Source organism: Mytilus galloprovincialis, chromosome 4 (genome assembly GCF_965363235.1).
Source record: "Mytilus galloprovincialis chromosome 4, xbMytGall1.hap1.1, whole genome shotgun sequence".
Classification (NCBI taxonomy): Eukaryota; Metazoa; Mollusca; class Bivalvia; order Mytilida; family Mytilidae; genus Mytilus; species Mytilus galloprovincialis.
In genome coordinates this window covers 91,904,405-92,183,961 of record NC_134841.1, presented here as the reverse complement: position 1 = coordinate 92,183,961, position 279,557 = coordinate 91,904,405, and the positions used below count along the sequence as shown (strand labels likewise).

General features: G+C 31.9%; 8 protein-coding genes across 15 annotated transcripts; 4 read left to right on the top strand and 4 right to left on the bottom strand.

Annotated features, from left to right (window-relative positions):
* Positions 1–59,231: 59,231 nt before the first annotated feature.
* Positions 59,232–74,857, bottom strand: LOC143073389 (uncharacterized). 2 transcript variants are annotated; one of them, XM_076248891.1, is made up of 15 exons: positions 74,734–74,857; positions 73,432–73,521; positions 71,660–71,741; positions 70,859–71,083; positions 68,151–69,918; positions 67,854–68,105; positions 67,497–67,531; positions 67,079–67,184; positions 65,377–66,473; positions 64,450–64,605; positions 63,818–64,096; positions 63,441–63,541; positions 62,435–62,665; positions 61,624–61,706; positions 59,232–60,991 (listed from the first exon to the last, which is right to left on the bottom strand). In XM_076248891.1, the coding sequence occupies exons 2-15, from the start codon at positions 73,518–73,520 to the stop codon at positions 59,499–59,501; spliced, it is 5,997 nt and encodes a 1,998-aa protein (XP_076105006.1). In that variant the 5' UTR covers position 73,521; positions 74,734–74,857; the 3' UTR covers positions 59,232–59,498. The 2 variants fall into 2 exon arrangements, with proteins under 2 accessions (XP_076105006.1, XP_076105005.1); XM_076248890.1 differs by having other exon boundaries at positions 67,854–69,918.
* A 232-nt stretch (positions 74,858–75,089) lies between these two features.
* On the top strand, positions 75,090–82,554 carry LOC143073390 (uncharacterized). The gene is made up of 4 exons (XM_076248892.1): positions 75,090–75,187; positions 78,049–78,097; positions 79,243–79,341; positions 81,054–82,554. Exons 1-4 carry the CDS (start codon positions 75,169–75,171, stop codon positions 82,387–82,389), a joined length of 1,503 nt encoding a protein of 500 aa, XP_076105007.1. The 5' UTR covers positions 75,090–75,168; the 3' UTR covers positions 82,390–82,554.
* Positions 82,555–92,297: 9,743 nt separating this feature from the next.
* On the top strand, positions 92,298–103,188 carry LOC143073388 (solute carrier family 49 member A3-like). The gene is made up of 11 exons (XM_076248889.1): positions 92,298–92,480; positions 94,672–94,830; positions 95,762–95,978; positions 96,386–96,468; positions 97,181–97,315; positions 98,294–98,410; positions 98,829–98,981; positions 99,919–100,076; positions 101,358–101,452; positions 102,125–102,172; positions 102,901–103,188. Exons 1-11 carry the CDS (start codon positions 92,331–92,333, stop codon positions 103,044–103,046), a joined length of 1,461 nt encoding a protein of 486 aa, XP_076105004.1. The 5' UTR covers positions 92,298–92,330; the 3' UTR covers positions 103,047–103,188.
* Positions 103,189–108,017: 4,829 nt separating this feature from the next.
* LOC143073386 (putative tRNA(His) guanylyltransferase) lies at positions 108,018–141,445 on the bottom strand. Its single transcript, XM_076248886.1, has 7 exons — positions 141,388–141,445; positions 124,825–125,161; positions 121,778–121,954; positions 112,402–112,571; positions 111,942–112,030; positions 111,333–111,440; positions 108,018–110,249 (listed from the first exon to the last, which is right to left on the bottom strand). The coding sequence occupies exons 2-7, from the start codon at positions 124,926–124,928 to the stop codon at positions 110,058–110,060; spliced, it is 840 nt and encodes a 279-aa protein (XP_076105001.1). The 5' UTR covers positions 124,929–125,161; positions 141,388–141,445; the 3' UTR covers positions 108,018–110,057.
* A 43-nt stretch (positions 141,446–141,488) lies between these two features.
* On the top strand, positions 141,489–157,633 carry LOC143073387 (ras-related protein Rab-24-like). Of its 2 annotated transcripts, XR_012977490.1 has the most exons (8): positions 141,489–141,764; positions 142,919–142,987; positions 146,868–147,014; positions 147,985–148,084; positions 149,756–149,806; positions 151,979–152,047; positions 152,437–154,760; positions 154,814–157,633. XR_012977490.1 is itself a non-coding variant. In XM_076248888.1 (7 exons), exons 1-7 carry the CDS (start codon positions 141,639–141,641, stop codon positions 152,502–152,504), a joined length of 630 nt encoding a protein of 209 aa, XP_076105003.1. In that variant the 5' UTR covers positions 141,489–141,638; the 3' UTR covers positions 152,505–157,633. The 2 variants fall into 2 exon arrangements, 1 of the variants encoding a protein (XP_076105003.1); XM_076248888.1 differs by having other exon boundaries at positions 152,437–157,633.
* On the bottom strand, positions 156,825–184,545 carry LOC143073385 (uncharacterized). Of its 2 annotated transcripts, none has more exons than XM_076248884.1 (9): positions 184,385–184,545; positions 183,444–183,513; positions 176,188–176,316; positions 170,053–170,187; positions 163,503–163,712; positions 159,762–159,840; positions 159,208–159,503; positions 158,579–158,819; positions 156,825–157,895 (listed from the first exon to the last, which is right to left on the bottom strand). In XM_076248884.1, the coding sequence occupies exons 1-9, from the start codon at positions 184,432–184,434 to the stop codon at positions 157,642–157,644; spliced, it is 1,464 nt and encodes a 487-aa protein (XP_076104999.1). In that variant the 5' UTR covers positions 184,435–184,545; the 3' UTR covers positions 156,825–157,641. The 2 variants fall into 2 exon arrangements, with proteins under 2 accessions (XP_076104999.1, XP_076105000.1); XM_076248885.1 differs by having other exon boundaries at positions 176,194–176,316.
* A 2,030-nt stretch (positions 184,546–186,575) lies between these two features.
* Positions 186,576–208,229, top strand: LOC143073383 (GPI-anchor transamidase component PIGS-like). Its single transcript, XM_076248883.1, has 16 exons — positions 186,576–186,682; positions 187,968–188,107; positions 196,164–196,260; positions 197,727–197,819; positions 199,734–199,862; positions 200,443–200,576; positions 201,003–201,120; positions 202,012–202,073; positions 202,602–202,716; positions 202,903–202,992; positions 203,250–203,425; positions 204,251–204,304; positions 205,099–205,227; positions 205,400–205,502; positions 207,298–207,355; positions 207,868–208,229. The coding sequence occupies exons 1-16, from the start codon at positions 186,646–186,648 to the stop codon at positions 207,977–207,979; spliced, it is 1,647 nt and encodes a 548-aa protein (XP_076104998.1). The 5' UTR covers positions 186,576–186,645; the 3' UTR covers positions 207,980–208,229.
* A 3,434-nt stretch (positions 208,230–211,663) lies between these two features.
* Positions 211,664–278,767, bottom strand: LOC143073382 (RRP12-like protein). Of its 5 annotated transcripts, XM_076248878.1 has the most exons (34): positions 278,546–278,767; positions 272,655–272,881; positions 271,591–271,674; positions 265,170–265,246; positions 252,949–253,054; positions 242,826–242,942; positions 242,164–242,302; positions 241,256–241,383; positions 240,636–240,734; positions 239,023–239,114; positions 238,214–238,325; positions 236,940–237,119; positions 236,014–236,049; positions 235,382–235,524; positions 234,703–234,824; positions 233,705–233,820; positions 233,133–233,244; positions 228,678–228,829; positions 228,369–228,436; positions 227,967–228,060; positions 226,218–226,376; positions 224,799–224,879; positions 223,760–223,868; positions 223,218–223,325; positions 222,647–222,804; positions 222,173–222,264; positions 220,206–220,361; positions 219,167–219,345; positions 218,280–218,393; positions 217,926–218,014; positions 214,103–214,169; positions 212,863–212,927; positions 212,563–212,645; positions 211,664–211,837 (listed from the first exon to the last, which is right to left on the bottom strand). In XM_076248878.1, exons 1-34 carry the CDS (start codon positions 278,715–278,717, stop codon positions 211,744–211,746), a joined length of 3,930 nt encoding a protein of 1,309 aa, XP_076104993.1. In that variant the 5' UTR covers positions 278,718–278,767; the 3' UTR covers positions 211,664–211,743. The 5 variants fall into 5 exon arrangements, with proteins under 5 accessions (XP_076104993.1, XP_076104995.1, XP_076104997.1 ...); XM_076248880.1 differs by lacking the exons at positions 265,170–265,246; positions 271,591–271,674; positions 272,655–272,881; positions 278,546–278,767 and adding an exon at positions 264,870–264,900; XM_076248882.1 differs by lacking the exons at positions 265,170–265,246; positions 271,591–271,674; positions 272,655–272,881; positions 278,546–278,767 and adding an exon at positions 263,070–263,120.
* Between the last annotated feature and the right edge of the window lie 790 nt (positions 278,768–279,557).

Here is a 279,557-nt window from a genome sequence, read left to right as displayed (position 1 = left end):
ACCAGATATACGACTAGTAACTCTCATCTCATAAGATACCAATCTCATCAAGCCAGATATACGAGTGGAAACTATTTATCTCATAAGATACCAACCAGCAAACCAGAAATACGACTGGTAACTCTCATCTCATAAGATACCAATCTCATCAAGCCAGATATACGACTGGTTACTCTTATCTCATAAGATATCAATTTCATCAAGCCAGATATACGACTGGTAACTCCTAGCTCATAAGATATCAATTTCATCAAGCCAGATATACGACTGGTAACTCCTAGCTCATAAGATATCAATCTCATCAAGCCAGATATACGACTGGTAACTCTCATCTCATTAGATACCAATCTTATAAAACCAGATATACGACTGGTAACAAACCAGTTAATATCAATCAGAAATATATACTGGTAATTCATCTCACAAGATATCAACCTCATGTCAGATATACGACTGATAACTCATCTCTTAAGATATTAATCCACAAGTCAGATGTACTATTGGTAACAAACCAATTAATATCAATCCACAAGCCAGATATACTGCAGGGGTGGTGTTCTCGAAGCTATCTTAGGATTAGGACGTGTCCTAAGACCATCTTATGACAAGTCTTTGTCCTAAGTCGTGTTCTCTAAGCTCTCTTAACTTAGTATATGTCACATTTTTCGTCCTAACTTTAGAACACCTAATTAGGTGCCTTAAGATCATCATATCTTCATCCTAACTTTGTGCATGCTTTTTTCTCATATTTTTACGTGAAGATGAACGGAGAAAGAGACGCATCATCGGTTATTAACTCGTTTAAAGAAATTGTGCATGATTTTAAACTTTGAACTTCGTGTTTTTACGATACGATGACGCTACGAATTCAATATTCTCATTTCAAAACAATTTCAAAACAAATTGTTTTACAGTTTATATCAAGATCTTATTTTGATATTTTTTAAAATTACATTTGAAAGCATGCATTTCATTAAATACCTGTTAATACAAAATTTTTTAAACAATTTTATTAATTGGTTTCGTCTTTAATAAATGTTTTATCAAGCAATTACTTTAAACTATTTAGGATTTCGCACATAGGATATGTTTAGGACGTCCTAACATAAGATGCGTTTGAGATAGCTTTGAGACGCAACTTAAGAGTGTCCTAAGTCGATCCTAAGTCCATCCTAAAATCGGTCTTATCTATGACTTACGACGAATCTTAGGATACTTTCGAGAACACAACCCCTGTAGTATATACCGCTGTTCACGTATGTGACAGTGCAAAAAGCAGCTTCGTTTATTATTTTGGACTTTAATTTAAAATTCTCAATTTTGATATTTAAGACTTTAATTCTCTGTGTTTTATAATTCATTTTATTTTATAATTTTGTTTCTATTTACATTTCATATCCAGGACTTAAAATCAACATGCTTTGATATGCAATTTAATTCTAAGTTTGGACATTGAGTGACATGTTTCAATCTGTTAGCTAAATTAATTGTTATTTGTTATGTCTGTACTTGTCATTTCGGCTATTGGTACTTTACGGAACGGAACGGAACGGAACGGAACGGAATTTCATTTAAGGTATCCTAAGGGGGCATTTATCAAAATTTCGAAAAATCTTTAAAACAAAACAAACTTTAAAATTTCTGTGTTTTACGGTTTCCCATATACAAATAACACAAATGTATACTTAATCTCATCTTCACAGGTGAAATGTGTAATAATGTATAACATCGGGAAATATTCTGTAGATGAATATGTCGGATTGTCCTGATAAATTATCATGAAATTAACGCATTTGCAAGTCATGCATTATGATATCTAGACTGACCTCACGTCGTCCTTGATTAGAGACAGTGATCAAGTTGAATCTAATTTAAACTTTTTAATTTATTTTTCCGTTCCGTTCCGTTCCGCAAAGTACCAATTGCTCTGAGGAATTGGTATTTAACGGAAAAAACGGAAACAGACATCTTTAATGTAATTAAAGCAGTATGATAACAAAAATTGTCTGACACCTCTTTTTGCATGAGTGGTATGTGTTTTAGATAGCATTTTCGACTTGATCAATAATACAAAATTTAACACAAAGGCAGGTTACACAAAAAGTCTTTCTCCTTCCATCGGTAATTATATTTTAAAAAAAGAGGCCTTCAACAGCCCGTTCCGACGATGATTAGAGACAGTGATCAAGTTGAATCTGATTTAAACTTTTTAATTTATTTTTCCGTTCCGTTCCGTTCCGCAAAGTACCAATTGCTCTGAGGAATTGGTATTTAACGGAATCAACGGAAACAGACATCTATAATGTAATAAAAGCAGTATGATAAAAACAAGTCAGACCCTTCTTTTTTGAATGAGTGGTAAGTGTTTTAGATAGCATTTCGACTGGATCAATATTTAAATAAACAGCTGCGCCATGAGCGCATGATACGCCCGTCGTCTTGTGAAAAAACATTTTAATGTAAGTGCGGTTCTACCCACACATCAACCTATCTTAGAATGAAAATGACCTTTATTTTACACATGAGGAATGTCAGGGAATGAAACTGTACGTGTATTGCTTGGCCGCTCAAGTCCTCTTGATTTATAACGGATTAAGAAACAAATTGAAAACATGTAAGATTATTTGCAAAAGTAATTGCATACATTTAATTCACTGTCCGTGTCACTGCTAGTCGATGATAGCCCTACGATACAAACATTTCACTAGATTTTTTCGGGACGAACTAACATGTAAATCAAAGAATTTCAAAGAAAACGTTGTCGGATAAGTCCGAAAATTAATAAGTGCGCTTAGACTAAGAATGTTTTAAGGGTTTTATCAAACGAAGTTATGGGAAAGAAAAGAACGAAAATAGAATGCTTTTTGATACACTCTTAAAAGGACCCTTAATGCATTCTTTGTGTAATCGTAAACTATGACTTACGAAGACTTTAAGAAAAGTTTCTTGTTACCGCGGGCCCCTGTATCATGAAAACCTATCTTAAGTTTCATTTAAGAGAAAACGCTGGCCCAAGACCACAATTAATGACCCCGCTTTTCGTTGTCCACGAATATAGTTCCTCTTAATTAGAGTGTATTTTTCCTTAATTTTTTTTCTTTCCTTTCCTCACTCATTCCTTAAATCTTTTTGGGTGGAAATGAAAGAAGAGAGGTCAAATAAATTTTTGGAGGTTGTATTTTAACTGATTTTGATATGGAATGAGTGATTAGGTCAAGTGCAAAAAGGTGATATTTACAGTTTTCGGAACATCTCTTGACTTGTCAATAGGGGTATGGATGTGTATTGGCTAAATTTGTAAAAGTGATATTGCTTCAATCTTTCTGAATTTTGGATATATATTTGGACTAGGACAATACATTACACACACAAAAAATTGGACAAAAGTGCATGGTGCAATTTTTTTAATGATGCAAAAGGTTATAAAGAACTGATAGAGGAATTAATTGTGGTCTGTGGCCTAAGAGGTGCATTTCAGCAAATTTAGAATTTTTACTTTGGCATCTTTTCTGAATGATCTATTGGTATTGATTTGTCAAACTATATGAGAAGAAATGATTTTCACTTTCATTTGATAGAAATTTCGTGAAAAAGTCACTTTTCAGGTTAAATGCCTAAAATGTAGCTTTTTCACTTTTTTCACTATTTTTTCAAAAACAGCATGCTTAATTTCTCTCTGACAGTTTTTTTCTGATATCTATTTGTGTTTGTGGTATTTATTTCAGTTGTTTAACTTATTTGTGAACTCTGAACACAAAAAAAAGTAGATAAAAACATAAAAAGAGTGCAAAATGTGCTGTTTTAATAGTCTAAGTCTAACGGTCAGTATACGCAGCAGGTGAAATGTGAAGTTCTATGCACTTAAAAGTTGTATTCCAAAACAGATTGCACTGAACCTACATCAAAAACACTTATTACTGGTTACTTAACCATTTCTGTTTCACAGACTACCTTTACTTTCTTCTGTTGGATAGCTAGTGGTTTAAATATTGGCCTTTTGAGGCTGACATTTCATTCAGTTTTTAAACAGTAAAGTTAATAAACTTTGCATCAGACCATACTGTCTGCATATATAGTTGAAAGTGACAGTCTTGTTACATCCAGGCTCCATGTTTTATCATATCTGAGCACAGATTTTAGCAAAAAGAAGTATATCTCCATCTCCCATATCATTTATATGCTTTTAAATATGCAAATGTGGGGAACGGCCTAAACTGGCAATCTGTTTTGTTAAGCATAACATTGCTAAAGACCATTTTATCCACATGCGTTATGCTATTTGAAACTTATATTTCCATCAAAAGTACATTTATAACCTGTTAAAGTTTGTTTGATAACTTAACAACTTCAGAAAATTGTGGTAAGTGAAAAATATTACATTTGATATAAGGCCTCACCCTAATTGAAAACCTCTATTTTTTGGCACAGGCTCATATAAAATTGACTTCTGGCCATTTTGCATAAGTCTGATACATGAAATATGCTTTCTGTTGCTTTAAATAGATGTTAACTTATACATAGAGACATTAAAAAGTGTTAGTTTTAGTATCTTTTGGTTTTTAGAAGCTCAAATTTGATAGTTTTAATTGTTCTAATTCAACGCCACAATTCAGCACCCAAAATTCAGATATAAAAAATGCCACATTTTTTTTATTTGGTATCATATGGCTTTGAAACTTTGTAACCTGTTTTATAATATACTAAGCTTGAATCATGCCAAGTTTTATTAGAATTGGTCAAGTTTTAGGCCCCTAAGAGGTGCATTTCAGCAAATTTAGAATTTTTACTTTGGCATCTTTTCTGAATGATCTATTGGTATTGATTTGTCAAACTATATGAGAAGAAATGATTTTCACTTTCATTTGATAGAAATTTCGTGAAAAAGTCACTTTTCAGGTTAAATGCCTAAAATGTAGCTTTTTCACTTTTTTCACTATTTTTTCAAAAACAGCATGCTTAATTTCTCTCTGACAGTTTTTTTCTGATATCTATTTGTGTTTGTGGTATTTATTTCAGTTGTTTAACTTATTTGTGAACTCTGAACACAAAAAAAAGTAGATAAAAACATAAAAAGAGTGCAAAATGTGCTGTTTTAATAGTCTAAGTCTAACGGTCAGTATACGCAGCAGGTGAAATGTGAAGTTCTATGCACTTAAAAGTTGTATTCCAAAACAGATTGCACTGAACCTACATCAAAAACACTTATTACTGGTTACTTAACCATTTCTGTTTCACAGACTACCTTTACTTTCTTCTGTTGGATAGCTAGTGGTTTAAATATTGGCCTTTTGAGGCTGACATTTCATTCAGTTTTTAAACAGTAAAGTTAATAAACTTTGCATCAGACCATACTGTCTGCATATATAGTTGAAAGTGACAGTCTTGTTACATCCAGGCTCCATGTTTTATCATATCTGAGCACAGATTTTAGCAAAAAGAAGTATATCTCCATCTCCCATATCATTTATATGCTTTTAAATATGCAAATGTGGGGAACGGCCTAAACTGGCAATCTGTTTTGTTAAGCATAACATTGCTAAAGACCATTTTATCCACATGCGTTATGCTATTTGAAACTTATATTTCCATCAAAAGTACATTTATAACCTGTTAAAGTTTGTTTGATAACTTAACAACTTCAGAAAATTGTGGTAAGTGAAAAATATTACATTTGATATAAGGCCTCACCCTAATTGAAAACCTCTATTTTTTGGCACAGGCTCATATAAAATTGACTTCTGGCCATTTTGCATAAGTCTGATACATGAAATATGCTTTCTGTTGCTTTAAATAGATGTTAACTTATACATAGAGACATTAAAAAGTGTTAGTTTTAGTATCTTTTGGTTTTTAGAAGCTCAAATTTGATAGTTTTAATTGTTCTAATTCAACGCCACAATTCAGCACCCAAAATTCAGATATAAAAAATGCCACATTTTTTTTATTTGGTATCATATGGCTTTGAAACTTTGTAACCTGTTTTATAATATACTAAGCTTGAATCATGCCAAGTTTTATTAGAATTGGTCAAGTTTTAGGCCCCTAAGAGGTGCATTTCAGCAAATTTAGAATTTTTACTTTGGCATCTTTTCTGAATGATCTATTGGTATTGATTTGTCAAACTATATGAGAAGAAATGATTTTCACTTTCATTTGATAGAAATTTCGTGAAAAAGTCACTTTTCAGGTTAAATGCCTAAAATGTAGCTTTTTCACTTTTTTCACTATTTTTTCAAAAACAGCATGCTTAATTTCTCTCTGACAGTTTTTTTCTGATATCTATTTGTGTTTGTGGTATTTATTTCAGTTGTTTAACTTATTTGTGAACTCTGAACACAAAAAAAAGTAGATAAAAACATAAAAAGAGTGCAAAATGTGCTGTTTTAATAGTCTAAGTCTAACGGTCAGTATACGCAGCAGGTGAAATGTGAAGTTCTATGCACTTAAAAGTTGTATTCCAAAACAGATTGCACTGAACCTACATCAAAAACACTTATTACTGGTTACTTAACCATTTCTGTTTCACAGACTACCTTTACTTTCTTCTGTTGGATAGCTAGTGGTTTAAATATTGGCCTTTTGAGGCTGACATTTCATTCAGTTTTTAAACAGTAAAGTTAATAAACTTTGCATCAGACCATACTGTCTGCATATATAGTTGAAAGTGACAGTCTTGTTACATCCAGGCTCCATGTTTTATCATATCTGAGCACAGATTTTAGCAAAAAGAAGTATATCTCCATCTCCCATATCATTTATATGCTTTTAAATATGCAAATGTGGGGAACGGCCTAAACTGGCAATCTGTTTTGTTAAGCATAACATTGCTAAAGACCATTTTATCCACATGCGTTATGCTATTTGAAACTTATATTTCCATCAAAAGTACATTTATAACCTGTTAAAGTTTGTTTGATAACTTAACAACTTCAGAAAATTGTGGTAAGTGAAAAATATTACATTTGATATAAGGCCTCACCCTAATTGAAAACCTCTATTTTTTGGCACAGGCTCATATAAAATTGACTTCTGGCCATTTTGCATAAGTCTGATACATGAAATATGCTTTCTGTTGCTTTAAATAGATGTTAACTTATACATAGAGACATTAAAAAGTGTTAGTTTTAGTATCTTTTGGTTTTTAGAAGCTCAAATTTGATAGTTTTAATTGTTCTAATTCAACGCCACAATTCAGCACCCAAAATTCAGATATAAAAAATGCCACATTTTTTTTATTTGGTATCATATGGCTTTGAAACTTTGTAACCTGTTTTATAATATACTAAGCTTGAATCATGCCAAGTTTTATTAGAATTGGTCAAGTTTTAGGCCCCTAAGAGGTGCATTTCAGCAAATTTAGAATTTTTACTTTGGCATCTTTTCTGAATGATCTATTGGTATTGATTTGTCAAACTATATGAGAAGAAATGATTTTCACTTTCATTTGATAGAAATTTCGTGAAAAAGTCACTTTTCAGGTTAAATGCCTAAAATGTAGCTTTTTCACTTTTTTCACTATTTTTTCAAAAACAGCATGCTTAATTTCTCTCTGACAGTTTTTTTCTGATATCTATTTGTGTTTGTGGTATTTATTTCAGTTGTTTAACTTATTTGTGAACTCTGAACACAAAAAAAAGTAGATAAAAACATAAAAAGAGTGCAAAATGTGCTGTTTTAATAGTCTAAGTCTAACGGTCAGTATACGCAGCAGGTGAAATGTGAAGTTCTATGCACTTAAAAGTTGTATTCCAAAACAGATTGCACTGAACCTACATCAAAAACACTTATTACTGGTTACTTAACCATTTCTGTTTCACAGACTACCTTTACTTTCTTCTGTTGGATAGCTAGTGGTTTAAATATTGGCCTTTTGAGGCTGACATTTCATTCAGTTTTTAAACAGTAAAGTTAATAAACTTTGCATCAGACCATACTGTCTGCATATATAGTTGAAAGTGACAGTCTTGTTACATCCAGGCTCCATGTTTTATCATATCTGAGCACAGATTTTAGCAAAAAGAAGTATATCTCCATCTCCCATATCATTTATATGCTTTTAAATATGCAAATGTGGGGAACGGCCTAAACTGGCAATCTGTTTTGTTAAGCATAACATTGCTAAAGACCATTTTATCCACATGCGTTATGCTATTTGAAACTTATATTTCCATCAAAAGTACATTTATAACCTGTTAAAGTTTGTTTGATAACTTAACAACTTCAGAAAATTGTGGTAAGTGAAAAATATTACATTTGATATAAGGCCTCACCCTAATTGAAAACCTCTATTTTTTGGCACAGGCTCATATAAAATTGACTTCTGGCCATTTTGCATAAGTCTGATACATGAAATATGCTTTCTGTTGCTTTAAATAGATGTTAACTTATACATAGAGACATTAAAAAGTGTTAGTTTTAGTATCTTTTGGTTTTTAGAAGCTCAAATTTGATAGTTTTAATTGTTCTAATTCAACGCCACAATTCAGCACCCAAAATTCAGATATAAAAAATGCCACATTTTTTTTATTTGGTATCATATGGCTTTGAAACTTTGTAACCTGTTTTATAATATACTAAGCTTGAATCATGCCAAGTTTTATTAGAATTGGTCAAGTTTTAGGCCCCTAAGAGGTGCATTTCAGCAAATTTAGAATTTTTACTTTGGCATCTTTTCTGAATGATCTATTGGTATTGATTTGTCAAACTATATGAGAAGAAATGATTTTCACTTTCATTTGATAGAAATTTCGTGAAAAAGTCACTTTTCAGGTTAAATGCCTAAAATGTAGCTTTTTCACTTTTTTCACTATTTTTTCAAAAACAGCATGCTTAATTTCTCTCTGACAGTTTTTTTCTGATATCTATTTGTGTTTGTGGTATTTATTTCAGTTGTTTAACTTATTTGTGAACTCTGAACACAAAAAAAAGTAGATAAAAACATAAAAAGAGTGCAAAATGTGCTGTTTTAATAGTCTAAGTCTAACGGTCAGTATACGCAGCAGGTGAAATGTGAAGTTCTATGCACTTAAAAGTTGTATTCCAAAACAGATTGCACTGAACCTACATCAAAAACACTTATTACTGGTTACTTAACCATTTCTGTTTCACAGACTACCTTTACTTTCTTCTGTTGGATAGCTAGTGGTTTAAATATTGGCCTTTTGAGGCTGACATTTCATTCAGTTTTTAAACAGTAAAGTTAATAAACTTTGCATCAGACCATACTGTCTGCATATATAGTTGAAAGTGACAGTCTTGTTACATCCAGGCTCCATGTTTTATCATATCTGAGCACAGATTTTAGCAAAAAGAAGTATATCTCCATCTCCCATATCATTTATATGCTTTTAAATATGCAAATGTGGGGAACGGCCTAAACTGGCAATCTGTTTTGTTAAGCATAACATTGCTAAAGACCATTTTATCCACATGCGTTATGCTATTTGAAACTTATATTTCCATCAAAAGTACATTTATAACCTGTTAAAGTTTGTTTGATAACTTAACAACTTCAGAAAATTGTGGTAAGTGAAAAATATTACATTTGATATAAGGCCTCACCCTAATTGAAAACCTCTATTTTTTGGCACAGGCTCATATAAAATTGACTTCTGGCCATTTTGCATAAGTCTGATACATGAAATATGCTTTCTGTTGCTTTAAATAGATGTTAACTTATACATAGAGACATTAAAAAGTGTTAGTTTTAGTATCTTTTGGTTTTTAGAAGCTCAAATTTGATAGTTTTAATTGTTCTAATTCAACGCCACAATTCAGCACCCAAAATTCAGATATAAAAAATGCCACATTTTTTTTATTTGGTATCATATGGCTTTGAAACTTTGTAACCTGTTTTATAATATACTAAGCTTGAATCATGCCAAGTTTTATTAGAATTGGTCAAGTTTTAGGCCCCTAAGAGGTGCATTTCAGCAAATTTAGAATTTTTACTTTGGCATCTTTTCTGAATGATCTATTGGTATTGATTTGTCAAACTATATGAGAAGAAATGATTTTCACTTTCATTTGATAGAAATTTCGTGAAAAAGTCACTTTTCAGGTTAAATGCCTAAAATGTAGCTTTTTCACTTTTTTCACTATTTTTTCAAAAACAGCATGCTTAATTTCTCTCTGACAGTTTTTTTCTGATATCTATTTGTGTTTGTGGTATTTATTTCAGTTGTTTAACTTATTTGTGAACTCTGAACACAAAAAAAAGTAGATAAAAACATAAAAAGAGTGCAAAATGTGCTGTTTTAATAGTCTAAGTCTAACGGTCAGTATACGCAGCAGGTGAAATGTGAAGTTCTATGCACTTAAAAGTTGTATTCCAAAACAGATTGCACTGAACCTACATCAAAAACACTTATTACTGGTTACTTAACCATTTCTGTTTCACAGACTACCTTTACTTTCTTCTGTTGGATAGCTAGTGGTTTAAATATTGGCCTTTTGAGGCTGACATTTCATTCAGTTTTTAAACAGTAAAGTTAATAAACTTTGCATCAGACCATACTGTCTGCATATATAGTTGAAAGTGACAGTCTTGTTACATCCAGGCTCCATGTTTTATCATATCTGAGCACAGATTTTAGCAAAAAGAAGTATATCTCCATCTCCCATATCATTTATATGCTTTTAAATATGCAAATGTGGGGAACGGCCTAAACTGGCAATCTGTTTTGTTAAGCATAACATTGCTAAAGACCATTTTATCCACATGCGTTATGCTATTTGAAACTTATATTTCCATCAAAAGTACATTTATAACCTGTTAAAGTTTGTTTGATAACTTAACAACTTCAGAAAATTGTGGTAAGTGAAAAATATTACATTTGATATAAGGCCTCACCCTAATTGAAAACCTCTATTTTTTGGCACAGGCTCATATAAAATTGACTTCTGGCCATTTTGCATAAGTCTGATACATGAAATATGCTTTCTGTTGCTTTAAATAGATGTTAACTTATACATAGAGACATTAAAAAGTGTTAGTTTTAGTATCTTTTGGTTTTTAGAAGCTCAAATTTGATAGTTTTAATTGTTCTAATTCAACGCCACAATTCAGCACCCAAAATTCAGATATAAAAAATGCCACATTTTTTTTATTTGGTATCATATGGCTTTGAAACTTTGTAACCTGTTTTATAATATACTAAGCTTGAATCATGCCAAGTTTTATTAGAATTGGTCAAGTTTTAGGCCCCTAAGAGGTGCATTTCAGCAAATTTAGAATTTTTACTTTGGCATCTTTTCTGAATGATCTATTGGTATTGATTTGTCAAACTATATGAGAAGAAATGATTTTCACTTTCATTTGATAGAAATTTCGTGAAAAAGTCACTTTTCAGGTTAAATGCCTAAAATGTAGCTTTTTCACTTTTTTCACTATTTTTTCAAAAACAGCATGCTTAATTTCTCTCTGACAGTTTTTTTCTGATATCTATTTGTGTTTGTGGTATTTATTTCAGTTGTTTAACTTATTTGTGAACTCTGAACACAAAAAAAAGTAGATAAAAACATAAAAAGAGTGCAAAATGTGCTGTTTTAATAGTCTAAGTCTAACGGTCAGTATACGCAGCAGGTGAAATGTGAAGTTCTATGCACTTAAAAGTTGTATTCCAAAACAGATTGCACTGAACCTACATCAAAAACACTTATTACTGGTTACTTAACCATTTCTGTTTCACAGACTACCTTTACTTTCTTCTGTTGGATAGCTAGTGGTTTAAATATTGGCCTTTTGAGGCTGACATTTCATTCAGTTTTTAAACAGTAAAGTTAATAAACTTTGCATCAGACCATACTGTCTGCATATATAGTTGAAAGTGACAGTCTTGTTACATCCAGGCTCCATGTTTTATCATATCTGAGCACAGATTTTAGCAAAAAGAAGTATATCTCCATCTCCCATATCATTTATATGCTTTTAAATATGCAAATGTGGGGAACGGCCTAAACTGGCAATCTGTTTTGTTAAGCATAACATTGCTAAAGACCATTTTATCCACATGCGTTATGCTATTTGAAACTTATATTTCCATCAAAAGTACATTTATAACCTGTTAAAGTTTGTTTGATAACTTAACAACTTCAGAAAATTGTGGTAAGTGAAAAATATTACATTTGATATAAGGCCTCACCCTAATTGAAAACCTCTATTTTTTGGCACAGGCTCATATAAAATTGACTTCTGGCCATTTTGCATAAGTCTGATACATGAAATATGCTTTCTGTTGCTTTAAATAGATGTTAACTTATACATAGAGACATTAAAAAGTGTTAGTTTTAGTATCTTTTGGTTTTTAGAAGCTCAAATTTGATAGTTTTAATTGTTCTAATTCAACGCCACAATTCAGCACCCAAAATTCAGATATAAAAAATGCCACATTTTTTTTATTTGGTATCATATGGCTTTGAAACTTTGTAACCTGTTTTATAATATACTAAGCTTGAATCATGCCAAGTTTTATTAGAATTGGTCAAGTTTTAGGCCCCTAAGAGGTGCATTTCAGCAAATTTAGAATTTTTACTTTGGCATCTTTTCTGAATGATCTATTGGTATTGATTTGTCAAACTATATGAGAAGAAATGATTTTCACTTTCATTTGATAGAAATTTCGTGAAAAAGTCACTTTTCAGGTTAAATGCCTAAAATGTAGCTTTTTCACTTTTTTCACTATTTTTTCAAAAACAGCATGCTTAATTTCTCTCTGACAGTTTTTTTCTGATATCTATTTGTGTTTGTGGTATTTATTTCAGTTGTTTAACTTATTTGTGAACTCTGAACACAAAAAAAAGTAGATAAAAACATAAAAAGAGTGCAAAATGTGCTGTTTTAATAGTCTAAGTCTAACGGTCAGTATACGCAGCAGGTGAAATGTGAAGTTCTATGCACTTAAAAGTTGTATTCCAAAACAGATTGCACTGAACCTACATCAAAAACACTTATTACTGGTTACTTAACCATTTCTGTTTCACAGACTACCTTTACTTTCTTCTGTTGGATAGCTAGTGGTTTAAATATTGGCCTTTTGAGGCTGACATTTCATTCAGTTTTTAAACAGTAAAGTTAATAAACTTTGCATCAGACCATACTGTCTGCATATATAGTTGAAAGTGACAGTCTTGTTACATCCAGGCTCCATGTTTTATCATATCTGAGCACAGATTTTAGCAAAAAGAAGTATATCTCCATCTCCCATATCATTTATATGCTTTTAAATATGCAAATGTGGGGAACGGCCTAAACTGGCAATCTGTTTTGTTAAGCATAACATTGCTAAAGACCATTTTATCCACATGCGTTATGCTATTTGAAACTTATATTTCCATCAAAAGTACATTTATAACCTGTTAAAGTTTGTTTGATAACTTAACAACTTCAGAAAATTGTGGTAAGTGAAAAATATTACATTTGATATAAGGCCTCACCCTAATTGAAAACCTCTATTTTTTGGCACAGGCTCATATAAAATTGACTTCTGGCCATTTTGCATAAGTCTGATACATGAAATATGCTTTCTGTTGCTTTAAATAGATGTTAACTTATACATAGAGACATTAAAAAGTGTTAGTTTTAGTATCTTTTGGTTTTTAGAAGCTCAAATTTGATAGTTTTAATTGTTCTAATTCAACGCCACAATTCAGCACCCAAAATTCAGATATAAAAAATGCCACATTTTTTTTATTTGGTATCATATGGCTTTGAAACTTTGTAACCTGTTTTATAATATACTAAGCTTGAATCATGCCAAGTTTTATTAGAATTGGTCAAGTTTTAGGCCCCTAAGAGGTGCATTTCAGCAAATTTAGAATTTTTACTTTGGCATCTTTTCTGAATGATCTATTGGTATTGATTTGTCAAACTATATGAGAAGAAATGATTTTCACTTTCATTTGATAGAAATTTCGTGAAAAAGTCACTTTTCAGGTTAAATGCCTAAAATGTAGCTTTTTCACTTTTTTCACTATTTTTTCAAAAACAGCATGCTTAATTTCTCTCTGACAGTTTTTTTCTGATATCTATTTGTGTTTGTGGTATTTATTTCAGTTGTTTAACTTATTTGTGAACTCTGAACACAAAAAAAAGTAGATAAAAACATAAAAAGAGTGCAAAATGTGCTGTTTTAATAGTCTAAGTCTAACGGTCAGTATACGCAGCAGGTGAAATGTGAAGTTCTATGCACTTAAAAGTTGTATTCCAAAACAGATTGCACTGAACCTACATCAAAAACACTTATTACTGGTTACTTAACCATTTCTGTTTCACAGACTACCTTTACTTTCTTCTGTTGGATAGCTAGTGGTTTAAATATTGGCCTTTTGAGGCTGACATTTCATTCAGTTTTTAAACAGTAAAGTTAATAAACTTTGCATCAGACCATACTGTCTGCATATATAGTTGAAAGTGACAGTCTTGTTACATCCAGGCTCCATGTTTTATCATATCTGAGCACAGATTTTAGCAAAAAGAAGTATATCTCCATCTCCCATATCATTTATATGCTTTTAAATATGCAAATGTGGGGAACGGCCTAAACTGGCAATCTGTTTTGTTAAGCATAACATTGCTAAAGACCATTTTATCCACATGCGTTATGCTATTTGAAACTTATATTTCCATCAAAAGTACATTTATAACCTGTTAAAGTTTGTTTGATAACTTAACAACTTCAGAAAATTGTGGTAAGTGAAAAATATTACATTTGATATAAGGCCTCACCCTAATTGAAAACCTCTATTTTTTGGCACAGGCTCATATAAAATTGACTTCTGGCCATTTTGCATAAGTCTGATACATGAAATATGCTTTCTGTTGCTTTAAATAGATGTTAACTTATACATAGAGACATTAAAAAGTGTTAGTTTTAGTATCTTTTGGTTTTTAGAAGCTCAAATTTGATAGTTTTAATTGTTCTAATTCAACGCCACAATTCAGCACCCAAAATTCAGATATAAAAAATGCCACATTTTTTTTATTTGGTATCATATGGCTTTGAAACTTTGTAACCTGTTTTATAATATACTAAGCTTGAATCATGCCAAGTTTTATTAGAATTGGTCAAGTTTTAGGCCCCTAAGAGGTGCATTTCAGCAAATTTAGAATTTTTACTTTGGCATCTTTTCTGAATGATCTATTGGTATTGATTTGTCAAACTATATGAGAAGAAATGATTTTCACTTTCATTTGATAGAAATTTCGTGAAAAAGTCACTTTTCAGGTTAAATGCCTAAAATGTAGCTTTTTCACTTTTTTCACTATTTTTTCAAAAACAGCATGCTTAATTTCTCTCTGACAGTTTTTTTCTGATATCTATTTGTGTTTGTGGTATTTATTTCAGTTGTTTAACTTATTTGTGAACTCTGAACACAAAAAAAAGTAGATAAAAACATAAAAAGAGTGCAAAATGTGCTGTTTTAATAGTCTAAGTCTAACGGTCAGTATACGCAGCAGGTGAAATGTGAAGTTCTATGCACTTAAAAGTTGTATTCCAAAACAGATTGCACTGAACCTACATCAAAAACACTTATTACTGGTTACTTAACCATTTCTGTTTCACAGACTACCTTTACTTTCTTCTGTTGGATAGCTAGTGGTTTAAATATTGGCCTTTTGAGGCTGACATTTCATTCAGTTTTTAAACAGTAAAGTTAATAAACTTTGCATCAGACCATACTGTCTGCATATATAGTTGAAAGTGACAGTCTTGTTACATCCAGGCTCCATGTTTTATCATATCTGAGCACAGATTTTAGCAAAAAGAAGTATATCTCCATCTCCCATATCATTTATATGCTTTTAAATATGCAAATGTGGGGAACGGCCTAAACTGGCAATCTGTTTTGTTAAGCATAACATTGCTAAAGACCATTTTATCCACATGCGTTATGCTATTTGAAACTTATATTTCCATCAAAAGTACATTTATAACCTGTTAAAGTTTGTTTGATAACTTAACAACTTCAGAAAATTGTGGTAAGTGAAAAATATTACATTTGATATAAGGCCTCACCCTAATTGAAAACCTCTATTTTTTGGCACAGGCTCATATAAAATTGACTTCTGGCCATTTTGCATAAGTCTGATACATGAAATATGCTTTCTGTTGCTTTAAATAGATGTTAACTTATACATAGAGACATTAAAAAGTGTTAGTTTTAGTATCTTTTGGTTTTTAGAAGCTCAAATTTGATAGTTTTAATTGTTCTAATTCAACGCCACAATTCAGCACCCAAAATTCAGATATAAAAAATGCCACATTTTTTTTATTTGGTATCATATGGCTTTGAAACTTTGTAACCTGTTTTATAATATACTAAGCTTGAATCATGCCAAGTTTTATTAGAATTGGTCAAGTTTTAGGCCCCTAAGAGGTGCATTTCAGCAAATTTAGAATTTTTACTTTGGCATCTTTTCTGAATGATCTATTGGTATTGATTTGTCAAACTATATGAGAAGAAATGATTTTCACTTTCATTTGATAGAAATTTCGTGAAAAAGTCACTTTTCAGGTTAAATGCCTAAAATGTAGCTTTTTCACTTTTTTCACTATTTTTTCAAAAACAGCATGCTTAATTTCTCTCTGACAGTTTTTTTCTGATATCTATTTGTGTTTGTGGTATTTATTTCAGTTGTTTAACTTATTTGTGAACTCTGAACACAAAAAAAAGTAGATAAAAACATAAAAAGAGTGCAAAATGTGCTGTTTTAATAGTCTAAGTCTAACGGTCAGTATACGCAGCAGGTGAAATGTGAAGTTCTATGCACTTAAAAGTTGTATTCCAAAACAGATTGCACTGAACCTACATCAAAAACACTTATTACTGGTTACTTAACCATTTCTGTTTCACAGACTACCTTTACTTTCTTCTGTTGGATAGCTAGTGGTTTAAATATTGGCCTTTTGAGGCTGACATTTCATTCAGTTTTTAAACAGTAAAGTTAATAAACTTTGCATCAGACCATACTGTCTGCATATATAGTTGAAAGTGACAGTCTTGTTACATCCAGGCTCCATGTTTTATCATATCTGAGCACAGATTTTAGCAAAAAGAAGTATATCTCCATCTCCCATATCATTTATATGCTTTTAAATATGCAAATGTGGGGAACGGCCTAAACTGGCAATCTGTTTTGTTAAGCATAACATTGCTAAAGACCATTTTATCCACATGCGTTATGCTATTTGAAACTTATATTTCCATCAAAAGTACATTTATAACCTGTTAAAGTTTGTTTGATAACTTAACAACTTCAGAAAATTGTGGTAAGTGAAAAATATTACATTTGATATAAGGCCTCACCCTAATTGAAAACCTCTATTTTTTGGCACAGGCTCATATAAAATTGACTTCTGGCCATTTTGCATAAGTCTGATACATGAAATATGCTTTCTGTTGCTTTAAATAGATGTTAACTTATACATAGAGACATTAAAAAGTGTTAGTTTTAGTATCTTTTGGTTTTTAGAAGCTCAAATTTGATAGTTTTAATTGTTCTAATTCAACGCCACAATTCAGCACCCAAAATTCAGATATAAAAAATGCCACATTTTTTTTATTTGGTATCATATGGCTTTGAAACTTTGTAACCTGTTTTATAATATACTAAGCTTGAATCATGCCAAGTTTTATTAGAATTGGTCAAGTTTTAGGCCCCTAAGAGGTGCATTTCAGCAAATTTAGAATTTTTACTTTGGCATCTTTTCTGAATGATCTATTGGTATTGATTTGTCAAACTATATGAGAAGAAATGATTTTCACTTTCATTTGATAGAAATTTCGTGAAAAAGTCACTTTTCAGGTTAAATGCCTAAAATGTAGCTTTTTCACTTTTTTCACTATTTTTTCAAAAACAGCATGCTTAATTTCTCTCTGACAGTTTTTTTCTGATATCTATTTGTGTTTGTGGTATTTATTTCAGTTGTTTAACTTATTTGTGAACTCTGAACACAAAAAAAAGTAGATAAAAACATAAAAAGAGTGCAAAATGTGCTGTTTTAATAGTCTAAGTCTAACGGTCAGTATACGCAGCAGGTGAAATGTGAAGTTCTATGCACTTAAAAGTTGTATTCCAAAACAGATTGCACTGAACCTACATCAAAAACACTTATTACTGGTTACTTAACCATTTCTGTTTCACAGACTACCTTTACTTTCTTCTGTTGGATAGCTAGTGGTTTAAATATTGGCCTTTTGAGGCTGACATTTCATTCAGTTTTTAAACAGTAAAGTTAATAAACTTTGCATCAGACCATACTGTCTGCATATATAGTTGAAAGTGACAGTCTTGTTACATCCAGGCTCCATGTTTTATCATATCTGAGCACAGATTTTAGCAAAAAGAAGTATATCTCCATCTCCCATATCATTTATATGCTTTTAAATATGCAAATGTGGGGAACGGCCTAAACTGGCAATCTGTTTTGTTAAGCATAACATTGCTAAAGACCATTTTATCCACATGCGTTATGCTATTTGAAACTTATATTTCCATCAAAAGTACATTTATAACCTGTTAAAGTTTGTTTGATAACTTAACAACTTCAGAAAATTGTGGTAAGTGAAAAATATTACATTTGATATAAGGCCTCACCCTAATTGAAAACCTCTATTTTTTGGCACAGGCTCATATACCAAATATAGTTATCCTGTTACTTATAATTAGTTTCATTTCATTCAGTTTTTAAACAGTAAAGTTAATAAACTTTGCATCAGACCATACTGTCTGCATATATAGTTGAAAGTGACAGTCTTGTTACATCCAGGCTCCATGTTTTATCATATCTGAGCACAGATTTTAGCAAAAAGAAGTATATCTCCATCTCCCATATCATTTATATGCTTTTAAATATGCAAATGTGGGGAACGGCCTAAACTGGCAATCTGTTTTGTTAAGCATAACATTGCTAAAGACCATTTTATCCACATGCGTTATGCTATTTGAAACTTATATTTCCATCAAAAGTACATTTATAACCTGTTAAAGTTTGTTTGATAACTTAACAACTTCAGAAAATTGTGGTAAGTGAAAAATATTACATTTGATATAAGGCCTCACCCTAATTGAAAACCTCTATTTTTTGGCACAGGCTCATATAAAATTGACTTCTGGCCATTTTGCATAAGTCTGATACATGAAATATGCTTTCTGTTGCTTTAAATAGATGTTAACTTATACATAGAGACATTAAAAAGTGTTAGTTTTAGTATCTTTTGGTTTTTAGAAGCTCAAATTTGATAGTTTTAATTGTTCTAATTCAACGCCACAATTCAGCACCCAAAATTCAGATATAAAAAATGCCACATTTTTTTTATTTGGTATCATATGGCTTTGAAACTTTGTAACCTGTTTTATAATATACTAAGCTTGAATCATGCCAAGTTTTATTAGAATTGGTCAAGTTTTAGGCCCTTAATAGGCCCAAGACCACAATTAATGACCCCGCTTTTCGTTGTCCACGAATATAGTTCCTCTTAATTAGAGTGTATTTTTCCTTAATTTTTTTTCTTTCCTTTCCTCACTCATTCCTTAAATCTTTTTGGGTGGAAATGAAAGAAGAGAGGTCAAATAAATTTTTGGAGGTTGTATTTTAACTGATTTTGATATGGAATGAGTGATTAGGTCAAGTGCAAAAAGGTGATATTTACAGTTTTCGGAACATCTCTTGACTTGTCAATAGGGGTATGGATGTGTATTGGCTAAATTTGTAAAAGTGATATTGCTTCAATCTTTCTGAATTTTGGATATATATTTGGACTAGGACAATACATTACACACACAAAAAATTGGACAAAAGTGCATGGTGCAATTTTTTTAATGATGCAAAAGGTTATAAAGAACTGATAGAGGAATTAATTGTGGTCTGTGGCCTAAGAGGTGCATTTCAGCAAATTTAGAATTTTTACTTTGGCATCTTTTCTGAATGATCTATTGGTATTGATTTGTCAAACTATATGAGAAGAAATGATTTTCACTTTCATTTGATAGAAATTTCGTGAAAAAGTCACTTTTCAGGTTAAATGCCTAAAATGTAGCTTTTTCACTTTTTTCACTATTTTTTCAAAAACAGCATGCTTAATTTCTCTCTGACAGTTTTTTTCTGATATCTATTTGTGTTTGTGGTATTTATTTCAGTTGTTTAACTTATTTGTGAACTCTGAACACAAAAAAAAGTAGATAAAAACATAAAAAGAGTGCAAAATGTGCTGTTTTAATAGTCTAAGTCTAACGGTCAGTATACGCAGCAGGTGAAATGTGAAGTTCTATGCACTTAAAAGTTGTATTCCAAAACAGATTGCACTGAACCTACATCAAAAACACTTATTACTGGTTACTTAACCATTTCTGTTTCACAGACTACCTTTACTTTCTTCTGTTGGATAGCTAGTGGTTTAAATATTGGCCTTTTGAGGCTGACATTTCATTCAGTTTTTAAACAGTAAAGTTAATAAACTTTGCATCAGACCATACTGTCTGCATATATAGTTGAAAGTGACAGTCTTGTTACATCCAGGCTCCATGTTTTATCATATCTGAGCACAGATTTTAGCAAAAAGAAGTATATCTCCATCTCCCATATCATTTATATGCTTTTAAATATGCAAATGTGGGGAACGGCCTAAACTGGCAATCTGTTTTGTTAAGCATAACATTGCTAAAGACCATTTTATCCACATGCGTTATGCTATTTGAAACTTATATTTCCATCAAAAGTACATTTATAACCTGTTAAAGTTTGTTTGATAACTTAACAACTTCAGAAAATTGTGGTAAGTGAAAAATATTACATTTGATATAAGGCCTCACCCTAATTGAAAACCTCTATTTTTTGGCACAGGCTCATATAAAATTGACTTCTGGCCATTTTGCATAAGTCTGATACATGAAATATGCTTTCTGTTGCTTTAAATAGATGTTAACTTATACATAGAGACATTAAAAAGTGTTAGTTTTAGTATCTTTTGGTTTTTAGAAGCTCAAATTTGATAGTTTTAATTGTTCTAATTCAACGCCACAATTCAGCACCCAAAATTCAGATATAAAAAATGCCACATTTTTTTTATTTGGTATCATATGGCTTTGAAACTTTGTAACCTGTTTTATAATATACTAAGCTTGAATCATGCCAAGTTTTATTAGAATTGGTCAAGTTTTAGGCCCCTAAGAGGTGCATTTCAGCAAATTTAGAATTTTTACTTTGGCATCTTTTCTGAATGATCTATTGGTATTGATTTGTCAAACTATATGAGAAGAAATGATTTTCACTTTCATTTGATAGAAATTTCGTGAAAAAGTCACTTTTCAGGTTAAATGCCTAAAATGTAGCTTTTTCACTTTTTTCACTATTTTTTCAAAAACAGCATGCTTAATTTCTCTCTGACAGTTTTTTTCTGATATCTATTTGTGTTTGTGGTATTTATTTCAGTTGTTTAACTTATTTGTGAACTCTGAACACAAAAAAAAGTAGATAAAAACATAAAAAGAGTGCAAAATGTGCTGTTTTAATAGTCTAAGTCTAACGGTCAGTATACGCAGCAGGTGAAATGTGAAGTTCTATGCACTTAAAAGTTGTATTCCAAAACAGATTGCACTGAACCTACATCAAAAACACTTATTACTGGTTACTTAACCATTTCTGTTTCACAGACTACCTTTACTTTCTTCTGTTGGATAGCTAGTGGTTTAAATATTGGCCTTTTGAGGCTGACATTTCATTCAGTTTTTAAACAGTAAAGTTAATAAACTTTGCATCAGACCATACTGTCTGCATATATAGTTGAAAGTGACAGTCTTGTTACATCCAGGCTCCATGTTTTATCATATCTGAGCACAGATTTTAGCAAAAAGAAGTATATCTCCATCTCCCATATCATTTATATGCTTTTAAATATGCAAATGTGGGGAACGGCCTAAACTGGCAATCTGTTTTGTTAAGCATAACATTGCTAAAGACCATTTTATCCACATGCGTTATGCTATTTGAAACTTATATTTCCATCAAAAGTACATTTATAACCTGTTAAAGTTTGTTTGATAACTTAACAACTTCAGAAAATTGTGGTAAGTGAAAAATATTACATTTGATATAAGGCCTCACCCTAATTGAAAACCTCTATTTTTTGGCACAGGCTCATATAAAATTGACTTCTGGCCATTTTGCATAAGTCTGATACATGAAATATGCTTTCTGTTGCTTTAAATAGATGTTAACTTATACATAGAGACATTAAAAAGTGTTAGTTTTAGTATCTTTTGGTTTTTAGAAGCTCAAATTTGATAGTTTTAATTGTTCTAATTCAACGCCACAATTCAGCACCCAAAATTCAGATATAAAAAATGCCACATTTTTTTTATTTGGTATCATATGGCTTTGAAACTTTGTAACCTGTTTTATAATATACTAAGCTTGAATCATGCCAAGTTTTATTAGAATTGGTCAAGTTTTAGGCCCCTAAGAGGTGCATTTCAGCAAATTTAGAATTTTTACTTTGGCATCTTTTCTGAATGATCTATTGGTATTGATTTGTCAAACTATATGAGAAGAAATGATTTTCACTTTCATTTGATAGAAATTTCGTGAAAAAGTCACTTTTCAGGTTAAATGCCTAAAATGTAGCTTTTTCACTTTTTTCACTATTTTTTCAAAAACAGCATGCTTAATTTCTCTCTGACAGTTTTTTTCTGATATCTATTTGTGTTTGTGGTATTTATTTCAGTTGTTTAACTTATTTGTGAACTCTGAACACAAAAAAAAGTAGATAAAAACATAAAAAGAGTGCAAAATGTGCTGTTTTAATAGTCTAAGTCTAACGGTCAGTATACGCAGCAGGTGAAATGTGAAGTTCTATGCACTTAAAAGTTGTATTCCAAAACAGATTGCACTGAACCTACATCAAAAACACTTATTACTGGTTACTTAACCATTTCTGTTTCACAGACTACCTTTACTTTCTTCTGTTGGATAGCTAGTGGTTTAAATATTGGCCTTTTGAGGCTGACATTTCATTCAGTTTTTAAACAGTAAAGTTAATAAACTTTGCATCAGACCATACTGTCTGCATATATAGTTGAAAGTGACAGTCTTGTTACATCCAGGCTCCATGTTTTATCATATCTGAGCACAGATTTTAGCAAAAAGAAGTATATCTCCATCTCCCATATCATTTATATGCTTTTAAATATGCAAATGTGGGGAACGGCCTAAACTGGCAATCTGTTTTGTTAAGCATAACATTGCTAAAGACCATTTTATCCACATGCGTTATGCTATTTGAAACTTATATTTCCATCAAAAGTACATTTATAACCTGTTAAAGTTTGTTTGATAACTTAACAACTTCAGAAAATTGTGGTAAGTGAAAAATATTACATTTGATATAAGGCCTCACCCTAATTGAAAACCTCTATTTTTTGGCACAGGCTCATATAAAATTGACTTCTGGCCATTTTGCATAAGTCTGATACATGAAATATGCTTTCTGTTGCTTTAAATAGATGTTAACTTATACATAGAGACATTAAAAAGTGTTAGTTTTAGTATCTTTTGGTTTTTAGAAGCTCAAATTTGATAGTTTTAATTGTTCTAATTCAACGCCACAATTCAGCACCCAAAATTCAGATATAAAAAATGCCACATTTTTTTTATTTGGTATCATATGGCTTTGAAACTTTGTAACCTGTTTTATAATATACTAAGCTTGAATCATGCCAAGTTTTATTAGAATTGGTCAAGTTTTAGGCCCCTAAGAGGTGCATTTCAGCAAATTTAGAATTTTTACTTTGGCATCTTTTCTGAATGATCTATTGGTATTGATTTGTCAAACTATATGAGAAGAAATGATTTTCACTTTCATTTGATAGAAATTTCGTGAAAAAGTCACTTTTCAGGTTAAATGCCTAAAATGTAGCTTTTTCACTTTTTTCACTATTTTTTCAAAAACAGCATGCTTAATTTCTCTCTGACAGTTTTTTTCTGATATCTATTTGTGTTTGTGGTATTTATTTCAGTTGTTTAACTTATTTGTGAACTCTGAACACAAAAAAAAGTAGATAAAAACATAAAAAGAGTGCAAAATGTGCTGTTTTAATAGTCTAAGTCTAACGGTCAGTATACGCAGCAGGTGAAATGTGAAGTTCTATGCACTTAAAAGTTGTATTCCAAAACAGATTGCACTGAACCTACATCAAAAACACTTATTACTGGTTACTTAACCATTTCTGTTTCACAGACTACCTTTACTTTCTTCTGTTGGATAGCTAGTGGTTTAAATATTGGCCTTTTGAGGCTGACATTTCATTCAGTTTTTAAACAGTAAAGTTAATAAACTTTGCATCAGACCATACTGTCTGCATATATAGTTGAAAGTGACAGTCTTGTTACATCCAGGCTCCATGTTTTATCATATCTGAGCACAGATTTTAGCAAAAAGAAGTATATCTCCATCTCCCATATCATTTATATGCTTTTAAATATGCAAATGTGGGGAACGGCCTAAACTGGCAATCTGTTTTGTTAAGCATAACATTGCTAAAGACCATTTTATCCACATGCGTTATGCTATTTGAAACTTATATTTCCATCAAAAGTACATTTATAACCTGTTAAAGTTTGTTTGATAACTTAACAACTTCAGAAAATTGTGGTAAGTGAAAAATATTACATTTGATATAAGGCCTCACCCTAATTGAAAACCTCTATTTTTTGGCACAGGCTCATATAAAATTGACTTCTGGCCATTTTGCATAAGTCTGATACATGAAATATGCTTTCTGTTGCTTTAAATAGATGTTAACTTATACATAGAGACATTAAAAAGTGTTAGTTTTAGTATCTTTTGGTTTTTAGAAGCTCAAATTTGATAGTTTTAATTGTTCTAATTCAACGCCACAATTCAGCACCCAAAATTCAGATATAAAAAATGCCACATTTTTTTTATTTGGTATCATATGGCTTTGAAACTTTGTAACCTGTTTTATAATATACTAAGCTTGAATCATGCCAAGTTTTATTAGAATTGGTCAAGTTTTAGGCCCCTAAGAGGTGCATTTCAGCAAATTTAGAATTTTTACTTTGGCATCTTTTCTGAATGATCTATTGGTATTGATTTGTCAAACTATATGAGAAGAAATGATTTTCACTTTCATTTGATAGAAATTTCGTGAAAAAGTCACTTTTCAGGTTAAATGCCTAAAATGTAGCTTTTTCACTTTTTTCACTATTTTTTCAAAAACAGCATGCTTAATTTCTCTCTGACAGTTTTTTTCTGATATCTATTTGTGTTTGTGGTATTTATTTCAGTTGTTTAACTTATTTGTGAACTCTGAACACAAAAAAAAGTAGATAAAAACATAAAAAGAGTGCAAAATGTGCTGTTTTAATAGTCTAAGTCTAACGGTCAGTATACGCAGCAGGTGAAATGTGAAGTTCTATGCACTTAAAAGTTGTATTCCAAAACAGATTGCACTGAACCTACATCAAAAACACTTATTACTGGTTACTTAACCATTTCTGTTTCACAGACTACCTTTACTTTCTTCTGTTGGATAGCTAGTGGTTTAAATATTGGCCTTTTGAGGCTGACATTTCATTCAGTTTTTAAACAGTAAAGTTAATAAACTTTGCATCAGACCATACTGTCTGCATATATAGTTGAAAGTGACAGTCTTGTTACATCCAGGCTCCATGTTTTATCATATCTGAGCACAGATTTTAGCAAAAAGAAGTATATCTCCATCTCCCATATCATTTATATGCTTTTAAATATGCAAATGTGGGGAACGGCCTAAACTGGCAATCTGTTTTGTTAAGCATAACATTGCTAAAGACCATTTTATCCACATGCGTTATGCTATTTGAAACTTATATTTCCATCAAAAGTACATTTATAACCTGTTAAAGTTTGTTTGATAACTTAACAACTTCAGAAAATTGTGGTAAGTGAAAAATATTACATTTGATATAAGGCCTCACCCTAATTGAAAACCTCTATTTTTTGGCACAGGCTCATATAAAATTGACTTCTGGCCATTTTGCATAAGTCTGATACATGAAATATGCTTTCTGTTGCTTTAAATAGATGTTAACTTATACATAGAGACATTAAAAAGTGTTAGTTTTAGTATCTTTTGGTTTTTAGAAGCTCAAATTTGATAGTTTTAATTGTTCTAATTCAACGCCACAATTCAGCACCCAAAATTCAGATATAAAAAATGCCACATTTTTTTTATTTGGTATCATATGGCTTTGAAACTTTGTAACCTGTTTTATAATATACTAAGCTTGAATCATGCCAAGTTTTATTAGAATTGGTCAAGTTTTAGGCCCCTAAGAGGTGCATTTCAGCAAATTTAGAATTTTTACTTTGGCATCTTTTCTGAATGATCTATTGGTATTGATTTGTCAAACTATATGAGAAGAAATGATTTTCACTTTCATTTGATAGAAATTTCGTGAAAAAGTCACTTTTCAGGTTAAATGCCTAAAATGTAGCTTTTTCACTTTTTTCACTATTTTTTCAAAAACAGCATGCTTAATTTCTCTCTGACAGTTTTTTTCTGATATCTATTTGTGTTTGTGGTATTTATTTCAGTTGTTTAACTTATTTGTGAACTCTGAACACAAAAAAAAGTAGATAAAAACATAAAAAGAGTGCAAAATGTGCTGTTTTAATAGTCTAAGTCTAACGGTCAGTATACGCAGCAGGTGAAATGTGAAGTTCTATGCACTTAAAAGTTGTATTCCAAAACAGATTGCACTGAACCTACATCAAAAACACTTATTACTGGTTACTTAACCATTTCTGTTTCACAGACTACCTTTACTTTCTTCTGTTGGATAGCTAGTGGTTTAAATATTGGCCTTTTGAGGCTGACATTTCATTCAGTTTTTAAACAGTAAAGTTAATAAACTTTGCATCAGACCATACTGTCTGCATATATAGTTGAAAGTGACAGTCTTGTTACATCCAGGCTCCATGTTTTATCATATCTGAGCACAGATTTTAGCAAAAAGAAGTATATCTCCATCTCCCATATCATTTATATGCTTTTAAATATGCAAATGTGGGGAACGGCCTAAACTGGCAATCTGTTTTGTTAAGCATAACATTGCTAAAGACCATTTTATCCACATGCGTTATGCTATTTGAAACTTATATTTCCATCAAAAGTACATTTATAACCTGTTAAAGTTTGTTTGATAACTTAACAACTTCAGAAAATTGTGGTAAGTGAAAAATATTACATTTGATATAAGGCCTCACCCTAATTGAAAACCTCTATTTTTTGGCACAGGCTCATATAAAATTGACTTCTGGCCATTTTGCATAAGTCTGATACATGAAATATGCTTTCTGTTGCTTTAAATAGATGTTAACTTATACATAGAGACATTAAAAAGTGTTAGTTTTAGTATCTTTTGGTTTTTAGAAGCTCAAATTTGATAGTTTTAATTGTTCTAATTCAACGCCACAATTCAGCACCCAAAATTCAGATATAAAAAATGCCACATTTTTTTTATTTGGTATCATATGGCTTTGAAACTTTGTAACCTGTTTTATAATATACTAAGCTTGAATCATGCCAAGTTTTATTAGAATTGGTCAAGTTTTAGGCCCCTAAGAGGTGCATTTCAGCAAATTTAGAATTTTTACTTTGGCATCTTTTCTGAATGATCTATTGGTATTGATTTGTCAAACTATATGAGAAGAAATGATTTTCACTTTCATTTGATAGAAATTTCGTGAAAAAGTCACTTTTCAGGTTAAATGCCTAAAATGTAGCTTTTTCACTTTTTTCACTATTTTTTCAAAAACAGCATGCTTAATTTCTCTCTGACAGTTTTTTTCTGATATCTATTTGTGTTTGTGGTATTTATTTCAGTTGTTTAACTTATTTGTGAACTCTGAACACAAAAAAAAGTAGATAAAAACATAAAAAGAGTGCAAAATGTGCTGTTTTAATAGTCTAAGTCTAACGGTCAGTATACGCAGCAGGTGAAATGTGAAGTTCTATGCACTTAAAAGTTGTATTCCAAAACAGATTGCACTGAACCTACATCAAAAACACTTATTACTGGTTACTTAACCATTTCTGTTTCACAGACTACCTTTACTTTCTTCTGTTGGATAGCTAGTGGTTTAAATATTGGCCTTTTGAGGCTGACATTTCATTCAGTTTTTAAACAGTAAAGTTAATAAACTTTGCATCAGACCATACTGTCTGCATATATAGTTGAAAGTGACAGTCTTGTTACATCCAGGCTCCATGTTTTATCATATCTGAGCACAGATTTTAGCAAAAAGAAGTATATCTCCATCTCCCATATCATTTATATGCTTTTAAATATGCAAATGTGGGGAACGGCCTAAACTGGCAATCTGTTTTGTTAAGCATAACATTGCTAAAGACCATTTTATCCACATGCGTTATGCTATTTGAAACTTATATTTCCATCAAAAGTACATTTATAACCTGTTAAAGTTTGTTTGATAACTTAACAACTTCAGAAAATTGTGGTAAGTGAAAAATATTACATTTGATATAAGGCCTCACCCTAATTGAAAACCTCTATTTTTTGGCACAGGCTCATATAAAATTGACTTCTGGCCATTTTGCATAAGTCTGATACATGAAATATGCTTTCTGTTGCTTTAAATAGATGTTAACTTATACATAGAGACATTAAAAAGTGTTAGTTTTAGTATCTTTTGGTTTTTAGAAGCTCAAATTTGATAGTTTTAATTGTTCTAATTCAACGCCACAATTCAGCACCCAAAATTCAGATATAAAAAATGCCACATTTTTTTTATTTGGTATCATATGGCTTTGAAACTTTGTAACCTGTTTTATAATATACTAAGCTTGAATCATGCCAAGTTTTATTAGAATTGGTCAAGTTTTAGGCCCCTAAGAGGTGCATTTCAGCAAATTTAGAATTTTTACTTTGGCATCTTTTCTGAATGATCTATTGGTATTGATTTGTCAAACTATATGAGAAGAAATGATTTTCACTTTCATTTGATAGAAATTTCGTGAAAAAGTCACTTTTCAGGTTAAATGCCTAAAATGTAGCTTTTTCACTTTTTTCACTATTTTTTCAAAAACAGCATGCTTAATTTCTCTCTGACAGTTTTTTTCTGATATCTATTTGTGTTTGTGGTATTTATTTCAGTTGTTTAACTTATTTGTGAACTCTGAACACAAAAAAAAGTAGATAAAAACATAAAAAGAGTGCAAAATGTGCTGTTTTAATAGTCTAAGTCTAACGGTCAGTATACGCAGCAGGTGAAATGTGAAGTTCTATGCACTTAAAAGTTGTATTCCAAAACAGATTGCACTGAACCTACATCAAAAACACTTATTACTGGTTACTTAACCATTTCTGTTTCACAGACTACCTTTACTTTCTTCTGTTGGATAGCTAGTGGTTTAAATATTGGCCTTTTGAGGCTGACATTTCATTCAGTTTTTAAACAGTAAAGTTAATAAACTTTGCATCAGACCATACTGTCTGCATATATAGTTGAAAGTGACAGTCTTGTTACATCCAGGCTCCATGTTTTATCATATCTGAGCACAGATTTTAGCAAAAAGAAGTATATCTCCATCTCCCATATCATTTATATGCTTTTAAATATGCAAATGTGGGGAACGGCCTAAACTGGCAATCTGTTTTGTTAAGCATAACATTGCTAAAGACCATTTTATCCACATGCGTTATGCTATTTGAAACTTATATTTCCATCAAAAGTACATTTATAACCTGTTAAAGTTTGTTTGATAACTTAACAACTTCAGAAAATTGTGGTAAGTGAAAAATATTACATTTGATATAAGGCCTCACCCTAATTGAAAACCTCTATTTTTTGGCACAGGCTCATATAAAATTGACTTCTGGCCATTTTGCATAAGTCTGATACATGAAATATGCTTTCTGTTGCTTTAAATAGATGTTAACTTATACATAGAGACATTAAAAAGTGTTAGTTTTAGTATCTTTTGGTTTTTAGAAGCTCAAATTTGATAGTTTTAATTGTTCTAATTCAACGCCACAATTCAGCACCCAAAATTCAGATATAAAAAATGCCACATTTTTTTTATTTGGTATCATATGGCTTTGAAACTTTGTAACCTGTTTTATAATATACTAAGCTTGAATCATGCCAAGTTTTATTAGAATTGGTCAAGTTTTAGGCCCCTAAGAGGTGCATTTCAGCAAATTTAGAATTTTTACTTTGGCATCTTTTCTGAATGATCTATTGGTATTGATTTGTCAAACTATATGAGAAGAAATGATTTTCACTTTCATTTGATAGAAATTTCGTGAAAAAGTCACTTTTCAGGTTAAATGCCTAAAATGTAGCTTTTTCACTTTTTTCACTATTTTTTCAAAAACAGCATGCTTAATTTCTCTCTGACAGTTTTTTTCTGATATCTATTTGTGTTTGTGGTATTTATTTCAGTTGTTTAACTTATTTGTGAACTCTGAACACAAAAAAAAGTAGATAAAAACATAAAAAGAGTGCAAAATGTGCTGTTTTAATAGTCTAAGTCTAACGGTCAGTATACGCAGCAGGTGAAATGTGAAGTTCTATGCACTTAAAAGTTGTATTCCAAAACAGATTGCACTGAACCTACATCAAAAACACTTATTACTGGTTACTTAACCATTTCTGTTTCACAGACTACCTTTACTTTCTTCTGTTGGATAGCTAGTGGTTTAAATATTGGCCTTTTGAGGCTGACATTTCATTCAGTTTTTAAACAGTAAAGTTAATAAACTTTGCATCAGACCATACTGTCTGCATATATAGTTGAAAGTGACAGTCTTGTTACATCCAGGCTCCATGTTTTATCATATCTGAGCACAGATTTTAGCAAAAAGAAGTATATCTCCATCTCCCATATCATTTATATGCTTTTAAATATGCAAATGTGGGGAACGGCCTAAACTGGCAATCTGTTTTGTTAAGCATAACATTGCTAAAGACCATTTTATCCACATGCGTTATGCTATTTGAAACTTATATTTCCATCAAAAGTACATTTATAACCTGTTAAAGTTTGTTTGATAACTTAACAACTTCAGAAAATTGTGGTAAGTGAAAAATATTACATTTGATATAAGGCCTCACCCTAATTGAAAACCTCTATTTTTTGGCACAGGCTCATATAAAATTGACTTCTGGCCATTTTGCATAAGTCTGATACATGAAATATGCTTTCTGTTGCTTTAAATAGATGTTAACTTATACATAGAGACATTAAAAAGTGTTAGTTTTAGTATCTTTTGGTTTTTAGAAGCTCAAATTTGATAGTTTTAATTGTTCTAATTCAACGCCACAATTCAGCACCCAAAATTCAGATATAAAAAATGCCACATTTTTTTTATTTGGTATCATATGGCTTTGAAACTTTGTAACCTGTTTTATAATATACTAAGCTTGAATCATGCCAAGTTTTATTAGAATTGGTCAAGTTTTAGGCCCCTAAGAGGTGCATTTCAGCAAATTTAGAATTTTTACTTTGGCATCTTTTCTGAATGATCTATTGGTATTGATTTGTCAAACTATATGAGAAGAAATGATTTTCACTTTCATTTGATAGAAATTTCGTGAAAAAGTCACTTTTCAGGTTAAATGCCTAAAATGTAGCTTTTTCACTTTTTTCACTATTTTTTCAAAAACAGCATGCTTAATTTCTCTCTGACAGTTTTTTTCTGATATCTATTTGTGTTTGTGGTATTTATTTCAGTTGTTTAACTTATTTGTGAACTCTGAACACAAAAAAAAGTAGATAAAAACATAAAAAGAGTGCAAAATGTGCTGTTTTAATAGTCTAAGTCTAACGGTCAGTATACGCAGCAGGTGAAATGTGAAGTTCTATGCACTTAAAAGTTGTATTCCAAAACAGATTGCACTGAACCTACATCAAAAACACTTATTACTGGTTACTTAACCATTTCTGTTTCACAGACTACCTTTACTTTCTTCTGTTGGATAGCTAGTGGTTTAAATATTGGCCTTTTGAGGCTGACATTTCATTCAGTTTTTAAACAGTAAAGTTAATAAACTTTGCATCAGACCATACTGTCTGCATATATAGTTGAAAGTGACAGTCTTGTTACATCCAGGCTCCATGTTTTATCATATCTGAGCACAGATTTTAGCAAAAAGAAGTATATCTCCATCTCCCATATCATTTATATGCTTTTAAATATGCAAATGTGGGGAACGGCCTAAACTGGCAATCTGTTTTGTTAAGCATAACATTGCTAAAGACCATTTTATCCACATGCGTTATGCTATTTGAAACTTATATTTCCATCAAAAGTACATTTATAACCTGTTAAAGTTTGTTTGATAACTTAACAACTTCAGAAAATTGTGGTAAGTGAAAAATATTACATTTGATATAAGGCCTCACCCTAATTGAAAACCTCTATTTTTTGGCACAGGCTCATATAAAATTGACTTCTGGCCATTTTGCATAAGTCTGATACATGAAATATGCTTTCTGTTGCTTTAAATAGATGTTAACTTATACATAGAGACATTAAAAAGTGTTAGTTTTAGTATCTTTTGGTTTTTAGAAGCTCAAATTTGATAGTTTTAATTGTTCTAATTCAACGCCACAATTCAGCACCCAAAATTCAGATATAAAAAATGCCACATTTTTTTTATTTGGTATCATATGGCTTTGAAACTTTGTAACCTGTTTTATAATATACTAAGCTTGAATCATGCCAAGTTTTATTAGAATTGGTCAAGTTTTAGGCCCCTAAGAGGTGCATTTCAGCAAATTTAGAATTTTTACTTTGGCATCTTTTCTGAATGATCTATTGGTATTGATTTGTCAAACTATATGAGAAGAAATGATTTTCACTTTCATTTGATAGAAATTTCGTGAAAAAGTCACTTTTCAGGTTAAATGCCTAAAATGTAGCTTTTTCACTTTTTTCACTATTTTTTCAAAAACAGCATGCTTAATTTCTCTCTGACAGTTTTTTTCTGATATCTATTTGTGTTTGTGGTATTTATTTCAGTTGTTTAACTTATTTGTGAACTCTGAACACAAAAAAAAGTAGATAAAAACATAAAAAGAGTGCAAAATGTGCTGTTTTAATAGTCTAAGTCTAACGGTCAGTATACGCAGCAGGTGAAATGTGAAGTTCTATGCACTTAAAAGTTGTATTCCAAAACAGATTGCACTGAACCTACATCAAAAACACTTATTACTGGTTACTTAACCATTTCTGTTTCACAGACTACCTTTACTTTCTTCTGTTGGATAGCTAGTGGTTTAAATATTGGCCTTTTGAGGCTGACATTTCATTCAGTTTTTAAACAGTAAAGTTAATAAACTTTGCATCAGACCATACTGTCTGCATATATAGTTGAAAGTGACAGTCTTGTTACATCCAGGCTCCATGTTTTATCATATCTGAGCACAGATTTTAGCAAAAAGAAGTATATCTCCATCTCCCATATCATTTATATGCTTTTAAATATGCAAATGTGGGGAACGGCCTAAACTGGCAATCTGTTTTGTTAAGCATAACATTGCTAAAGACCATTTTATCCACATGCGTTATGCTATTTGAAACTTATATTTCCATCAAAAGTACATTTATAACCTGTTAAAGTTTGTTTGATAACTTAACAACTTCAGAAAATTGTGGTAAGTGAAAAATATTACATTTGATATAAGGCCTCACCCTAATTGAAAACCTCTATTTTTTGGCACAGGCTCATATACCAAATATAGTTATCCTGTTACTTATAATTAGTTTCATTTCATTCAGTTTTTAAACAGTAAAGTTAATAAACTTTGCATCAGACCATACTGTCTGCATATATAGTTGAAAGTGACAGTCTTGTTACATCCAGGCTCCATGTTTTATCATATCTGAGCACAGATTTTAGCAAAAAGAAGTATATCTCCATCTCCCATATCATTTATATGCTTTTAAATATGCAAATGTGGGGAACGGCCTAAACTGGCAATCTGTTTTGTTAAGCATAACATTGCTAAAGACCATTTTATCCACATGCGTTATGCTATTTGAAACTTATATTTCCATCAAAAGTACATTTATAACCTGTTAAAGTTTGTTTGATAACTTAACAACTTCAGAAAATTGTGGTAAGTGAAAAATATTACATTTGATATAAGGCCTCACCCTAATTGAAAACCTCTATTTTTTGGCACAGGCTCATATAAAATTGACTTCTGGCCATTTTGCATAAGTCTGATACATGAAATATGCTTTCTGTTGCTTTAAATAGATGTTAACTTATACATAGAGACATTAAAAAGTGTTAGTTTTAGTATCTTTTGGTTTTTAGAAGCTCAAATTTGATAGTTTTAATTGTTCTAATTCAACGCCACAATTCAGCACCCAAAATTCAGATATAAAAAATGCCACATTTTTTTTATTTGGTATCATATGGCTTTGAAACTTTGTAACCTGTTTTATAATATACTAAGCTTGAATCATGCCAAGTTTTATTAGAATTGGTCAAGTTTTAGGCCCTTAATAGGCCCAAGACCACAATTAATGACCCCGCTTTTCGTTGTCCACGAATATAGTTCCTCTTAATTAGAGTGTATTTTTCCTTAATTTTTTTTCTTTCCTTTCCTCACTCATTCCTTAAATCTTTTTGGGTGGAAATGAAAGAAGAGAGGTCAAATAAATTTTTGGAGGTTGTATTTTAACTGATTTTGATATGGAATGAGTGATTAGGTCAAGTGCAAAAAGGTGATATTTACAGTTTTCGGAACATCTCTTGACTTGTCAATAGGGGTATGGATGTGTATTGGCTAAATTTGTAAAAGTGATATTGCTTCAATCTTTCTGAATTTTGGATATATATTTGGACTAGGACAATACATTACACACACAAAAAATTGGACAAAAGTGCATGGTGCAATTTTTTTAATGATGCAAAAGGTTATAAAGAACTGATAGAGGAATTAATTGTGGTCTGTGGCCTAAGAGGTGCATTTCAGCAAATTTAGAATTTTTACTTTGGCATCTTTTCTGAATGATCTATTGGTATTGATTTGTCAAACTATATGAGAAGAAATGATTTTCACTTTCATTTGATAGAAATTTCGTGAAAAAGTCACTTTTCAGGTTAAATGCCTAAAATGTAGCTTTTTCACTTTTTTCACTATTTTTTCAAAAACAGCATGCTTAATTTCTCTCTGACAGTTTTTTTCTGATATCTATTTGTGTTTGTGGTATTTATTTCAGTTGTTTAACTTATTTGTGAACTCTGAACACAAAAAAAAGTAGATAAAAACATAAAAAGAGTGCAAAATGTGCTGTTTTAATAGTCTAAGTCTAACGGTCAGTATACGCAGCAGGTGAAATGTGAAGTTCTATGCACTTAAAAGTTGTATTCCAAAACAGATTGCACTGAACCTACATCAAAAACACTTATTACTGGTTACTTAACCATTTCTGTTTCACAGACTACCTTTACTTTCTTCTGTTGGATAGCTAGTGGTTTAAATATTGGCCTTTTGAGGCTGACATTTCATTCAGTTTTTAAACAGTAAAGTTAATAAACTTTGCATCAGACCATACTGTCTGCATATATAGTTGAAAGTGACAGTCTTGTTACATCCAGGCTCCATGTTTTATCATATCTGAGCACAGATTTTAGCAAAAAGAAGTATATCTCCATCTCCCATATCATTTATATGCTTTTAAATATGCAAATGTGGGGAACGGCCTAAACTGGCAATCTGTTTTGTTAAGCATAACATTGCTAAAGACCATTTTATCCACATGCGTTATGCTATTTGAAACTTATATTTCCATCAAAAGTACATTTATAACCTGTTAAAGTTTGTTTGATAACTTAACAACTTCAGAAAATTGTGGTAAGTGAAAAATATTACATTTGATATAAGGCCTCACCCTAATTGAAAACCTCTATTTTTTGGCACAGGCTCATATAAAATTGACTTCTGGCCATTTTGCATAAGTCTGATACATGAAATATGCTTTCTGTTGCTTTAAATAGATGTTAACTTATACATAGAGACATTAAAAAGTGTTAGTTTTAGTATCTTTTGGTTTTTAGAAGCTCAAATTTGATAGTTTTAATTGTTCTAATTCAACGCCACAATTCAGCACCCAAAATTCAGATATAAAAAATGCCACATTTTTTTTATTTGGTATCATATGGCTTTGAAACTTTGTAACCTGTTTTATAATATACTAAGCTTGAATCATGCCAAGTTTTATTAGAATTGGTCAAGTTTTAGGCCCCTAAGAGGTGCATTTCAGCAAATTTAGAATTTTTACTTTGGCATCTTTTCTGAATGATCTATTGGTATTGATTTGTCAAACTATATGAGAAGAAATGATTTTCACTTTCATTTGATAGAAATTTCGTGAAAAAGTCACTTTTCAGGTTAAATGCCTAAAATGTAGCTTTTTCACTTTTTTCACTATTTTTTCAAAAACAGCATGCTTAATTTCTCTCTGACAGTTTTTTTCTGATATCTATTTGTGTTTGTGGTATTTATTTCAGTTGTTTAACTTATTTGTGAACTCTGAACACAAAAAAAAGTAGATAAAAACATAAAAAGAGTGCAAAATGTGCTGTTTTAATAGTCTAAGTCTAACGGTCAGTATACGCAGCAGGTGAAATGTGAAGTTCTATGCACTTAAAAGTTGTATTCCAAAACAGATTGCACTGAACCTACATCAAAAACACTTATTACTGGTTACTTAACCATTTCTGTTTCACAGACTACCTTTACTTTCTTCTGTTGGATAGCTAGTGGTTTAAATATTGGCCTTTTGAGGCTGACATTTCATTCAGTTTTTAAACAGTAAAGTTAATAAACTTTGCATCAGACCATACTGTCTGCATATATAGTTGAAAGTGACAGTCTTGTTACATCCAGGCTCCATGTTTTATCATATCTGAGCACAGATTTTAGCAAAAAGAAGTATATCTCCATCTCCCATATCATTTATATGCTTTTAAATATGCAAATGTGGGGAACGGCCTAAACTGGCAATCTGTTTTGTTAAGCATAACATTGCTAAAGACCATTTTATCCACATGCGTTATGCTATTTGAAACTTATATTTCCATCAAAAGTACATTTATAACCTGTTAAAGTTTGTTTGATAACTTAACAACTTCAGAAAATTGTGGTAAGTGAAAAATATTACATTTGATATAAGGCCTCACCCTAATTGAAAACCTCTATTTTTTGGCACAGGCTCATATAAAATTGACTTCTGGCCATTTTGCATAAGTCTGATACATGAAATATGCTTTCTGTTGCTTTAAATAGATGTTAACTTATACATAGAGACATTAAAAAGTGTTAGTTTTAGTATCTTTTGGTTTTTAGAAGCTCAAATTTGATAGTTTTAATTGTTCTAATTCAACGCCACAATTCAGCACCCAAAATTCAGATATAAAAAATGCCACATTTTTTTTATTTGGTATCATATGGCTTTGAAACTTTGTAACCTGTTTTATAATATACTAAGCTTGAATCATGCCAAGTTTTATTAGAATTGGTCAAGTTTTAGGCCCCTAAGAGGTGCATTTCAGCAAATTTAGAATTTTTACTTTGGCATCTTTTCTGAATGATCTATTGGTATTGATTTGTCAAACTATATGAGAAGAAATGATTTTCACTTTCATTTGATAGAAATTTCGTGAAAAAGTCACTTTTCAGGTTAAATGCCTAAAATGTAGCTTTTTCACTTTTTTCACTATTTTTTCAAAAACAGCATGCTTAATTTCTCTCTGACAGTTTTTTTCTGATATCTATTTGTGTTTGTGGTATTTATTTCAGTTGTTTAACTTATTTGTGAACTCTGAACACAAAAAAAAGTAGATAAAAACATAAAAAGAGTGCAAAATGTGCTGTTTTAATAGTCTAAGTCTAACGGTCAGTATACGCAGCAGGTGAAATGTGAAGTTCTATGCACTTAAAAGTTGTATTCCAAAACAGATTGCACTGAACCTACATCAAAAACACTTATTACTGGTTACTTAACCATTTCTGTTTCACAGACTACCTTTACTTTCTTCTGTTGGATAGCTAGTGGTTTAAATATTGGCCTTTTGAGGCTGACATTTCATTCAGTTTTTAAACAGTAAAGTTAATAAACTTTGCATCAGACCATACTGTCTGCATATATAGTTGAAAGTGACAGTCTTGTTACATCCAGGCTCCATGTTTTATCATATCTGAGCACAGATTTTAGCAAAAAGAAGTATATCTCCATCTCCCATATCATTTATATGCTTTTAAATATGCAAATGTGGGGAACGGCCTAAACTGGCAATCTGTTTTGTTAAGCATAACATTGCTAAAGACCATTTTATCCACATGCGTTATGCTATTTGAAACTTATATTTCCATCAAAAGTACATTTATAACCTGTTAAAGTTTGTTTGATAACTTAACAACTTCAGAAAATTGTGGTAAGTGAAAAATATTACATTTGATATAAGGCCTCACCCTAATTGAAAACCTCTATTTTTTGGCACAGGCTCATATAAAATTGACTTCTGGCCATTTTGCATAAGTCTGATACATGAAATATGCTTTCTGTTGCTTTAAATAGATGTTAACTTATACATAGAGACATTAAAAAGTGTTAGTTTTAGTATCTTTTGGTTTTTAGAAGCTCAAATTTGATAGTTTTAATTGTTCTAATTCAACGCCACAATTCAGCACCCAAAATTCAGATATAAAAAATGCCACATTTTTTTTATTTGGTATCATATGGCTTTGAAACTTTGTAACCTGTTTTATAATATACTAAGCTTGAATCATGCCAAGTTTTATTAGAATTGGTCAAGTTTTAGGCCCCTAAGAGGTGCATTTCAGCAAATTTAGAATTTTTACTTTGGCATCTTTTCTGAATGATCTATTGGTATTGATTTGTCAAACTATATGAGAAGAAATGATTTTCACTTTCATTTGATAGAAATTTCGTGAAAAAGTCACTTTTCAGGTTAAATGCCTAAAATGTAGCTTTTTCACTTTTTTCACTATTTTTTCAAAAACAGCATGCTTAATTTCTCTCTGACAGTTTTTTTCTGATATCTATTTGTGTTTGTGGTATTTATTTCAGTTGTTTAACTTATTTGTGAACTCTGAACACAAAAAAAAGTAGATAAAAACATAAAAAGAGTGCAAAATGTGCTGTTTTAATAGTCTAAGTCTAACGGTCAGTATACGCAGCAGGTGAAATGTGAAGTTCTATGCACTTAAAAGTTGTATTCCAAAACAGATTGCACTGAACCTACATCAAAAACACTTATTACTGGTTACTTAACCATTTCTGTTTCACAGACTACCTTTACTTTCTTCTGTTGGATAGCTAGTGGTTTAAATATTGGCCTTTTGAGGCTGACATTTCATTCAGTTTTTAAACAGTAAAGTTAATAAACTTTGCATCAGACCATACTGTCTGCATATATAGTTGAAAGTGACAGTCTTGTTACATCCAGGCTCCATGTTTTATCATATCTGAGCACAGATTTTAGCAAAAAGAAGTATATCTCCATCTCCCATATCATTTATATGCTTTTAAATATGCAAATGTGGGGAACGGCCTAAACTGGCAATCTGTTTTGTTAAGCATAACATTGCTAAAGACCATTTTATCCACATGCGTTATGCTATTTGAAACTTATATTTCCATCAAAAGTACATTTATAACCTGTTAAAGTTTGTTTGATAACTTAACAACTTCAGAAAATTGTGGTAAGTGAAAAATATTACATTTGATATAAGGCCTCACCCTAATTGAAAACCTCTATTTTTTGGCACAGGCTCATATAAAATTGACTTCTGGCCATTTTGCATAAGTCTGATACATGAAATATGCTTTCTGTTGCTTTAAATAGATGTTAACTTATACATAGAGACATTAAAAAGTGTTAGTTTTAGTATCTTTTGGTTTTTAGAAGCTCAAATTTGATAGTTTTAATTGTTCTAATTCAACGCCACAATTCAGCACCCAAAATTCAGATATAAAAAATGCCACATTTTTTTTATTTGGTATCATATGGCTTTGAAACTTTGTAACCTGTTTTATAATATACTAAGCTTGAATCATGCCAAGTTTTATTAGAATTGGTCAAGTTTTAGGCCCCTAAGAGGTGCATTTCAGCAAATTTAGAATTTTTACTTTGGCATCTTTTCTGAATGATCTATTGGTATTGATTTGTCAAACTATATGAGAAGAAATGATTTTCACTTTCATTTGATAGAAATTTCGTGAAAAAGTCACTTTTCAGGTTAAATGCCTAAAATGTAGCTTTTTCACTTTTTTCACTATTTTTTCAAAAACAGCATGCTTAATTTCTCTCTGACAGTTTTTTTCTGATATCTATTTGTGTTTGTGGTATTTATTTCAGTTGTTTAACTTATTTGTGAACTCTGAACACAAAAAAAAGTAGATAAAAACATAAAAAGAGTGCAAAATGTGCTGTTTTAATAGTCTAAGTCTAACGGTCAGTATACGCAGCAGGTGAAATGTGAAGTTCTATGCACTTAAAAGTTGTATTCCAAAACAGATTGCACTGAACCTACATCAAAAACACTTATTACTGGTTACTTAACCATTTCTGTTTCACAGACTACCTTTACTTTCTTCTGTTGGATAGCTAGTGGTTTAAATATTGGCCTTTTGAGGCTGACATTTCATTCAGTTTTTAAACAGTAAAGTTAATAAACTTTGCATCAGACCATACTGTCTGCATATATAGTTGAAAGTGACAGTCTTGTTACATCCAGGCTCCATGTTTTATCATATCTGAGCACAGATTTTAGCAAAAAGAAGTATATCTCCATCTCCCATATCATTTATATGCTTTTAAATATGCAAATGTGGGGAACGGCCTAAACTGGCAATCTGTTTTGTTAAGCATAACATTGCTAAAGACCATTTTATCCACATGCGTTATGCTATTTGAAACTTATATTTCCATCAAAAGTACATTTATAACCTGTTAAAGTTTGTTTGATAACTTAACAACTTCAGAAAATTGTGGTAAGTGAAAAATATTACATTTGATATAAGGCCTCACCCTAATTGAAAACCTCTATTTTTTGGCACAGGCTCATATAAAATTGACTTCTGGCCATTTTGCATAAGTCTGATACATGAAATATGCTTTCTGTTGCTTTAAATAGATGTTAACTTATACATAGAGACATTAAAAAGTGTTAGTTTTAGTATCTTTTGGTTTTTAGAAGCTCAAATTTGATAGTTTTAATTGTTCTAATTCAACGCCACAATTCAGCACCCAAAATTCAGATATAAAAAATGCCACATTTTTTTTATTTGGTATCATATGGCTTTGAAACTTTGTAACCTGTTTTATAATATACTAAGCTTGAATCATGCCAAGTTTTATTAGAATTGGTCAAGTTTTAGGCCCCTAAGAGGTGCATTTCAGCAAATTTAGAATTTTTACTTTGGCATCTTTTCTGAATGATCTATTGGTATTGATTTGTCAAACTATATGAGAAGAAATGATTTTCACTTTCATTTGATAGAAATTTCGTGAAAAAGTCACTTTTCAGGTTAAATGCCTAAAATGTAGCTTTTTCACTTTTTTCACTATTTTTTCAAAAACAGCATGCTTAATTTCTCTCTGACAGTTTTTTTCTGATATCTATTTGTGTTTGTGGTATTTATTTCAGTTGTTTAACTTATTTGTGAACTCTGAACACAAAAAAAAGTAGATAAAAACATAAAAAGAGTGCAAAATGTGCTGTTTTAATAGTCTAAGTCTAACGGTCAGTATACGCAGCAGGTGAAATGTGAAGTTCTATGCACTTAAAAGTTGTATTCCAAAACAGATTGCACTGAACCTACATCAAAAACACTTATTACTGGTTACTTAACCATTTCTGTTTCACAGACTACCTTTACTTTCTTCTGTTGGATAGCTAGTGGTTTAAATATTGGCCTTTTGAGGCTGACATTTCATTCAGTTTTTAAACAGTAAAGTTAATAAACTTTGCATCAGACCATACTGTCTGCATATATAGTTGAAAGTGACAGTCTTGTTACATCCAGGCTCCATGTTTTATCATATCTGAGCACAGATTTTAGCAAAAAGAAGTATATCTCCATCTCCCATATCATTTATATGCTTTTAAATATGCAAATGTGGGGAACGGCCTAAACTGGCAATCTGTTTTGTTAAGCATAACATTGCTAAAGACCATTTTATCCACATGCGTTATGCTATTTGAAACTTATATTTCCATCAAAAGTACATTTATAACCTGTTAAAGTTTGTTTGATAACTTAACAACTTCAGAAAATTGTGGTAAGTGAAAAATATTACATTTGATATAAGGCCTCACCCTAATTGAAAACCTCTATTTTTTGGCACAGGCTCATATAAAATTGACTTCTGGCCATTTTGCATAAGTCTGATACATGAAATATGCTTTCTGTTGCTTTAAATAGATGTTAACTTATACATAGAGACATTAAAAAGTGTTAGTTTTAGTATCTTTTGGTTTTTAGAAGCTCAAATTTGATAGTTTTAATTGTTCTAATTCAACGCCACAATTCAGCACCCAAAATTCAGATATAAAAAATGCCACATTTTTTTTATTTGGTATCATATGGCTTTGAAACTTTGTAACCTGTTTTATAATATACTAAGCTTGAATCATGCCAAGTTTTATTAGAATTGGTCAAGTTTTAGGCCCCTAAGAGGTGCATTTCAGCAAATTTAGAATTTTTACTTTGGCATCTTTTCTGAATGATCTATTGGTATTGATTTGTCAAACTATATGAGAAGAAATGATTTTCACTTTCATTTGATAGAAATTTCGTGAAAAAGTCACTTTTCAGGTTAAATGCCTAAAATGTAGCTTTTTCACTTTTTTCACTATTTTTTCAAAAACAGCATGCTTAATTTCTCTCTGACAGTTTTTTTCTGATATCTATTTGTGTTTGTGGTATTTATTTCAGTTGTTTAACTTATTTGTGAACTCTGAACACAAAAAAAAGTAGATAAAAACATAAAAAGAGTGCAAAATGTGCTGTTTTAATAGTCTAAGTCTAACGGTCAGTATACGCAGCAGGTGAAATGTGAAGTTCTATGCACTTAAAAGTTGTATTCCAAAACAGATTGCACTGAACCTACATCAAAAACACTTATTACTGGTTACTTAACCATTTCTGTTTCACAGACTACCTTTACTTTCTTCTGTTGGATAGCTAGTGGTTTAAATATTGGCCTTTTGAGGCTGACATTTCATTCAGTTTTTAAACAGTAAAGTTAATAAACTTTGCATCAGACCATACTGTCTGCATATATAGTTGAAAGTGACAGTCTTGTTACATCCAGGCTCCATGTTTTATCATATCTGAGCACAGATTTTAGCAAAAAGAAGTATATCTCCATCTCCCATATCATTTATATGCTTTTAAATATGCAAATGTGGGGAACGGCCTAAACTGGCAATCTGTTTTGTTAAGCATAACATTGCTAAAGACCATTTTATCCACATGCGTTATGCTATTTGAAACTTATATTTCCATCAAAAGTACATTTATAACCTGTTAAAGTTTGTTTGATAACTTAACAACTTCAGAAAATTGTGGTAAGTGAAAAATATTACATTTGATATAAGGCCTCACCCTAATTGAAAACCTCTATTTTTTGGCACAGGCTCATATAAAATTGACTTCTGGCCATTTTGCATAAGTCTGATACATGAAATATGCTTTCTGTTGCTTTAAATAGATGTTAACTTATACATAGAGACATTAAAAAGTGTTAGTTTTAGTATCTTTTGGTTTTTAGAAGCTCAAATTTGATAGTTTTAATTGTTCTAATTCAACGCCACAATTCAGCACCCAAAATTCAGATATAAAAAATGCCACATTTTTTTTATTTGGTATCATATGGCTTTGAAACTTTGTAACCTGTTTTATAATATACTAAGCTTGAATCATGCCAAGTTTTATTAGAATTGGTCAAGTTTTAGGCCCCTAAGAGGTGCATTTCAGCAAATTTAGAATTTTTACTTTGGCATCTTTTCTGAATGATCTATTGGTATTGATTTGTCAAACTATATGAGAAGAAATGATTTTCACTTTCATTTGATAGAAATTTCGTGAAAAAGTCACTTTTCAGGTTAAATGCCTAAAATGTAGCTTTTTCACTTTTTTCACTATTTTTTCAAAAACAGCATGCTTAATTTCTCTCTGACAGTTTTTTTCTGATATCTATTTGTGTTTGTGGTATTTATTTCAGTTGTTTAACTTATTTGTGAACTCTGAACACAAAAAAAAGTAGATAAAAACATAAAAAGAGTGCAAAATGTGCTGTTTTAATAGTCTAAGTCTAACGGTCAGTATACGCAGCAGGTGAAATGTGAAGTTCTATGCACTTAAAAGTTGTATTCCAAAACAGATTGCACTGAACCTACATCAAAAACACTTATTACTGGTTACTTAACCATTTCTGTTTCACAGACTACCTTTACTTTCTTCTGTTGGATAGCTAGTGGTTTAAATATTGGCCTTTTGAGGCTGACATTTCATTCAGTTTTTAAACAGTAAAGTTAATAAACTTTGCATCAGACCATACTGTCTGCATATATAGTTGAAAGTGACAGTCTTGTTACATCCAGGCTCCATGTTTTATCATATCTGAGCACAGATTTTAGCAAAAAGAAGTATATCTCCATCTCCCATATCATTTATATGCTTTTAAATATGCAAATGTGGGGAACGGCCTAAACTGGCAATCTGTTTTGTTAAGCATAACATTGCTAAAGACCATTTTATCCACATGCGTTATGCTATTTGAAACTTATATTTCCATCAAAAGTACATTTATAACCTGTTAAAGTTTGTTTGATAACTTAACAACTTCAGAAAATTGTGGTAAGTGAAAAATATTACATTTGATATAAGGCCTCACCCTAATTGAAAACCTCTATTTTTTGGCACAGGCTCATATAAAATTGACTTCTGGCCATTTTGCATAAGTCTGATACATGAAATATGCTTTCTGTTGCTTTAAATAGATGTTAACTTATACATAGAGACATTAAAAAGTGTTAGTTTTAGTATCTTTTGGTTTTTAGAAGCTCAAATTTGATAGTTTTAATTGTTCTAATTCAACGCCACAATTCAGCACCCAAAATTCAGATATAAAAAATGCCACATTTTTTTTATTTGGTATCATATGGCTTTGAAACTTTGTAACCTGTTTTATAATATACTAAGCTTGAATCATGCCAAGTTTTATTAGAATTGGTCAAGTTTTAGGCCCTTAATAGGCCCAAGACCACAATTAATGACCCCGCTTTTCGTTGTCCACGAATATAGTTCCTCTTAATTAGAGTGTATTTTTCCTTAATTTTTTTTCTTTCCTTTCCTCACTCATTCCTTAAATCTTTTTGGGTGGAAATGAAAGAAGAGAGGTCAAATAAATTTTTGGAGGTTGTATTTTAACTGATTTTGATATGGAATGAGTGATTAGGTCAAGTGCAAAAAGGTGATATTTACAGTTTTCGGAACATCTCTTGACTTGTCAATAGGGGTATGGATGTGTATTGGCTAAATTTGTAAAAGTGATTGCTTCAATCTTTCTGAATTTTGGATATATATTTGGACTAGGACAATACATTACACACACAAAAAATTGGACAAAAGTGCATGGTGCAATTTTTTTAATGATGCAAAAGGTTATAAAGAACTGATAGAGGAATTAATTGTGGTCTGTGGCCCGCTTTACAAGAAGGTCAGGAAGATGTGATAAAGAAACTTAATAAATTAAAGACAGATAAATCTGCAGGACCTGATGGTCTCCATCCGAAAGTTTTATATGAAGTTAGACATGCAATTTGTTATCCATTGTTTCTAATTTTTAATAAGTCTATCAAAGAGGGGAAAGTTCCAGACGATTGGAAAAATGCCATAGTATCACCGATATTTAAGAAAGGGAAAAAACTAAAACCTGGTAATTATAGACCTGTAAGCTTAACGTCAGTGGTATGTAAGATATGTGAATCCATTATTAGAGACAATATTATGAAGTTTATTCTTACAAACAATCTTTTTACTAGTAGTCAATATGGCTTCCGTCCTGGTAGATCATGTGTTACTCAACTCCTAGAGGTTCTGGATGAGTGGTCAGAATTAATTGATAGTGGTTTTCCACTGGACTCGATTTTCCTTGACTTTTCCAAGGCGTTTGATACTGTACCGCATCAGCGTTTATTTTTGAAACTTGAAAAACTTGGAATAAAGGGATGCATTTTAAATTGGATAAAAAGTTTTCTATCTGGGCGTAAGCAATGTGTTCGTATAAATAACACAACATCAACATGGTCAGACGTTGTGAGTGGTGTACCTCAGGGAAGTGTTTTAGGACCAGTTCTTTTCTTAACATTTATAAATGATCTTCCTGATGTAGTAGAGGGCATAGTGAAAATTTTTGCTGATGATTGTAAAGTTTATTCTAAAGTCTCGTCAGATTATGAGCAAAGTAAGTTACAGGAAAATTTGGACAGATTATGTGAATGGTCAGATATGTGGAAATTAAAATTTAATGCTGCTAAATGTAAAGTATTGCATATTAATCCTGACAATGACCTGAAATATCGTTATACCATGTTGGATGAATCTGGAAATTTTATTGCATTATCTACAGTGAATGAAGAAAAGGATCTTGGAGTAACTTTCGAGTCTAATTTGAAATTTGAAAAACATATAAGTGATATTTACAACAAAGCGCAGAGAGTGTTGTCTCTTATTCATCATTCTTTTGATTACATGGATCAAGATATGTTTCTTACTATTTATAAATCAATAGTGCGTCCGCTGCTTGAATATGCGACATGCGTCTGGTCACCGTATCTTAAAAAAGACATTCGTAAACTGGAATCTGTACAAAGGAGGGCCACAAAACTGGTGAAAAATATTTGTCATCTTAATTATGAAGACAGGCTACGTTCATTGGGTTTGCCAACTTTGGAATATCGTAGGGATAGGAATGACATGATACAAGTCTACAAATCGTTGCATGGTATAGATGACATCGACTGGATGAAGCTATTTACTTTAGCACCATCTAATAATACAAGAGGTCACTCATTAAAACTGTTTAAAAAACAGTGTAAGACCACACATAGACTAAATACTTTTTCAATTAGAGTAGTGGATCAGTGGAATAACCTGTCTGATTTAACAGTGACGGCAAAGACTCTAAATAATTTTAAGTCTGCACTAAATGGCGAAAACTGGAACCCTTATAAATTCATATGTTCGTGTTAATTAAGTGTTCAGCTGCGCACACCCAAATAAGTGTTTTTTATTATAAGTTTAATATATATTATATATATATATATATTAATTATGAGAAGAGAAATGCATATACGACAATCCAAGATGAGGGGTCAGTAGAAGCCTTTGGCTTATTTAACGACCCGAAGATAAAGGTATAAAGGTATAAAGGTATAAAGATTACGATGGTGATAAGAGAGTATCTGCAATCCCCTCGTGGGTTATCTTAACAATTTAACGGCTATCTTAGTATACACTTACGATAACTAGTTAAGATAGCCCTATTATCGACTTCGAAGTAACCGTCTTTGATTTCTAAGAGAATATTAGTATTTGCGGCAAAATCGGTATTAAAACTAAAGTCGTCTACTGTATGTGTTTAAAAGAATGCTAAAAATATACTATGATTCGTTTTTTGTTGCAGACTCTACATCGACTGTCAAGTAAAGCCCTGTTTAATGCTCCTTTCTGGCATAGATAATAAACGAATATTCAAGTTAATAAATTCTACTCTACAAAAACACATCTACATGGAATGGTAACAATAAATCAAGAGAACAAATCAACTAACATATCATACAAATACGGAATGCAATCCGCAATACGAAAAACCCCATAACTGGTTAAGGCGAGATAACTCTCTTAAAAGGATGTTATCTTTACCAAACGTCTTGACCATACCAAACTGACATATAACACCTGTTCATTGATAATTTGTATTATTCTATGTATTTTTTGTGATTTTGTCCCATGTACATTTTACTTCATAACTCTTTATTAACATACTGTTTGTAGATTTTTTTTTACTGATATGTAATAAAACGTATCAGTATTACCACCGTAGGTATAGTGTCCGGTTGAGATCGTGTTTTTTCGAGTGATTTGATCGGGTTTTTTCGAGAGCGTCCAGTTTTTTTCGAGAGATTATGACTAAAAATGTAAACAAACAGACATGTTTTCCTTTAACACGTAAAATAAATGCTTAAACTAAATTTACAAGATCAAACAAGTTAAGTAAGTATTTGTGATGAAAGGATGTTGCCAACCATACATACTTTGCAGTTAAAAAAGTTTGATTTGGCCTAATAATGCTTTTATGCCAAAATATAGAAAAAAGCAATTTCTATACACATACCAATGCAAATTTCAAAGAGCATGCACACATGATGTCTTTATATCCTTACATTTACATATGCTATAACAAAAGTTTTAGTTATTGTAATTAAAAGGCAATTTTAAGGGTATATTCATTTCCATCTGTCCAAGTTTTTTCGAGAGCAGTTCGGGTTTTTTCGAGAACAGTTCAGGTTTTTTCGAGAGATAAACCAATTTCTTACGGTTTAAAATGTGCTATTTAAGTACATTTGAGTTTAAAAACGAATGAAAAGTCATCGGTTCTTTCAAAGTTTATAACTAATGCATTACAGCAGTTTGATAATGTTGCATAAGCACATACATTTCATAAAAAAAAACATAATTTATTTCTATATATTGTTGTTTTGCATTATGAATTGCATGGACACCGGTATGCTTTATACCTATATTATTTGGATTAATCAAATCTATATGTCTATAGAAAAAAATGTTCACATCATGCATGATCACTGTATTCAAAGGACACTGGTTAACGTATGGTTAGATCAATCAAACATATTGCCATCCATGTTATTGAAATGACGGAACTAAGCTAGCATGCTGATGTCCAGATAAACATATTGCATAGATCCAAATATACGTATATCGATATGGAATTTATGTGATTTAAAAAATCTACATTTTAGAGTGCCATGGATTTTAAGCTGAAACTATTCGTAATTTGAACAATCGTTTTGTGGGCACGGTCAAACTTGATTGATATTTAAGTACGCATTGCTTTTGCGCCAATTCTTAAAAGTTGTAGTTTTTCATTTGCGCCAAAAAATAAATATTGCTTCTGCGCCATTGTGCAGGTAAACTAATTAAAAAGTGAAAATATAGAAAATTTAAACAATATCTACGGACACACCAGCTGTCGTCAGGAGATAGGAGAAAAAAAAAACAGATTAAATACGGAATGCACCTCTAGAACCGAAATTTCCCGCTGATATTATAGTAACACCTTCAGTTTGCCTATAGGTTTTGTAACAGAACAGACTTTTAGTTTTTATAAATGCTTTGACTAACAGCAGTTATTATTGTGGTTTTATGACTTTTAAGGAGTTACCATTTTTTATAGTGCTTTGATAAATTCGAAAATGTTTTAACAATTTGCAAACATTTTTTTATTATAGTAAACCAGTGTTTAGTGCTCATATTTTTATGAAGATATATTTTAAACATATGTTTTAATATTTATGAGACCTTGTTTCTAATATAAAATTGAGAATGGAAATGGGGATCACTGTTTCTTATCATCTTCGGAAGGCCCCTTTTTTAATTTATAATTACCAATGGAAGTAGAAAGACCTTTTGTCTAACCTGTCTTTGTGTTATTTTTTATACGTCCGTCAATTTTGACGGGACGTATTATGATATACAAATGTCCAGTGTCCGTCCGTCCGTCCGTCTGTCCGTCTGTCCGGTGTAAACATGTCGCACCGTAACTTGAGAACGACTTATCCAAATTTCATGAAACTTAACATAGTTGTTTCTTATGATGGTCAAATGATCTGTATACTTTTTTGTGAAAATAAGATTACAACTTTTTGAGTTATGGCACTTTGTAACTAAAACAGGGGTGTGTTTTTTTCACATGTCGCACCGTATCTCAAAAACGATTCTTGATTATGGCTTAAAACTTTAAATGCTTCTTAGTTATATTAATCTTAATATCTGTATACTTTTTGGTGATGATTCAAAATTTCATTTTTGAGTTATTGAGTATTTTGTAAAAAAAAAAAAAGAAGGGGGGGGGGGGGTTACATGTCGCACCATATCTCAAAACGATTTATGATTATTGCTTAAAACTTTACACACTTCTTTGTTATATTAATCTTAAGATCTGTATACTTTTTGGTGATGATTCATTTTTATATTTTCGAGTTATTGAGTTTTTTGTAAAAAAAGAGTTTTTTTTTTCACATGTTGCGCTGTATCTCTATTGCTTAAAACTTAACAGGCTAATGTTGCGTCGGGTTTCCAAATACATCTTGTACAATCTTCCTATTGAGCGGGAATAAGGAATGAGTCAGGATATACTAAGCATGACATCCTGTACAACCCTGTGTTATTCAAAAAAGATTTATGTTTTTTCACAAGACGACGGGCGTATCATGCGCTCATGGCGCAGCTGTTTATTTAAATATTGATCAAGTCGAAATGCTATCTAAAACACTTACCACTCATTCAAAAAAGAAGGGTCTGACTTGTTTTTATCATACTGCTTTTATTACATTATAGATGTCTGTTTCCGTTGATTCCGTTAAATACCAATTCCTCAGAGCAATTGGTACTTTGCGGAACGGAACGGAACGGAAAAATAAATTAAAAAGTTTAAATCAGATTCAACTTGATCACTGTCTCTAATCATCGTCGGAACGGGATGTTGAAGGCCTCTTTTTTAAAATATAATTACCGATGGAAGGAGAAAGACTTTTTGTGTAACCTGCCTTTGTGTTAAATTTTTTATTATTGATCAAGTCGAAAATGCTATCTAAAACACATACCACTCATGCAAAAAGAGGTGTCAGACAATTTTTGTTATCATACTGCTTTTATTACATTAAAGATGTCTGTTTCCGTTTTTTCCGTTAAATACCAATTCCTCAGAGCAATTGGTACTTTGCGGAACGGAACGGAACGGAAAAATAAATTAAAAAGAGGGGGGGCAAGGGGTTTAACTGTTATGCTGTTATGGGGCAATTTAATTCTTTGTTATCTGTTATTTTGAAAATATATTTGCTGTTAGCTGTTATTGTCTGATTCTTTGTTAGCTGTTATTGGGCTTTTAGTTTTTTTGTTATCTGTTATTGTGATAATGTATTTGCTGTTAACTGTTATTGAAAATTGGAATGTTAGCATTTTTTTTTGACAGTCAATATTCGGTATAAATTGAAGATCATTGGCCATTGGGGTCTACCACTACTAATATGTTTGTCCCGTATTCATAGAAGGATTCCATTAACATATACCCATCACAGAAGTGAGGTCCAGGACAATTCAAGTATATCTTATGATTATCCTTTGTAATATTAATTCCATTTTTTTTTATGAATGTGTATTTAGAATTATCTTAATTTTAATTTTTGTATGAGAATAATGTTCCTTGTTTTCCGTACGAACATATTAAATTAAAACAATTCTTAATATGACAAAAAGGAAAACATATGGCCAGGAATATCTGACAAGGATCTCAATTAAGGACTAGGTCCTAACAACCACTTAACCTTTTATATAATATGGTACATAGACTCAGCTCTGTGATTCTTTTCAAAGGAGAACCAAATGCATTGTACAATGAAAGTTCCAACCATGAACTTGGGTCCGAAGCTGCACATAACCCATTACAAACAAAGATTCATTTCGTTTCAAGCCATTGTTTCCCTACTAAACTATGTATTCTAATTACTAGTACACTTGGTACAATCAAAAACCTCAGCTGATAAAAAAAATGTTCAAATAAGGCCTTTGAAAATAGTGGAATAAATTGCTTTTAGAGTGTCAAAATTCGTTCGAAGTACTTGATAAATTACATGCTTATAATTGGTGCTTTTGATTTTTCTACAGTACCCTATATACCACTTTGCCTCATATAGTTTTATTAAGAAAAATTCACACACCTCATTAAATGGTCATTTAGAAAAAGTCAGAATATTCAAACTCTTTTAAAATTAGGTCACTTTTTTTTATTAGCAACAAAGGGAGCTTCAGTCATTATATATATAAACAATACACCAACGTTTCATGAGAACTGCTGAAAACATTTTTGTGTTAATGTCTGAAAACTGGAAAATCACCCCTTTTTAATTAATAAAAAATAACTCGGAAACGTAAAATCTAAAATTTATAAAAATTGATTGATTGATTGATTGATTATTGAGTGCTTAACGTCCAGTGGCAAATATTTCATGCATATTCAGGACGAGAACAAGTTCACAATAAATACAATCGGTAGGCTGACTCCTTGCTTTGTGAAAGCGCATTTTTGAGATATTATCAGAAAACTGAAAAAAAACACCAATTTTATTGTGAATAAAAACCCATTACCAAGAAACTTAAAATCTAAAATTTATAAAAATAAAAATAAAAACCAAAAAGGGAGCTCACGTCAATAGATATAAACAATTTCCCAAAGTTTAATGCAAATGGTTAAAGAGTTTTTGAGTTAATGTCCGACATGTTGACAACAGACGGACAACAGTATACCATAATACTTTCCGTAAACGAGCGTATAAAAAATATTATAATATATTGAGTAGTAATTTAAACACATTCTAGATACAAAAATTAATACTAAAAACATAGTCATAAAAAAATGGAATGCATTAAAAAGGATTATATCCGTAATAAGAAATACTGATTTGTCAAAGACCGAATTATTTTAATATTTCATTTACTGTTATCTGTTTTTGTCCATTTTAATTCCTTGTTATCTGTTATGAGCCAAATCAATTTGCTGTTTTGCTGTTATTGGGACCCCCCTTGCCCCCCCTCTAAAAAGTTTAAATCAGATTCAACTTGATCACTGTCTCTAATCATCGTCGGAACGGGCTGTTGAAGGCCTCTTTTTTAAAATATAATTACCGATGGAAGGAGAAAGACTTTTTGTGTAACCTGCCTTTGTGTTAAATTTTTTATTATTGATCAAGTCGAAAATGCTATCTAAAACACATACCACTCATGCAAAAAGAGGTGTCAGACAATTTTTGTTATCATACTGCTTTAATTACATTAAAGATGTCTGTTTCCGTTTTTTCCGTTAAATACCAATTCCTCAGAGCAATTGGTACTTTGCGGAACGGAACGGAACGGAAAAATAAATTTAAAAGTTTAAATCAGATTCAACTTGATCACTGTCTCTAATCATCGTCGGAACGGGCTGTTGAAGGCCTCTTTTTAAAAATATAAATACCGATGGAAGGAGAAAGACTTTTTGTGTAACCTGCCTTTGTGTTAAATTTTGTATTATTGATCAAGTCGAAAATGCTATCTAAAACACTTGTAACCACTCATGCAAAAAGAGGTGTCAGACAATTTTTGTTATCATACTGCTTTAATTACATTAAAGATGTCTGTTTCCGTTTTTTCCGTTAAATACCAATTCCTCAGAGCAATTGGTACTTTGCGGAACGGAACGGAACGGAAAAATAAATTAAAAAGTTTAAATCAGATTCAACTTGATCACTGTCTCTAATCATCGTCGGAACGGGCTGTTGAAGGCCTCTTTTTTAAAATATAATTACCGATGGAAGGAGAAAGACTTTTTGTGTAACCTGCCTTTGTGTTAAATTTTGTATTATTGATCAAGTCGAAAATGCTATCTAAAACACATACCACTCATTCAAAGAGAGGTGTCAGACAATTTTTGTTATCATACTGCTTTAATTACATTAAAGATGTCTGTTTCCGTTTTTTCCGTTAAATACCAATTCCTCAGAGCAATTGGTACTTTGCGGAACGGAACGGAACGGAAAAATAAATTAAAAAGTTTAAATCAGATTCAACTTGATCACTGTCTCTAATCAAGGACGACGTGAGGTCAGTCTAGATATCATAATGCATGACTTGCAAATGCGTTAATTTTATGATAATTTATCAAGACAATCCGACATATTCATCTACAGAATATTTCCCGATGTTATACATTATTACACATTTCACCTGTGAAGATGAGATTAAGTATACATTTGTGTTATTTGTATATGGAGAACCGTAAAACACAGAAATTTTAAAGTTTGTTTTGTTTTAAAGATTTTTCGAAATTTTGATAAATGCCCCCTTTGGATACCTTAAATGAAATTCCGTTCCGTTCCGTTCCGTTCCGTTCCGTTCCGTTCCGTTCCGTAAAGTACCAATAGCCGTCATTTCAATTGTGTATAAATACTTGTTTATAATTTTTATAAGCAAGATTTGGACTCAGGACTTTACACTGAACACAGTCCATCTATAATAAAAGTATTCGTATTCCATGCTGAATTATTGGTTTATTCATTCGCTAGTTCCAAAGTCTCAAAAGTTAGGTGACTTATTAGGGTTGTGTAACAAGAGCCTGACTGAATGGCCTCTTGTTACTGAAACTGTGTGATGCACCTGATCACACAACGAATGATTGCTCTGAATAGCAATGAGAACTCTGACACTGAAACTCTGATGAAAACTAACTCTTGAGACTTTGGAACTAGCGAATGAATAAACCAATAATTCAGCATGGAATGCAAATACTTTTATAGGTTCTGTGTAAGGCACACACTTCTGTATGTGAAGTCTGTATAGTGTGAACATACACGAGCATAACGTATCAGTTGAGATGTGTAAACATCATACAACGGAGCAGAGGGTATGTTAATGCTGAGAACTAAGAAATTGATATTTGGGAAGGTTAAATCATCCCGTTTATCATAGATTTTGGTGTGAAGTCGTTCATCTGTGTTTATATTGAGGAAGGATCAAGGTTTGAATTAAGCAAGTCTTCTAATACTAGTGCTATCCTTAAATTTAATTTCACTGGGATATGTCAGATGCAAGTACTGATTGAAATATGGGTTACTCAGTGATAGGACATCATCAATATATCCGAGAGTAAATTTAAAGAATTTCACAAAGTGCTTTTTTTTGTCTATTATAATGTTTTGAAAGAATTTTGCTTTATAACAAGTACAATAAACACAAATCAATCAGAAAGGGTGCACAATTAGTACCCATTGGAAAAACGCCTGTTGATATAATAAACTATATTCAAAGGTCTACTTACAGAGTTGAATTGGTCAACTTTTAGAATATTATAAAAATATAAGGAGATTATTCACCAAAATTTAAATGACGTAGATGTGTTTTACGGAAGTAACCTCTTCTCACACATTATGACGTTGCTGATAACCTCTTCTTGCACATTACGTCGTTGCTGATAACCTCATATATCTGGCTTGATGAGATTGATATCTTATGAGATAAGAGTTACCAGTCGTATATCTGGCTTGAGATTGATATCTGATGAGGTGATAGTTACCAGTCATATATATCTGGCTTGATGAGATTGATTACTTACTTACTTACCTCACACATTATGACGTTGCTGATAACCTCTTCGTACACATTAGGACTTCTTAGGTTTCTTGGTACGAAAAATGAACCACATCCATCTAGTCATGATCAACAAAAAATAACACACTGACCATATTTATGCATATTAATGAAATGTGATATTCTTAAAAATAGTGATATTTGTACCAAACCCATTTGAATAGTCATCATAGCACAACTTACATGACATATTGAAGTACACTGCATACAAATGAACAGCTGTGTCCACCTTCCTGTTTTTGAAAGCACAGTTGGCCCTGCTCTCAAAAAAGTTTTACAAGTTAGTGGTAAGCACAATGCAGGTTTTTGTCGCAGAAAGCTCATTATATGAGTGATCCAGCTACAGCGGTGTTAATGAAAATAACTTCTTATAAGCTTTATATTTTAGAAAGTGGAAGACCTGGATGCTTTATAATTTGTATATAGATGCCTTTTATTACGAAATTTTAGTCTGTAGCATGTCCATTGTCCTCATTTTCATGGTTCAACGACAACTTGAAAAAAAAAATCAGATTTTTTGTAATGATAATTTCACTCTTATTATGAGTAAGAGGATAACTATATTTGGTATGTGCATACCTTGCAAGGCCCTCAAGACCGTTCTCACTTGGCCTTGACCTCATTTCATGGGTCAATGAACAAGTTTAATTAGTTATCAAAGGTACCAGGATTATAATTAAGTACGCCAGACGCGCGTTTTGTCTACATAAGACTCACCAGTGACACTCAGTTCAAAATAGTTATAAAGCCAAACAAGTACAAAGTTGAAGAGCATTGAGGACCCAAAATTCCAAAAAGTTGTGCCAAATACGGCTACGGTAATCTATTAGTTTTGGTGGTATAGTCCATATTAGATATTTTAAGCAATATGTCAAGTATATTTGGTGTATGGGAGGATTGTAAGGTGTACATGTCCAACTGGCAGGTGTCATCCGACTTTGACCTCATTTTCATGGTTCATTGGTCAAAGTTAAGTTTTTGAGTTTTGGTCCATCTTTTTTTTAATACTATGTCAACAATATTTGGCGTTAGAAAATATTTTATGATCATGTACACGTCAGTCTCAAGTTTTTATTTGACATTGACCCCATTTCCACGGTCCATTGCTCAGCGTTTGTGCTTTGGTCTATTTTTCTTAAATTATAAGCAATAGGTCAACTATATGTTGTATGGTAAGATTGTAAACTGTCTGCTGGCAGGAATCATCCGACCTTGACCCCATGTTGGTGGTACATTGATACTACATTGTATAATCAATAGGTCGACATTATTTATTGCACTGATTGTAAGGTGACATGTCTGCCTGGCATGGTTCATTTAGTTTTCTTGGAAGCTATTAGCAATAGGTCAACTATATTTAGTGTATTTGTTTCATGTTGAGTTTATGCGACAGATGTAGTAAAGCTTTATATTTAGGACTAGCAACATAATAGCAATGGTTAGTCAAGTAGGCGACATTTCAGCCTGTGCACTCTTGTTTTAGTTTACGACTTGTGGTCTAGATAGGCAAAGGCAACTTTGTTCAAGCGTTTAACACAACATTTTGTGTCTAACAAATCAGGCTCCACATCATGTGCTGTTCAATATAACAAGTTCATCTTCGTACTTTTTGTAAAATAATGTTGATAATTCCTGTTCTTTAATCTCTTTTCCAATGTAGTTAAAATTGAAATGGATACCATGTTTAGATGTTAACAAAATTACATTGAAGTCCTTAAAAATACCATATAATTAAGGTAAGGTAGATCACTTTGCCTGCAGACCAAATGAAGTTGACAAGACTTGCAGTAAATGACTTGTGGCACAAAATCCAATACTTTTTAGAATTCAAAATACTCCTCTAGAGACCACATATGCTAACTTGTTGTACGGGACTGAAAAATACAGTCAAAGCCATCCAATGTCATATCATACAATATATCTCGTCATTTTCATGCATAGATAAAAACCTGACATGGAATATTTAATGTCGACAAATGGAGCATGAAAATGGGACAATGTCTGTTTCAGAGACAGAGCATAAGTAAACTTCATATTGTGATTAACCTAGGAGAAAGCCAATTCAAATAATTATGAAAGGTTTGCATCGCTGTTGCCAGAATATTACACTAGGACCTCATCTTCAAGTAGCAAATTATGCTTAGTAAGATCAAATGGATCTCACTGAATCTAAGAAACAAATTTAATTCACAAGTTGGCTGATAATAAACTATCATTTAAATAAATAAAGCAGTATATCTTTCCCATTCATTTATTGTATATGGGTAAATTGACATCAACATACAGGACTCATAAAATTTCATCATACATACCATAAATGTTTACCGATTAAGAAAAAAGTACCTGACAATGAGAAGTGATAAGATAAGAAATAAAATGATATATGATTGATAATGTGATAATTGATGAATATATATACAACAGTTTCAGAAAAACAATGAAAATATTATGATATGGACACCTTCTATATTACTTTTAGGTTGCTATTGTGAGTACAAATACAGTTCTAAGTAATTATTCTGATCTTAAGGCACTATGATAATTTTTTAATTTGTCAATCAATTGGTAATTGAATTTAATTTGTATATTCCATTTCATGATTATTACAAGTTTCATGCAAAACAAAAAAACTTCCAGATTTAATGAATAATAGAATTTGATGTAAAAAAAGTTCAATGACAACATAAGAAAATCAAACTCAATTCATTTATATAAATAATGATGAAGATTTAAACTGACAACCCAGACATATATAAGGTGTCATATAAATTGTGTTGTTTTAAGTGATGTATACTTCAATTACAATCAAAAATCTCAACTATATTAATTCAATGTTAAGTGAAGATTTTTTTCCCCCACAAAAAATCATGACTAAATTCAATGCAATTTATAGTTGTTTGACTTCCTATGTCTTCCTGAAAATAGCTACTATATTAGATAAAAACCAACAATTATAGACTTGTATGCCATTTACATCAATCTTAATAACACATGTTTAAAATCACAAGATTATTGTTGTCTATAATTTCATTTTTGAGCAAAATGAAAACCAACCCTGAAATAAAATGGATTCATTTTATAATCATACCTTTTAATGCATTATGTGAGAAAAAAATGTTCCTTTTTTCCAATTGCATAAACAAAATAGAAGTTCAAAGAGAATCTGTTTCTATCTCAGTCACATTTTTTTTATGAAACAGAAAGAATAACTGCAAGCTCACATTACAATTATAAAAAACATTAGTTAACAAATACGATGAAAAATGGTAAAAAAAGTTTTGAAGCTAAAACATGACAAAAAAATAAAATTTTAATATAGAAAAAAATCTGAGATAATAAAAACCATGTTTTTGTCAAATAAAATAAGTTAAAATTCTACATTATAATTATAAGTGTCGAAAAAATCTTCACATTAAACACTAGAGGTAATAAATACTTTAAAACAATGATTACAAAATAATATAGAACAAATTTACAACATTATACCTGGTTATTTTTTCTGTCCATGTGTTTGATATAGTACAGTACCTTTACAACACAGTGTATTTTAACCCTTCTTTATGTGCATATTCATAATATTTTACAGAAAAAGCTGCCTTTAACAAGATAAAAATAAAATTACACAATTCTGTCATCTTTCTTTTTAGTGAGCTTGGCTCAACCTTATGACTTTAAAAAAGCTACAATTTATTGTTAACAAAATATCAATATATAAAGTACTTATTTGAATTCTTTAAGCAGTTAATATGACAGCAAGACATGATGATCATAAATATTACTTTTCCAAAAAACAGTTTTCTTGATTGTTCTATATGATGGCACATTTTTTATTCAAATAAGTTTTTGTAAACACATTGTGGTTTTATTTGCACTTTCCTAAAGCCATTTACTATAAATACAGTATCTACAATTTGTACATATATATATTTACAATTAATATCATTTTCTAGCTCTTGTCACTCGTTTCACAGGTGTTTTCTGTTTTGGTGAGACAGTTTTTACCTTTTTCACTGCTTTCTTGGGCGGAGATGATTTAGATACTTTCTCAGGAGTTTTTGCTTTAGGATTCCCTCTTGTTCCTCTCTTTGTAGATTTCACTGGTGATGGACTAGCTGTTCTCACCACTTTTGATTTCTTGCCTTTAATTGGTTGCTGAACTGTTTCAACATCTACTTTGCTGACTTTTGTAGGACTAGGCATTTTTGCTGGTGAAGCTGCCTTCCGTTTTCCACTAGTCTTGGTAACTTTTTTTACTGGAGTTTTAGGTTTAACTGGAGAAGCAGCTCTCCCACGTCTTTTGTTTGGCTTAGATTCTACTGCTGCTTCTTGTACAACTTCCTCTACAATAGGTACAGCTTTGACAGGACTCACTTTCCTTCCTCTTCTTGCTTTTTTTACTGGACTAGCTTTCTTAGGTGATTTACCTTTAGCAACTGGTGTCAAAACAACTGCTGGTGACTGCTCTGTCAAAACTGCCCTTCCCCGCCTTGATACAACTCCTTTTACAGGTGTTTTAGTCTTAGGTGAGGCTACCTTTACCACTTTTCCTCTTGATCTCTTTGCTGGAGATTTTTTTGGTGTATCAACCTTTGTTGTCTCAATAACTACAGTCTCCTCTTTCTCTGCCTTTTTAGTTGTTTCTTTCTTTGCTCCTTTGCCTCTTGTTGCACTTTTGACTGGTGTTTTTTTAGGGGTTGCTATTTTCTTGGGTGTTGATTTTGAAGCTTTTCCCTTTGCTGCTGGTTTGGCTGGTGACTTTTTAGGAGTTGGTTTTGCAGCTTTCTGTTCTTCAGCAGGAACAACAGTATTTGCAGCTTTTTTGGGAGATTTTACAGGCTTACCACGTGTTGCTCGTTTTGCTGTTGAAACAGTTGGAGTTTCCACTTTATTGACTTTTCCTCTGGTATTTTTCTTTACAGCAGATTTTGCAGGTGTTGCTGGCTTTTTTGGAGATGATTTCCCTGCTCCTCTCCCTCTAGTACGTTTTGCTGCTGGTGATTTTGTTGGTGTTTTTACTTTCTCAGGTGAAGTTGTTTGATCTTGTACAGGCTTTTTACTTTGAGGTTCAGCATCACCAGATGAGATAGATCGTTTCCGTTTTCCACCTCGGACAGGTTTTTTAGCTGGACTTGCAACAGTTTCCTGTATTGTTGCAGCTTTACCTCCAGTTGCCTTCTTTTTAGGTGTAGCTGCCTTCACTGGTGATTTCAAGGATTTTTTCTCCTCAACTTCAGTAGATATTTTAGGAGTTTTAGCAGGTGTTACTACTTTGCCTCTTCTTGTGGTTCTCTTTGCTACAGGAGATTTCTTAACTACTTCCACTCTTGGACTGCTGCTTTTAGCTACAACTTTCTTCTTCAGAGCTTTTGGTGATGTCTTCAATTTACGCTCCGCTCTTCTACCTCTAGCTCTTGGAACATCAGGTGTTGAAACTTAAATAAACAAAAAATAACATATAATGAAAATATTATCAGAATTGTTTCCATAACAAAACAACAACAACAAAAAACAATACATTTTCAACTTGGAATTAAACATGTTAAAATCAGTAAAAGCCCACCCAATGAATTAGTTGATGGTTGTAACACTAATATCCAAAGATTACTATCATAGCAGTGTCAATACTAATGTACGTCATCATATTTTGGTGAATAATATTCATCTTCAATAGCTCACTTTTATAATATATTTTTTTCTGTTTGGGGAAAAATGAATTTCCAAGAAAAGGGGGTGTACAATGCTAGTACAACCATACTACTACTAGTGCTCCACTTTGACCTTATCACTAACTTTCGCATTTTAGGATCTGGTAAATGTGCTATAGGGTATTTTGTGCACCACTTGTCATTTATATATATTATACAATAGGATAGTAATATAAACTTGTCATTTATATATATTATACAATAGCTTGGATAGTAATATAAACTTGTCATTTATATATATTATACAATACCTTGGATAGTAATATAAACTTGTCATTTATATATATTATACAATAGCTTGGATAGTAATATAAACTTGTTTTGTGTTGGTTGCAATCAATCCACATCTAAACACTTACCAGCTATTTCTACTTCTTCTGTAACCTTTACTACTTCCTCTGTAACAATTAATGTAACAGCCGATACTGTTTTCGATTTAACTCTGAAATGAAACAAAAAACCAGTATAATTTCATCATTGAAGTCGTTTTTTTTTATTTTTATAAATAACACTGTTCAACATTTCTAGCTATATACTAATTTTTGTGGATATTTCTTATTAAGGCACAACCTACTAGGGCTTGCTGTTTTATATTTTCAACCAAGTTTTAATAAATTTTAAAAACATGTCGAAACAAATGCACTTCCAAATCTGGGAAATGTATACATTATTTCACTTTCTCCAATTCTTGTAAAATGTATCCTGTTGTTATTCTTATTTAAAACTTGTGGTTTGTTTGATGTCAGGTCTACATAGGTAAAATTTGATTATGAATCATTGATGTCAAATTTTCTTCCTTTTCACTGAATTTCCTATTGTGTCGTCATAAAATAGGAAACCATGTCTGATGATTTCACATGGAAAGAACATAATCTTTTGCAGATCATTCGAAAGTAGGCATTATGCTGATCTGCATAACATCTTAAAATCTTTACAGTAACAGATTCCACCACCAAATCTGGTCGATACAATGTTTATCCACTCTCAACAGTTAAATTCTAAATATCTATATAAACACTCAGCAAGCTGCCTGTTTGAAAATTTAGTCTCCAGTGTATAAATGTTGTATCACACTCAATGTAGTGGTAGAATCTGACAATGACAAGTAATTGTTTATCAGTCAAATAACAGACATCTATATAATGCTGTCTTGTTAAGTCAAAAGCATACCTTGAGGCCTTGGCAGCAGTTTTAACAGGTGATTTTTTAACTGCACCTCTTCTTGTTTTCTTTGATGAAACCTCTGTTGCCTTTTCTGTAACCTTTGGAGATGCTGCAGCCTTCTTGGGAGATTTGACTGGAGTATTTTTAACTGCACCTCTTTTTGTTCTTTTTGTTGGTCTCTCCAACACTGTTTCTGCCACATCTGGGGATGCAGGGGCAAGTCTTTTTCTGCCACGTCTGAAAAAGACATCCATCACAACTAAACCATTAACTTGCATAATTCAGAAGTAATACCAAGTTACATGAACCTTCAACTTTTGGGTACTGTACTACTTACACCTTTCTTAAAATTATTCATAAATTATATAACTGAAAAGTTTAGTTAAGACTGACAATGTATTTTGAATAAAAAAGATGCAGATATGATTTTCCAAAGTATTACGTGGAAGCTATATGGCATCATTACTGCCATTAATGTGATACAATAATTAATTCTCTTTGTTATATTCCAGAAATTGTGGAAGAAGCCATTTCCTCAGGTGACTTTGGCATTTGAGGCTAAAACCAAACAGAAATCGTCACTGGAACAACTCATTGATTCAGCTCAACATTGACAAAAAGTACATATACAACAGATTAAATATTTCATATATCTCAGAAAGTTTTGCTGGCGACTCGTTTCGGTGTATATTAAACTGCATCTGTAAAGACATGTTTTGACCTAATCATTCTTTATAAAATAAGTTAACTTTTTTTTATAATGTCTATACCATGGTTGGATTTAATATCATTTAAAAATTATTTTCAAACTACTGTGGATTCATTTATTTACGAGGATTCAGGAACACTGCATATTCGTGTATATTCAATTTCGTGGTTTTGGCAAAGTGTGGATACATTCGTTTGGACATTTTGCAATTCGTGGTTCCCCTGTACCCATGACATCCACAAAAGTAAGTATCCAATGAATATTAATGAATCCACAGTACCATGAGTCTTTAATACTACTAACCTGGCAATAGGAGACTTGGTAGCTGCTGGCGACTTCTTAGCTGCAGACTTTTTAAGTGTGCTTTTTGACACTTTGAGTTTTGGAGTGGCTGATTTAGGCGTCTAAAAAAAAAACCAATCGCATCTTAAATAAAATTATACAACTCACTAAATTATTTTTTCTAAATAATTTTCCATCAGTCAAGTTAAAAAAATGCCAATCTGCAAAAACTAAATTACCGTACAAATATAATAATTTAAACTTGCTTCATGGAATATTATGATAAAACTATTTCAAACTTGTAGAAGATACTTCCACATGCACCAAAGTATCTTTGTAACTGATTGGCTGCTAAGAACTTATCTTTCCATTTAAAGAGTGTTTAGTGTACTACATACCTTAAACATTTCCTTTACACCTGAAGGGCTAGCTGGTGATTTTATCTGTTTTGGTGTAGCATACAACTGTTTTATTCCAACTAACTTAGGTGTAGGGACAGACTTTCTCTTTGTTGAAGACATTGGTGATACCAACATTTCTCCAGGACCAATGGGTGTTTCTGGCAGATCAGAATAGAGTGAGTATGGTGTTCCTGTTCTCTCAGGAGAACTTGCTGGACTTGGTGTCCTAAAAATGTCAGCTATACCTGATAGTCGTGATGTTGCTTTTGGTTTTGCCTGCAATACAATGTTAATTTGTCAACATTTAATAATTTACTTGTACTTAACACAATTTGAATTTGTCAACATCATTTGATTATTTTACTTGTATTGAATAAGGAAGATTAAACTGGAAGGCCTGAGCATCTTTAAATAAAATATATTCTATTAAAATAGTTGCATTAAATTCTAATTGAACAGTTTAAGAAGGTGCATATGTAAACCATTTGAGAAAGATTGTGAAATTTTCATATTTCTGTCAAAATAGGATGAAATGATGAACCGATTGTTTACCCCTTTACCATTCATAAATATCACCTGCTAAACCAGTAGGGGTATAAACATGAAATGAGTACCTTTGAAACACATACCTTTCTTACTCCAATGCTTTTCCTTCCCTTCCTTGGTAACAGAGCAGGAGTGGATGTTAACTTCTTATGTATAACTATAGTAACTGGTGAGTCAGCATGTCCAGTGGTTGGTGCTTTAGATGCAGCTTTTGTTCTTGGAGTCTTTGGGGGCATCTTCTACAAAATATGGTTGATATCAATTTTTAACTACTAAAATAAATATCCAGTCAAAAATGACAAACATTTAATGTCTGCAACTTGCAGCTGACCCTAAGAACGATTACATGAACCCATATTATTTTAAGCAAGTCAGGTATATAATATCAAAATGATTGTACTTTCAATGGTAAAAGAAGAGACCCCACTCAGCATCATGTTTTTTTTATAATTCTTACGAAAACTATCATTATAAAAAATACAGGATTTTGCCAATGAGACAACTATTAACCAGAGTTCAAATGAAGTGGATGTAAGCAATTAATGGCCACTGTAATGACCCTCAACAAAGAGGGAAATTTTTTTAGTCTAAATTGGCTATAAAATGTTGCGACATAAAAAAACTGAAACAATGAAATGAGGAGATTAACTGCACAATTAATACATAAAAGTTTACAAAAGGCAAATATGACAGAAATCAACCGAAGACAACCACTGAACTACAGGTTCTGGACTTGGTTAGCCTTCAAGGTAAAATTGCGAGTCCACAAGCCGAAGCTCAATTTTTTGAAAATTTTAGTTGGTTTCTGTTGGTTTGTAGAGAAGAGTTTTAAAAGCATAAAAGCAATTTAACAAGCCAATGTAGTAGAACTTGTGTGTTTAAGCATGAAGACTGCTTGGTACACACATTAAGAATATGCCCAATAAAACACATCTGTGAGTGCCCCTATCTGAGACAGTATTGTTTACAACATTACCAATAAATAATAAGCCCTCTTAGTTTAAAAATACCTTCTTTATACTCTTTGGTGTTTTGTTTCTCTTCTGCACAACTGGAAGAGGTTTCTTTGCTGATCGTCTTCTAGCTACCCCTGTGTCAGCAATGCCTTTCTTGACAATATCAGACCAAAGATTAGTTGGAAGTTTAGGTGTTTTCTGCTTTCCATGTATTGCCCTCATAGCCACAGCATTTCTAATTGTTGATGGTGGGGACTTCTTGAGAGATTTAGGAGTTTTCTTTAATGATTTTGGACTAATTTTGCGTGGAGTTGAAACTCTTTTAGCTGGTGTAGCTTTTTTTGCTGATTTTGGTGAGGGATTTCTCTTTCCTTGAATTGATTTTCTTGTTGATGACTTTGGTGTGACCTTCTTCACTGCTTGAACTTCTGCTTCAGGTGTTTTCATAATTACTGATAACCCTGTAAAGCTAACCTCATCCAATTTGTTTTTGGGAGTTTTCATAAGTCTTTTCACTCCAGTCAGATTCAGAGCACCAGTGCTTGCACGTCTACGCTGCCCACTTGATTCCTTTCCTGCTTTAGGAGTACTCGTTGCCACCGTTGGGGTTTTCATTAACTCTTCAATACCAGTATAACTTATATCTGCATTTAATTTTTCTTCAGATAAAGATGTTGACAGGCGTTTATTTGTTTTTCGGCCTGTGGCAGGTGAATTTTTTCGTGATTTTGGAGATTGAGGACTCTTTCCTTTTGCAGGTGATGTTCTTGGAGATTTGGTTGTCACAGGTGTAGATTTTGGAGACTTTGCAGGCGACTTTCTGTTTGGTGTTTTAGGAGATTTTCTTGCAGGAGTTGATTTTGCACTCTTTACTGGTGATTCCTTACTAGGACTTTCTTCAGTGATTGTAGATTCTTTTCTAAAATTAGCCAGAGACTTTCTTTTTAATAATGACTTCGGTGATAAAACACTAAACGGTTCAGACAATCTCCTTGGTGTTGTACCTTTTCTTACTGGAGTTATTGGTGGCAGTTTTTTATCGAACATTTCTGGACTTAATGATGGACCAAATGAAATTCTCTTTTTTTTCGCATCCGAGCCAATACTTTGAGTAGATTTCCTTTTACTCCCACTTTTTAATTTTGGAGAAGCTGCAACAAAAAACATTTATAAATTACAAATAGTGTCAATGTCAAACATTATCATATTTCAATGTCCCGTGTTTGGAGATAATATATAAGCATTCAGTGATATTGTAAGCCTCACATTACATCCATAATTCAGCTTTTTCCTTTAAGAGAAAATTCCCAATTACTAAAATAGAAACTCTTTCCTCTCTCCAAAAGTTCCTGTCAGGTTAAAAATGACTATCATAAAAATATATGGTGAAATACTGCAAATAATCAAAGAAAATGAACTTTCGATTTTTAATAAAAATTATGCACCCGCTTCCTCCCAAAAAAAAAACAACAACAGTAGTGGTTGTTTTTAATTAAAAAAGACATTATCACTGGCTTTTTTTTACAAGTCTGAAGATTTTGTTTGAGAGCAAATGTAGGTTGAGTGTTGAAATGGCAAAGTCAGCAATTATGTAAATCTTAACAACCCCACATTTTCCAAAATCTACATCACATTCCTTACCAACAGAAAAGGCTTTTCTTGCATGTGAAACAAAGTTCATATTTCTTATCATTTCTAATATTGTGTACTCAGAAGGTTAATACTTCCTGTTTGTAGATTACATAAATGTTAATACCTGAAGGGCTTTCTGTAATCAATGGCTGTGATCTTCTCCTCAATTCAGACAACTCTGTCCTAAGGTCTTCTGTTGCTGGATGATAAGGACTGCCTGCTGGCATAGTCTATTATAAACAAAATGATTATTATAATCCCAGCCTTGTATGAATAATAAACACATTTACATACAAATCAATAAAACATTTCTTTTTCTAGGGGGATCATAATTTCCTTGTTTTTCTTCTATTATGAAAATGTAATTTTTTAAGTCAATATCATATGATAGAAGGTGTCATAAAACTTTTAACAAAGTTTTCTAATTAGTACCTTTGTGAATGAATGGAAGTATAGCCCTGAATAGTGTGTTTTGATCTGACAAAAAAAGCTTCTCTCAGGCTCAACAAAAAATTAAACATTATTTTAATAATAAGTTTTACCTTTCTTCTGTTGTTGGATTGTGGGGTCTTCTTGGCTGAAACATAGAATGTTAAAATTACATAATTTGTTATGAACAATGGTCAGTACACAAATTATTTATATTACAAATTTATTCTACATCAAGACTTGCTTTTTAGTAAACCTTACAGAGTAATTAAAGTTATTTTTCTATTTATAGCTATAGCTGTTTATTTGACTTTTCCATTGCATAATTATTATATTGATGAATGAAATTTAAACAGGGTTATTAATTGGCTGATTTACATAAAAATTAACAACATTATCATTAAAACTTGCACAGCATAACCCCTTTGAGAGATACAATATCATATGATTCCAAGTGCCTTATTCAATACCTGTTGACTTTTCTGCCGTTGACAATGACCTTGACCTAGGTGTTGTTTTCATCATTGGACTCTTAGCAGCTGGTGAAACTGAACTTGCAGGTGACCCGACTGGTGATTTTGTAACAGGAGTCTTTGCAGTAGGTGATACTGATCTTGTAGGCGACTTTGCTGGTGTTTTTGAATCTGGTGTCTTGGCAGCTGGTGATACTGCTCTTGCAGGTGACTTTGCTGGTGTTTTTGACCTAGGAGTTTTAGCAGCTGGTGAAACTGGTCTTGTAGGAGACTTGGCTGGTGATTTTGCAGCAGCAGTCTTAGCAGATTGTGAAACTGATCTTACAGGTGACTTGGCTGGAGATTTAGAAACAGGTGTCTTGGCAGCTGGTGATACAGATCTTACAGGTGTCTTGGCAGATGGTGTAACTGATCTGCCAGGAGACTTGGCTGGTGTTTTTGCAGCAGGAGTCTTAGCAGCTGGTGATACTGATCTTACAGGAGACTTGGCTGGTGTTTTTGCAGCAGGAGTCTTAGCAGCTGGTGATACTGATCTTACAGGAGACTTGGCTGGTGTTTTTGCAGCAGGAGTCTTAGCAGCTGGTGATACTGATCTACGAGGTGACTTAGCTGGTGTTTTAACAGTAGGAGTCTTGGCAGCTGGTGATACTGCTCTTGCAGGTGACTTTGCTGAGGTTTTTGACCTAGGAGTTTTAGCAGCTGGTGATACTGATCTTACAGGAGACTTGGCTGGTGTTTTTGCAGCAGGAGTCTTAGCAGCTGGTGATACTGATCTTACAGGAGACTTGGCTGGTGTTTTTGCAGCAGGAGTCTTAGCAGCTGGTGATACTGATCTTACAGGAGACTTGGCTGGTGTTTTTGCAGCAGGAGTCTTAACAGCTGGTGATACTGATCTACGAGGTGACTTAGCTGGTGTTTTAACAGTAGGAGTCTTGGCAGCTGGTGATACTGCTCTTGCAGGTGACTTTGCTGTTTTTGACCTAGGAGTTTTAGCAGCTGGGGATACTGATCTTACAGGAGACTTGGCTGGTGTTTTTGCAGGAGGAGTCTTAGCAGCTGGTGATACTGATCTTGCAGGAGACTTGGATGGTGTTTTTGAAACAGGTGTCTTGGCAGCTGGTGAAATTGATCTGCTAGAAGACTTGGCAGTTGTTTTTGAAACAGGTGTCTTGGCAGCTGTTGAAACTGATCTTCCAGGAGACTTGGCTGGTGTTTTTGAAGCAGGTGTCTTAGCAGATGGTGTAACTGATCTGCCAGGCGACTTGGCTGATGTTTTTGAAGCTGGTGATACTGATCTTACAGGAGACTTGGCTGGTGTTTTTGAAACAGGTGTCTTAGCAGCTGGTGAAACTGATCGGCTTGGAGACTTGGCTGGTGTTTTTGAAACAGGAGTCTTGGCAGCTGGTAAGACTGACCTTGTAGGTGACTTTGCCAGTGTTTTTGGCCTTGGAGTTTTAGCTGTTGGTGTCACTGATCTTGCAGGTGACTTTGCTGGTGTTTTTGATCTTGGAGTTTTAGCTTGAGTTACCACATCTGGTGAAGGAGGTTTAGCAGATGACTTAGCAGGGGTTTGTTTATTTGGAGTTTTTGTCTCAGATTTTGCAGGAGTCTTAGTAGCAGCATTTTCTAGGACAGGTTTTGCTGGTGATTTAGCAGGAGTTTTGGTCTTTGGACTTCTTCCTGGTGTTTTATTTGACTTTGTATCAGATGAAGATTTCCTAGCAGGAGTATTAACTCTACCTTCAGCTCTTGATACATGAACTTTCTTGGCACTTCCTCTAACTGGAGATGGTGACTGTACTCTTGGTTTCTTGCTTTTGGTACTACTGTCTACACCTTCAGACGGTGGTGGAGGTTTGGATTTAGGTGTTAGTATTTTCATGGTATTCTTTATGCTTGCCGGAGTAGAATTATGTCTTGGAGAATTTGATTTTGACATTTTAGCTGGCTGGGGAGTAAGCGCACGACCAGCTGGGGTTTTCTTAATTGATGATCCTCCTATACTTTTTCTGTTACTGGGTGATAATGGCTTCAAAGCTAACGTCTCATTCATATCAACAGTCTGAAAATAAAAGAACACTTTTTGTACTCAGTACTTCAGTTTACTTGAAATATTAAATAGATGTAGGTTACATGTATGTATCTACATAAATAAAAAAACCACCTTTCAGGTTGTAAAAAATTTAAATCCTTTTGTACCAGGGGAAAAGTGTATTTTCCAATATATGACAAATACTTCCAAAACTACATAAATTATTGCATATTAGATAATTGAAAATTGAATGTTGTAAGGTGTATGATTCCTAGTTTTAAACATTGTCATGGTGCAGGAACAAAATGTTGCCAGCATAAAGTGGAAAATGTAGCATATCATTTCTTGAAAAACAGTTCAGGAGAATTATGAATTCTGTCCAGAAAAAAGACAATCATTTTTGACAATGTATGCAATGTCTATGATGTTTGCATAAGTATTCAATGTTAATAATGTTTGACAATGTATTCAATGTCCATGATGTTTGACTATGTATGCTATGTCTATGTTTAGCTATATATTCAATGTTGATGATGTTTGACTATGTATGCAATGTCCATGACGTTTGACTATGTATGCAATGTCCATGACGTTTGACTATGTATGCAATGTCCATGACGTTTGACTATGTATGCAATGTCCATGATGTTTGACTATGTATGCAATGCCTTTGATGTTTGACTAAGTATATATGTGACATTTCATTGGCACTCATTCCACATCTTCTTATATTGTCTAATAGAAAAAAATCCCAAATCATTTCTATAGTTGATGCAGTTATGTTCATCAAATATTTTGCCCTTTACATTAGTTTTCTCCAACTTATTTACATTGGCAACCCAACTGAAGAGCTTGTCAATAAATATAATTGCCTTCCAATCATAAAAGCAACAGTGTTAAAAGGAGACAATCCCTTGTTCAGTGATTCTAACAATGACATGGTTTCAAGAAGATTAATATCAAAACTTACCTTAGGTGTACCCATTCCTTTATTTGGTGATCCTTTCACTGGAGTAATAACTGAATTCTTCAAAGGGCTTCTGATGGGGGACTTCCCTGTCATATTAGGAATTTCAAAGCGAAAAGACCTGTCTATAATTGTAAACACATCTCCATGATGAAGTTTTAATGTAGTGTCAATATATTTTGAGTTAACTGTAATAGGATTGACTGTGCTCAGGTTTGTTAAATAAACCTACAAATAAACAGAAAAGCATGATTGGGATAAATTATAATTTAAATTGGAGAATAAAATTGATTATAATTTATTAAAAGACACTAGAAAAGGCATGGCAGAGGATATTTAGGGGAATAAATATTTCATCAAATATGATTTATAAGTCTCATAACTCTGTAATGAAACACCAGATAAATTTCAAAATCAAAAGTGAATCAACATGCACATTCACACGTCCTAACATCAATTCAAAGTTTAGTAGTAATTTGACCAATTGTATTAGGCAAAATAATAATGTGTGGTTCCAGTTACATTCTGAAAAAAAATTGGAGTCAGTAGGTCGTAATTTAAAACAATAATTATTCTTTATTGCAAAAAATCCAGAGGAAAAAATGTATGCAATTCCTGTATTATACACACCCAGAAGTAGGTCATTTCTATGTTTGTTCGTAAACAAAAGTCCAAAATTATTGCAAGATCTTCAGAACAACATTAATTCCTGAGTTGAACCTTCACTAAAATTTGCTGTCAGCAATCAATTTTGTGATTTTAAATTAATTATTTTTCTCCCTGCACTAGTGTTTGTATATTTACCTCTCCATTATCTGCTACACTAACTCTACAGTGTTCTCTAGACACATTTGGAAGCTGAATTCTTATGTCACAGTCATTGCTCCTACAAAAAATATATAACTATCTTAGTGAAATTAAAACTTACTAAATTTTATTTTTTCAGCTATCAACAATTGTATCAATACTACATACAAAAAGTACACATTTAAATAATTGAGCATCCATTTAATCAGAATAGATGAACAACTATCCCCATTTTCAAACTTTAGAAGCAGAACTAATTTATATTTATTTTTTATTTTAATATTAAACATCTTCAAATGTTGAATGGTATTTGATGTATAAAATTGTTATTGCTATGTGGTTAAAAGGAGCAGTATGAAGCATTGAAATGTCATGAAAATGATATAATTGACCAAATTAATTGCTATTTTTTATTTATAGTTATCCCTTTTCTCCATAATGACGCCTTTTGAAGCCTGTCAGAAATTTAGCGCAAATATATACATGTTAACGTTGCTACTGGACTTATGTAATTATGGCGTTACTTATATAGCAATGGCTAGACGTTAGAATAAACACAATCTATACACAACGCATTTTATCTACTTTACACAACATTTATGGTGCCGTGACGTAGAGGACACAGAGAGCAAGTTACAAAGTTATTCAGGTACATCTTATGGTGTTTATATATCTCAACTTGTAGGATTCGCTCGTGTATGTAACAACGTATTAGATTTTAGCGAGAGAAATTTATGTATTACTGAAAAATTATTACACCAGGGTTTTCGATATCACAAACTGGTCAAAACATTTACTAAATTTTATCACCAGTATAAGGAAATAATTCTTAAATATAACTCAACATGCAGACATCATATACATTCAGGTATGTCACATCCAATCTTTTATGGTAATATTCTTTACAAAGCAAAAAAATGTCAGTATTCACCTCAAAGGCTTACAAAACCTTTAAACAGACTTATTTAGAAGGGATATAGTTACGATACTGTTGTCAGGTCATTCAAGATTGCATATTTGGGCTTTAATATTGATTCACTTATAGGGTCTTTGCATCTGAACTAAACACATTTATTTAAAAAAAAAAACAGTTATTGGCATGACACAGGTTATGTTCTTCTCATATATTGTATGATAGTATGATACTAAACCCCTAACGGGAGGAACTGTGCCTGATATTCATATGATGAAGACATAATCTTTCAATCAGTTTAATTGAGGTCTGGAGCTGGCATGTCAGTTAACTGCTAGTAGTCTATTGTTATTTATGTATTATTGTCATTTTATTATTTTCTTTTGTTACATCTTTTGACATCGGACTTCTCTTGAACTGAATTTTAAAATTTGTATTGTTATGCGTTTACTTTTTCTACGTTGGCTAGAGGTAAAGGGAAGGGTTGAGATCTCATAAACATGTTTAACCCCGCCGCAATTTTGCGTCTGTCCCAAGTCAGGAACCTTTGGCCTTAGTTAGTCTTGTATGATTTTTAATTTTAGTTTCTTGTGTATAATTCGGAGTTTAGTATGACGTCCATTATCACTGTACTAGTATACATATTTTTAGGGGCCAGCTGAAGGACACCTACGGTTGCGGGAATTCTCGCTACATTGAAGACCCATTGGTGGGCTTCGGCTGTTGTCTGCTCTATGGTCGGGTTATTGTCGCTTTGACACATTCCCCATTTCCTTTCTCAATTTTATGTATGACTTGGAATATCCCTTGACATAAAACTTGTTAGTTTTGAAGTATTAGAAATGATGAATATTACCTTCCAAACAAGCAGTTACTGGTGGTTAAAGGGAACTGGGCTCCATCAGCACCACTTCTTTTAATTACTACAATCTTACCATATAACATTCTGAAACAAACCAGACTATATTATTATATATAAGATTGTTTCTGGGCCATGTCTCTACAGATGTTACCCAAATTTGTACTTGATAGAGTAATAGAGTTGAGAAGTGAAAAGCTTTTTGGGGAAAAACGCATATGAAACCTCTGATTATAGAAAACTCTTGTACCCTATCCTGTTGTTCAATAACATTTTGAACACTCAATGAAGGGAACCAGTTAAAAGTTGTCCTCCAAACAATACGTCTGTCAATTAAGAATCAAAATATGACGACACAACCAAATTGATCTGTTGTTGATAGACCTTAAATTAAACTAAAATTGATGGTACTTTAAAGAGAGTTAAACTAATGTTTGGAGAAACTAAGTAATGCTCAGACTTGAAAGGAAATTAATGAATTTGGCTTGGGATTCCCCTGAGAATTCACATTTAAAAACAGAAAATCTGTACAAATCTCTTTATTGTTAGTCATATCAGCTACTGCTGTGAATAGTAAACTTGGAATTGATAGTTAAAAGCAAATACAAGTTATCATAGTAATAGTTACATGTATGTTCTAATATTACAGAAAAACATGAAATTAATTGAAATCAATATAAAAAGAAAAAAAATACCAGATTTATCATTTTATTTAAACGGTGTGGGGAAGGGGTAAAAAAAAATTGTCCTGTCCCTAAGTACCTGCGAATAACTAGCTTTTATGGTCCTGTTGATGATTAGATATTTGCAGACCATAGATGTACAAAAGAGCTACATTGTACGTTTTCACAGCTTGTCCCTATGATTTTGTTGTTATTTGCTTTATATTAAATAAATATTTCAACCACATTAAATAACTGTACAAAACATTGAGGACCAAGCTTTGATCCAATATTGTGTAGACAATTCTTCATCTTTTTAACTCCTCGTTTGTAAAAATCCAACCACTGATGCCTACATTGCTTAAAATATCATTTTTTAAATTATGTGTTTTTATAAGAGGCCATGTACTGTACATTATTTGCATGTGCAACTATAAATAATTCAATTATTTCTATAGTTAGTTGGTTTTTTTTTTTGTAATACGTGTAAGCCAATTTGCATTAGCGTTTTTTTTTAATTACCTTTTTTACTGAAAACTCTTTTAAAATAAATAAACAAAGCCGTTACGTTTGTGGAATAAAACCGTATCTGCATTTATAAGTATTTGCAATTTCTACAAAAAACATCTTAGCTTACCTCACATAAATTTGTTCTAAAGCAACCACATAAAATTCAGGGAAATTGTTTTAAAATGACAATATCCATTAAAATAGGGTTACAGGACCTCTTCTTCTTTTCGGGTCTACCGCGCGAAATGAAATTCTGAAGTAGTGGTCACATATCCATCCACTGACAATATAGTTCTCAAACTATAATCTAACATCGATAAATTTATTGCATAACGAACTTCAAAAATTCATGCAGTGATTAAAAATTAATAATTCTTTTAAAAATATAAGCCAATGAAGGTTTTTTAATGAGAAAAAGTTACCTTCCGTCAGATTTTAGCGTATTAATTTGGAAACGCCAGATTCAAATTTTCTGAAAGCTACATTTTGATTGGCTTAATCATTTAGGTCAAGGGCTAGTGTAAAGGCCACGGTTTGTTTTGAAACAGAAAAGCAAAATTTGATGTGTATTGCTGAAAAAAGTAAGTAAGAATAGTAAAGACGAATGCAGTTAAAATTTCCTTAGTATCATGAATGAGTTACTTTAAAATCATGTATGATTGAGAAGAAAATAATGTATAAAGAGTATAAATGTCGTCTATTCGAATTCATATGTTTGTGGTCTGGGTGCCTGACGCGATGCAACTCACTGGCAGTCCCTTTAGATTTATAAAGAAAAGTTTAATTGGCCAACAAACACAACAAGGATTCATAGAAATAGTATATTTTCTGATTAAAGTAGTTTTATAGTAGGTCCTTATCTATTTACTATAAAATCGAGAAAGGTTTTTGTGTTTATTTTTTTGTAATTGTAAAACCGCCATTTTTATATGGTGAATTAACCAATCCGATTGGTCAAAGCTTTACTACTGATATGCTCGAGTAAACATTTAAACGTAACCGATTATTGGCCTTCTTTTACTTTAGGGTCCCTAACGTGACGGTACCCAAATTGCACCTATTTTGACAGTTTTTTTCAACTAACGTAACGGTACTCAAATTGCACCGAGTACCCAAATTGCACCTATTAAGCCAAAATAGTAAAAATAATCTAACAAGATTTCCTAGAGACGTAAACTATTTGTATATTTATTATTTGATACTATGCACGTCTTTCAACATAGGTAAAACTATTTAGATATGCACTAAACGTTCACAGTATTTATTAACAGGTGAAGTGTTTACTAAAAAAGCAAAATGTACTGAAACGTCGCATGGCGACGTCATCAAAACATCATCTTTTTAAAATGATCAAATACAATATGTTACAAGTATCCTTCAGTGAGGGGGGATAGGAGGGGTCTTGATCCGGAAATCCCGGACTTAAAAAAACGAAATCCCGAGGTCCCGAATTTAAATAAAGCAAATCCTGACATCCCGAAATCCGTAAAAAAGGATTCATGGATCCCGAAAGGGTCAATCCCGAAATCCCGAGCTTAAAAACACCCGATCCCGGAGTCCTGATAAAGGTCCTATCCCCCCTCTTCAGTATCAATTTAAAAAAAAATAAAGAGTAAAGATGGACTAATATCCAATTGTTCAAAATATTTGAAGAAATTTAACAAAAGCTCTGTTATTAGAATTTTGACAGTGCGAATTTAAGCATGGATGCAATTTGGGTACTCCTCATTTCAGAATCATTGATGGTTTGGAGGTCAGTTTAGACCAATTTTTCTATGATTCTATATGGATTAAAAAAAGGTATACTTATATAATAAAGAAGGATACAGCTACAAAATAAGAGTGGACATTATTGTCTTTATCATAAAAAACGTAGGTGAAAAAACTGTCAAAATAGGTGCAATTTGGGTACGGTCACGTTAGACTTCTCCTTAAATTGTTACATCATTTGGAGAATTGCGATATAATGGTAGATTTAGTTTATCCATTCTGTTTAATTGATTTACAATTATTACTATATGAGGCAGGCGTGAATACCTGGGAAAGGGAATGAAGTCCATATCTCTTTTTTTTCCCTAACAAATATGTATTTAAATGTTAAAAAAGAAAACATTTCCTATGATGGTCCTGTTGTTAGGGATACACAAAGTCTCATGACAATTGAGACTGGAAGAAAGAAAGAGATTTTTGCAAAAATGCGTGGAAAATAAAAAAAGTTAATGTCTTTGAGTTCATTGGTAGATCGGAAATTATATTTTTTTTAAATTGATTTTTCTTCTGTAATAGCATAGTGGCAATTTTAAAAATGGACATGATGTATAGACACCTATTTATCTAATGTTGAAAACTATACCTTATCAGTTAACACAGTATATAATGGCCTCTATATATAGCTAGATGTCCTTAGACAGTTTGTTGCTGTCTTATTGAAGTACAACCTACATCTCCTACAGTTTTAATTCCATTTGATGGGGTTCGTGTTGCTAAGTCTTTATTTTGCTATGTTGTGTCTTTTGTACTACAGTATTATTTGTCTGTTTGTGTTTTTATTTTTGAGCCATGGCTTTGTCAGTTTATTTTCGATCTATGAGTTTGACTGTCTCTCTGGACAGGTATCTTTCGCCCCTCTTTTAATTTATAAATGCCTTTGTTTGCCTCAATAATATGTTTTGAGGAGAGATGTACATGTACCTTTAAATTTAAGATATTTAAAGTAAACTAAAAAAAATGTTGCTATTTTCAATCTTTAACTCCCCTTCTTCCCTCCAATTTTTGTTTTCTACTGTTTCAATTTTTGAAGGCATGTCACATCTAAAAAAAAAAAGTCGGATTGATATCAAGCTCAACCCCCACCCTATGTTTTGGTACAAACTTAAATATGATTCCCATTAAATATGATCTCTAATACTCACTAGAAAAACATACATGTACATATCTAAAAAGTAAATCCTGCACAAAACTATTGCTAATTAGATTTTAATTATTTGGATATATATATTTAAAAATACATTTTTTTCCCTGTTTGACTGTGAAACACAGGTTCATGATTTACATTGGACACACAATATTATAAAATATTTTATGTTCCACCCTTTGATTGGAAATGATCATTATCATGTTTGAGCATAAAATCATCAAAAGTTGATTTTAGTCTTTCTACACTCAGTGATAATTTTATTTAATTACACCCTTTTCAAAATGCAGGGTCAGCTCTTAAAGGTAAAAGTATTTTTGAACTGTGCAACTCAGTATAGCTGAGGTAGCTATAGTTAATGCAGTAGAGATGCACCATTTTGGTAAATATACATTTTTTTGTACCATGGGGAAACTTGTGCAAAGCATTATTAATTATTGTTTCATTGTATAAATGTAAATCAAAATGTTTTTGTAGAGTACTAGACTTAGCTTATAACTTGTATAAACAATAACAATTTTTTTTCAGAAATGCCAAGTAAAACACCTAAGAAAGGCTATACAGCTTCACAGAAAAGGTATGCATCAGTTTTAGCTATGGTTTGATTACAAAATTAACTTCAGTTTCTCAAAAACATAAAATGGGTTTTGAATCAAGTAAGCATGATTTTCTGAAATTCAACCAGTTATTTTTATCAGAATAAATCAGTTTTTATATTCCGCTATTCTACAATTACTATATTAATGTCTAAATGTATTGACAATAAAAAAAATCTATCAATCATTTAAGAAATAATTCATGGAAGCCATAGATTGTTGGAAATTTAAACATGGCCTGGGCTGTGATATTCAAACTTTATCCTGAGCGTTAGCAAGGAATAAAAAGAACGAATATCACGGCCCAGGCCATGTGTAAATTTCCAACAATCTATGGCTTCCATGAATTATTTCGATTCTAATAGGACAAATATGGTCATTAAAAAACTGAAGCGAGAGTTGGATTGCTGTGTGTGTCTGTTCTTTTTTACTCCCCGTTAGATAAAGCTCAAGCACTAATAAACCTACAACTTGCATGGATTATTTTGTGAATAACCGCTAGATAAAATCTGTTTCTTTTAAATCTCCAACCTAATTATATAACATTTGCCATTTTTAATTTACATGTTTTTCTCGTAAGCTACCGTCAAATCCAAAGATGACATTTCGTAACTAAGGAGCCGCCATGTTGACTTGTTGAATATGCGACTAATGCAATACAATTGACAATTAATTAATTGCTTATCCTTCACCTCTTTTACAGGGCAAACGTCAAATTCCAGAATTCGTGAAGAGTTCTTATAAATTACAAATTCAGGTCCTTTAAAGTACATGTAGGAGAGAGAGATTACATTATTGATCGAGGGACTGAACTATTCGGGCTATAGTCCTTTGGTTCTTTTTTCATCTGAAACTGTCAACATTTTTTGTAAACACATTGTGGCTAAGGCCTTTTATAAAATCTCATTTGTTTCAACAAAAGACAAAGGATGGTAAAAACTCCAAATGGATTCTTTTTCCCTATTTTAAAAATGACAATTGTCACATAGTCCTATTTACAACAGACTGATGATAATAGTGCAGGCTTTTACTAGGAGATATCCAATTTTCATAAACTACGTTAGTTTGCTTTTTCATCTGTATCTTTTCATTTATCCACTGAAAATACAATATACATCTGTTTTAGGTTACCAGGAACGCCCAAATCTCCAGGATGGGTATCAGGAAGAGATGCTGTGTTTATATCACCAAAGTCTTTGTCTCCCAAAATAGTAAATAAAAGAAGGTTTGTAGTGAACAATTTAACAATTTCTTACTATCCTCTCTTTATCGTAAAGGTCTGTCATGATATGATATCTGTATTTCTTCAAACTGCTAGGATGAAGAGACAGAATTTCTGAAAATTTTGGGGAAAATATTCAAATATATATAGTGCTGTTCACTGCTAGTTTCTTGAGTAAATTTACAAGTTTGTTATAGATAAAAAGACTGTTTATATAATACTTACAAATAAGCAATTCATAGTGAATAATAAAAAATCTATTAATAAATTTAAATTGGCGATTTTATAGTGCAAATCTGTGTTACTTCAAGGGAGGGGAATTTGATTTCATTTTTTAAAAATCCAAAACTTAGGCGATGTGACATGCATTAAAGTTTTTAGAACTAAAGCTGTGTTAAATTGATTTTATTGTTTTTAGATTTAAATATTGTTAAGTTGAAAAATAGTAACCTTGAAGTACAATTTCGTTGAACCTTTAGTTTAATACTGATATGGGTTAGAAAAAAATTGAATCTGTTTACATGTCAATGATTAGAATATAGGTATAATTTAATTAGACTAAAATGACACCTTAATGAGATTATAGTAAATGGTTAATTGACATGTTCTAGTTTGGAGTTAATTGATGTAAGAAATGTTCACTCTTATTGAGATGTTAATTGACACATCAATTAATTCATTGATATAAAACAATATTTTATGCTACATACCCATAAACAATAAGTAAGAATGGTGAATGCAAAGGAAAGGTAAGTGTTCAAACCAAACAATAATTTCTTATTTTCAAACTTTTAATAAGAAATACATGGCATATTTATGTACGAAGAGTTGAGAGATACTATTCACATTTCCCCCTAAAGATTTTCAACAAGAGATAAATCTACAAGATTCAAAATATCAGTACCATAGATAATCTTAATTTGCAATTTAATACTTGATTTGTGAATTGAGTGTCTTCATTTATGTCATGATCAGAAAATGTTTCTAACATCCTATTGCCCTGAGACTTTAATATGACATGCTTATGACATTTTTCATCTGATGTCAAAAGTGCATATGTTTACTAAAGTCAGTAAATTTCAAGAACAATTTGACTTGGTTGAAATAGTGGTCCAGCATCATTCTTAGCCAGAAAATAGATATACTGTGGATTCATTTATTTTCGTGGGTATCAATTTTAATGGATTTGGTAAACATTGCATTTTCGTGGTTTTGCCAAAGACTGGATGCACACCTTTAGACCTTTTCTAAACTGTTGAACATTTGAATTTGTTGTTCACCTTTACCCACAAAATCCACGAAAATTTATATCCAACGAATAATAATGAATTGCAGTCCATGAAAAAAGTACCCTTCATGTATAAATCCTGTACTTTCCAGTATGCACATTTCTTCAACATTGAATGTGCTTTGTATTTATTCTGACTTTTATAGTGTTTGTTAGAAAATAGTTAAACTATTGTTTTGCAATGCTCTATAATTTCAGGTGGTTTGTGCTAGTGAAAATATTTTTATATGTCTTTTAAAAGATGGACCGTTTACAAATGTCATTTTTGTCTGTAAATCATAAGTTACTTTAGAATTATAATTTTTCATATATATATTTATTGAGTATAATTAGGAAACTAATACAATCATTATTATAAGCTGAAATTTAAAACATCTCCGTGTATCCCACACACTTTTGTTAAAATCTTTTCACTTTTCTGTTTTAGAACATCAGTTTATCAGAAGACGAAAATAATGTCCCCAGGACTGAAGATCACACAAATGATTTCTCCTAAAGGTGTCCAGACAAGATCAAGAAGATCTTCAATGTTTGGTGTCTATAGAAAGGGAGGAATAAGATTAATAGATATTCCTATCACACCTGACGCCAAAAAGATTTCACCAACCAAAACTCGAACACGAAGGACATCTGTATATCAGAAAGACATAAAAAAAGACACTCAAAACAGAACAAACAGAAGAACCTCCGTATACCAGAACAACGACCTAACAAAAGATGCTCAACAGAGAACAAATAGGAGAACATCAATGTATCAAAAGCCCAAAGACGTCCAACCAAAACAAGTGACTAAAAAAGCATCAGAACCAATCAAACTTCCAACCAGGAGGGTCAGAAAAAGAAGTCCAGTAGAAACGGAAGTGTTCATAAATGTTAAGAAACCAGTTGTTCATTCACCAGTAGTCAGTCTAGTAGATATCATCTCACCAAGTAAGATACCATCACAGCAGAATTCACCTGTACTAAACAAGTCCAAGTCAGAAGGAACTGTACAAACTCCGTCCACTGCAAAGAAGTCTCAGGGAATAACTCAGCTTCAAAAGAGTGTGTCAGAAACACTAAGTTTTAAAACTCCAAAACAGCTTGTACGTTCCTCTAAAAAATCAAGTGTAAGGAAGTCCAGCAGAAAGACATCAAGTAAAAAACTGAGTCCTAATGAATCAAAACAAATACGGGTAATTAGAAATACTCCAGCAACAGCTGAAAAAGGATCTGTAACAGTTACAGATGAAGAAAGCTTGTTAATTACATTCAAAACACCTGCTCCACTTGGATCTATCAGTAGATCTGCAAGAAAGCGCAAGGCAGTGGAAAAGATTAGTCCACCTGCAAAGAAATGTATCCTTGACCTTTCACCTGTGGAAAAAGTTCCATTTAAAACACCCTACAAGTTAGATAAATCTCCTGTTCTGTTGTTGACAAGAACACCACTAACTGATGTGTTCACTAGTACACCCAGAGAGATGCAATCTAACACTCCATTGAAGGTATCATCTTTAGGAAGGAAAAGTCTCAAGAGATCTATGCATACGTTAAAGAAGACCAAAAAAGTTTCAATAGTTTCTGATTTAAAAACTCCAGACAGTAACAGACAAAGTTTAACAGCGAAGAGGAAAGGTACACCTGCCAAAGTCAGCATTGAGAACTATGAATCATCACCTAATGTTACATTGTCAGGAGATAACAAAGTGAATCAAACAGTTACCTCAATAGGTGGTAACACAACTTCTCATTCTAGTGCTGGTAGATGTACTATTCTTTAAAGGTTGTACCTTTGTAGTCAATTGTATTTTAATTTTGTATTGTGATCAGAAATTAGAACTTTTCCAATTTTTGTAGAAACTTTCTGTATATGCAAGAAGTACATATCAGTTGTGAAATGTCTTTCAAACTTCAACTTGTATCAAAATACAAATGTCAACATCATATTTCAAAGACTTGATCTCTAATTTAGTATCAGTTTGTAGTACATTTCTTTTATACAAACTGCTGAATTATCAATCTGAGATACACAATGAAATGTTACCATAAAATACATCTTGCATATCCTATTTTTACATAATACTTTTGAGTGGATACTTAGGCCAGGGTTTTTTAATTTGTTGGTTTACGGATTTTACCCATGAAAAAGTCGGGTCGGTCGGTCGGGAAAAAAAAGAAAAAAAATATCTTTCAAGACAGAACATGCAGAAAAATATGCAAAATAAATATATATTTTACCTTACTAACAATATGTTTGTTATGCTATTTTATCATCATTTCTTAGATTTTATTTCATTGAAATCAGCTGTCATAAACATTGCATGACATTCTAATAATTTCCCGTAAACAAAAAAGGGGGGGGGTGCAAAATTAACGAAAAGACGAAATTAAATCCTCATTTCACAAACATGAAAAATAGATTCACGTAGCTCTTAATCAATTATAGAAAACTTGGTGAATTATGATCTTCAAGCACGAAAACTGATAAAGAAAAAAAAATGTAAAAACGTCGTACGAAAATAAGTTTCAACACACGTGTCAACAAACGTAATAGACTCGTCCACTGGAAAAATGAGAATATCAGGTTAATCTGTTGTCATGCATTCCCGTTTTTATCCAAATGGACGATATTTTTTTATCATTAATGAAACAAGAAAATTGCAAATGATTATTTAATATATTCAGTACTTTAACTTGACGTCTTCCACCTGTCCACATTTGGACAAGTCTATTTCTATCAGATGATGCATCTTACGGAATGATGACAAATACAGGAAATGAACTTATTGTGTAATTGGTTTTAAAGACAGGTTTCGTTTCACAAAATTATTTGCGCAAACGACATTTCAAGGTCAGTTATAATTGATTTGTCTATTTTTAGAATGTAAACTGGAAGTTTTATTTTTTCACTACAGAAAGACATTAGTGTTGTCAATTTTGATAGCGATAAATGCATTTCATTTCATAAAAAAAGAATATTTAATTATTTTTCAGAGATAATGCATTTGTAAGGGTCGGCGGGAATAAAAAAGCATGAAAAGTGAATTTTATTTTTATTCTGGAAATCGGCAAAATCGGGTCGGCGGATCCGTAAACCAACAAATTAAAAAATTCTGGCCTTAGTACATTGATATAGGTCTGTTTATATTTATAATGATGTTAATTTTCTATTCTGGGTTTTTGTTGCGCAATTTTACATATATAAATATATATCATCCCTTGTCACAATACCTCATTTCAGGTAGTTTTTCAAATCATTGTTGTCAATCTTATAGGGATAGTTGTATCATTGGTACTCACACATCATATCTATATTTTTGATATCCATGTTTAATTTGCTGGTTGTGAATAGCTGCTGTAGAATTATAAGAAAATGAAATTATACTCTGCAAGCAAAGCCAGAAACTTTTCTAAAATTTATTGAGAAAATATTTACGGGTAGCCAAGTTTAATAAGTCATAAATCAACTTAATGCATAGTACCAAATTTAATTATTTTAATAACATACATGTAGCAATATACATGTAGCAATAAGAATAAGAAAAGTTCTAATTATTAACCTTAGTTTTATCAAGATCTCGAGAGATGAAAGGAAATGGCATTTAGGAATTTTATTGGTGATTTTTGTATATAAGTTTGTTATTTATTTTTTGTTAAGAATTAAATGGTGATAGACTGGAAACCAATAGAAAGTGTGTTAAACCACAGCTTTTGGCCTGACTTTCATTCAGACATCAAACACATGCAAGAAGTTACTGGAGTAAGACTGATTATTATAATTGGATTTAAACTGGTCCTTTTTTCTTTTTTAAATATTGGTTTATATCTGATTATTTATAGAATAACTAAGTTTGAATGTTAAAAAATATCCATTGGTGGTCAAACAAGACTTGTTATCACTAGTCCTCTGGGTTGTTAAAACACCACATATTTTTATGTTAATTTGTTTGAAAGGGATGTGAAAATACATGAATAATCTCAAAATTGAAAAATTGGCTTTTATATGATTGAAGTATAAACAAAATGACTTTTGTTTCAGTATGCTTTCTACTTTAAATTTAACTTGAGGTACATATGATGTCTGTCATGAAGTTGAGCATTTTATCTGCTTTGATTTATTTTGGGCGAGAGTTGTTTAGAGATTAAGCGAGGTTTATACAGTATGATTGAGAAACAATTATAATGTGTTCAGAATTATATAGGTTGTGTTTGCAATAGGCAAAGATCATTGGACAGAATTTAGTTTGTGGCAATGACTTAACTCTCAAACATATTTGTATATTTTATTTGGATACTATTTTTACTTGAGAGATTTTATTTTTACAACAGTAAGTGAACAAGTCTTATAAAAATATTGATCATGTTATTTATGTCTCAGTCTGACTCTAGATTTTATTTGGAGTATAAATATATTTCTTTTTCCTAATTTCTTCTTTGTCTATCTTTCCTTTGTCCATTTATTTGTATGATTCGATTTTATGATGGTATTGTTTTGTTAAACTTTGTAAACAATTAGCCATTTTGATTTAACTGAGTCTGTATAAAAAATACTTATACTGTACTGTTTAAATAATATGAAAGTTTATATTTAGTGGTGTCAAATCAAAAAGACCGATAATTGTGACACTACAGAAGCTATACATGCAAATAAAACAGAAAAACTATTATTTATACTGATAGATGGACAGTTTTCCTTTGTTTCTTTTTACTTTGTAAGATGCCTCAGATGTACATTGTATATACAAATAGTTTGTTAATAGAGTTTATATGTCATGGTGAATATAATACATTTACTGTGCTGTTTAAATTCACAGCTTGTATTTAACATGAAGGTTGTGAGGGGAATGTATTCTTTATACAGATAACAGTTTTGCTACATGTTTAAAAATATTTTTTTCCCCAATATATTTTCCTTGGTGCCAAATATGCATTATCTTTTATGCTGATGAGACTATAAATTAGTAATAGTTATGTATTTCACTATGGTATTTCTATATTCCAGTAGTTTCTTTTATTTCTTTTTTTATTTCTTCATAGATATACACCTTAATTTTAAGCTGAAGTTTTTATCAAACATTTATTAAAGTTTTTAGAAATATTCATCAATTTACACTTCAAAATTATTGTTTATGATTTATGATTGTAAATGAACAATCACTATAAGCAAGTGAGTGTTTTGGATTTTCAAATCATTCACACTATTATTTTTATTTAAAAGATTTAATTTTTGATGTAAGATGCTGTTATCTGGTAAAATACGTCAGTATGATAGAGTCAACGGGAGGGAGTGATATCTAATGCTTTTGTCATAAACTATAATTTATGTCTACTTCAATTAGTTGTCATCATGTTTTAAAGATTGTTGAAAACATTAGGGCATTCAGGGTTTGATGTAAAGACAGGAAAAAAAATATGAGAAGATTTTCATAACTTATACATGAAATTTAGACTAAATCTGGTTAAAGAGTAGTTTAAATAACTTTTGTTCTGCATTAAATGTTAAAAATTCATAGTCTATTCTAAGAGGTGTAGAGTAGTAGACTGATATTATTAAAAAGGTGAATCTTTAGATTTTGATAGATTATTAAATTATCAATTATACTCTGATAAAGGAGTTGACGGTGTTTGGAAATTGGGGAGGGGGGTGGAGATAGAAGGTTAATGACAAAAGTATTATTTTGTATTGTTGTGAGCGGAAAGTGCAGTGAGATGTAAAATAAATGTAAATACTGACTATGTTGGCTCTTCCAATGGCAGCTGGAGAAAACAAGTTTTGTGTTGTAGCTTTCTTAGTAACTTGCTGAAATATTATTTTATGTATTAAATCATTTTATCATCTTAAGTTAAACTTTTCCTTTTTTTTTAAACCATTGAGCATCTCACCAACATCATGACATCAAAAATCATTACCATATATTTGAATTTGCTGAAGAGACAGAAATGCCTTCAACTCATATAGAGCATATTATGAGTAAGTCTTCAGTAAGCAAAACCACCACTAAGAAATTGACAATGGACTAATTTTTCATTGTTGATTGTTAAATACCAAGACAACTTTAAAATTATCAGATTTAACGTGTTTATATCAAAAGAAAAGTTGGCAAGTAATGAACAACAATAGACAACAAATTAATTTGAAATTCCAATAACATTAACAGTGACAGTGAAACAGGTACAGAACTTTTCTGAGTTTTCAAGTAAGCTTGAAGGAGGAGTGGTATGAAAAAAAGTTGATATTGTATGATTGTCATTGGGACAACTATCAACAAAAGACCAGAAAACATATAGTTATAGGAAGATGTGGTGTGAGTGCCAATGTGACAACTCTCCATCCAAATAACAATTTATAAAAGTAAACCATTATAGGTCTAAGTACGGCCTTCAAAACCGAGCCTTGGCTCACACCGAACAAGCTATAAAGGGCCCCAAAATTACTAGTGTAAAACCATTCAAATGGGAAAACAAACAGTTTAATATATATACCGGTATATGTGTACAGATGTGTCACCAAAAGGCATTAAACAATGAGCAAAATTCTTATATGTAGACTGCTATAACAGGTCATAAATTCCAATTTCCCTGGATACAAATATTTCCTAAAACTTTAGTTTGTTAAAAAAATATTTCCTATTTTTTTGTTCCTCAGGTCACAGAAAGGGAGATAGAAGGAAGCTAATTAGCCTGCAGTAAGGTTATAAACTTTGTATAAAGCTTTACATTTCAGAAAGACAGAAGTGATGCATTTATCTAAAGATCCTGTACGTTAGATTGAAATCTTCTTATGGTTACTGTCCTTGGCCTTATTTCACTGGTACAGTGACTGCTTAAAAATATAGTTTTTGATCATGTGGATTTCTCGGTTGTTGTGATTAAAAGGTTATATAATGTGATATTTGTTTATAGGTCCTAGCAATGTCAATGCACATGTCTGTCATACAGGGTTCACCTTACCTTGAGGTTATTACATATAAAGATGAGGTCATGTTTCAAGGTTTATAAGTTTGATATTACAAGCAGCAGATAAACATTTGGTGTAAATTATTGTAAAATGTAAATGTTTGTCTCTATTTGATGAATGGAACGTTTGTAAAGTGGACATCTACAAATAAGATGTTGTATGATTGCCAAGGAGACATCTCCACAAGAGACCATATGACACAGAAATTAACTATCATAGGTCACTGTACGGCTTTCAACAATGAGTTAAACCCTATAATACTGCATAGTCGGATATAAAAGGCAAGAAAACTGATGGCCTGATTAATGAACAAAAAAAATCTTGATATACAGCAACAACCACTAGATAACAGGCTCCTGACTTGGGACAGTAAATAATGTGGCAGAGTTTGAAGGTATGTCAACCCTCCCCTTACCTAGGGCAGTGGTGGAACAGTGCAACACTAGAACAAACAATAAAATCAGTTAAAAAAGCAACTCATCAGATTGATACTCTATCTTGCAGGATCGTCTGATGTTGACATGGTTTCCATTGATCAATGTTAGTCTTTGTGACAAGATCTTCCTCAGGTACTGTAACACAGGAGTAAACTATATATCATGTTTAGTGCATAATTACACCTTATGTAAGAATCCGGGGTTTTGATTGGTTAATAGCCAGTGTATTTTTCACCAATTTGCTGTTATCAAATGAATATCGTTCATTTTTAACGCCGCCGGGGTATTTGCTAAAAGGATATGCCTTTTTAACCCTCTCTGCCGTGGTATTTGCCAAATAATTACACCTTATATAAGAATGCCAGCTTTTGATTGGCTGATAGCCAGTGTATTTTTCGCATATTCTAACATTTCTTCCTCATTTCAAACGAATCTGACTGTTTTTCACCACTGCCGGTGAATATGCCTCAAATACCATGGTATTTGCCATTTTGGATATTCCTTTTTTACCCTCGCGAGCATTTTCCCGCCATTTTTTTCGGATATGACGTTACATAAAGACAGCGCGAACGCGTATAAGTACATGTATAGTTCCCGCGGTATATTTTATGATAGTACTTGTCCTCAAATAAATATTTCCTTTTCCTAGTACAGAGAGTTTAAATTAAAATTCATTCGGTGTAATTAAACAGATATATCATGTTATGGAGGGGTATTTGAAAAAAATACAAGTCTTGGGACAAAATTTCCCTTGCCTAGCGGCTCGGGAAATTTAAGTCCCTCGACTTGTATTTTTCGCAAATACCCCTCCATAACATGATATATCTGTTCAAAATACTCTATCCGACTGGACGCTTGTAACGTCACGATCATCAATGCGTTTTAGTACATTAACATTCGGTGTAATTAAACAGATATATCATGTTATTGAGGGGTATTTGCGAAAAATACCAGTCTTGAGAATGAATTTCCCTCGCCTTACGGCTCGTGAAATTTAACATTCTCTCGACTGGTATTTTTCGCAAATACCCCTCCTTAACATGATATATCTGTTCACAACTCTTGCAGATTTACCTGCTATAGCTATATATCATGTTTAGTGCACAACTCTTAGACCTGACCTTTACCTTCTTTTCATGGCACTGTAATTAGATTTACATTCTTATGATAAGATCTGTTTTTCATTTGATATACTATAAGCAAAAAGTTCACTATATGAAAACGATATTTAGTTAATTTCTCTGGTAGATTTCTATTGCCATGACCTTATTTTCATTGTTATTTGGCAAGGTCTTTTTCTAGGATTACCGCTTCTCAGTATTAACTAATAAATGTTAAAGGTCATGAGTTTGGTAGTACCACACATTTCAAAACAAAACACCAATCAATTAAAAAACAACGCCAAATGAAGGATAGGCAAAATCTTAACCAATGAGGGGGGATAGGACCTTTATCGGGACTCCGGGATCGGGTGTTTTTAAGTTCGGGATTTCGGGATTGACCCTTTCGGGATCCGGGAATTCTTTTTTTCGGATTTCGGGATGTCGGGATTTGCTTTATTTAAATTCGGGACCTCGGGATTTCGTTTTTTCAAGTCCGGGATTTCGGGATCAAGACCCCTCCTATCCCCCCTCACCAATTGAGAATGAAAATAGCATATCAGATATGCAAAAAACTTCTCACTCATGTGGACATAAAATAAAACTGTTTTCTTTTGTCACTTTTGGAATAAGTTCACTGGGATCAAGGGTTAGTACTCGATATCGCTTCGCGACTGTCGGTCAACAGCCGTTCACATTTCATTGATTGCAAATATTGTCAGTCACTTTTGGAAAAGTCCACCTGGGTCAAAGGGTCAGCTAGTGTTATCGGCTTCGCAACCGTCTGTTCACTGTTTAAACATCTCTGAAACAGTTTTCCTACAAAATTATTTAGCAGTAAATGTATACAAAAAATCGTAAGGGTTCCGCGGAATATAGTGTCTCGCCTACTTTTGCTGTAAGTCGCAGGCTAAAAAGAATATGATTTTTTTCCCCCTGTAGATACTTTCTTTTGATTGTTAGAAGCTACTTTCCAAGTTTGATAAAAATCCAGGATGGTTTATGAATCTAATTAAATAAATGTTTTAAACTTAAATTACAAACTGTGTGTAATGTTAACCGGAAGAAAAACGGTCTCCGAATTTGGATATTTTCTCAAAAATTAATATTGTTTCAAAGACAACTTGTAGGAAGTACAAACACTACATTTGTACGATATATTACAAATATTTCCGACTTTGTCCGGTTTCAGAGGGGCTGCAGCTAAATGAAATCGGTCTCTTCCATAGTAGTACGTGTTGATTATAATTATGATACGTGTTATTGGATACGTATGTTATAAATCAGATATGAGAACTTTAGTCAAACACGTGAACATGATTTTAACAGCTATAGAGCCCCTTTAACATTGATTTTTGTTTATTACTGTAATGAAAAATTTATCATGGTTTATAACAGACTTGTAATCAAATATATAATGTCAAGTGTTAGAGACCCTTTTTTTAGCCTGCGTCTTTTGTCACTAGAGCGAGACATGGAGATTTTACGTTCCGTCGTCGGCGTCGTCGTCGGTTATGTCCACAAATATTCACTGTGGTCAAAGTTTAAGTTTAAAGTGTCCCGAATTTCTACCAAACTTGGACAGCAGCTTGTTTATGATGGTAAGATGGTATCCAAAGAAGTAAATTTTGCTTAGGAATATTTGTCTGCCAGTTAACATTACATTCACTCTGTGGTTAAAGTTTTAATACTTGAAATAACTTTCTTAAATTATTCTGGATTTGTACCAAATGTGGATAGAACCTTTATTATGGTTAAAAACTTGTATCTAGATTGAAATTTTGTGAAAAATTGTATTATGATGTCCTGTTTTTCCATATATTACTTGCAAATTGACTTAGTTTTTATTCCAGTTAACAGAAAATACAGTCTGCAGTTTTTAAATCGTTTACAAGATTCATAAAATAGACGAGACACTGGGTTCCCCGGAACCCTAACAAATTTCGTATACGTATCATACTCAACCTATAGTCTTTGTAATTAAAGACTTATAACACCTTATATGACTAGTATAATGATTTAAAGACTCACTATATATTAGTCTTTGATGCCATATCTTATAAATGTTAATTATTATTGAGTTGACCTCCGAAGACCTTCGATGATCATATGAGCTACAAAAACATAAATATTTATAGATATAAATAGAATTTTCTAGGTCTGTTTAATTCAGTCATATTTTTTTAATATATAAAAAATATATATATATTTATCATCGTTTTTACCTGATTAAGAGGGGGCAATAGGGGATCCACATGTTATCAACATCTCGATTTTGGCAGTTATTATAACGAGTTAGCGGTTTAAATTTATCTCAGATAACAGTTATAACAACACCTTGAAAAAAACCAAAACAGGTTAACATAAAAGGTATTGACCCCCCCCCCCCCCCACCACCACCACCACCCTCGATCGTTTAAGACTGAATGATTTTTAAAGGATCGAATCTGTCAATCAAATGATTTACCGGTTACCTCTGTTGCGGCCTTGACTTCCAATGTTGACATTGTCATTCTTTTCATGTCCTTTTAAAAATAACAGAACACGCATAATGCATAAATTGACTTATTAATGTTTGTTAGTCCATCCCTGACCTCATTGACTTATTTACATTTTTTTGTCCGTTACAAAAAAGGTGTACATATAAAGGCAGCAACCATTTGATTTTCGGGGGGGGGGGGGGGGCTATGTTTTTTTTTGGAAAAAAAAGTGTTTCCAGTTTTTGGAGAAAAAAATAATTTGTTGTTGACCCTGAGAAAAAAAATTGTATGTTTCGCCCTCAGCTGCCACTACAGTATATGTAATGCTAAAATTGAAAGAAAAAATTGTTGTCGTCTTGTGATCTCTTGTCGCCAAAAAAATAGATTGTTTTTCGCCAGAGGCGAACAAAAAAAAAGGTTTGTCCAGAAAAAAAACCCAAAGCCCCCCCCCCCCGAAAATCAAATGGTTGCTGCTGCTGCCTAACTATATAATACAAGTCCTTGCCCCCCCCTCCCCCCCTCCATCCGAACCCCTCCATCCCTGGTAACAAAAAAAAAAAGAAAATGTTAAAATGGGCCACTGAGGCCAGGGCTGGACTACAATGATTGTTAGCTTAATTTGACAAATTGAACCATAGGCGAATCATTATTTCACTTTCATGATTGAACGAACACAAAAAAAATATTTCAGAGTTGGCGCTACTTAATCAGTTGTCATGTGACAAATTTTGATCACGTGAGAACAAAATGGCAGACCGAAGTGTTTCTGGTGACAGCGTTTCACTGGCAGCAAATTCCACCAGCACATCTAATCTTGTTGACCAAACTTACCAAGTTTACAAAAGAAGATGGTTTATATTATTTGTAATTTGTTTGCTCAATATTTCAAATGCAATGGTGAGTGAGAAGAAAACAAAATTTGAATGATTACTTTTACTTTTAGTTTTAGTTTTACTTTTTAGGCTGTCACTGATTAGGTTCATCTAATGAAACTGAAAAAAATGTTTGTGTTTTCATCACAAAATCTGCTATGAATACATACACTGTCACTGATGCATTTAATCAACCCAATCAGTTACACAAATTATAAAATCACCTATTTCTACTTCTATTTCTACCTCTAAGCAGCTTAAAGTGACTACCGTCATTAGTTTGGGCCATAAAAAAAAATGTGTTTGTTTGCCCTAACCCTTCCTACCAAGAAAAAAAGGTGCCTACTTAAAATCTTTTATTGTCCTGATGTGAAAAAGTTTTTTTAATAAGATAGAAATAAAGACTAAAGAACATCTGACACTACATTTTTATCTTTGCTGAATAAACAAAAAGAAAATGCCTACCTACCTTCCCACAGTCTCTACCTTGGGTAGGGTTTGGGCAAACCAAACTATATGTGGCCTTGACTATCCTGTCACTGTTGGATGTGCACTTTCAAACTTAACAAGTCCAAAAATAATTTTAACAAAATGAAACTTTTATGCTGTACATACATTTGTAACATTTATACATGGTGCAAATGAAAACATGGGACTTGAAATTAAATGTGCATGCAGATTTTGAAGGAGTCAACTTTCTGCAGCAGTCACCAATGTCAGGTAAGATGTTCCAACATCTTATTGTATGTGGATAGAATGACTGTTTCCTGATGCTGGTCTTGCAAAAAAAAAGAAGAATAGCAAAATCAGGAAAAGTTTATAATTTTCTTAACCATAAAATGCATTTAAAATTTAATTATCTAGTTCTTGCCATGCCTTGAAACTTCTCCAGGTGCACAGATTTGTCTGTACTCTGAGAAATATTTGTGGTGTAAATACTGCCATATAAGCCAAAAGGTTACAGTGGCGGATCCAGAACTTTTCCTAAAGGGGGATGGGTCCCGCTGACTGACCTAAGGGGGGGCGCTCCAGTCATGCTTCAATGATTCCCTATATCATCAACCAAATTTTTCCCACGAAAGGGGGGGCCCGGGCCCCTCAGGGCCCCCCTGGATCCGCCTATTGGTTATGATGATCTTCAAGTTGATGTTTCACTTTTCAGTAGCACAGGCCATAATCTTACTGGTGAAATGACAATTTAAGTCGCCAAAGAATTTAAAAAATCACTATATATAGCCACCTGACTGACTTCATGGCAAAGTCAAATAGGTATAAGGAAGACAACTTGTAATTTAAAAGTTGCACAGAGAATAAACAAAAATGGTGATTAACAAAGAATATATAGTCGAGATTCAAGTTGATTGTAAACATGCATATTAATTAGATTAAAAATATGGTATATTAGTATATATATATATATATGGCAGTAATATATGGTACAAATAAGTGATATATATTGAAAAATCTAAGATTTATGATTATAAGGGGGAAGGACTATGGGGGGCTCATAACAGGATTCTGTCCTCATGCACCTATTAAAGCACTAGTCAAACAAAAAGTTGGGGATTCCAACATGTGCAAAGCATAGGTAAGATCAGATGGATCTGTCCAAACATGGAAGACATTAATTTTAAAGTAGCAGACATCTACAGACAATTTGGAATTTTCTTTTTCACAGATTGAAAAGAAAATGTTCATTGATTTTGTTCTCAAAGCGAGATTACCTTTCAAAGGATGAAACCTATATCGTAGTTTTTCCATTGGACAGGTCCACTTCCTTTATGAATCAGATGGTTAAGTGATATATTTGTGCGACATGTTTGCAACATTTATTTCACATGTTTTTGTACTTGCAGCTTATTCTGACATTATGTTTCCCAAAAGTTAATAAAAGCAACAAGTAGCTGCTTTTATTTCGTTTGTGAAATGACCATACATTTTCTGTTTGTCCTTATGTTACAGTATACATTGTATGCTTAAATCAGTTAGCCAATTATGTTTGGAACTGAAAATTAAGAAAAAACATACCAAAACTATTGTTATAAGTAAGATGACATATTTATAAAATTTATACATATATCTGTAATAATTTAAGATTTGTTTTACACAGCCAGACACCATCTTTTCACATAAAAAGTCTGTCATGGCCATACATAATATATAAACTTGAACATGGCTTTACTACTGTATCCCTCAATTATTTATTCCTATTGTAGGTATGGATTACCTTCTCACCAATAGCTGATGTAACAGCAGAAAAGTTTAAAGTCGATGCCTTTAAAGTGAATGTGTTGTCATTGGTCTTTCTAATTTGTTCAGTTCCATTTGGATTTTGTGCCTCATGGGTTTTAGACACCTTTGGCTTAAGAGCAAGTGTAAGTATGTAAAATTGAGAAGGGAAATGGTGAATAATTCAAAGAGACAACAACCCAACCAAAGAGCAGATAACAGATATATCCATACAGATAAATAATAGTTGATTAAAGTGTCATCATAAAAAAAGGATCAATACCCTTTAAAGACTTACAAGACACATACATATATTGAAGTTTAAAAAGCAAGGATTTGATTTGATAAATAGCAGTGAATTGTTAATTCTGCTTTTTGAACTTAAACATATAATTGCAACACAGAGACAGACAAAAAGGGAGTTCACCCAGTTGATTGGAGACAAATTTTTATGCTTACCTATTTGTTAAACATATTTGCACAATAATATCTCAACTCAATCACCATCACAACTACATGCAAGAACAGAGAATAATTATGGGCTGAACTTAGAGAATAATCTACAGGAATGCATGTTTATGTTTACTAGCTATTTCCGGGAAAAATCTCTTCAAATAATTGTTGTGGGAACATTTTGAGGTTGACTTTCATTGTCCTTACTTGGTGCAAGTACTTTTGAATGAAAGTTATTATAATGTAATGCAAAATGTAGTACCTTAGTGGGAATCAGGTTTTGACAATAACTGGTAGGACAACCATCATGACCATGTATTGCAGAGACAATATCCACACATAGAAGTATGAATAGCTGGAAGGACTCTTTATGTTTCAAGAGTGCAACAAAAAATAAAAAGTAAAATCACAAAAATACTGAACTGCGATGAAAATTCAAATCAGTAAGTCCTTAATTAAATGGAAAAATCAAAAGCTCAAACACATCAAACGAATGGATAACAACTGTCATATTCCTGACTTTATACAAAGCCAATATAAAAAAAAACAATATATAAATAACATACAACATGTAACTCTTTTTATGGATAGCTATTGAGAAATATATTTTCTTTGTTCTTATAGATCTTATTATCAGCTTGGCTGAATGGTGTTGGTGCATTGCTACGTAATGTTAGTGTGTTTGATGGTATTGATGACTCAGCTAGATATCCAATATTGTTACTTGGACAGACGTTAGCAGCATGTGCACAACCTTTTGTAATGTTTGCTCCTACCAAACTTGCAGCTTTATGGTTCGCTGGTAATCAGAGAGCTACAGCTAATATGCTAGCTTCTATGGGTATGTATGGAGAAGAAGAAGGGATATAAAGTTTGATAGGCTTTCTGAGGTTCAGAGAAATATAAAGGAGTTGATATAGTTTCAGTGTTGTTTTTTTTTGTTTTTTTTATTAAATTATAAGACATTTCATAAAAATAATCAAAAGATTGGACAGTACAACAAACAACACCAATTACAAGACCTGATTCCCTGTAGAAAATAGACATGTTTACATGCACAAGCATATTGCATTCCAGAAATTACATAATGCATATACTATAAATTTAAAGTAAAAACTGAAAAAAGTTTTATCCTACGTCTTAATAATTTCACTGAAGATGAAAATTTTTCCAATATTTGATATTGTCATTTATTAAAGTAGTAAGCATAACATTCAATTGTAACTAGTAACCTTAATTATCTTCCAGCTAACCCACTTGGAATCTTAACAGCAAATGTTATAGTTCCAGCCATGGTTACAAGTTGTGATGGACACGACATTCCTTCAGCTGTATGTATTGTGTATTGTTTTATGTCTTTTGAAACTTTCATTTTTTACTACAGTGGAAATATTCAGAGATCACCTGTTTTATTCTTTGAACATCAGGTTACACCCCTTTACTTACTTATTCTATAAAACTCACATTTTGCATCCTCCAGAAAAACTCTTGGTGTCAATCATAAATACTGGTTAAGGTAAAAATGCAGTCTGTTTCCAACCTATCAACCTGATACTGTGTCTATTCTTTTCCAACCATTGGCATAAAATAACTGAATCACTGGTAAGAGTGGACGACACATTTCTTTTCAAAAAACCGTGCAGGATGAAAATGCTACCAAGAGTAATTTGAAATATTAACTTTAAACTAGTTTCTTAAATTTTAATTGATTTTTTTTTATATTGACTGACTTACCTAACCTTTCTTCTGGTTTGTAACTAATGATGGCCACATTTGATTTTGCTTTAGTTATGGGTTATGACAGGGATCAGTTTAACTGGTACCATGATGGCCACATTTGTTTTTTCTTTAGTTATGGGTTATGACAGGGATCAGTTTAACTGGTACCATGTTGGCCACATTTGTTTTTTCTTTAGTTATGGGTTATGACAGGGATCAGTTTAACTGGTACCATGATGGCCACATTTGTTTTACTTTAGTTATGGGTTATGACAGGGATCAGTTTAACTGGTACCATGATGGCCACATTTGTTTTTTCTTTAGTTATGGGTTATGACAGGGATCAGTTTAACTGGTACCATGATGGCCACATTTGGTGTTTGTAGTTCTACTCCTCCTACACCACCTACAGCAAGTGCTGAAGAAGACTCAGAAAAATTTATTGATGGTCTGAAAAAAGTAAGTAGCAGTTGACATATTTATTACAACTTTACATGATAAGTATTACCAATGTTAATTTACATACCATAATTCATGATAAGAATTGACACTTAATGTGCATCATAAGCAATAAAAAATGGGTTGAAAAGAACAGAAAACAAAATCTGATTTCAACTACAGATGATTTATTTCCTTTTGAAGTTGAATGATTTCAGTGAGCATTAACATGGATTTAGTACTACAAAAAGATGATGTTTCTTGTGCATTTGATTTAAGTATACCGGTCTATTAGGATATGAAATTTCAAGATTAGATCATAGATGAGAAATTAATGTTTTGACCGTGATTTTATGCTCTGATCTAAATCTAAATTTGATCTTGTGTAAACAGTACATTCCCAGGAAATTTTGGATGCATCGGTTTAAAATGATGATGTAGACGCATTAATTTGGACATAGTACAATTGTTCATTATGTAGTGAACTTTAAAAGATTATTACTGTTTTAACCAAAATATCACGCTTTACTGAACATGTAAATGTGATAGTGTGAGCAGAGAAGTGGTGTCCTTATGGACACACATGTGCTTGAGGCCTCATTCTTTGTTAATAACAGATGCAATATGTTCATAAATTTGAGCAAGGAATTGACATTTAAGCACCACAAGGTCAACTTGTTTCTTTGAAGAACACACAACATCTATCTGTTTTGAATATAGATCCTGTGTCCATCATCCCTGGGTTAACAAGTATCTGACAATGTCCAATTCTACATTTTAAAGCTAACCAATATGCAATATATGCCTCTAATTTGTTAAAGTGTTTATCTTCGAACTTGAAAATATCAAAAACGTCTTCAAAACAGAAAGTTCATCAGAGCAGGAACATGATTTGTATGTTGCACATTAAGCACATAAATATTACAGCACTCAAGCATTCAATGTTTCCATCTTTTAAATGCGCTAATTGATTCAAATAAAAAAATCTTTTATTTGCAGTTATTAAAGAACAAGAATTACTGGGTGTTGAATATAACATTTGGTGCAGGATTAGCTATTTTCACTTCCTTTACAACATTTTTAGACCAGATATTATGTCCAAAAGGCTATTCAAATGTAAGTAATAGTCCAGATAGTGATTGAAAAGTATACAAGCAAAAAAAAATTATTATTTTAAATATGTGCGTGTTGTGTAAAGAAACATTTATATGACCAAAGAAAAACAGTTTAATTTGTTATTTTTATGTTATGTAAGAAAAGTTTATTTTAGCAGAGAAAAATATGTGTGTGTGGTGTGTAAAGTAAAGATTTTTATGAGCAAAGAAAGTTTTTATAAATAATGTGTACGGAAAAGTTTGTTTTGAGCCAAGAAAAAGTGTATTATATAAGCAAAGAAAAACATAGTTTGTAACTTATGCGTCATGTAAGGAAACATTTCTATAAAAAGATAAAAATATGTGTGTGTGGTGTAAAGAGAAATTTGAAGAGATTGTTATTTGAGATTATTTATTAATTACTATACTTTGTGTTTTAGTCCTTTGCAGGATTATGTGGTGCCTTAATGATAGCAGGAGGTGTGTTAGGAGCTGTAGTATCAGGGATATATGTAGATAGATCTAAGAAATTTGCTGAAGTCATCAAATTTTCATATGCAGGTGCAGTAATGGCAGGATTAGCATTTACTCAGGTAAAAACTGTTCTAGATAATATTTAGAATTTGTTTTCTAGATAGATGATACATTACCCATGTACGAATTCCCATATAGTTTTATACCACAAGATAAAAGTTATCATTACTATATAAGGCTTGTGTCTTTACAGGAGAAACTTTAATGAGGTCATTTACAACTCTTGACAGTGCGATTAGTTTAAACCACTTAAATTCATTTTAGTCAAAATGTACTTTTCCTCTCAGTTATGTGTTGATATGAATAATGGTTTAGGAAAAGTTTTATACCAGTTACTGTTACTGTCGTTTTCTTTGCCATAGTGTGAATCATTCTTCTAAACTATAGACCATATAACATAAAAATTAGAAGATATATTGGTTTGATTGCCTATGAGACAACTTTCCATCAAAGTAGGCAACCATATATCCTTCAACAATGAGGAAAAAAAAATACTGTATAGTCAGCTATAAAATGTCAGCTCCAACATGAAAAATATGAATCAATTCAATTGAGAAAACTAACGGCCTAATTTATAACAAAACAATTTACGAAAAAAATATAACAGACATGAACCAACAACAACAACTGAACTACCTGCTCCTGGCTTTGGACAGGCACATAAAATTTATTTGTAAAATACTAGGTTTGTTTAATGTCAAGTAGAAGATAAATATCAAGTTTTTTAGTCAAGAAGTTAAAGTTTTGAATAGCAGTTTTATTGTATTAATGTTATAATTTCAGGTAGCCAGACTAAGGGATCAAAGTGCATTGGCAGCTACTTGTATAACATTGTATTGATGTTATAATTTCAGGTAGCCAGACTAAGGGATCAAAGTGTATTGGCAGCTACTTGTATAACATTGTATTGATGTTATAATTTCAGGTAGCCAGACTAAGGGATCAAAGTGTATTGGCAGCTACTTGTATAACATTGTATTGATGTTATAATTTCAGGTAGCCAGACTAAGGGATCAAAGTGTATTGGCAGCTACTTGTATAACATTGTTTGGTGTATTTGGTTTTGCTATGTATCCTATATCTATGGAAATGTCTGTAGAAGTTACCTACCCTGTTGCTGAGGCAACAAGTTCAGGATTACTTATAGTGTCAGGGTAAGACCTTATTTGATACTGAACATAAAAGATAAATGACCAGCACTTTTAAAAAGTTATAGTAAAGAACTAAAGACAAAATTATTTGCTGACATCATTAATTAAATACTTTAAACCAACTTATTTTCGTGGATACTTTATTTCGTGTGGAGCTCTTTCTTGCCCTCTTTGCAGCAATTTAATTTTGTCATTTTCAAATTTTCATTATGTAGTAAGGTAAGGAAAGTTTTGAATTTTTGCTACAATTTGTATTCACATGATTTTTCCACTCGTGAAAGTCATGAAAATATATTGCTTGCTAAAACTAGTTGGTTTTCAGTATTTGAACCTACAATTAACAAATTCATTTTATAAAGGTCATTGATTAAGATCATCAATCGAGTGATTTAGTATTTTTAAGCTGAGTTAAATGTGGTCATTTTTACAACCTTTCCAACAAATACACCATCTTTGTTTATCAATTGATATTGCATTTGAAATATTTTTTAAATTGACATTTTATGTTGTATTTTTTTGTAAAATTTTTGTTCTTCATGTTTAAATCCATCTTCGCTAGCCAAGGGTTACGATCCACTCCCGCTCCCTTCACCCTTGGCGGATTGAGATAAAATTTCGGAGACACAAGGTAAGGATTTTTATTGATTGCAGTCAAAACTCGCTGCATCCAATCAAAAAGCGCCTATATCATGATCACATGTAAATGCATAAAGTGTTTGTAAACAATTACCACATGTTTATTGTGCAACAAGTCTTTACATCCCTACACATACGACTATATTTAGTGACAACTTGAATGTTTTTAATCAACCAATAGAAGTTCCTGTGTATGTTTCATGCACAAATGCATGAATGTTGACGTATATATTTTCATTTCCGGCTTTACTAAGTATGTAGAATCTAGATGCTACTATGTTTTTACCTCCAAATTGTCAAGTGCTACCATTGGTCAAGAATAATGTATTCGGAATGGGCGTGATTTTTATCTTCCGATAGATGGCGCAACATTGTTATCACAAATGTTGGCTCAATCCGCCAAGGGTGAAGAGAGCGGGAGTGGATCGTAACCCTTGGCTAGCGAAGATGCTTTAAATCCAAGTTGAGACCTGTAGAATATTTACCATATAACTTGTTTTCCAAAAAGTCTTAACAATACATTGTAATACCAAACTTCAATGTAAATATAAAAACTGACAAAATCAAACAAAAGAACAAATGTATAACAACTGTCATATTCCTGACTTATTAACTTGTATTGAATAACATTATATTTTTTTTTTTCAGTCAAATACAAGGTATCATTATAATATTAGTGTTACAGTTTTTAGCCCAGCCTTTATCACCAGAAGATTTAGCTATAGGAACTGGTTGTTCAGGAGGTAGGAATTCAGTTTAAAAACATTGTGCATTTTTGAGTAGTCTGAATTGTTTTAATGTATTCTGAATTCTGAATGGTTCTTGTAAGGAAATATGAACAGATCAGCATACTCTTTAAACATGCATATAAATATAAGTCTTAAGTTTAGGGTTTATTTTCCTGTCAGTTTGCTCTTAACATTGTATACATTAATCACTATTTGTTAATTTTTTATATTTTACCCAAAATTTTGCAAAATTTGATCCTATATTGAAATCAAACATCTTATTTTCTTTCTTAGTGTCAGACACTTTTTCTTGTAAAGTAAAAATGTTATGAAAAAATCTGTGATGTTCATTACTTGCAGTCATATATTGATAACGTGTATAAGAATGATGGCAAACTATATTTTGTTATTAACACCAACCTTGCACTATCATTGTTATGATCAAACTTAAGACACCAATAATTAACTAATTGATGAATTTGTAGCTCTGCATGATCTGGATTCTTTATATCTCCCTCTTAACTATAAGATATGTATCCCTCTTAACTATAAGATATGTATCCCTCTTAACTATAAGATATGTATCCCTCTTAACTATAAGATATGTATCCCTCTTAACTATAAGATATGTATCCCTTTTAACTATAAGATATGTATCCCTCTTAACTATAAGATATGTATTTACAGGTTGTTCAGGTAACAGTACTTCACAGTTCACGCCTCAGGAATGGACAGGTATGTATTGTACTGACACCATAAAATAACAAATTAAAAGGGTACCCTCATTTAGATTGTTTACATGTCACATCAGACCTTTTATAGCTTGCTATGCTTTTGTTATTTTTTGCTCATTGTTGAAAGCTGTATGGTGATATATAGTTGCTAACTTTTAAGTCATTTAGTCTCTAGTGGAGAGTTGTCTCATTGGCAATATACCAAATTTTTATATCTCAGTATCAAAGAAATATTTATAAATATTTTGAAATCAATTCAAGTTACAATATAATGGACTGTAAAGTCAGAATTGATTTAAAATTTTGTGGAAATTATTAAAATTGGGAAATAAAGTCAATTTCTAAATGTTAGATAAGTGGTTTGTTCCTTTGGGTATTTGATACCATGTTATAGTGTTCAATAACATATTTTTTCTCACAATATGCAAAAAGCCTACATTTAATGTACCGGTAGATATTGTCAATTTTACATTCAATATAAAAATAAGTCTGCATATTTCTGAAGGAAAGACATTGATACTTTAATTCTGGTTTCTTATATTAAGTTCCCTGACTAGGTTCATTGAATAAGTATGCAAGACCATACTAATGTCTTGTATTGTATTTTTGAACTGGTTCCTTTGTAAATGCATCACTGACTCTATATATTATAGTTATATAAATATTATTAAAGTCAAGGCTTTAGTGAATGTGTATTTATGAATAAATATTTTACAATTTATTTTTCAGTGCCAAATCTGGTTGCAAATGGTTATGCTGTAATTGCTGTGTGCATAGTATTATTGTTACTGAGACCAGATTATAAAAGACTGAAAGCAGAAAAGAAAATTTTAGCAGAAAGAATATTAAACATTTCTCACGATCTTCGATCATAGTAATATAGGTATTAGTTTTAATGAAATCCATGTCACAAAACCATGAACTGCTTAGAATACCGGTAATTCCTTTTGTTTTATCATTCAAACCTGCTTAGAAGCCCTCTTTAGTGTTCAAAAATAAAAAAAAATGTCCATTTGTTTTTGGAAAGTTCTATACCAGGACACTAATGACAAAATCTGAGCGTTCTTACAAATTACTATGAAAGGATCCATTGGAAAAAAATTTTGGGCATCTAGTAGATCTAGAAAAAATATTTGGTTATTGTTTCATTATTGCTTTTAGCTAGAATGCTTCAAAATATATATTCTAGATCTAAATGGTTTATTAAATCTGTGATGAAAATAATTTTTTAACAAGTTATTGGATTTGTTTTATATATTTTTTTTATATATTTTCTAAATATAATGTTGATGTTAGATTGCCCTATGTTTGACAAGGCAATGTATAATTGAAACTGAAGTCGAGCAATACGAACAAAATATTTGTTAGAAAATTAATTTCTAGTCCTACATGGGAAGTGTTGTTAACACAATTTTTTGTATTGTTGATGTATATATCATTATTTATATTTATTTATGAACAAATTATACAAGTTTGTGTTACATACATTTGTGAAATTGTTTTCATATTAAAAGCTTGTTAATTGTTATTCAGAATTTATGAAAGGTTGACATGTATGTAGTATGACATTTTATGAGCAATCTATAAACAAATGTTGAAATGTTTAAATAATTATTTGCTTCAGTATATGTAATTCATTGCTTTCTTTATTTTCTTCCAATCAAACAACATACATATCATCCTTTGTTTAATACTTTTACATGTATGAATTTTTAGAGAATAAAAGATTTTTTTAAGAAATTGCTGAAACTGATTTATTTAACTAACCGATCTCTTGAAGGCAGTTCCCATATATAAGTCAGAAATTGTTTTTGGATAGCTCTTCTCAAAAATATTTTTTATTTTTCTGTATTTTTTTAAGAATAGATGTTTGGTTTATGTCAGTGAGACAGCTAAGTACTCAAGGTCATGAAAAAAAACTTTAAAAAACCAAGTAGAGGTCAACATAGTCTTCAACAATAACCACCTGTCTTTTACAAAATCTCTAAGTATGGCCCAGTTACAAGTTGTGAACATTGAACATTGTTTATTAAAGATCTCCTATCATCATTTGAATGATGATTTCTGCGGATTCATTTATTTTTATAGGTACGAATTTTCAGGGATTGAGGAAAACTTCCATTTTAGTATATATTCGATTTCATGGTTTTGCTTTAGTCAGCATACCGGTATATTTCTATGGATAATTTGTAATTGGTTTAACAGTTAAATTCAGGTTTCCCTGTATCAACAAAGTAAACAAAAAGTTGGTATCCAATGAATAATAATGAATCCACAGTCTACCTGAGTTATATTTTTTTCACACTTATTTATTGTTAATGAATAGGGTGTTGATTTGTTGAGGCCCTTCCACTTGTATATCAGACTTTTACATTCTTTGTATCAAGGAACATTTGATGTCAGTTTTCTTTCTCATCTATTATTGTTATAACATAAACATAATAGAGGTCATGTGACTTACATTTGCATAATTATTTTTGTCTTATGAATGTTTAATTTATTCTTGTTGTAACTTACTTAGACAGTCATGGACTTGAATGATTTTCGCTTGCAATCAGGGATTAATTTTTAAATATAATCAAAATTTGCTCACCATTTTATACAATTGTATTGATTTTAATATTTTATAGAAATTTTCTCACCCAGTCATTAATCATTGCAGACACATGCTTGACAATAAGTATAGGCAGAAGTAGTCATTAGTTATCAAATCTGAAAACCAACTTATTTTTGTAGGTAGAAAAAAAATCATAAATATTGATTGTACCACTAGGGTCTTCCCTTATATAAATCACAAGAAAATTCTAAAACCATGAAAATTAAATCGCTGCCAAGTCAGGCGAATAGAGCTACAATTGAAATTAAGGAATAACAATACTCTAGTTGACTGGCGAGGCATACATATAGGCAATTTTACTGGCGAGGCATACATAGGCAATTTTATTGGCGAGACATACATAGGCAATTTTACTGGCGAGGCACACATAGGCAATTTTACTCGTGTGAAATTCACATGAATCTTTACCAGAGATTCACCTAAAACCAGCTTATACATGAAACACAAGTGAAATATCATGTGAATTGCACGTGGTTTGAGATTCATGTGAATCTCGTTTGAAATTTTTCACATGAATTCAAGTGAACTTTGCCAAATAAATTATTGGTATTTTATATGATTTTAATTGAATTTGAAAATTTAGTTGTTATTTAAATAAAAAACTTTCTTTCAAAAATCATGTGAATTTCACTTCTTGTATGAGATTCGTATGAACTGATTTCACATGTGTATTGTGTTAAGCTAATTTGAGGCGATTTTTAGTCAATGAATAAAAATTGTGACATAAAAATTGCAAGAGTATCTGTGAAAACAAGTTGGTTTACAATAATTATTTCAATATTTATTCCGATTAAAAAGGTAATGTTTCCTCACAATATACGGGATTCTTACAACATATGTAATCATTGAGGGATCTGTTAAAAGATAGACAATTACATTTGTTATTTATTCCATTTTCATAACATTTCTCAATCAGATTCTAATGTTTTACTGTTTGCTTAGATTTAGGAATTATTTTAATGTACTTGTTATTTTAGTTTCTATTGTGACTAGTATAGTTTAAGTGCATGTACACTTATGTATATGATATTTATAATTATAATTGATACATGTGGTGCTAAACAGTCAAATAAAGTACAAAGTTGTTTATGGTGGTTTAAGCCTTGGTGAGGAGTTTGTGAATCATACCCAATTATAATGCCACACTTTATTTGTATGGGGGCATTATAAATTCAGGTTGTGTTAGTCTGACATTACATCCTTATGTACTTTCCTTGTCAGATCTCGTCAGGTTAAAGTTGTGCTGTAAGGTAGTGACACCATGAAATTGTGGTCACATCAACTTTAAACTTAATACACATTTTCATTATGATGTGCGTTTCCAAAATGTATGCAAAAATATAGTTTGCAAAAATGTCGCTGTTCATAAATGTTTTTGTGCAAGTGAGGTATTGTGTCCACAAACACATTCTGTTTTGTTTACTAAGTAAAGTTGTTTAACATTTAAAGATTAATATGTTTAGTGGAAGCACTAATATGAATACCATGCATACAATTAATGATTTGTTATTTAACATTAAACGTATTTATGAAAGTTGGGAAAAGTGATGAATTTTATAATACAGTAAATTCAGAAATTATTCTGTGCATTTTTCATTGCGAATTCTACAGAATGGGCTAAAATGTGAAATTAATTATGGTAGTTTCTGAAAAAATCTGCATACAAAGTTTATCAGATACCAGAATGCGAGTTCTTATTGCTGCCTTATTCATTATGGCATTATTTGCATTGATAAAGATCTTGCAACAATTTCTGAATTTAGAGTATACATTTGTATAGAAAATTTTGTGGCTCATTCATACCAATTTCTTAAATTGCTGTCTTCATTGGATATGTATGTTATAAAGCTCCATTTCTGTTTAAAGTTCCATTCCAATTTTGTTAGTTTCTGATTTGTAAAAAGGATAAAACATCTTTGTGTAATCTTAATCAATAATAAAATTGAAATGTGCATTTTATTTAAGCTTTTATTAATTGTTCATCTTTTACATATATCTTTATTTTATATTTGTTGAACAAGTTGATTTTATTAGTATTTTTATAGAAATAAAGATACAAAAGTAGTAAAAGATTTTTTAGTTTTAACTTAAGCCAAAGATCAAGACTAAATGACTACCATGTACTTCATAAATAATTTTAAAAACACCCTTTACCCGATGCTAAAGCCCAAATCGGGTTATATCATCATATTGGATAACTTTGGTCCGCCCGATAACTGAACTGCCAGTTATCATATTCTATATAAAAAGGGCACAATCATTAATCCACCATTCTGCCTCTGAAGAAGGTCCTATTTGGACCGAAACTGGTCAGGCTATGAAACATCCCCAGGCGCTGTTAATTATGTGTATTGGCATATATACTATATTTTTATGCTTTTACATTTTTCTCACTGATACACATAGTTTATATGGCTTCTACTAACGAAAGCTCCATTTGGAGTTAATATGTTTAGAGACCTCCTATGTCAGTACACCTTGTCTATATTGCCAATTTTCTTTTGTATAGTTTACATTTGTCATTTCTTGGTTTTTTAAAGCTGGATATGTGATATGGGTTTTGCTCATTGTTGAAGGTTGTACAGAGACCTATTGTTGTTCACTGTTTTGTCCCTTGTGGTGAGTTCTAACATTGACAATCATAACACATCTTCTTATTTTTATATCAATATTGACTGAATCATACTTTCTCTCTTCCAAATAATAATTGTCAACATTTGAAAGCTCAAAGAATTTTGCTGATAGTTTCAATAAGTTGCAAATTGTTGATCTCCAATTTATTCAGTCACAAATTGTCTAGACTCTAGACGTGAATTTTTACAGACAAACACACAGCAAAGGAACTTTTCTACTGTTGAAGACCATCAGTAGATCTTTGGATGTCTTTTTGGTTTTATTGTGTTATCTTGCTGTCTCATTTAAATATCAACTTGAATTCATATATAGTCCAATCCATGACAAGAGATCGCTAATCTTATAAGAAGGGTGGGACAAGAAGTCGGCGATCTACCAAGATAGAGAAAAACTAAATAGAGGTGATCTTTCAAGCAGCTTGGACTAAATCAAAATCAAAATATTCAACAGTTATCCAAGAAAATTGTATTTGATGGAAATGCATCACACATTAAGCCTTTACATGCCTTTATTATCCAACGAACCTCCAATCGATAATCACAAGGTATAATTAGCAAGACATTTAATAAAATTTCACCATACAATTGAAGAGAAATAAGGATATTGCATATTTAATAAGGATAAAGATAATATTGTAACAACAACAGAACATACATCCATAATATTTAAACCATTTATACTGAACAATATAAAAAATGTACCAGTTAATGAAGTAGTTCACCTAATAATGCTATAAAAAAAATCTGGTGAAATGCTAACTTTTATGAATGAAAATTCATGTGTTTTAAAAAGATTCTGTGTGCCCCACATAGTTTAAAGCAAAAAGTAACAAAATTCATATGCTGGGAATCCTTTTGAAAAATATTTAAGTATTGAATGCTTCTTTTTGTAACTTCATTGGGGTTTTAAAGCGTTGACCGAAGTACATTTTGTATGAAGCATTCATTCTAAAAATGTGCGCACGGTCAATGCTTTTACAACCCTATCATGGATCATGAAAACATGATTTTTATCAAGTTTTTACTCAATTTACCTGTGCACTTTATTGTGTGTGTTAAAAGTTGACTTATCTCTGCCTATACAAATGATCCTATATTATAAACTTTGAAAGTTCCATTTATATCAATATTGATACAATTTAATGATTTTAAAGCTAACCATGCACCTGAAAAATGAATATATATAAGAAAAAGACAGAAGAGACAAGCTGAGAGTTTATAATAAATATAAAGGAGGGAAACTACAAACAGATGCATGGATGTCCAATACTACTAATACCACCTCCCTAATGTTTATACAAAGAAATTAAATATAACTAAAAACTGATACCTTTTACCCAATGTTTAGAACTAAGAAGTAGAAAAAAATCACCTTTTTACCTAATGTTTAGAAGTAGAAAAAAAACATTTTTTAAAGCTGATACCACCAACCCAATGTTAGGATGAAACAAGAATGTGTCCACAGTACACGGATGCCCCACTCGCACTATCATTTTCTATGTTTAGTGGACCGTGAAATTAGAATAAATTCTCTAATTTGGCATTAAAATTAGAATGATCTTATCAAAGGGAACATGTATACTAAGTTTCAAGTTGATTGGACTTCTACTTTATCAAAAACTACCTTGACCAAAAACTTTAACCTGAAATTTGCACTATCATTTTCTATGTTCAGTGAACTGTAAAATTGGGGTCAAAACTCTAATTTGGCATTTAAATTAGAAAGATCATATCATAGGGCACATGTATACTAAGTTTCAAGTTGATTGGACTTCAACTTCATCAAAAACTACCTTGACCAAAAACTTTAACCTGAAGCGGGACAGACGGACGAACGAACGGACGAACAGACGAACGGACGGACGAACGGACGCACAGACCAGAAAACATAATGCCCCTCTACTATCGTAGGTGGGGCATAAAAATGAAGTTAACTAAGAACTTGTACCATCAATCCAATGAGAGCTATGGAAATCGCCAATTTTCTGCACTTTTCATTAAAATATTTTAATAAGGTTAATTTTTAAAGATCATGGGGCACACAGTAGCTAATAATCATAGACACCTTTCATGAGGCCAGATAATTTCTTGGTTTTCTAAATTTACAAAGACTTAAGCTGACACGTAATTCAAATCATAATCATATGATTTCCAGAATTGAATGTTATTATAGTCATCACAGATTCTATTCCATATGTAATATACATAAATTACCCCTATTTTTACAAAGTTCCAATTGATCTTTCTTTGTTATAATTTTCCATCTGAAGTTGATTGACAGAGACTTATTTTTCTCAGTCAAGTAGAATGAAAATGTAGTAATGTCCTAAACCAAACATCTTGATGTTGCCAAGGAAATTAGAAATAAACAGATAATTTTTGGTCTTTCTATCTACAAGAGATTGTAGCAATAAAATGCCTCATTTTCAATGCCATAGATGATCTATGTCTATTAATATTTTATCAAGGGTTTGAAAATCTGATGGACTTTCTCAGTTACATTTCATTAACCTTAAATGGCCATAAATAGTGTGTTAATGACAATACGATGGTATACAGTACATTGACAACTTTTAAAACAATATATTTGCACATGAAAATTCTGTAATTTACTAAAACAATAATATCTATCAGTATCATCTACTAGTCAATATGGTAGAATGTTCCTCCCAGAATTTTTCTCCTATTAAGTCCACATGTAGAACATCTATTTTTGGATTCATTTTTGTACCATGATCTAATGAATTACTAAAGGACACAGATCCACGATGAGGCTCCTTGGTATTGGGATATGTAGAGTTCATAGGTTTTGATTCCACTGCTTTTTCCTGTAATAAAAAATATAAATATAAATTTATTAACAAGTGGCTGTCAATCCAAAAATTGTGTTTTTACTTTGTTTATAAGTGTCCTTGATAGGACTTCAACTTCATAAACAAGAGGCTGTCACGACAGCAAACCGAATTTATTAACATTTATTTGTGTCCTGGCAATATCACAAGAACCATAACTGATGAATGGTGAAAGTGAAAATTGTCAATATCAAATTTGACCTCCATTTTGTCATCAGTATCAACATATTAAAATTTGAAAAGCTTAGGTTGAAAGGTTCATGAGTAAATGCAACAACATGAATGGAAACGCCATTTTTCGATCTTTCAAGAACCATTACTCCTGAACGGTAAAAGTCAAAATCGTCATTATTGAACTTGACCTCCATTTTGTCATCAGTAACAACATACTAAAATTTCAAAAGCTTTGGTTGAACAGTTCATTTGTAAATGCAAGGACACAACTGGAAACGCCATTTTTCAATCTTTCAAGAACCAAAACTCCTGAACGGTAAGTCAAAATCGTCATTATTGAACTTGACCTCCATTTTGTCATCAGTAACAACATATTAAAATTTGGAAGCTTTGGTTAAACAGTTCATGCGTAAATGCACGGACACGACTAGAAACACCATTTTTCAATCTTTCAAGAACTATAACTCATGAACAGTAAAAGTCAAAATCGTCATTATTGAACTTGACCTTCATTTTTGTCAGTAACAACATATTAAAATTTTAAAAGCTTTGGTTGAACGGTTCATGAGTAAATGCACAGACAACATTTGGTTGCTGCCCAGCCGCCCATCCCCAAATCAATAACCGACATTTTTGTCACAAAAATCCGGTTAAAAAACCCCTTGACCAAAAACTTTAACAGACGCACAGACTGAAAAACAATGCCCCTAGTTGAGCATAAAAAATATTCTCAGTGGTAGACTAGGGCTAAGGCTTTAAACAGTCAGTAACTGTATATCAAATCAATTCAAACAATCTTAACATTTCACTGCTCAAGTATAAAATAAATTAAAATAACCAGAAACTACAAAAGATCTGTTACCAGCAGTAAATAATAACACCTACCTTACTGGGTAGAAGTATAGAACCTTTCCGATATACATCTGGTAAATTGTTGTAGTTCGTATTAAATTCTTGATATAACAGTTCATTTTTATCACTAGACATTGTTCCCTGCAAAACAAAAACAAAAATTATAATCAACAGAAAAAAGTCACTTTATTATCTCTGGATATTCATGTTTTGTAGAAGAATTGAATAATGCATAAAAATAAGCAGTTCAGTCAAATAGGGATTTCCTACTTTTTTGGAAGTAGTAGGTTTTAAAATAATGAAATGAGCATTTCTGTCATAAAACAGTCATAATTTCAACTGTGTTAAGTGTTGATAAAACAGATTATTATTGTTTTGAAAAAGTTGGCAATATTTCTAAAGAGCGTCAAAAAGACATTTTTTTTCATAAGAGACTTGCCAAGATTAATGCAGTAATTGTTTGGGTTAATTTTTCCTTTCCCAGCACTGATCACTTTCAGTAGATGCTAAAACTTCCATTTTTTACATACATGTACTGTGGGTTATGTTGAATAATTGTCTCATTGGCAATCAAATCAAATGTCCTTATTTTAAAATTTTTTTTAAATAATTATCAATAAAGTGATTTAAAATAGTTGTTACCTTTAACCTTTCCTGAGACTGAGCCGGTGTAAAACCTTTATCTTGCACTAGTTTCCAGAAACAGGTATTATACAGATTGTTTATGTGGCCTGAAAAAAATAGATGCACTGTGAGTGATTGCTGAAAGTTTCCTGTACATGTAAGTGCATGATATTTTAATGATATAAATTTTCTGCAAACAGAAGTAAAATATAAAGGCACTGTAAAGGTGTCGGATAGCATGGCACAACCAGATGATGCTTGGTGCTGTATATTAAGAAGCTATGACAAACTTGTGACAAATTTTTTGTTTACATGTTTTATAAGTAACAAACTCCAAGGGACTGTTTGTTCCATTTCGTTATAAAACTATGTTTGATTATTTCCCTTGCTTCTAAAACTTTTGAGAACCAACAGCAGATGCCACATGAGAACAATAGATCATTGATCTTCTGTCTAAGGCAAGCTAAATATCACTTACAATCTGCCTGTCTCCAGCTGAGGTAGTCTCTGAGGTTTTTATCTGATGGGTAGAGGACAACACGACTGTCAAATGCTGGAGGATACTGCAATGGCTGGACATTGAAGAATCTTGACCAGTAAAACACGTAACAGGATGAAAAGTAACTGACAATGTTACTCATTATCTTACTGAAAAATACAAAGTAACAAACATTCTTAATAAAAAATATAAGGTACCGTTAAATTACATTTACTAATTACAATGATAAAATGATTGACAACTTTTCTAATTATCTTACTGTAAAAAACAAAATTACAGACACTCTTAAAAAAAAAAATACAAGGCACCTGTAAATTACATTTACTACCGTAATTACAATGATAAATACTGGATGATTGACAACTTTTCTAACAAATACAAAATATTAGAAATTCAGCTAAAAAAATTCTGTCAATCCATCTACTTAAAGTGGACATAGGCAAATTTTTATTTTTACATGTATTTATATTTGATTGCAAAAGTTTCCCTACAAGCCCATTAAGTCCAAGTTTCTGTAGGTTGCATTTCTGTAAATATTGACAATGCAATTTCCCATAGGAACTCCTTTTACGGCTAAAACTGAACCACTTTTACTATGAAGTTTTGAAAAAAATCTTATCCTAGAATTGAAAGTTCATTTGCACCACAATTTTTTTCAAAGGTCAAAATATAGGGCTGTGTGGCATATTTTCAACGTTTATATGCCCCCAACTTCTCAGAGTTGAAACTTACACTTATTTTCTTAACTACCCCTACCTCGAATGAAAGGTTACCACAGATTTCAATGTAAACAATATGCACGTGTTTATTTACTGGTAACATTCCCCAGTTCTGTCTCTGTGATATGGAACACAGAGAGCATAACTGGGAACCAGTATGTAAACAAAATTAATTTTCTATGAATATTCTATTTCTCCCTAAAAGAGGTGTGTTGTCACTTGTCAGAAACAGCTGTAATTACAAAGTGCAACCTATACAGACATTTATTCAAATAGAAAACTCTCTAAAATCAGTTTTTCTCACATTATGACTCATTTATCAGAATTATAATCTTAAAGAAATCACTGTGTATACTTTAAGTTTTTCTTTACTATACATTTTATGCCCCCTCCCCTGTTGCAATTTTTTAAAGAATTTGAAAACAAGACTTTAATTATTGCCAGCTTACCCTAGTTACATATTTTTTGATAAAAAATGCCTAGAACCTGTTAAAAACTGTTTTGATAACATCTTGAAAGCATATCAGAATATTATAAATGTAATGTTTAGCAGTCAATCATCACAACATTCAAGATTAAAGAACCTTGGCGAGCACGCTCACATACTCCATGTCCCCACATTGTCATTGGAGAAATTAAATAAGTATAAGAAAAAAAATTGTATAAGAAAAAATATTGAATAATAATTTCCTGTCAATATACATAGTATGTCCTTATTATCTAGAAAATTTCATGAAATTCTGTTGTGTGTTTTCAGAGGAGTTGAGATGACAAACTGTTGCAGAAGTACAATTGAAGCAAATAAGTTCAAAGGGGCATAACTCCTAGAAAAAAGATTGAACCGTAATTTCCTGTCGATATGCACATCTACATAGTATGTCCTTATTATCTGAAAAGGTTTCGTGAAATTCTGTTGTGTGGTTTGAGAGGAGTTGTGATGACAAACTGTTGCAGTAGTACACTAAAGTAAATAAGTTCAAAGGGGCGTAACTCCTAGAAAAAAAATTGAATCGCAATTTCCCGTCGATATGCACAACCACATAGTATGTCCTTATTATCTGAAAAGGTTTCGTGAAATTCTGTTGTGTGGTTTGAGAGGAGTTGCGATGACAAACTGTTGCAGTAGTACATTAAAGTAAATAAGTTCAAAGGGGCGCAACTCCTAAAAAAAAAATTGAATCGCAATTTCCAGTCGATATGCACAACTACATAGTATGTCCTTATTATCTGAAAAAGTTTCGTGAAATTCTGTTGTGTGGTTTGAGAGGAGTTGCGATGACAAACTGTTGCAGTAATACATTAAAGTAAATAAGTTCAAAGGGGCGTAACTCCTAGAAAAAAAATTGAATCACAATTTCCCGTCGATATGCACAACTACATAGTATGTCCTTATTATCTGAAAAGGTTTGTGAAATTCTGTTGTGTGATTTGAGAGGAGTTGCGATGACAAACTGTTGCAGTAGTACATTAAAGTAAATAAGTTCAAAGGGGCGTAACTCCTAGAAAAAAAATTGAATCGCAATTACCTGTCGATATGCACAACTACATAGTATGTCCTTATTATCTGAAAAGGTTTCGTGAAATTCTGTTGTGTGGTTTGAGAGGAGTTGCGATGACAAACTGTTGCAGTAGTACATTAAAGTAAATAAGTTCAAAGGGGCGTAACTCCTAGAAAAAAAATTGAATCGCAATTTCCCGTCGATATGCACAACTACATAGTATGTCCTTATTATCTGAAAAGGTTTCGTGAAATTCTGTTGTGTGGTTTGAGAGGAGTTGCGATGACAAGAAACAGGACTGACGGACTGACGGACGGACAGGTCAAAAACATTATACCCTCCGCAACTTCGTTGCATGGGGTATAATTATATAAAGTATCCAATCCAGCCTCTGTCTCCAGTCCACATCTTACTGTATGCCTATTTGTCAATTAAAGAACACATTTTCTGCCTCAAATGGTCAATTTAGAATTCTTGTCACAACAGTACCATCTGTAACCATATATCTGACACAATTTAGCTACTATATATACTAGAAGTGTTCAAACAAAGCCATATTTGCAATAGTTGTATGTATGCAGATACCAGTCTGAGATATAAATTCACTTAAAATGTTGTAGAGATGACTGCTTACATCTGATTTTTGCATAACTTCCAAACATAGTTATTGTTTCTGTATCAAGAACTTTAAAATCAGAAAATCATAGCATTTACAAGTTAAATTATTTGTTTTATGACCCAGGGGGTAGCCAATTTTCTATGTTTTTTGCCCCTGGGGCCTCAAATTTCCTAAATCATTCTGCTGTTTCTAGCAATTTGAAATATTTAGTACATATTCAGGATAGAACACACTATTGTAAGTTTTCTTGAGATATTTTTGTTTTTCTAGCTTGTATTTGTTATGCCATGGTGACAAAAAAGAAGAATTAGGTGTTGCGGCTTAATTTTGGGTTATCGAAAGGACACAAATACTCCATAAATAATATTCAGGAAGGATCTATGAGTTTCAATGACTGTGAAGAGTAAATATAAGCACTTTTTAACAATTTAACTTACAAATATGCAAATGTTATGAATTAATTTTGTATCCTGAGGACTTTAAGTAAACTATGCATACTGTAAACTGTGAATTTATGCTGAGTCATCATATCTAAGGCCCAGGATTCTATCAATCTTCATTAAATATTTATAAAACTTCATATTTGAGTTAATTTCTTTAAAATCTGTGAAATAAAGCAAATTTGGTTAAATTCTGAATGTTCCCCTTTTTCACCCTATATAGGTTGCATTTTTGTAAATATTGACAATGCAATTTCCCATAGGAACTCCTTTTACGGCTAAAACTGTACCACTTTTACTATGAAGTTTTGAAAAAATCTTATCCTAGAATTGAAAGTTCATATGCACCACAATTTTTTTCAAAGGTCAAAATATAGGGCTGTGCGGCATATTTTCAACATTTATATGCCCCGCACTTCTCAGAGTTGAAACTTACACTAATTTTCTTATTTACAGATTTCAATGTAAATAATATGCATGTGTTTATTTACTGGTAACATTCCCCGATATGGAACACAGAGCATAACTGGGAACCAGTATGTAAACAAAATTAGTTTTCTTTGAATATTCTATTTCTCCCCAAAAGAGGCATGTTGTCAGAAACAGCTGTATTTACAAAGTGCAACCTGTAGAGCAGGAGAAATGGATTTACAAAAAAAAACTTGTGACTAATATTGATCATAAGTCATGAATAATTCAGTACATTAATGATCAATCTTAATAAAGATGAAACTGACTCCAGCATTTTATTCTCTATGATTTAAAACATTATAAATGAAAGGTAATGCATTTATAATTTACTGAATATACAATAAAACATCTTAAGATCATAATAAGGGTGATTAAGTATTCATTTATAATTTATTTTACATCCAAATTTTGGGTTCCACTGACTCAAGTAACCCATTTTTATAATCATTGATCATCAAAATGTCACTCCTTAAAACTTGACTAAATTCAGTAATAATGTTTAGACCAAACATAACAACCAAAGGAATTAAGAATATGGAAACTTAAAAACGCGTTGCTCTTAATTATTTTTAACAACTTAATTCATATTTCATGAACAAACTTAAACAGGAATAGTTTTTCTTTACTGAATACTTAATAAATAATGTATCTACTTATATACAATTTGGAAATAATTTAAATCATTATGGCATTAAATTTCTGTTTACAGTTTTATTCAAGGATGTTTGCAGACAGAAAAAGAATTCACTTGAACTATTTAAGTATTTGTTTAAGAGATTTCCTTACGTAAATGTACATCTTAAAGAAAATAGTGGATACATTTTATTGTGTTAAACATATTTAGTTCTTTTAAGGTTTACTGATTTCTTGTATACTCAGAGTAAATTTCATTTATAGTATTTCTGTGTAACTAGGTAGCTGTCTCACATCATAATCAAATCATTTAATATTCCTGTTTTTAATTACAAATTTACAAAACATAAAGATTGATATACATGTATAAATATATATATCAAGTTTCTTTGTTAGAATTTTGAGTTAGTTTACAGCTTTTACATTAATGCTAGCAAGACAAATCTTTGTTTGGCTTGCTTGATTTGTTTGTATCAATGTTTGCTCAAGCATGGTAATTAAGATAGGCGGGGCTTCAGCTTGTATACATCATACTTAAATTTTATTGGACGTTATGTTGGAGGTTAAGGACACTAAATTTTAAAACATCACATGATACATATTCTCACATGTTTCCTTACCTGTAAATATACAATACAGACAGGAGTCTACTTCGTCGAAATTATCTTCCTATTACGCCAGTTCATTTTCACAATCGTAGAAACGGAAGACAATTTTTTTCAGAGATCCAACTTAAAGACTGTCGTCAAGCACTTTTAGTAAAATAGCTATTCGAACACACCTACTCTGATTTTGTGATCCACTGGATAGGTATTTCACTTGACCCCTATATTTCATCTTTTAGTACTGTGATTTTTTTTATGTTATAAAGTCAACCTGTAGCTTTGCTATTTAAAATGAAAGAGTCGGAGGCGAGATGATGTATCAAATACTCTTGTTTTGTACATTTTCAAGACAAAATATTCATCTCAAACACACCCTAACATAAAAAAGGTGCACTCGATTTTCTCTTTTCGATACAAATGTTTCCCATTTTTTGGAATATTTTCTTGAGTTGCATAATTGAAGGACAGACATAGAAATAACTGACTGGACTAATAGATTGATATGTTATAAAAACAATATTAGGTCAATTATTGTTGAAGGCCAGTTTCTCAGCCTCATACAAGAAAAAAGTTTATATTTTTCTTTCATTGACAAATTATTGTATTTTTACAGGTGAGAAAACATGTGAGAATATTTGTCATGTGATGTTTTAAAATTAAGTGTCCTTAACCTCCGACATAACGTCCAATACAATCTAAGTACTAGTATGATGTATACAAGCTGAAGCCCCGCCTATCTTAATTACCATGCTTGAGCAAACACTGATACAAACAAAGCCAGCAAGCCAAACATCAGATTTGTCTTGCTAGCATTGATGTAAAAGCTGTAAACATATTTATATATAGTGGATTGGGAAACAAGTTTTGCAACTTATATTAATCCCTTTCCACGTTGCAGGTGTGAGTGCTGCCTTGTAGCGGCATTAGCCTGCTCTTTTTCAAAATCTACAAGGGTGTCTTTTACTTGCAAGAGAAATGGCTCTCTCTTAACACTGGTCAGCCATTTATTATCCCCTTCCAAGGGACTATCATTGTTTCCTCAAGACCATACTCCCAAATGGTGTTAAGAGAGAGCCGAAAGTTCAGCCCCCGAAATTTTTATCCCAGTACGGGAATCAAACCAGTAATCTTTGAATTTTGAGTTGAGAGCAGAGATAGTAACCTGTGCTATAATCTGTCACATCTACTCCCACACAAGTCAATGCATATAGATTTCCTTGCCACTTTATAGCTTGTTTGTGCTGACGTAGTGTAAAGCAATCGCCAATCAATCAAGTATACAGCTTGACAACTGGTGCAGGTTCTACTAATCTTTTGTTAGACAAGTTGATTATCATTATCCTTTTATTTAGGGGGGGGGGTGGTCATTGATACCCCACAACTCTTTTTAATGTTGTATGAGCTATATCATATAGAAATCAACATTATGCAAGTGCACGTATACATGTACAAATTTAAGAATATGATTGATTTCAGAACATTCAAATACGAAATAAAAGATGAGTTTAAGTATGTTTTTGGTTTTTTTTAATTCTTATATCAACTCAATTTTTAAACAATTCGATACTTTGCATAGAGTTTTTTCTAACCAAAATCAGTTAACATAGGTATTGTATTCATTTGCATAAGGTTTATTTCTATCTCACACACCTCATATCATAATGTACAAAATAAAACACATTCCTCTACTGACGGTATAGTTTTATCAGTTTTTTATCGGAGAATTGTGACGGAAAGTGAAGGATCAGTCTTATCAAATACTTGGTATTTTGTCTCAATAAGTTACAATATAACGTCATTCAGGGGTACAATCAATATTGATTCAAAAGATCAGCTGGAGGCCACAATGTTTTTTACAAGTATGATTTAGATTTGATCTGACAAACCAATTAAATTGTTTGACTAGACATAAATATAATTCTTTTGAATTTTGGCCTGAATAAAAGAAATTATGTCACATTGAGAACATTTAATGATCAAATTATTTTTCTTTGAGTTCTTGAGGCAAAATTTTGACATCAAAACAAAGAATAAAATTACAACTTTGAAAGTAAAGATTTACAACAATTGAATTTATGAAGTGATTGAGACTAATAATCATCGTAGCATGCAATGTCAATAATTGTCATGACATATAATTACAGTAATAAAACAAAATAAATCTTAAAACTTACTAACATTTATAATTTGATTTATTTATATTAAAAAGGCATGGTCATAAAATTATAAAATACTCTATTAATGACTGTAGCTATCTTATTATTTTTTATTTTTTTTTAAATTGAAGTTTTAAATAAAGTTGCTCAAATTTCACCTTTATATTATGTATGATTATTATTTATTTGTCTTTTTAAGTTTAGTATAATGGAACAACATTTAAAAACAGTTAGGAAATAATTTTAATTGACTCTCCTTTTAATTATATTTTCCTTGCTTTTTAGCAAAAAAATGCACCAGGGCTAAAATACGAAACTCTTCGTTCATATAGCTATGTATTGCTGCTATCAATTGCAGAACAGGGGAAAAACTTTCTAGATTCTAGTTTCTTTTTTTTGAAAATTAACTGAAGAAAATTCAGAATTCAAGTCCTTTTATTCAAGATGTAACCCTAAGACCTGCCTGGAGTAAGTTTCAAAAAAAAAAAAAAAATCGGTCGTAAGTATACTGAATTGTTCATGACTTTAGATAGATCTTAGTCGTAGTTTTTTTGTGAAACAGACTCCTGGTGCTTAAATGATTGCTTCAAATAACTAATCAACAAAAATATCTTAAAATCCAGCTTAACTTATTACAAACTAAAAGTTATAGTTAAACCTATGGAATCATACCCATTATTCTTATTTTTTGTCTAATTTATAAGTTATGTTTTTAAAAATGTATGAATAATATTATAGAAAATAGCACATGATTAAAATGATAAATTCATACAAGAACTTATGTAAATGAGTATCAAATTCAAATATTTCTGGCTCAATAATATTCACTTACAACATTTAATACAACTACATTTATTGAATTTTCTTATTAACTATTCTATTACTGGTATGTTGTTGTGCTAATCGACTGTATTCAGGACTCAAATATCTCATTTAAATCAATTCACCAAACATAATTACCTATACTATACTGAATAAAATTGAGAATGGAAATGGGGAATGTGTCAAAGAGACAACAGCAGAAGGTCACCAACAGGTCTTCAATGTAGCGAGAAATTCCTGCACCCTGTATACTGAATACATACATTTAATTAACCTTTAAGATTCCCACAATTAAAATGAACAAAAAGGTTGGAACTTTTATTGAGTTCATCAATACAGAGTTAATAGGTGTTAAGATTACAAATTTAGTATCAAAAGCACAAAAAATTCTTTTAATAATTCTTTATAGTAATTTTATAGTAATTTTTTTACACTTATACCTTTTGTAATTAAATAATGTTAATATGCCATTCTTGGATCCTTACAACAAATGGCCATGAGTCTAAATTATGGTAAAAAATAAAAACTAACACAAAAGGGTCACAGGCACTATAGCGACCTAACCACTATCACGAAACTAGAAAACCAAAACCTATAGAATGATTTATTGGACTTTAAAAATTAGAATCATATGTCCTAGTTGCAATTCTCTCTTGATAATAGATTTAATGTAGGTCCAATCTTCATTTACTTGATAAAGTTTCATATGTCTCAATGAACGTGATCTCACACAATATAATTTTGTTTACATACATATTTACATATTTATGTACAACATGATTAAGATTCATTATCAAATGTTCTACTCTAATAATTAAACATTCCTGTTGAAATGCATTACACACTCAAACAAAACATTACAAATATTGATTAATGTCGATAACAACTTTTTATCTCATCCAAAATCTCTGGGTATTTAGTTTGTTCATATAATCTAATACTTAGGCAACAATACAAAAATCCAAATATTGTTTGTATGTGGTATATCGGTAATGTAAACAGATCACGTTAGATCTTTATATTGTTATTTACATGTAAGGATTTGTCTATTACCTTTTCACGTTTAAAACATTAACGTGTTGAAAAAAATCCGGATACTGTTCTAATAAAAAAATCATGTCCTAAAAATTTGTTATCCAGGGCCTTATATAGCATATTATAAAGTTAAGCTTTCGCTCATTTTTAAGTCAGTTTGGTGACCATTAGTTGTTTACAAACAAAGGTTGAAAAGTGAAAGCTCATAAACTAAACCACTACATGAACTAGAAAAAATGAAAACAAAGGAATAGCTCTAATATTGCTTTTGTTCATCTCTCAACATAGAGCAGAAACTAATCTCAAGCATGCTAAATATGTGTAGTATTTGTTCTTTTTTTGAGCTATAACCTTACCTTCCCCTTCTATTAAATACAGAAGTATTTTTCTTGAAAACAAAGCTGTATTCATCACTCTGTCCATAACTGAGGACAATATCTTTGTATTCTTCCATTACACACTGTGCAGCTTTAGTCATCAGATTCAAAGCTCTATCATCGTTAGGCTTTACAAAATGGTGGACATCAGAAAATCTGCAATAAAACAAGAGCAAATATACATTATATATGACATGTAGGGATTATTAGACATATTGCATGTAATCTTTTATTTTTTTCAAAGAACGAAAGTCTTGTTTTTTGCAAAATAAGTAATTGTTGAGTTGCTGTCTTATTCATACTATAAACTTTGTTATAAATCCATTCTTACTGCTGCGATTTTCCTTTCATCTTTCTAAAAGATAATATTCTATGTCGTGCTATGTGATAATTATTTATATACTGTAGATTCATATTTGGATACCAATTTTCCTTGTGAATATTTAATTTGATGGTTTTGCCAGTCTGTGTGAAATCAAGCTGACAGAAAATTTGAAATTGTTTTTGAATTCATAGTTCACTTAAACCACAATATCTATCAAAATCAGTATCCTAAGAATTACAAGAAATCCACAGTATGGGATGGCATATATTCAACTTTGTCAGTTGAATTCATTCATAAATTTTCCAAACTCAAAGTATTTTTTTCTTTAGTGATAAATTGTGTAAATGTGATTTATTGTGATATCTTCTTTTTTTATATTTTATATTATATATCTATAATCTAATCAGATTGTGAATAATAAATTCAAAATTAATATAAATAGTTATCAATATCATTCTTCTATTTGAACATCATTAGGAATATAAATTTAGAAGTTTTCATTTATACACGTATGAATTTATGGTTTTTATAGAACTTTAAATAGATTTTACGACTAAAGAATCTTTTCACACTCAAATTCCTTTCACTTATTTTGTAAAGCCAAATATATAAGAATTAAATGTTGCTTTACCAAATATTGTATATCTCTCTTGATATGTATAATTAAATTTGACCTCAATTTAGTTGTATAAATTCATCAATGAACATATTAAAATGCTTTAAATTTTTTTTATATTATTTTGGGATTATGCCAACATAGTATTTATAATATATAAGGTATGGTGTTCTTTTGATAAAATGCAGGTTTTATTCTAACTAACTTCACACCTGGATATTAAATGATCAATGAAGTTCTGAAACAGAATTTACTGTTCATTTCCAGCATTTGTAGACATTTTGTACAAATATTGATCAAATTAATTTTTTATAGATGAATATTTGAAAATATTTGATGTCAATGCAAAGAAACCAGTTTATATTTCACATAGAATAGGATCCTAGTTTATAAAGATTAATGATAAATTGTTGTATATAAAGATTCTAGTTTTACTTTTAACTTCTTTTTAGAGTAGACAACAGGAACTCCTTGAATCTTTTGAATTATTCAAATATAATTTTTGTTTGTTAATGTAAGGGACGACATCAAAAGTTCAATGAAGGATAAAAAACTTAATTCACATAGTTTTTTCACTGACCCCCCCCTCTTAACTTAATTTGGGAAAAATTGCTTGACCCGTATAGATATATATGTAAAAATCAATGTTGAATAACCAAATCTTGCAGCAGTTAAATCCCACCCCAAAACTATTTGAATTCAGTTTTTTATCTTACATCGATCTTTTGATGTCGTCTCTAAGAGTACTAAAACTAGTTTTGCAACTTCCACTAAGGGTTGTAAATGTGGACCGGTGTGTGCAGATGAATTGGAATTTAAAGGCGGATTTCATAATAAAAAAAAAATAAAAAATAACCTACAATTGATTTCTTCCCAATCTGCACGAACGGATGAAAAATGAGCATCAAGTGAGAGAACATATGAAATGAAAATTGAAAAAAAACACATTGCATGAAAATACTCGTTACTGCTGACTCCATAGGCAGAGTAGACCTTAAACAGTTTCTGCTGTTCCGTATTCTTATTCATTATTAAACTATTTTTTTACTCTTCAAACTTTTGAAGCAATGAAGCAAAAAAAATAATTCAAACTAATTCAACTCTGCCACATTCTGTATGTGCCTGTCCTAAGTCATGAGTCATAATTCAATTGTTTATATTTTGTCATTTGGGAGCCTTTGAAAGCAGACTATATGTTATGGGTTTTGCATCTTTGGTGAAAGCTGTATGGTGATCTTTAATTGTTTTAACTTCCGTGTCATTTGGTGTCTTGTAGAGAGTTGTCTCACTTACATTCATACCACATCTTCTCAACTTTATAAATGATATGCTGCAGCAAGTCATCATGCAGTTAACTGTTCCATCTCTTGTTTGTACCATCTTTGTTAACTAAGGGTACAAATCCAACCCCCCTACTCTTAACATGAGGGACGAGATCATAAGTCTTGGCAAGCAAAGATGTGTTTATAGTTTTATTTCGAATGTTTTAGTACTTTAAACTGAGCAATTTATTTACTGTGTTAAGTGTGAATTTTTAAAAGCTAACCTTTAAATTACCATTTTATTTCCCAATTGTCTGTACACAAAACCCCTTCCCCTTTTCCTTGTTTATGACCCTTATTAAAAATTAAAGAACTCTGAACCATAGACAATCTAATAATCTTAATATCTTTCATGCAATCTAGCAAATTAAATAAAGTCCAATGATTTAAATTTTCACTTCCGATTTTTTTTTCCAAATTGAAAGAATTTGCCAAAACTGAAAATAATCTATCCTGTCTGTGTTCACCTTGTAACATTTAATGAGCTTTCAACATAATTTAATAAAATTGTCACGAAAACTTTCATTCTTTATTTGTGCAAAGTAAAGCAATACACTTTTAATAGTCTAAATATTTAATTAAAACATCCATGCAATAGATCACTAACTAAACTTTCTGTTATAAAAATTTATACCTCAATAAAACAGGTCTTATCTTGAAAGGTGCTTAAACAAGGTGAAATATATGTCTATTTTATTTCTGTGCTTGACAAAATTGATTTGTAAATTGCCTTAAACTTATTCTAACATACGTTTAGACTCACCTGTGGAATGACTTCCCATCTATTCTAACAACTATCCAGCAATTAGGCAAACATTTGTCTTCCGACTCAAACTGCTTTACATATTCAAATTTACTTTTAGCCATGTTCGCTCAACTTATCCTTCCATAAAAATTGTTTTTCTGTTCACACCATAAAAATCGAAAGATTTGTTTACTATGCAGCAAAAAGATCACTATTCGTTTAAATTTTGAACAGACCCCAGTAACGAAGAATAAAAATCCTTGACAGACGTCCTGGTGGTTACATTATTATGACTGAAAATCCCATAAATTTAAACGGAATCTTGTTGACTGTTTAGTACTTCCAGTTAAATGGACTGAAAAATAAAGCAAATAAGATAATAGAATTATCCCTCATGTTAAATGACAAGACGATGTTTGGCACACTTAATTTATGCAACAATACATTACAATACTGGAATCATTTCAAACTTTAATAAGATTGGTTTTAAATCAAAGATGTTGAAAACATGATATATATTACCTCACAGTTATAAGATACAACTATTCTGAATTGTATATCAATTGTATTTCATACCTGAACGAGTGTTTGAATATTGATACATACAAATGGCTTTTACCCTTTTAATCTCAATCAGGTTTTTAAAAATATCTGAAAAATTCCAATTAAGGCAATTTCGATATTTACCTTGTCAAATTAATTTGTAAGTTTTATTCATTCATTGAAGGTAAATAAGTTTGTATAACTTAAACTTGAACCCTTAATGTGTTTTAGATGTTTATAAAGTAGTAAAAGATTGTACATAATCCTGGTTCAATGAGAAATTATAATAAATGACCTCAGATACATGTACAATATTTCACTAAATTATACTGTAGCATTTTAAATAATGAAGATTTCAAACTTATAAAAACGTTGGTATACAAATTTCCTTATACCTAAAGGGCTGTTGTGAGACCTGTATCAAAATGTCTCTGAGCCAGATTACCTCAAAGATCTATTTTAAGGCTCTATTTTATAACTGTTCTCATGGCTTACTGAGTCTCCTATGTGGCGGTTTTATTTTCAATAAATGGTAAAACTTATTCTCATCAATGATTAAATATCTATTTTGAAATCAAGTCTGTTTAAGTATGGTTTTTAAGACAATGATGAACAACTCGGGCACCATTAGATATATTTCAGAGCTATCCCTGAGTAGGGTTCCACAGAACCTGCATGTCTAGTATGGAACTGATACTGTAAGTGTAAACATGTAATATTAATTGACAAAAATTAAAATTTATCAATAAACATAAGATTTTTTTTCTTTTAAATCAAAACTTTTTACCTCAGATGCTATTCATCGTTATTATTTGATTTAAAACTAGAGGCTCTAAAGAGCCTGTGTCGCTCACCTTGGTCTATGTGAATATTAAACAGAGGACGCAGATGGATTCATGACAAAATTGTGTTTTGGTGATGGTGATGTGTTTGTACATCTTACTTTACTGAATATTCTTGCTGCTTACAATTATCTCAATCTATAATGAACTTGGCCCAGTGGTTTCAGTGTAAAACGTTAGTAAAAATTTACAAATTTTATGAAAATTGTTTAAAATTGACTATAAAGGACAATAACTCCTTAGGGGGTCAATTGACCATTTTGGTTGTGTTGACTTATTTTTAGATCTTATTTTGCTGTCCATTATTGCTGTTTACAGTTTATCTCTATCTATAATAATATTCAAGATAATAACAAACCAGGTGCTCCGCAGGGCGCAGCTTTATACGACCGCAGAGGCCGAACCCTGAACAGTTGGGGCAAGTATGGACAAAACATTCAAGCGTGATACACCTCTGAATTTGGATTGTGATCAAATTTTTGACATTACATGGTTTTTTTTTACACAAAACAAATGTCAAGATTTTACAAATCAATTAAAGATTTCTTCTTCAAACTTTTTAAATCTAAAATTAAATAGTTGACACAGCATAGGTTTCTGACACAGAATGAATGTGGTCTAATGAACTTAAAAGTTTTTTTTTGCCTTTCAGCAATTCACTATGCTGTTGAATATTAATCCTCTCAAAAAAATGTTTGAAGAAATTTTCTTTTTATTTATGAAATCTGAAATGAGAAAAATTTAACCCCCCCCCCCCCTTTTTTTTCACATCCCCGTTTCCCTTTCTCCAAAACTGATATCAATTCAAATTCAAATTTCTAATGGAGTTTGCAACAATAACTACTCTTTTAAATACATCATAAAATATTAAAATGTAAAATAAAGTGCTTGTTATCACTGAATGGTAAAGATTGGTTGGTAGTAAAAGTGAATATACATTGTTTATTGTATAAAACAATAAAAAAAACTTCATCAGCAACATTTTATATTGGCAAATTTCCAATGAAGTTATTTACATAAAGTTATTGGCAAATAAAAATAGAAAATGACATCATAGTCATGTCTGGCAAATGTCCAACATACATTATCTAACCAGGTGCTCCGCAGGGCGCAGCTTTATACGACCGCAGAGGTCGAACCCTGAACAGTTGGGGCAAGTATGGACAAAACATTCAAGCGTGATACAGCTCTGAATTTGGATTGTGATCAAATTTTTGACATTACATGGTTTTTTTTTACACAAAACAAATGTCAAGATTTTACAAATCAATTAAAGATTTCTTCTTCAAACTTTTTAAATCTAAAATTAAATAGTTGATCATGACACAGCATAGGTTTCTGACACAGAACGAATGTGGTCTAATGAACTTAAAAGTTTTTTTTTGCCTTTGAGCAATTCACTATGCTGTTGAATATTAATCCTCTCAAAAAAATGTTTGAAGAAATTTTCTTTTTATTTATGAAATCTGAAATGAGAAAAATTTAACCCCCCCCCCCTTTTTTTCACATCCCCGTTTCCCTTTTTCCAAAACTGATATCAATTCAAATTTCTAATGGAGTTTGCAACAATAACTACTCTTTTAAATACATCATAAAATATTAAAATGTAAAATAAAGTGCTTGTTATCACTGAATGGTAAAGATTGGTTGGTAGTAAAAGTGAATATACATTGTTTATTGTATAAAACAATAAAAAAAACTTCATCAGCAACATTTTATATTGGCAAATTTCCAATGAAGTTATTTACATAAAGTTATTGGCAAATAAAAATAGAAAATGACATCATAGTCATGTCTGGCAAATGTCCAACATACATTATCTAAAAACATTTTAGATAAGATAAGGAAAAAAAGCTTCATCAGCAACATTTTATATTGGCAAATTTCCAATGAAGTCATTTACATAAAGTTATTGGCAAATAAAAATAGAAAATGACATCATAGTCATGTCTGGCAAATTTCCAACATATATTATCAACTACTATTCTATACAAAGAAAGATAACTCCAATTGAAAATTAATTGCTATTGCACAATATTGTGCAATTAGATATTTCTTGCTATTGTGCAATACTGTGCGATTGAAAATTTCTTGCTATTGCACAATATTTCATATGGAATCCTGATTTGGACCAACTTGAAAACTGGGCCCATAATCAAAAATCAAAGTACATATTTAGATAAAGCATATCAAATAAGCCCAAGAATTTAATTTTTGTTAAAATCAAACTTAGTTTAATTTTGGACCCTTTGGACCTTAATGTAGACCAATTTGAAAACTGGACCAAAAATTAAGAATCTACATACACAGTTAGATTTTGCATATCAAAGAACCCATTTATTCAATTTTTGATGAAATCAAACAAAGTTTAATTTTAGACCCCCATTTGGACCAACTTGAAAACTAGGCCAATAATTAAAAATCTAAGTACATTTTTAAATTCAGCATATCAAAGAACCCCAAGGATTCAATTTTTGTTAAAATCAAACTAAGTTTAATTTTGGACCCTTTGGACCTTAATGTAGACCAATTTGAAAACGGGACCAAAAGTTAAGAATCTACATACATAGTTAGATTCGGCATATCAAAGAACCCCAATTATTCAATTTTTGATGAAATCACACAAAGTTCAATTTTGGACCCTTTGGGCCCCTTATTCCTAAACTGTTAGGACCAAAACTCCCAAAATCAATACCAACCTTCCTTTTGTGGTCATAAACATTGTGTTTAAATTTCATTGATTTCTATTTACTTAAACTAAAGTTATTGTGCGAAAACCTAGAATAATGCTTATTTGGGCCCTTTTTTGGCCCCTAATTCCTAAACTGTTGGAACCAAAACTCCCAAAATCAATCCCAACCTTTCTTTTGTGGTCATAAACCTTGTGTCAAAATTTCATAGATTTCCATTAACTTAAACTAAAGTTATAGTGCGAAAACCAAGAAAATGCTTATTTGGGCCCTTTTTGGCCCCTAATTCCTAAAATGTTGGGACCAAAACTCCCAAAATCAATACCAACCTTCCTTTTGTGGTCATAAACCTTGTGTTAAAATTTCATAGATTTCCATTCACTTTTACTAAAGTTAGAGTGCGAAAACTAAAAGTATTCGGACGCCGGACGACGACGACGACGACGACGACGACGACGACGACGAAGACGCAGACGCCAACGTGATAGCAATATACGACGAAAAATTTTTCAAATTTTGCGGTCGTATAAAAACATTTTAGATAAGATAAGGAAAAAAAGCTTCATCAGCAACATTTTATATTGGCAAATTTCCAATGAAGTTATTTACATAAAGTTATTGGCAAATAAAAATAGAAAATGACATCATAGTCATGTCTGGCAAATTTCCAACATATATTATCAACTACTATTCTATACAAAGAAAGATAACTCCAATTGAAAATTAATTGCTATTGCACAATATTGTGCAATTAGATATTTCTTGCTATTGTGCAATACTGTGCAATTGAAAATTTCTTGCTATTGCACAATACTTGATATGGAATCCTGATTTGGACCAACTTGAAAACTGGGCCCATAATCAAAAATCAAAGTACATATTTAGATAAAGCATATCAAATAAGCCCAAGAATTTAATTTTTGTTAAAATCAAACTTAGTTTAATTTTGGACCCTTTGGACCTTAATGTAGACCAATTTGAAAACTGGACCAAAAATTAAGAATCTACATACACAGTTAGATTTGGCATATCAAAGAACCCATTTATTCAATTTTTGATGAAATCAAACAAAGTTTAATTTTGGACCCCCATTTGGACCAACTTGAAAACTAGGCCAATAATTAAAAATCTAAGTACATTTTTAAATTCAGCATATCAAAGAACCCCAAGGATTCAATTTTTGTTAAAATCAAACTAAGTTTAATTTTGGACCCTTTGGACCTTAATGTAGACCAATTTGAAAACGGGACCAAAAATTAAGAATCTACATACATAGTTAGATTCGGCATATCAAAGAACCCCAATTATTCAATTTTTGATGAAATCACACAAAGTTCAATTTTGGACCCTTTGGGCCCCTTATTCCTAAACTGTTAGGACCAAAACTCCCAAAATCAAACCCAACCTTCCTTTTATGGTCATAAACCTTGTGTTTAAATTTCATAGATTTCTATTTACTTATACTAAAGTTATGGTGCAAAAACCAAAAATAATGCTTATTTGGGCCCCTTTTTGGCCCCTAATTCATAAACTGTTGTGACCTCAACTCCAAAAATCAATCCCAACCTTCCTTTTGTGGTCATAAACCTTGTGTTACAATTTCATTGATTTCTATTTACTTATACTAAAGTTATTGTGCGAAAACCAAGAATAATGCTTATTTGGGCCCTTTTTTGGCCCTTAATTCCTAAACTGTTGGAACCAAAACTCCCAAAATCAATCCCAACCTTCCTTTTGTGGTCATAAACCTTGTGTCAAAATTTCATAGATTTCTATTAGCTTAAACTAAAGTTATAGTGCGAAAACCGAGAAAATGCATATTTGGGCCCTTTTTGGCCCCTAATTCCTAAAATGTTGGGACCAAAACTCCCAAAATCAATCCCAACCTTCCTTTTGTGGTCATAAACCTTGTGTTAAAATTTCATTGATTTCTATTCACTTTTACTAAAGTTAGAGTGCGAAAACTAAAAGTATTCGGACGACGACGACGACGCCAACGTGATAGCAATATACGACGAAAAATTTTTCAAATTTTGCGGTCGTATAAAAACGGCAAAATTTCCTTAAAATTACCAATTCAGGGACAGCAACCTAATGGGTTGTCCAATCCATCTGAAAATTTCAGGGCAGATAAACATGACCTGATTTACAATATAACCCCAGTCAGATTTGCTCTATATGCTTTGGTTTTTGAGTAATAAGCCAAAAACAGCATTTTACCCCTATGTTCTATTTTTAGGCGTGGCGGCCATCAACGGACACATTTTTTAATCAAGATATCCCAAAGATGATTGTGGCCAAGTTTGGATTAATTTGGCACAGTAGTTTCAGAGGAGAAGATTTTTGTAAAAGATTGTTACTAAGATTTACGAACTAGAGGCTCTGAAGAGCCTGTGTTGCTCACCTTGGTCTATGTGCATATTAAACAATGGACACAGATAAATTCATGACAACATTGTGTTTTGGTGATCAGGATGTGTTTGTAGATCTTACTTTACTGGACATTCTTCTTGCTACAATTATCTCTATCTATAATGAACTTGGCCCAGTAATTACAGTGGAAAATATATTCTAAAAATTTACAAAAAATTTACAAAAATCTAATGAAAATTGTTAAAAAATGACTATAAAGGGCAATAACTCCTTAAGGGGTAAACTGACAATTTTGGTCATGTTGACTTATTTGTAGATCTTACTTTGCTGAATATTATTGCTGTTTACAGTTTATCTCTATCTATTATAATATTCAAGATAATAACCAAAAACTGCAAAATTTCCTTAAAATTACTAATTCTGGGGCAGCAACCCAAAACAGGTTGTCTGTTTTGTCTGAAAATTTCAGGGCAGATAGATCTTGACCTGATAAACATTTATCTTCTGTCAGATTTGCTCTAAATGCTTCAGTTTCCGAGATATAAGCCAAAATCTACATTTCACCCCTATGTACTATTTTTAGCCATGGCGGCCATCTTGGTTGGTAAGCAGGGTCACGCCACACATTTTTAAAACAAGATACCCAAATGAAGATTGTGGCCAAGTTTGGTTAAATTTGGCCCAGTAGTTTCAGAGGAGAAGATTTTTAAAAAGAATACTAAAATTTTAGAAAAATGGTTAAAAATTAACTATAAAGGGCAAAAACTCCTTAATGGGTCAACTGACAATTTTGGTCATGTTGACTTATTTGTAGATTTTATTTTGCTGAACATTATTGCTGTTTACAGTTTATCTCTATCTATTATAATATTCAAGATAATAACCAAAAACTGCAAAATTTCCTTAAAATTACTAATTCAGGGGCAGCAACCCAACAACGGGTCGTCCGATTTGTCTGAAAATTTCAGGGCATATAGATCTTGACCTAATAGATTATTTTACCCCTGTCAGATTTGCTCTAAATGCTATTGTTTTAGAGTTATAAGCCAAAATCTACATTTTACCCCTATGTTTTATTTTTAGCCATGGCGGCCATCTTGGTTTGTTGGCAGGGTCACCCCACACATTTTTTAAACTAGATACCCCAATGATGATTGTGGCAAAGTTTGGATTAATTTGGCCCAGAAGTTTCAGAGGAGAAGATTTTTGTAAAAGATTACTAAGATTTATGAAAAATGGTTAAAAATCGACTATAAAGGGCAATGACTCCTAAAGGGGTCAACTGACCATTTCAGTCATGTTGACTAATTTGTAAATCTTACTTTGCTGAACATTATTGCTGTTTACAGTTTATCTCTATCTATAATAATATTCAAGATAATAACCAAATACAGTAAAATTTCCTTAAAATTACCAATTTAGGGGCAGCAACCCAACAACGGGTTGTCCGATTCATCTGAAAATTTGAGGGCAGATAGATCTTGACCTGGTTAACAATTTTAATCATGTCAAATTTGCTCTAAATGCTTTGGTTTTTGAGTTATAAGCCAAAAACTGCATTTTTTCCCTATGTTCTATTTTTAGCCATGGCGGCCATCTTGGTTGGTTGGCCGGGTCACCGGACACAATTTTTAGACTCGATACCCTAATAATGATTTTGGCCACTTTTGGTTAAATTTGGCCCAGTTGTTTCAGAGGAGAAGATTTTTGTAAAAGTTAACAACGACAGACGACAGATGAGGGACGACGGACGACGACGGACGCCAAGTGATCAGAAAAGCTCACTTGGCTCTTTGGGCCAGGTGAGCTAAAAAACAGCAAAATTTCCTTAAAATTACCAATTCAGGGACAGCAACCCAACAACGGGTTGTCCGATTCATCTGAAAAGTGTAATAATGTCCAAAAATGTTATAAATGTAAACATGTTATTGTAAACTTCAAAACAAACTTATTTCACTTTTAAGTAAAATACAGGATAAAAAATACAAATATTTATTAAGACATACATGTAATGCCTCTGTCAAATTTCATAAAATCCAATGAAGGTGTGACAGAGTCGTTTGATGTCAAAAACAATAACACTTTAACCATGTTATGCAATTTAATGTAAAGTGCAAATAAAAGTATTTTTTTTATTAATAAAAACCAGATGCTCTGCAGGGCACAGCTTTATACGACTGCAGAGGTTGAACCTTGAACAGTTGGGGCAAGTATGGACACAACATTCAAGCTGGATTCAGCTCTAAATTTGGATTGTTATTAAATAGTTGACACAGCATAGGTTTCTGACACAGAATGAATGTGGTCTAATGAACTTAAAAATTTTTTTTTTTTGCTTTTGAGCAATTCACTATGCTGTTGAATATTAATCCTCTCAAAAAAGGTTTGAAGAAATTTTCTTTTTATTTATGAAATCTGAAATGAGAAAAATTTACCCCCCCCCCCATTTTTATTTCACAGCCCCCTTTCCCTTATTCCAAAACTGATCTCAATTCAAATTTCTAATAGATTTGCAACATTAACTACTCATTCAAATAAATCATAAAATATTAAAATGTAAAAAAAGTGCTTGTTATCACTGAATGGTAAAGATTGTTTTAATTTACAGTTGGTAGTAAAAGTGAATAATATACATTGTATATTGTGTAAAACAATGATTTAAGTTGATTCAACTACTATACTGGACAAAGAAAGATAACTCTAATTGTAAATTTCTTGCTATTGCGCAATATTGTGCAATTAGATATTTCTTGCTATTGCGCAATACTGTGCAATTGAAAATACTTGCTATTGCACAATACTGTGCAATTGAAGATTTCTTGCTATTGTGCAATACTGTGCAATTAAAAATTTCTTGCTATTGCACAATACTGTGCAATTGAAGATTTCTTGCTATTGTGCAATACTGTGCAATTAAAAATTTCTTGCTATTTCACAATACTGTGCAATTGAAGATTTCTTGCTATTGCTGAATACTGTGCAATTGAAAATTTCTTGCTATTGCACAATACTTAATATAATAATTTTGTATCCTGATTTGGACCAACTTGAAAACTGGGCCCATAATCAAAAATCTAAGTACATGTTTAGATTCAGCATATCAAAGAAGCCCAAAAATTCAATTTTTGTTAAAATCAAACTTAGTTTAATTTTAAACCCTTAGGACTTTAATGTAGACCAATTTGAAAACGGGACCAACAATTAAGAATCTACATACACAGTCAGATTTGGCATATCAAAGAACCCAAATTATTCAATTTTTGATGAAATCAAACAAAGTTTAATTTTGGACGCCGATTTGGACCAAATGAAAACTGGGCCAATAATCAAAAAATCTAAGTACATTTTTAGATTCAGCATATCTAAGAACCCCAAGAATTCAATTTTTGTTAAAATCAAACTCAGTTTAATTTTGGACCCTTTGGACTTTAATGTAGACCAATTTGAAAACCGAACCAAAAATTAAGAATCTACATACACAGTTAGATTTGGCATATCAAAGAAAAACAATTATTCAATTTTTGATGAAATCAAACAAAGTTCAATTTTGGACCCTTTGGGCCCCTTATTCCTAAACCGTTGGGACCAAACCTCCCAAAATCAATCCTAACCTTCCTTTTATGGTCATAAACCTTGTGTTTAAATTTCATAGATTTCTTTTTACTTATACTAAAGTTATTGTGCGAAAACCAAGAAAAATGTTTATTTGGGCCCCTTTTTGGCCCCTAATTCCTATACTGTTGGGACCAAAACTCCAAAAATCAATCCCAACCGTCCTGTTATGGTCATAAACATTGTGTCAAAATTTCATAGATTTCTATTAACTTATACTAAAGTTATGGTGCGAAAACCAAGAAAAATGCTTATTTGGGCCCCTTTTTGGCCCCTAATTCCTAAACTGTTCAGACCTCAACTCCCAAAATCAATCCCAACCGTCCTTTTATGGTCATAAACCATGTGTTAAAATTTCATAGATTTCTATTAACTTATACTAAAGTTATAGGGCGAAAACCAAATGTCTTCGGACGACGACGACAACGTGATACCAATATACGACCAAAAAATTATCAATTTTTGCAGTCGTATAAAAATGAGAAAAAAAGAGAATAAAAACAAAGTTATACAATTATGAAAGGGTGAATTAACATGAGTAATAAATCAATGGTGTATAGATGGTGATCATATGTTTCTTACAAGGACCTTTGATATTGACATGATTGAACGCAATTCCAGTGTTCATTGGTCAACTTAAATTTTTTCAAATAAGGATTATCAGTTTCCTAGAAAAAAGTAAAATCATAAAAATACTTAACTCTGAGGAAAATTGAAAATGGAAATTTCCTAATGAAATGGCAAAAATAAAAGCTCAAGCACATCAAACGAATGGAAAACAACTGTCATATTCCTGACTTGGTACAGACATTTTCTTGGTGGATTGAACCTGGTTTCATAGCTAGCAAAACCGCTCACTTGAATAACAGTCAGTCAGGATTCTACTTCGTCAAAATTATCTCCCCATTACGCCACTTCATTTTCACAATCATAGAAATGGAAGCCATTGGAGGGATGACGCGCTGCCAATTTTGCTCTTGGAAACAGATAAATTTATCCACATTACACCATTATGATCCTTATATGTCAGTTGTATTTTAAAAGACAAATTAATGTATCAACTAGCTAATGAGCATCAGTTAATGAGCTTGTCTGCATTGATTCAATTCAAAACTATTGTCTGATCGGCTGTCAGGTGGAATTTTTGAAAATTCATAAACATTTAAAAAAAATCTAATTAAATATTTCGTGGAAGGGCAGACTAGATTTTTTTTAGGGGTTAAAGACTATAAACCCTAGTTATCACACACAAAAAAATTATAATTTTTCGAAGTAAGCATTTTCATCATCCAACTTGAAAGACTGTCGTCAAGTACTTTCAGTAAAAAAATAGCTATTCGAATACACCTACTCTGTTTTTGTGATTCATTAGATAGGTATTTTACTTGACCCATATATTTCATCCTTTAGTACTGTAATTTTTTTATGTTATAGAATCTGAAGCGAGACGATGTATGAAATATTCTTGCTTTGTACGATATAAAGACAAAATATTCAAATCAAACACGCCCTAACATAAAAAGGTGCACTCGATATTCTCTTTTCGATACAATTGTTACCCATTTTTTGGAATTTTTTCTTGAGTGACAAAATGGAATTTTATGTGACTGTCAGTCGAAAACCCAGTTGAAACAGAACAAAAGAATCGGAGCTCTTTGTTAGAGAAGGCGATAAATGCTTACTGTAATGTTTACTATAGTGACAACAATTTCAAAAGTTGATAGAAACAAACAAAATTACAATTTTCTTCTCAATTAAGAAATGTTTTATTTTAAAAACACCATTTGCTTAAGTTTCCAATTTATCTATTACATAGTAATGCAGAATAGTTAGATATCAAGTCGATGACATTGGTATCTTTCAAGTTGGATGTAGAAAATGCATAACCTCCGATTTAAAAAAAAAATTACCACGGAAGGGAAACATATTAATCTATTAGTTCAGTAATTTTCGTGTCTGCCCTTCCATTCTATTGACAACGATCGATGTGTGAACATAATAGGTAAAAATGTCAAAAATAGGGGTACGTGCGTATGACATTTACGCCGAATTTTAAAATTTTCATTCTTTCATTTGCGCCGATTTTATAATTGTTTCTTATTGGATTTTCAGGTAAGTTAATACTTGTACATGTACTATACCTTATCTTACTAGGTTACAAGGCTCCGTGTTAAAGGCTGTAACTTGACCTATAATGGTTTACTTTTATAAATTGATACTTGGATGGAGAGTTGTCTCATTGGCACTCATACCAAAATTTTCTATATCTTTAAAATGTCTTGTGCATATAGTGCTTTTAAACTGAATTATTCTACTCAAAATCCTACTTCCACCTTCCGTGATAAGAAGAGGACAACAGTTATATACGTTATGATTGACAATTCATAATATAAAATTTTGTACAACTAGCTGACAGAAGAGGTCTAATGATAAATGAAAAATAACATGACTTGGATGGAGAGCTGTCTCATTGGCACTCATACCACATCTTATATCTATTCACCTGTAATTTACCTGTAAAAAAAATCAGCGCAAATGAAAAAAAAATCAGCGAAAATGAAAGAAAATATCCTCACAAATGAAATACAGATCGGCACAAATGCAAAACACCGAGGGGTACAGCAGTCAACAGTGTGTTATAATCTTAATCACTTAGTATAAAAACAAACAAATATTTTACAAAGAAGCACAAAAAGGCATTTTAATAACAACCTCATTCATTGCGTTTATTTTTTAATTTTATTTATCTATCTTGAATCCACCCATAAAGCTCTTTTATTATGATGGAGGAACAGATAAATAATGTATTGAAAAAATAATTATTTAAGGAAAGGCTGTAACATTTTGTCTGTCTATGAAGAAATAACATAACTAGAGGCTATAAAGAGCCTTTGTTGCTCACCTGGGTCTTTGTGCATATTAAACAAAGGACACATGACAAAATTATGTTTTGGTGATCGTGATGTGTTTGTCGTTCTTACTTTACTGGAAATTCTTGCTGCTTACAATTATCTATAATTAATTTGGCCCAGAAGTGACTGTTGAAAATAATTTGTAACCAGATGCTCCGCAGGGCGCAGCTTTAAACAACCGCAGAGGTCGAAACCTGAACAGTTGGGACAAGTATGGACACAACATTTAAGCTTGATACAGCTCTAAATTTGGATTGTGATTAAATAGTTGACACAACATAGGTTTCTGACACAGAATGAATGTGGTCTAAGAACTTAAACTTAAAAACTTAAAAATTTTAAATTGGACATTTACCTATTATGGTCCAATATCCAAAATCTAAATACATGGTTAGATTCAGCCTATCATAGAACCCCAAGAATTCAATTTTTGATGAAATCAAATGATGTTCAATTTTAGAACCTTAAGACCTCAATGTGGACCAATAGACAACTTTCGAGTTTGATGCATTTCCTTCAAAAACTCTGGTTTTAGTGAATGTCATTTGTGCGTTTAGGGGCGTCGTCACTTCCATTCCAATGTTGAGCGAGTGGTTGGAAAACTATAATTCTATATTGTACGAATTATTCGGCAAATTGAATTCTCAAAATTGACAATCAGCATTGCTGTCATTAGGGAATTGTCATTAAGTACCTACAGAACAACCATTATTTCTAGTTTATCCTGCACAATGACGATAACTAAAACGCTTAATGAACGTAAATAGTGCAGGGATACAGGCGACCCCCTCTATCTGGTAAATGACGTCATAAAGGCGCGTATAATTGATGAGTTTTTTCCGGTGACGGATGAACTCGAAAGTGGTCTATTTGATAACCGGGCCCAAATATTAAAAATCTAAACACATGGTTAAATTCAGCATATTGAAGAACCCCATATATTCAATTTTTGTTGAAATTAAACAAAGTTTAATTTTGAATCCCGATTTGGACCAACTTGAAAACTGGGCCCATAATCAAAAATCTAAGTACATGTTTAGATTCAGTATATCAAAGAACCATATCACGGTTAGATTTGGCATATCAAAAAACCCCAATAATTCATTGTTTGATGAAATCAAACAAAGTTTAATTTTGGACCCTTTTGACCCCTAATTCCTTAACTGTTGGGACCAAAACTCCAAAAATCAATCTCCTTAGTGAGATGTGATGGGATTTGAAAGAGAAGCGCTCCTTCGTGTACTGTGCTACAATGTTTGGATTTTACTATAGTATAAAGGGTCATATGTAAATAATGTTCTTTTTATATTGTTCAATTCATATCTGAGTATACAATTAAAGTAACAGTTCAAATTCAAAGTTGTTTAAATTTAGGTTCTTGTGAGACACTACCACCTAAATATCTAGCACTAAAAAGGTTGGGTTTTTTTTTTTTTATGTCAAATAGGTACTTAAAGAAACTATAATATATCAATTACAATTTAATTAAAAACTATCTTGTGTATGAAATTCAGTGTTTCTCATCAAAAGATAAATAAAGTTAAGCTGGGCCATTTTCGGATATATATATTTTCTTCGATCAGCTGTTCCATCCATGCGTCTGTAGTTATTATCCTAAAAATAAGGATTTCTGTCATAACTGGTCTGGTTCTAATTCGTAGTTAGAAACCGGTCAATGGCAGACAAATGCAAGAAAATTTACAAAAATAAACGATGTTTGACAAGCTATTTGGAAAGGAAAATTACATTTTTAATGCAATAAATAGATTAAACATTTACTGGAGGCAACTTTTATGACGTTTAAATAAAGTAACAAACTTATTTTGCTGCCAAAAGTTAGGTTGATGTACGTTTTTTGAGTAACAAGCACCGAAAGTGCATGACAAATTGACATATGATTGATGAAAAGTTGTCTTTTTATTAAATAACCTGCTACACACTGTAAAGACAATGCTTCAACCGCTTTTCTTAAGAAAATGTATCGTTTATGTCTGAATTTATCTAATATAAATAAAAATTTGATGTTTCAACAACTTCATAAAGATTGAAAATGTCTGATGATGAAAGCGACTGACAGTGAGTATCGTAAACAACAGGGCGACTTGTTTTTGCTTTTGTGGGTCTGTGACAGCGAAGTGACGGTCAGGAAAGTGAATTCTTAGCCCTAGTCACCTGGTAGTGTGAGCCCTGCTGTATAATACATTCTGTACCTGTATGGGTAATGGCGGCAAAGAATCCCAAGTAGGCTCTATCACAACAGGGGATAGAAAATGCAATTAGTTCTGAGTATTACTATTAGGGCTGCTTTAAACCCTTTGGTTGACACAGCTGTCACTAATTTGCTGCCTTAAAGGTAGTTCAAATAATTAAATAATTGGACTACCTTCAAGGTTGTTCCAGTCAACAGCAGCTCTAAGTTTTTATTTGGGATTGTCTTTCCCAATGTTTGTAGTCATGGAAGTAGTCAAAGCAACTGTATCCGGAGAGCACGTATCTACTCTACAAATTCATATCGTCACCACCGGGATTTGAACCCCGGTCGCTGCGTTAACCCACTGAGCCAATGAATCGATTCCCTAGCTCAGTTGATAAAGACTGGCTTTATATGTTCTACCTGTACTAAGGGGAAGCAACCCCCCTACACTATTCCCCCACCACAAGAGTCATCATATCTTTATATATGACTCTTAACAACACAAACCCTGGCTATACTCTAGATAACCATCATGGATTTTTTAGTTGGGCGGCAAATGTAACCGGAGAGCATAATTCATCTTACAAATCGTATGTCTCCACTGGGACTCGAACCCAGTACCTCTGTGTTACAAGGCAGCGCATTAACCGACTGAGCTAAAGAAGTACTTTCCTAGCTCAGTTGATTAAGACTGGCTATATATATGTTCTACCTGTACTAAAGGGAAGCAACCCCACTACACAACAAACAAAAAAAGCCTTTCAAAACATAATTATTATTTTGACTATTATTTTGACTACAATTATGACATTGTTTGATTAGTCTGAGATTACTCTGACTTCCAAAGGCTGTTTTGCCAGACAAGCTGTTGGACATTAGAGTAATCTCGGACTAGTCTATGTTCCTATGTTCGATGAAACAGTCAGAAAATTGTATGGTTTGATTTGGCATTGCTGGTACCTGATTCTCCACCACCCCATAGAAAATATTAACCTCTGTTGTTTTCATAAAATTTCTAGATCTTGCATCATTTTTGTGATACTTCCATCATTTCTTTATTTGTAGTCTTTAGACTTTATAATTATATTGATCTCTTTATTGGTCCCTTCTTTGTATTCTTTCGAGTTGGTCTATTCCTTTTATTGTGTATGGATCATGTATAATGGGATATTCCCTATTTGATATTACTCGTAATGTATGTGTACATTTTTCAAAAAACACTGCTAGTGCTATCAGTACCAGTAAGTGAGTGATCTTGAACTTGTTTCCTTTTTTTTTTTGTCTTGCGTATTTTTGTGAAAATATCTTTTATAACGGTCGTGATCATTTTATAACGGTCGTGATCATTTAAATTTAGATTATCATAATTACCCACCGAAATTGATTATAAAATGACATATATATTTAAAACTTACTGTTATTGTTGTGAGACACACACGTGGAAATCGACCGTGAATGATTCTAATTTTAGATTTCAAGCACAGAGTTGATACAGATTTTAAAACTGAAAGTAGAAGTGGGAAGAACAATTGTGCTAAATTAATAGTCCCATGATATGATATCCTAGGAGCTATTAGTTTTAAAATATGACAGAATAAGTTGTTCAGTTTAGTTGTTATCGATTTTGATATGTATTTAATTGACCAATTTTAACAAGTTTCCTACAATGAACAAAAGAAAAGAGGGCGAACTGGACATCAAAATTGTTTTACTTGGAAAAGCTTATGCAGGAAAAACTTGTCTTGTACAAAGATATGTCAACCAAATGTTTACTGATACACCTTATCAGAATGTAAGTTAACTCATGGTTAATTCTAACAAAACAGTTTATATGTTGATACCAGTGGCTGGGCCCACTGACTGCCTAAAAAAAGGGCCCATTCCCATCACGCTTCAGTGAGTCCCTGTATTACCAATCAAAATTTTCCTAGAAAAAGAGGTCTTGGCCCTGTCCCATTGTAATCTGCCTCTGGATACTGCAACTGTTGTTTTAAGACTGATCATGATATACTAGTCCAATCTAATTAAAATCAAATCTCCACACTGAATCCTCCAAACTCTGCGAGCCGACCCAGCATAAAAAATGAGCGAGTAATTTTAATTAGATTGATAATAGTCCAAATAACTATGAGGTTCTAATTTTCTGATTTTTCTGTGACACCTTCCAGCTTCCTACAGACTATAATCCTACATTTGATCAAAGGTCAGTCTTTTATAATGATCTGAAAGCAAACAATGTGGATCTTTTTAAAAGTCTTTTAATGTATTAAGGCCTTGTTAAGTCATATAAGGTTTTACTGTTGATAGTGGTCACTATCCTATACAAAATAGCTTGTGTATTACCTTTTGATAATTTATATAGGAAAGGGTCCTCATTGACAGTAAAATCTTCTCTGATCCACTAAACAAACCCGGTGCTTTGATGATGCTGGTTTTAAAACATCCAGGCCCAGACATTACACAATTTTGAATCAATTCCAAGAGGAGAATCAATGACAATGTCTTCATTTATGACAACACAATTAACAAAAATACCCATATTATTTATAATAGACAGCAACCCTGACATCCACTTAATTATAGGTGCCTGACTGTGGAGAGGCACATACAGAATGTGACCAGGTTTAACTTGTAATAAGCATTGTTTAACCTGTAGTTCTCAACCCTCTCTTACCATGGGTTAGTGATAAACAGCATATCTTTATAACAAACTGTAAAAATCAATTGGAAAGCGGCCAATAACTCAACAATTTGGTAAGAAGCACAAAAATAACTCTCATGAAAACAAAAGACACAAATTACCAATTTATGTGTATTCTCAGTTATTGAAAGCTAGATTAAAACCAATTACACATATATAATCATCATTTCTCCCAGACATACAATGTAAGTATCAATTCAGATTTACTATCATTTTAGTGTAGTGACATTTTGTTTCTTTTTCAGACTATTGGAGCAGCATACGCATCTGCTAGAGTTAAAGTAAATGGGAAGACTGTAATACTGAATATTTGGGTAACTAAGACAAAATTATTGTTTAGCAGAAGATAAAGAGAATTTCATAAAAATTTTATAATATTTTGCAGACCTCAAAACATGGTACTGTAGATTTCTATCATTTTTGGAAAGATTAGAACTTGTTCTAAATCTTTACTTAGGCACTGGCCTCCCTAACAACATGACAGGTTAGCTACAATTACTAAATGGATTCACACTGAAATTTAGTTCCCTATAGTTCTCATGTATGTGCACATAATACACATATAAACTGAAAATATGGGTATATTTTTAGAGCAGTTCATTTAAGAATGTATATCATTAAGGTGTATTTATGTGCAGGCTTTTTTTAAAACATTTTGATTAGGTTATTGAGTATTGATACAATACTAGTATGATTGACAACTGTCATTATCAACAAACAAACAGATAAAAGGTAGACCTTTAATTACAATGTCCCACCTCTTTTAAAAAAAACTGTCAATCAAATTGACCACATTACCTTTCAACCTCTGTGTTACATAATTATACAGATTCTTGTCTTACAAGGATAGTTGGTAACATTTACTTAGTAACAGCATTTTTTGTTTTTTTTGCAACATGTTCAGAACAGGCAACATTATTTGGATAAGATATAAACTGCATTTTAAATAAAATTGTGCAAATAAGGAGACTCATGTTATTTAATTTGAGCTCATTTTATCCTCATACTGGAAAAAAACTTTTCCTCTTAAGGGCATACGATACAGTAGAGATCCCTCGTTGATTTTTTCTTAAAATTTTGATAGAAGGTCAATTTCAATGTGTACTTTTCAAATATGCAAAGAAAAAAGTACCTTCATGACTTACTTTTTGAGATAATTTGGTTCGAAATTTGCATATTTGGAAGAAAATCCCTGAAATTTCATTAATAATGACTTTTAAAGAAAGTAACAATACTTTTGAACGAAAAGTCATAACTTAACCGTTTTTTTTGTAAAATATTCCCTTGATCCATGGCATCAACATGCTGAAACAAGTATAAGGTTAATTCAAATCATCATGTTCCGGATTTTGATTGCTATATCCGAAATAAAGAAATTGACCATATTTTTGTTTCTTTTCGGAAGTGCAGAAAAAATATGATTGTTGATTTTTTCCTGAAATTTTGGTGGAGTGTTCTTGAAACAGTACTTGATTGATTGCAAAAGAAAAAAAATGGGGTCCATGTGCTTGTTTTTTCAATAAAAGCCATATACCTTAATTTTTTACGACGTCTGTAATCATTCCCGCCGTACACGAGTTCGCTGTCAAGTATATGCTAGTAGATTTTCACTATTGAACGTGTAGCTATATACTAGTTGTTACATAAATATTGATAGCAGCTACGTAGCTGCTACGATATTGAACTCAACCCCAAACATAAAATGGAAAAATATTTTTGCTAAACATTTACGAAACGAAATTTGGACAGGAACCTTTTCATAATATAAAAAAAGACTATAAAAAATGATTCTAGCAGATTGCTTTATCAGATATACGGCAAAAAAGAAAATCTGATAGAAGTATAAAGGTGCATCTCCGTCCGACATTAGTTCTAAATTGCTTCATGTACTGTAAGGGGATAGATGACATTATTGACATGACAAAATGTGAATCAACTATAATACATTAAGTGAGGCGATACCATAAATTGAATACATTGAAGTACAATAGGGACATGCTTATACAAATAAGTAGACATGGTATGATTACCAATGAGGCAAATCTCAATCAGAAACCAAATGGCTAAACTACTATAGTACATCGAATGGCCTTCAACAATGAGTAAAACCCATACTGCATAGTAAGCTATGAAAGGCCCCTACATGACAAATGCAAAACAACTCAAACAGGAAACTTACGACCTGATTTAAGTACAAAACAATGAACAAAATACAAATATGATGAACATGATACCAAAAGACACCATTTAATTACAAGCCCTTTTAACAGCATGTGAACCGGCGTTTTCTTGTTTTGGTCTATTACATCCAGTGTCATATACAAAAAGAATACAACTAATTACAAACAAACTAACGTGTGACAATTCTGCATCTATAGGTAATATTTTGTTTAAATTCAAACCAAAAACGACACAAATATATTTTTTGAAATCTTTTTAACGGACTTTTATTGACAGTTTTTCTACATACACATACAATATTATATGTTTTTAAAATATCCGAATTAAAATCGGCTATTTTTTTTTATGTACCAATTTCAAGTCTAGAACATGATGAGACACTCTCTTTATTTATTATTTTATTTACGAATAGGGGTGTTATGCGACCTTGTCCACCAATGAGGGTCTCGCACATGCAGTCGGTTTTGTTATTTCATTGATAGTCTGTTAAATTTGGCCTTGCAATGACAATTCTCCGTAAAATTTGGAGGCTGCCAAATGCTAAACAAGAAAAGAAAAAATAGACACAAACTTAACTATTTTGATTCTGATGTTTTTCAATTCAAGATAGTATTATTTACTTAGAATTCATTATCAATAATTGAAAATAACTGTTTTCGTCATGAAAAATATTGCACAGCTGTACAACATGCCGTAGTTATGCCTTTTGTATATGGATTTCAACACCAAACCCGATTTGGATACAATTTGTTAAATTTTTCTCATAATCACGGGTTCATACGTTAAGTTTTCTCATTCTTTAAGTTTCATTAAAATAACATTTGAATGTCATAAATATGCAATTATATATTTGCCGCTGGATGTTAAGCAGCTACCAATTATACTCATTATTAAATAATGCAGGTCGTTTTGTTCCGAATTGTGTTATTTGTAAAATGTTTTTCAGCATGTTACAGTTTAAGCAACGAATAGTAAGATAGACCCCAAATCCTTGACATTTTTCTTTCTCTACGTTAAGCAGATTCAGCTAGGTCGTGCTGTTTTGGCAGTTATTCAGTGCCAGACTAAAAAGCTTCACAATTCTTCTTCCGTCTTTCCATGTTATACTGTCAGTACCCTCTTCTGTGTCTATCACCATTTCTTCAATTTCGTCATGCAAAATTGTTTTTGATTTTGGATTTCTCCGCCTTTTAGAAACGGCATGACCACTTTTTTAGCAGGTACTTTTTTGAAATTCGCGCAATCGAAATTTATGACGTCAGTAAATATTCCGCGAAATATGACTTCTTTTCAAGCAAAGTCGCGAAATGTTAACGTTCTGATTAGAAACATCGCGAAATTACAACGTTCTGGTTACCAACGTCGCGAAAAACAACATGAACAGTTTTGAAAACGTTATTATCTGCCCCTGCTACTGTATCGTATTCCCTTAAACACCTGCTGTTAATGCAATTTTCAGCAATAGTGCTTTATGAATTTTCAATTTCCCCCACCAAACCTTAATATGAAATAATTTAAACTACTCTTTTAATCTTTCCATGAGTGATTTCCATCACTTTGATTATTATCTACTTATTATTTACTAATTGCAGGGTCCTACTTCATAAGTGAAACACAAATTTTCCATGGGCTTTTCATGTTGCAGTGGCAGTCAAAATGTCCTGCCCTTCATCCCAGTCCACCCCTGTTACATGAACTATCTATTGTAATTATCATCATTTTTTTTGGACCTGAACATGCATGAAATATTTACTACTGGACATTTAGCAAACATTAATAAATCCTATCAAAATATATCTTAAGGTCAACATACAGTTTACAACATTACTGAGTATTAGCGTTTAAATGTGATTAAAGTAAAAAAAAAATATAGCTTTTTATGGTTTTATGATATTGCAGGTAATGAGAGGTACAAGTAGTTTCATAAAATTGAGAATGGAAATTGGGAATGTGTCAGTCAGTTCATAAGCAGAATGTGCATATGAGATATGACATATATTTTTATTGTTTTAGGATACTGCTGGTTCTGAGAGATACCAGTCCATGAGCAGGATATATTATCGAGGTGCTAAGGCTGCCATATTGTGTTTTGATTTAACTGATGCTGAAAGTTTTGATAAAGCCAGATACTGGTCTGGTGAATTAGAGCGTAACGAACCTGTGAGTAAATCAAAAAATAAAACTGCTGAGTCATTTCTGGAAGACCCTCTATCAGAAATGCTATGAGACAAAAATTGAATGCAAATAATGTAGAAGATCATGCAGAGCTATGTATACAATAAATGGTATAACCGTCTAATGAGACCATATGTTTTCCCTCAATTGCTAACTATTTTCTGTAAAAATGACATTTGTGAAATTTTTGTGAAAAAACCCTCCAAACTTCTGTATAAGAAATTTCCATGTTTTACAAAAAATATTTCTTGTCCGGATCCACTCCTCAATGAAACCCTTTTCTAACAGAATACAAATAGTGCTTTCATTGTTTGCTCCTCTTATTTTCTTTGTTTATCTCATTGGTCTAAATTGAAGGGAGGAGAATAGGTTGTTCAGAGACAAATTAGAATATTAGTATTTATTCTTTAGTTACAGACTGTTATCTGAATAATTTTTCTCATGTAGGAAATTTGATGTTGATGGCAGATATTTTCAGTCCTCCATTAAACCGATTGCATACAATGTACTTTTGAATTAAGGGATATCTGGGTACCATATGCATCTATGAGAAAGCAAATCAATGAAAAAAACCCCAACTGAATGGTAAAAATACAGTCTCAACAATAGACATATTCTTTACAATTTGTCTATACCTAAACTAAGGCATGTAGATATATGTAAAGACAATTGAAACAGCATTTTTGAAAAGCATGTGTTGGTCTTTGTGTGGTTGATACATTTCTTTGAATTTTGAAACTTGATACACTTTGATGTGAACTTTTTAATTATTTGCCAAATAAGGACTGACCCCTATTTCAGGGTAAACTGGACAAAAAAATATATAGTTTGAGTGAGACATAGTTTCCTTTGAACATAAATTACAATAGGAGATATTTTATCATGGATAATATTGTTTCTTTTCAATAGAACTGAAACATATATTCTATTTAAAAGTATGAACATGTATTTGTAGGACTGTTTAATATATTTATGTGGTACTAAGAAGGATATGGTTGACATAGAACCAGGTTCCAGAGCTACACCACTAAGTCAAGTACAATCATTAGCACGAGGTCAGTATTTTCAGTCAACAGATAGTTAAGTATAGAATAAGTTCAAAGTCAGTTACAGAAGGGAAGAACAATGGGTTGTTGCATCAATGGTAGCTAAAAAAATTCAGTAAAGATTGCATGAAATGCAATCAAAACCTTATGGGACTGACTTGATATTGAAATCTTCCAACTCATCACTTCACAAAATATAGTGAATTGATCATAACTTTCTATATTTCCTATCCATCCTATCCAGGAACATTTCTCGAATGTTATCGAGGTAATTTTTATGCTCAGATATTCAAGACACAAAAGGATGTTTCACTTGTCAAGAAAATAACATAACTTTTGCAATGTGCAAGAATCTAATATCTGTTCTAAAAATAGAATGATATCATTGTTAACTCCAAAAATTGGAGTTATCTTCCTTTGTCTAAAATTGCTGTTAAATCAACTACAACCAATTCTACATCACACTGATAAATTGAAGCAATCTTTACTGTTCAGTGCTTACAAGCACTTTACATTGACCATGTTGACTTTAAATGTCAGTTCATTTAATAATGCAAAGACCTTTATGTTTTTTCTACACAAGTTATCTCATTGTTATATGCTACCAGAGGAATGAAATTACATGATTCCTATGTGAATTCATTGGTTTTCATTTAGCAGGGAAGTCACACTATTGTCGTGCAACCATTGTATTATCAGTTACAGTTATTCCTTAGTATAAACATATTTTATTGTTCAGAAACTAAACTAATAGATGAGACTCAAGTTTTACAACTTAGCAATGTCTTCTCTAGTTGTTCCTTTAAGGGCATACGATACAGTTTTGATCCAGTATTTAAATTTTGATGAACATTTGCATGAAGGTTTTTTTTTACCTGATTAAATCAAATATGTAATAAAAAATGTACCTTCATGTGCTACTTTTTGGGTAAATTGAGGTTCAACTTTCAGATATTTCCCAAAAAATACGGATTTGTGGACGTATTTTTCCTTTGGATAGAAATACATATACTTTTTTGTTTAAAAAGATAAACACGATCTGTTTTTTGTTAAATTATTTGTAATTTATGTGTTATATAAATATTGCATAAATTTGTACATTTTATTTTTGCAAATAACTCAAATTAATCAAATGAATATGAATGTAGCAAAAACCCATAATTTTTTGCTGTATATTAATCAAATTTAAAAAAAGTAAACTATTTATGTTTTCATGAAAATTGGTACACATAATCTTTTTACGTAATCAAACCAAATGTTATTTTAAAAAAGAGAGGTCCATGAACTCATTTTGAAGTAAAATCAGTTTGAATGATAAAAATCAGCCGAAAACTGAATCTTTTCCTGATAAGTCACAGTTTGACGTCGCGAAAATAACAATTTACGTTAGCAACGTCATTACCTCCCCTGTAACTGTATCGTATGCACTTAATGCATCATGATAATTTCTGTTTCAGCTTTTGAATAATTTGTTCCAGTGCTCAGGTATATGTAAATTGGACAGCAAACAAACAACTTAATAGTTGAATACATTTGGGGAAAAAACACAAAACAACTTACTTAGGGTCAGCATGAACTGACAGTGTTATGTGAATTTTATTTATCTATGTTGTACTTATTTGGTAGCTATTTTCATATTAAAAGTACATGTATGTTTACCAAATATTTTTATGCTTTCAGATCTACGTTCTGAATTATATGAAACTTCCAGTACAACTGGAGAAAAAGTCAGTAAGTCATTTTGCTAGTATCAAGGTTTTTATTATATCAACTTCTTTTCTATAGTAAGAACTTGTTTGTTTTGAGAACAGAATTGTATTTTTATCATTCATGTATATTACTTAAATTTTGTATTGCTATGAACAAGAAGATGTGGTATGAGTGCCAATAAGACAACTCTCCATCCAAGTGAAATGATTTGATATTTGGTTCAGAACTTAAGTTGAGCTGTGTGATGTGAGCAATTCAAGTATATTTTGCTGTTACTATTTTTAGCTCACCTGGCCCAAAGGAAACTACTGGGCCAAATTAAACCAAACTTGGCCACAATCATCATTGTGGTATCTATTTTAAAAAATGTGTGGCGTGACTCGGCCAACCAACCAAGATGGCCACCATGGCTAAAAGTAGAACATACGGGTAAAATGTAGATTTTGGCTTATAACTCTGAAACCAAAGCATTTAGAGCAAATCTGACATGGGGTTAAATTGTTTATCAGGTCAAGATCTATCTGCCCTGAAATTTTCAGATGAATCGAACAACCAGTTGTTGGGTTGCTGCCCCTGAATTGGCAATTTTAAGAAAATTATACCATTTTTTGGCAATTATCTTGAATATTATTATAGATAGAGATAAGCGGTAAACAGCAATAATGTTCAGTAAAGTAAGATCTACAAATAAGTTTAAATGACTAAAATGGTCAGTTGACCCCGTAAGGAGTTGTTGCCCTTTATAGTCATTTTTTACCAATTTATTGTAATTTTTATGCCCCACCTATGACAGTACAGAGGCATTATGTTTTCTGGTCTGTGCTTCCATTCGTTCGTCCGTCCGTCTGTCTGTGTGTCCTTTCAGGTTAAAGTTTTTGGTCAAGGTAGTTTTTGATGAAGCTGAAGTCCAATCAACTTGAAACTTAGTACTCTTGTTGCTTATGATATGATCTTTCTTATTTCAAAGAAAATTAGACTTTTGACCCCAATTTCACGGTCCACTGAATATAGAAAATGAAAGGGAGTTTCAGGTTAAAGTTTTTGGTCAAGGTAGTTTTTGATGAAATTGAAGTCCAATCAACTTGAAACTTAGTAAATATGTTCCCTATAGTATAATCTTTCTAATTTTAATGCCAAATCAGATTATTACCCAATTTCACGGTCCATGGATCATGGAAAAGGATAGTGCGAATGGGGCATCCATGTACTTTGGACACATTCTTGTTTGTATTCTTTTACAAAAATCTTCTCCTCTAAAACTACTGGTCCAAATTTAACCATACTTGGCCATAATCATCAATTTAGGTATCTAGTTTTAAAAATGTGTGCGGTGACCCTGCCAACCAACCAAGATGGCCGCCATGGCTAACCATAGAACATAGGGGTAAAATGTTGACCTATAACTCTGAAACCTAAGCATAAAGAGCAATTCAGACATGGGGTTAAATTTTTTGCAAGTCAATATCTATCTGCCCTGAAATTTTCAGATGAATCCAACAACCGGTTGTTGGGTTGCTGCCCCTGAATAGGTAATTTTTAAGGAAATTTTGCTGTTTTTGGTTATTATCTTAACTATTATTATGGACAGAGATAAACTGTAAACAGTAATAATGTTCAGCAAAGTAAGATCCACAAATAAGTCAACATGATAAAAAGGTCAGTTGACCTCTTAAGGAGTTATTGCCCTTCATAGTCAATTTTGTAAATTTTAACAAAATATTTTCCTCTGTAACTAATGGGCCAAGTTCATTATAAATTGAGATAACTGTAAGAAGCAAGAATGTTCAGTAAAGTAAGATCTACAAACACATAACCATCACCAAAACACAATTTTGTCATAAATCCATCTGTGTCCTTTGTTTAATATGCACATAGACCAAGGTGAGCGACACAGGCTCTTAAGAGCCTCTAGTTTTTTAATATAACCGGAGAGCTGTAATATTTTACTCAGCTTCTGTATATGTTGTTGGGATGATTTTAAATTATGATGAGTGGTATGGTTTTAATTTGTTGACCTTAGATAACCCTGTGGAGGTAGAATATGTTTACTCACATTACATTTTCCCTTTACAGGTGAAATAGGTAAACAGAATTCCACTTTTTCTGTGTCAATTCTGTTTGAGACCTGTTTATCCTACTTTTCCTTTTCAAAATGTTTATTTCTATGTTATAAACAATATCTTTACATTGCAGATGAAGTGTTTATGAAGATTGCTACAGATTTTGTAGATAATCTAAAGAACTTGCCAATAGAAAAGCCAAGTAAGTCAAATACCTACCGATAATTCTAGCCTTGGAAATGAAACTGTTTTGCATATTATCTAAAGAACTATGATAAATTAGAAAAATAGTAAGCAGTAAAAAAATCAGAAAAAACTGTATACACCCAAATTTTCAGAAATATAATTTGCACAAAAATGTCAATGGGACTGACACCTACTATTTTTTTGCGCATTACTTTATATTATTTTTCATAAACCACTAATGTTATGGCTACACCGAAGAAAAAGATTAGTGGCTATATATTTTATAATAGTTTGTTCTTGAGAGATTATTTTAGCTATTTTTGTTAGTTTGTCAACTAGACTCTGTATAATTCAAAATAAAAAAATTGTAAAACATCTCAAATCTTTGTTTTCTATTTTGTTAAGGAACAGATTCATTCCGAGTATCCCACCCTACAGATGGCCAGAGAAGAGGCTGGTGTAGTTCCTGTTGACACCAGTGTATGCTGTGCAGTGACTGCCATGGCTTTGGTTGTGCTGTTTCAATTCCAGATATATATTTTTGTTTTGTTTTTAATGAATAGATATCTTTTGGTAAAGATGTGCAGTATGGGCTGTCTGAACTATTTGTTCTGTTTCTGTTTTCTATAGAAGACATATTCTTTATTTTTTCTGAATTTAATTGATATTTTTTTTGGAAAAAACATTGATGTTTCTTTATAGCCACACTACTTCTCAATTGGTCTACTTCTATACGCTTTTCTTAGAATTGAAAGTATCATGGTACATGGCTGTCTGTTCATCCGGTCATTAACATTATGTGTTGTCAAGATGTTGTTGAGGATGTTGCATCAAAGCAAATTGTAAATGCATAGACAAAGATATAGTCTGTTACATTTTCTTCTTTATTTCTATTAAAATGCCCATTTATATCAATGTGATCAAAAGAATGGACTTTCCACAATCTGTAACTTGCCTCTTAAGGGCATAGGATACAGTTTTGATCCTGTATTTACAGTTTGATGAAATTTTCCATATGGGCTATTTTTTGCCTGATTAAATCAAATATGTAATAAAAAATATACCTTCATGTGCTACTTTTTGAGTTAAATGAGGTCGAATTTTTGTATATTTGCTCAAAATTCATATTTGTGGCCGTATTTTTCATTTCGGAAGAAAGACATAACTTTTTTGTTTTAAAAGATAAACACAAATTGTTTTTTGTTAAATAATTTGTGATTTCTGTATTTTACAAGTATCCTAAAAAATTATGCATGTTTTATTCAGAAATAACTCATATTTATCAAATGGTCATGAATTGAAAAAAAAACGTCTTTTTTTGCTGTATATTTATCAAAATTAAAAAAATTGCACTATTTACAGTTTTATAAAATTTGGTCCACATAATCTCTCTGCAAAATAAAACAAAATGTTGTTTTAAAAAATAGTGGTCCATGCACTTGTTTTCAAATTAAATCAGTTTGAATGATAAAAATCAGTCAAAAAATGCATCTTTTCCAGATTTGACACAGTTAGACGTTGCGAAAATAACATTTTACGTTAGCAGCGTCATTACCTCCCCTGTAACCTTATCTTATGCCCTTAAGTTTGTTAAGTGTTTTTTTGTGGTACATGCTCTTGCATTTAAAAAAAATCTGGATCCTTAATACATTTATATTTTTCAGTCAACAAATCATATTTACCATATCAGTTTCTTAGAAGGACATACAATTTTTGACTGTCAGATCTTCTTACTCCGAAGAATTTCATATGACTGAAAGTCAAATATATTATTAACCATTGATGCCTGAAGTTAATATGGACAAATGTTCAACCCACTGACTGAAATTGAACTTGTTGGATATTTTTTGTTTGTTTGTAGTTTAGATATAAAATTTATATTTTGTTTTCATATTTATATTTTTATAAAGATTGGTGCCAAACTTTTCAGTTTAATGCTGTTTAGTTTGTGTTGTCTGCCAATGTTAATGCATAATTTGTTTATTCATATTTAATGGTAAAATATTGAATACATATCCATGTGTTAATAAACATGCATAAATTAGAATGTTTATTTGTAATGTAATGTATATGTATCAGGTTTGAAGAACCAGGTTCATGGAGAAGGATTTACAAATAACGGTTGACTATGATAGTGACTGCCAAAATTCAGCCTCTTGTAGAAATTTCTTTTATGAACCCAATTGCATAAAACACACATGTATACAGTATAAAGAAAACACTTATCGTGACTGGAATCTATTAAGTAAGGTATTTTAAATGGTCTTCTTGAATAAAGAAATTATATCGTAATCAGAAAAATTATATACAAATAATTTTAATCAAATTAAGTATCATTCGATCTAGTCATTCTGTATGTATTAACCTCTAAATGTCTTTCTGGATATATGTATCTTAGGGTAACTTCTCATGGAGATATCTCCTAGATCACTTTATATTCATATCCACGTTTATCTAAGAGGTTTATATAATATTGATGATAGGCTAATTTTTGAGAGGTGTGTGATAAAAAGAAATAAATGTTATTGCTACGGGGCAACATTAAGTTTTAGGGCTAATTTTTCTAGTACCAAATTTACTAGTTTAAGAGTAGTCACAAGTATTTTAAAAATCTTTAGAACATATTTTCCCCCCAATTGAAACTATGTAGAGAAGCTTTCAACAGCTTTCAAGGGAGATTAATTAGCAATAGTAAAAGTAATAAAGTTGAGAATGGAAAGTGGGAATGTGTCAAAGAGACAACCCGACCATAGAAAAAACAACAGCAGAAGGTCACCAACAGGTCCTCAATGTAGCGAGAAATTCCCGCATCCGGAGGCGTCCCTCAGCTGGCCCCTGAACAAATATATACTAGTTCAGTGATAATGAACGCCATACTTATTTCCAAATTGTACACAAGAAACTAAAATTAAAATAATACAAGACTAACAATGGCCAGAGGCTCCTGAATTGGGACAGGTGCAAAAATGCGGCGGGGTTAACCATGTTTATGAGATCTCAACTCTCCCCCTATACTTCTAGCCGATGTAGAAAAGAAAACGCACAACAATACGCACATTTAAAATTCAGTTCAAGAGAAGTCTGAGTCTGATGTCAGAAGATGTAACCAAAGAAAATAAACAAAATGGCAATTGTGGCCAGTATGATTAAAGATAGACTTAATTTGTAATATTTCTAGCTCAAACATTTTATTATTCATACCAACAAATCAGTTTAAATGCTTTACCTTTAGAAAACATCAAAAACATTGTTATTATCTCCCCTGATGTTTGTAGGTATTTCCTCATAATAGTAAGAGAAAGATAATAGATAGAAACTAAGAAGGGACTTAATACATGACTACTATTAATGTACATCTTTTTTATTAATATATATATATTTACAAATAGTCAATACAAATAATGGTTGTAAATGCAAAAGTATAAAATACATAAATAAATAACAGCTTTCAATATTGTATAAACTTCCAAAAAGTGTAAAATAGCTAGTAAATCTTTTGTTCTGAATTATGTTTCTCATGTAAAGATCTCATTCTAAAATTGTAAACACAACATAAAGATGTCAAATTATAATTGATTTTCTTAGAATTCTTTTTTTTATTATTTCATCTAGTCATTTACATTTATGTTCTGTTTCTCTGTTTTTGTTAACAAAACACATTTCCTCTTTCATTTTTATTAATTACAGTTTGACAAAGTAGAATAATGGGATTTAATGTATACTTTGAATACTTTGTATTTAGACAAGTAACTGCATTGGTGGAACCATGAGGGAGGTTCCAGGGGTTGGCATACTAGGCATACAATACAGTTTTGATCCCAGTGTTTTTTTTAGAAATTTGCATGCAATTATTTAACATAATACTCCAAATTGACAACAACACTTCAAATGGTCTGCAATTTTATTTGCTATGGTCTACATGTTTCGCCTGCAAGGCAGGCTTCATCAGGACAATTTTTATACAGAAATTAATCCCTGAAGTACTCAAAGTGGTGCGAATTTGACGTCGTCATGGTGAGAGAAACAATGAAAAGTGAAAGTAGCAATACAGAGTTATAAATAGATAAGATAAATATAGAAAATTAAAGTTTGTTTACAATGTAACTTGAGTTTGTTTTACTATTATATGATACATGAAATTGTTCTTTATGCTTGGTATCTAATTGGACGAACTTCCCATGGTTCCTACCACTTAAGTACTTCAGGGATGTATAAAAATTGTCCTGATGAAGCCTGCCTTGCAGGCGAAACATGTAGACCATAGCAAATAAAATTGCAGACCATTTGAAGTGTTGTCGTCAATTTGGAGTATTGTTTTAATGTTTCATTCATTTGCATAATTTGACAACCCTGCATAACAAGGTATCCACTTCAGGGACTCTATCGAAATGATTCACACAGGCGTTGGTTCACCTCATGGAATTTAATTATTTAACATGTTCATGTCATGCTATTCTTGGAGAAAAATACGGTAGAATTTTAAAACTTTAACTCAAAATTTCACTTTTTTTTACATTTCTATCCTTTGAACAGACATGCAGGATTGAAATGTCAAAAACCTGAAATTTAAGGCAAAAGATAAGGCATTACGTTTTTGTTATTAAAGATAAACAAAGGGATATTTAGAAAACAACATTTGGAATATAATAGTTATGTTACTAAAATAAATCATGTGATTTGTTCATGAAATATGATACAATTTATTTTCCAAAATGATAAAGCCTATTGTAATATTAAAGAAAAAGAGGAGTCCATCTACTCATTTTCAAGCTAATGAATAAAATCCATTGATCTTTTCCAAATGTGTTATTTGTTGACATCACAAAAAACATTTTTTGTTAGCAAAAACAATACCTCCTCTATAACTGTATTGTATGTCCTTAAGTATAAAATAAAGTTGTTAGGATATGGCTTTTACAATATCACACACCATTTTTAATCTTCAACCAAAACAATCCCTCGAGAAGAGTTCTAAGGACTATACTGGTGTTTTGGGATGATATGGATGTGAACTTTTTAAAATTTAAGGCCAGAGGCAAAGAGAGGTCCTTGAATTCAAGTTATGTACAAAATAAACTTGTTTCCTCTAAATTAGAAATTTCAGAAAAGGATTTTTAAGAAACTTCCCACTCTTGTTTAATCAGATACAGCTTTAATAAATGAAATGCATTAACCTGGCTTTGGATTTAAAGCCATGCATTTATTCAGATTTCAGAAGATTATTTTAAATGAACATTTAAAAGATAAAAGTGGTTGAGGCTGAAACTTTTAAGTGATTTTGTAAGGCACCAGAGAAACAGAACATTCATTTCAAATTTCAGTTTTTTTTTTTACATTTACCTTTTTCTAAGACTACAATAACACTGTGACATTCTTTTTTTTCATATTTTTATATTATAATTTCATGTTATGTTATGTTTTTTGTTATGTTTGAAGAAACCAATTTAACCTTTACATTGATTATAAATTGTCAATTTTGATTACAATAATTGCAATCTATCCTCAGTTTATACATTATGTAATTTGTTAATTTCCTTCAGAGAATATTTGATTTATTGCAATCTTTTAATGTGTCTTGTTTCAAAATAAAATTATCTATTTATCTTTTCCTTAATTTTCACATTCAATCATATCAATCCCGGAATCATGTGATTCATTCAACTCCTTCTTTGACAACAAGTCTTCCTGCCATGCAGTCTTGACCGCAACTGGCATTTTTCCTCTTCCCGTTCCTGGGCAGCTCTTTGGACGATGGTCTTTGTATGTTGCATTGTATGTGGTTTGGAAGTAAAATATGCCATCTTTATTCAGCTGTCTATGTTCTGAGGAATGTCTTATTATTTCTGCTTTTTGTGCTAGTTGTCCTGCAAATGGATAGAAATTTCAATTAAAAACATATTAACTTTTTTCATGACCCTACTTCGTTCAATTTTTTGAATTTTCTCCAACCACATAAAATACCAATAGATGACATAGATATCTAACAGACAATATGCAGTCTTCATCAAAAGACTTGTTTCTATAGGAAATTTTTAACGAATCCCCCTCCTTACCTAGATCAAATGACACCTCCTGTCTTGGATCATAAAACTAAAGCAATTCCATTCTTTACATAGATCAAAGGACTAAACAAATTCCCCTCCTTTCCTGGATCATAGATCAGAGAACTAAACCAACCTCCTCCGTACCTTTATTAGAGATCTGACAAAATATACTCCCTCTATTACTTTTAAAGTGCCAAAAAACAGAAAGCAGGTGTCTGACAGGTCACATAAGTACTCCATAAAAATAGTTACAGTCAAGCTGCAGACTAGATGTGAAGTTGTTTTCATATCGGAAAATTTAAAGTATCTGCAAAAAGGACATAGATACTTGGGAAAAATGTTTGTACCTTACAACTCATCACTGTCAAACTACCGAACCTAACACAAAGTCTTTCTATAGGTGTGACAAAATATTGTCGGAAGAACAAATCACAACAGATACAGTATACAGATGAAACCCTATAATATACTAGTAGTATATTCTATTAAAGTAATATGAGTACCTGTGTAACATTTCCTATGTGTTGATTCAAACTCCATTTTGTCTCTTGGAGGATTGTATTGACTTTTGACAAGGAATGTTTTTGCCGGTTGTGCTCCCCTCCATTCTTTAAAGGTGTTATTGTATGTTGATGATGGTTTAAACGCTTTACCATCTCCACTTGCTTTTATGATGTCCTCTTCCCTGGGTGGTGGTTTCATAGAAGCTGCAGCTACTATCACTTTAGGATCATCATAGTCCATCTTTAGAAATTAGAGAAAGCACATTTTTGTATAAAACTAGCATCAGCAGATTGGTTACACCAGGTCAGAAATTTGAACTTTTCCACTAGCATAGTTTATCAGTTATATGGTAATTTTTGTAAATTTCCTATTACAAAACTTATAATTTATGGATTTTGTGACAAGAATTAATATAAATTGATAAGTAAACTATGCCGGTATTGTCCTGATTTCCCCTAATACTAACTACCAACGAAAGTTCAAACAAATATCATCATTAAATAAAATAGAAACAGAGGGAAAAATGCACTCCTCCATGCACATCCTTAAAAAATGAAAGTTTTTAGTAATGGTTGTAGGTATATATATATTTTAAATTACTGTATGAGGTATGTATTTAATGACTTACAGAGTATGTACTGTTTAATGCCATGCCTTCCATTGGCTGTTTGTATACAGGTTTCCTGCCCCACAAAGGAACTTCTGGTTTACTGACGGTCCATGCCTTGAATTCCTGATTCTGTGTAGTTGTTCCATCAAATTTTATGGAATCATCCCTGTAATTTGTCTCCTCTGGTTTACATAATGTTCGTTTCTTGACATTCCAGTTGGCTTTGTAATCAGCCATAAAGGTTGAGATCATTTCTCCCTTTTTTGGATCAGTAACTGGGCTGGGATTCTCCGGAGTTTTCTTGTTTGTTGTGACTGAAAAAAAATCATATAAGTCAAATTTCTTCACTCTGTTTTATCAGATCATCATAACTTTTGAAATCTATGGTTGTATTTCAAATATTAAAAAGTAAAAGTATATAATATAGACTTGTTTACAACTCGAGTCAAAACATTAACCATAAACTTGCTTTTTTATATTACAAATATCCATGATCATTATAACGGTGACATAGAGTGTACACCATTGACTTCAATCTTCAATAATGTTTTCTATTGTTAACTTTAGTATACCATCTTCTTCAGGTGGTGGAATACTGGATTTTATCTTGGGATGACTGGGTTTTTGCTCTGGCTTATCTTTACTCTTTTCCTACAATGCAATGATAAGTAATTATTCATACCAAGGCATTTTTATTTTAGAAATATATTGAGCAGGTTTGATTTTTCTACTTTCATTTTCTCACAAAAACACATGTTTTACCGTTAACTGTTAATAGTTATCAAAGGTATCAGGAATATAATTTAAAAATATTTTTCAGTATAAGGTCATGGATAGTAAACTGCACATTACTAGCCTAGAAAACAAAGAAATAGTGCTGTCAACATCAAATACGTTAATACAGTATTACAAATGAGACAGGAAATAATAATAAACAAAAATAAAAACATTGATTAACAAAATTTTAATCTGCTAACCGAGTCCAGGGGCCCACTGACTGACCTAAGAGGGGGCCCAGTCACGCTTCAGTGATTCCCTATATAAGCAACCAAATTTTTTCCCAAAAAGGCCCCCCCCCCCTAAATCCGCCTCTGGAGTCCCTGTGGTTACAGTTTAAGAAAGGGTATCATCATCGTCAAAATGTGTGAGAAGATGTTATCAGCAACGTCACAATGTGTGAGAACTTACCATCAACGTCACAATGTCAATGTGTGAGAAGATGTTATCAGCAACGTCACAATGTGTGAGAAGATGTTATCAGCAACGTCACAATGTGTGAGAAGATATTATCAGCAACGTAACAATGTGTGAGAAGATGTTATCAGCAACGTCACAATGTGTGAGAACTTACCATCAAGGTTACAATTTGTGAGAAGATTGTATCACTAACGTCACTCAATATGTGTAAAAAGAGGTTATCAGCAACGTCATAATGTGTGAGGAGAAGTTAATATCAAAGTTGCAATTTGTCAAGGTATTGCAGCAACGTCACAATGTGTGAGAAGTAGTCATCATTAAGGGTTACAGTGTGTAAGAAATGATTTTAGCAACGTCACAATGTGTGAGAAGATTAGAAGATATTGTCAGCAACGTTGTATAGAAGGTGAGGACAAAAAGTAAAATCACAAAAATACTACGGAATTTACAACAAAAGTAGGCGTGTTATACACTATTGTGAAGATAAATCAATAAAGACAAGTTTTAGTGGGTTGACGGCTTAAAAATTGGCATACAGCGGAATTTCGCAATCGGATGACAGTTTTTCTAAAATGCGAGTTAAGTATACCTTGTGTCTTATTAAGGTATGTAGGAGTTTTTTATGAGACAAGTGCCGGTGAGTTTTACGCTAAAAACTACACAAAATTTACGACAAAAGAGACGATTTCTTATTCCTTATTGCAATTTTTCATTTCTTGGTCGGTGTTATTTTAACAGTATCCCAAATCTTTGGCTATGCATCTCGATAAATATTTAAACTGTATTATAGCCGACAATACCTAATTGGGTTTTCTCATTATTTGAAGGCCGTACTAACGGCTATATCTGCGTAAAACACATCCACGTCATTTTAATAATTGTCTCATTGGCAATCATACCACATCTCCTTATATTTTTATATTATTATGAAATTAAACCAATTCAACCCTGTTATTAGACCTTTGAATATACTTTTATTATATCAACAGACAGCCTTACAGTTTTACAATGGTTACTAATGGTGCACCCCTTCTGGTTGATTTGTTTTATTGTATTTGTATAAACATACCCTCTGCTCCATTGTATGGTGTTTAAATATTATCTCAATTGATACATTATGCTCGTGCATGTTCACACCATATACATACTTTATAAACAGGAATGTGTGCCTTACGCAGAAACTGATTCTACACAGTTGTGAGGTAGAGATTAAAAATGACAGCTCGTAAATTTTATGGACAGCATCACGAATTCATTTATCAATACGATGTGTCCTTGTTGAACTAACGAACGACATTTTACCACTTCTTAGATTGTGCCGTTTTAACATATTTGGAGTCTGTCTGCTAAGTACCGAAAGTGACCTTTCCCCGAAGATGACTGCCAGTTTTGCCGAGTGTGAATTTGCATTGCTATACCAAGGGGTACAATCAAAATCACGTGATGGATATACACACACCGGAAGTAACAGTCGAGCAGACCGCTTGAAAGGTAAGTAGTCGTATTTACTTGTTTATATCAATAAAATTTAATAAATAACGTAGTGCACCGAATGTAGGATACTATCTAGTTTTGAAATACACAATTATCCTTGCTGGAAAGCGTGCAGTTAATGCTAACACTTCGACACAGTTCCAAAATTTCACCGTCGAAGTGTTTGCAATAACTGCACGCTTTCTAGCAAAAACAATTGTGTATTTTAAAACTACATACTATCCGACATTCGGTGTGCCAACTTATTAATCAAAATTTAATTGATATAAACAAGAAAATTCAACTACTAACCTTTCAAGCGGCGAGTTCGACTGTAACTTCCGGTGTGTGTATATCCATCACGTGATTTTGATTGTACCCCTTGTATACGACGTTTCTCGGTTTTATACATCTAAAATTCATTTAGTTATTGTGTTTCTTTTGTGACTCCGATTGGATATTGTGTTATGTCTTATCGTTTGTAGTTTGAATTCTGTATTTTCGGTTCTTAAAGTAGTCTTTCAATATCGTCATAATCATGATAATTAATTGGACTAGTATTGTGAAAATAATTATGATTTTTTGGATCTCGTTCCATATAATTATGAATTTCAAGATTATATATACATGGATACATCACAAAAATATGTTACTCAGTGTTTGTGATGTATAAAGGCAACAGTAGTATACCGCTGTTCAAACTCATAAATCCATGGACAAAAAACAAAATCGGGGTAACAAACTAAAACTGAGGGAAACGCATAAATATAAGAGGAGAACAACGACACAACACTACAATGTAACTAACACACACAGAAACGGACCAAGCATCAGACAAAATCCCACGAGAATGTCCTATGCTGTCGTTAATGGAAGATGTATGTTGCTTTTCTGTGGTTTACATGTTGTAATGTACAATTATTATAGTTGTCATTTGAGCGATATTTTTCAACATTGCTAATAAGCGTGAGGTTTTACAAAATTGGCTAGACATAAAACAAGGTTCAACCCCCTTGTTTTCTTAAAATGTCCTTTCCTTGTAAGGCATATGGCAGTTGTTAGCAAAAATTTTCATGTACTAGTCTATGTTGGTGTTATTTTTGCACTTTAGTGTTACCGTTATTTCCTTGTTTTCAACTTATAGTTGATGTGTTTCCTTCGGTTTTAGTTTGTAACTTTGTTTTCTCTCAATCGATTTATTACCTTTAAACATCAGTATATACTACTGTCGCCTTTATTTAGACACACTTGTACCTGTTTCTAAGCCTTGTACAAATGACATTTATATTTCGAGACAATGTGTATGGTTATGCTATATTTGAAACGTCCAGTTAAAAATATGACATACCATAATTAGAAGACTTAGGACAAGAAAATAAATCAAAATTAATACAATATGTGGGTCCTGTAAAGTCAGTCAACCGGGAGGAATGGCGAAAGTTAAAAGAAAAATGAGGGTATGTTGAATATCGGTAGAAATTCTGCCTTGCTAGACCCATACTACGGAATCATCAATGAGTTGTTACAAGTGTTATCTAACATGCAGAAAAGGGTGGTATACGAGGAAATTAGCTATATTTTCATCAACATTAATCCACTGGGATAAGATCATAATATTTGGTTGTCATGACACAGCAACTTACCTCTTGATTTGGGCAAGTCTTCGACAGCAAACGATTAACATTTGAATGTAGCATCGATGGTGGGATTATCATATTTGGACGACATTTTTTTATGACATCAGGGCTGTAAGTGAGGTATGATAACTGATACATCGACTGACATGAGAACTTATAGTCTGGTGGTTTGAAACTCTGTTCCCCAACGCATGTGAATGGTTTTCTTCGTTTGACCTAAGAACGAAAATGTTGCTGTTATGTATGAATTATTGTTCATAAACTTGAAAGCCTTGAGGGCATACGATACAGTTTTGATCCCGTATTTACAATTTGATGAAAATTTCCATATAGGCTATTTTTTGCCTGACTAAATCAAATATGTAATATAAAATATACCTTCATGTGCTACTTTTTGAGTTCAATGAGGTCGAAATTTTATATATTTGTTCAAAATTCGGATTTGTTGCCTTATTTTCTCTTTCGAAAGAAAAACATAACTTTTTAGCTCACCTGACCTGAAACTCAAGTAAGCTTTTCTCATCACTTGGCGTCCGGCGTCCGTCGTCCGTAAACTTTTACAAAAATCTTCTCCTCTGAAACTACTGGGCCAAATTTAACCAAACTTGGCCACAATCATCCTTGTGGTATCTAGTTTAAAAAATGTGTCCGATGACCTGGCCATCAAACCAAGTTGGCCGTCATGGCTAAAAATAGAACACAGGGGTAAAATGCAGTTTTTGGCTTATAACTCAAAAACCAAAGCATTTAGAGCAAATCTTACAGAGGTAAAATTGATTGTCAGGTCAAGATCTATCTGTCCTGAAATTTTCAGATGAATCGGACAATCCGTTGTTGGGTTGCTGCCCCTGTATTGGTAATTTTAAGGAATTTTGCTGTTTGTGGTTATTATCTTGAATATTATTATAGATAGAGATAAACTGTAAACAGCAATAATGTTCAGCAAAGTAAGATTTACAAATAAGTTAACATGACTGAAATGGTCAGTTGACCCCTTAAAGAGTTATTGCTCTTTATAGTCAATTTTTAACCATTTTTCGTAAATCTTAGTAATCTTTTACAAAAATCTTCTCCTCTGAAACTACTTGGCCAAATTAAACCAAACTTGGCAACAATCATCTTTGGGGTATCTAGTTTAAAAAATGTGTCCGGTGACCCGGCCATAAAACCAACATGGCCGCTGTGGCTAAAAATAGAACATAAGGGTAAAATACAGTTTTTGGCTTATAACTCAAAAACCAAAGCATTTACAGCAAATCTGACGGGGTGTAATTGATTGTCATGTCAAGATATATCTGCCCTGAAATTTTCAGATGGATCGGACAACTGATTGTTGGGTTGCTGCCCCTGAATTGGTAATTTTAAGGAAATTTTGCAGTTTTTGGTTATTATCTTGAATACTATTATGTATAGAGATAAACTGTAAACTGCAATATTGTTCAGCAAAGTAAGATCTACAAATAAGTCAACATTACCAAAATTGTCAGAGAACTCCTTAAGGAGTTATTGTCCTTTATAGTCAATATTGAACAACTTTTCGTCATTTTTGTAACTTGTACAAAAATTTTCTTTTCTAAAACTATGGTCCAAATTTAACCAAACTTGGCCACAATCTATTCAGAAATAGCTCATATTTATCAAATGGTCATGAATTGAGAAAAAAGCGTAATTTTTTGCTGTATATTTATCAAAATGTTAAAAAATGCACTATTTACAGTTTTATAAAATATGGTCCACATAATCTCCCTGCAAAGTGAAACAAAATGTCGTTTTAAAAAATAGGCGTCCATGCACTCTTTTTCAAATTAAATCAGCTTGAATGATAAAAATCAGTCGAAAAATGCATCTTTTCCCGATGTGTCATAGTTTGACGTCGCGAAAATAACATTTTAGTACACGTGAGTAACGTCATTACCTCCCCTGTAACTGTTTCGTATGCCCTTAATATAATAATACACCCGAGGCAAATATTTTGATAGTACCATACAAATCACAGACGTGGGACAGACATATTTAATATACTGTCCTTTTTTGTTATTTATATATACATCCTATGGTCTCATTGATTAGTTTTATACTACAAGTACAACATTGTTTTACTGTGGTACAGTGTAGTTTTTATATCACAATAAACTGTCGAATCCAGACGAAAGAAATTGAAACATTTAGTGAAATGCTTAATGACTTTGTTCCGAGGTCCGAAGAGAATAGCAAACTTCAAAGGTAGTTACTACTTTTAGATATTTGGATGATATTTTGGCTCTTAATAATGACGAATTCAGTATGTATACTAAAGAAATTTATCCTGTTGAACTTACTTTAAATAAAGCTAATACTAACAATGACCACTGCCCTTTCCTCGATCTTGATATCTATATCATTAACGGAAAGCTTAATGCTAAAATTTATGATAAAAGATATGATTTCTCATATCCTATCGTTAATTATCCATTTTTAGATGGTGACGTCCCCTTGTCACCATCTTATGGTGTTTATATATCTCAACTTGTACGATTCGCTCGTGTATGTAACAATGTTTTAGATTTTAGAAATTTATGTATTACTGAAAAATTATTACACCAGGGTTTTCGATATCACAAACTAGTCAAAACATTTACTAAATTTTATAATTGGTATAAGGACATCATTCGTAAATATAGCTCAACATGCAGACTTCTTATGCGTTCAGGTATTTCACATCCAATATTTTATGGAAATATTCTTTATAAAGCAAAAATAATGTCAGTATTCACCTCAGAAGCTAACAAAAACTTGAAATAGACTTATTAAGAAGGGATGTAGTTACGATACTGTTGTCAGTTAAAGATTGCATATTTTGTCGTTAATATTGATTCACTTATGTGGTCTTTGCATCGGAACTAAACACATTCACAGTGTAGATAATATTCTGTACGCTATCCGGAAGTCGCGATTTTCGAAGCGATGATTTCCAACTGGCTAACAGGACGGTTTTGCCTACGGTAACTTTTCTCATCATTTGTTTACTCCTATATCTACAAAGTGCTTTGAACATCGTCAAGGTATATATAGCATCATAAATATGAGATACTGTAACAAAACACATGCATTAGAATATAAATATACGTGTGCATCACATCAACTTGGTCGAAAAAAGTGAAATCGATGGACAATTTTGCTCTCGTAGTATACAAAGCAAATAATCTTTTATTGCAAATATTTGCATCAGTTTACAGTTAAATATATACTGTTTCAATATTCTTTTCGTATTTAAGTAGAATATTCGTATTTCCCATAAAAAAAATGTTTTCCTTGAGGATCTAAAAATAAAATTACTGTACGATCAGTCTAGAACTGACTGTATTCTAGAAGCGATTTCAGATTTTTTGACTGTATGACCAGTCGTGATTTTGAAGAAAAAACAACAGCAATTTGAAGGTATAGACGTGTATATGTGATATTATGAACTATCCAGGGAACTATAACGTGCAATAACTTTCATCAGACAATACAAATATATTTCAGATGAGTTTTTGAGATGGTAAAATAATTGTATTTTTGTTCCATCAGTCTTATTTAAAATCAAATGCCTAAAAAGTAATACATGATTCGCTTGTGGACTTTGTAATAGTGTATCGTAACAGTTAACTGTTTATAGCTATTACATTTTTTAAAAAATTATTTACACCGTCCTCCGTTGACCAATTGATGATAACATAAATCAAGCTTGTCTTTTTTAAAATAACAACAAGAGGCTGTCACAACGACAGCAAACTGGATTTATCAATATTTATTTGTGTCCTGGCAATATCACAAGAACCATTACTGATGAATGGTGAAAGTGAAAATCGTCAATATCAAATTTGACCTCCATTTTTTCATCAGTATCAACATCTTAAAATTTGAAAAGCTTAGATTGAATGGTTCATGAGTAAATGCAATTACGTGAATGGAAACACCATTTTTCAATCTTTCAAGAACCATAACTCCTCAACGGTAAAAGTCAAAATCGTCATTATTGAACTTGACCTCTATTTTGTCATCAGTAACAACATATTAAAATTTGGAAAGCTTTGGTAAAACAGTTCATGCGTAAATGCACGGACACGACTGGAAACACCATTTTTCAATCTTTCAAGAACCATAACTCCTGAACGGTAAAAGTCAAAATCGTCATTATTGAACTTGACTTCCATTTTGTCATCAGTAACAACATATTAAAATTTGGGAAGCTTAGGTTGAACAGTTCATGCGTAAATGCACGGACACGACTGGAAACTCCATTTTTCAATCTTTCAAGAACCATAACTCCTGAACGGTAAAAGTCAAAATCGCCATTATTGAACTTGACCTTCATTTAGTTGTCAGTAACAACATATTAAAATTTTAAAAGCTTTAGTTGAACGGTTCATGAGTTAATGCACGGACAACATTTGATTGCCGCCCGCCCGCCCGACCGACCGCCCGCCCGCCGTACATCCCCAAATCAATAACCGACATTTTTGTCACAAAAATCCGGTTAAAAATTAGATAAAGACAGTTTTGCGTAGGGGGTTAATTCATGTGATATAATTTGTAAGTTTACAGAAATAGAAGGTCCATAATGCATTAATCGAGTAAAAATGGAGCAATTTCAGAAAACTTTAATGATTGGTTTAGGAGGTGTTGGAAATACCTGATAGGTGCCCCGTATAATGCAATGTTCAAGTCCGTATCTTATATAAAGTAACCCCACAAAAGATTTTTACTAAAATTCGAAATAGACGGTGCACAATACAGTCATTATCATTTATGATAAGGAATCCGAATAAAATTAATTAATAGTTATATCAATGACGGATTCAAATAAAGGGGATCCGGCAGTTTGAAACCCTTTTTTAACTATCAATGCATTTGTATGGGAACATATATTTGAAATCCCCTTTTCTTCTGGATTGAACCCCTCTCCATTTAAAAATGGCCGGAACCCCCAATGTATATAAAGTGGTTTATGAGGAGATGCGCGTACAAAACCGGCGAAACATATTGTACCGTTCCAACGGACGAACGGAAAGACGGATTTCTTTATCACTATAACCCCCAGCTTGACAAAGTGGTGTACAATTGAGTGTCAAAGAGACAGCTTTACATCTTAAACAAAGTGAAGAAACTGTGATCAATTGTAGGCTACAGTGCGACCTCGAATGTGTGTAAATACATGCATTTTTATATAACACTGACTAAATCTGTGTTTGTACAATTTTAAGTATAACGGAGGACATTTCTGAAACTTATATACTAGTATACATCAAACCTTCCTCTTATTTTAGCAACATTTAAACATCCTTATACTTAATTTAGAAAGTCGAGTACACCCTTTTAAGCTTAAAACTGTTTCATAAGTTTTCAGGATGTGAATGTATTGAAGTATATTTGTGTTATTTAGAAAAATGCCTCCTTCTAATGTATCGTAAATAACTTTGAAATCACCACTAGAATACAGTGACATTAAGACTGATCATACAGTTTTAAAATATACAAGCGAGACTGATCGTACAGTGAGAAATTCAAACAAGTGTAATTTTCTTATTTCTGGGTTCAAAGATCTGGTTGAAACTTTTACCACCACTTGAAATATACTTCATTTAGTTAATTAAGTCTGGTTTTTACGTTAATTTGTACACTAAGAGGATAAACAGATTGTTTTTAGGTTCGCCGACTGATTTTTCTGAGTGATGCACTTGAAAATCTCTTGATTAAGGCAAAGATACAAATAATGAATGTGCGGAATTTAATTCTAAACCATTTGAGAATATCGATGTCGGCTGAATTAATCATTAAGCAATGTACAGATGATCAACTTACCGTTTAATTCAGTATACCCATCAAATTTAAAATGTGATCCAAAAAGTTCTCGCTTCGAAAATCGCGACTTCCGGATAGCGTACAGAATAGTATCTACACTGTGACTTTATTATTAATAAACCAGTTGTTGGCATGACACGGGTTTTGTTCTTCTCATATATGTTATGATGGTATGATACTAAACCCCTCACGGGGAGGATTGTGCCGGATATTCATATGATAAAGACATAATTTTTCAATCAGTTTAATTGAAGTCTGGAGCTGGCATGTCAGTTAACTGCTAGTAGTCTGATGTTATTTATGTATTATTGTCATTTTAATTATTTTCTTTGGTTACATCTTCTGACATCAGACTCGGACTTCTCTTGAACTGAATTTTAATGTGCGTATTGTTATGCGTTTACTTTTCTGCATTGGCTAGAGGTATAGGGGGGGGGGGGGTGAAATCTCACAAACATGTTTAACCCCGCCGCATTTTTGCGCCAGTCCCAAGTCAGGAGCCTCAGGCGAGAATTTCTCGTTGCATTGAAGACCTGTTGGTGACCTTCTGCTGTTGTCTGCTCTATGGTCGGGTTGTTGTCTCTTTGCACATTCCCCATTTCCATTTTCAATTTTATTTGATGAGGGTGGGGAGACTTTCACAACAGTGTTTAGTGATAAGTTGAACCTTGCAATGTTAAGAGTACCTACCATTGTAACTGCTTGGTTTTTTTTTATTGAAAATTTAGTTTACCTCTTTAGGACAAAAATCTGAAGCATATGTAGTTTTTCTATATGTCTTTTCCCTAGTAGTTATCTCATCTTGTAGATATTTATATTGCTCATTTTCCTTTAGCTTCTTTTTCTCTTTTTTCTCTCGACCTGTCAACTGCAAACAAAAACGAATGTGTGATTAATTTTAATTTTGATTGGTAATTTGATTTTTTTTTATCTTAATACACAATTTTGCTATGTAACAAAGCATAACTGTGGCACCGTTAAAGTCCACAATTCCTCTAAAGTCCACAACAATTGTCCGCTAAAGTCCACAACGCCTTTAAAGTCCACAAACTTTCCGCTAAAGTCCACAACATGACCTCCGCTAAAGTCCACAAAAAAACACCGTTAAAGTCCACAATAACAAGTTACGCTAAAATCCACAAAAAAGCACCGTTAAAGTCCAAACATTTTTTTTTTATTATCAAAAGATCAATTTTCTGGTTTTTTTTTACACCCGATATTATAGATCTAATTAAAAGCATGGAATTTTGTTCTTAGAAAGTATATCTTGTCAGCATAAATTATATTTTTGATGAATGAAAAGGTTATAGTATTTGCTTTATCACCATAAATGTGATCTTTGTGTTGCGATTTTCTATCAATCAAACAGACAACATTTCTGAAAAGTTATCTAGCTATAATTATACTTTTTTTATTCTTTAGTAAACATTTGTTCATCCACTAGAAACTCCAACATAGCGTTCCCTTTATGTATATGCTAGACATAATTTGGAGCCTATATTTGACATTTTAATTTCCTTTGCAAATATCTATAAAACATAAGTAAGATTTCCATTCAGTGTTTGTTAGGCTCCACAGCAGCCAAAACGGTCTGTAAATCTCAAAAATAGACTCAGAACCATCATGTTCTTGTTTGAAATCAAAATAATGATAAAGAATACCACACATTCATGCATTTCGTGGTGCTCAGCAGATATAATGATAAAGAATACCACACATTCATGCATTTTGTGGTGCTCAGCAGATATAATGATAAAGAATACCACACATTCATGCATTTTGTGGTGCTCAGCAGATTTCCATCACTCATTAGTTTGAATGTTTGTTTTGTTTTAAAAATGGAAATTAAATTGGTTTCAGAATGAAAGATGAATTGAATAAATTAAACGCGGATGTGGTTCTGTATTGTGTATTATCCCTGATGAGTACAAGTATAAAAACAAAATATTTTCCAGACAATATGAATATTTGAACGTTATGCATATACCTGAACGTATGCTCGTATCGTATGAGTATACTCGTACGGTTTAGTACGAGGTCGGCCATACATGTGCATTTGTCAAATTCATCAAGAGTCAGAAAATGAAATAAAAACTTTAACTTAATTCAATAGTGACGATACATTTTTTAGCATGAAATTGAATTCAAATGTTCAAATTGCAATTAAATTTATTGGAAGTACATACATGTATATTTTGGAAGATAAGTTTTTAGAACATTTAGGAACGTTTCTTCAAAAACCGTCAAGCCAGTAAAATATAATGGTCAGAAGTATTTGTCATCTACAATATGTTGTTATATATATCATGAAAATCTACGATTTTTTTTCATAACAAATATTTAGGGACTATTTCATGTAAGATGTTAATCAAAATAAGTACCAATAGAAGCAGAACTCTCATAGGTTAATTTGTTTATGTGGTAATATATCTATTTGAAGCGTCAATTATCAATATCTGAATCAATTTCTGATGATATAACACAAAGCTAAAAAAAAAATGATTTGCACCAGGAGAAAAACAAAATTAACCGAAGAAAAGTATGACCAAATAAACAAATATATTTTCAGACAATTCTGCGCCTTTCAACAAATGGTTTGTGAAAATCCAACTGTAAATGCCGTCAAATGTTGTTTTTTTTGCATTCACTTGCCGATGTATTTGTGTGTTGAGAAATCCAGAAGTAATAAAATGTGTCTATGAGCATTGGAGGGTGTGGATATAGGATAAAGGCAGGGTGTGGATATAGAATAAAGGCGATAGGAACGTTTATCTTGCATTGAGCCCGAACATCAACAATTGTTGGACTATCCTATAGTCATAATGATTGATAAAACGTAAGTCACATCAAAGTTCACGGTATCGCTTTCAGAGTTAAATTTTCTTTCTTTATTCTATTTTAAAGATACTATTTTAGTATTTTGAAAAGGCTAAATGGAAGACTAGTATGAAGTTTTAAGCTGAAACTTTTACGAATTATATATCATCAAAGAATGTTTCTGTTCTTTTCAATACGATTTGATTGGTTACTGTAGAACAGATTTAGCGTTTTGTGAGTTTACACATATTAATCTTGTGAGTAATTTTACATGTGATTAAAACACTTTACCAAGATAAACAACTAGTGTATGTATATTTTTTAAGCCCCATTTATAGGCATTGGTTTTCTTGTTTGAATGGTTTTACACTTGTAATTTTGGGGGAACGTTATAGCTTGCTGTTAGGTGTGAGTCAAGGTTCCGTGTTGAAGGCCGTACCTTGACCTATAATGGTTCACTTTTATAAATTTTAACTTGAATGGAGAGGTGTCTCATTGGCACTCATACCACATCTTCCTATATCGATCAAATCAGGTTTTATTGTGACATTTTGGTAGAAACTCATTTAACGCATCGATATCCTATACTAATCGCTAAAAATATAATTTACAGCATAGAATATTTTCTTTTTTATTTAGAATTTATCATACTGGCTTCATTTTCCGTTCTGAAAATCATAACACATTAATTGTCGTTGTTTTCTATAACGAACACCGAAATTAATAACGTTAAACATTGGTTAAAAGTTTTGCGACAGGAGACCTTTGGGAATTCATAAATTTACTATAGTAGTTTTTTTGTTTAATAATATAAGTCAGATTGTTGCCTGAATGCCGTGCAAATTTTATAGATTAGGGGGCACCTTTGCTTTGTACATTAATTGTGTCAAACAGTGATTATATGCAAAGAATAAGAGAAAAAAAGTACTTGAAGAATGCAGTAATAATACCTAACGAATTTACAAACTTTTTAAAAATGATGTCCAAATTGGCCATCATCATCATAATACAAAGATCAAAATTAATGGAACAAAATCAAATACAGATACTGTACTTCTTTCATGTATCAAACTGATTAAAAAAAAATACTACCGAGAAGAAAGGCCAAAGCTTTGTAGTGTACTAACGGGATAAAAAGAACTAATAATATGTTTTAACAATAAAAAAAATGGTGTGGACTTTAACGGTGCTTTTTTGTGGACTTTAGCGGAACATGCCATTGTGGACTTTAACGGCGTTTTCTTGTGGACTTTAGCGGAGGTCATTTTGTGGACTTTAGCAGAAATTTGTTGTGGACTTTAGCGGTGTTTGTATCGTCTTTACAGAATTAACTTACTTGTTTGTAGTACTGTGGATTCGTCATTATTCGTTGGATACCAATTTTCGTGGGTTTTGTAGGTACAACTACAAGTGATCCACGAATTCAAATGTTCAACGAATCATGAATTATCAAAGGGTTTGTATGCAGAGATAAGTAAAAACACGAATTCAAATCGTTTTCAACATTTATGTTTGGCAACCCACTGCATTGAACGACCCGTTCTGTAAACTAACACTAAGAAATATTTTTTCTGTTAGAAAGAAATATTATTCTTCACCATGGAATTAAAGTTAAATAGAATTAATCAAATGTGCATGTCTCTTGAACGGCTGGTTATTATTAGTTATCTTGGTGTAATCAGGGGTGTACAGAATTTTACACCGTTGTTGAAAATTCATACACCCTGAGGCGCAGCCGAATGGGTGTATGAATTTTCAACAACGGTGTAAAATTCCGTACACCCCTGATTACACCAAGATAACGAATTTATTTCTTATGAACTATTCCTTTACTCATTTTGAAACCAGGATGTAAAATTGTAAAAATGGTAATGAAAAATATCCAGCGTAATATTTTTTCAATGTCCATGTTGCTGCACATTGTCAAATACTTTTTTACTTTATTTTTGGAAAAATTCAGAAATTTTTTGTGTTCTTTTGAGTTAAAAAAAAAACAAACAAAAAAAAACAAAATATTTTTTTAAAAATTTAAAAAAAAAAATGTTTTTTTAATTTCTTTAATTTTTTTTTAGCATGTTCTTATTATTATTTTTTTTTTTTATAAATTTTATTTTTTTTCTTTATTTTGGCAAATTTTGTATTTTGGCAAATTTTTTTGGCAAAATTTCATTTTTTTTTTAAATTTTGGCAAATTTTACTTATCCCCGGGTGAACAAGGGTGGGTGTTATTTACACCGGGGTTGTCAACCAATCAGATTGCAGTATTTTTGCTGCATAAGAAATAAAATCATTTATCATATACTTAGTAGTAAATACAGATAAATTGTATGTGTAATACAATCAATGGCAAGCGTGCTGTATCCGCCACCCGTGATGATATCGATATCAGGACGGTTGCAAAAGCTTTATCACACCTTTAATCTGTATGACGTCACGTCATCGATTGCAGTCACTGTTGCAAAGCTTTTGAAATCCCTAATCTGTATGACGTCATGTCAACCTATAATCTGTATGACGTCATTTCAAAACTCCTTATCTGTATGACATCATGTCACATAAAAAACATCTACTTGAGGTAAATGTATATAATAAAGTGTATATGATATGGCTTTTTCAATATCACACACCGTATCAACCCTCAACCAATATAATCCCTCGAGCAGAGCTCTTGGGATTATATTGGTGTCTCGGGTTGATACGGATGCGATATTGAAAAAGCCATATGATATTCTCTATTTATATAAGACCTATCAATTTGTTAACAAAAAGTTTTGCCACTCAATTCTCCATTATTTTCACTTAGTCGTTTGGTGGAAAATGCCTACATGTCAACTTCTATCTTTGTTTATGGTGTTCTTTTTTGATGAATAAGTTTAAGGAAGCTGGCTTGTCATGTTTTGGATTTTTTGTCTGATTTTCGGAATCATTTGGTTTTATCTATTTGAATGCCTTGAAAAAATTTGCCCGGTGACCCCTATTTTTCTTTTTGTAAATCTTTTACATGTATAATGATAAGCCATCTGTAAAAGTCTTATCAAATCTTAATTATTTTTTTAACAGTTTTTGAGAACTTAAACTTGCCAATGATAAAGCTGTGAAAAGTCAAGAGAGAATATTTTCCCGCCATAATTTCAATGGCTTATATCTCGAAAACAAGCACGGTGACCTATATATTTTTTGTTAGCTCTTCGGATTCCTTAATTAATCCCATATCAATATAAACTAGTGTTTTGAAAAGTTAATTATTCTGAAACTGAAAAGTGAACTCCCTTAAATAGCGTTTTAGATTTTGAAGTTATTTTGTCACCTTTTCCCAATGCTAAATATATTGGAAGGCATTATTTAGAGTAAATTTATAACTCTTCAGAAACAAAGTGCTTTTATTCATTCATTTAAGTCTAGTCTTTCTAACGGGCAGGATTGTGCCTGATATTCATTTGATGAAGACATAATCTTTCAATCAGTTTAATTGAAGTCTCGAGCTGGCATGTCAGTTAACTGCTAGTAGTTTGTTGTTATTTATGTATTATTGTCATTTTCTTTATTTTCTTTTGTTACATCTACTGACACCAGACTCGGACTTCTCTTGAACTGAATTTTAATGTGATTATTGTTATGCGTGTTTACCTTTCTACATTGGCTAGAGGTATAGGGGGAGGGTTGAGATCTCATAAACATGTTTAATCCTGTCGCATTTTTGTGCCTGTCCCAAGTCAGGAGCCTCTGGCTTTTGGCTTTGTTAGTCTTGTATCATTTTTAATTTTAGTTTTTTGTGTACAATTTGGAGTTAAGTATGGCGTTCATTACCACTGGGCTGGTATATATTATATTTGTTTGGGGGCCGGCTGATTGACGCCTCCGCGTGCGGGAGTTTCTCGCTGCATTGAAGACCTGTTGGTGAACTTCTGCTGTTGTTTGTTCTATGGTCGGGTTGTTGTCTCTTTGACACATTCCCCATTTCCATTCTCAATTCTATTTCTACTCCTGTTATTCATTTTAAAGGAAATAGAATTTGAAATAGTCTGTATTCTCTTCTGGTATGTATTATTACCGTAACCTTTGGTGGAGCATAGTCCATTTTGTAAGTTGTATCCGACTTCATTGTGGCTGCGACTTCATATTTATTGCTTTTTGGACGTATAGTTGTTCTTGGTTTCTGGAATGGCCATTTTCTGTAGACCTGTTTAATGAGAAAGCCTTGATTCAATATTTAAATTTATTATACTTCATTTTAAAATGCCATACTTTGATTGGGTAATACGAGGGTGTAAATTTACTCTATCACATGACTGAGCGGGTGACAATTTTTTTTAATGTCACCCTCTCGTCTAGACCAATCAAAATCGATAATTTAAAGGCATTGTTTGGTGAAATTTCAATTCATCAAGGTATTAAAGACAATGCTTAAGTTCTACGTTTTGGCTCAAATTCTATAATTTGACTGTCAAAATAAAAAAATAAAACATCTTGCTTCTATTCTGTTGATGTTTCTAATACCCGTAACGTTGTTATGTACATGACGTCATAAAAATACTTCTAAATAAATTCATCTGTAAAAGACAAAAATGATAGGACATTTAGTATAATAAATTAAATAACACATAGCTGAGAGGGTTGTAGAGCAGATTGGTAACCATTGAAAAAAAGCATTGATTGTCAACCTTGGCTTCTCTATTCAATTCTGTAAAATAAATCAGAAGGACCCTCCGACAATGGTATATAACTCTTTCAGTTGAAATAAATGTTCGACTAATTTTCTATCATTGTCATAGTTTTATTTGTGTTGTAGTTGTAATATGAAGGAAGTCGTCAGACTCAAAATCTAGAAAATAAATAAACGCACGTTTGACAACATTTGTTGTTGGCATTTTTGGTCTGAACTGGGTCCTAAGGGGTTTCTATTGCATTTTGAATTTAGCGGGTAATATAAATTAGTCATATAGCACAATATGTTTATGAAATTTTACAAATAACTTCGGTTGATCATTTTGGTCAGTTTATATAATAAGATTTGTTATAACTGCCTCCGAGACGACTATCCAGCAGAGACCGAATGCTATAGAAATTTAAAACAACTATATGTCACCGTACAGCCTTCAACATTAAGCAAAACCCATATACCGCCAAACAGCTTGAAAAGGTCCCGAAATGACAATTGTAAAACTATCCAAACGAATAAATACGGCCTGATTAATAATAAATGCAATAAACGAAATAACATACGATATGCCCAGCAACAAACAAATACTACGGATTTACAGGATCCTGACCTTAAGGCGAAGTGTACGTAATTGCACGCCTCTAGCGGAATACGGGATTAAAAACGTTCGTCGTTAGTTACGCAAGTTATCTCCCTTACTCCAAGAAAGGACACGCGAATAAGAAACTACTTTCTGCGGTCTATAATGAATCCAACAAGCACCCTTATGCTGTATTAAACCTAATAAAAATTATCTAAATAACTCCAATTAGAAATCACAGCATTCTGTACGTTGTTCTGTGTGCAGCCTGACTTAAAAACAATCTTTTTTTTTGTTTTAGATGCGTAGTAGAGGCATTTCGTGTGTATGATATCAACAGAAAGAAAAAAACGCCTCACAACAAAATTATAAACAAATAAACAAACAAACATGTAACAATTTTCTTCTATTGATATCAAATTAATTAAAATGAAACCCGAATTGACCCAACAATATCGTTTTAAAAAGCCGTAGTCTTGAACGGAAAACACAGCACTCAACGTAAAGTTTTATAATAGATTACAAATAATTAATGAAAGACGTGTGAATTTAATTGTTTAATTAAAAAGACGTTGAAATGTTCGTATTTTGTGCAATTGAAAATTTAAGGACATGATTTATATTCATATAAGAAATCAGACGATACCAAGAGAATAATTTGACTACTAGTGCAACGCTTGTACATGTTACAGGTCGGAAGAACAAAGACGGAAAACAAACAAAAAATAAACAAATTAGGCCCCAAAAATTATTCAGTAACTTAAAGGTTGTCTCACTCTAACATTTATCTTAAAAGTAAGTAAAAATTATGTCATTCAACTCCCAGTTTTCAACTTTTTCTACATGTGCAGAAAATAAAAAGGTGTCTTCTATTCCGTCCGCAATTTATGGGAAAACTAAATCTAAATTTAGAACCATATTGAAATTGAAAGTACACATGTAAGATAAAATATAACATGTAATTTCTTCTTTCACAAATTCCAATTTCGAAGAGATATATGGGTCATTTTCAAAAAATGTCGAATTTTGAAATTGAAAAAATTATTAAAAGTTACTTATTCAAACAACCCTCTACATAAGCAAATCATAACAAACAGTACTTTAAGAACAACATATTAAAAGATGCAATCTTAATGATGTCATACAAGAATATGTTGAAACATTTTTTGATCGGTGGTACATTATTTTGTCTATCCTGTTACCATTTTCAAAAGAAATTTTGGGTTATTAAGAAAAGGTTTAGATAAAATGTTAAGCTTGTTTTACGTAGACAATTAGATGGTTTTCAAGAGAATAAACTTCTATATATATTCATTCTGTAATATAATAGATTATTTGCCAATTTTCCAGGTTGTACTGAAAAATGCCTCTAAAAATTGGTTTTCAAAGGTTGTAAAAATTACCACCAGTAATGCAAGTCTAAGATAGCAATTTATATTGTTTGGCATTTTTTCACCCTTTCAAATAAACCCAACATCAAGTAAATCCCTCATAAGTTAGTTTACTTTTCTCTATATTTCATTGGTAACAGGAACGTACGTTTCTGATATATTACTATATAAAAGTCTATCCTGTTACCTTTTTGTCTATCCTGTTACCGATATCAGTATTGCACCTGCGAATGCTTGAATTGGGAAGATTAAGACGTTATAACCTTAAGATGACTTCAAACAACGAAATATTTCATTCGTTTTGCACCTATATGTTAAGGGCATCCGATACAGTTTCAAGGGAGTTAACTCTTGGCGCGACGTTAAGCGTTTGAATTCCCGCAAAACGTCACTTTTTGCGGGACGTAGTGTGTGTCATTTTCCGTAATAAGAAACGTAATGTGGAATTTCCATGCTCCAATTTCTGTTTCTCCCACATGCTAATTTCTACGCCATTAATATTAGTCAGTGCATTTGATTCTACCAGGATAACAGTCTAATAACATAATAAGAAATAAAACACATTACAGTCTGTTTCTTTGAGATCTTCAACAAATATCGTATAGTGAGCAATCTCAAGACGACTGACCCTTTTGGTGTTACTACTATCATGCATGTCAATTAAAATTTTATTATCATTCATCATCCACGATTTGGTCCGGATCCGATTTTTTATTACAGCACAGAAAACCAATGATATTTCAAAACTAATATGACCGAAAATGTATGTACACGAAGAAGTCAATTTCCTTTCTGAACAATTTATTCAATTTATTTAAGTAAAAAAAATAATGGTATGCCGCTAATACAAACAATGATACAACTTTTATAAAAGAACAAAGTTTCTATTTCCTCCACGTTGCACGTAGTTTATCTAACAAAAGGCAATATCAAACAATATGTTTATACACCCGTAAAAATTTTGACGAGACGTAAAATGGTATAAAAATGCCCGCGTCCGTCTGTCTGTCGTAAATATGGTACAGCATATTATCCTTAAACTGAACATTGTTGTTTTTTCAGTCATGATGGTCAAACGATCTGTATCATTTTTGGTGAACTTTATGAGTTACAGGACTTTGTAACTAGAACAGTTTTTTTTACAGTTCGCGCTGTATCTAGAAAACGTTTTATGACTATTGCTCAAAATTTTACACACTTCTTAGTTATATAATTCTGAAGAATTTGTATATACTTTTGAGAATGATTCAGAATTTGATTTTAGAGTTATTGAGTTTATGACAAAAGGGGATGGGGTTCACATGTCGCGCCGTATCTCTGAAACTATCTATAATTATTGCATAAAACTTCACATACTTTTTAGTTCAATTATTCTTAAGATCTGTATACTTTTTCGTGATGATTCTTTAATTCATTTCTGAGTTCTTGAATTTTTATTGAGCTTCAATTTGGGGATCATATAAAACATGTTGTGATATATAAACTTCCTATTGAGCAAGAATAATGAATGAGTCAGGATATACCTAGCATGACTTCCCGTACAACCCCCGTGTTATTTTAAAAACATGTATTATGTTGTGGTTTTTTTTCATAAGACGAAGGGCGTATCATGCGCTCGAAGCGCAGCTGTTTATTTTTTTCTTTGTTTTTTTTATAGATATATTAGATAAATGATGGAATGACAGAAAATACAATGCAATTTTCAATATAATTAATATTTCCAAATGACATAACTCTTTTAAAGAATAGTTGATATGCACTGATTTTCGAACGTGTCCATACGATATCAGTTTAATAGAAAGTTGGCAAGAATTATACACTAGAAAAATCTAATTAGCCAGAAGTCCGGAAGGACAGACAGGGGAATGGACATGCGGTATTTTATGTACGCGGTGTGGTGAAAAAAAAATAGTTATTTACCAATAAAATTACGCTATGAGAGAATGATTTTAATCGCAACTAATCGTAATATATCCAGTCCTCTCGCTATTAATTCAATCGTTTTTTTGCCAAATCAAAAATTTCAAAATTATAGTTTCTCTGTCTGGACAAAAGCATCCATTAGCAAATTGAAGATTCTCCTTTGTAAGATTTTGCTTCTGTTTTCTGACCACATAAAACAGAAGATGTGGTATAATTGCCAATTAGACAATTCTCAACAAGAGACAAACATGACACAGAAATTAACAACTATAGGTCACCGTACGGTCTTCAACAATGAGCAAAGCCCATACCGCATAGTCAGTTATAAAAGGTCCCGAAATGACAAGGTAAAACAACTTAAACGAGAAAAGTAACGGCATAATTTATGTGCTGCAATTTATGTACAAAAAAAGAAGTTCCGTTTGCAGGATAATGCTGAGTTCACACGTAATTCGCATTAGTTTAATTCGCATTCGAAATGTTTTACGTCCTAACGTAAATTCTAATTCAAATTGCAATGCGCGTCAAATTTGATTACTGTCCAAACGACGCTAACTTTTTTTAAAATTCGTATCAACAAAAACGGATTTTTTCAGTGATAAAAACGTGAATTAAAGGATATTAAGGAGTATGTGTAATGAAACAGCAGCCAACCAAACAAAACAAAACAAAGAACAACATCTAGAGGTCATCATACAGTATGAAATAATATACGAGTGTGTACAGTAAATGTACCTGTATGTCATGTTCTAAATTGCCGAGTCTTTAATTTTTGAAAGCCGTAAAAATTATCAACAGTCCGTAATAACTTTTTTTAGATGTTTCTCACTTAGACCACAAACACAGAGAGGTATTTTTTATTCACATGATTTTACTTCCGAAAACAATGTTACCAATTTATAGATAGTACTTTACAAGCAATATGTATACATCTGATGTCGCCGGTAATTTGAAGCGATAACGTCGAAATTGTCTGCCAGCGACGTCGTGCACTTTAGCGCTAACGTTGAGGTTACAAAGGGGTGACGCAATTTTTTGGGATAAATTGCGATTATCATGGAATCCAGCACGGTGACCTATATTTTTTATTTGAGATTTGGAGAAAGCATGACAAAATGCAGTTTATGCAGAAAAATGATAAAAATGACATTTTCAGAAACAGTTTTTTTCCATTTTTTTAGGTTTAGAAAAATACCACTTTGAGCATCTGGTCCGCAATTTCAAGCAAGACTTGAATAATTTTATAGTTATTCGTGTAGTGATTTATTTTTTTCCCTATTGTCACTTATCACAGCTTCAGATTGAACCCGATCTTAATAATTTACGACGAAGAATATCTGTTCCAAAAATTTTATAACATTGCATAATTTTTTTACAAAATTGCACAAATCCCCAATTTTCAGCCTCAATTTTCTCGAAAACAAGCACGGTGACCTATGTTTTATTTTGTGTTTTATTTTTTAACTCGCCAAGGCCTACAACATATTTCAAAATTATAAAAATGACATTATATCGAGAAACTGTATCGGATGCCCTTAAGATAAAAAAATTAACGACGTTTTTGTCTACAATTGTCTATGCTGTTACTGTAACCATAGCAACCATAGTAACAGGATAGACATAACAGGATAGACAAATTTCTTCGTTTTTGATTGCTGTTGTGAAATAACTACTCCCTTTGGTGAAGTGATTATGTTTTTCTATTGTGAATTTGGTTTCCAACACGTTATTGCACTTTTTACAAATATACTGTTGGTGTATTTAATCAAAATTGATGTAAGGCGAAGTGTACGTAATTAAACTATACAATGGATTTTTTAAAAATTTTACATGTAGATTCTTCTTGTAAAAATAAATCGGAAAATAAAATAAAAAAAGGGGGTAACCGTTTTCGTTTTTGAGATATGAACTGTTGAAGTTAACAGCATCATACACCAAAATTACAAAGGATATATAGGGAAAATCGTGAAATTCGGCAGGAATTGTTACATTTCCAAGATTTTCTATTATATTAGACAATCGATATTTTTTTTAATTTATGAGACGGGCGTATACAGTTAATGACAGCTAGTTCCGAGCCAATAACAATAAAGAAAAGGAGCATTATCTTAGACTAAAGCATCAATCAGTACTCATCAAAACAATCAATGGACTAAGTGTTTTATATGTCATCAACAGCAGAGAAAACATGACCTTGTGCAATGCCAAAATACGTGTATCAACGGATTGTAGAACCATCAATGTCTATCTATTATACGTTTTGAGATAATAACCAGAAATGCTGAAATTCGTCTTCAAAAGGAAAAAAAAACTCTTAGTACAAACATTTTTTTATTACTAGTTAGTAAGTTATTTTAAAGGTATATATATAAAATATAAAACACAAAAATTCCGGTGGTATACGTCTCTTTCTGTTTAAAAGTTGTTGTTTTTTCGGAAATGTATTGAAATATCTCTCAATTCAGTCATGAAGATACAATTTACTTGGCATATGTTGCGAGTATATAATTATATCAATATTGACTTTGTTTTAAAATTTCAAGGAAAAAACAGTGGAAGATGTCGTCTGTATCGTTAGCTGGGCTTTTATTACATGTAAAGACGTTTATTTATCAATGTTGGCTTTTGTTTTCGTTATTTTTTTTTACTTGCTTTCAGAAATGTACTCCGTTTTGCGTTCAGGTGCATTGCCACCTGATTGCTATACGAACCTGTGTATACTAGTGTATGACCATAAAGTAAATCAAACCTACCGCCTGGTATTCGGATACTCTGTCTATTTTCTTCGACTTAAAGTTCTTTGCTTCAAAATGAGGAATGCCCCTAAAAAAGACATTTATCTAAAGTCAGTTTAATTCATGAAATAATGAACGTGCATGATTCTGTTATCATATCATGGCACAATGCACGAGATCTGTTTAAAAAATATATGAATACTATAAATTATTTGTTAGTAAAATTTAGCTTTGTGTTTCTAACAGTCGTCGTGCATGTTTTTTTTTTAAATCACCGAATCTGTCTTTTATCTAGGTTTTAATTTGTAAAGTTGTATTTCTTGGTACAACATTTGGGGTACCCAAAACAAATATAAAAACAAGCCTGTAAAATTGGATAAAGAATGGTTTGATTATGATTGTAAATTTGCTCGCCAAAATTATCGCAAATTCAAAAGAAAATTTAAGAACAGTAGTTCTGAAAAAAATCGTCAAATTATGAAATCTTCGGAGAAACAATACAAAAAACTTTAGATAAAGCAATTATTGCACATAGAAAGGACATGGCAAAAAAAAATAACACATTGAGATCCAATGACTCAAAAGATTATTGGAAATTACTTAATAGTAGAAAAAAGAGAGACCAACCTGACGTCTCTATCAACAAAGTATTCGATTTTTTCAAAGCAATAACTGTTCATATTCTAAATTTCAGTTTCACATAAGAAAGTCTAAACAGTCAAAGAATTAAGATTGTATTCCAGACAAAAGGCTATTGGCGTTATCCTCAACTTGGAATGCTTGGAAAAATTTGAATTAACAACCAGTTGAAATTCATTTAATATATTAGTATTTCAACAAAAACTGTATGTACCAAGTCACAAATGATATCTGCACTGCAGCACATAGTGTTTCTCTTTTCCCCTCACTCTCTTAATCTCTCTGGAAAATAATCGACTAAGCTATATATATTTTTTTACCTTGGATTCTTCACTGGATCAACCACGACGATAATTTTAGAGCTGGACATTCCTCAGCGGTACGCGAAAAACGGACGTTGATTTTTTTCTCCTCCCTCACCCGCATTCACTTTGTTGAACTCCCTTCGTTACCGGCTCAACAATGTGACGTTAACGTCTTTGTAATTACCAAGTGTATAGCAACGGTCAAGGAAATCAATGGTGACGTCATCCATAGGGAAAATAGTTTGGTTATTCTTTATTAATTTCGATGTTTATAGTGGCATTAAACTTACTGATTATCAAGATTTCTTTGCTTTTGTTTAAAAATATCTTATATTCTCCAAAAAAAAATCAAAAAAAATGGGAACGATTGTTGTAAAAATTATAACGGTACCCGCAACTGTTTTAAAATATACATTTTACATATATGAATACACGCGTATAGCTGCATCCAGCACTATAATGTTATATACTACATTTGCTTTCTGGGAAAGACACATGCAGTCTTCTAGAACCGCTGAAAACTCTGTTGACCATCGAAGGGCCAACTGTCAAAAGAACACTAGAAAGTAATTTCTGAACCGTTTATGGATTTCTAATGTTTGCCTTTTAGTGTGATTTTTTCGTTTAATTGTTACTTTCACATAAACGTGTACCCAACATCCCTTTTATTCACTTGAATGAAAAATGCAGTTAGTAGATAAAATCTGTTGATTCTTAACATGCAGTCTGAACTAGTATTTGTTGTTTAAAATTGGTTGCGGTTATCAATAATTTTGCATAAAGGTTGTCCTTAAGCAGTTACAATAGTCAAGGAAGTTTATAAAAGATATCGGTCGATCGATACAAATCAATGAATGGTTTATTTGATTTGACACAAATGTGTTTGAGTTTTGAATATAGTATATTGTTTGCAGAGAAAATATGTCTTAGTATCTACTGGTGTGCACGGTAAAACACTTCGTTGTAGTGCTATTTCGTGTCGGCAAATGTTCTAATCTTGCCCATTACAGTAGCCGTATATCTTTCCCCGCACTTTATCCCATGTCGAACCATACTTTACAGAACCTTCCAATCATTTCAGTGTTCCGATTTGTTTTCGTCTTTGGTATGCATGGAGATTTTGCCACTCGACTTTAAACTTTTTTTGAAAAAGAAAGTATGAGGTTAATAGATCTCATATACAATGAATTTTATATATTAATGTTGGGTGAACAAAATATAAAAGAACGGCCGTCACATCTCTGCATCATGAGTGTTATGTCATGTTTTTTTTTCAGTATAATATTCAGATATGGATAGTAAACTGCACATTGCTAGTAAACAAAGAAATATTTAAGCCCATGTTAAAAACGTTAATAAATTAGTGCATATATAGATAGTAGCCCAGTCACTGAGGCTAGGGCTGGGGCTGGACTAAACATGAATATATAGGAAATACAAATAAAGATTTGAAAAACAAAATGTTATCTCTGTGACACAGGCACTTGTCTGAATTCATATATACCTTATTCTAATATGACGTCCTCGTTACGCTTTGAAAACAAAGCCGTGTTCTAATGAGCACAAAATATGTTTGACACATGCGCACAAATTTACTATTTATATTAAAGTTATTTCCATCGTTATCCTATAAAATATATACATTCAAGTAGCATACATAAACTTTTATAATATATGTTATATCGAACAACATATATTTACCCTGATTGTATTTTTTAAACTTATCAAATATGAAAATGAAATGTCCAGACTCCTCAAGGAGGAAACGGGAACAGCTAAACATTTTTACCGTGTATTTTCATACGATTCGAAAAAAATACTGTATTTGTCTAGTAGAATCGAAATAATTCCTTCATGTCATGCTCTACTCATTTTAACATGGGTAGGCATTATATTTGACCACTAACGCTCAGTGTAAAATATCGACAAATATTATGCCTACCTATGTTAAAATGAGCATAGAGCATGACATGAAGGAATTATTTCTTGAAATATAACACAGTATATATTAGGTTTATTGAACTCATCGTGTCAAATCATGAGAAACGGAGAAAGGTTTTTTATTTTATTTGAAGACTTATAAATTATCTATTGATTCAATATTGAAATTAAAGCATTTTCATTAACAATCATGTTTGCGCAGTCCGCTCATTAAAGGGACGTTATCGGTTACGATTATCGGTAATCTTCCTACGGTACTCATATAGATCGCTTTCCACTGGTTTCTGGTTTCCGATCGATAAGGAACCAGACACGGCATTATCCGGCAACAGAAAATGAAAAAGTTGGAGGAAAAACAAAAACCAGTTACACGTAAATGAGGAAATTATTAAACATAATTATAGTGTCAATATCTGAATATGTAATTGCTTGTCATTGTATGCACAAGTCTTCATAAGTTAATTAAAAGAACGGCCGTCACATCTCTGCATCATGAGCTGATGAGTGTTATGTCTGTCATGTTTTTTTCAATATAATATTCAGATATGGATAGTAAACTACACATTGCTAGTAAACAAAGAAATATTTAAGCCCATTTTAAAAACGTTAATAAATTGGTGCATATATAGCTAGTAGTCCAGTCACTGAGACGAGGGCTGGACTAAACATGAATATATAGGAAATACAAATAAAGATTTGTAACAGTCATTCCCAAAATTTACCAAGTCACCAAGTGCTAGCTATAGGCACTACCTAAAAGCAGAGACATATATACACATGTCTGCTAAAAGTGATGGCCTTTGTACAGTAAGCCACCTCTGTTCAGTATTATAACAAGTTCTACAGTACTCTTCCAAAAAAATATACCATTCATTCAGCGAGAACCCTGTTCAGGGTGTTTGTATATCTTCTAGGACAAGGAAAGCATCACTAAAAATCAAAAACAAGTTATTATTTCTAATTTTTGATGTAAACATATTATTGTAAAGTTTACCCACACAGGCACCGCACATTGTCATCAATATTATGATGGAGTGCAGAAACTGAAAGAAGAAGAATACCCCAAATTTCTCTCTTACACACAACTCATGAGTAAGAGTCAGACTAAGTCTAAGAGTACTCATTAGATAATAGACATACTTGCTATTTCAGTATTTGGGAATAAATGAAGTTATGTGGCGAATCCTGAAATTTTTATAAGTGGGAGCCCATTGACTGCCTAAGAGGGGGCCTACTTTCGACATGCTTTAGTGATTGTCAATATAATCACCCCAATTTTCCCTCGAAAACAGCCCCCCCCCAACAGACTTCTAAATCCACCTCTGCAGTTACAGTTTTGTATTAACTGAATTACATAACATGTGCTCTTTCTAGAGTTTACACCGTAGCACAGTAAATCATTTTGAAAGATCAATTATTCTGAAACTCCTTTCTATGTTTTTTTTGTCTGGAATCTGAAAGAAACTTTGCTCTCAACATGAGCCTCAAAATATATAGAGGTTTCCTTGATTTTACATGTTCCATCAATTTTCACAGTTTAAGATACAGTCATGACAGTAGAAGAGGTAGATATTTAGAAAGATATTTTTTTTACCTTGGCCACCAAAACTCCCAGATATATTATGTAATTTTAGGTATTTATGCATTTCTTTTCCAGAAACCTGGACCCAGATATATGCTGCTTTGGGAGTTGGTTTTGTTTATATTGTCATTGGGTTACCTTTATGGTGGAAAACAACAGAGGTATACAGAGTTAGTCTTCCTTACTCTGATATAGAGGAGTTATACCAAGCAAAGGTAACAATCTTATGGTGTAATACGCTGATAACATGATAAGGTCACACACATATGATAATGTCATTCAAAGAAATGGTAATGTCAAACAAATAACATGATAATGTAAAACAAGTAACGTAATGATATTAAACGTTTAAGAAACTGGTTCAACTTTTTGATGATCTTGTTCAAAGTGAAAGTTTATATGAGACAATATCTGAAAAAGTCTAATTTTTGGAAATAAGAAAAAACAAAATTTTTTTTTTTAGACCCAGTATTTTAATAGCACAAATCGAAGAACACACATTGGGGATCTAGTAACTGTTGTCTGTAATTCAAACAATTGTTTAATAAGGAAACAATGGCTATTTTAAAAATGGTACAAAACAAATCCAGTTCTTTCCTGTTACCAAAGTGAATCAATTTTAAAAAGTTTCGAATGGGAATAAGGAATAAGTTTAAGACAATATTTGTGGTTTACTAGTATATCCTGCAATAGTTTATCAAATGCCAATTATTTATTTTAGCATTTGCAATACAAAAGGTTTAGAAATATACTTAAATATAGTCAATTATGTCGGTAACATGAAAGAATATTGAGTAACAGCACAACGGTAACAGGACAGAGTTGGTAACAGAAAGGATTTTTCTGCTTTATTTTAAAGTTTAAGAAAAATACATCATTTTAAATTGGTCACAATTGGAAGATAACAGCAAACAATGTCATTTATCCTTTGAAACTGTATTTGCAAGATGAAAAATCTGCCTAGGTAAGGAAAAATTCAAAAATAAATTCCTTTCTGTTACTATCTACTAAACTAGAATTGCACAATGTTCTCTGCTGTTATCAAAAGCAAAAAACTTATTTTTTTTATTAAATATACTGTATATTATTTAGAAATTTATTTAATATGGTGGTGATAACTTATATTAAATAAAATGGTTGGCATATAGTAGATTAACTTTTCGATTCTTCAGTGAAATTGTCTTGAACATCCTTCCTGTTACTGATGATGGTTACAGTACTGTTCAAAAATATCGATTCGATAACTTTTTTCTCCGATTTCCGTGTTTCTCGGAATCACACCGAGTACCGCGGATTTCACTCCTAAAATCCTCCAAAGATTCTCTCCCAACACCGCGTGGCTGTTAATTGGTTTATTGCCCATCGGATGTACTTCAAATTAACGACGCGTGACAACATAATTGGATTACCCAGATAATTTACCTTTGAACATTTAATCGATCTTGGTTGCACAGGTGTGCTTTAAAATCACGGTATTATTTATAAATTGAACAAATGTTTTCCTTTCTTTGACAGATAAAGATGTGACAATATCATTTAGAATAAGATAATTATTATCTTTTATATTTGTGTCTTATGCCGTTATCTTTAAAATAGAACGTACATACGAAAAAGTATGAAGAAAATTGTTATTTTGTGTTTCTATTACAGTCCGGTCAGGTCATCATTGTGTTTTTTCAGCAAGGACGATTTTGCCACAATTAGTTTCTTTTATAACTTATTCAATAAGCAATATCAGCGCATTAATTGTTCATTATTAAAAAATCAACTGGCTAATAAAATCATGTTTTTTTTTCGGTAACCCGATTCATCGGATCATCAAGTAAACTTAATTTATTGAGCAATGTAAAATATGATGTTTCACCACCTCGGTACATTTATACAGACTTGAATAATTCAAATTACGAACAGAAACTGTTAAATGACAACTCTGTTGACAAAGGAAATAATTTCAAGTGATATTGATAGTGCTCGTCATTTTCGCATTTTACGGAACGGTTTTCAAATTGACGAAAGTATTTATATCAATTTCGTCATTTGAATTTGGAAAGTGAAAAATATTTTCACATTAATTATATTATAAATGTACTATAATTCTACCGGTGTTTGACAAGTTTATGACGCTCAATCATTTTACGTTTACAAAAGATGTTAAAAGTTGTGATGATAAGTAATCCGCTTATCGCTATCCGATAGGTAACTAATCCTTTAATTATTAATAAAATTTATCAAACCTCATAATTGCCCATCATAATATTCTATTCCAGTTAAATCAGTCATCATTTTATTTTCAAAATTTCCCAACCGCCTACAATTGGCATTTCTTTATCGTATTATCATGATTATTGTCATTTGAATACAATCAGTCACCCCGGACAATTTCCATCATAATTTCAATTAATACATCACCAACTGTAAATCTATATTATTGACCATGGACATATAACTAATGTACTTTCTTTTTTGAAAGATAAAACATTAAAATTCAAATAGTTAAAAATGTGTTCACGTTTATTCGGATAAGAATTATATTTTCCCGATAAATCAATTGTAAAAGGACCTTCTGGAGCCTCAATACGATTGCACAAAAATGTCGTTCTGCAACTTTAGAAACCTTGAATGGACTTTCCCACGGTCGGCCAGAAAGGTCACCTGAGTTTACTAGTACGCGATATTTTTTCCCGCCCTTTAAAAAACTCGTGCTGTGGATAACATTGATGTTAACTATTTTTAGCATTTAACATTGTTAAGTAAGTCAAGTTCAAGTTCAACCCAAACTGTTGATAACTGAGATGTGTATCGTGGAATTGTCTTCGCACGGCAAATAATTGTTTTTAAAATCTTTTGTTGAAAATACACAAATTTACATTCATTGTGCGAAAGTTAATATTAAACAAGGACGAATTAATGCAGCTGGAAGTAATCCTGTTGTAACGGAAATGTATTATTTATTCTGCTGTACTGCCAACAAATCGTAAAACGAAAATGCCGTAATTGTTAAGCATAACGAATGGTGAATAATATTTTCCTTTTTACTTGAATATACAAAACTTTCAAACACGATATTTTATTTAACTGCTCAGATTAATTTAGCGAAAGTTTCCGGTTATTTTTACACAAGTATGCTCATTTCGTAAATAAAATATTAATTTACTGGTGAAGACATCGAGGTCAAAATTAAGTAGTTTTCATTTTTTATAAAACTTAAATACAATTGAAAGAATTAACAACAACATTTTGCTTTTAAATCTTTTATTCATTCCAGCAATTAGATAATCGTAAAAAGAAAATGCCGTAGATTTACACAATTAATACGGGGCAATCATTTTGTCTAATGAATGGTGAATAAATTTTCCTTTTTACTTGCATATATAAAACTTTTAGACTTAAAATTTTTAAATAAAGACTTTAACTTTGAAGTAGAATATTTTGTTTTTCACATATTCCGCTATATTTTATAATCGTTTTTTTTTTAAAGCAAGTACATTAAGGTTAAGATATTTTTAGATGGGCTAACAAAAAATACGAAAATATTTTGACTTTAGTTTTTATTACCACAAATGAAATTTAATTAGTATAAAAGACATTTAAAATTATACACCTGTTTGACACTTAAACTGGTACAGTAGACCGGAAATATAACTCTTTATTACTTCAACCTTTACCTGTCAGGTAATCCAATTACCCATTCAGTCTTGTGCCGGTATAGATCAAAGTAGGATAAGGGCAATTAATTCCTCGGTGTAGAGAGTGAGCTCGTTATCACAATAAACATTTACCTGATTTTGGGAGAGATTACTCCCAAATTCCTCCCAACATTTTGGGAGGAATATCGGAGTTTGTCGGAGTGGCTCCGACATTTTCCTCGGTGTAGGGTGTGGGAGAGTTGGTACTCTTGAACTGTACTGTATGCTGTTACTTTTTATCAGGTAACATGACAGAACGTAACAGAAAGGAATTACGCGATAGTTTTTGTCCTTTTTATCACATTAAATGTAAGTGTATTTCCTGTGACATATAACTTTTAAAAAGATGATATAAAAACACACTTAATGCTGTGATGCACACTTAAAATATTCTCAGAAAGTGTAAGAAAAGGCTGTAACACCAATAAGTATTTTTCTATAAATTCTTACCTTGGATGGGCTTGAATTTTTAAACCTGGCCGCCTTTGTACTAATGCATTCAGGAAATGATGCTCTTCACAATACATAATGGGAAAATAACTCTTGGTCTTGTAAATGTTTCCACAGGTAAAAAAAACCCAGTGGTAACAGGAGGGAAATCACCCCTGGGGACAATTTTTTTTTCTCTTAAAATTTGCAAAATTTTATTACATGCTATAGTTATAATATAAAAAGACAAATTAGGGGCAAGTTTATTATATAATATATCATATATGTGAGAATCGGACGCCTGTTTAATTAATTTGGATATTATTTGAATGATTTAGTTTTCAAAAAAAACACAGGGGACAACATGATTTTAGGAGGGGTTGAACATTTAAATTACAATATTTTATTGGAAGAAATATAAGAATGAGTGTTTAATTGGCAGGCCATGGTGCATTATATAATTTAGTTTATACTGAAACTTAAAATTTTCAAAAAAGATGGTTGAATAAAAAAATAATTGCTGGTGAAGTGCGGGACATGGAAATTAGACTTTTTCAGATATTGTCTCATATATTAAATGAGAAATGTCATAAACCAAAAATAGATAAATATGTCCTACTTATATACACCTTAATGCTTAGAAGAATTTCAGCAAACTTTGTTTTAATTGTTTATTTAATAAGTTGATGTTCAGCTTATTCATCTCAACAGAAATATGTTATACCCATACTCACAGGGTGTGATGTATTATGCATTGACATTTGCTTGCTTATCTATCCATCATTTTGTTCATTGTTCCATTCTTAATTTTTAAACATACATGTTTTATTCTGTGTCAAAAATTCAAAATTTTAAAGCATGGTAAGAGATTTTAAAATCTGTTTTAGAGTCAGTTTTGTTTGATGATACCTTGAATCATTAGTAAATATAAAAAAGAAGATGTGGTATGATTGCTACAAGAGACCAAAATGACACAGAAGTTAACAACTATAGGTCACCAATTAGCCTTCAACAAATGAACAAAGTCCATACTGTGAATGGAATCTTTACATTAACTTGAACATGACATTGCATGCAATTTCTTGTTTTTATATGACCACAAAATATTTTGGGATTGTATAATGGTATGATTTCTTTGTCTTCAGCGTCGTCGTCTGAAGACACATCTGGTTTCCAGACAATAGCTTTAATTTAAGTTAAGGGATCTCTATGAATTTTTTTAAGAAGGTTTAAATCCACAAAAGGAAGGTTGCGATGGTGGTCCTAACTGTTTAGGAATTAGGGCCCCCCAAAATGTCCCATAACAAGCATGTTTCTAATTTCAGGATAATAACTTGTGTAGAAGTATTTAGATTTCTCTGAAATTGTAACACAATGTTGAATACCACAGGTAGCAGGTTGGGATTTATCTTGGGGGTTATGGTGCTAACAGTTTTGGAATTAAGGGTAAAAAAGGGTCCAAAAACATGGATTTTTGAAGTTTCTGGTCCATAACTTGTGTGTGAGTGTATGGATCTCTCTGACATTGTACCACAAGGTTCCATATCAAAAAGGGAAGTTTGGAATTGAGTTTGGGGGTAATTGCCCCAAACATGCCGGAATAAGGGGCCAAAAAAGGGCAGAAGCAAGAATATTTCTGGTTTCCAGATTAACTTGTGTTTAAAGTCATAATAAACGAGTGACAGGTGAAAAATAATGTTATTCTAATTCTTGAACCAATGCATACAACTTCTAATGCAATTTGTATGTAACAATATTTTTCATTGGCTAAACGTTGCCGTCAAATCCACAGTTGACCAGGTGTAACTAAGGATGGACCCGCCATTTTGAATTGTTGAATCAACAAATGTTCGATTACTACTATATAATCGAAAATAAAACAACACCTACCTCGAATTCGACGTTTTAATGTAATTTTATCCGAATTTGAATCGTACAAGTAACGTAGTAACCTCCAGTTTGTAAGTTTTGATTTGTATGACGTCACGTTTAACCATGACGTCTTTGTGCCTAAATCATTCGCGGACGCAAATCTCCGTTTTACTGTCTCAGCTACGCGTCGCCAGTAAAACTGCATTTGCGACCGTCAAATCTACAATTGACGGTGGCAACTCTTCAACTACAGTACTGTTATTCCTAAAATCATAAACTTAGTCTTCTGTTCAAGATTTTATCATTTTTTTCGCATAAATAAAGTATAATCGTCAAATTTTTTTTCAGTCGGTCAGTTTTCTTTTGAAAATATGGCAGGTAATTAAAGTTCGTGTTTTGAAGCCGCAGTTTAACGATTGTCACCTGTTTGTCAACAATCGACAAAAAAGCATGGATGTTGAGCACGTGTTTAACATGTACAATCGGATAAAAAAAAATTTTAAGGACATACATGCGTATTGCAATCACCGATTTTTTACGAGATGGCTCACGCTGAGGTCACTTTGCATAATATGTCAAACTTCTTCTAAATATGAACAAACTAAAGAATTTTCTTCAGAAAAAAGTATATGTACTATAAGTTTTATAATGAAAACTATCCATTGAGTTATAAAAAACATGCATTCTTTTTTTTAATTTGAGATTTCTTATGACTTTAAGTGAATGGATCTCTCTAAAATTGTACTACAAAGGCTTGGATTTTAGTTTAGGGGTAATTGTTTCAAATTTCAAATTTTTGAAAAGTTTCAAGAAGAAAGAAGAAACCTTCAATGGCACAGTATTGGACAAAAGATTTGTAAGATCTTTGACCACATTTTTTGTGTGTCAGAAACCTGTATCATGTCACAAATTTGATTACAATCCAAATATAGAGCTCTATCAAGCTTGAATATTGTGTCCAAATTTGCCCCAACTGTTCAGGTTTTGACCTCTGTGGTTGCATCAGGCTGTGCTCAGGGTAGCAATTTATTACTGCAGGTATGAGTGGTGAAAATTACTATCCAATAAACTGATCTTTATTATTATACCCCCGCTTTAAAAAAGGGGGGATATACTGTTTTACATCTGTCTGTCCGTCAGTCAGTCCGTCAGTCCGTCCGTCAGTCAGTCCGTCCCATGAAACTTTCGTCACATTTTTCTCAGGAACTACACATCCACCCTTTCTGTAATTTGGTATCAACATTTATATATGTCAGCCATACCGTGTGATGCGTTTTCAGATTCATCACTTGACAACTTCCTGTTTACCGAACACTTGTCTGATTTTACACATGATAGCCAAGTTGAAAATTTTCGTCACATTTTTCTCAGGAACTACAATACAAGGATTTCTGAAATTTGGTTTCAGGATTTATATAAGTCAGCTATACCGTGTGATGCGTTTTCAGATTCATCACTCGACAACTTCCTGTTTACCGAACACTTGTATGATTTTACACATGATAACCAAGTTAAAAATTTTCGTCACATTTTCCTCAGGAACTACAATACAAGGATTTCTGAAATTTGGTTTCAGGATTTATATAAGTCAGCTATACCGTGTGATGCGTTTTCAGATTCATCACTCGACAACTTCCTGTTTACCGAACACTTGCATATTTTTACACTATTAATATTATCCACTTGCGGCGGGGGTATCATCAGTGAGCAGTAGCTCGCAGTTTCACTTGTTGTCAGAAAATTGTCTCTTTGAAATATAACCCACAACTTATAATAATCCTAATTGAATGGTATTTTAAAATGCAGTATGAAGCACTGCAATATTTTGTTGCCTATGAATACATGTATGGTCACTGTACCAACAAGATTAAAGAGTTTGTTATTTTGTGTATCTTTAATAATCATCTGAAGCTTGATCAAGGTGTTTATCATGTTTCTATTAAATAAAATCATCAATTTAGCACACAGTCACAAAGATAATGGCTGCATTACGAAAGGATTTGTTTTAAGTTAGCACAATTCTTTACACATGGCCATGCATTTATATTCTGCAGCTTGTGTCTCAAAAAGAATGTTTCAATTCAAAATTTTCCAACATTGCAAGTAAACTGAAATGTTTAAGACCTATGAACATTTTCACTTTTAAGATTTTTTTTCTAAAAAAGAATTGCAGATTTATAGTTATTTTTATGTGAGTTGATGAGTAATTGACAAAGCTGATACTGTTTTTTAATTAACATAATGATAATCTTATATAAAAACATTTGTATCTAATATTTTTCAGTTGAAGTATACAGTAGATTTAGAGGTTATTAATTTTGATGTTCAGATAACAGATGTGGACCTAACTTCATTATCAGGACTTCTAACATCACTCTTAGGTACTCTTCTTAAGTTATTGTACACCACTACAAATGTGTATGAGAAATATTTTGCATGTCTGAAATTTTGTTTAATGTTTTTTTCTTTTCATTGCAATATTTAAAAAGCTGTCCATTCATTATAAAAATGTATAATAAAGGGATCTAGTATGATTGGTTATGAGACAACTTTCCACTAAAGACCAAAGGATAAGGAGGTCACTGTGCACTCTAGATCTTCAACAATGAGCAATACCATAAAGTAAGCTATGTAATGCTTGAGAATGACTAAATATGAAATAATCCAACAAGGATAACTGTTTTACATGTTAAAGGTAATAGCAATAAATAAAATACACGGAACCAGATAACAACCAATATGTACACAAAATGTATAGCTTCTTATTGTCTACTTATGATGATTGCTCTAAAGGTCATTCATTCGTTGATATCAATTTTCAATTGACCTTTCTCTTACAACTTGCTCTAATGACCTTTTCTTGAATGAGAATCACCTACTCTTACAAATTGTTCTCTGGTGATTCTCATGCAAGAAAAGGTCTTTAGAGCAATGTCATTGTGTAAGAGAAAGGTCATTTGAAAACTGATATTCAAAAATGAATGACCTTTAGAGCAGTCATCATCATTTTTAGAAAGGTAACTGGCATTTTTGTAGAAAACAGTTTTATAGCAAAATATCATTGTACTTTAAGAACTAAGATGCCTGTTCAAATAGAACTAATACTTTTCTTTGGCTTCTTGACATGTTTCTTAAGATTTTGTGTAAGAACTAAGATGCTTGTTCAAATAGAACTAATACTTTTCTTTGGCTTCTTGACATGTTTCTTAAGATTTTGTGTAAGAACTAAGATGCTTGTTCAAATAGAACTAATACTTTTCTTTGGCTTCTTGACATGTTTCTTAAGATTTTTTGTAAGAACTAAGATGCCTGTTCAAATAGAACTAATACTTTTCTTTGGCTTCTTGACATGTTTCTTAAGATTTTGTGTAAGAACTAAGATGCCTGTTCAAATAGAACTAATACTTTTCTTTGGCTTCTTGACATGTTTCTTAAGATTTTGTGTAAGAACTAAGATGCCTGTTCAAATAGAACTAATACATTTCTTTGGCTTCTTGACATGTTTCTTAAGATTTTGTGTAAGAACTAAGATGCCTGTTCAAATAGAACTAATACTTTTCTTTGGCTTCTTGACATGTTTCTTAAGATTTTGTGTAAGAACTAAGATGCCTGTTCAAATAGAACTAATACTTTTCTTTGGCTTCTTGACGTGTTTCTTAAGATTTTGTGTAAGAACTAAGATGCCTGTTCAAATAGAACTGATACTTTTCTTTGGCTTCTTGACATGTTTCTTAAGATTTTGTGTAAGAACTAAGATGCCTGTTCAAATAGAACTAATACTTTTCTTTAGCTTCTTGACATGTTTCTTAAGATTTTGTACCTTTTTAATGTTAATAATATTTTCCAGCTTCTAAAGAGAGTGATATATGCAGTAAATACAGAGTGAATGTTCGACAATGTACGCAGGACGAGAGAGTTCATGAAAAATTAGAATTACCAGGTAGTGTGATGAGGTTTTATTTAAATTGTTTAAGATTTAACTGATAACTTATGTCCACCATTCATTCACCAGACTTAGCTTGAGAATTTCTCGTGGAAAAAGCAGAACTCCTGTAGATTTTTAGGTCAAAGTTAAAGGTCACAATTTGCTTTTGAGCTCACCTGGCCCAAAGGGCCAAGTGAGCTTTTCTCATCACTTGGCGTCCGTCGTCGTCGTCCGTCGTTAGCTTTTACAAAAATCTTCTCCTCTGAAACTACTGGGCCAAGTTAAATCAAACTTGTCCACAATCATCATTGGGGTATCTAGTTTAAAAAATGTGTGGTGTAACCCGGCCAACCAACCAAGATGGCCTCCATGGCTAAAAATAAAACATAGGGGTAAAATGTAGATTTTGGCTTATAACTCTGAAATCAAAGCATTTAGAGCAAATCTGATATGGAGTAAAATAGTTTATCAGGTAAAGATCTATCTGCCCTGAAATTTTCAGAAGAATCAGACAACCGGATGTTTGGTTGCTGCCCCTGAATTGGCAATTTTAAGGAAATTATACCGTTTTTTTGGCTATTATCTTGAATATTATTATAGATAGAGATAAACTGTAAACAGCAATAATGTTCAGCAAAGTAAGATCTACAAATAAGTTTATATGACTAAAATGGTCAGTTGACCCCTTAAGGAGGAATTGCCATTTATAGTCTTTTTTACCAATTTTTCGTAATTTTTCTTATCTTTTACAAAAATCTTCTCCTCTAAAACGACTGGTCCAATTTTAACAATACTTGACCATAATCATCATTGAGGTATCTAGTTTGAAAAATATATGCAGTGACCCTGCCAACCAACCATGATGGCTGCCATGGCTAAAAATAGAACATAGGGGTAAAATGTAGATTTTGGCTTACAACTCTGAAACCAAAGCATTAAGAGTAATTCAGACATGGGGGTTAAATTGTTTTGCAAGTCAAGATCTATCTGACCTGAAGTTTTCAGATGAATCCGACAACTGGTTGTTGGGTTGCTGCCCCTGAATCGGAAAATTTTAAGGAAATTTTGCTGTTTTTGGTTACTATCTTGAATATTATTATAGATAGAGATAAACTGTAAACAGCAATAATGTTCAGCAAAGTAAGATCCACAAATAAGTCAACATGACCAAAAAGGTCAGTTGACCCCTTAAGGAGTTATTGCCCTTTATAGTCAATTTTTAATAATTTTGTAAATTTTGTAAATATTTGTAAATTTTAACAAAATATTTTCCTCTGTAACTAATGGGCCAAGTTCATTATAAATTGAGATAATTGTAAGAAGCAAGAATGTTCAGTAAAGTAAGATCTACAATAAACACATCACCATCACAAAAACACAATTTTGTCATGAATCCATCTGTGTCCTTTGTTTAATATGCCCATATACCAAGGTGAGTGACACAGGCTCTTAAGAGCCTCTAGTTTTGCATCTTTTAACATACATTGTCAGCATACTTTACATCTTCAGCATCAATACAAAGTAGTTATGCTCTTTTAAAAAATCTGTTTCTTCTACATGATCTCATAACGATAGCAACTTTGCTTATAAATGTTCTCATGGTGTAGTCATATTTTGACTTCCTTATGTTTGATAGTATAGTATAATTAGTATTGAATAATTGACTTAAATTTTAGCCTTTGGTTCTAACTCAGATGTAATAACATAAGCATTGTGACAAAAGAAATTCATGGGAAAGTGAACCAATTGGAAAGTTGTTTATTCAGGCTTTGTGGACCATGTTTAGGTTTTGTTTTTTTGTACATATTTTTGTTTGTTTGAGGAATTGGATGTTTGTAGTTAGTGTAGTTGATGTACTGTACAATACATATGGTAGTTCTTGTTATCATTTTAATGTATTATAAGAAGATTGTCTTTTATTATTTTTAGGTTTAGACGAAAAGTTACATTTAGAAGATGAAAAGCAAAATAGATATGAGATTTATTTGTTGCCAAAGAAACTAACAAAGCCTTATATTGGTACACATCATGCACTTTATTTGTCTACAAAAGGAAGAGGTAATGGGTTAAACAATGGATAAGTTTTACATTGTAGAATGTATTGCTAATGTAATTGATATTAAATCTCAGTTCCAAACATTGTATTGTCATGTGATATTGATATATTTGAGCTATATTTATGAGTCTTTTGTAGATAATACCTACACCTGACAGTTATTAAGAATTAAGTATTTAACTCGTCACTGATAACAGGAATAGCCATGCAGGTGTGCATTTTGTCTACAAAAGACTAATAAATAAAGCTCAAATGAAAGTTTAAAAGTCCAAATAAAGTAAGAAATTAAAATGCATGTAGGATGCCAAATTCGGAAGGTTTTGCCATATACCGGTACATGTATAACTATGATAATTCATTCTTGGGGTAGAAACTCCTTAGTATTTTGAAAAAAATCCAATTTTCATATAAAGTTGTAAAAAGTTAGAATGTGACTTTGCTCTAGTCAAAGGTGAATTCTTGAAAATAATGCACCTTATGGACAGTGGACTGACATCAGAAAAATGTATATTTAGAATTTCAGAATTATTGTCCGTTTTAGAAGATATTGTACACCTAGTAAGTAAAAGCTTTCTATTACAGAGTTGTCTTCAGTATCAGAAGATATTGTACACCTTGTTAAAGAGCATATTGTTAGAGAATCAGTGCTGACGAAAACATTTCAAGCCACTAAAGGACAGAATAAAGCTACTAGAGGACAGAAAATTACACAACAGGTAAATGACTTAAAAAAGGATGTGAAATATCAACTTCATGTATGATATATTGGCACTTTGTCACTACAAATTACAACAATATCTTCTGTTATGAAAATAATGAGACAAGTATAAACCATATGTTAAAAAATCTTTGGACAGGCACATATATAATGTTAAGTTTCAATAGGTCACTTTTTCATGTTCTTTTTAATTTTACTGGAAAATGTTTGGAATCAAAGACAGGTTGGCTCAGAGACAGACTAATGTGTCCTGGTAGGATGAAATGTCTTCCTGTAGACTGTTACCTTGTGAAAGAGCTTGTTAAAAATCAGGCTCAGTGTGCTGAGCTTGAACAAAACAGAGTTATTATGCATATTACATGGACATATTCTCGTCCTGAATATGCATTATCTAATCATCAATATATAACTTTTATACTTTTAGCCAGATAAAGAAAGTATGAGAGCTGTCAAATCAAATGATGAATATGATATAACCTTTAGCCTTGTGAACCCTCAACCTGACATTTTAGATGTCCAATGGGATATAGAATATGGAGTGTGTGAGTAATTGTTACAAACAAATATACAAAATGACCTTTAGAATTGAGAATGGATATGGGGAATGTGCCAAAGAGACAACAACCCGACCATAGAGCAGACAACAGCAGAAGGTCACCAACAGGTCTTCAATGCAACGAGAAATTCTCGAACCCGTAGGTGTCCTTCAGCTGGCCCCTAAACAAATATATACTGGTTCAGTGATAATGTCCTTTCAAACCCTCAAGGTGACATTTTAGATGTCCAATGGGATATAGAATACGGAGTGTGTAAGTAATTGTAAAAAACAACTATACAATAGGAGCTTTACCCTTATGAACCCTCCATATGACATCTTAGATGTCCGATGGGATATATAATATTGATTATTTTTAAAAATATACAACAAAACCTTCACCCTTGTGAACCCTGAATAAAATGTGATTTATGATATGAAGTTTGTAATTTATTGTTAAATGCTACTATACGATTCTGCAATTAAAAAGTTATTTTGATGCATACAACACTTTGAACAGATCAAAGTAACTTTGGTGCATACAACACATAGTCCATATCAAAGTAACTTTGGTGCATACAACACATAGTCAATATCAAAAGTTATTTTGGTGCATACAACACATAGTCCATATCAAAGTAACTTTGGTGCATACAACACATAGTCCATATCAAAGTTATTTTGGTGCATACAACACATAGTCAATATCAAAAGTTATTTTGGTGCATACAACACATAGTCCATATCAAAGTTATTTTGGTGTATCCAACACATAGTCCATATCAAAGTTATTTTGGTGCATGCAACACATAGTCAATATCAAAGTTATTTTGGTGCATGCAACACATGTTCCTGATAAAAATTCCCTTCTATTTTAATTGATTTTATTATTTTACAGCATATCTAGACCCATTGATATTAAAGATAGAACAGTATGCAAAGTTGAACATCAAATCACAGGTAAGCCATCTAACTCTCTTGAAATTTTGTGATCTAAAGAGGTATGAAATATTTTTACCACTTGATATTAAGCAACAAGCAATCTGAATAGTGCAGTTTTTTTTACGCATAGTATTGATATGGTCAAAACTATAAGTGAGCGGTCTACAAAACTTTGAAATTTTTGGCCTTTTTAACTTTATTGTTGTTTTGGACAATAAGCAATGTTGCTGTCCATCAGATTGTGTTTTTCAGAATTTATGCTTACTGGCTAGACATCTCTATATCAATAGTTTATTGATTCAAGAGTCACCGTTGAGTCTTTTGCAGAAAAAAACTATTGTCTGGTGTAAAATATTTAATCCTGGTATCTATGATAAGGTTTTTGATGTATGACTTTTTGTTACTTTTTACCTGATAGATGTTCCCCTCCCTAATTATATTATTCAAATTTATAGTAATGTTTGTTGCAAGACTTAACTTTATTCTTACTTTGCTGTTTTAAGTATTGAACAAATGTACTAAACAAGAGTTCCATGTAATAAATAGGTGATGTACTACACTGGGTTACTGAGGAGACCAAAATCAGATGAAAAGAAAGGAGAATTTTACTATGATATGGAGGATTTACCTCACACTATCAACCCATTGGAGGTCAAACTAGGTGAGTTATTCATACAAGTATATAAAATAAGTTCTAAAATTTCATTACAACTGACCTATATTTGTCACTTTTTGACCTTACAATGTTTTCAAAATTATCTCTGACATGAAATATTTTTCAATTGTGATGCATATTATTATGATAAATATTCTATTGTGCCCTTTGGATATTTTATATTTTTTACAGGATCCCATGCCTCTAACAACCCTACATTAAACTTTTTGACTTATGTACCAAGTAGAAATCAACATCCACTGTATATCTGTCAGAGAAAAGGTAAGTCAATTTAGATTTACTCATATTTTATTTGGTTTTCTGACTCAGGTGACACAAAAGTGTTCAATTTTTTTATTAAGCTAATAATATAAGAAATTAGTTTTTAATATTTTTTTTAAAATCATACCAGAATACAAAATATAAGATGAAAATTTTCCAAGAGAACAGATTTTATCAACGTGTACCACAAATTAAACTATTTCCTTTGTAGGTTATGCTAGGACTAAATTTACTCATTTATTTTGACATCATTACAGGTGTGAAAGTGGAAAGTAACTCATTCCTGAGTCCACGATGGGGTGGTATCTTTATTTTCAATGTGCCAAACCCAGGGGCCAATGATACTCTGCCTGTCCCAGTCAGTCTAGATATGAAATCTGTAATGGAAGTGTTTATAACACAACTGAAGCTTCTGCTTAATATTCAATCAGTAGTGAGTATAAATTATTGAAGCTGACAGTAATTTGACTATTTAGGAAGTGTTTGATTTATCCTCATTGATACTTTGAAATTTTCCTGAGCATATATTTTTTATGGAATCTGACTGATAATAATGAATTCACAGTAAATGTTTAATACTGCCTATGTTCCAATTCATTATTCAATCAAACATAAAACATAAAATATTTAAATTTTAAACCACAAGGCTTAGGTTAGAACATACAAAACAGAAACACCATATCATTATGGGATCAGCTTGCCAGTTGTGCAGCTTACTTAAACACAAGAAAGGTCCATTACACATGAATTCTTCACTGGCCTCTGTCATATTGAAACTTCTACAAAGACTAAACAGAAATAGTCAGTATACAAATAATCAAAAACAAACTTTCTCTATATTGATAATGGTGAGTGGGAGGATGTGGGTAATCCAATTAATTATCAAGTGTTGTTTTTAATAGCCAAACAATTCTATTACCTGCTTGAAAAATTCAAGCAACATTATAAATTGCAACTTTTAAACCAGCATTTAAAATAAGTTGTAGGTCCGAATAAACCATTGGTACAATTTTATTTAAAGGACATTAAAACATCACGTGAATGTGCTTGTGAATAATTTAAACATGGGCACATGTATTAGATACAGGGTAACACAAATAAATATATTTCTACATACAAAAATTGATAATAGGAAAATTTGTCATTTTTTTTACAGATGAATACACCTATCCATAACAAATCATTTATATTTGGAATAATAGCACTAAAAAGACCTATTAAAAAAAAAATTAGAAATGAACCTTCTTTCTATTTGTAGTCACCAGATACAGTAGAAATTGCTGATCCTCAGAATAAGATTATATCTGAATGGGTAAGTTTATCAAATGTGTTTCTTTCTATAAGGCAAAATTACCACAGGTTGATTTAGATTGAATTAAACCATTGTTTCTGGTTCATTAATAGCAAGTATGAATAAAAATAGATTTGGGCTGTAGGTCAATGAGACAGCAACCCAATGACAATAAAAACCAGCGAAAAAGATGGTCAAAATACAGTCTTCAACAATAAACATATTTTTGTACAATATATTTAGCTTTAAATTACCCTGTCTTAAAAAGTTGTGTAAATAACAGAGACTATCAAACATAGTCCATCAACATTAAATATTTCAGATAACAGAAACATAGGATATGACATAAGACAACAAATGTAGAGATTCTCAACTTGGGACAAGCACTGGAATAGTTTGTTGTTCAGTGTGAGCCAAGGCTCCATGTTGAAAGCTGTACATGACCTATAATGGTTTACTTTTTTTGTGAATTGGATGGATAGTTGTGTTATTGGCACTCATACCACATCTTTTTATATCTATGGATTATATTTTTATGCCCTATTTATGGGCATTATGTTTTTTGGTCTGTCCGTTCGTCCGTCTGTCCCACTTCATGTTAAAGTTTTTGGTCGAGGTAGTTTTTGATTGAGTTGAAGTCCAATCAACTTGAAACTTAGTACACATGTTCCCTATGATATGATCTTTCTAATTTTAATGCAAATTTTGGGTTTTTATCCCATTTTCACGGTCCACTGAACATAGAAATGATAGTGCGGAGGGGGCATCTGTGTACTAGGGACACATTCTTGTTATATATATGTTTCTCTTTCCAGGAACTAGATAACTGGTTAAGATACAGATGTGTTGAAAATCTAGGAACATCAGCATCCACATTGAAATCTCTAGCACAGTTATTAGGGAAAATTAGAAATATGGTTATACAAGATCACATAGGAAAACTGGTTTGTTTTTATCCTATTATCTATGTAAAAATATTTGTAGCTTTCATTTAAATGTTAAAATCCCATACTGATATTAATAGTTGTATTTGTTACTGACTTTTGTATAAACCAATTAAACATATGTTGATTAATCATTCTTATAGTGACAATTATAATTGTTTATTATTTTCAGGTTGAGGAGGCCGTGAGTGCTATTAAAGCTAGTCACAACTATTTAGCTCAGGGAAAGTTAGATAAAGCTTTCCTCAAGTCAAAGCAAGCATTTAAGGCATCAGGTAACATTCTTATATTCTATTAAAGCTAGTCACAATTATTTAGCACAGGCAAAGTTATATAAAGGTTCAAGTCAAAACAAGCATTTAAAGCATCAGGTAGCATCCTAGTATTTACCAAAAGTCTAATATTACATTTTATATTGAGTATAAGTTGTTATTTTGAACAAATTATAATATGTAGTCTTTTTAATATGTTACTTTTCCTTTGACTTGAGGCCCATTTTATTTCACCAGGGGATACAAGTTTGTCTTGATAATTGTTTTCCTTTTTATCCTTTTCATGGCAGAATAGAATTGAAAAATTAATTTAGATTACATATAAAAACAGTGCAATCAGTGTTGAACAATTTTATGATAATCTGATTATGAGAAATTCATTGTCGGATGAATATTGAATTATTATATTACATGATAAGATGGGTTATTTCCCCTGATATTTAAGTTCATATTAAAAATATTTATCTATAAGCAAATAAACTATCAAAAATACAATTGATTATTGATTTTTGTCATTTAGCTATTCCATCCTAAAACATTTGGAATTTAGCAGGACTAAAAGTTCAGATTAATTGATTTTTGTCCTCAAAATCAGTTTTGTAAAAGGAGCTTTGAAAAAAATTAATTATTTACTAATACCAAATGTTTTCATGATAAATATAGTAGTTTTCACTTCAACATATAAAAATTCCCTAATTACTGAATCTGCCAACAACGAAAAAGTGAGAAGATACACGTACTATCAGAAGAAAAATTTGACTGCCATGGCGCTTAAGAAACCGTATAAGAAGACAAGTCCACAAAACACAACACAGAAGACTTAAGATTATGCAACACCAACCTCAGAAAAATGGTGCTCTAGAAGGTTCATCAGCTCATGCTTTACTAGATACTACTGTTCATTGAACACTCTGTTTCACAATAATGCTCTCCTCAAATGTTATTTTTATTTATACTGCACTCGTTCTATTTGAGCAGTCAAAAAGCGTTGACCGTATATTTCTGTGTCATATACAGTCACTGACCTGATATCACTTTTCCTCATGAATATTTAAATAGAAATTGTCGAAATTATGTTTAATTATTCATACGACCTCTTCAACCTGTTCTTGTTTTCAATGTAAACAACGATGCATTTAACGACTCAAACTTGTTTCTTTTGCAATTTTCGGGAAAACATATTTCACTTTTTAATATTTTTTTGTTTGCAACCTATAAATCATTATGTTTTATGTTTATTGTTGATATTTTAGTCTGCAACGAATTCGTTCACCATTGATTGCAGTAATGATGTACATTTCATCGTGTTTTATATTTCTCCGTCTGTGTGATATGAGGCCTTTTTAAAGGGGGATTTTTCCCAATATTTAAATAAAAAAAATAACATTAACACAATAAACAACAATTGAAAATGTTTTTTTTTAGATTGCAGTATAAAGACAATAATAGTGCATTGACTTGACATATCAACGATATAAGGATTCGGCCCGAAGTGGGGAAAATGCTCAGCACAGCCTCACATTTCCCCGTTTCTAAGCCTCATCCTTATATTGTTGATATGTCAAGTCAATGCACTATTATTGTCTATGTAATTGTAGCAGACCAGTTGGTAGAAAAAATTAAGTAAAGTTTTAAATTTGCAATGTAAAGAAAAATCTTTAAATATGCTAGTCAGTTTACATTTATGGTTATTTAATATGCATTTTTTCTTTGTGATTTTTGTTAATAAAATTGAGAATGGAAATGGGGAATGTAATAATAACTCATTTTAACAACTGTTTTTTTTTATATATTTCAGAGACAGCTTTCTTTGATCCATCCCTACTAGAATTATTATATTTCCCTGAAGATCAAAAGTAAGTACAAAACTATAAATCAGTTTTAACCAGATAACAATATTTGATTAAAACACCAGTCTTTTTATGCTCCACCTACGATTGTTTTGACACATTGAATTTTTGCTATTTGATTCTTCATAGTATAGGTCTGGTTGTAATTATCTATTTCACATTGAGGATTTCCTAATAGTATCAATTTGCTATGTAGAGTTAATTGAATTTGATGAAGATTATATTTTCTTGCATAAAATTTATGCAAGAATTTTAAAATCTACCAAAATTTAGTTTTGAAATACATCCCAGTAAGTAAAGTGGTCAAACTGGTTTAATGGATTATACAAGAACGAACATACGTTTAGTTCCTCACTACCAACTTTGGACACTTACAATGCTAAATTAAAACAATGAAGGGTTGTCTGCTGGTTGACTGGTGAGTTGATTTGAAAAAAAAGGGATTTGTATGACAGTCTGTCCCATCTAACTCTTCAGAAGGTATATTAAGTTAATGATGATTTTATTTAATTTTTCAGATTTGCAATATACATTCCATTGTTTTTACCAATAAGTTTACCTGTGATTGCCTCATTATACAAGGCATTCAAATGGATCAAAGAACAAAAAGCTAAAGTGAAACAAGAATGAGGGTTATTACAACAAGTACAATTAACAATTGAGTTATTTGTCAAGATGCTAATTACCAGCTTGAATTTAAAAAATAAAGTGTTCTTCATGTTACATCTTTTGGAGAAAAAAGACAACTTCAAGCATGTTTTAGATGTATCATCACATTTTTCTTACGTGTAGATGACCTGCAGGATGACAGTTTTCTCAATATATATAAACCAAACACTGAGGTTTGCTACACTAATGTCATGAAATCTACAAAAGAAAAGACCCCTTGTAATGTATCCTCAATTGTGAAAGATATTTTGATGATGTTGTTATATTTATTAAGACTATGAACAATTCGTACAAACCATATAATGGTATGTTATTTTATATGATCTTTTTTAATGTTTTTACATTCTGTCAATAAACATTACTTTGATACACATTTAGTTTTATGTTTACATTAAAGTGTATATCAGACTTATATGTAATGCAGGACAGAGACAGCTATTTCCTTCAACTTTGAAAACAGATAAAATATTAAATTGTATTGTTGAATAATAAATATATTAACGATTGCTTAAAATGGATAAATTGCTGTGATGTATGGTTGAAAGATGCTTGTCTCTCAAGTGTCATGAATTTAGCGTCTTTATTCTTTATAGCATCCCAAAATATATTATAGATTCTTGTACAACACAGCTTGACCTCCAAAACTGTGTCTCAGATTTCTAAAAACATCAATAGAACAAATTTTATACCCAATTGAATTTAGTGGTCTCTTATGAATTGATGTTGCAAACTTCATTGAAGATTTATGAGAGAATGAAATACAATACTGTAAATTCAGAAATTATTGCGAGGTTTTTATTATTGCGAATAATGCGTCAGAGTTGTAAACGCAATAATTAAAACTCGCATTTTGTAATATCTTAACTGAATTAAGCATGACTTTTCTCAAAATCGTAATAATTAAAATCGCATTTAATTTAAAATGACAAAATCGCAATAATAAATGAACGCAATAATTTCTGAATTTACAGTAGTAAAAATCTGAGACACAGTTTTGGAGGTCAAACTGTGTTGTACAAGAATCTATAAAGTATTTTGGGATGCTATGAATAACAAAGAAGCTAAATTCATTCAAGTATGGACATCACAATATGGCAACTAATTACATAACAATTAATTATGTAATAATTATGTCATAATGAAATTATCACAATTTGAAAGATTAATCCTTCTTCTTTCTTTTGGTACCTCATTTATAGAATTTAAAGAAAGATGAGTGGAATTACATCAGTTTAAAGATGTCTGATTGGGGATGAAAAATCTTTGTATTGTGCTACCTTAATTAACACTTGGTACTTAGTCTAGCTGTTTCCTAAACTTGAAAACTATGCAATTAAGTTTTTGATAAATGATTGGTGTTCTCTGAGAATCTTAATTGATGACCCATTCTTCCATCAGGTATAGCTTTCAAAATTTATACAAAACAAGAGTGTCTAAAGTACACCAATGCCCTACTCGCATTATCATTTTCTATGTTCAGTGGACTGTGAAATTGGGGTAAAATAGTTACCATCATTCGAACACATGTGTACTCTGAAAATCATTATGCATTAGAAAAATCTGAAACTATGTGTGTAGTGAAAGTTTGCTGCATTAGCAGTACATGAAACTGCATTTGTTATGAAAAAAAGTAAAATAACAAGAATACAAAACTCCAATGAAAATTCAAAACTGAAAGACCCTTATCGAATGGCAAAATCAAAAGCTCAAACACACCAAACAAATAGATAACTGCTTTTTCATGACTTGGTACCTTGTGCATGATCAATACCTAAAGATGTGCTATGAAAAGTCTTGTCTATCAGCCAGTCCAGAAACTGTATGTTTTATGGAAGGCCTTGTGTAATGGCAATACACAAAACTGTGTATTATCGAATACAGAAGGTTATGTTCAACTTTCAGTTAAAGACAAGACTGGCAAATATGACTGTTTCCTGACCTCTGGTCATGTGCATTATCACAGATGACTAATTGTGTTGTCAAAGGCCTTACATATTAGCAATTCATGAAACCATGTATGTTATGGAAGGCCATGTGTATAAGCAATACCATTAACGATTTGTAATTATGTTTTGTGCTTCTCTATCACTGGTTGATGTCTCATTTTCATGAAGCCTGCACATCCTTATTTCAACAAAATAGACACAGGATATCTACAAAAAGATTGTTAGAGTAGGCAAAACTCCTGTAAAAATTACCGATCTGAGTTGAGTTGATTTTTTGTCGAGCCAGTGACTTTTGTCGCAGAAAGCTCGACATAGGGATAGTGATGCGATGGCGTTAGCTAACTTCTAAAAAGCTTTATATTTTAGAAGTGCTTCATACTTTGTATATGGATGCCTCATGTAACGAAGTTTCTGTCAGTCACATGTCCAATGTCTTTGACCTCATTTTCATGGTTCAGTGACTACTTGAAAAAAAAGTTAAGATGTTTTGTAATGTTGAATTCTCTCTTCTTATAATTAATAAGATAACTACAATTGGTGGTGTGTACCTTGCGAGGTCCTCATGCCCGTCAGACAGTTTTCACTTGACCTCGACCTCATTTCATGGATCAGTGAACAAGGTTAGGTTTTGGTGGTCAAGTTCATATCTCAGATGCTATAAGCAATAGGTTTAGTATATTCAGTGTATGGAAGGACTAAGGTGTACATGTCCAACTAGCAGGTGTCATCTGACCTTGACCTCATTTTCATGGTTCAGTGGTTATAGTTAAGTTTTTGTGTTTTGGTCTGTTTTTATTGTACTGTATGCAATAGGTCTACTATATTTGGTGTATGGAATGATTGTAAGGTGTACATGTCTAGCTGGCAGGTGTCATTTAACCTTGACCTCATTTTCACGGTTCAGTGGTCAAAGTTAAGTTTTTCAGTTTTGATCTTTTTTTCTAATACTATATGCAGTAGGTTAATTATATTTGGTGTATGGAAATATTTTATGACCTATATGTCAGTCGTACTGGTTTTATTTGACCTTGACCTCATTTTCATGGTTCATTGCTCAGTGACAAGTTTTTGTGTTTTGGTCTGTTTTTCTTAAAACTATAAGCAATAGGTCAACTATATTTGTTGTATGGAAGAATTATTAGCTGTACATGCCTGTCTGGCATGGTTCATCTAACCTTGACCTCATTTTCATGGTTCATTGGTCAATGTTTAGTTTTCTTGGTTAATGTTAAGTTTATGTGACAGTTGTAATAAAGCTTTATTTTTAGGACTATCAACATGATATCAATGAATAGTAAAGAAGGCCAGACATTTCAGAGTGTGCACTCTTGTTAAACTAATCTGAGATGATGCTGATGTAAACCTTTCAATTAACTTTTTATGAAATCAGACAAGGTGTTAGAGTGCTTACAATATTGTCGTATTTATTGATTTATACTACGGTACTAGGTAATCAATTACATGATTCTGACCATGGCTTTATGCTTATAAGATCAGGCAACTAAATTAACAGCAATAAAAAATTCTGACCACTGATTTACCACTTACAAAATTATATAAACAGATCTAGAGTAACCATTTTTTGTTTTATCAGTCCGACCAATGTGCAATATAGGCTACAACAAACAACCTTGATATTAAAGCTACAGAATGCCTTGCTTCTAATAAACTTAAATTCAATGAATATATCAACTAAATATACAATCTATGCATGTTTATTTCATTAACAATACTATAACATAATTTATCAACACTCAATAACAAAATAACAGTATGTTTTCACTTTTTATGTTTCTTTTTTGTTCCTTTCATAGCTCCCTTTTTGGCACCTTTCACTAAATTGTTAAACTGTCCTTGCATTTTGGCCTTTTTCCTGTAAAATTAAAACAGATATTATTAGTTTTCATACATCTACATAACATAATAAAAAAATATAACCAATTAGAAAGTGTTAATATAATTTCATTTCTTTATCTGATTAGTTCTGAAAACAATTGTATTACATTGAATGATGAAACTTTATTTGTTTTTGTGGGTTTGCTGTTTCATAAATATATTCCCTACAGAGCCATGAGAAATTACCATTTGTATGTTTAAACTTCACTAAATTCAGATGTTCTTTTCCATTTCAATGATTTTATCAAACTGAATCTTTTCAGAATTTCTAAGCATAAACCGTCTGCTAGTCAAAAGTATATTTTGGTTGACTGTTCCTTGTATGGCAAACTAAGCCCTTGGTTAGAAAAGGCATCAGTGAAACAACAATTCAATTGGACAATGATGAATGAGTAAATTCATTTCTAAGCCAGTTTTTCCTAACATACATAAAAATATTTTCTGATTAAACCTGTCAACTTGGGAAAAAAAAAAATTGTTTGGAAAAGATGCAGTTTTACCCTGATCATAAATGGCAAGACCATATACATCGCAAGTAGTAGCATAACAAACTGGGTAAAACTAAGTTTTTTAAAACTATCCAAATGAAATAAAAGCAAAAAAATATATATAAGAGTTAGCATCCATGTAAATAAAGCCCTTTATAGAAACATGACCCTATCATACAAGTCTTTTCAATGAACGCAGTAAATAACAATCTACCTTTTATTCAAACTCTGGAACTGGAGAGGTACATAGGCATATGGATCTGGTTGTCCTTTCTTCTTTATATCACCTTTAGCTTTCTGCAATTATATATACACCAAAAATTAAACAAACTATTATAAATGCTATTCGTTGGATTTATTCAAAAAACATTTTTTTAATGCAGCTTCTATGTTAATATTTACATCATATATTTTGATGTCATTGAATGTTTTACTTTGTTAATTATCCTTTTACAAACAAAAGTAATTTCTCATACAATTTCCTTTTTGTCCCCCACAAATTATTCCAGCCTACCTTTGCTCTGTATTCTTTACCATAGTCTGATTCACCAATAGGTCTGTGTATACCTTTACCACCAGCTGAAAATATTAAAGTTACCTCCCTTTAATAATTTGCATAAAACAAATAACAGTTCAGATAACATCAGGGTTGCATTCAATATTATACAATTACTGTCTTTTGATGAGGTAAATATGCGGTTTTATTGACTTTTGAAAAAATGATATTCACTAAGGCCGACGGCCGAAGTGAATATCAGTTTTTCAAAAGTCAATTAAACCACATATTTACCGAAACAAAAGACAGTAATTGTTTTATTCCATATTCCGAGGAGATAAAATGTATTTGATGACAAACATAATACCAAAACAAATTTTACATGAAACATTTAACCATAACGTAGCATGTCAAAGCGCGTGACGTTTAGCGCGGTGAATAACACTTTCTCAGGTGAATATGCTTTTTTATTCAAAATCCAATTCATATAGAGAAACCTACTAAAATAATACCAATATGGAATAATATAGTTTCTACACAAGGCTACGCAGATTTATGACTATTGAACGTGTTGCTAGCCTAGCTGCTACATAGATATTGATAGCAGCTAGGCTAGCTACTCATTTGGTAGACCAAAATTTACGTAGCACTACGTAGCCACTATGATCTTGAATGCAACCCAGGTCACCTCTATAGACAAAACATTGTTGTTCACCTTTGTTTATGTTTTTTTTCTGAGAAAGGGGCATGATAGCGAGAAGGCTACTTTATATAAGTATATATCTATAGGTAAAGTATATTTTTTGAAGGATTTTGACATCTTTCTATAACCTATAGACAATATATCAGCTAATAGCAGCTTTAGAAATGTCTAATGCTCGCAGCTGGAGACCATTTTGTGTCCATTGTATGTTATTTTAAGGTTCAGTGTTTAAACTTTAGGATCTTTTTTTATATTTAATAAATATCCCCGTTTATATACCAAATATCATAATAGATGGAAGCTCTTCAAATGTCAGTTACCAAGCAAAAAAATAATAAATAAAAATAGTATGATCAAAGTATTTGTATTACAGTTCTTCTAAAAAAGCATGCACAACAAAACATTGATCAACTTGCTTGCTATGTTTGCTTGGTTGTTTGCGCAAAAACACAAAACTAATTTAATGCGTCTAAATGTTGATGTGTCTCAAACTTTTTTTCTACATCTAAGAAATTAATTTTCTTATCTGCTATGCCCCACTACTAAAACATTTACCTTTATATTTAGGACGAGCAGATTCATCATCCGATCCCAAATCTTCTATTTTTCTCTTCTTGGATCTCTGAAATACAAGTACTTATTCATTCAACGTCAAATAATAATAAAATGTCTGTTAAATGTTATTGATTAGTAATTTATAACACACATTTTTTATATAAATTTTTTCTTATAGTTAATTTATACTTTTACATGAGGTTAAATTTGCTATATACTTTCCAAATAAAGAATGAATTCCAAAAGAAATTTTATTTGCAGATTATGTTTCTTAGTTATTAATTTTTGGATTATATGAGAAGATCAAAACCTTTTTCTCTCTCATTTTCTTGGATTTTTCATTCCTGTCAAACCATGAGCCATACTTTAACTAGGTGTTATTTTTTTCCCTAAACTTACCATCAACACACACCTGCAATAGCCTAGAACAAATAATTCCATTTTGTGAACAGCACTTTGAAACAAGTGAAACTGCGAGCTACTGCTCACTGATGATACCCCCGCCGCAAGTGGATAATATTAATAGTGTAAAAATATGCAAGTGTTCAGTAAACAGGAAGTTGTCGAGTGATGAATCTGAAAACGCATCACACGGTATAGCTGACTTATAATCAAAGCCTTAAAGGCTGTAAAAGCAATTGCTGCCATGTTAATGTTTGGGGACTTTTATTTTTCATCCACATATATACAAGAATTAAACCTGACATGAGTGTTGTCTAGTTAAAAGTAAGAAGGTTTTAACTTTATATAAATAAAAGACTTTAGCAGAAAGTCATTTTTAATATGTTTTATATTTCACAAGGAGACAACACGTTTACCAGGCTAAAGTTGGGGTCAAATATACATGTGCTGAAACATATAACTCAAAAAGAAATCATCATGGATTATCCCCTGGTAGTGTTTGTAACTTCCTTGGCAATAATTTCCTTTATTGATTTAATTTTAACAATTTTCATTATTAATTTATATTTAACCATTAACAATGATTAACACAAATGATTAAGTTAAAACATTTCAACTTTCCAGACGCAAATGTTAAAAAACGGGAAAGAAATAAAATATCTTACAAGACATAAACATGTAAAGAATAAATGTATATTTCAGCTTAATAAAAATATTTTCATAATGTTACTTTGTCATCATTTTTAAAACTAAGTTCCAAACATTATTGCTCAGTTGATACATGTATGTGTCCTTCTGATGCGGTACGAGCACAGGCACTTGTTTCTATCCATAGGAAGGTCGATTATCCATATAAATAGTTTTATATGGATAGTCGACCTTCCTATGGATAGAAACAAGTGCATGTGGGTACGAGATAACTACAATTCTCATGCAATCCCGAAAAGGGGGGTCATCACAGACAAACATGACATTAAATCGTTATCACTGAACTAGTATATATATTGTATAGGGGCCAGCTGAAGGACGCCTCCGGGTGCGGGAATTTTTCGCTGCATTGAAGACCGACCTGTTGGTGACCTTAATTCTGCTGTTGTATGTTTTTCTATGGTCGGGTTGTTGTCTCTTTGACAAATTCCCCATTTCCATTCTCAATTTTATTATACGAACAAGAACAAACAGCTCTACGTTGCTTTGATATTTATCAATTTTCAGGAAACATTGCGAAAAATCATCTTCAATATTTCGAAAACATGTGAAATAAAATTGCTAACACGGTGGACCGTCGAGTGTCAACAAACGTAGTAAACTTGTTCACTGAAAAGACGAGGATAATGGTTTCATCTGACATTTGTTATGCAAACCCAGTTTTGATCATGATATTTAAAAAGACGTACTTTTTTTCAATCTATGTATTAATAAACTAGAAAATTCCAAATTGTAAATATCTCTTCATCTGGACCGACTTGGCATCTACTACGTTTGGACAGGTCCATTTCATTAGTAAGGTGATCGATAAATATTACGGAGTTTTGACAGAAAAGGAAAACGAACTTATTGTTATGTGTTTTCAACAAGGGTTTCGTTCCGCTAAATTATTTGCGCAAATAAAGTTTGTCTATTTTTAGATTACAGGTAATAATTTGACACTACGCATTAACCTGTGTAGTGATTTTGATTTTACGATAAATGTATGAATGAACGATAATTTTATGAATGAACAAGAGCACCTGACCTCTTAAAGAAACACAAATTAAACATAAAAAACCGTATTTATTACGAGATAATTCAGTTAAATTTTCAATACTAAATCAACAACTGAAATGAATTCATATTTTGTTGAAACATCGAACGAACGGCGGAAAACGGAATCGCATTTATAAAAATGTACTTTTTTTCACTCGGACTTCTATGTTATTTGATAGTCAAACGGTTGACCCTTTAAATACAAAAATACATCTACAAGAACATATTCTGAAACTTCTTAAATCCACTAACTTTTTTTTAAAGTTTCAAGCTATGTATTGCATTAGAAAACATACATAGGTGTTAAAGAATGACTGACCAGGAGCCTGTTTAACAAAATACTATGGCTTGATCTGGGCGGAGTCTCTGATCTGGGTCACAAAGATGGCCATACGCGACGGCATAAAAAAAAAACGGCTTTAAAAATCCTGAAACCAAATTTCAGAAATCCTTGTATTGTAGTGCCTGAGAAAAATGTGACGAAAATTTTTAACTTGGTTATCATGTGTAAAATCAGACAAGTGTTCGGTAAACAGGAAGTTGTCGAGTGATGAATCTGAAAACGCATCACACGGTATAGCTGACTTATATAATTCCTGAAACCAAATTTCAGAAATCCTTGTATTGTAGTTCCTGAGAAAAATGTGACGAAAATTTTCAACTTGGCTATCATGTGTAAAATCAGACAAGTGTTCGGTAAACAGGAAGTTGTCGAGTGATGAATCTGAAAACGCATCGCACGGTATAGCTGACTTATATAAATCCTGAAACCAAATTTCAGAAATCCTTGTATTGTAGTTCCTGAGAAAAATGTGACGAAAATTTTCAACTTGGCTATCATGTGTAAAATCAGACAAGTGTTCGGTAAACAGGAAGTTGTCAAGTGATGAATCTGAAAACGCATCACACGGTATGGCTGACATATATAAATGTTGATACCAAATTACAGAAAGGGTGGATGTGTAGTTCCTGAGAAAAATGTGACGAAAGTTTCATGGGACGGACTGACTGACGGACGGACTGACGGACTGATTTTCAACTTGGCTATCATGTGTAAAATCATACAAGTGTTCGGTAAACAGGAAGTTGTCGAGTGATGAATCTGAAAACGCATCACACGGTATAGCTGACTTATATAAATCCTGAAACCAAATTTCAGAAATCCTTGTATTGTAGTTCCTGAGAAAAATGTGACGAAAATTTTCAACTTGGCTATCATGTGTAAAATCAGACAAGTGTTCAGTAAACAGGAAGTTGTCAAGTGATGAATCTGAAAACGCATCACACGGTATGGCTGACATATATAAATGTTGATACCAAATTACAGAAAGGGTGGATGTGTAGTTCCTGAGAAAAATGTGACGAAAGTTTCATGGGACGGACTGACTGACGGACGGACTGACGGACTGATGGACGGACTGACGGACAGACAGAGGTAAAACAGTATACCCCCCCTTTTTTAAAGCGGGGGTATAAAAACAATTTTAATTTTGGCCTTTTCAGGGCTTTTTATAGCCGACTATGCAGTATGGGCGTTGTTCATTGTTGATGGTGGTATGGTGACCTATAGTTGTTAATTTCTGTGTCATTTGGTCTATTGTGGAGAGTTGTCTCATTGTTAATCATACCACACTTATTATTTATATATCATACTTAACTAGGTGTTATTACTAACCTTATTCCCAATACCTTCAATAGCCTGAAACAAATCCTCCAAATCCTCATCTTCAGACATCTGACTTTGACTATGACCTTTTCGTTTTTCTGAATTTTAAAGAATATAAAAAGTTTTCAAAATATGCCAGAATGTGTAATAAAAGTCTGCCTGTAGATAACCTGTTTTATTATAAACTGTTACTGTACAATAAGGGAGAAAATAAAATGAAAAACTAAATATTTATGCTTACCCAGATATGCATGTCCAGATTAAAAAAAAAAAAAATTTCAAGGTGATCTTTTTAAGAGAGAATCTTTTAATGGTCATTTTTATAAGAGAGAATCTTTCAAGGTCATTTTATAACAATTTTACCTTCATCACTGTTATCTTCTGTAATAATAAGTCTGCCGTCTGATGCTGTTTTATATTGCCGCTCTTTTGACTTCTTGGATTTGTTTGCATCAGACTTATCCTGTGGTCTTGTTGCTGCAAATGATAAATTGTTGTTTATAATTGTAGGAAAAAAACCATCAACAGACGTTTGTCAACTTGTAAATGAAGAAGTCACAAGTCCTTTAAGACAAAAAGTGTAGGTAAAATCAAATATTAAAAGTTTTTTTCCAGGATGCTTTTCCCCTTTCAAGTTTTTTTGAATATCTATGAAAGGAGTGTTATACAATAGCGATTGAAGAGTTCCCGAGCTGAACCCTTGCCTGGCGAGTATTGATTTTTGTTTGGGATGGTGAATTTAGGGATCTGTGCAAAAACTGTGTTTATGTACCTGAAAGTCATTAAATAGAACAAAATATCATATTTCCAATATAGTCAAGTGAAAGCAATACTCTAGTTTAACCACCTACTTTAAAAATGATTTAGCTACATGTATTTCTGATTGTGTCATCTTCTAAATCATAGTTTATTGACCTAAAATATGATGCACTTGCTAGAAGCATATAAATAATTTACCAAAATGTTAGCTATTGTGAACAACACTTATCATGTAAATATATTTGTGGTTCTTGCATGTGCTCAAAATTTCCCACTCCAATTTACAAATATTGTAATCTGTCAATTATACAACTTGTTCCTTCTTATAATTTCCTTAATTGCTCCTCTTCAGCCCTGCAGTTGGAATTAATGAGTTTGTCTATCACTCATTTGTATTTTGCTCCTCTACAGTCCTATCAATATTAAAAGTGAGTTTATCAATAACTTATTTGTATTTAACTTTGAATACTACGGTTAATTAAAGTACAAACCCATGACTTTCTTTGATGCATTTGTATCCAGGAAATCAACAATATCATCAGCACCTTCTTGTAACCATGCCAACTTAGCTTTGATTGAGTCCTTATTTTTCTTTGACTTTTGACCTCTAGATTTTTTATTGTCCTCATCTTCCATTTCTGAATCTGACTCTCGTAATAATTCCTCAACACTGTAAAATGCAAATGATTTCAAAAACTTATAAACCGATTACTTATTTTTAGCAGAGGGACTCCATTTCTGAATCTGACTCTCGTAATAATTCCTCAACACTGTAAAATGCAAATGATTTCAAAAACTTATAAACCGATTACTTATTTTTAGCAGAGGGACTCCATTTCTGAATCTGACTCTCGTAATAATTCCTCAACACTGTAAAATGCAAATGATTTCAAAAACTTATAAACCGATTACTTATTTTTAGCAGAGGGACAGTAAATAACCTATATATTATAAAATTTCCATATCAATCCAGGACTGTTTTTGAATATGGTAATTTTAACCTATCAATTATATATAATGTACAATCAGGTTGATTTATGTCAGTAATTATGGATGGTAGTAGATTTTGCTGACCTCATTATGCATACCATTTTTTGTTACACCTTAAACAAGATATAGCTCACAATTTTCATTTTTTGTATCAAAATGTCCTTTTACTTCCCACTTGGTTTCTATCATTATAAACTTGAGAATTTTTTTGTATCCTGGTTAAAATTGAGTCTATATTACACAGATGCCCCATCCACACTTTCATTTTCTATGTTCAGTGGAAAGACACAGACCAGAAAACATAATGTCCATAAATGGGGCTTAAAAAATGAAACAGGATTATAAAAGCAATAATTTTAACTTATTTTGAAATTATTTATATGAATAAAACAGTATTTATCACAATATCTATAGGAATCCATAGGTGTCACCATGTGACGGAAGTAATCCAATCACATCATCACTAATTCAACTGAATTGCCATAAAAGACATTAAAAAGCCAATGGCTTGAAGTTTTTTTCCTTATACAAAAGACAAACCTTTCTGGTCGTGCTCTCCTATGTTCTTCATCGCTGTCCTCATCTTCTTCTGTTCTCTCTTCTTTCTTTTTCTTTTTATTTCTTTCCTGTGTCTTTCTTACATTCATCAATACTTTATGAATACTTAAGGGTGCCATGTTTAATATTGTCTCATACCTGTACAAAAGACAATAAAACTATACTCCTATTTTACTAGGTACTAATTTTTTTATATTGAGGAATAATAGTATTTTGGTGAATATTTGATTTTGTAGTTGTTTCAAGATCAAGTTTTGCATGTACTTATATTAATAATTTTGTACTTTAATGAACCTTTAAATTTGTGGTTAACCTATACCAAAGAAGTTCAAAAGTTGGTAACCCTCAAATAATAATGAAATGACAGTATATGTAACTACAAATGAATTTTAATGATCTTAATAATCTTGGTATAAGTAAACATTTTTTGTGTGTTATTAAAGCTATTTATTCTCAAGTTGAATGTGCTATTAAATTAAATGGGCATATGACCGAATGGTTTATGTGTAAATTCAGGCCTAAAACAAGGCTGTGTTTTGTCGCCGATTTTGTTCAATATTTTTATAAACAGCTTAGTTAGGGATGACATCAAAAGATCGATGTAGGATAAAAAACTTAAATCAAATAGTTTGGGGGTGGGGGGGTTAAAATTCTGCAAGTTTTGTATATCAAAAATCGATTTTTACATATATCCCTATTGGTAAATCAATTTTTCCCAAATTAAGTTAAGAGGGGGGTGGGGGGGTCAGTGAAAAAACTATGTGAATTAAGTTTTTTATCCTACATTGAACTTTTGATGTCGTCCCTTACAGATATTAAAGCATTAGATATTGGTATTGATATTGATGGTGAAAAAGTTTGCATTTTGTTATATGCAGACGACATTGTACTGATTGCAGAGAATGAAAGCGATTTGCAATTACTCTTAGATGTTTTAAACATATGGTGTAAAAATAAGTTATTAAATGTTAATCACGAGAAAACTAAAATTGTACATTTTAGAAATCCTTCTGTACAGCAGACAACGACATTGTTTTTATTTAATGATAAGCAGATATGTATTGTACAAAGCTATCAATATCTGGGTTTACTATTAACTGAATTTTTAAATTATGATGTAATGACTAAAGCTGTAGCCAAATCAGCGAACAGGGCATTAAGTTTGATTATTGTAAAGAGTAAGGCCCATGGAGGTTTCCACTACAGTACATTTACTAAACTATATGCTAGGCTGGTCTGGCCAGTAATAAGTTATGGTGCAGCCATTTAGGGCACCAGAGATCTTTCATGTATTAATGCTGTCCAGAACTGAGCTATTAGGTCTTTTATGAGTGCGGGTAAATATACCGAAACGATGCAATTCAAGGGGATATGGACTTGAGACATCCAAGTGTTAAGCAGTGGACTTGTGTTTTTCGACACTGGGCTAGATGTAACATAATGTGCACAGATAGATTAAATCATAGAATATTTAAATGGTGTTATAGAAATGCTCTTCATAAGAGAAGAAATTGGTGTTTTAGGATTATGTCTAAGTTACAAGAATGTAATTTAGATTTGTATACTGATTTAAATAATGTATTGTGTAAACAAAATATTACGCAAATAGAAGAATTTTTACTTGATAAGTATATAGAAAACTGGCAAAATAAAATATTGACACAAGATGTTGGTAAAAAATTGCGGACTTATAAATTGTTTAAAGACAGTTATGGAAGTGAATTATATTTATCTAAAAATTTATCTTATAGATATAGAAGTGCTTTTGCTAAATTTAGATGGGGAGTAGCTCCGTTGAGAATTGAAACAGGACGGTATGAAAATAACAATGTAGACGAAAGAGTGTGTTTTATGTGTAATGAAAACATAGAAGACGAAAAACATGTAATACTATCATGCCCTTTATATGCAGATTTGCGCTTTTGTCTATATAGCGTATAAACACATACCCAAATTTTTTGATTAACTTGGCATATATTTCTTTGGCTTTGAACCTGAAATGTTGTCTGCAGTCGTCCTTCATACTAGTAAGACTGGACATCTGTAATTCAAAAGTTTTTTCAATACCAAAACTTTGTTTTCATTAAATCCAGAAAACTTCAAATGTTGTATTTTATATGTCTAGTGGCAAACAGTTTGTGAATATTTTAAGGATGAAAATCAATTTTGAAGGTCAAATATTTCAATGCAGATAACTTTAAAATGTAATTTATTTTCAATTTTTTAATATTTGAAAACATCACACAAAAGCTTGATGAGTACTAATTCATTGATATGGCACAGTGTTAATCTAATTTAGAAAGAAAACAATAGGCATTAAGCCTATCGTATGACTTTATTTAAATCTTGATCCTACAAAAAATGAAATCAAGCTTTGTACATAAGATTCTGAAAGGGAAACAAATCCTACTCTTCCTACTTACTATCTGTTTAAGATGGGATGCTAGTTGTACATCCTGATATGCTGACAGTAACACTTTGATGAAAGCTAAAGCTGACTTGACCACCTCTCTAGCTTTAGAGGTCAGAAGTAAACAAACACTTTCTATTATGTTTCCCAGGAGATTGCCATCTATACTATCTGGTAAAAAGTAAATATGTTATCCAAATTAATTGAAGTTGTCTACAATTTCACAACCCTTCCAATCCAAATAAAACATTCTAAATGTAAGAATTTGCCTTTTCTTTATTTTATAAACAGTAAATCAGACTACTCACATACCAAATATAGTATCCTTTAATAGTATAACAGTATATTTATTTATATATACAGATGAGAGGAACATTTTGTTATTACATGAATTACATTTCGTTTCCAAACTGAAACACAATAATTGGTGGTATATTGAGTCTGTGGGGCTTTTATTACACTGCTAATGTGGATAACTTAAATTACCAACATGCTTCCTATCAATAAAATGTTTTAGATTTACATATGAACCAGCCAATGTCACTATTTATAAATAGATTATCTAGTCTATAGTAATAAATTACCTTTGAACTCGTATAAAATTCTTGTCAGTGCTAACAGTGTACAACTGACCATCTGAGGTGATCCTCCTAGACCAGCTAATATCATCTTAAAATATTTACAGATTACATCTGAAATCAAAACTTTAACTTATATTGACTTTATAAAGAAAGTTAAATTATATCTGGATAAAATTTGAACACCATATTCAGTAAACTATGACTAATATAGAAAGAAATCAGAGGTACTTATTGAAAAAAATATAGTGTTGATACATTATAAACTATGGATACACATTTCATGGATTGTGTGGCTCCATGGGAATCATAAATTTGAATGTTCAATAAATTATATTTTTCTTATTAGAATGTATGCAGTCCTTATTAAAACCATAACATTAAATATCCACAAAAATCCAAGTTTTTCCTCAATCAACAAAATTTTTACCATGAAAATAAATGAATCCACAGAATATTTAGACAGATCTAATAATTAATTATATATTATTTACAACATTGAGTATGTTTAATTTGTGGATACTTATTATTTCAGCCTAAGATTTTACCATCTTGAGATTCATCTGACTGTTCTATCTGACTTTTACACATCTGTACCAACAAACTATAGGCAGCTGTTCTGGCTCTCTCTCCCACTTCTCTGGTGCATAAGATAGCCTGTTAAAATTAAGTTAGAAAGTTGATGGTGATACAATAGCAGCTAATAAGGATCGATTATTTCATTAATAAAGAAAAAAAGAAGCAATTTTCATTTCAAGAGGGTAATCCCATTAGTTAAAACAAATCTTCCTGAGGGTCCTCAAAAATAATAATAACATATTGAGGGGTTTGATGGGTTATTTTCGTTCTTTCGTGATCAGCACATTTTCGCTATCGTGATCTGTTTTTCTACAGATTTTTTTTTTATATATTTTTTGTGATCCGTGATCATGGAAATTTATTTTTTGTGAATCGTGATTGACAATTAAAGTATGTACAATATTATAATGATATTTACGCATTATACAATTATTAATCTGCCCTCTTGATGAAAATTGAAACATTTTTATTATATATCAAGTGTTACAATTCAGCTTTGAAAATATAAGCACGAAAATAATTTTTAAACCTTTTTTTCTTCAAAGTGGCAATGAAATATACAGACATCTATTTCAGAATGTCTTTTTTAAATGTTAAAGTCCAAGTTATCCAAGTATTTAACAACAATGATATCACTGCCCTGTGAATACAAACTCTCATAGTGGAAAGGTGTGTTCAATTCGAATCTTAATTGACAAGAATTGAGAGTTTTTTTTTTTAGGTACTATGGCTTCCTCGGCAGTCCCCACAAAAAACAAAACAAAAATTGGCCCCAAAAATATAGCCAGGAGTTACTAGAAGTGGTATTAAAAACCAACAGTCAAGCAATATATTTAAATGGTAGGACTTAAGAGAATGTTCAACACTTTTATGTAAGCAATACCATGTCTTATCTTAATGCGAAGTATCATTTGTCAATGTCAAAAGTTTTATGAAGACTAGAATTAAAAGAAGAAGAAATACTATTAAAATGTTAAGCCATCATACTTCATAGGGAGACCTAATTACCTCAGGAATAACTGCTAACATAAATTCTGGTTGTTCTGTATCAAACTGCTGGAACAAGTTTATCAAACATCGAAGTCGAGGCTGTAATAGAAATCACAAATCCACAAATTAGTAAATTTTTATTTGTAAGATCCCCAGTCCATCATTAATTTATTGATGATATTAAAAATATATTTTTGGTGTATTATTGTTCAATTTTTTGTAAAAATTACAACTGACATGAAACACAAAGTGATGAAAAATGTACATAATAAAAAATATCCATGTGAAAATGCTTTATCAATGTTTCTTCTGACTCAGGAATACCACTGAATAGCATTAAAACATATATAAATGTCTTTCCTGGTATTAAATCTTGCTTTATATTGTATTCAAACTTAATGTTAGTAACTGCAAAAAAGATATTTAAGTGACTACTGCCAGAACAAAATGCCATTAAGAGTTAACAGGTATACTTTATTCCTTCAATTCATGGTTATAATCTAAACAATGTGGATTTTTGAAGCGTTTTTCAATACCTTTGAGTCTTAGTGTACTCTCATATTCCCTATTTTGATTTTGTTGTGAGTCCCACACAAAACATGCTTTCAAACATGATATGTAAAAAGATTCATTGCCAGGTGAACTTAGTCTGAAAAAATCGAAAAATCTTTTATTCAAATCTGTTTAACAATTTGATTTGCTGTTATCTATTTCTTTTTTTTACACTGGTGCTTGGTACAGACAAACTCTATCATGTTTGAGTTGACAAAGCAGAACTTGATTTTGATTACTTACAAATCGAACATTAAAACTATTGATCAAAGTTTTCAAATGATTGCCAATTGTTTATCCATTTCTATTGAAAGTAAAACAAGAGGTTCTCAAGAGCCTGAATCGCTCTCCAAATTGTCTGAAAATTTCAGGACTGATAGATCTTGAATAATTTTAAAATAGTTTAACCCCATATCAGATTTGCTCTAAAAGCTTTAGTTTTTGAAATATAAGCCAAAAACTGCATTTGACACCTATGTTCTATTTTTAGCCATGGCGGCCATGTTTGTCAATGGATAAAACTTCGGATACAATTTATTAACTAGATACCCTAAAGAACACTTAGTTTAAGTTTGAAGGTATTTGGCTTAGTAGTTTCAGAGGAGAAGATTTTTTAAATAGTTTACGATGACAGACGACGGATGCCATGTGATGGCATAAGCTCACATGGGCCCGAAGCTAACAAAAAGACAGAGAATTTTAAACGTGGGTAAAAAAATCCAAAAGAGGGAGATTCTATAATCCTGCAGTGGAGGGGACCAGCAAGCAGGAGATTTCAGAAATTTCATCATTTGAGTAAAAAATTCCAACTGAAAATGGGAGGGTTTGCAGGTATGCTGAATGACAATATAAGTGCTGACTTTTTACAGTATTTAAACAACTTACTGCTTTAGACGAAGAACTAGATGATGACAAGGATGTTAATAATGTTGACTGTATGTCTGACAAGTTCTGGGATATAAAGGTTTTACAGCCTGCTGAATTTCCAATACAAATCTCTTCTAATATTCTGTACGACTTCTTCTGTAATGTTTTGTCTAAAGACTGCAACAAATAAAAGAAATTGATACTTAAACAGTAAAACAAATATGTTATCAAAATTATTGCAAATACAACAGACCAAATTGGTAAACCAACTCCTCTGAAAACCAGATGCACAAACAACAAGTGAAACTGCGAGCTACTGCTCACTGATGATACCCCCGCCGCAAGTGGATAATATTAATAGTGTAAAAATATGCAAGTGTTCGGTAAACAGGAAGTTGTCGAGTGATGAATCTGAAAACGCATCACACGGTATAGCTGACTTATATAAATCCTGAAACCAAATTTCAGAAATCCTTGTATTGTAGTTCCTTTGAAAAATGTGACGAAAATTTTCAACTTGGCTATCATGTGTAAAATCATACAAGTGTTCGGTAAACAGGAAGTTGTCGAGTGATGAATCTGAAAACGCATCACACGGTATAGCTGACTTATATAAATCCTGAAACCAAATTTCAGAAATCCTTGTATTGTAGTTCCTGAGAAAAATGTGACGAAAATTTTCAACTTGGCTATCATGTGTAAAATCATACAAGTGTTCGGTAAACAGGAAGTTGTCGAGGGATGAATCTGAAAACGCATCACACGGTATAGCTGACTTATATAAATCCTAAAACCAAATTTCAGAAATCCTTGTATTGTAGTTCCTGAGAAAAATGTGACGAAAATTTTCAACTTGGCTATCATGTGTAAAATCATACAAGTGTTCGGTAAACAGGAAGTTGTCAAGTGATGAATCTGAAAACGCATCACACGGTATGGCTGACATATATAAATGTTGATACCAAATTACAGAAAGGGTGGATGTGTAGTTCCTGAGAAAAATGTGACGAAAGTTTCATGGGACGGACTGACTGACGGACTGATGGACGGACTGACGGACTGATGGACGGACGGACGGACAGACAGAGGTAAAACAGTATACCCCCCCTTTTTTAAAGCGGGGGTATAATGAGAAACAGCAAGAGACAACACATGATGAAGACGGTATTGTTAGCATTTACATTAAGACCTTGATATATTGTATAGACAAGTACAGACTTGTTGTTTAAATACCTTTTTTTTTTTTTTTTTTAATGGGTTGGTGTATTATTCATGCATATCCTACTTTTTCATGTAGGTATATTACCCTGAGTGTATGGTACTTTTTCATGTAGGTATATTACCCTGAGTGTATGGTACTTTTTCTTGTAGGTATATTACCCTGAGTGTAGGGTACTTTTTCATGTAGGTATATTACCCTGAGTGTATGGTACTTTTTCTTGTAGGTATATTACCCTGAGTGTACGAGATCTATCCTATCCATGTCAAACCAGCCTTTACATCGGTTATATTCTATATCTGTGTTGAACATTTAGCATTATGATACGAGATCAAAATATATTTGCCATAATAATGTGTCCATGTATTTTGCTGTCTGCCTGAAGATAGCTACACTGATGATGGAATAGATAAACATTCTCGTAAAAAATGTTCAAAGGACATGAATTCATAAGATTACAGCTATCATTTTTAAGATTCCAAGACCTTAATGTGTCTAGTCTGTTAGAATGAGGTTACCTCCCCTTACCCACAATAACAATAATTTACCTGCAGGTAACTACACGCTATACTATACAAATGTTTTATTCTTTTATCATCTATATAGGGTAACTCTGTAATGGCTATGTCTAATAATGAATGCCTGAAAATAAATAAAACAAAATTAACTGTAATAAAGTATTCACAGGGATGAGAAAGGAAATCTGCTTATCAATTCTTATTTACTCCCATTAAACCAAGCATATTTTGTCTCTGACCCACAAATGACTTGGAACAATTATATAAATTTCATATAAGGTCATGAGTCAAATAAAAATTTGTTGAAAATCATCCTTTGGAGAAATATTTGTAGTGTAGAAGGTATATAACAACTGTAACACATATTTGAAAATTTCATGATATAAGGTGAAAATTGATGAATTAGCAATAAATGGTTTAGTAAGTTTTTACCTTTTAGAAGGCGTAATATTTTCTTCTTCTAATTTCTCGGTACATTTATCACAGAAGGTAGACACCAACTGAAATAGACAGAAAACAGAACTCAATATAGCATATGGATAAAAACACTAATAAGTCAATATTTTCTTTTTCTTTTTTTTTTTAATCTAAATTCAGTTTAACATAACACATTTAGTATACATTTTGGTCCAATATCTGTTCAATTTTGTACAAGTATTTGATAAATGGAAAACTTGTCTATGCATTAAATCTATAAATATCATTAGATTTTTTTTAAAGACATCTCAGATGTATACATACATTCATATCAGCAATCTGTAAGTAACATTTTATGGTTTCTAATACAGCTAACTTCACAGGATCTTTAGTATTGTCAGATTCAGCAGTAAAAATGTTGAACAAAATTGGCAAAAAGTTTTTAGCAAACTTTGCCACTTCTGTTTTACTCTCCTCTAAAAAAAGAACAATTTTACAAACACATTAACAACTTAAAAAAGACAATACAAACTCATAAAAATACCACTAAATTTACATGGTACTGGATTAACTTTTTAACTATTCTATCGGTAATTTTTATTATTCTTATATAATGGAAATCTGAAATCATGTTTGTCACAGTTGATTTGGGAAATTAATGAACATCAAACAAGAGGCTGTCACAACGACAGCAAACCGGATTTATTAACATTTATTTGTGTCCTGGCAATATCACAAGAACCATTACAGATGAATGGTGAAAGTGAAAATCGTCAATATCAAATTTGACCTCCATTTTGTCATCAGTATCAACATATTAAAATTTGAAAAGCTTAGATTGAAAGGTTCATGAGTAAATGCAACAACGTGAATGGAAACGCCATTTTACTCCTGAACGGTAAAAGTCAAAATCGTCATTATTGAACTTGACCTCTATTTTGTCATCAGTAACATCATATTAAAATTTCAAAAGCTTTGGTTGAATGGTTCATGAGAAAATGCACGGACACGACGGGAAACACCATTTTTCAATCTTTCAAGAACCATAACTCCTGAACGGGAAAAGTCAAAATCGTCATTATTGATCTTGACCTCCATTTTGTCATCAGTAACAGCATATTAAAATTTGGGAAGCTTTTGTAGAACAGTTCATGCATAAATGCACAGACACGACTGGAAACTCCATTTTTCAATCTTTCAAGAACCACAACTCCTGAACGGTAAAAGTCAAAATCGTCATTATTGAACTTGACCTCCATTCTGTCATCAGTAACAACATATTAAAATTTGGGAAGCTTTGGTAGAACAGTTCATGCGTTAATGCACAAACACGACTGGAAACTCCATTTTTCAATCTTTCAAGAACCATAACTCCTGAACAGTAAAAGTCAAAATCGCCATTATTGAACTTGACCTTCGTATAGTTGTCAGTAATAACATATTAAAATTTTAAAAGCTTTGGTTGAACGGTTCATGAGTTAATGCACGGACAACATTTGATTGCCGCCCGCCGTACATCCCCAAATCAATAACCGACATTTTTGTCACAAAAATCCGGTTTAAAAGACAGGATTTATTTGATATAACTGAAAACAAAATCACTTATATAGAGTTTTTATGTAGCCGTAAATGTTAGTTAAGGTTGTACCTAACACCTGGACTCAAATAATTTTGGCTAGTATAATTTTCATAAAATTTAGACAAAATACTTACTTTGACCATATTGACAAAAATATAAAAAATTTCAAAAACTTTGAACCACACATTTCCTCGGAAAAATTTCATTGGATATATAGCAGTTTGACAAACACTTATTTTGGTCATTGAGAAGCTCAATATTTCCTTAAAGGGAAAATTCACGATTTTTTACTTATGGTTTAAATATGTTCATTATGACATAATATATATATTCACAAAGTTTTATCGCTATATGTGCAGTAATAAAGGAGAAATTCAATAATTAATGAAAAAATATCAACTACTTCCTGTAGGTCGTGACGTTTTCTCCTGATTTTTGCATGCCGGGATTTAAAATACAATCATTAAAAATCTTGGTTTTTAATCATATTTTAACGTAATCGTAAGCGCGCCGATGACGTATGCTTTATCTAATAACCATCTGATAATAAGAAGATAAAACGCACAGACGTTCAATTGTACTCATTCGTGAGATAAATTATCTATGTGAAACGTATATATTCGAATTATTTTTGTAGACAACACAAAAAGTTATAAATTTATTTTTAATAAATGCATTTTCAGACTGATAAGGTGAAGAAATTAAAGTACAATAATCTGTAAAGACAATATGTTGGTGTACTATTATTGACCTTTTACTATCTCTGCTATGGCTAGGTTTATACGATGTGTGTATTCACGGTTCTGTGGCAATACTCGTAGATGGCTTGTTGAAAGGTAAATTGTTATTTGCACTTCGGTATTTAACCACGCCTCTAGGGCACACCTTGCCAGGTGTGACTGTCTATTCGGATCAGTGGTAGCATTTAATACACACATTAAAAATACATATTCAAGTTGGTGACAAATAAAAATTGGTCGCCGTGGAATTATTTAATTATATTTGGTGCTATTATTTATTTGAATTCAAATAAGTTAATTTACTAAGAAATACACAATTTTCGGTTAAAGACGGGAAACTTAATTCATATGTCAGAATGAAATGATATACAAGTCTTGTCCTTGATTTATGTCTCATAAAAAAGGGGGACTTAGAAATTAGAAATAGCTTTACTAAATCATTTTTATTTGTCTTTATTAGGCGAAAAAATGTACGAGAACACTTACATTTAGACTTTTGAAAGCCATGTATTAATTAATATATGAAACTATCTGAAGATAACTCTACCGAAGCGGAATATAATATGTACGAATAAAGAAAAAAATATTTTTGTAATGGAATCGAAAAATTACGAATAGATATTCTTTTCAAGTGTGATAAACGTCAACCAAATTTATTCATAATCGGGAACGTCCTTATTAAAATCTGAGACAACTATAATAATCGTCGTCTCCCAACGTATATATATACTTAAATAACTATTTGATCAACGATGTTTAAAATTAAAAGACAATGAATTTAATGTTATCTTTCCCTATTTTTGAATGTTATTATAAGTCTGTTCAACTTGCAAGAATACCCCTAAAGCGGACAAATATCCGACAAGCAGTTTATTCTTTAAATTGCTGTCATTGAATATCAAGAAAGAAAATAAATCCCGAAATTGATACTCAATAGTTTTCCTAGAAAATATTCACATTCCTTGGGGATTATTAGTGTACGTCCAGTTGCATATATTTTACATGAATGTTGGAACAATTGTGATGATGACGAATTTCGTCCTTTATTCGAGAACAATTTAATTGATATATAAATCTGTGAGTTTACTATGTTCTTAACTTCGATGAACCAAAGCAAGTTATAAATTGACCTGTATTTAAATCAAATTGTTTCTTTTTTTTCTTCTTCTTCTTTTGGTATACAATAGTCTATCGAATTCGTTGATTACATACTGTTGGCATACGTGGACTAGTCTATTTACAAAACTTTTACCACAATTTACACAAAATGTATGTTTCTTTCTTATGTTCAATGTATACATGTATACATATTTTAAATAGCGCTACTGACTATAGTTCCGTAACTTTCTACCAGGCGTATGTATACACGAATCGTCGACAAGTGCGCACATTTTTTTAGATCAATAATTCTGGTATGTTCCAATCTGTCCTAAACTATTGACAACGAGTATATATTACATTTTCCCAAATTAACCCTTGGAAAAATATGTAAATAGATTTGTATTTCTTCAATTATTTTTTTTTGTATTATTTTTTTTTATAAATAATATTCTTTACACCAGAAATGTTATTTATAAACAAGCGTATGAGTTCAGTAATGACTAGTATATTATATCACTTTCGGACACGCAAGACAAAAATGTATACTATACATGCACCTGATAGTTCAAAATGGAAAGTTATAAGTAACGGTCGTGTACACTGATCAATACCTACAGAAGTGAAACGATGCATGAACTTGCAAGCCCACCGGACAGGAAATCGATTGAATACCTGGACGTGTCACCTTACACCCCTTCCAATACCTTTGGGAGTAATACCTTTAGCCATGCTGGTGATCAGATGAGGGAAGATCCGAATTTATTTAAATTTATTAAAGTTTATTACTTGAAAGAATTATGAACGAATTAGATTTTCGAAAACAATTTCCACGGAACACTTATTTATCATTTTATGATTTGAACTTTGACTTTTTAACTAATTACAATATTATCAGTTTAAAAATAACAGACTATATGGTTATTTAAAAATATAAGACCATTTTCCGTATCAAGTTAGTCAGTCAGATAAAACAACCGTACGATTGACAAGATATCGACACGCAATTACGACTACATCGTTTACTGTAGTTTTGTTCCTTTGTGGTTTATTGACATATCGTGATTTTTCATCGGAGAAGGTGACAAGATGGCGGAGAGTAGAGAACTGATACTCAAAATTTAAAATCGATGGTGATCTCTTATTTAGCGGAATAAAACTTTAATATCTATAAATTTGAGCATTTTTATACAGAATGGACATAATATCAATTTTTGATTTTTTTGCGAAGTTTCCCTTTAACAATACATGATTAAGCCGTTTAGCTGATTTTTACAGAGTTATCTACCTGTAATGTTAGGTACCACCTTAAAGCACAAAACAATGCCTTTTCTTATCTACTACATAAACTTATCTACCTACCCTCAGTCATTGAGTGATTAATTATTTTCCTAAGGGAACTCATCACTTCCATTCGTAAGTTGGAATGATCATTTATTGCTGTTCCTAAAATTTTAGCTATTCCTTTGAAAGACTGAAAATTGAAAGAATACATTTTACAATTCTTGAATAAAACATGTACAATTAATGTCATCTTTTTCAAAACATTTAAAATAAACTGTGCAGCACTTAAAGTGGCTCACTCAGTTGAGATGTTTTTTTATATTTCAATATATAAGGTTTGACATTAAGCAAGATACAATTAGCCATTTAATTTTTTTATTCACAATGGCTAAAAATTAAACGCTATAATTTTTTTCTCAAACACAGATATTAAATCTAATCAAATATATATTTCATGATTTCTTTAATATAAATCATCTTTCAGTTTAAGTTCAATTAATGCTTAATACGTTTCAACCTCATAATAGCTAATGCTATATATAGTATCGTGAACGTTCATAACATATTTTTTTTGGGTGTTCAATAACAAAAACTATACGAATATCTTCACCAATTTTACATGAATATAAAGTGATGACATAAATGGATACCTGTACTAAATCTGTGGGCTTGTTACAAAATCCTGGGAGCAAAGCCCACATCTGATGTTGTAATGTCTCGTACGATTTACCTACTACAATGTTGTCTGTCTGAGTCGCTTCTAACGCTGGAAAAAACAGTGGTCATAATACTTCATCAATTTTAAAGATAGTTAACAAAACATTGAAAGAGTTTATAGATGAATAAAAGATGTCGTGTATAAATTAACAAGACAGCAAACCAACACCACAACAAATCCTCCCACACCAGCACCATCTCGAACATTTGTTTAATTATTAAAGTTGATAAGCTTTTCATGAGCAAATGTCACCATAAGATGTATATGGGTTTCCCCTTTTTCAAAATAAATTGAAACTACATCCCACATGTACTTTGTGTATAGCATTTAAAACTGACAATTCTATCTAACATTATTGACATAGATTCAATCTGGCAATTTTTAAATGCAGTTTTCATACAAAGCAAATATATATATTTCTCTAATTCTTCGTCAAGTTATCCCTTTCTGCACCCATTGCATAAAAAAAATTTAATCAACGTGTGGTTCGTTTGATCTCAGTACTTCATTGGTTAAAATCCGATTATGACGTGAATTTTCTTGGTTTCCTCTGAATTTCCTATTGTGACGGCATGAAAAAAGCAACCATGTCTGATGACGTCACATAGAAAGAACACATCTTTTTGCAGATTATTCGAAAAGAAGGAATAAGTCTGCCTGCATAATGTTAGAAAATCATTAGAGAAACAGATTCCACCACCAAATCTCGTGTAATACGATATTTATCCACTCTCGACAGTTAAATTTTAAATGTTTAAAACGCTAGGACAAGCCTCGCGTTTTAAATTTGAAAATTTAACTGTCTTGAGTGGATAAATATCATATTACACTCGATGCAGTGGTAGAATCTATATATATATATGTGTTTAAAGTCATATATTCCTAAATTCTTTCTAACAAGCAGTTCAAATAAAACATGTACATGTTTACCTCTCTGTCTGAATTTTGCTGCTAATGGGAGGAAGTAAGATGTGAAAAATCCTAATTCTGTATTGCACACATTTTCTCTGATCACAGGAATCATCCAACTACGAGGGAAGTTGTAATCATCGCTGGAAAAAAATCAATCAAATATATAAACAATTATAATAGGGGAAACTATTAGTTATAAAGAATGGAAAGCATGTCATTTTATTTGTATAATTATTTTTCAGAATTAAAAATTATACCAGATGCAAATAATTTCTTATTTTGTGCTCGTTTCTCCCATTCAATTAAAACAATTTGTGTGTGTTATTCCTCTCTACTAGTTGGTTTGAGAGACTGTGGTTCTTTTCAGGATATTGTTTCCACTATAGAAAAATCTAATTTGAGATTCAATTGAAATATTTAGCCATAAGTTGCTTTATCGCTATTTTACGAAATTTTCATATGATCTTACTGACTGATATTGTTCTTCTTTTTAAAAAACACATTCAAATAGATCTGCAAATAAATGACGATGACATCACAAACCATCAATAAAAGTTCACTAAGAACTGCTTTATAAGATTGCCAGACTAATCTAAATTATTAAAACATGTGCCTAACATTTCAAAGGCCACTTTTCACTGTTGTCATAAGCCCTATTACAAACATAAAACTCAATTTAAGAAAGAGAAGTACATACTTGTCCCCAGTTATATTGAGTGGTACAGCCTCCAACACCTGTCGTGGACCCATGTATCGTACTGCACATCCAATAGCATGATCTAACTCAGCTTTATAGGCAAATCTAGGACTGTCTCTTAAATCTACTATAGACTGTAAACTCTGAAATACAATACATATGCCACCTTATAAAGCAATATAAAATCAACCTTCCACCTTTTTGTTCAACTTTATTTGTCCTATATTACATCTCCGTATATTTTAACAAGTAAGATTCTAAACAGACATGTCACAATAAGAGAAGAAGTATTTGTTCTTTCTTTTTTACCTTTTCTGTTTGTATTGTTAGAAAAAAAAATGGATTTAGCTTTATTTAACTTGATGCTAAATTTCCCCCAATAAACATTCTTATAATATCAAAAAGTAGACTTGGTATGATTGCCAATAAGACAACTCTTCACAAGAGACCAATAGTCTAGTTTAGTTTCTCAGATGCTTTAAATTCCTAATTGTTACTAGGTTATTAGAAGCTCTGCATTTTCTTTCAACTGAACTGAACAACCCTTACTAGTCCAATCAATGATCATCTTTCTGACTTGAATGATATGGAGATGTTCTTCCGGCAATAGATGATTATAATAATATCCTTACCTTTTTAAATAACTTTGGACACTGTTTTCCTAAAACCTATATAAAAGAAATTACTTTTATTCATTTACAAATTATGACATTATATAAACTTTGACTATGACACATGATTTAAAAGAACAATTGTATTATTTAAAAGTGAATAATTCGCCACTAAAAAAAAATCATGAATTTCTGCTTCTAATGATTTAATTCCTTCAATTTATGACAATTATTATGCACACTTTTTGTTATTAATGTGAACCTATAACTTGGCCTCATAAGATCATAAACTACTGTGAATTCATTTATTTTTGTGGGAACAAGGTATTTTTTTTTTTTATCTTTTTTAGTAAAAACTACATATATAAATAATCATAGTAAGTATATCCATATATATATGATAGTACATTAGTAAAATAGAGGCAAGTACATAAAGTTGATATTTTGAATCATTCAACAAACTTATAAGTAAACAAGAATGTGTCCACAGTACACGGATGCCCCACTCACTCTATCATTTTCTGTGTTCAGTGGACCGTGAAATTGGGGTTAATTCTCTTATTTGACATTTTAATTAGAATGATCATATCATGGGGAACATGTGTATAAAGTTTCAAGTTGATTGGACTTCAACTTCATCAAAAACTACCTTGACTAAAAACTTTAAACCTGAAGTGGGACAGAAGGAACGACTAACGAACAAACGAACAGACGCACAGACCAGAAACATAATGCCCCTCTACTATTGTAGGTGGGGCATAAAAAAAATAATGTTATAAAAAGAAAATCTAACTTGGGCAGCATGGATTGTATTTGATTTTGTGGTATTACAAAAGTTTGCACACAAATGTGCTTCATTGAGCATTTAAAAAGATGGTTTACCTCTACAGATAAAATCAACAATAATGGGTATCACACGAATCACAATGAATCAATGTAGAATGTACCTCAAAGAAGACTGTGTAGATCTGTAATACTAATCCCCATACAGAATGGAACTGATAACTTAGTCCACTCTCCACAGCTTTAACCATCTTATGTATTGGTGTGGCAGAGCCACTGGGAGCAGTGTCCACTAAATGTTTCACACTGTCAGCCACTGGTGTCACACACTCCTTTAAAACATCCTGTAATGGACAAAACATGTCAATAGTTATGTGTGGTTCACCTTAAACCGACCTTATTATAACCTTTGCCACTAGATCTGGGAGAGATCCGTTTGCGCCAAAAATGCGTCCTTTTGCGCCACAACTTTTTTTGTCCAATGCTACGTTTGCGCCACCTGTTTTAAAATTACATGGTATCATTTGCGCCAAAAATAAAACATACGATTGCGCCATTTATGGAAGAAAAATCACTTCCCTCCTCCTTTATTCGGACTTGGAACCGGCAGTTTACACGGCAAATATTTCTTTTTCTGAAACATACTTTCTTCTTACCGCCTTACTACTTCCCAATTTAATGTATGTAGTAGCTTGTAACTTCACTTTATTGTCCAAAAAGACAAACATTTAAAGATGAAATACATAAAACAGTTCATAATAATTCCTGTGGAATACTTCTGTTCTAATACTGATAGATAGAGTTTCAGCCCAAACGGATGGTGGGATCACAGCACTGTGTCATCAACATATGTGCATGGCTAAAAAAAATTCAACAAAAGCTTCTATTTTCTTCTCTTTTTTTGGCATATCTTGTATTAATTATTCAGCAAAGCAATAATGTTTCTTCTCTCTCTGTACATTGACTGTCTAATGCACTTCAAGTCTCCAGAAGCTCATTTTCATGGTGAAATATATCTCCGAACATATAATACTTTTTAAGCCAAACATAAGAATAAATATTAATCATTAATATTTATGATATATATGTGTACAGGTAAAGTGGCGCAAATGAGTTCCGAATATTGGCGTAATTGATACATTTGGAAAACAAAAGTTTGGCGCAAATGATACCCCTAAAAAATGGTAATTGGCGCAAAAGGAGTGTTGCCCTAGATCTATTAGGACACAAATAAGTTCTCTTAAAAAAACAAAAGAATAGATCTATCAGGACACAAAATGGACACCTATTTCTAGCTAATATTTCAAATAACCATTTAATGTCTATTATTACAATGAACCAGTGTAAAACAATGACAAGATAGAACATTTGATTTCTTTAAGGGTAGTAACACAAACTTTACCTTCATGTTTTAGCAACAGCTGAGGTAATATCTTACCTTCATGGTTTTAGAAGCAGCTGAGGTAATATCAGACTTATCAGATAACAGACAGGTCATAGTTGAGGAAAATAATCTGGGCAGATGGCTAATACACAACTTTTCATCCAATCTGAAAAACAAATAACAATTATCAGATGTCACAAACATCCAAGCATGGCTACAGGATAATAAATCCTTCAGAATGTGTTAACCCTTAAAACAAGGCAGATAGACATACAGAGTGCAAATCTAAAGTCCCCTTTGACTATGTGGGTAGGGGACTAATAAAAAAATCTATGGAGCATATCAATTTATCTGGATGATCTTTTGTATTTCATATTTGATAAATTGAATGAAGAATGAAAATCAACACATCCTTTTACAAGAAATGACTGCAAATGCATGTATAAAAGTAAAAATAAAGCCAATTTCCTACTATTCAAGACAAATGTCAGCATATTCAAGTGAGGTATAGATCATGTGTCCATGCTTTGCTAACAATGCAAGGATCTGACAACAATATGATTTTCTATTTTTTGTCATAATGATACAGGCTTTCAAAAATTTAGAAAAGAAAAGGATTTGCCCCTCAGCTAAGGCACTGGCATAAAAACTTTGAGGGGGTTATAAAGAGCAGAATGGATCAGAATACCCTATAAATAACATTATTGTTGAACAATTTTAAAGATAACTTTGCTCAGATTTCTAGAAAACAGACAAATGACCACAGACCCAGATGAAATTCCTGAAAATGCCTGCACAAAAAACTGAATGTCTAATGTATCTAACAATTCTCACATTAAACAAAGAATCTAAATTTTCATTACCTAGTTAAGTTAAGATGACCTTTTTCCATCACTGCCAACCAAGCTCTCATTGGTTGTACATCATTTTCAGATGGTTGATAATCATACATTGCCTGCAAAGTGAAAAATTAAAAGGCTTATTACTTGACAAAGTTTTAAATGATGTGCTTAATTATATAATGTAAATTTAGAAATTTTTAGGATTGTTTTTATTATCATGATTATTGCCAAGGAATATGTTTTTAAAATCATGATTATTGCCAAGGAATATGTTTAAAAAAAATTGTAATTTAAATTTTGGTAGCATTGTTTAAATACTGTAATTCCTAAATTAAAATATTTAATCACACATTTTTGTCCATTGTACAACAATCACAACAATCAAGGCACACAAGAATTTTTGAATTGATAATAATTTGTTTTTAATGAAACTGAGCTTGAAGAAATAATATTCATCAGATTTGACAACTTTTCCACTGTGCATCTATCTATAGTACGGGCATTTGGTGGAAAAGTCAGACAATTTTGACATTGACCAGCAATATAAAGAATATTACATTCTAGCTGACCAGTCACATAGCTATTACATACCTGTCAACCTGTGACGATGAAAATGCAGGTCATGACCTGCATTGAAGAATCAAATCTCATGTTCACTTAGTTAAGTAATTTTAAATCTTATTTATTATTTCATTACACTTTTAAAGATTTTTATAAACTTGTGTATCTCAGTCTTATGTCCTTTACTTTTTGTCATCATCTAATCTAAAATTTATTTTTCAAAATGTAATTTTAAAATGAGACTACTAGCCTTTAAACATACCATGTGGATAGATGTATTACATGTTTGAACATTCATCTCACAATTGACAAGGAAATTAGACTATGATAAAATATAGTAATACAGTTAAAGGAAGTATAAACTTTTTTTTTAAAATTGTATAAGGTATAAAAATAATAAAAAGTTATTTTTCAATATGTATTTGAATTTTATATTATTATGATTTAATCTTTTTCACCCATAAAACGTAAATATAAGGAATAATTTTGAATGGTGACAAATAAGGGGAAGTAACTCTTAGTTGAAATATCTTTGTAAAACAACAGGGCAATTTATTTACGACCTAAAGCTAAGGTAATTGGTGTTAATCAACAGTGTGTTTGACACCAAAGCTGTCAAGTGAAGCCATGCACTTAATGGGTCACTTAATTTGACAGTTTACATAGCTAGATGAACTGCATGTTCATGGAAGAATTACGAATTTGCCGGTATTTCAAAGGAATATTACTTATGAAAATCAATCTCAAGGCTAAGAAATACGGGTGAAATCGGGTCATTTTCGGAATTTCCGGGTTATTTCAATGACCCGGCGGGTGATCCGGGTGATCCCTGAGAATTGTGAAAATCTCGGGTCACACCCGCAGAATCCGGGTCAGTTGACAGGTATGCTATTATGAGTTGATCAATTTAAACATGAGAAATCTACAACAAATATTGTAACTCTACAGTCATTATTTTTTTTTTAATTTTAAACACAAATTTTTCCCTTCTGTCCTTTTCTTCGAGAGATTAACACTTTCACAAATGTTCTTAAAGAAAAATGTGTTTCGGAAGTATAAGATGTGATACTTACAGTAATTAATTGTGCATTTAATTCAGCAGACAAATTAGATGGTTTTGGTTTGTTGACAAACATTCCATATAAAGTCTGCATTCCACAGGATGTTACCATCTGAAATAAATATACAAAATCACAAATGAATTTAAAAGTAATCAAATGGTTTCTTGAAATTTTTTTAAGCTTTTCAAATGCATTATTTTAGTTATCATATTGTTGGGTTACAGTTAATTTGATGTTTACCACCCCACCCCTCACCCAAAGTTAGTTGAAGTGTTCACCAGAGTTCATGTTATTTTTGTTATTCTGTAACTTTCTTGTTATTCTGTAACTTTTTTGTTATTCTGTAACTTTTTTGTTATTCTGTAACTATATATGCCAACTTTAAATAAATAAAATTTACCTACTTTTCATTCTCGCTTAACAAATATTCTAGAAAAAAATTCTAATGGAAATTCCTTAGGTTCCCTTTTTAAAAGGTACTCAAATCCTCAGTTTTAATGTCAAATATATGAGTTTTGATGTTTTTTTTTTATGTGGTCTCTTAAAGAAGAAGAAAAATCATGATGATAAATCCCGGATCCAATGGAAGAAACTGTAACAATGATACCAAGCTTTAGTGACAATAAACCTACCACGTTACTTAAAGTCATCATTCTAAGAATTGTCTCACAACATGACTTCATACTGTTTAGAGGAAACTGTGCCAGGATGTCCTTCAACAGGGCTAAAGTATGTAAGGTATCCAATGCCTCTCCTGTACCTGAAATCATAATCTAGTTTAATATTTTAACTTTTATTTTCTATTATTCATAACAAATTAATTCCCTCTATTTGTACAATGATTGATTATTTACATTTACAGTACAGGGTCAAGGTTATCACAAACATTTTATTTTAGAATCCCTCACCAATAAAACAATACTGCCATCAACTTGTATGATGGAACAGAAAGTGTCATGAAAACCAATTAAATAATTTTTGTGATTTGGCCTTTTTAAAAAATTTCTGAACACAATCTTAAAATTGACATTAAGTTTAACCTGATAAAAAACATACATTTTTACTCAGATTGCAGGCTTAAAAGATTTTAATGGTCAGAATATATGCATCCAAATGTAGTTAATTATTTGAACATCAACTGACTTGACTTTCGAGAGGTTTTCAGAAAGTCATCACCTGTTAAATATTACAAAAATAATTATTATAATTAAATTCTTGAAAAACCTTTTGTCCAAAACATCTAATAAGATATCAATATTTGAAGGATCATATATTTTCGAACAGCATCTGAATTTGTACTATGCATGCTGTTTCAATGAAAATTGTGACATAACCATACATTATTAACACCATGAAAACCCATATTACAACGATGTTTCTTATATTCTCTGAAATATTTTTGAATGAAAAGTCTCAAAATAGATGCACATTTGTTAGGAATGTACATAAAAATAAAATAAATGTTCTTTTCAATGATGTGAAGTAATTATAGGACTACTGACTACTTTGTTCTACCATAACACTGTTATAAATACATTACCTCCACATTTCTCTATTTGCTGAATACAGTATTTAGCTGTTAACTGAGCTGCAGGATGGTATGATGGGGGATCCCCTTGTGTCATAAACAAACTTCCTCTCAGTACAAGACAAACACCCTGCTGAGCTGCCTTACGGATCTATAAATCAAAATAATGTTTGTTCAGATTTATAGTCTTAATTTCATCTGTGAATCTTTATCATTTTATTGAATTTACAATTAATTCCACTAAAAGAAGTGATAATCCTTTTTATAGCATTCTTAGCCTCTTCCATTAACATGATTAAAAGGAGGGCTAATCTTTGAAGAAATAAATATATGAACTGTTGTAATAAATAAGCTATATGAGGCTTAATACCATACATGCATTTCATAAATATCACAGAAGAGCAGACCAGTACCCTCTATTTGTAGGTAAATCAAAACATTGCTCTCCCAAAACTCCAATTTAATTTCATTTTTAGGTTACTTGCCTATGTTCAACATAAAAAGAAAAGGACAAACAACATTTGGTTCCTAACTTTTTGATGTGTAGACAGCCTCTTATTCATATCTCATCAATCATGAATAGAAAGGGGCTAACATTGATATTACAGTCTTAAGATGCATGATTTTTTTTTACATCAGTTGTTTTTCAGGAAAGAGCTATATTGTATGTTTACCTTTGGTTTCTTGTGAGTTATAAATGTGAGTAAACCACTATAAACTCTCTGTACTGATGTGTTACTCCAAGATGCCTGGTCTTGTACTCTCAAAACACCAGCTAATGATAACAACAGCTGAAATGATAAAATATTGTTGGCTAAATCAAGGATTATTTAAAGAACCTAAATATCAATTAATTCAAATTACAGTAGCTGAAAATAAAACAAAATATTAGGTTAACAAAGGATGGTTTATTGGCAACTACTGAATTCCAGTGCTAATACAACTGCATACCAAATACTATTCATTTATCATATATAGGTGGTTTCCTTTAAACTGACTGATTCACAAATTTTAAGATGTGAATTACTCAGTTTTAAAGTCAAAAGAACATGACTTAGGAGGCTGGCCATAATAATCTTCATGAACATGAGATGTGCTAATAGTGATATATCTATGTACCAAATATCGATAACTTACCATCAGTGGTTCTTCTCGAACTGACCATATCAGAAACTTAAATATTCAAACTTAGCAAACAAATATCAAAATCAATACTTTATGACTGAGAGGCAGATCCCAATAATCTCCATGAAAAATAAGTGGTTCCCTTTAAACTGACCTAATCACAAACTTTAAACAAATTGTTGACACCCACTCTGCCAAAAAAAAGCACATGTAAGTCTTGCTTTTATTTTGTTTGAGGGCAATATTTCCTTAAAGACTTATTCAAGTCAGGAGCCTCTGGCCTTTGTTAGTCTTGTATTATTTTTAACTTAGTTTTTTTGTGTACAATTTGGAGGTTAGTATGGCTTTCATTATCACTGAACTAGTATATATTTTTGTTTTGGGGCCAGCTGAAGGACACCCTCCGGGTGCGGGAATTTTTCGCTGCATTTAAGACCTGTTGGTGACCTTCTGCTGTTGTCTGTTCTATGGTCGGGTTGCTGTCTCTTTGACACATTCCCCATTTCCAATCTCAATTTTATTATTCAATGGTTTTGGTCATACTATGGATTCATTTATTTATGCTTATACCAATTCTCGTCGATTGAAGAAAACTGGCATTTTTTGTGGATATTTAATTTCATGGTTTTGCAAAAGTCTGCATACAACATGCATGAAATATTGAAATTTGAAATAAGCTATTTTCATATTACAGACTTTTGTCTCCAGATAATATAACTTTTGAAGAGGTTACCTTTTCTGTGGTAGGACATCCTGGTACTTGGTCAAGTAGGAGCAACCAAAAGCAGAAAAATCAAACACATAATCCGTGCAACTTGGATGGAAAGTATACTGTTTCTGATGATTTCATAGTTTATAGGACAAAAAACAGTTATTTTTCCCCCTAAATTGTACCAATTGTAAGCTTGACTTTACTTCTTTAAGTTGCTATTACTTGATAGGGAACCACAGAATTAGTAACCTGTTGAAAAATTTAAACACCAGAGTAAAATGTCAGTAATATGAAAATGGTCTATTGGTTGAACATTTAAATTTGTGGTTATCCTGTACCTATGAAATCTACAAATATAAGTATTTTAAGAATAATAATGAATTCACGCTAGATCTTGCATTTCTTATTTTTTTTGCTGTATACAGTTTTTTTCATGTAATAGTTTTCATGATAAAATTATGAAATTGTTTATTTTCATGGGTACCAATTCTTATGGCTTGATTTTGTGATTTAGCTTAAGTCTGCATTACCAATGATAATCATAACCAAGCCTTAATGAAATTTTGTATTTCATTAAACATTTAATTCTTGGTTCACCTTGAATCCACAGTAGTCAAAAATCCTCATTTACAGAAATAACTCCTTTCCTGGGATATTTGGATAACCAAGATAAAAATTACCGATCGGTAGATTATGATATTTTGACAATAGTTGTCCCTTCCTCAGATTTTATGTTTCTATAGTGGTTTTTGCAGATGTAAGACAATTTAGTTACCCTAGGTTTTATATTGGTCATAGCAGCCATGTGTTGACTGACTAATATAAGAAATATATACATACTTCAAAATAAATACCAAAAGGTGTCAGACCACCAATTAAAAGTCCCTATCTGTTCAACCAAATTTTGCAATTTTCATAGCTTTCTAAATTTTTTATCTTAAGTTTAACCTCTTACAAACCAGGTATGTCCTGAATCGTACAGGTATCACCTTTTTTCATGCCAATTTTTAACATACCTTTAAAGCCATATAAGAAAGAAGAGACCTTCCGAACTGATGTACCACTAAAAATAACCCCTGGTTTCCTTGAAATCTTAAATTAGTATACTATGGAGCGCATTAATCCTCAAATTTTAATGTCAACTCATAGACAAGTAAATTTGGGCTCAAAATGGTCTTAATATATTTCTCTTTCACCAAAAGTTTCATTTCTGCAAATTTGTTGGGTAGTTTAAGTAAACAATGATATCAAATGCACCATTTTTTGTTCTAGGAGGCCTACTTTCACATACGTTCTAAATTTGAGGGAGTAATTGGTGGTGTGACACCAAAAAGATCATTCAGAGATTGGTTCAGAAGTTTCAGAGGAGAAAATCTTTGCACAATTTTACACTAGATGACTACTGATGCCAAGTGATAGCAATTTAACCTCTAATAATAAGACCAATAAAATGCTCCACAGAGCACAGTTTGATACGACTGCAGAGGTCAACCCTTTTGACCTCAATGTGGACCAATTTGAAAAGGCTTAATTCTTAAACTATTGGGACCATAACCCCCAAAATCAATCCCAACCTTCCTTTTGTGGTTTCAAACCTTGTGTTTAAATTTCATAGAGATCCATATACTTAAACTAAAGTTATATTATTGTCCAGAAACTCAGTGTCTTCAGACAAAGATGACATGATACCAATATATGACTGCAAAATTTTTTTGCAGACGTATAAAAATTAAGTCACAACTTAAAACATCTTTATACATGTTGTTAGTTTTAAAATCATGTTTCACTATAATAAAACCATAAACAAAAAAAAACTAAAAATCAATTCATTAAATCAAAGGACATTGTTCAAATGGAAAATGAACAAATACAATAGAAAATATATTTTAAATCTTAACTAAACAATGGAAACCATTATTTATGTCATTGGAAGGTTAATTATACTTGAAGTATATATATAAATTGGATTATTTAATCTTAAAATCTTCAAACAATGCATATAATTTATGACAGTAGTATGTTTTACACTAAACACCTAATAAGTTCAATTTTACTTTAAGCACTAACAAATAGTATTTGTATATTTAACAATAATGGCGTTCTCTCAGTCTGTTATAAGAAGTCAAGCTCCAGTTAAATGTGGAATATGTGATAATGACCGACCAATCAAGTGGAAGTGTATTGACTGTAGTAAATTACTGTGTAATCATTGTAAAGAAAATGTACATCCAGAATTCCAAAATGCCAAGGACCATCAGGTAGTAAACATCAAAGATGTGGGACAACCAACTGTTGTAGAACTGAACATTAATAAACAATATCAGACTGAACTATTTGAAGTAAGACATATGTCTTATTGCCATGATGATTCACTGTGGATAAGTTATAACAAAGATAAAGTATTACAGAGAGTAAAACCTGAAGGAACCAAACTGAACACACTATCCAGCTTTAATATGGAGGTTTATGGTATGGCTGTTACTCAATCAAATAATCTACTTATATCTACAGGTGGAATGAAACTAAAACAAATCAGTGGTAATACAGGTACACTAATAGACACAGTATATAATGTGTCACCATTCATTTCTGCAGGAGTCCATATTACCAGTGACAATAAAGTTCTAGTGGCATGTTTTAACAGTGACAACCCTAAACCAGGAAGAAGAGCTGTAATACTAATGAATCAGAATGGAGACCATGAGAGAGTGTATGAACATGATCAACATAAAAAACCTATATTTAACAGTCCCAGGAGAATAACAAGTACCAGGAATGGGAATATTCATGTGGTGGATCTGATAGAAAGTGATGACAGATATAGAGTAGTAGTGTTGGGACAGAGTGGTGATATAAATAATATCTATACAGGAGATACAGAAATCAACAAGGATGAACTATTCTTTCCAAGTGGCATAGTGACAACACCTAGAGACAATGTTATTGTAGCTGATGTGAATACTGATACACTTCATATCCTGAACAATGCTGGCCTACTGATGACATATTATAAAACAAGTGACATAAACATAATGTTACCAATGTCTCTTGTATTCACTCAAACAGGAAAACTCTACATAGGATGTATTCCACCAGATGACAGTAAAGCCAAGATATATGAAGTGACCATATCAGGATGTTAAAACATTCACATACCATTTATATTTGTATCTAAAATGATGAACATTTTCATGTCTGCTGATAATAACTTTACAGTTTGTCTCAAGTTTATATCTTTATAAAAACTGTCCAATAGATTGTATTATTGTGTGGGTCTATGATTTGTCTGTCCAATAGATTGTATTATTGTGTGGGTCTATGATTTGTCTGTCCAATAGATTGTATTATTGTGTGGGTGTAGGTGTACGATTTGTCTGTCCAATAGATTGTATTATTGTGTGGGTGTATGATTTGTCTGTCCAATAGATTATATTATTGTGTGGGTGTATGATTTGTCTGTCCAATAGATTATATAATTGTGTGGGTGTATGATTTGTCTGTCCAATAGATTGTATTATTGTGTGGGTGTATGATTTGTCTATTGTGTGGGTGTATGATTTGTCTGTCCAATAGATTATATTATTGTGTGGGTGTATGATTTGTCTGTCCAATAGATTGTATTATTGTGTGGGTCTATGATTTGTCTGTCCAATAGATTGTATTATTGTGTGGGTCTATGATTTGTCTGTCCAATAGATTGTATTATTGTGTGGGTGTATGATTTGTCTGTCCAATAGATTGTATTATTGTGTGGGTGTATGATTTGTCTGTCCAATAGATTGTATTATTGTGTGGGTCTATGATTTGTCTGTCCAATAGATTGTATTATTGTGTGGGTGTATGATTTGTCTGTCCAATATATTGTATTATTGTGTGGGTCTATGATTTGTCTGTCCAATAGATTATATTATTGTCTATGATTTGTCTGTCCAATATTATCAGATTATTACATGGCATTTTTCATATCGCATGTATTATCAGCCCTAGGTTCAATATCAGCCCAAGAGCCGCATGGCTCGAGGGCTGATATTGACCGAGGGCTGATAATACATGCGATATGAAAAATGACATGTTATGATCTTTTTATCATATGCTTCAACAGTAGAGAAAAATAACAGATTCATATATTGATCCTTCTACGTGGTTCCCGAAAAGAAGTTGAAAGAGTAAAACGGTTCACGGACGTCGGACCCAAAATTTGATTCATTCAATATGAAATCTTTCTATCATATGCATCAATAGAGAAAAAAAAACACATTTTAATATGAAAAAATCGACAAAAAAATAATTCAACAAATATACATAATGAACATTGTTTAGAAAAGTCAACTTTTTTAAAGTAACTTTCTAAATAATGTTTCAGAAAAACTTCAAAATGCATTTATTCAATATTTTTTTTTCTTTTCTTTTTTTTTTAATTTAATTTAATTATTTTACACAACATACTTTTCAGTATTCAAATAATTGTTTTGTACACTACTTTGTAATGTTTTTCACTGAAAACCTAGCATTGAGGTGTAGTTTCCGGAATTTGCAGAGTATCACCGGAATGCCATGTGATAACGTTACGGAAAGGCATGTGATAACAATCGAAGCATGTGATAAACTTTTCATATCAGCCCGCTAAGCACCAATTCGAAAAATATGGAAAATACTTTAATTTAATACTATTATCATACGGTAAAAATCATATGTTATTTAGTCTAAGTATATGATAAATTGTATTATTGTGTGGGTCTATGATTTGTTAATCTGATTGGAATAGATTAGTCAGTGCCAACATCAGAGTGGTTTAACATTTCTTTAACATTTCCATATATATATATATATAAAAACCATTGCTGAATATATACTGAGTGCCAATGAAAACGCAACACTTGGTTTTTCAAAAATAAAATTTATATAAGAAATGATAATCTCTCAAAATAAATTGTTCTTGAAAATTAACTATTTTAACAATAGATCGATATCAAACAAAAATGTTTAATTTGTCATCTTTCGGGCGCTATAGGTAAACGAAACATCCAATGTCGAATCATCAACTAACAGTCCTAACAAAAAATATTACAACCCCATGGTGCAGCGCAATCTCGACAGCGCCGTGGAATTGATCATCCTGGACGTTTAATGTGATCCCGAGGAATGTTATTCCACTTGTCCCGCAAAGCAAACTCAAGCTGACATTATGATATTGGAGGTGGTTTTTATCGTCTAAAACATGTCAAATCTGATGCAAAATTTGGTCGATCGGACCAAAATCCGGCGAAAAGCACGACTTTTAGCCAAGGCAGTTGCCAAATGTCTATGTAACCTCCATTGACGTTTTTTGTACATAATGAATGATTTTTGGTTTACAGAATTCGATATTTACGCCAGACGGCCGTTTAAATGTCACTAAGGAAAGACTGTGGTGCTCTTAAACAATTTCTGCGCAAATGGTGCTTTCAACTGAATTGCTTCAAAGGTTCTACCGTGACCACCATTGAACTCTTTGACATTTGGACAGCCATCATAGTCGATATCGGATATGTGAAAGACCAAATGTATCAGTCTTGCTGAGCGTTTCTTGCTTTTTGTACCCCGGGATGTGGCTTATCATTAAATGATCCATTTTGGTTAAATTTGTGGATGATTCGGGTTATTGTAGAGGCTACAACTTCAGTCTTCTCGTAATTGTATGCTCTGAAAGGCTTCATTGGATTATGCCCAAAACTACATGTCGCTGGTTGTCGGAAAGTCCTGGCATTTACTCTGATGTTTATTGCAGTTTCCTAACAATAAGGGCGGGAAAATTCATGACATTAGCCAAGCTTTAAATGACAAAATCGTGAAAATGGTGCGTATGTTGAAAAGCAGTGAACTCGGTTTTTGTTCGTTCAAAATATCCCTTACTTCGCATTTGTTCCAAAAATCACTCAACCGTAAAGTTGTCGAAAATTGTCTTAAAAGTCATTTTCAACCAACTATACAAAGTTCTAATATAAATAAAATAAAAATTATAAGATTTTTTAGAAAAACAAAAGTGTTGCGTTTTCATTTGCACTCAATATATATATAAACCATTGTCGATAGTATTTCTTTAACATTTACATATATATATATATAAACCATTGCCGATAGTATCTTGTGTGTTAAGTTTACTTAATTTTAATGAATTCAAGAAGAAGTAGAGTGTATACTACTGAAACTGCAACCTTTACAAATTTATTTCATTATTGATTTATATAATATTGAAAACTGGCATTGGAAATTGGATTATCTCCCCTTATTATATTCTACATGCATATCCTTATGTATCGTTAGTGTCAGCAATTTCAGTTTAGGTGTTCAGAATGTGTTATGCTAACAATGATCATTATAGACAAATGGTGTCATTCCCTGATACATCTGCAATCAAATATAATAGTCAGGATCTATAAATGTTGGTTTTAAATTCTTGTAAATACTGCCAGTATTTAATGAATTCTGCTGATCTTACACATTTCACCGACCGTGCGAGGGCTGTATAGCCAGTCAAGGTCGTTAAACACTTCCATATATATACACATTTCATTAAAACTATAAATGTATCCTTACATAAATTTGTCCAAAAATGTGACTATTAAGTGCCAATCTGCCTAAGAATCAGACAATGGTGAAAACATGACAAACAAATCCCATTCAACTTTAATTTAAACTCAAAATGTATAATGTTGCATAAATATAATGGTCGCTTCCTTCTTTGGTAACTTCGTAAAACATGTCTCAATATAATTTGCTTGAAATACACTAGAAAATACCAATTGTTGGGATTTTACTATTTAAAAATAATGTAGAGATTTATTGAATTAACAGACAAGCAGAAACAAAAGACCTACCATTTTAACTCAGAACAAGGGTAACTTCAAAATTGGATGGTTACGTCGGTCGATATATTTAGGTAATGTTTTGAAATTCTTCTTGAATCACCGGCATACACAGTCTGGTCAATGTAAGTTTTGGAACGAGTCTGTTATAAGACAGGTATCACAGGTATCAAAAGTCAAAGTGAAGATGATAGTGACATGATAGTGGTATGAGACACCTTTCCATGATGCATCATATTCTAAATTTGGTCAACCTAAGTTCTATAGCACAACTGATAGACTGAAAATGTGATTCTTATATACACTCCCAAACATTGTTTGCAGGGAGTATAAAAGAGAGAGATGATACCCAGTGTGCTCTCAAAAACCATCGTTAAGAAAAGACAGACAATGACATAGACAATAGATAAAGATTACAGAGCAGTAGTTAGAGAACTAACATGATGCAAAAGGGTCAATTAACCTCAGGTATTATTGATATTTTCAAAAGTTACAGTGGAATACCACATCCTTGGCACCCTGTTAAGTCTAAACTAAAAGTATCAATTCTTTCCTATATTCAAAATTAGCATGAGCATAATCACTGGACATTTGAATAACTTTATAAACAGGACTTTTCCTAACTTAACAAACATTACATAAAATGTTAAGGGTGAAACCAAACATAAAGAAGACTTCATGAATTAAAGAATTTAAAAAATTTGTTCACACATTATTATTCAATAATTGGTTTTATGAGAATACCAAAATGAAGAAGTCTGAGATGAGGGGATATACCAGATTGTACAGTAATTGAGAAGATGTATGAAGGATGTCATGTAACAGGAATAGTTAAGACTGTGCATTTTGGTAAAGGTTACCCTTGAGGCCAGACTTTTTTTATTATCTGTTTAACGAGATCCGCCGACTCCACCTTTCACGATTTTAGAATAAAAATAAAAGTAGTGCTTCTTACTTTTATTATTATTTTTCCTGCCGACTGTTACGAAATCCTCAGAAAAAAATAAAATGTGTTGTTCACGATACTCGCTTTCAGTCAATTTCGTTATCGGTAATATTTAATTTTTACCAAGTCAATGAAACAGCAATTTTCATTTAAAAGTAAAGAAATTCAAGGCATAAACGATATATATTCTTCTAAAAGATTTTTAAGCTGTTGGCATGCTTTTCATACTTGTTTCACGAGAGCGTACATCAAATCATTCTAACTTTCGGCAAAATCAGTTATTACTTCATCAGAACTTGATAAATTAGCATAAAGTAAACTTGTCATCCATGTATTGCATTAGAAACGTCATATTCCTTTCCAAATAGCATATCAAACATCGTTTATTTTTGTAAATTTTTCTTTGTCTGACAATTAAATTTGTAGAACTACGGATCAGAATCGGGATTTCATCGGAAACGGACCCGCTATGACCGAAATCCGGATTATTGCGATAATGACTACAGACGCATGAATGGCACTGCTGACAGACAAAAATTGATCCCAAAAGGGAAAATTACGCATTCCACACGCATTAACATACTTTTGGTTAGATCTTCTTGATTAATGTATATATTTCCATGTATAAGCATTGTTTCAATTTATAGGTTAAAGTTGCTTAACTCTGGGACTATAACACCAGAGACATATATACACATGTGTATATATATGTATATACACATGTGTATATATATGTCTCTGCATACACTAAGAGGTTCCTGACTGGGTGACTGTTATATACATATATAGTGTATATGCAGCGAGGTTGATATATTTGAGTGGTGCCATGGATCTATATTAATCAAAACATAGTTTTTATGTTTATATTAATAGAAGGGTTAACCAGAGACATATATAAACTATATGTATTTATATTTCTCTGGGTTAATATACTGGTCTGTTCTCATTTCATTGTTCTTGTATTTTTATAAATTCTAAAAAAAAAAAAAAAAAAAAAAAAAAAAGTCACTAATAATGATTTTATTTTTATTTTTAGTGTCGACTGGACCAATTTTGCACTTTTATTTTTTTTTTATTTCGCCCCCTCGACCTAATTTTTTACAAATTTTCTCGTTAAACAGATAAAATAAAAAGTCTGGCCTGACTAGCGAAGATGACTGTATAAATACCGATTTAACAAGCGCTGTAGAACCACCATCAACATTTGCTGCCAGCAAATCCAGGAATTTCTTTGATACCTCAGCAAATTTACTTCTCAGTACTGCAACTGGCACTCTGTGAAAAAAAGTTGTATACTAACACTTTCTTATTGTTGCAATACTCAGCTATCACATTATTCACAATAATAAAAAATATCTCAATAACTTCTGACTTTACAGTATTCCATTTATATGAATATTGTTACCCATATTTCTATCCAATAGTATGTACTGTGAATTATACTTATATATTTTGATTGTACGTATATATGTGGACATTCAACTCTTTTTCACAAAAACGATATAATATCATCTTTCTTGAATTTTTGTCTTCAGACATACTCCAACATAGCAAAATATTCTATAATGGACATTAAAATGTGTTAATCTGAATAGCTTACACATATAAGGTTTTGTACAAGAAATCCAGAAGCTTTGACAAAAAGTTACTGAAAAACAATAATTACTTTAATTAGTGATAGTGTTTTTTTATGGGTATCAACTTGTGTTGCATAATCTTTTAAATGTTTTTACTATTGTTAGTCTTTTTACATCATTTTTCCTTCGGGTTAAGGTGTAGATAGGTGACAAAGCTGTGTCACAAAGTATGACTTGCTAAAATAAAGCTTAGTAACAAATATCAAGAGGCTCTAGTTTGAAATTAGCTGAGAAAAGAGACAAAAATTAATAACAATTCAGAGGGATATGGTTTGACCAGTACATGTCTATCTCTTCCTTTAAAAAATATGTTATAAAACATTTCTTCAATGTAACTTATCAACTATTTCAGTTTAAAGAAATGAGCTGTTACATTAAAACCAAGTAATATCTGTCTTAATATGATATATGTGTATAATTTGATAATAAAAGTATATATTTAAATGAAATCAAAGAAATTTCAAAATAGAAATTAATAAAATTAAAAGGTTAAATGTTCTAATAGTTTGACAGTTTACTGATCCAATTCATTTGGATACAAGATCAACTGATTATTGTAACAACACTTCTATTGAAAATTATTCAAATGCATACTTTCTATTATCTACTGTCAGTTGGTCTGTATTAATAATAAAATGAATGTTGTCTGATTTAAGATCTTTCTAATGGATATATCATAATGGTCTTTGTCTTTGACATACTTAGAGTAGTGACTCATAAAAGGATTTTTCTGTATATATAGTTTTTGTTAACCAGTCACTGAGAAATAAAGTTTGTAAGAGCTCTATAAAACTGCTTTTCCCCCCTCTTATTTTGTTTTTAAATAACTCCAAAGGTGGTAAACCCAGAGATGCTCAAATAATGAAAGTAAATGACTAAAATAACCAGTGAATATCTTAAAACAAAACTTATCAAGGCTTAAATTAAAATATTGTTTGTTTGCAGTTTACCGACCGACCCTTGAAAATCCTCCCGACTGTGAAAATTTTATTGCTTTAAATTTGAAGAAATTTTTTTTAATACTTCTATTGACGCGATCTGGAACTTTGGGTCCTTTCCGGAAATGATTTAAAGTCTGGGTCAATTACGCATTTCAAGTTCGGTTTTTCTTAGCTTCCCGTCAAGCGTTCATGTGACCATTTAATGATAAAGCACATGGAAATTGTTTACAGGTATCCATGAAGTCACGGAGGAGTACTTTACGCTGTCGTCTCGTGTCAATTTTAAGACAAATAACAAACAAAAAAGTTTATTAGTTAACTGTTTATACAGATTCAAGCACATGTAATGATGTGTGATGATATCATTGACGATGATGCAGCGGATATAATTCATAACTGACACGATAACCATTCTGTCTCAAACAAATCGGGTACAGAATCTGTGGAGCCTGACTTTATAGAACCAATTTCAGTGGTTAAATAATTCGACAGCAGCTTGAAGTATGGCATATTTTCTACAAATTGTTGTGAAGACGACAAAGATGAAACCACTCCTCCGTGACTTAAATCTTCATGGATATCTCAGTGTAAACACGCCTGTACGGAGGAAGGGCTCATTTGAAATGTTAATGGATATAGATCATGCCAAATCAGTAAGAAGCAACCATAACTACACAAAGATGTAGAGAAAATGAATGGTTAGCTTGAAAAATAAATATACTCTCTCTATATTAAATCTATCTTCGATTGCAATGAGTATGCTCCTTTAGGATAAGGGGGGCTGCCCCACTCATTGCAATTATTCTCTTTCTTACAATATTAAATATACCCAAACTGTGTGGCCTGTGTGAATTCAATTAAAACATGTCCTTAGGAGCTATGCTGCCAATTTTTTTTATGCATTAAAAACATTTCAGTACAGACCATTTACTTTTAATGGGGTGCTATGGATTTCATCCCAAACTTTAGATTTCTTTGGTTTTCATTAAAGCCTGGCAAAAATATAACCTTATCACATATAATTAAATACTGTTAGAAATATGACTAGAGGCTCTAAAGAGCCTGTGTCGCTCACCTTGGTCTATGTGACTATTAAACAAAGGAAGCAGATGGATTCATGACAAAATTGTATTTTGGTGATGGTGATGTGTTTGTAAATCTTACTTTACTGTACATCCTTGCAGCTTACAATTATCTCTATCTATAATGAACTTGGCCCAGTAGTTTCAGTGGAAAATTTTAGTAAAAATTTACAAATTTTATAAAAATTGTTGAAAATTGACTATAAAGGACAATAACTCCTTAGAGGGTCAATTGACCATTTCAGTCATGTTGCCTTATTTGTTAATCTTACTTTGCTGAACATTATTGCTGTTTACAGTTTATCTCTATCTATAATAATATTCAAGACAATAACCAAAAACAGCAAAATTTCCTTAAAATTACCAATTCAGGGGCAGCAACCCAACAACGGGTTGTCCGATTCATCTGAAAATTTCGGGGCAGATAGATCTTGACCTGATTAACAATTTAACCCCTGTCAGATTTGCTCTAAACGCTTTGGTTTTTGAGTTGTAAGCCAAAAACTGCATTTTACCCCTATGTTCTATTTTAAGCCATTGCGGCCATCTTGTTTGGATGGCCGGGTCATCGGACACATTTTTTAAACTAGATACCCCAAAGATGATTGTGGATAAGTTTGGATTAATTTGGCCCATCAGTTTCAGAGGAGAAGATTTTTGTAAAATATTACTAAGATTTACGAAAAATGGTTAAAAATTGACTATAAAGGGCAATAACTCCTATATGGGTCAACTGACCATTTCGGTCATGTTGACTTATTTGTAAATCTTACTTTGCTGAACATTATTGCTGTTTACAGTTTATTTCTATCTATAATAATTTTCAAGATAATAACCAAAAACAGTAAAATTTCCTTAAAATTACCAATTCAGGGGCAGCAACCCAACAACAGGTTGTCAGATTCATCTGAAAATTTCAGGGTAAATAGATCTTGACCTAATAAACAATTTTACCAATTGTCAGATTTGCTCTAGGCCACATTTAAAAGAATGTCTGTTTCCCCTCCTCCGGGTCTACCCTTTGTAAACAGACCCGGAAGGCAGGTATTTCTTTTTTTTTAACTGGATGTGATTGTCATAGCATGGTCACATGAATGGTTTGACTTGTCCAGTCCAGGCCTATTATCAGTTGTTTGTGCTCATTTTGAGTGTATTTATTTAGATTATCAATCCTTCTGCTTTCAAGCACTTTCCAAAAATGGAAACAAATTATTTTCAGGAAAAACATAATTTCGATTTTTTTGTGGAAAATAATTTTTTGACCCGGAGGCTTATTTTTGACCCGGTGGGGGGAGGGGAAACAAACATATTTTTAATTTTGGCCCTAAATGCTTTGGTTTTTAAGTTATAAGCCAAAAACTGCATTTTACCCCTATGTTCTATTTTAAGCCGTGGCGGCCATCTTGGTTGGTTGGCCGGGTCACCGGACACATTTTTTTAACTAGATACCCCAAAGATAATTGTGGCCAAGTTTGGATAAATTTCGCCTAGTAGTTTCAGAGGAGAAGATTTTTGTAAAAGATTACTAAGATTTACGAAAAATGGTTAAAAATTGACTATAAAGGGCAATAACTCCTATATGGGTCAACTGACCATTTCAGTCATGTTGACTTATTTGTAGATCTTACTTTGCTAAACATTATTGCTGTTTACAGTTTATCTCTATCTATAATAATATTCAAGATAATAACCATATAATGGCAAAATTTCCTTAAAATTGCCAATTCAGGGGCAGCAACCCAACAACCGGTTGTCCGATTCGTCTGAAAATTTCAGGGCAGATAGATCTTGACTTAATAAACAATTTAACCCCATGTCAGATTTGCTCTAAATGCTTCGGTTTCAGAGTTATAAGCCAAAAACTGCATTTGACCCCTATGTTCTATTTTTAGCCATGGCGGCCATCTTGGTTGGTTGGCCAGGTAACCGAACACATTTTTTAGACTAGATACCCCAATGATGATTGTGGCCAAGTTTGGTTAAATTTGGCCCAGTTGTTTCAGAGGAGAAGATTTTTGTAAAAGTTAACGACGACGGACGACGCCGGACGCCAAGTGATGAGAAAAGCTCACTTGGCCCTTTGGGCCAGGTGAGCTAAAAACAGTCGAATGTCTTAATACTTTTTTTTCAAGTTGCCTTTTTTCAATTGAAGATTCAATTGTTATTTTTTTTTTTTTATTAAAAATACACTCTTTAATACATTGTCTTATAAATCTTTAATATCTACATTTTTCTGATGAAAATACTCTACTCATGAAAACATTCTAGTCAAGAAGCATACATGTCTGAATATATTTCTTTAAAACAGTTCTAGTCATAATGACATTCCTTGTTTATAAGTGTTCCAGTATTTAATAATTATACCATATTTTATGTCCTAAATTGGATAATGACACTATGTTAAAGTTTTGGTTAAAAAGTTTTTTATCTGAAAATGCCAGTTCATTTGATGTTGGTTTTCAGCATGTCCAGTGTTTGTTGTTTTAAAATGTTTTTTTTTTCTTCACAAGAAACTTGGTTTAGTGTAACTGCTTGTTTAAACTGTATTTTGGCTGATAAAATAAAATATTTTTCCTACCTACCGACCCTTCAGTCTGAAGGTACAGTCGGAAAACTGCAAACAAACATATTTTCAAGGTTGGCCCAAGAGCCATTTAATATCAAATTGAGAGTCAAGGTTATCAATTTTCGTGGGGACATTTAATATCAAATTGAGAGTCAAGGTTATCAATTTTCGTGGGGACATTTAATATCAAATTGAGAGTCAAGGTTATCAATTTTCGTGGGGACATTTAATATCAAATTAAGAGTCAAGGTTATCAATTTTCGTGGGGACATTTAATATCAAATTGAGAGTCAAGGTTATCAATTTTCGTGGGGACATTTAATATCAAATTGAGAGTCAAGGTTATCAATTTTCGTGGGGACATTTAATATCAAATTGAGAGTCAAGGTTATCAATTTCATGGGGACATTTAATATCAAATTAAGAGTCAAGGTTATCAATTTTCGTGGGGACATTTAATATCAAATTGAGAGTCAAGGTTATCAATTTTCGTGGGGACATTTAATATCAAATTGAGAGTCAAGGTTATCAATTTTCGTGGGGACATTTAATATCAAATTGAGAGTCAAGGTTATCAATTTCGTGGGGACATTTAATATCAAATTAAGAGTCAAGGTTATCAATTTTCATGGGGACATTTAATATCAAATTGAGAGTCAAGGTTATCAATTTTCGTGGGGACATTTAATATCAAATTGAGAGTCAAGGTTATCAATTTTCGTGGGGACATTTAATATCAAATTGAGAGTCAAGGTTATCAATTTCGTGGGGACATTTAATATCAAATTAAGAGTCAAGGTTATCAATTTTCTTGGGGACATTTAATATCAAATTGAGAGTCAAGGTTATCAATTTTCGTGGGGACATTTAATATCAAATTGAGAGTCAAGGTTATCAATTTTCGTGGGGACATTTAATATCAAATTGAGAGTCAAGGTTATCAATTTTCGTGGGGACATTTAATATCAAATTGAGAGTCAAGGTTATCAATTTTCGTGGGGACATTTAATATCAAATTGAGAGTCAAGGTTATCAATTTTCGTGGGGACATTTAATATCAAATTGAGAGTCAAGGTTATCAATTTTCGTGGGGACATTTAATATCAAATTAAGAGTCAAGGTTATCAATTTTCGTGGGGACATTTAATATCAAATTGAGAGTCAAGGTTATCAATTTTCGTGGGGACATTTAATATCAAATATAATGCATAAATAGACAAATTTTGGGGCCTTTTTTACAAAAATTCTGATGAAAAAATTGATTGTAAGTTAAACTGACATGTTCATGATTTCATTTTTCTGTTTATATATTGCTAATCTCAGGACTTTAACTCAAACTAAGGCCGTGTTCACACCAAACGCCATGTACAGTAAACATGTTTACAATTAGTTTAATGTAATGGAAACTGGTTTCACATTAAATTTGTTCACATCTATACACCTTGTTTAATTACCTGTATATAAGATATGTTCACACTTTTAAACTATATGTCATTTAAATGTTCATTACGTAGAACTGAATGCAAATTTTTAGGATAACTTTTCTAGCAGTTAGGGAACTACCATTTGACTTAAAAAAAAGGGGGGGGGGAATGGATTTTTCCTTGAAAAATATTCTGACCTCCAATTTGATAAAAAAAAAAAAAAAAAAGAAATCTGGTCATACAGAGGAAAAAAAATATTTTGAATCCAGAGTTTCCCCATTTATTATAGTGTTTTATGAGGTCCTTCAAATTTATGTTGAAATTTAAAAGATCCGTACCCATGCATTTCTAGCTAATTTTGGTCATTACAGACAATTGCTTTCAAATATTGAAAAAAAAAAATTTGATTTCTAGCATCGAAAAAACGAAATAAAAACGTTCGCGTGAAAATAATTCTGACTCAGAAAAAAAATATGCCCCCCCTTTTTGTGAACTTAAGTGGTTGCTCTTTTATGAAAGCAATTTTGATGATTTGCAGTAGTTTAAAGATAATAAATATGTCTCAATTACGGATTAGAAAACGTAGTCTGCTTACAGCGTGCTTACAGACGAAGAAAAAGGATTGAGATGTTAAGGATCACTACATTTCTATCTTTTCTGTTTGGTTTAGTTTAAACATATTTATTTATAGTGGATTGGGAAACAAGTTTTGCAACTTATATTAATCCCTTTCCACTTTGCGGGTGTGAGTGCTGCCTTGTAGCGGCATTAGCCTGCTCTTTTTTGAAATCTACAAGGGTGTCTTTAACGTGCAAGAGATATGGCTCTCTCTTAACACGGGTCAGCTATTTATCGTCCCCTTCCGACGGACTATAATCGTTTCCTCGAGACCATACTCGCAAATGGAGTCAAGGGAGAGCCGAAAATTCAGTTCCTGAAATTTTCATCCCAGACGGGAATCGAAACCAGGAACCTTTGTGTTAGTAGTCCGATGCACTAACCACTACACCACGGTTCTGTTTGGTTCCAATGGTATTTCTTCTCTAAGGAGTATTTATCAAAGGGAGGGGGTAATGTTGTTTTTTTTAATTTCTAAGTGTACTTCAATGAATCTGAGATACTAGACAAACAATACAATTTACCTCACACTTTTTTAGTAATGCATTTACGATTTAATCACTGTTTGAGTAAAGACCAGTGGCAAATATTTCCGTGTACGTCAGTCCATTCGGAAGACCCTTTCAAATGAATTATGTGTTCGGCAATGATGGTGCTTTGAGTCTTGATAAGGGGTTAATAAAGCTACCTAAAGTTTTTTTTAATAACAAATAAATATATCAAGTTTAGACAAATATTTCTGTAAAGAACTTTATTAATAATTGTTATATTCAAAAATCGTTTCTTCCTTAAATATACATGGTAAAAAATATGTCCTTAATGTCTAGTTTTGTGTACACTTAACCTAATCAAGGCCTACATTGACTATCGACTGCATGTAGACAAAACATGATTTACACTATAGTCCGTTTGACTGCTATAAATCTTAAAAAAATAATTCTTAAAAATTCATTTTTATAGATAAATATTTTTTTTCTTCATTTTTGTTAATGTATGATATATACGAACTCTGACTATGAATGTCATAATTTTAAACCTATAATCAAGAAAGTTACTCATTAGGTCTCTATGTTACTTCAATTTATTTTAATATAAAATACTCAATGGAGTACGTATGAGTAGTGTAACAGCCTTCCATTCAAAACAAAAACATTAGACATGTGCTCTAAACCTGTTTTATTGTACCATGTGACTTTACTCATTTAAATAACTCTGGTCATGTGATTACTGAGCTTTCTGTATTCAATGAGAAATACAAAAGCATGCACACATGACCAGAGTTATTTAAATGAGTAAAGTCACATGGTACAATAAAACAGGTTTAGAGCACATGTCTAATGTTTTTGTTTTGAATGGAAGGCTGTTACACTACTCATACGTACTCCATTGAGTATTTTATATTAAAATAAATTGAAGTAACATAGAGACCTAATGAGTAACTTTTTTGATAATAGGTTTAAAATTATGATATGCATAGTCAGAGTTCGTATATATCATACATTAACATACATGAAGAAAAAAAATATTTATCTTTAAAAATGAAATTTTAAGAATTATTTTTTGAAGATTTATAGAAGTCAAACGGACTTTCTTTTATACATGTAAACATTGAGTTTTATCAACGTAATTGTGTTTTGTTTATGCGTGAGTTACACTAACACAACACCGAGTTTAGGTCAATGTGAACACGGCCTAAGCCAAGATGGAGGAATGAACAAGTAAAGGCACAGTGGAAATGCTATATTCCCTGAAAAAAACAAATAAAGACACAGTGGAAATGCTATATTCCCTGAACAAACATATAAAGACACAGTGGAAACCTTATTTTCCCTCTACAATGTGTGACATTGGGCACAATAACAGTTTTGAGCAATTTTGAATAAATTCTAAATAATGTTTATTTTTTTTTATTTTAAATTTCAAATGAATATTTGATTCCTACCTTTTAATGACAAGACTGAGTAAATACAAGATGGCAGCCTGTGATTCTATATCATCTTACCTTTTAATGACAAGACTGAGTAAATACAAGATAGCAGCATGTGATTCTATATCATCTTACCTTTTAATGACAAGACTGAGTAAATACAAGATAGCAGCCTGTGATTCTATATCATCTTACCTTTTAATGACAAGACTGAGTAAATACAAGATGGCAGCCTGTGATTCTATATCATCTTACCTTTTAATGACGAGACTGAGTAAATACATGATAGCAGCCTGTGATTCTATATCATCTTACCTTTTAATGACAAGACTGAGTAAATACAAGATAGCAGCCTGTGATTCTATATCATCTTACCTTTTAATGACAAGACTGAGTAAATACAAGATGGCAGCCTGTGATTCTATATCATCTTACCTTTTAATGACGAGACTGAGTAAATACATGATAGCAGCCAGTGATTCTATATCATCTTACCTTTTAATGACAAGACTGAGTAAATACATGATAGCAGCCTGTGATTCTATATCATCTTACCTTTTAATGACAAGACTGAGTAAATACAAGATAGCAGCCTGTGATTCTATATCATCTTACCTTTTAATGACAAGACTGAGTAAATACAAGATAGCAGCATGTGATTCTATATCATCTTACCTTTTAATGACAAGACTGAGTAAATACAAGATAGCAGCCTGTGATTCTATATCATCTTACCTTTTAATGACGAGACTGAGTAAATACAAGATGGCAGCCTGTGATTCTATATCATCTTACCTTTTAATGACAAGACTGAGTAAATACATGATAGCAGCCTGTGATTCTATATCATCTTACCTTTTAATGACAAGACTGAGTAAATACATGATAGCAGCCTGTGATTCTATATCATCTTACCTTTTAATGACAAGACTGAGTAAATACAAGATAGCAGCCTGTGATTCTATATCATCTTACCTTTTAATGACAAGACTGAGTAAATACATGATAGCAGCCTGTGATTCTATATCATCTTACCTTTTAATGACAAGACTGAGTAAATACATGATAGCAGCCTGTGATTCTATATCATCTTACCTTTTAATGACAAGACTAAGTAAATACATGATAGCAGCCTGTGATTCTATATCATCTTACCTTTTAATGACAAGACTGAGTAAATACATGATAGCAGCCTGTGATTCTATATCATCTTACCTTTTAATGACAAGACTGAGTAAATACAAGATAGCAGCCTGTGATTCTATATCATCTTACCTTTTAATGACAAGACTGAGTAAATACAAGATAGCAGCCTGTGATTCTATATCATCTTACCTTTTAATGACAAGACTGAGTAAATACATGATAGCAGCCTGTGATTCTATATCATCTTACCTTTTAATGACAAGACTGAGTAAATACAAGATAGCAGCCTGTGATTCTATATCATCTTACCTTTTAATGACAAGACTGAGTAAATACATGATAGCAGCCTGTGATTCTATATCATCTTACCTTTTAATGACAAGACTGAGTAAATACAAGATGGCAGCCTGTCATTCTATATCATCTTAACTTTTAATGACAAGACTGAGTAAATACAAGATAGCAGCCTGTGATTCTATATCATCTTACCTTTTAATGACAAGACTGAGTAAATACATGATAGCAGCCTGTGATTCTATATCATCTTACCTTTTAATGACAAGACTGAGTAAATACAAGATAGCAGCCTGTGATTCTATATCATCTTACCTTTTAATGACAAGACTGAGTAAATACATGATAGCAGCCTGTGATTCTATATCATCTTACCTTTTAATGACAAGACTGAGTAAATACATGATAGCAGCCTGTGATTCTATATCATCTTACCTTTTAATGACAAGACTGAGTAAATACATGATAGCAGCCTGTGATTCTATATCATCTTACCTTTTAATGACAAGACTGAGTAAATACATGATAGCAGCCTGTGATTCTATATCATCTTACCTTTTAATGACAAGACTGAGTAAATACAAGATGGCAGCCTGTGATTCTATATCATCTTACCTTTTAATGACAAGACTGAGTAAATACAAGATAGCAGCCTGTGATTCTATATCATCTTACCTTTTAATGACGAGACTGAGTAAATACAAGATGGCAGCCTGTGATTCTATATCATCTTACCTTTTAATGACGAGACTGAGTAAATACATGATAGCAGCCTGTGATTCTATATCATCTTACCTTTTAATGACAAGACTGAGTAAATACAAGATAGCAGCCTGTGATTCTATATCATCTTACCTTTTAATGACAAGACTGAGTAAATACAAGATGGCAGCCTGTGATTCTATATCATCTTACCTTTTAATGACGAGACTGAGTAAATACATGATAGCAGCCAGTGATTCTATATCATCTTACCTTTTAATGACAAGACTGAGTAAATACATGATAGCAGCCTGTGATTCTATATCATCTTACCTTTTAATGACAAGACTGAGTAAATACAAGATAGCAGCCTGTGATTCTATATCATCTTACCTTTTAATGACAAGACTGAGTAAATACATGATAGCAGCCTGTGATTCTATATCATCTTACCTTTTAATGACAAGACTAAGTAAATACATGATAGCAGCCTGTGATTCTATATCATCTTACCTTTTAATGACAAGACTGAGTAAATACAAGATAGCAGCCTGTGATTCTATATCATCTTACCTTTTAATGACAAGACTGAGTAAATACAAGATAGCAGCCTGTGATTCTATATCATCTTACCTTTTAATGACAAGACTGAGTAAATACATGATAGCAGCCTGTGATTCTATATCATCTTACCTTTTAATGACAAGACTTAGTAAATACATGATAGCAGCCTGTGATTCTATATCATCTTACCTTTTAATGACGAGACTAAGTAAATACATGATAGCAGTCTGTGATTCTATATCATCTTACCTTTTAATGACAAGACTGAGTAAATACATGATAGCAGCCTGTGATTCTATATCATCTTACCTTTTAATGACAAGACTGAGTAAATACATGATAGCAGCCTGTGATTCTATATCATCTTACCTTTTAATGACAAGACTGAATAAATACATGATAGCAGCCTGTGATTCTATATCATCTTACCTTTTAATGACAAGACTGAGTAAATACATGATAGCAGCCTGTGATTCTATATCATCTTACCTTTTAATGACAAGACTGAGTAAATACATGATAGCAGCCTGTGATTCTATATCATCTGTTGTATCTAATGCTGTCATCTGGAACAGGAAATATAGCAATGTAACAAGCAGAATACACAAGTCCTATAAATCTTCTATCTATGTACATACTGTGACTTTAGAAGTTATTGTGAGGTTTTAATTAATGTGAATTATGTGATTGGGTGATTATGGCAATAATAAGAACTTGCATTCCAAAACAAAAGCAAAAGTATGCATATTTTTTTTCTCCAAATCACAATTATTTTAAAATTGACATAATTGTCAATTGTTGAAAATTATAATAATAGATGCATGCTATAATTTCTGAATTTAAAGTCGCGTATTAGAAGTTGTAAAGGGGGATTATATACTATATAACATATAACTGCTTGCAATCTTTAATTCCATGTGCTTGTAAAGTTATTAATCATTTTCCATGTAACAAAGGAGTAGGGGCAATAAGGCCCTTATTTGGCCCAAAAATTACTGCAAATTTAAAAGTTATCATACATATATATTTTTAAATTACTGTAAAGTATATCAGGTAGAAGGTATTAAAAAAAAACTAAATAATTTTGGACATTGAACAAGTTACCATGGCAACAAATCATGCCTTAATTTGCATATTTTGTAAAATTTTGTAATTTTCCTTGTTTTTCATCAAATTTTTAAGTATATTTTCGATTGGAAAAGTATGTGCGCACCCAAGAAACAGCTTTATATTTTGTCAATTGTAATAATGAAGCTTCAGTTAAATTATTTTTTGTGTGTTGGTGATGGTAGTGCATCACAGGGTAATGTTATGCGTCTAGTGTATGGGACTGTCCTATGGATGTCTTATGCCGTTGGCTAGCAATTTTATTTTGCGAAAAGAAAGCCGAGTGAGTAAGTCTTTCCTGCCATTACATAGCCTCTACATTATCAAGACTTCAGCAGTAGCCTCCCCGCGGTAGCACACGGTAACTGATTGCAATAAATCAGGCGAATCTGTTGGGGATCTCGGAGCAGCAAGGGCCCAAGAAATGCAGTGTGTAGGCCCACTGGTATGTGGACATGCCCTAGCACTCATTAACCTTGCCCCAACTATGGGTAAAATAGTCGGCCAGGAGAGGGTCGCAGCCTGGTTACGGCAACTTTCCTAAGAGAAGAGAACTCTAACATCAAAATCAACGGGTAGATCAGACTCGTAAGCCAAGGAAGGCATCTATCTATTGGAAGGAAAACCATAAACAAATAACCCTGGTCCACCAGGTTGGAGGTTGAGCTAGGGGGTAATCTCCCCAACTCATAAAACAGCATCTGATTACGGAAACAAGGATTAGAAAAAATTTAACTCGTCTCGTAACATCAGAATACCAGCAGAATTCTGCGCATATGAATGGGACTAGTGAAAGCCAACAGGAAGCTAGTCACACGAAAAGTATCCTGAATGCGAGAACCAAACTTAAATTGGGTTTTTGGAATGTCCGTACCATGTATGAGACAGGAAAACAAGCCCAAGTGTTAAGAGAAATGAAGGAAAACAAGCTGCACATATTAGGTATAAGTGAATGTAGATGGACAGGGTTTGGCAAAAACTTGACAAATACAGGAGATACAATCATATATTCTGGTAGAAAAGATGACAAACACCAGGGGGGAGTTGCCATTATCCTCAACAAATCAGCCTCTAAATCACTCATTGAGTATAATCCAGTCAATGAAAGAATAATAACAGCCAGACTAAATACAAAACCTATAAAGACATCAATAATCCAAGTCTATTCTCCAACAAATGAAGCTGATAAAGAAATTAAGATAGAATTTTATGAAATGCTCCAAGCTGAGATAGAGAAAATCCCGAAAAAAGACCTAACAATCATCATGGGAGATTTTAATGCTAAAGTGGGGCAAGATAACAGTGGTTTTGAGAGAATAATGGGGAAACATGGCTGTGGGATCATGAACGAAAATGGAGAACATCTAGTAGACTTTTGTGGACTGAACAATCTTGTAATAGGTGGAACATTGTTCCCACACAAAATGTCCATAAGCTGACTTGGGTATCACCTGGAGGCAGAGATAAAAACCAGATCGACCACATAGCAATTAATGGCAAATGGAGGAGATCCTTACAAGATGTGAGAGTAAGGCGAGGCGCTGATGTTGGAAGTGACCATCATCTTGTCACAGCAAACATCAAACTTAAACTTATGAGAGCATCAGAACCTTGCAGAGTACAGAGATTCGACACAGGGAAACTCAGACACATGAAAACCAACCATGACTTCAAATTAGAACTGAAGAACCGCTTTCAACTCTTAGAACAACTCAAAAGTAACAACACTGAAGACAGTGAAACAGTAGATGAACAATGGCAAGAAGTGGAAGATCTGTTTAAAAAGACCAGTGAAAAAATATTGGGTTTCAAACGCCAAAAGCACAAAGAATGGATCAAACAAGAGACATGGAGGCTGATTGACAACAGGAAAGAGCTAAAGAAAAAGATCTGCAACACTCACTCTGATAGACTAAAAGATAGACTAATGGGTCAATACTCCAACTGTAACAAGGACGTTAAGAAAGCCACCAGAAAAGATAAAAAAGATTTCATCGAGGGATTGGCTCTGGAGGCTGAAAAAGCTGCGTCCGAGCAAAGAATGGGCGACCTTTACCAAATTACAAAGAAACTTTGTGGTCAAAAAAGAAACACCAACATGCCAGTAAAAGACAAACAGGGTAATCTAATAACATCTGAAAGAGAACAAGAGAATAGATGGAATGAGCACTTCAAAGAAGTATTAAATAGGCCAGAACCAGAAACAACAGCAAACATACCCATAGCAGAGCACGACCTTGAAGTAAATATAGAAATTCCATCAAGATCGGAGATTATCAGAGCAGTAAGGAGTCTTAAAAACAACAAAGCCCCAGGAAACGATAAGCTATCAGCAGAGCTATTTAAATCAGATCCAGCCTTAACAGCAAACATTCTTCACACACCATTCAAAAAGATCTGGCAAAATATCAAGATACCTAAAAACTGGTCAGAAGGTAACATCATAAGACTGGCTAAGAAAGGTGATCTCACAAACTGCAATAACTGGAGAGGAATCACCTTATTACCAATCCCAAGTAAAATTTTCACCAAAATACTAATAGACAGAATTAAAACAGCAATTGACAACAAACTCAGGAAAGAACAGGCAGGCTTTAGAAAAGGAAAGAGTTGTTGTGATCACATATTCGTGCTACGAAACATCATTGAACAGTGCACAGAATGGCAGAGACAATTGATAATCAACTTTATAGACTTTGAAAAAGCCTTTGACAGCATACACAGAGAAAGCTTATGGAAGATTTTACGATGCTATGGAATACCAGCAAAAATAGTACAACTTATCGAAATGTTCTATACAGAATTCAGATGCACTGTGGGAACTTCATCAGACATCAGCTTTCTAGTAAAATCTGGAGTTAGACAAGGCTGTGTTATGTCTTCCCTTCTATTCATAATAGTTGTCGATTGGGTAATGAATTCCACCATCAGTAACAGTAACAACACAGGCATTAGGTGGACTCTTTTTAGCTACCTAGAAGATCTGGACTATGCAGATGATCTGGCCTTATTGTCGCATCTAGAAACACACATGCAAGACAAAACCACTAAGTTACAAAAGAATGCAAGTTTGATTGGATTAAATATCAACATCAAGAAATCAGAAGTCATGCCTCTTAACACCTCAGAGCCTCCTTTAATAGATTTAAATGGGACACCCCTAGATTGCACTTCATCTTCCACCTACTTGGGCAGCATCGTAACATCTGAAGGAGGAGCAGACAAAGACATCAGAGCCAGAATAGGAAAAGCAAGAACTGCATTTTTAAAACTAAGACACATCTGGAAGACAAGCAACATCAGTAAGAACACCAAAATTAGATTATATAACAGTTGTGTACTAGCAGTGCTACTATATGGGGTGGAATGCTGGAGAATGACAGAAAAAGACATCAACAAGCTCTCCAGTTTTCACAACGGTTGCCTTAGAAAGATATTAAGGATATTCTGGCCGCGTAAAATCACAAACAAAGACCTCCATGAAACAACAGGATCCAACAACATGGAGACTTTATTGAAGCAGAAAAGATGGAGATGGATTGGCCATGTTCTTAGAAGACCAGCAGAGGACTTGACCAGAGTAGCCCTAAGATGGACACCTGAGGGGAAAAGGAAGAAAGGACGCCCCAAAACAACTTGGAGAAGAACAGTTGAAGCTGAAATGAAAGAACATGGAATCAGCTGGGGTGTAATAGAAAAGAAAGCACAGAACAGAGATGAGTGGAAAGAACTAGTCCTTGCCCTATGTGCCCCCGGGCATAATAAGGACTAGGTAGGTAGGTAGGTAAATTATTTTGTTGTTTCTTGGCTGCGCACGATGTTTCCACAACAGAATTAAAGATAGAAATCTGCATAAATTCTGAATTTTCATTGTTTTTGTGAAAAAAAAGTACATATTATGAGGTAATTGTGACGTCATCACATTAGAATCTTAATGTTTTTCATTTATATTTCTTGACCCTATGTATTTCTAAAGATTATGTGCCAATTTGAAAAAGTTATCAAATATTTTATTTTCTTGGGCCAAAACCAGGCCTTAATGCCCCTCCTTCTTTCTTTTTTTTCCTTTGTTAGTTGTTTAAATCAAATGAACTAATTTCAATGCAAATGAAAGCAATGCAACAACAAACAAACATTTTTCAAAGATATTCTTCAGGTGATGGTTACTGAATCAGTCGTATAATCACCACTGGTGATGGTTACTGAATCAGTCGTATAGTCACCTCTGGTGATGGTTACTGAATCAGTCGTATAGTCACCATTGGTGATGGTTACTGAATCAGTCGTATAGTCACCACTGGTGATGGTTACTGAATCAGTCTTATAATCACCACTGGTGATGGTTACTGAATCAGTCTTATAATCACCACTGGTGATGGTTTCTGAATCAGTCTTATAATCACCACTATCTCAACTACAAAAGACCATAATTTATAGGTCTATTCACACAGCTTAGTCCTTGACTATAATGGAAAGCAGAACCAGTGTTTAGACCATAATTTATATGTCTATTCACACAGCTTAGTCCTTGACTATAATGGTAAGCAGAACCAGTGTTTACAGTGTGTAAATCAATGTCAATGATAGTCAAGGTAAAAGTGGAAAAAAATAAGTTAGTTACTGGAATTTTCACTTAAGATTTTGGTTTTATGTATTTGATATTTTTGGAATAATATTGTCAAATAGTTACATTAATTAAACTCCCCCGTTTGACACTAAAAACAAAAACAGTGAATAATATTAGATGCAGCCCAAAGGGTGTATGCATAAATTTTCAAAACCAGTGTAAAATTCTGTATACCCCTGATTACACCAAGATAACAAATGTATTCCTTATGAAGCATTCATACCTCGTTTTTAAACCAAGATGTAAAATTGAAAAATGCTCAAGATGAATTTCCAGTGCAACATTTTTTCAAAACCGATGTTGGTGTGTGTTGACAAATAATTTTTTTCTATTTTCTTTATTTCCGTAAATTTGGAAAGTTTTAATTAATTTTGAGGAAACAAATATTTTTCATTTTTTTATTTTTTGCTCCTTTATTTTTTAAATTTTGCCATTTTTCCTTTTTTTTTTAATTTTGGCAAAACTTTCATGTTTGGAATTTTTGGCAACATTTTACTTATCCCTGGTTGAACAAGGATGGGGTATTACTTACAACAGGGTTATTTTTGCTACATACAAATGTAAGAAATAAGTTAACCTATTTTAAAGCAAAGTATTTACAAAGAAGTTTGAGTTTTTATGTTGGCTACATAAGATTCCTGATGAAAGGAAGCCAAATCATTTTAAAATAATGAATTCTGAATAACCAATGAAAATCTACCTTTGTGATATACAATCAAAACATGTGTCTTGAATATGAGCACCAATCAAAATAAATTAAAAAACAAATGTAAGATGTCATTGACGACAAATATAAGTGGTTTATGTTTATAAAGAAAGGTAACTCTAGTCTATCTAAAAAAAAATTAAAAAAATTTGGAAACTGAGAATTCATTTGTAAGAAATTATCAATTGTTTGCATTGTAATTATATTCTTATAAAAACTTTTTCAAAAATGACAGTTAATAATAAAAAAAATAAAGAGAAAACATACTGTAAAAAATAATGTTTCACTGGCAGAAATAGAATTTAAAATAAACATGTATGTATTTTCTATCTAAAGTTAAGAGATTTTAAAGATATCCAATTTGCAATGATTTATAGATGTACAATAAAATTGCATGTGAAATATTGGGTATCAAGTTATTTATTCTCTTATCTGAGCACTTGTTGTCCTCTTAATTTCTAGTTCCTCACCAATGCAGCAAAATATTCTGTTTCTGTTTCATTCCCATCATTGGTCTTTATTACTTCTGTCACTGCTGCTAAAATGGCTATCACCTGTAAAATTATATCACAGTGTTTACATTAAATATCTTCAACAGAACAATATTACAACAGCAGCTGATACAATAAAAAAGAAATTAAAGAGATGTTGGATATATTGGTATGTAGAGGGGTGGTAGGAGGGGTCCTGATCCCGAAATCCTGGGCTTAAAAACATCAGATCCCACAATCCCGGGCTTAAAAACACTAAATCCAGAGGTCCCGAAAATCGAAAAAAAAGAATTCCCGGATCCCGAAAGGGTCAATCCTGAAATTCCCGAGCTTAAAAACACCTGATCCCGGAGTCCCGATAAAGGTCCTATCCCCCCTCTATGTAGTATTGTACATTTTTTGTTAAATAAGAGACAGTAATCTTGATTATCTGATGACACATATCAGATTTCAAATTTTTGCTATTTAAAAGTCTTCAATTTTTTAACTGCAGTCCCACTACTTTCATCTGACCCATTTTAATCCATCCTAAAACACTTGTGAACTATCACTGTCATATCATCTTTGACAACTCATTGTTTTAAATTGACTCCGACTGATTTTTTCAAATTTCTTTTCCCTAAACCTACATAGCTTAGGTGCTGGCTTTTAATATAAAATTGGAAACAGAAATTGGGAATGTGTCAAATGTCAACAAACCAACCAAAAATTAGAAAAACAGCCTGTTACTACTTTTCTTCAAGTTAAGCCTGCATATCATTACTTCTGACTATTCTAGTCATATTAAGCAAACAACAATCAATCAATCAAATCATATTCAAACTTTGAAACTGATTAAAGACAATTTTACAGGTACAGGTATATGTAAGTATGTTAATGTCCATCCAACAAAACATCTGAAAGTGATACAAAATATATAGGATGCATCTTTTAGTTTAGAGCAAGCAAATTGTCTGACCAAAATATTTTCTGTTCCCACGCAGCAATATTTGCATTAATGAAAAGATAACTTTAAATATTTTCACAGATTGTATCTCACTTACTTCTTTGTGTAGAGCAGAATTTGACGACCAATATCTATGGACTTTATTAAATGTGACATTTGTACATTCAGTGTAATTAGTTGCCCATGTATTGAATGTTTTAGCACCAACGCTAAGTTTGTCAGATGTAGAAAGTTTTTCAAAGCCTTCCTGTAATGAATCTGTATCTTTGGAAAAGTGATCTTCATCATGTTTGGCCAAAGCATCAACAGTTAAACCACTGGTACCTGCAAAGTAGAAAAAAATAGCATTCAATAATCAATTAAATATCACTTTAGATTGAACCAAAAGGAGGGTAAGGAAGGTTATTTCAAAATATCCATAAAACGACCATTTTTTTTAGATAACTTTACATAATGGTAATTGACACATACTGAAAAAAAGACCTATGATTGGATCCACATTCAATAATTAAACTTCCCTTCCTACTCTACACCTACATTTAAATGGAATAGCCCTTTTTTAAGTCGGCAGCTATTTTCTCAGTCGGTCGGAGCGTGGGGAAACAAACTTAATTTTTTTTTTCTTTCAACTTGGCTTTTATTTTTTATTACTGTGTATTGTCAAGCTTGGTTACTCATAATTGTTTCTCAGTCACTGAATGTACGATGTTGTTCCATACTAAAGCTGCTGACCCTGTTTGTTTACATTCAAATTCCAATGGCGTCACATGATGTATTGAATCCTTCTAACCAATCAAATTGCTCTATTGACAATAAGGTGATTTTTTTAAACTAAGGCAATTATATTATTTGTTTGTGTGATATTGCTTTGAAAAAGTTTGCAATAATTTGGGGTTTATTCAATAGGAAACCTCATTTTAAACCATGACATTTAATAGACATCAATGAAATTTTATATAAATATTTACCTACGGTCATGATGGTAAGATTATTGAACTTTTTAAAAGGAATCAATTTTTTTCTTATGAAAAATAAATGGAAATCGTTTCTTATTAACCTTCTCTATATTCCTGAACAAAATGATGGCATGAACATCTTTTTTCCCCAGGAAAACTCACATTTTGGATGGGTTTTAGTGGGAAAATCGCATAAGATGTAAGGTGCTTGTCATTTTGAAATTCATAAAAATACGATCTTGCTTGGCCTGTTTTGTCTGCCACAAGATTGATTATGCTGAATGGAATGTACACAAAGCAATGGAGGCCGGAAGTGGAATTTGGTGAAGTTTTGAAAGGTGTTTAGGCATTCTGAAGTCAGGTTTGAAACGGTAATTTCAAAATTGGCATTTTTTAGCAATAATTTAGAATAACAATGAAAACATAACTTTAAAAATGTTTTTTTTATTTAAGAGAAGAAAAACACATTCTGCACTAGTTTTGTACGCTGGTATTAGTGTAATGATGTCAATGCGTAGTTTTCCCGTGTGATAAGTGCAATAACAAAGTCTGAACGAACCGATAAGATGATCGAAATATATATAGACTACGGTAGGTTATATCCTAGTGTTATCGGCTCTCGATAGTGTAACAAACTTTTGCTCCGTAGGGCCAGTTCTTCAAATAAATGTGGTCAAAGCTGATTGTGTTAATTTAGTAGATACTTTTATTCATTTCCTATTATCCTCACGATTTTCTCTTGCATAAATCAAGAAAAATCAAAACATCTGTTGTTCTGCTCAATTTTGACATTGTGTGCAATACGTCATCAGTTCTCGATAGTTGTGAAAAGTATAGTATGGTAAGCATGTTTGATATTAATAGAAGATTTAAAATTACGCAAATTGAAGAAAACTATCAATTAACTATCATTTGTCTCTGGAAAACATATTTTTTTTTATGAATTTTAGCCTTATCGATCAATTAAGGCATCTTTAACCGATATCCTAGGAATTATCACTCAAAGGACAAAAATATGCATTGAATATTAATTTTAGATGATTTAAAATTATTGAACCAATTCTTATATGTTATAAGATGTTGTCACAGCTGTAATTAATATTTTTCTGTCACAGTAACAATACTTAAGAGCATTACTTTTCCGATAATTGAATTGAATTAATTTTTATAGTGATAAGATATGGCCCAAACTGCGTTCCATAGATTTTTTCCCATAGCGACGTCACACCACATCTTACAATTGTGTATTACATATGTGGACTTGACCTTCTTTTCAAGCTAAGTTTTTTTTACATTTGAAAACGTTCTATTTATGAACCGAGGGGATGAAATTGGGGTTGTTTTGGGAATAAGGAAAAGTAGGCTAAAATAGGAAAATATTATTTTTACTGTTGTAAAATGTCTGAAAACTTGAAATCTTCTTCTTTAGTTACAGAAAACCATCAACATTTTGAAGATTACTTTCTGGCGCATGCCTGATTGAGGTTGCTTTTTAAAATTTATTTCAATTTTTCTTTATTTTTAAGCTTTACAATTTTTATTGAACTTTTAATTTTTACATTTTTTATTCTATTTTTTTTTTTTTAAATTAAGATAAAAACAATAGGTACATTTAGTTTAAGTGAGAAAAGGTTTTAAGGAGTACTTCATGGGTAAGTGCATCCTTAAAGTTGTCTGTAGAAGTTTTGTTTGAAATTTCAGGTGGTAATTTATTCCAGTCTTTGATTGTTTGGCTGAAGGATGAGAATTTAAAACTGTCTTTATTGCATTGGAGCTGTCTGAAGGTTTGCCATTTCAGATTTTGAAGCATATCAGATACACTGCTGGTGTTGTGAAATCTGTTGCATGTATATCGTGCAGCTCTTCTTTGCACTTGTTCCAGTCTGTATATATTTTCTGATGTGTATGGGTCCCAAACGGTACAACAGTATTCAAGTTTTGGTCTTACTATAGTTTGATATGCTCTTTCTTTCACTAATTTTGAACTAATTTTTAGATTGCGTCTGACGAAAGATAAAGATTGATTTGCTTTTGCTGCTGATTGTTGTATATGTTTGTTCCATTTGAGATCTGAAGAGATTGTAATGCCTAGATATTTAGCTGATTGTACTTGTTCTAGGATATGACCGTGCATGTTGTAATAGAAGCGTATTTGTTTTTTCTTTGTTGAGACTCTTAAGATGTTACATTTGTCAGGGTGGAATGACATGAGCCAGTCGTGTTCCCATTTAATAGCTGCTTCTATGTCTTCTTGAAGCTTAATACAATTGTTTTGGCAGGTAATAGGCCGGTAGATAATGCTGTCGTCTGCAAAGAGTCATATTTGGCTGTGTTTAAGGTAGTCAGGTAAATCATTGATGTAGATAAGAAAGAGTATTGGTCCTAGTACAGTGCCCTGAGGAACGCCTGATGTTACTGGAATTTTTTCAGATGTCGTGTTTTCGAGAAGGACTGTTTGAGTTCTGTTAGATAAAAATGATTGGATCCAGTTTATTGCCTGATCAGAGATGCCGTAGTGTTTTAATTTGAAAAGTAAGCGTTTGTGTGGCACTTTGTCGAATGCTTTGGCAAAATCCATGATAACTAAGTCAGTTTGTATATTTTTATCGTTGTTTTGAGCTAGTTGGTGTATAAGAGATATTACTTGAGATTCGCAAGATCTTTTTGCTCTAAATCCGTGTTGTAGTTCATATAGGATGTTATTTGCTTCAAGATGTTTCATCATATTGCTAGCTAGTATATGTTCAAGTAATTTATATGAGATACAGGTAAGTGAGATTGGTCTATAATTACCAGGATGATGTTTGTCTCCTTTTTTAAATACTGGTGTAACGTTTGCATGGTTCCAGTCTGATGGTACTTTGCCTGTCTCAAGAGATTTGTCAAAAATGATTACAAGTATGTCTGAGGTTATTTCGATGTTTTCCTTCAGTATTTTGCCAGCGATAGTATCTGGTCCTGTAGCTTTATTGGTGTTTATGTTTTTTATGAGTTTGTATACACCTTCCCGACTGATGTTAATTAGTTCCACTTTAGGGTGTGTACTAGCTTCTTTCGTTGGTATTTCTGTGTTAGTTTCTGATGTGAAAGCAGATTGAAATTGTTGGTTTAGTATGTTGGCTTTTTCAGAGGGGTTTGTATGGAGGGTGCCTTCGCTTCTTAAGGATGCAATGCCGGTGTTTTCTTTTCTTTGGCTTTTTATATAAGAGTACAGCTTTTTTGGTTGTTTGTTGAAGCTATGCTGATCTGGTTCTTTTATATCGATGTCAAAGATCATATTTTCGATGTATGCCCAGTATGCTATTCTCATCTCTTTTTGGAGTTTGGTCTTTATCTCTTTGTATTTATTTTTGTATTTAGAGTCATGACTTTTCTTTTTATAGAGTTTGTTTTTCTTTCTTATGAGTCTTTTCAGGTCTCTATTTACCCATGGTAATTTTGATTTTTTTCCAATTACTTTAGTTGGTATATTTTTGTTGATGGTCTCTGTTGTTTTGGTTTTAAAGGTGGTCCATATATCATCGATAGTCATATTTGTCTTGTTTGCTTTTAAATGATCATATATAAGAATAAGGTCTTTCTTTATGTTCTCCCAGTTTGCTTTTTTGTATATTAGTGCTTTATGTGGTTGTTGTTTTTGTGTTGGTATAGCAAAGTTGATTTCACAAAGGACAATATCATGGTTGCTTCCTCCTATTGGTGGGAGGGTCTCAACTCTGTTGATAAATGATGGGTTTGTCATGCACATTAGATCTAAAGTTCTGTCATTTCTGGTGTTTTTGTCAATTACTTGTGCTAGGTTATTATCATCCAGAATATTAAGCAGTTGTTGGTGTAGTGCTGGATCAGGTTTGTTTGGTAATACCAAGTGTTTTTCCCAGTTTATGTGGCCTAGATTGAAGTCACCACTCAGCCAGATGTTTGCATTTGTTTTCTTGCATGCAGTATTAAGAGAGATACCCATGTTTTCTAATGATTCCCCTTTATCTGAAGGTGGTCTGTAGTAGGCACCTAAGTAGAGCGTTTTACTATTTGGTGATGTTATTTTTGCCCAAATTATTTCACAATCTGTATCAAATTCATTTACTAGTGATGATACGTATTTATTTGATACTGCTAGTAGTACTCCTCCATATCCATCTTTTCTATTTTTGTTGTATACGGTGTACTTTGATGGTGATATATACTCGTATGGTGATATAGTATTTGAGAGCCAGGTTTCTGTGCCATAAATTATGTCTGGTTCACAAGATTCAATTATTTATTCTATTTCAGGCTTTTTATTTTTCATAGACTGAAAATTGATGGTACAAATGTAAGTGTTCTCAGTGGTGTTTTACATGGATTAGGTTTGTTTTTGTTATTTCTTTTTTTGGTAAGGTTGAAGATGTAAAATTTGGTGGCCCGATGTTATCCACACCATTTGGCTCGTTACTTATGTCTAATTCTGAATAACTGTTTGATGTCTCAATTGTGGTGTTGAAAAAGGTTGTGGAAAAATTTGGCATGCCACAGTTGACGCATTCCCATGAGATGTTACTGTTTCCTAATATTTCATACATGGAGCGATTAATTTGTTGGCAGTTGATGTGATACCACTGTCCGCAGCTGTCACAGCAGACAGCTTCAGTTTTCCATGTGACTGCACGAGTGCATGTTCCGCAAGGATATTTTGGTGTACGTGGCCCTGGGTTTGGTTTGGAAATGTTGAACTTAATGCTTGCTTGAAGGGAGTTTTTATTCTCTCCTTGAAATACCGACAAATAGAAAACATGTGCGATTTCGCGAACTACTTTTATTTTCACCACACGCATTGCTATCGAGAACTGATTACTATCGAGAACAGATGACTACACGATACTGTTAAAGTGTTATAGAGAGAGTGTTCAGCAAGTCAGGTTATTTTAAAATTCAAGGTATCTAGCCTAGTACAGAATTATAACCACTCTTTGTTAATGAATAGTTCTTAATGAAGAGGAATGTCATAGTAAATTTCATGATTTTGAACGTTTGAGCATCGTTTGTCGTTTACCTGCTGAGCCTGCAGACATTGGTTGGAAAAATCTAGTTTTCGCAGCATCCCTAAATCGTTTCGTGTCGGGATTACTGCTGCTACTCTTTCCCTTTTTCCACCTCTTTCCTTTCCATTTTGTTTTAGTGGCTGATTTTGATATTCTATTAAGCAGTTTAGATTTTGATCCCATTTCTTTATTCCACGTGCTAGAAAAATTAGTTGTTTAACTCGGAAGTGGAATAAGAAGCGAACAAAGGGGCGTAACTTACCAGATATATCTATGAACCACAAAACAGTTTAGCACCCACGTTCAGTTACGGCCTAGTATCGTCTTGGTCTACATGATCATCTTAACTGTTTGTATACACTGGTATATGATGATACGATGATAGATATTTTTATTGTCATCAAAAGTCAAAAGAATCTTGAAAGAAAACAAATGCTTTATTCACAGTATACTAAAAACCGAAGTAACAAAAATTGGGAGAAATTTAGAAAACAAAGAAATTTGGTAACAGTGTTAACTAAGATAAAGAGAAAATCAATATAAGTATACTTTTTAGAACGTTGCTCTTGTGGTTCAAAATCTCGCGATATTTGGAAAACAGTCAAACCATTTTTCTCAAAAAAGGGGAACTTTGGAGAACAAAAATTCTTATTATGTGAAAATGACAAAATTGTAAATAGTTCAAATGAAGTTTCAAATGTTTTTATAATATTAATAATTTTTTCTCCATAGTAGCATACAAAATTGGAGCAGATGTGGTATATGACCCCTGAAATCACCAAAATATAAAAGAAATTCTGAGTAACAGAAAGCATGATTCTGATTTTGAATTCAAGAAAGTATCAAACGAAAATGTCGAAAAAAAAATTGAATAAAATAAACATCAAGAAGGCTACAGGGGCTGATGGTATTCCAGCAAAAATAGTAAAAAAATGTAAATAAATTTGTCAATAGAAAATAATTGTTTCCCTGATAAAAGTAAAGAAGCCCAAGTGACCCCCCTTCATAAAAAGATTGACCCAT

Excerpts from the sequence above, each read along its gene's own strand:
- LOC143073383 (XM_076248883.1), top strand. The coding sequence starts at position 186,646 with ATGAAAAAGTTGGAGGAAAAACAAAAACCAGTTACAC. Across the intron at positions 197,820-199,733 it reads TGAAAAATTAGAATTACCAG|GTTTAGACGAAAAGTTACAT; the intron begins GTAGTGTGATGA and ends TATTATTTTTAG. Across the intron at positions 200,577-201,002 it reads GACAGAAAATTACACAACAG|CCAGATAAAGAAAGTATGAG; the intron begins GTAAATGACTTA and ends TTATACTTTTAG.
- LOC143073389 (XM_076248890.1), bottom strand. The coding sequence starts at position 73,520 with ATGTTATATGGTAAGATTGTAGTAATTAAAAGAAGTGGTGCTGATGGA. Across the intron at positions 69,919-70,858 it reads AAGGAATGGGTACACCTAAG|ACTGTTGATATGAATGAGAC; the intron begins GTAAGTTTTGAT and ends TTTTATTTTCAG. Across the intron at positions 61,707-62,434 it reads ACTGCTGCCAAGGCCTCAAG|AGTTAAATCGAAAACAGTAT; the intron begins GTATGCTTTTGA and ends GTTTCATTTCAG.
- LOC143073385 (XM_076248884.1), bottom strand. The coding sequence starts at position 184,434 with ATGTCCAGCTCTAAAATTATCGTCGTGGTTGATCCAGTGAAGAATCCA. Across the intron at positions 163,713-170,052 it reads CAGATTTTTGTCCTAAAGAG|GTCAAACGAAGAAAACCATT; the intron begins GTAAACTAAATT and ends TTTCGTTCTTAG. Across the intron at positions 157,896-158,578 it reads ACATAGGAAATGTTACACAG|GACAACTAGCACAAAAAGCA; the intron begins GTACTCATATTA and ends ATCCATTTGCAG.
- LOC143073382 (XM_076248878.1), bottom strand. The coding sequence starts at position 278,717 with ATGGGATCAAAATCTAAACTGCTTAATAGAATATCAAAATCAGCCACT. Across the intron at positions 222,265-222,646 it reads CATCCCATCTTAAACAGATA|ATGTCCAGTCTTACTAGTAT; the intron begins GTAAGTAGGAAG and ends TTTGAATTACAG. Across the intron at positions 212,928-214,102 it reads TGCTCGTCCTAAATATAAAG|CTGGTGGTAAAGGTATACAC; the intron begins GTAAATGTTTTA and ends TAATATTTTCAG.
- LOC143073388 (XM_076248889.1), top strand. The coding sequence starts at position 92,331 with ATGGCAGACCGAAGTGTTTCTGGTGACAGCGTTTCACTGGCAGCAAAT. Across the intron at positions 96,469-97,180 it reads GACACGACATTCCTTCAGCT|TTATGGGTTATGACAGGGAT; the intron begins GTATGTATTGTG and ends TTTTTTCTTTAG. Across the intron at positions 98,411-98,828 it reads GTCCAAAAGGCTATTCAAAT|TCCTTTGCAGGATTATGTGG; the intron begins GTAAGTAATAGT and ends TTTGTGTTTTAG.
- LOC143073386 (XM_076248886.1), bottom strand. The coding sequence starts at position 124,928 with ATGGCTAAAAGTAAATTTGAATATGTAAAGCAGTTTGAGTCGGAAGAC. Across the intron at positions 111,441-111,941 it reads AGTCTCAGGAAAGGTTAAAG|GGAACAATGTCTAGTGATAA; the intron begins GTAACAACTATT and ends TTTGTTTTGCAG. Across the intron at positions 110,250-111,332 it reads CTATACTTCTACCCAGTAAG|GAAAAAGCAGTGGAATCAAA; the intron begins GTAGGTGTTATT and ends TTTTTATTACAG.
- LOC143073390 (XM_076248892.1), top strand. Across the intron at positions 78,098-79,242 it reads TATACAGCTTCACAGAAAAG|GTTACCAGGAACGCCCAAAT; the intron begins GTATGCATCAGT and ends CATCTGTTTTAG. Across the intron at positions 79,342-81,053 it reads AAAATAGTAAATAAAAGAAG|AACATCAGTTTATCAGAAGA; the intron begins GTTTGTAGTGAA and ends TTTCTGTTTTAG.
- LOC143073387 (XM_076248888.1), top strand. The coding sequence starts at position 141,639 with ATGAACAAAAGAAAAGAGGGCGAACTGGACATCAAAATTGTTTTACTT. Across the intron at positions 148,085-149,755 it reads AGTACAATCATTAGCACGAG|ATCTACGTTCTGAATTATAT; the intron begins GTCAGTATTTTC and ends TTATGCTTTCAG. Across the intron at positions 152,048-152,436 it reads CTTGCCAATAGAAAAGCCAA|GAACAGATTCATTCCGAGTA; the intron begins GTAAGTCAAATA and ends TATTTTGTTAAG.